Source organism: Halichoerus grypus, chromosome 5, assembly GCF_964656455.1.
Source record: "Halichoerus grypus chromosome 5, mHalGry1.hap1.1, whole genome shotgun sequence".
NCBI lineage: Eukaryota > Metazoa > Chordata > Mammalia > Carnivora > Phocidae > Halichoerus > Halichoerus grypus.
In genome coordinates this window covers 41,581,288-41,869,645 of record NC_135716.1, presented here as the reverse complement: position 1 = coordinate 41,869,645, position 288,358 = coordinate 41,581,288, and the positions used below count along the sequence as shown (strand labels likewise).

Here is a 288,358-nt window from a genome sequence, read left to right as displayed (position 1 = left end):
ATGATTTAGCATAATATTGATACTTGTTTATATTTGCCACCTACCTATTTCACAGTGATGTTATAAGGATTAGTGATATAATATTTCTTAAGCCTTTTTGGCTCTTAAAAGAAAATATGCACTATAAAATCAAGGTAATAGTAATAATAGTCATCATCATAATAGCAATAACTGCTCATGCATTTTCAAATGTGGGCTCTGTGTTGATGGAAAGGGAAATTAGGCTGTAAGCTAAAAATGCATGCATATCAGCTGGTTGGAACACAAAGACTTAGGATGCGATAATAGTGATGCTAACTACAATTTATCAAGGTCTGGAGTAGGGTGTGAGATTCCACATTTTAGCCACCCTGCGTTGCTGATGCTGCTGGTCTGAGGCCACACTGAGTAGTAAGGCCTTAAACCACACCACTCTTTCAGGGTCAGATCTGAAATCTATGCCACTGACTGTCAGCGGATTTAAGGAAGCACGTCTAAACACATCTTAGCAAATCTGTCACCCATGCTGAGGTGGGCCCCATGTTTGACCCATTTTGTGCCTGGTAGTCTATCTCCATTGTCCAGTTCACCACCTACATGAAAACTCTGTCTCTCATTGTCTTCCTCTCATTCCCAAGTCAGACATGAACTCTTTAAGAGCAGAAAAATGATTACAAGGTTTGAACAAAGACTTATGTTCAAAAATGTTGATTTCAGAACTCTTTGGAACATCAGAAAGTAGGAAAATCCTGTTTTATATTATATATTTGATAATGTGGGAGATGTTCATGATATGGCATCAAGTTAAAAAGCAGGATACAAAACTACGTGCAGTATCATTTAAATTTAAATATAGGTAGAGAGAAATATAGAAAGTAGCATGTGTAATTAATAAATTATCATCTTGTCTTTTTTTTCTGTTGAGTAATCATTAGCAAGAGGATAGAAATGTGATCTCCCCCTCTCCTCTCACAGAAGAATAGCAAGGTCTGTGAGGTTGGACACTCGTTTGCTCCAAAAAGGAGTTAACATCCATGGTATTCCAGTCGCATAGCAAGAGTGAGCAAGGTGGACCTTTGTGGAAGGGGATGACTAAAGGATGTTAGAGACTGAGGGGGAGAGAGATTTTTTAAGACTGGGATGGGAGGAGTCAAGCCCTGGGTTTCTGCTCCCTGGCTTTCTTCAATGTGCCCTACAGGAGGGCATGGGTCCTGGAGAGCTAGGGTCTCAACAGTCCCTTGTGAGCCCTGACACTCAGGAGCCTCCACCACTGAATGGTCTATGAGGGCTGAGACCACAACGGACTGAAGACCAGAAGCCCTCCCAAATTTCCCAGACTGTACAAGCCCTTGGGGTCTGTTACAACCTCAAGGGAGTCGTTAACTAGCCCAAGACCAGGTAAATTAGGGACTAAGTCTTTTTTTAATGGGATGAGAAAAAATAAATTTTAATGTGATTTTTTTCTTGCGTTAAAATATAGGAAAGTACATATTGACATATACATGTACATGTACCTATGCATATAAGTGAAACACTGGAAGGAAATACTCCAAACGTTAATGGTAGTTAACATTTGGTTGGTTTATGGGAGATTTTTTTTTTCTTCTTTACACATTTCCATATTTTTCAAAAATTCTGAAAAACACCTAAGTTGTTTTTAGAATTAGGAAAATAAAATACAAAAAAAAAAGGTCATTTTTTAAAATCATGGCACATATTTTATTCACCTTTTTTATATGCAGCACGTAACACAGTGCTGGTATACACAGCAGACACTCAAATAAATGATAACTAAATTAAATAAAATAAGCAAAGCCCATGCCATAATGGTAAGTTAATACAATCACCCTGGTGTACAAGAAACAGTCCATGCACTTATGAAAGAAAGTTATTCTGAGATAGCTATTCTGAAAATATCATTTTATATAAGACTATCAAAAAATTATCATGAGAGAAGTATCATATAAGCATTAAACAAAGGCAATCTGGGCTCAGGGACAGTGTCCTTGATTTGGAGACAGAGACTTTTTTTAGGTCCCCATGTTACCCACAAAGTATATCCCTTTGGTAAATCTCTGACCTTTCCAAGTTCCAATACCTCATCTGTAAATACAAGTTCTACCAACTTGAACATGGCATTAAGATCAAATGAAAGGTAGAATGTGAAAGCAATTTTGAAACTATGATGTACTATACCAGACATAATTTTTATTATTAGAACATGTATTTGACAGAATGAAAAAGAAAGACTAAGAATATAGCTAATTCTTTTAAACCATTTATCAAGTAAAAAAACAAAAATAAAACTAGACATCTGTATCATGCTCCTGCCTCTGTCCAGTCAGTGATCTACGTCATTCTTAACAGAATCACAAACTAATGTGACAAAAACAAAGTTAGACAGAGGAAATGAATGCTGGTTAGTGACTTCCTGTACTTTACCATGGGGTTCACTCACATATTCATTCTTTCAACAATATTTATTGTATCAAACACTTTCCTAGGGGCTGGAAATTCAAAAGTGAGCCGGGTAAGTGTCTCTGCCTTAGTGCAACTTTCATGCTAGTGGGCAAGAGATCACCAATCAACAAGTAAACAGATAAAGAATCCAAGATTGGGACAAGTGCTATGAAGTAAATAAGCAGGATTGTGGTCACCAGCTTCCAAGATGGCCCCCACTGATCCCTCCTCTTGATATTGACACCTTGTGTAGTCCCCTCTCGCATTTGACAGAGTTGGTCTGACTGACCAATGGAACACAAAAGAAGTAATCATATGTCACTTTCAAGACTGGGGTATAATAGACAGTGTGGCTTCTGTTTGCTCACCTTCTCATGCTCTCACCGGGGGGAGAAGCCAACTGCCATATATTGAGGACACTCAGAAAGCCTACAGCAAGTCCCATGTAGCAAAGAGCCAGCAAGGAACTGAAGGCTGACAAAAATAGTGTGAATAGTCTTAGAAGTGGATCTTCCAGCCCTTCATATGACTGCAGCCCCAGTCAACAAGTTGACTGCAACTTCATGAAAGATCCTGAGCCAGACTGTTACAGAACCTGACTGGATCGCCCAACAGAGGAACCAAGGGGCACCCGAAGATCTTGGAGGATAGGAGGTTTATTCAACGCCAGCGGGCTCAGAAGAGAGTGGTCTCCAAAGGTCTGAGCCCCGAGCACAAACAAAGGGGACAATTCATACACTTCTACTTCTGCATACTTGGCACTTTTGGTGTGCGCGCGAAGCAGGGCAGGGAAAAGAACCCGGATTGGTGCGCATGGGAAGCAGACCAGGGAGAAGAACCTGGAAGAGCCCCAGGGCAAGGACTGGGACTCTCTCGCTGGCTCGGTCAGCCATCTTAGGACACAGATTTTCCCCATTATTCCCCCACTTTGATGCCCCTTTAAACACCTAGTTTAGAGGGCATCATTTTCATCTTCTATGGGGCCATAGTGAGTAAGGAGTAACTGGAGTCTGATTTTAGCAATTTGAGTAGTGATAAACCTAGTAAGGGCATTAAGAATACAAGGACCCAATGCCACTATGAGGAGAAGCAATAGGAGGGGGCCAATGAGGGGGGCGAACCAAGGGAACCACTGTGAGAGGGCATCCCACCAAGTTGTCCGCTGGAGTGTTTTCCACCAACGATGCACTCGTTCCTGTAATTGGGTCAGAGTTTCTTGGACCACCCCCAACTCATTAGCATAGAAACAACATTCCTCCTGTAAGAAGAGGCAGAGCCCCCCTGCGCAGTCGTAAGTCAAGCCCGCGCCTGTTTTGGAGGACCACTGAGGCCAGTGAATCGAGTTGGCGCTGCAGGGCCAGGGCCAACTGAGTGAGGGCAGAAAAGTCCATCATGAGTTGCTGAGTTAGCCCCTGGTACTGAACCTGAGACATCTTGACGCCAGTGGCACCGAGGGCAACACCTGATGCAGCCAGCAGGCTCACAATAAGAGGGATGGCCATGGGGGAGCGTCAAGGGCGGATAGGAGGTCTCCATATGAGTGGGGCATTGCTCCCGGGGAGGACTGAAAGATCGGGTAAGAAACTGAAAAGCGTGCATGATTGATTGTGTGGGGTGATGCAGATGTATACACCTTGATCACAAGCCAGAAAAGTGTTGTTAGGCGCACAGACCCAACTGTGGCCCATGATGGGAGAGGAAGAGTTGCCATACAGCAGTACTGGAGCCAGAAAGGGATAATCTGAGGTCCCTGGTGTCGAGATGGGAGGTGACACAGTAGATTGGTTGAGGATGACACCTAGGTATAGGACGGGACCGGGCTTTATACAGATCCAGCAGTCAGACGCTAGGGGTGGATTTGAGTGGTTAAGCGCTTGGTGGGAGGCGTTAATCATACCTAACAATTGTGCTATAGATGCTTGCAGTGTGTGGATGGGGGACCCAGGGATGCGCCAGGGTGAGTTATTTTCTGTCTGACTCTGGGGGTTGACTGTAAGGCTTGGAGTGAACAGGGACTTAATAATAAATTTGGCCATGGGGTCAGTTCCCATAGGGTGATATTGGCCCAACAGGAGAATGATTCCTGTAGCCCATGATGTGGCATTGGGTTCTAAGACTGAGAGGGTGAGCAGTATACAGTGATTGTTAGAGCAAGAGGATGGGGTGGTGTTGCGTGACAGGGAAATCCGATGTCACTGCGCTGTTTGAGGTGCCACCCCCTGGTGGACCATCGCTCCATTCCCCGCCAAGTCGCCACCCATGACTCACATCCCCAGGCTTGCGAGCAGAACTGAGGGCAGGTGTTTGGCTGTTGAGGCGTAGGGCCCCCACAGATGTAGATATCTACCAGCCAGTAACCTGAGTAAGGGCCATGGCAGGAACACCGTCTATGAGGTTCCCAGGAGATATCAAGAAGCTGGCATCCATCAGAATGGAGGTTAACCTTTGGTGTGTGCCCATCCCAGGTGGAAGAAGTCAGTGGCGGCACTGGTGCGGGATTGAGGGGGATAAGCTGGAAAGTCCATTTGCCAGTAATGGTGATATGACAGTTTGCCCCCCTTGCCGGGCCGGGCAAGCTAGAGGCAGTGTGGAGGAACAGCATACCAGGCAGCAGAAGACCAGGACTGACCAGGGCCAGGAAAACCATGGTGAAATGCGCTTAGGAGTAGACAGCAAAGGGCCAGTAAAAGTGGGGCCTACATTAGTTAGAGGGAGCCATCATGGCTAACCTGACAGCAAATGAAACCTGTGGACAAGTAAGTGCAGTAATACACCCTAGGGACACCCAATAAGCAATGACAATAGTAAGCCTCTGGGGGAAAGTCCAGTCAGGAGGGGTAACAGTGTAGAGTCCGACTCCCAAGATGAGGGAAACCACGCCGATGAGAGCCAGGGACCAAGGTGAGCAGGTGTCCATCGGTCGGTGGGGTCTCGTCGAAGGTGAAGCTGGAGCGGGTTCGTGAAGTCTAGCTGGACTCTCCACTGGCACGGCTCCTCGTCCCAATGATGAGCTTTCTTCACTCTGGAGTGGTGGACCCACGGGGTCCTTGACACCTTGAGGGCAGTAGGGGGGTTAGAACAACAGTGTGGGGCCCTGTTACTGCGGTTTGAGGGGGTCTTTCTTCCAATCTTTGACCCAAACTGAGTCCCCTGTCTGGAAGGAGTGAGTGTACCTGAGGCCCTAAGGAGATTGGGGCCCTCTCGATGGTGTACTTTTGTAATTTGTTTAGGGTGGCCCCCAGGGCCTGAAGCTGCTCCTTTATCCCTTTATCTCCAACCTGATACAAGTTTCCTGGAAGAATTCCCAAGCGCAGGGGAAGCCGTCCATATATTAATTGTAATGGGGAGAAACTTGATGTCCCGGGCATGCACCGAGCACGCAGGAGAGCTAGGGGTAGCAGATCTGGCCATGGCAGGTTAGTCTCCTGACAAAACTTTGCTAAGGTTCCCTTGAGGGTGCAATTCATTCACTCTACTTTCCCTGAACTTTGGGGCTGGTAAGCAGTGTGGAGTCTCCAAGTGATGATAAGAAGTTTGGTCAAGACCTGTACAATGTCTGCCACAAATGCGGGTCCATTGTCACTATGGATTGTTAATGGCAGGCCGAACCGGGGCATGATCTCCAGCAAGAGGACTTTAGCTACTTCCCAGCTTTGCTCCGTCCTGGTCGGGAAGGCTTCGACCCACCCAGAGTATGTGCATACTATCACTAGGAGATATCTGAACCCCCTGCTCGGCTGCACATCTGTGAAGTCTACCTCTAGATCTTCGAAGGGGGTTGCTCCCATCCTCGGGACACCTGGCGGGGATCCTGGTGCAGACCGAGCATTATTTTTAGCACGTTATGCATCGTTCACTCGTTGCTCGGTACAGTGCTGGCAGCTGACTGATGTCGTAGTGCTTCTTGAGAAGGGCTTCTAATGCAGTTTTTCCCAGATGAGTGAGTCGGTGGTGTTCCTTGACTAGATGCCCTCCGGTTGCTGTTGGAATAAAGATGTGCCCGTCGGCATCATCCACCATCCCTCTTCAGTCAGGGTGGCCCCCTCAGCCATGGCCCATTCCTTTTCCTTTTCAATGTAACTAGGTGGAGAGAGTTCTTCTGGGGGTGTTAGGGCCATGGTAAGGGAAGGGGCTCTGTCCATGTCCTCACTGGCTGCGGTCTTCACTGCCTCAATTGCCAACGATTTCCCCACACTATGGGGTCATCTCCTTTCTGGTGTCCCTTACAGTGCAGGATTGCTACTTCCTTTGGAAGCCACACGGCTTCAAGGAGTGTCGGTATCTCCTCCTTGTTCTTGATAGCCTTTCCTGCGGCGGTTAGGAGGCCCCTTTCCTTGTAGATGGCTCCGTGTATATGTACAGTAGCGAAGGCATACCAAGAGTCAGTATAGATGTTGACTCGCTTGCCTTCCCCGAGGGTGAGGACTCAGACTAAAGCATATAACTCAGCCCATTGTGCTAACCATCCAGCTGGTAATGCCTTAGCTTCTAGGACTTCAGTGGTTGCGGTTACTGCATAACCCGCTCTTCAGGCACCCTCTTGTAGGTAACTGCTGCCATCACTGAACAGCGTGAGCTCTGGATTCTTTAGGGCTTGATCCCGCAGATCTGGACGGCTCACGTAGACTTCATCAGTCACCTTGGAGCAGTCATGGTCTGGTTCCCCCTCTTCCGTGGGGAGAAAGGTTACTGGATTTAATGTCCTTACTGTTTTGAGGGTGACCCGTGGGTTTTTGCAGAGGAGCCCTTGGTATTGTGCTCGCCGAGAGTTGGGAAGGAAGTGGTGTCCCTGTGCGTTCATGAGGGACACAACTGCATGAGGAACCCTGATGTTAAGTCCTTGCCCCAGGGTAAGTTTGTCCGCCTCCTCGATGAGTAAGACCGTGGCTGCCAGTGCCCTGAGGCACGGTGGCCATCCCGCTGCCACAGGGTCCAGCTTCTTTGACAGGTAAGCAACTGGATGTTGCCAGGGTCCAACAGTCTGGGTGAGTACCCTGAGCACTATTTTTTCCTTTTCATGCACAAAGAGATTGAAGGGTTTCTCTACAACTGGTAGGCCCAGGGCTGAAGCCTGCCCCAGGGCGGTCTTTATCTCTGTGAAAGCAGCTTCTGCTTCCTCAGTCCAGGCAGAGGGTTCTCAATCTGGTCCCCCTAAGAGATCATAAAGGGGTCTTGCTATTGCCGAGAACCCAGGGATCCAGATGCGGCAGAATCCTGCAGCCTCCAGGAATTCTCATAGGCCCCTTTTTGTCTGGGGCTGTGGCAGGGAGATGATGACCCTTTTCCTCTCCAGCCCTAGTTCTCTTTTCCCTTGGGTGAGGAGGAAACCAAGGTATGGGGCAAAGGCATCCATCTTCTGCTTTCGCTGGACAATGGAACAGTACCCCTTGGAGACAAGTCTGAATGTTATTTGTGTACCCACTAGTATTAAAACATGTTTCTAGACATTGTGTCCTTGGATTTAAAAATTATTACTCAAGAAAGTCTTTTCCTCTGAAATTCTCAGCGTTGTGACTTACGATCGGAAACTATTCCGATGCCACCATAGACTGTATGCCGTTCACCATGAAACCGCAGACGGGCCCACTGAGACTCTGTAGGCTTCTGGGGACCTTAAGGGTGCCCGCCCATGGAGTCACAGAATCAGTCCGCTTGAGCAAGCCAGGTCGGACTGCACATTCACTCGCACATTCACACTCCAGAAGTTATTACATTACCTCCCTGGGAATCCCTACCTGTGAGACCTCTAAGAGGTCTCTGAGAGGTGATCAGACTCCCCTTCTACCCCAATGGGGGTGGGCCTGTTTGGGTCCTGGAGCCCCAGGACTTACTGGAATCTGATGTCGGGATCAGGTCCTCACCTGCCAAGTCTCCTCAAGTTCAGCGGGAACAGCGGAGCAGGGCCAGGCAAGGCGACCGGGACGGGAGACTGCCGAAAATTAGGCAGGGAGCGCCTTCTCCATTAGGATCCCTTGTTCCGTCACCACCCCACCATTGCCCCCAGACTGGTGGCAACAATGGGCCAGTGAGGTTGGGTTTCCCGGTGAGGGAACCAAATGTTACGGAACCTGGACTGGATCACCTGACGGAAGAACCAAGCGGCACCCAGAGATCTTGGAGGCTAGGAGGTTTATTTAACGCCGGTGGGCTCAGAGGAGAGTGGTCTCCAAAGGTCTGAACCCCGAGCACAAACAAAGGGGGCAATTTATACACTTACACTTCCACATACTTGGCACTTTTGGCGCATGTGTGAGGCGAGACAGAGAAAAGAACCTGGATTGGTGCTTGAGGGAAGCAGAGCAGGGAGAAGAACACGGAAGAGTCCCAGGTCAAGGACTGGGACTCTCTCGCTGGCTTGGTCGGCCATCTTAGGACACGGATTTTTTCCATCAAGACCACCAGCTCCCAGATTCTTGACACACAGACAATGTAAGACAAATAGGCTTATTGTTTTAAGCTGTTGAATATGGGGGAAATTTGTTACACAGCAATAAATGACAATACAAGGATGCTGAAATAAACTGAGCAGCGGTTTGCAAAGACCAACTTGAAAAGATTATATTTGCTCTGAGACCTAAAGAACAAGAACGAGCTCTGCAAAAACAAACAAACAAGCAAAACCCAGCTAAGTTAAAGGACCAGCCAGCAGAAATGGGAAGGGGCTTGGAACATTTCAGAAGCAAACAAACTTTTCTCCCGGGTTTGAGTCTGTACACGGATTAGACAAGTCTCCATTCAGCCCCTCTATGTCCCCTATTGCTGGCAATTCCCATTTCCCATTGCCTTACCTACTGCATTTATGCTTTTTAGCGTTTCTTAGTAGAACTATCAGCATTTGGGGCAATTCTCCACAGTGTAGGACTACTCACATATTGCAAAATGTTTTGCAGCGCAGGCCCTTCCACTAAATTCTCACAGAATCTCCATTGATAATCTCATGTGACAACCCTAAATTTCCCCCTTCCTCACTTTTCAAAATAGCCTCCAGAAGGGGGGTGTTGTCCCCAGTTTAAAACTATACAGTCTCACCTGAAGAAATACAGAACGTAGTGACTAAGAACATTCCTGGGCACTAAAGGTTCTTAGATATGACACTTAGCTCCATCACTTACCAGAAAACATCTCTCTCCACCTCATTTGTTCATGTGTTAAATAAGCTGTCCCGCCGGCGGCGGCGGCACCAGGTTGTGGGGACACGGCCAAGATTAAGGCTTGAGACCTTGGCGGTAAGAAGGACGAGCTGCTTAAACAGCTGGAGGACCTGAAGGAGGACCTGTCCCAGCCGCACGGCTTCCAAGCTCTCCGAGATCCCAGCTGTTCGCAAACCCGTGGCCCCTGGTCTCACCGTCATCAACCAGACACGAGAAACTCTACAAGGGTTAAGAGGCACAAGCCCCTGGATCCGCGGCCCCAGAAGCCCCGTGCCAGGCGCCGCCGGCTGAACAAGCACGCAGAGCACCTGCGGACCAAGCAGCGGGCGGAGCGGTCCGAGCCCGAGCACTGGCGTCAATAAAACACAAACAAGCTGGCCAAAAAGAAAAAAAAGAAAAAAGAAAACTGTCCAAAGATTAAATGAAGTGACGTATGTAAAACAGCACGGGCCTGACACATGGACGCTAGTATTAAATTATTTCTCGTCTTTGTCCAGCCAAAGCCCTCTCACTCTTTCCAATCAAACTGAAGCCTGATCTCTTCCAAGAAGCTCTGGGGGCTCCACTCACCCTCTTCTTTGAATTTATAACGATGTGTTACCCTTCTTTGGGAGTAGATGGCACACGACGGTGATTGCTCTCTGTGGAAACTGCACAGGTAGCCAGGACAATTTCTTAAGCTGCATGGCAGTCTGCCTTTTCCTCTCCACCGCAGACCATGGTGATGGGAGGTCGGCTTACCTTTCTGCCCTTCTATACCATCCTTTTGAGGTTTTTTCCCCAAAAACGTTTGTTGTAGATTTGGACAGTCTCTACAGTACCCACCCCTTCCTTGTTGCCACAAAATAAAACACGGGGGCCTTTACAAGCCAAATGCCAGCTACCTAGATATCCCCATAAAACCTTCTGGCACTGAGAAGGCAAAGATGGTGGGACAGGCTTAGCATCAATTTAAAAACCATGAGAGACGATGGACTCTGAAAAACAAACTGAGGGTTCTAGAGGGGAGGGGGGTGGGAGGATGGGTTAGCCTGGTGATGGGTATTGAGGAGGGCACGTTCTGCATGGAGCACTGGGTGTTATGCACAAGCAATGAATCATGGAACACTATATCTAAAACTAATGATGTAATGTATGGGGATTAACATAACAATAAAAAAAATTTTTTAATTAAAAAAAATTAAAAAAATGCTCAAGCATGAATTAACATCACCGCAGGATCTCAGGCCTCTCAAAAGAACTCTATTTCCTGAGTCTCCCTTTGCTTGGACTGCCTGCTTTCAGTGAGGTCTCTCGACCTCTATTGTCTGGCCTCTTTCACTCACACTCTGCTCTCCAGCCCATATCCATACCCATGTGAGATGCAGCTCTCTCATCCTCTTCCCTCGCCCCCAAGTGAGGGGTAAGGCAGAGTTCTGAGGGTGACAGGGAAATTCCGGTACAAGCAGCACAGCAAACAGCTGAATGCTTACTCTTACAGTTCCTGTTATTAACAGGCCACCAGCCCCAATCTCCTGAAATTTGTTTTCCTCACCCAAACATACTCATAATCACCATGGAGGGGGAAAAAATTAAAAAAAAAAAAAAACAGAAAGTTTATAGGGTAAGAAATGTTCTAAATTTCTTAGCACAACTACTGGGTATTACCCCAAAGATACAAATGTAGGGATCCGAAGAGGTACGTGCACCCCGATGTTTATAGCAGCAATGTCCACAATAGCCAAACTGTGGAAAGAGCCAAGATGTCCATCGACAGATGAATGGATAAAGAAGATGTGGTATATATATACAATGGAATATTATGCAGCCATCAAAAGGAATGAGATCTTGCCATTTGCAACGATGTGGATGGAACTGGAGGGTGTTATGCTGAGCAAAATAAGTCAATCAGAGAAAGACATGTATCACATGACCTCACTGATATGAGGAATTCTTAATCTCAGGAAACAAACTGAGGGTTGCTGGAGTGGTGGGGGGTAGGAGGGATGGGGCGGCTGGGTGACAGACATTGGGGAGGGTATGTGCTATGGTGAGCGCTGTGAATTGTGTGAGATGGATGAATCACAGATCTGTACCTCTGAAACAAATAATACATTATATGTTAAAAAAAAAAAAAGATAGCAGGAGGGGAAAAATGAAGGGCGGAAATCGGAGGGGGTGATGAACCATGAGAGATGATGGACTCTGAAAAGCAAACTGAGGGTTCTAGAGGAGAGGGGGGTGGGAGGATGGGTTAGCCTGGTGATGGGTATTAAAGAGGGCATGTTCTGCATGGAACACTGGGTGTTATACGCAAATAATGAATCATGGAACACTACATCAAAAACTAATGATGTAATGTATGGTGATTAACATAACATAATAATAAAAAAAAAAGTAAAAAAAAAATTTCTTAGCACCGACCTTAGTCCTATCATTCAGACTCTCTCAAAAAGCATCAAAGCTGTGAATCAAAGATTTGCCTTCTTTTTCTTGCTGCTGTTGTTTCTCTACAGGATTGCCTCTTTCCACAACCACCTTCCTTACATTGGAGTGAACCCTTAATTTTTTTAAAGAGCCCTCCCCACCTTAAAGAGAAGATACAAATCAGAGATGTGAACTATTGTCTTTGTGCATGCCTACCTTCCTCCAGCATGTGGCTGACATTCCCAAGCACCTCCAAGGGTTCCCAAATTCTCACCCACCCTGACTCCTACAGCATAGCCTTCCTTTCCCTGCCAGTTTAGAAATCCTTTGGGGGATACGCTCAGAGATTTTACTTCTTTGTCCCTAGGCCCCCAATACCTAGTTCCAATCATACAAGAAGGCCTTAATGTCTTTATTGACGGATTGATTCTTGAAACCACACCCACTTATCAATCAGTTTTTGCTTTCTTCATAATTGACCTCATCCACATGTACTCATGGCAAAGGCACCATATGTTAGTTCTTGTGTTGGACTAAATAAAGAAAAGAAATTTGGAAAGAGCTTCACACATCATCTGGGTAATTATCCTGTATTTATAATAGAGCAGCTTAATGTCCCTGCATTAATAAATGACTCAAATGCTGCTACAAGGGCTGAGCGTGATTATCTGAGCTTATTACTTAACCCACTCAGTTAAAAAGAAAAAAATCTTGTGATCTGATGTGGCAGAATAGAACCTAAGTGTTCTTGAGCTCCAGCAAAGAACAAAGCTATTTACTGATATGGGGGCGGGACGTGGTCAGCTGGTGGATTCCAGACTCCACAGCCGCAAGAGCCCTACAGAGAGGGTGGTTTTGTGGTCTGCTTGGCTCCCTGCCTGGCTTCCTTGCTAACATTCAAACCTAAATCCACTTAAGCCTTTACTTTAAAACCTGGCGCTACTCCAGCCTTGGGCACCAAACTTGTCCACTTGCCCTAAATTGAGGATGGACAAGGAGCCTTGAGCTACTAGTCTGGGCAGCTGATAGGACTTTATTCTGGTTTCCAGGTTCACTCTGGCATTGGCACCCTAGTTCCCAGGTAAGGAGGTTTCTGCTTTGTAAGTGGCAGTATCTTGCCCTACAAATAAGTCCCAGGCCCCAAGCCCACTGGCAGAAGTAGAATTTCCACTTCCAAACTCCAAGGTTCTTGGGACCTGACAGCTGGCTCCTCCTATAGGATCCAGGGCATTACACAACCCTCCTGCACTGGCAACTCCACATGAGCGACTCCATGGCAAATCACTGGCCTTCGTGGACTCCTGGGATTCACTTATCCTCTCCCTGCTTGGGTTTGATAAATCTTAAATTCAGTTTTAGCTTTTTAAGGATACTTTCCCCATCACCTTCTACCTCTGCAATCTTCCCCAACATGGACCCGAAGTTCTCAATCCTTAAATCAGTGCTTCCCAACCATTTACACATCATGGCACACATAAAACATAAGATTTGCTCCCTTTTTTTGAGATGCAATTGACAGAAAACATTAAATTAGTTTCAGGTGTACAACATAATGATTCAATATTTATATATATTGTGAAATGATCACCACAATAAGTCTAATTACCATCCATCACTACATAGAGTTACAATTTTTTTCTCGTGATGAGAAATTTTAAGATCTACTCTCTTAGCAACATTCAAATATACAATACAGTATTATTAGCTATAGTCACCATGCTATACATACAAGATTTGTTCTTGTATTGTACAGATGTTCCCAGTCAAAGACGACTGGACCAGAGAAGGGCCTCCGGTCACCTCAGACCTTCTTTAGCTACCTTCTAGCTGAGGGCACCACTGTTTAGTCACACTGGTGGTAACCCATTCATGGCCTGCTTGCATGGCCTCTAGCCTGGGTTCACTGTTTTAAGAGTTTGTTTTGGGGTCAGCCTGGATTTTTCAGGTCTTCCTGTCGTTAGCCCTGATTTTCTCTGCAAAGCAATAATGTTTCCATATTTTACACCAACTCAAAGATGTGAGGGACGCAAGTACAGGAAACTCGAATCTTCTTCAAAGGCAAGTGCCCAGTCAAAAGGCCTTCCAATTCAAAAGAATGAGAACCTCAGAACTAAGACAAAAGACTTGAAAAACAGTCCTTCTCTCTTTTCCGACCTTCGACTACCCCATTTGCCACACACATTTAGTGTTATGCATTATATGCCTTAAATCATAGCTCCCAAACATTTGGCATTTATTTTATGCCAGGCGATGTGTTAAGCTCTTTCCAGGCATCATTGCATCGATTTCTCACACCACCTTCAAGGCAGAAATTGTTATTCCTGGTTCAAAGGTGAGCAAACTGAGGCTGAGGGTTAAGTGACCTCCTCAGGAGGGGATGACCAGAGGTTGAACTCAGATCTGTCTGACTCCAAAAGCCATGCTCATGAGATAAATCACATAATGCCCTGGCACTGTGGTTGGTAGGTAATAGCACAGTAGGTATAAAATGTATTCCGTGGACTATTTTTAAGAAATGTCATGTTCTTTATTTTCTTTTAACCAAATTAAATCTGGCTTCAAGTCCCTATTACAAAGCAGAAATTTAATCTCAGTCATTACGGAATGTCCTCTTTGTTGGGAGACAATTCTCCGTGTGTCTTTGATGTTTCTGCACATCTGGTGAGCAGTGGTACTGACTGCCCTTTGTTCCAGATCATCTTCTCAAAGACATTTTCTGTAGCAAACAACGTTGGAATATAGAGATACCGTCTGCAGAGCAAAGGGCACACATGCTTCCTGCCCATTACGAAGATTAGCATTCCTAAGCTCAAGGTTCCTCTTCCCATAATGCAAGCAAGTGCACGGGCAGATATCATCTGGCTCCTGTCCCAGCACCCTCCGAGCACCGCGGCTCAGAGAGGCAATACGAAAATAATGGGGCTCTGGCTGCTATGACTTCCGTGAATGTTGCTGCTTCGTCTCTGACCCAGAAGTATATTTCTGCCAGCATCCATGAAACAGTAATAAGTTATCACCTTGCAAGTGGGTTACGCTCTCTGACCTTTCACCATTCTGGACATCCTCCCCTCTCTAGGATCTCATGGAAACCTGAGAGGCACCCATGTGCCCAGAACACAAAGTCAGACCTCCAATCTCCCATCCATATGGGCACAGCTGCTGCTTTATGGCCCAGGCTCACTTTGTCAGATGGGGTCAGTGACTCCAAGAGTCCTGGGTGGAAACATACATGGGATCCTTGGCTTGACTAGCAAACCCTGCGCCTAGGGTCCAGTCTTCCATGCTGCCATTCCCTTCGAGGCCCACTGTGAGAGAACGTATCCACTACGCCAAGATCCTGCCCAGTTCTAGAGGATCTCTCCTCTCTCCTGCTCTTCCCTCTCTTACCTCTCTACTCTCTCTCTCTCTTGATCTCCAGGACACTTTAGTATAATCAGCTTAACAAGTTTAGGCTTTCACCAAAGACAGGAAGTGAAGCTCCCTCCCAGCCCAAACATCCCCTGAGTAAGTGACCCAAGGAGTGGTCACCTCCTCTTCAGGCACAGGAAAGCAAGACACGGGCCATATCTCAATAAACGATCCTGCCACAATAGCACCCGCTCAACATGGTAAAATTTGGCTCTGTTATCTTTTTCTACCAGTGGCATCTCTCTACTCCGTTTTTGTATCTTTGGCTTTAGGCACAGGTAGGAAATCTCTCTCTTGGTCTCCCTCCGTCAATTACATCAAACTAGTGAAAAGGAAACTATCTTAGCTTTCTTTCTTCTGGTCCATCTAATTAAGAAGAACATTATCTGAAGTATCACCACACTCACACACACACACAAAAAAAACATAAAAGTAATCATGATGACAACAATGATGACAACAAGAGCACCCTCTTTCTATCCTACCTATATTTCTTCTTCCTGTTTGGCTGGCCCCAACAAAGAGGTTTAGGGAAAATGAGCTGAAACAAAAAGTATATCCAATTCAGCTTTAAAAGGATTCTTGGCAGTCTCTGGGTTTTGCCTCATTTACAACCAATTAGGTCAATGTTGATATCCTTTTAACCACTGATTTTACTGAAATATTTATGACATTAACATAACTGCACTGGCAAGACTTCCTACAGGTGCCAACTCTTCTGTTCTCCCAGTTTTAAATAAATCCTCAATTCTCTTAGTCCCCAGACAGCCCTGGGTATGTGGTAGCAATTGGTTTTAATGACACAGTCTACATCTACCTCTCTTGCAAGGCACGGACAATGCATACACCCTTGGGGTTATAAGCTTGTCTAGTTATGAAGAAATGTGGCCCTACTTATATTATCAGAGATCCCACATAAATAATTCTTGTTGCAAAAGAAGCAGTTGAATCCTCCCTCTCATGTTTTATCCCCCCTTGCAATTTTAAGGTTGTAAACTCCCTCTTGCATGAGGACAGGGTCTTTGCCTGTCTTGTTCATGCTGTATCTCCTAAGCCTAGAATAGTGCTTTGCCTATAAAAAGTGTTTAATAAATATTTGTTGAAAAAAAAAAAAGACCTAGAAGATTAAAATATCCTGAGATTCATATCCGAAAGTTAAAATGATGCTGTTTATAGGCTTCTGTGGAATCAGCCCTTAAATAAAATTGTTCCCCGTAAGTCTGGCACTTCAAGAGCGTCAAGAGAAGGGCGCCTGGGTGGCTCAGTTGGTTAAGCGACTGCCTTCGGCTCAGGTCATGATCCTGGAGTCCCGGGATCGAGTCCCGCATCGGGCTCCCTGCTCAGCAGGGAGTCTGCTTCTCCCTCTGACCCTCCCCCCTCTCATGTGCTCTCTCTCCTCTCATCCTCTCTCTCAAATAAATAAATAAAATCTTTAAAAAAAAAAAAAAGAGCGTCAAGAGAAAATATCTCCTCTCCTTACCAATAAAATAAAATTATTCACCACCTGAAACCCTGTAAATATTGGGGCCAGGGGCTTCCTTTCGAGCTTTTAGTTAGTGTTACTATGCAGTGTTTCTTAACCGGCGTGCTACTGGCATTCTGTATGGGATTGTTCCATGTATTGCAGGAAACTTCCATCATTTCTGTCTCCCACTAAGCGTCAGAGGAAAGGATGGTGCAGGATGAGTAGGTACCAGCTGGGCAAGGAAAGATGGGAAGAGTGCCCCAGGTAGAGGCAGTATGCGGAGGGGTCAAGAGTGACCGACTCTATTCATTCTCTTTTACAGCTTTGTTAAAGTCAAGTTTCAGATTCAGAGTCGAGTTCAAAGTCCAACTGCCTAGGTCAGAACGCAGGGGCCACCATTTCCAATCTGCATGACTTTGGGCAAGTCACAAATCTGCCTCAGTCCTCACTTCTGTAAAATGGGGATAAGGATTTTATTCTGTGATAGATGTGCTATTAGGATGAACTAGGATAATCTATTTAAAGTGCCCAGCACAAAGTCTGGCACATAGGAAGTGCCCCATAAATATTATTTCTTATCAGTTGTTATTATTATCATCATTATTATTGTTCAACAAACATTTGCGGGCCTGCCCACCATGTGCTAGGCACCACACCAATCACAGGATACCAGGAGAAGCAAGAAGCAGTGCTGGCATTGGGAAGGCAGGAGACAGATGAGAGCAAGTGAGGGCAATGCACACAAAGGAAACACTCAATAAAAGATGGTCTGGGTTGCTGTTGTCGTCGTTAGAAGTAAAACAGTAGTCATAAACAAGTGCAATCGAGTGTCCCTGGTGCTATGATGGAATCACTCACTGTGTGCCTTCCCTCTTGCTTCCAGCCTCCACCCATGATACCTTCCTTCTCCTCTAAGCCACTCCCAGTGCTGTCAGCATCAGAGGGCCTAACTGCAGCCCTACTTCCTCCATAAAACTCTCTCCTGTGCCAGACCTCATTTTCCTCCCTCTCTCTGCTCTGATCTAGTACTTAATGAGAGTGTCTTGTCTTATTCACTGCTTTTCCACAATTGGGACTAGAAAAATAGATAGGCATTTAAGTGGTGTGTTCTACAGTCTTGAAATAAGGAAAATAACGGGCCCGTGAGCCCATTCCAAGTAATCAAAGAAATATGTTTGTCATGAAAAATTCATATGTCAAAATTGACCAACAAATCATACGGCATCTTGGAGTCATTTTATCATAGTTCACTGTCCATGCTCCTTGTTAAAAACAGATTTCTCCACCCCTACGCCCAGCCAGACCTAGTGAGTCAGAATGCCCATGAGTGAAACATGGGAATCTGTTTTTAACTTGCTCCCCAAGTGGCCGTTCTTAAAGGTCAGTTTGGGAAATACTGGCTAGCCCCAGTGACTGCTGTTGTGAACCAAACATCCCCCAAACTAAGTCGTGTACGATAACTTGACCCTTCCCATGGATTCCCTGGATCAGAGGCTGGGAGAAGGAAAAGGGAGCATGGCTTGTCTCTGCTCCTCCGTGCTTGCGAAGACCTCAAGGTGCAGCCACCTGCAGTCGCACCTGCCTGTCGCCCCGGGCACCTGGAAGTGGCCTCTCCAGCCTGGAAGTCTCAGGGTGGTGGAATTTCTTTACAGTGGGGCCGGCTTCTCCCCGCGTGAGCATTCCAAAGGGGACTGGGTGGACACCACATGGCCTCTCCTGACCAAGCTTCAGAATCACGCCGCATTACTTCTGCTGCATTCCGTGGGTCCAAGCCATCAGAGACCCACCTAAATTCAGAGGGGACCGACAGAACCCTGCCTCTCAGTGGGAGGACTATCAAAGAATTTTAAACTGCCCCATGTCTTGTGTCAGTCTTTAATGTGCACCCACAAACTTTCCTTTTCTCTAGACATTCTTCACATTGGTAAGGTTTTGACCAATACTAGGCTATGGGTTACTGGTTCCTTGGAACTCATCAATAGTCCCAGATGATGCTCAAATCTGCTTATGAGAATATTCTGCTTTGTAAAGTTGGTCCTTAATACCTTCGATTTGGAAGCAACCCTTGTTAATCCTGTCTTTAAATTCATTGCCACTAATCCATACTCTCTTTGGACCTCTTCAGAGAGGTTTAGAAACATTAACAATGTTTTAACTCATCCTTTTGGTTCATATAAAACTAAGGATTAAAATCCTTGTAGTACACAGGTTATAAATTATGCCCTCCCCCCCCGATATTTCCTATATTCAGTCTTATATAAAATATTATGATCCAAAGTCTAGAAGAGATTAAAGGATGAATTTTCATCCTAATTTATCATGCACACAGACAATTCTTTTGGCTGCTGTCTGTGTTGTTTATACATTTGACCATGTTTTATTCAGTATGTAACTGTCCACGCTTATGTCACACAATCCATTCAAAAGCCTAAACATTACAAATACACATATAATTTTACACTACTTGGGATTCCATAGAAATTAGATGTGTCGGGTTTTTGTGTATTTTAATATGACACTAAAATAGTTGAGTCCATAAGTTCAAAATTTAAAGCATATTAATCACTTTGTTACAGTAAAATGCACAGATGCGGAAGAATAGCAGCCTGTGTATTGCTCTCGCAAGTTCTATGAGAAACGTGTGTATTTTTCCCCCAAAGCCATCTTCAATTTCTTCCTTCCGTGTAAAACTGGTTTTGAGGGAAAAAAAAATAAAAGACTCAAATCCACATTGGCATTTTTAAGGACTCACACTATCTAATGTATGATATTTTATCACATAAGTAATCATATTCAGAGACAAAGATTTTTTGGACATGTGAAATTTTCAATTCATCTCAACGGCTGTGGAACTACACCAGCGCAGTGTGGCTAATATAACCACACAGGCCCAATCACACAGTAATAAGCCTTCCCTATAACTCCTATAATTTGATATTGCTGCCTGTTCTAAATTACCATGGAGTTTTAAAGAATACTGTCTATTTGTTTTTGAATACGCAGTGTATTTTCTTCTAATTACATTCTGATCACATTTCACAGAGCAAAATACATCTGGCCTATCAATGGCATAAAATGGGTATTTCCTCAGGGGTGTGTAAAGTCTATATAAATCTCAGCTCCTGCCTGAGATTTGCAGAGATGCTAATACACAGGTCACTTGTGCGCTGATTTTTCTTTGTGATTGGGGAGCAATGCTTGCAAGCTCTCTGTGGTGTAATGAGATCATGGGCAGTTTGGCTTACATGCATAAAGATTTAACTCTTTTGCAAGTAGTCCCTCTGCCCCAGTACATTAGGTTCCTACATTGCTTTAATGTACCAGCCTCCCATCTACATTTATTTGGGAAAAAAATAAAAGCAGTATTTCCTTTAGTTTACTCAGCCTAAGAAAAAATTCATATATATGCATACAGTTGTGTGCTGCATAGATGGTATTAAATAAATACCTTATAGTGGCTTTCATTTTTAATGGCTCGATTTTTTTCCTTTGATCGCCTCCACCAATAAAAGCGTAGTCTGTAGAAAAGCACCCTTCTGGACAATCCATTGTCTCATTTTAACTCATTTTTATCAAGGAATTCCCCCTGCAGCAATCTCCACTGCCAGCTATTAGCTGTGCACATCTGCCCACAGTAATGACCACTCCTGTGTACATACACACCTGACTGCCGTCTGATTTAGACCTCACCCACAGGACCCTAATGCCACGTCTCCAGGGCCAGCAAAATTCTAGACTATTGATGCGTTATAGTTATCACATCATTTGGTCTTTGGTAGTGAATTAAGAGGGCCTGAAGTTGAAAATAGGTCAAATGCTTATGCTAGGGGCCCTCATCTTACCTGTGTCCAGTCTCATGTATGCTCCGACAGAATGCGTGTCACATCACAACCCTCCGAACTTTATCGGAGTTGTGGCCAAAATAAAAGATGTTTCAATCCAGTCCCTTCTCTTTGATCTCTGATCGTTGTGAACATGTCCCACTTTAAAGGGATCATAAAATGCATCCACATTCTTGTCTCCAAACCCTGAACATTTGGTCTTTTCTACTAATGTTGTAAGGGACTAGAGGGCAGTGGCTGTAGAGGACACCGTATCCTATACTAAGGTGGATGGGCCGTTCGAAGACGTTAGTAAGGACAGTCCTAAGATGAGACTTCAAGGATCTACTAAATGCATGCATTCTGGCGATACAGAGAATCGTCAGGAGACTACTGCAATGATCCAGATAAGAAATCATGATGTCTTGACTAAAGCTGAGACTATTTCAAAAGGTATTTTGGAAATAGAAGTAACAGGACTATGATGTAAACAATGAGACTTGCAGTGAGGCACTTCGATCTCAGCTCTGATATGTGAAGGTCATTGTTCCCATCCTTACAAGGAAAAAAAAATGGACAAACTGAAAATCAATTAGTGGGGCAAATTGCCTCCCTGAAATCTGGAGAGATAGGTACATACCAGGAAATATAACAACCGAGATCTGTTTACCTGGAACAGAAGTTGCAGGAGCCATAAACTGGTAGGAACTGGTAATTTTGACAAATTGCTGGAGGCTCAGTGTAGACTAGGGTAAGAGTGAGAAATTCCTGGGGTCCACAGTCTTGAGACAAGGGGACTTTCCTGAGCTTTCCCTCCAGGAACACCACCAGGTTGACAATAAGGATCTGAGAAAGATCCCCTCCTGGCCAAGTGATCATTGTGAAACCCATCCAGAGCCATCACCATAACACAGTCCTATTCTCTAGGGAAAATGACTTTACCTGTGCACAATTTTGAAACCTTATCTTACCTGGGGGAAAGGAATTCCTCCCCACTCCAGCACTTTATAGCCTTCTTGTAGGGAAGTTGGGGTGGGGGGGCGGGGGCATGGGTAGGAATCCCATAGTCATCAAGGAGCTGGACTTCAAGGAAATAAATTGGGAAAACTGTAGCTCCAGTATGAAGTAAAAGGCAAGGAAGAAAGAGCTATACCACTGGAAGAGGGACAGAATCCCTTGTGAAGGCTACAGTTCAACACACAGGCTCTCTGTGAGCCTAGGACTGAGACTTAATCAGAAGATCACAGAACATTTACACACACACACACACACACACACACCATCACCCCACCAACAGACTCCAGTGTAATAACAGTGAATTATGGCTAAAGAAAGTGTAAGATGCAGACTCTCTCCAAGAAGTAGTACACAGGGAAGCCTCAAAGCCAAGAGAGAGAACAAAAACAAAGGAAAAGCTAAAGCCTCTGGCACCTATAGCTAAAATAAACATTCAACACAGCCCAACTCCTAGTCAGATTAACATAAACCCTCCCACTAAAGACCTAGTTCCTTTAGTTCTTATTATGCAATACAACATGCCCAGCTTTCAACAAAAAACTGCAAGGTCTGACAAAAGGCAAGAAAAAACACAGTATGAGGAGAAAAAAAACCATCATCAGAACCAGACTCAGATATGACACAGAAGTTGGAATTATCATACAGGGAGTTGAAAATAACTATGATTAATATATAAAGGACTCTAATGGGGAAAGTAGGTGGATAGGCAAAATCAGTTCAAGGCCAGAACACGTGGGTAATATAAGAAAAGAGATAGAAACTCTAAGAAAGAGTTGAAAGGAAATGCTAGAAATCATAAATGCAATAATAAAAATGAAGAGTGCCTCCTTCCAATGTCTCCTTCCTGGGTGTCATGCCTGAAGGCAATCCCCACTGTGTCTGTCTTGGACTTGCAGACAAACCCAACAATTTCAGGCTAGTCTACAGCAGTCCTGCATTGCTGGTTAAGTTTTGCTGTCACCTCCCCTGCTGTCAGCTGTCATTTCTCTCTTCCATTAGGATGACTTTAACTTGAAACCTCCTCTGCCCTCGTCCAGTTTGCTGCTTCCCAACTGGGCTGGGGGAGAAAGACAACTGAAAATATTGAGACTAGAGTACTAAATAGACATCAAGAATAGAAAGTGCTCAGGGGCCTGGCTTTCATGCAGGGACATGAGTCTTCTGCTTCACATCTTCATAGTCCTTTTCCATTTATTTTTTCAGATCAAAGTTGTATTCCAGATTGACCTCTACATACAAGTGATATGCCACCATATATATCTTTAGTTTTCTTTTTTTTAAGATTTTATTTATTTATTTGAGAGAGAGAGCGTGCACGCACATGAGCAGGGGAAGGGGCAGAGGGAAAGGGAGAAGCAGACTCCCCGAGGAACAGGGAGCCTGACCCCAGGACCCCAGGATCATGACCCGAGCCGAAGGCAGACGCCTGAGCCACCCAAGCACCCCATCTTTAGTTTCTTAAAGCAAAATAAATATCAGCCTTCCATAAGGCACTAGCATCATAAGCAATCTACAGAAAAATAAAGATCCCATTGTCCCCCAAGAATAGCATAGAGGGAAATTGACCAAATATAATGTATTTTTCATCCTGTCTAAGCAAAGTGTATTCCTAAAATTAGTATAAATTGTCACAACTTATATACTTATGTTCTCCTTTAAGCTTTTATGTTGGGGGCTGCTCCTAATTCTTTCATCTCTTTTCACACTGTACAATATGAACCATCTACAGAATTGATGACCACCTTCCAGGCAACCCTGACTTGGTGAAACCCAGAGAAGAGTTAAGGAAGCAAATGCCCATTCAGCTGATTCCCCAGGAGTGCCCCAGCTACAAGACAGAGAGAAGCGTCTGGTAACTGTTCCATCCGTACCGGCTATCCTCATTTCCATTATAAGCTGCAAATGACAAAATCAATGGGTAGAGATGAAACTGGAATATAAAGAGGCCTAATACTGCTACAAATCGCAGCTCTATCTGGGAGGCCTGTGCAGAAACTCCTTGGAGAGCTTCCCTGAGAACAGCTCTGCTGTTCAGCCAAAGTAGTGAGCTTCTCCTTAAGGACCCTGACTCCCAAGTGGACAAACAGGCTCTTGGTACCTGCCGAACTATCCGGGGAGGGAATAACAGGCCCACAGGCTTCTGCAGGCCCACTCCCAGAGAGACCCCAAACACAGAAGAGAGGAAAGCACAGCTGCTCTGTTTGGTAATGGCCAAGCAGGTGCTCTTCCCTAAGCCTCCAACCAGCAGGCTGGGGGGCCCCACAGAGAGGCAACAGGTGTATAAAACACAGTGGTGGGGAGGACTGCCTCAGCCCTGGCTCACTTTATTCCCTGAGTACTTAAATTCTCTTTTGCCGTCAAGGGGAGGGAATCACCCCTAGGTAGATTGCCTTCTACCTCCCTTGCTGCTCTCAGAAGAAATCCTTTTGAAATATCCAATTTCTTCTTCTACTATATTCATTTTTAATTCTTCAATAATTCACTCATCCACTTATTCCAAATATTTAATAAACTCATGATATATGCCAATTATTATTCCAGGTGTTGAGTCCCTATACATCCTAGACAGAGAACAGGAAAGCAAATAAATATGTAGTTTAAAAAAAAAAAAAGTAGGGACGCCTGGGTGGCTCAGTCGGTTAAGCGTCTGCCTTCGGCTCAGGTCATGATCCCAGGGTCCTGGGATCGAGTCCCACATCGGGCTCCCTGCTCCGCGGGGAGCCTGCTTCTCCCTCTGCCTCTGTCTCTCTCTCTCTCTGTCTCTCATGAATAAATAAATAAAATCTTTAAAAAAAAAAAAAAGTATATGAAGGAAAATAAACGGGGTTAGGGGAGAGCGAGCAATGAACACTGAAATGGCCTCTCTGAGGAGATAAAGTTTGAGCAGAGATGTGAAGACTAAGAAGCAGAAGCCAAGGGAATTCTGGGGAAAGAGTCTTCCAGAAGGGAACAGCGAGTGAACAGGGAGTGCCCAAGGTGGGAGGCCACTTGCAGTGCTCCGGGAGCAGAAGGAAGGAGGCCAGTGGCCAGAGAGCCGCAAGCAGGGGAAAGAGATGATGGAAATGAAGACAAAGCGACAGTTGGGGCAGGACCATGAGGGACCTCACAGGCCACGGTCAGACACTGGGTTGTGTTCTCAACGTGACAGAAGGTCACTGGAGGTGAGCACAGAGGAGTGACGTGATCACTCTGGCTGCCTATGGAGAGTATACTGGAAGGGCAAGAAAGAAAGCAAGACCAAAGGAGATTCGTGCAGTGATCCAGGCAAGAGGTGATAGAGGCCAGGATTCATCTGGTAGAGAAGAGAAGTGGTTAGATTGAGGACAGGTTGTGAAGGTAATACTAACAGGATCCATGGAGGGCTGGGATGTGGGATATGGGAATAAGAGAGAAGTCAAGGAAAATCCACGGTGATAAGCCTGAACACATGGATATATGGAGGTCCTCCCAACAGAAACGGGGGAGACAGAATGCATGGATGAACAGTGATCCTCCCAAAACAAGTGAGGAAAAGAGAATGCAAGGGTGAACAGTGGTCCCCCCAACAGAGGTGGGGAAGATTCAAGGAAGCACAGATGTGACGGAAGTGAATAAAAATCACGCAGGCCTTTTGATTAAGCTTCATCAATCCCCAAGGGCATTGTGGCTATTAGAATTCTGAAGGAATACTTTCAAGTACATCCATAATATAATGCATTCCCAATATACTATTACTACCACTGGGAACTAACAACTGAGTGAAGAACAGAGAAGCATGTGTTCTAGCCTCGGTGTACTTATACAAAGACACAACGAAGACCACAAAGATGCTGTGTAGGAAGAGCCATGCTGCATATCCGCTCTCCTGTGTTTTAACATCACTGGGCTCCCGAGCCACTCAGAATGGGGACGCAGTGCAGTTCAACAAAGATTTATTAAGCACCTGTTACATTCTGTGCCTGAAACATTACACTTTATCCCCGTTATTTCACTTAATCCTAGCAACAGCCTTATCCAGGAGGTACTGTCAGTTCCATGTTGATAATATGAGAAAACCAGGACTCAGAAAGTTCAATATTCCCAAGGCCAGAAGGCTCCTTGTGCCAAGATCCCCCCTCTAGTCCTCTCTGTGGCAACACTGAACACCCCACTGTGGGCTTTCCTATTCTGGTCCCATACTCAGAGTCCTTGAGGAGGGAAGGTGGTCCTGATTATTCCTGGTGAGTCAGAGATTTGAGAAATGCTTATGCTCGAAGGAATCAGAAGAGTCCTCCTAAGCCTGCTTCCCCACCTCTTATCGTGGAGAAACAACAGAGCATAGTGCTGAGAGGCAAAGACCTTGAAGCCAGCCTGCTGGGTTTGGATCCCTGCCCAGATAATTATTAGCTATGCGACCTGGGGGAGGTTATTTAACCTCTCTGTGCTTTGCTTTACCTACTTGTAATAAGGGAGTAATATTAGTACCAAACCAATATGGTTATTGTGAGCATTAAATGAGTTAATATACACAAAGTACTTAGAACGACATCTGGAGCATAAAAGGTACAGTATACATGTAGCTAGATTAATCTGAGAGTTCTTTTGAATACCCCTAGAAACAATCAATTGTACTGCCAGTCCCCTTGAGATCCTGTGGTCTAATGAAAGTAGTCACTTATCCGGAAGAGTTATTTATCTCTTAAATAAGAGATATCACTGTAATTTATGTTGTTAATGCTTCTTTTTAACCTTAACACTTCTTTTTAACCTTAATGCTTTCATTTTACCATTTTAAGTCTACCCATTCATTCCACAAGATCTTATTATTAATCTGGTGCAAAGTACCAGATTAGAGGTTTGGAAGACTTTTAAAAATGAATCAGAAAAATACCTGCTCAGAAGTAGCTCACTATATTAAATCAATTCAGTCAAACATCATGATCCATTAGTCCAAACAACCAGCCATCTCTGTAAAACCTGGTTTTTTGTTTGTTTGTTTTTTGGAGGTCTGGGTTTTTTTTTGTTTGTTTTGGGTTTTTTTGGGGGGGTAGTCTGTTTCTCTCTTCTTCTCTCAATCAGAACAAAGACATGGTTCAAGAGATGAGAGTTCAGAGATGATTTGGGTGTCAATGCAGCATCTCCATATTCTCAAAGAAAGCTCAAGGAGCATCCAGGATGCCTAACTCAGATTCCATGAGGAAATGTAAGCCAGAGGTTAAGTGGTTTAGCCAAAGTCACTGGGCTAATTACCTTCATAGATGAAAATAAAATTGATGGTTCCAACTCCAAACACACTAGTGAGCTTTCCACTAGAGCGGACGGACTCTACCTTCTGCTGTCCACTAGGTCACTGTTCCACATGACAGGCAACCTATCATGCAATCTTTTTGATCATGCAACCCCGTCAGTAAAAAATAACTGGGCAGGCAACACACTATATGCGAACGATAACTATTCTGCCATACTAATACACTAATTATACTATAAAACCTTTGCAAAACTAGAAGATTAAAAGCTGAGTTTTCTTTCTTCACTTGAATGGATCCTCTTGTGCACGCCTGGGGCTGACGGACCTCCCACCCCTAGAGACCACAGTGCTGAGTGCTGTCCTGGGCAACCAGTGGGGACAGTATGGAACTGGGAATCACCTGAGTCACCGCTAAACAACTTTTGTGACTGAATTTGTATTCTATTGCCACTGCCACAGATTACCCCAAATTCAGCAGCTGAAAACAACCAATGTATTACCTCATGATTTCCATGAGCCAGGAGTCCAGGCACAGCAGGGCTCAGCAGGTTCTTTGCGAAGTGTTGCACGTGGCAGGATGAAGGTGTTGGCAGGGCTGCATTCCTTTCTGGAGGCGCAAGGGGAGAACACATTTCCAGGCTCATTCCAGTTGTTGGCAGAGTTCAGGTCCCTGTTTCCTTGCCTCAGCGTCTCAAGGCTGCCCATATTCCCCGGCCGTGACCTCCCTCGTCTCCAAAGCCAGCGATGCTGGATCGAGTCTTGCCCACACTTCGAATCTCTCCGACTTCCCTTCTCCTCATCTCCAGTCAAATCACTTGTCTCGTGCTCAACTTCTTCAACAGCAAAATGGGAAGAATAACATCTACCTCAGATGACTGGCTTGAAGGGTAAGTGGAGTAATAGATACGAAATTGCTTTGACTATTGTAAAGCAATAGAGGTGGGGAGAGGTGAGGGATGGGGGAAGTTAAGAGGGGACAGGAAGTACACGGAAGATTTTCTTCACATTTAAAATGATCCATGTGTCTCTGACACTAGGAAAATAGGGGGAGTGTCCACAGAGCACTAAAATTAAGGGAGAAATTATTTGTAAAAGCATTTTGTAAATGCTACAATGCTATATAAATGTTGGGAATTTTCATAAAATATCATATACCAAATGAAACACAAATTAACCTTAAAGCTTATTGAGATATAGTCTATATTCTCCAAATGATCATAATTTAAAATATTTATAAGGAAAAAATGAACATAAGCCAGTACAATATCACAGAGCCTGTAGATATGCAAATACCATTTGTGATAACAAGTACGGCCCGGGCTCTACAGATACTGTCATGGGGCCAGTTACTTAACTTCATTCCTCATCTGTAAAATGGGAGTAATAAGAATAATAATAGCATCTACCTCAGATGTATGGTGCTAGGTTGCTATAGGAATTAAAGAATGCATGTAGAATACTCAGCATGACGCCAGGCTATAAATTTTAGCTACCATTTTATCATTGTTTTCAAAAGAATGAGACTATAAACAATGGGTCATAAAACCAAAAATATGGAACCAATAATCTATTGCTTATTCACAGTCCTTATTGAGACAACAAAAAGAAGACTCACATATCCCTCAAAAAAATACACAAAAGAATTAAAATATCTTTCAGGTTCCAGTATTTAATAGATATTTTACCCATTATATACACTCACCTGATTTTTTTTTTCTTTTCCTTGTTTATATCTTGCAGGACTTGGAGCAATAATTTGGTTAAAAGCAAAGGGTTATGTGAATTTGCAATTTCAGCAACTAACAGTTCTGGAAGATGCTTCCAGCAGATGCACCTACAGCCGCAGAAGATTTAGTCAGGGCATGGTTGCCGACATTGTTGACACCTGGTGTTTTTTATAGCACATGCTTGACTAAGAATAATGACAGAAGAGAGGACCGAGTTGAGGCAGATGCATTACACTCTGGGCATGGGGAATCCCTGCATTATCCAGCTGCACTTCACGCATTCAAGTATTATACACACCGCTACAACTGTACCACATTACTGGCAGGATTTCAAGACACTCTGAACTTGTATGCCCCCCGAGAGACCTGTTGAGGAACCAAAGAAAGTAAAAACAGAGATTTAAAATATCAAATGCCTTACTACCTGATGTGTTACTGTTTAACGGATGTAATTTAAAATGAAAATCAAAGGACTTTTCCCTTCAAAGTGACAAGCTCTAGGGAAACTCTTAAAATAGAAAACATAAAGCAAATCCAAATAGAGGTTCTATAAGGAAAAAAATAAAGAAACCACATAAGAGAAAGTCAATGAAAGAAAAAAAACTATAAAACAACAAGATTTTAGAATGGCTGTAAATTAGGAGAAGACCATTTGAAAAATGTTTTATCTTCATACAGCATTAATAAAGCACCTCCTATGTGTGAAACACTATGCTAGGAACCCTCAAAGAGCCAAGTAGAGACAGACAGTAAGCAGGCCATTAGAAAACAGAGAGAAAAGTCTCATGGCGGGGTAGGTAAAAACAGGATACATCACAAAGAGTAGAGGGGCACCTAGCTCTATGGTCAGGGAAGCAGGAAGATTAACCCAAGAAGATAAATGATGGAGAACAGAAAAGAGGGATAGAGCTGTGTCCCACAGATGGAGGGCCACCACTTGCGTGTTGCTGGGACCTGGACAAGTCACTCCTCTTTGTACCTCAGTTCTCTCATCTACAAAAGAAAGTTCTTGCGCTGTGTGATTGGCCCGGGAATCCTATAAATACTATAAGGGGGGGGTCGTCCCTAACTCCTCTCATTCTTCACAGGCCACCTTCAATCTATCACAAATGCCTATTGATGCTACCTTCAAAATATGTATTCAGGATCTGACCTCCTCTCACTTCCTCAATCCATCACTATTACTGTGGCCTGAGTCAACATCACCTCTTGTCTGGATCAAGGCAACGGCCTCTGCTTCTATCTCCCCTCCCCAAGAGCCGATGGGAGCGAGCCTGTTCTTTTGGAGCAATGCATGCCTCTGTTCAGAATGCTGCATGGCTGTCCATCGCACACAAGCACCCCCAGCCATCCCCACCTTGTCTCCTGTTACCCGCCCCCCATACACTCCTCTCCAGCCACAGTGGCCGACTTGCCATCCTTTCAACACCTTTGACATGGCCCCCGTCTCTGCTCCAGCAGTTCCCTCTGCCCAAAGGCTACTGCTCTGGTTTCCCTGGGCCAACGTTCTCGTCCCCTTCAAGGCTTTGCTCAGATTTGCCCTTCTTGGTGAGGCCTGCTCTGACCACCCTATGGAACCCCCGCGACCTGTTCCTATACCTTCAATCCTCCTGATCATCTGATAATTCATTTATTTTGTGTGTTGTTTCCTCTCTCCTCCCCTCTAGAAGGTAAGCTCCAAGAGAGCAGGGATCTTCATCTGCTTTGCTAACCAGCAGCCACTGTGTCTTACAACAGTGCCTAGTACGTAGTAGGCACCTGATAAATATTTGTTGAATGAGCAAATATACCATTCTGAAGACAGATACAAAAGCAAACAAATCACGGGATCTACTGGTGAGACTCTCAGTCACCCCACTGTTACCCAACTCACTGTGCAGTTTGATAAAAGACAGGAAGGGAAAAGAATGGGTCCTCACAAAGCCAGTATGCCAGAGAGCACGGTGAAAAGGAAAATGTATTGCATAGGATGTCTGAAACAATGTTCTGGTTTTGATTTTGCCACTATTATGTGACCTGGCCCTCAACTGTCTAGTTTATAAAAGGAGAGATTAGGTTAGAACAGGGGGAAGCAAACCTCTGCCCTCACGCCAAATACAGCCCACTTCCTGTTTTTGTAAATAAAGTTTTATTAGAACACAACCATGCCCATTCATTTACGTATTATCTATATCTGTATCTTTTTTTTTTTTTAAGATTTTATTTATTTGTGAGAGAGACAGAGAGAGAGACAGAGAGCACAAGCAGGGAGAGCGGCAGGCAGAGGGAGAAGCAGGCTCTCCGCTGAGCAAGGAGCCCAATGTGGGACTTGATCCCAGAACCCTGGGATCATGACCTGAGCTGAAGGCAGATGCTTAACCGACTGAGCCACCCAGGAACCCCTATCTATATCTATATCTATTTGGTGCTACAATGGCAAGGTTAAGCAGTGATGACAGAGACAGGATGGGCTGCAGAGCCCAAAACACTGACTGTCTGGCCTCTTACAGAAAACATTTGCCAACCCATGGGCTAGAACAACAGAATCTAAGAGCCAGAAAAGCAGACTTTGTTTTTTTCACCACCATCTCCCCAGCTCTTAGACCTGTGCCTGGCACATGGTAGGTATATAGCAAATATCTGAATAACTCAGAGGCGTTCAAGCTGCTTCACTGAGCTGTTGGGTAGGTTCAATAATACGAGCAGCAGCTGATAGGAGATATCACATGCAAGTACAGTAGTGAGCACTTAACTCATAGCAACTCCCTTCTTTAATCCTCACAGCAACTCCATGAGACAGCTTTTATTCGTATCATCCCCATTTTATAGGTGGAGAAACTGAGGTACAAGGAGGCTAGTAGGTAACTTGCCCATCTCAGTTAGTGGGAAAACTTAGGACCTGAGCCCAAGCAGTCTATCACCACAGTTCATACTTTAACCACTGGGCCACACCACTTCTCAACTACCCAGAGGGACTAGGGCACCTACTCTTATACCTGTTTCATCTGTCAGATTCTACACAGCTCCTTCTTTAAAAAAGAGATCTATGGATTTTTAAAAGTTTGAAAACCGCTGATGATGTCAATCTAATTAAGTCACTTTAACACTCTAAAATCTAGTTTTAGCAAGAGCTACTCTAAAGAAAAAAGTTAATAAAATTGCAACCTGCATTCCTGACTTTCCCTCTGCTCTTCACATGTGGAACCCCCAAAGACATGCTTGCACGGGTCCACTGCAGGACTCCCTCCCAACTCCAGCAAATGGAGAAGACTCACTGCTTCTCAAAGAAAGAATAACCCCAAAATATCAATTGTAACTTTTATGTCCTTCGCACTCTCCAAAACATATAGGAAAGAAATTGATTCAGAGGGACTCAGAATCTAATTTAACTTTTAATTGCTTCACTTACTGCAAAAGCTTAGAGGATGAGCTGGAAAGGTGCACAATACATGCAGAATTCCAACGACTGAATCTGCAAGCGGCATGAAATTTCACTCCAAACTCCAAGGCTACTGTTCTTGGCCCTGAACCGCTCTTATTTTTCAGCGTGGAAGCACACATTTTCCAACACACAGACATCAATAAGTCAGGCCAAGGATAATCTCTAGGTCATTAATTAAATCCTATGTACAGGCATGCACACGATATCATCATACATAGCATACGGAGCCATAAACACTATGTGGAACCAGCAACTATAAATTACGAGCATATAATTCCCTTGAGCTTCATAAACCATAAAAATGAAGCTCAAGTGGTTTGTGTAGTCATTTGAATCCCAGAAGGAAATACAGCATCGCGATTCTAAAGTTGCTTATTGTTTATTTTTATATAATGGATGGATCCTACTTCTCAACTCACGCGTGCCCTCCTCCCACCGGGGCCATCCATCCTCACACTGACTCTCCCTGTCAGCCAGCACCCCCCCCAGCCTGGCTCCCCCCAAGCTCTCCCCTCTTCCAGAAAAGGCCCCTCTATGGCAGGAGCAGAAAGAGCAGTCTGATGGGAGTTTGGGGCTGCTTCTCATCTCATTAGCAAATTTTAATAATTCACGAGAGTAGTGTAACTCTTGTGAATAATCAATGGGGTTTTTTTTTTCCCCATGGGATGCAGCATATGTAACAGTGCATTCCATGTATTATGACATACTTCTAGATTACAGAAATACAGAAGAAAAACAATGGTTATTGAGCACTAATTTCTTTGTGAAAGTATCATTTTAAATGATTTCTTCCCATTCCCTTGTCCTCAAATTCCTCAAGTCTCTACGCAAAACTACTGTGTCCTTTCCTTGAATCCTATACATTTATCTGCTTATTAACCTAACAATGAGAAATCAACTATGTAGTGATCACTGACTATGTACTGGGAAAAGAATCAGAAGGATGTTTTTGCATCTCAAGAATGTGCAATCTGATTAAAAATAAAATGATAGGATAGGATATTATAGGATAGAATAGAAAAGAAAAATAAAATAACACTGCAGTGGAAAGAACCTGGGAATTGGAGTCAAGTAAACAACGCATTTGAACTCTTTTGCTTCGTAACTGTATGCAATTAAGAATGCCAATTAATTGCTCAGAACAATACCTTTCTCTTCTGAATAAATGAAGATGAGACAATCTGCTGGTCTGAGTTGCTGTGAGAGTTCATAATATATACCTCAAATCTGCTATCTACCTTTCTATATACATAGATGCTCAGTGCCTCCATTTCCTCACCTGCAAAACTGGGATAGTAAGTGTTCTTCTCATGAGGTTATTCTGAGAACGAAATGTGTGACTGCATGTAAAGCAGGCAGAGGGTTGCTTAGTACAAGGTAAGCACCCAGGAAATGTCAGGGGCCAAGGATGCTGCTACACATGAAGCACCTACTCCATACCCTTAGGAGGTGTTCCAAAGTATGATAAAACAGTATCGCCGATCAAGGAGACAATAAATGATTTCATACCAAATTGTGTAACACAGACTAAAATAACCTTTTAAAAGTAGAGGAACACTGGGGCGCCTGGGTGGCTCAGTCGGTTAGGCGTCCAACTTTTGATTTCAGCACAGGTCATGATCTCAGGGTTGGGAGACTGAGCCCCACGTCGGCCTCCGCACTGGGCATGGAGCCTGCTTGAGATTCTCTCTCTCCCTCTGCCCCTCCCTCCTCCCTCTCTAAAACAAACAAACAAATAAATAAATAAATAAATAAATAATCAAAGTAAAGGAACACCCCCAAAGAAGTGAACTCAGGGACTCAAGCTGATATTGGTACACCCATGTTCACAGCAGTCTTATTCACAACAGCCAAGAGGCAGAAACAACCCAAGTGTCCATCTAGGAATGAATGGATAAATGAAGGGTGGTTTATACATACAATAGGATATTATTTAGCCTTAGAAAGGAAGGAAATTCTGATACATGTTACATCATGAATGAAACTTGAAGGTATTATGCTAAGTGAAAGATTCCAGTTCCTAAAGTAATCAGTCACAGACAGAAGACAGAATAGAATGGTGGTTGTCAGGGCTGGAGGAAATGGGAAAGGGGGGGCGGGGCTGGTATTTAAGGGCACGGAGTTTCAGTTTGGGAAGATGAAAACGTTTTGGAGATGGGTGGTGGTGACGGTGCCCAATAACGTGAAGGTACTTAATGCCACAGAACTGTACACTTAGAAATGGTTAAAATGGTCAATTTCATATTATGTAAATTCTACCACTAAAAAGAAGTTTAGAAACAGAAGGCATTGCACAGAAGGCCCAAGAAGTCAAGAAGTCTCTTTAGAGCACGTGGCATGAGAAATGTGCCTTAAGAGACAGGAAGATCTGGGGAAATGGCACACTCCGAGTGAGGGGAAAATGTGAGTTAGGGCTCCCCCCAGCTGGGAAAAGGAACAAGAGGGCACAAGGCAGGTGTGCTCAGTGCTGAGGCTCTCTGCTGGGGAGGGTGAGATCCACAGTGAGGGGGCCTGGCTCCAGCCACTGCCTCTTCCCCACCTGTCAAGCCTCCCTGCAGCCACTCTTACCGACACCCATCCTCAAGTCACCCTGAGCTAACTTCTGAATTGATGCCACCTCTCAAGTTGGTGCCCCTTCATCCCTCTTCACACAGTTCCTTCTCCTTGGAAATCCCTTTTGTCTGATGAAGTCCACTCCCTCAAGATGGGCTTCACCTCCTTTGCAAAGCCTTCCCGGACTCCAGAACTTCCTCCTACACCATCCATCCCTCTCCTGCACAAGAATCCATGCTCATCAAAGATGGGGTTTATATCTTTTTCTTATATCCAGGCCCTATCACCATGCTTGATGCATTGTTGGTGCTCAGTAAATACATGTGAAGAGGAATCATGGAGAAGCTCAAATAGCAGAGTTGAGATTTGCACCAATACTGGTTAAGATGGGGAAGATGGCGATATGAATGGGGTTGAGGAAAGATAAGTCCAAAAACAAGAACTCAGAACAGAGTGGCGGGCTAAGAAACTGAGTTCAGGAAGCAAGCTGAACAAACTCACTCATATCATTTTTCCTAGGCTGCTACCTTTTCAGGGTATCACGCGCCCCTTTCCTTTGCTTCCCCATCTTTAAGGAGCCCTCTCTTCACCAAAAGAAAAAAATATAGACAGTAAATTCAATTACATACAACATTCAGTTGGAGTTGAGTACAACAAAATTTCCACTTAATGAACTTAACATCCCTCATAGAGGGAAAGAGTAACCTGGTATAGACATCAGAGAGATGTCTTTTAAGGTCCTTGTGTGACTTTAAACAAGGGAAGACACATCCCTCCCTCACCCTCTTCCCACTGTGGTGTGCCTTTGGGCCAAGACTAACTTTGGCCCCTTGCCTGCCAAAAGGACTGAGCAGAAAAAGGCCAAAGCTTAGAGGACATGCATGTACTAACAAAAATAATCCAAGGTGCTTTCTAGTTTCTTCTCAAGGGATGTTGATTATTAGGCCACTATACATACTACAACTTTACAACAAGAAATCATGGCTTCTGGTAGTAGGAAGTTCACATTCTAGATAGACATTGGTCGTTCACGATTAGAGAATCATGACAGGGCAGAAAGAAGGATGTGCTTATTTCTGCCTCCAGGAGATGACTCTCTGGTTGTGATCATCCCCCAAACACAAAGGGGAGACTGAGTCCCCTGAAAGCAGGCTCTCCCACTCAAGTGTAGACTGATTCACACAGACAATACTACTACAATGCTAGGGATCGCCCTCAGAACACCGGAAGGCTACAATGTGGCCAAAAGCCTATGGAAAAATAAGCAGAATTGTTTAACAATTAAATCAGTGCTATGTCAATGCTGGACTTCCTTGGGGAAAAATTATTTCTCAGACACTCCACAAATAATCTTAGATGGGTGGGCTACCCGCCGACTGATAATGAAGATTTTCACAAAACTCAAGTCATAAAACTCCAGGAAATGAAATAAAAAAAGCAAGGTAAATCACCATCAGTTTATTTATGATATTCATACCCTTTTAATTGTAAAACTGGATCTAAAGATGATAATCCCAGCAGGGTTGCAAAGGTTCCATCTCAGTGCTCCCCACTGTTTGCAAAGGCACATGCGCTCATGCACGCATTCCCTCCATACACACAGAGCAGCTCGGCTGGTGTCCCAAGAAGGCAACAAGCAAGGAGCTCTTCCTCCCCTCCAGTCCCTGCATTACTAGCACCACTACACATTAGACTCTCGGGATTTTAAATCAGCCTAGGAGAGCACTCACATGATAGTTCTCTCTCAGAAACTACGCTCACTGGTTTCTAAATGCCAGCCATGGGGCCTGTGACCATGCAAGATACCTTTTTTACCAAGCCAAGAAAAAATCGGAAAAATAAGGACAATGGGATGAGTCTCCCAAAAGATGTATTTGTTGAATTTAAGGAACTGTCTCCTTTTTGGGTAATATATGCTCCCTGTATTTTATATATTTGAATGTCATTTGTTTATAAAAAGAAGGTAATGCATCACGCTAAATTTTTAACATCCTTACTAAATATGATTTATCAATTCCCAAACATTGTTTTTTCAATATTGCTAGCTGATGTGAGTACACAGATTAGGAACTGCTCACTTGGTCCAAATCTCTCTTCTTTTGCTTTAATTTTTTGGACCACGAGTGCAGAGAGTTGTGCTAGTAACATCCTCGGCTCCCGGCACACCACGTCTGCATCCACACCACGCTCCCTCTCCTGCCCTACCTGTCCCCTCACCCCCCTCCACGTTCCTATCCCACTCCTCCACGTAAGTATCCCCTTCATGACGGTGAGTGGAAAGGATAAGCAATGGTCTAGACACATTAACAGCATATTCACATACAAGCAGCATCACTTATTTCATAAATATCCATACAAATCCAAGAACCTGTATCAGTTCTCTCATTTTATGATTGAAGTAACTGAGGACGGGAGAAGTGAAGTGACTTTCGCACGGTCACGAGATCTGAGTCAGAGCTGAACTAAAACCCAAGCCATCCGTACTCTCTGTTTTTCAGTAAGTTCTTTGGCCATTTCCATAAATGAAAACACACACACACACACACTGTAAAAAAAAGAAAAACAAACAAACAAAAAACTGTGAAAGGTGTGCCTGGGTGGCTTAGTCCGGTAAACGTCTGACTCTTGATCTCGGCTGGGGTCTTGATCTCGGGGTCATGAGTTCAAGCTCTGCATTGGGCTCCACGCGAGCATGGAACCTACTTTAAAAAAAAACTGTGAAAGAAATGAAATTAATCACACACATTCATAAAAATATTAATTAAATCTCAAAACAAAAATTCTCTATGAATCCAACTATTTCTATAAGGCTATACTGATCACTTAAAAGGTTTTGTGGACTTGATCCACCTATGATATTATGAGTTGGAAGATAATTTATTAGGCATATTTTCTGAGACATAACTGACATTAACACTGTCTTAATTTTAGGTGTACAACATAATGATTTCATATATGTATACACAGCACAAAATCATTACCATAATAAATTTAATTATCCATCACTACACAGTTACATTTTTTTTCTTATGATGAGAACTTTTAAGATCTACCCTTTAGCAACTTTCAAATATTCAATAGAGTATTGCTAACTATAGTCACCATGATGTATATTAGGCATATTTTTTAAAAACCCCATGTGATCCATATAAATTCCCTTAGGGATCTTCAGAAATGTTTTTGTAAAGGAGTTGGGAAGCATATTAATCACAACAATCTAGACACTTGTCTAGGATGCCTCTGAGCTCACCCCATTCCTTCCAAGCCTCAGGTCCTATCCTTCCTGGCATCTCCTTTCCAAATCCCAAAGAGAAAGCGATTTCCTCAAGTCCTGCCACCACCTGCAGCCTACTGCTGCCTTCGAGGGTGCCATTAGACAACGTCTCCTTCAGACATAGCAGTGTCTGTCAGACTTCCCACATGGACGTGTCCTGGGGAAGCCACAGGCTGCGACATGCCACAAAGCTTTTTTTTTTTTCACACTCATATTAAAATTCATGAAGTGACTAATTCTAATATATGCCGCCAAAATACTGTGTTACTTCTGAGTATAAACCATAGGCAAATCTCCTCTAACTGTTTAAGAAAATACTGTAATGTAGCATCCTATGGCCACATGCCCTTCACCCACAAGAAACAATGCCTTCAATGAGGGGCTCCCTGCCCCATAGGTTCTGACTAGAAGATGGCTTCCCTGAGGACCTGTTTATTTATAAGGAACAGCCAAATAAAGGACCCACAAGAAACAATGCCTTCAATGAGGGGCTCCCTGCCCCATAGGTTCTGACTAGAAGATGGCTTCCCTGAGGACCTGTTTATTTATAAGGAACAGCCAAATAAAGGACTCCTGGCTTGGAGAGTCCAAATTTAAACTGAAGTCCCTCCAAAAACCAATTAAATCTATTCTCTAACAAAACCCACCAATGTATCACTGTAAGTCTATAAAGCCAAGGGTTTTAACCTTGCCGTTCACACTCTCTCAAGAGCTTTAGTACTCCTTGGTTCAGAAGTGTCCCAAGAATGAGGTTCTCTGATCACCAAGCTGAGACTGACACTGTACAGTTTATTCCAACAGAAGCGATGATATTTACACAGCAAGAATGGCTTTCCCTGCTCCATGAAATAAGACCTCCTTGCTTTAAGCATCCAACACTAATTACAGCCAGCCTACTTCTCTCTACTAACCACTCTCTGATCTCAGTGGAACAGTGCATCCATTAAAATGCTTACTCGTTAGGATTCCTTCTTCTCTGGCTTTTCTTAGACCTCACTCTATATTAGAGTCTGTGTTAGTCTCTCACATAATGCTTCCACTGTATTTGTAGAAGATAAATTTTCAGGTACACTACTCTGTTTTAAAAGACAAAAGAACGGGGAGAAGAACCATGAGAGACGATGGACTCTGAAAAACAAACTGAGGGTTCTAGAGGGGAGGGGGTTGGGAGGATGGGTTAGCCTGGTGATGGGTATTGAGGAGGGCACGTTCTGCATGGAGCACTGGGTGTTATGCACAAACAATGAATCATGGAACACTAAATCTAAAACTAATGATGTAATGTATGGGGATTAACATAACAATAAAAAAATTTTAAAAAAATAAAATAAAATAAAAGACAAAAGAACGTTAAAGTGAACGTTTTTCACAAATTTATCATAGAATTTGATTAGTTTACTATAGTCACATAATCACTAATCTGGTCTTTAGACTAATTAGAAAAGACTTTGTGTCTGCCTACCTTGACTAATGTATTGGAAGGAAAGAGGGAAAGAAGGAAGGAACGAGGGTGCCTGGTGGCTCAGTCAGTTAAGCATCTGCCTTTGGCTCAGGTTATGATCTAGGAGTCCCAGGATCCAGTCCCGCTTCGCATTGGGCTCCCTGCTCAGCGGGGAGTCTGCCTCTCCCTCTGCCCCTCACCCTGCTCATGCTCTCTCACTCTCTCTGTCTCTCTCAAATAAATAAATAAATAAAATCTTAAAAAAAAAAACAGACCTATCTGGATTTTGGGGAAAAAAAAGAAGGAGGGAAGGTAGGATGGAAGGAGGGAGGGAGGGAGAAACTTGCTTGAATAAAGCTATTTCCCAAGATGAAAATGCATCACAAAAGAAAGAAATTATACTTAAATAACAGAAAAAAATTAACTCTATTCCTTGACAGAACCAAGGTTAACTTTGAAGGAGGCAGGAAAAGGTGCTGGCAGGAGCTTCACAATTATCATCTCATTTAATCCTCACAGCAACACTGAGAGGATGATATGATTATCCACATTTTACACATGAAGACACCGAAGAGCAGAGATGTAAAGGAACCTGCCTACAGAGACACTGGTGCTGTGATTCAGGGCTAGGGTTTCCACCCCAGCCTACAACCAGGTAGTCCACGCCTCTAGCAAATTACACTAGTGCTTAATTATGAAAATTACAGTTTCTACAAGAGCTCTATTTCCTTCCTCAAACTTGTTTTTGTCTTTTGAAAAGTTAAACGAGCACTGACAGTAGTGACTAAAAGTTTCAAAAGAATAAATAAACTAAATGCTATAAAAGACCATAGAGAAAGATTGATTTCCTTATCCAGAAAATAGCAGACAATTAGGAAACGGTGAGTTATGAATGATGCCCCCCGAGGTACTCTCCCTAGAGAGTAGAGGAGAGGTGCCTCTACCTGTGGGGGCACCTGCGGTGACTGGAATCTACCATTTGGGCAGCCTGCCACCCTTTCCAATCTTTTTGTCCTCCCCCCACACTCAATTTAACATCAGTAAACTTGCCAGTGAAGGAAACCAGAGGTCCAATGACCACCTGGCCTTGAAGGCTGGATGTGTGTCCCCGACCTGTGCGCCTTGTCTTACATTTCCCCTCTGGGGAGGAGCCCAGCGTTGTGCACACAAATGGCTCATCTTTCTTCCAATCCGATTTCCCACCATTCCGAACAACCTTAAACTAGGATGCTCATGGAACAACAAGCAGAGGCACCTGGCAGTCCCGAGAAGTCCACAGGGTCATGACTCTGACTTGACCTCCCCATCCACAGTTTTTCCAATATTCACTAACCATGTGGGTCAAAAGCGACATTACCAACCACCAGCAAAGCTGCAATGGTCACAGCAGCTGTCTCCCTCTTCCAGGCTGTTGGCAAGCTTAAGAATCCGTGAGTGGAAGGAAGAAATGGAATAAAAGGGAATGGAATGGAATGGAATGGAATGGAATAGAATAGAATAGAATAGAATAGAATAGAATAGAATAGAATAGAATAGATGGAATAGAAGAGAAACTCTTCATACTTCCATGGGATATAAGCTTCTTTCACTAAGTAGGAATAAAATCTATTAAAACAGTGCCTCATAATCTTACCACATAGTCTCATTCTTTTTCCTGTCATCATATGAAAAACAGCATATGGATACACCTTTAGCCTAAAATGACAGGTGACTTGAGAGTAGGTAAACTGCCTCACAATTCTAAGAAAAGATAAATGATTGGGCGCCTGGGTGGCTCAGTTGGTTGAGCGACTGCCTTCGGCTCAGGTCATGATCCCAGGGTCCCGGGATCGAGTCCCACATCAGGCTCCCTGCTCAGCGGGGAGTCTGCTTCTCCCTCTGACCCTACCCCCTCTTGCACTCTCTCTCTCACCTCTCTCTCTAATAAATAAATAAAATCTTAAAAAAAAAAGAAAAAAGAAAAGATAAATGATTGTGAAAATAGATAGGCTTGGATATGGAGGAAATGCAATTTTCATCCTTTTTAAAAAGAGAGAGAAAGAGAGACAGAGAGAAACAAAGAAACATCGCCAGAGTCCTCAGTGACCCACACATACCAAATTATACAGGATGGGGTAATCTGATTGCCCATTCTCCAATCAGCCAGCAGATGTGCTGCTGCATTCTGCATGAGCAGCAAGTGACAGAAAAGCCCTGCTGGAAGTCCTACTAAAAGAGAATTACAATAATCAAGCCTGCGCTCCATCAGGACATGTGTTACTGCAGCAAAAATACAGAAGCACAACCTGCCTAAAGCCTGAAAAGCAAAACACCATTGTCTTCCTCTCCCAAATGCCGCTCATTGAGAGAGGGGTCGATAGTTTTTCAAAATTGAGATCAAGCCCGGCATCATGACTTAGTTTGATTGATTGTGTGTGTGTGTATGTGTGTGTGTGTGCATGCCATTCAATCACTGATTCAATTTCTCTTTGCTCTTTCTCCTGATGGACTTTTCCTTTGCTCAGGTCGTCCCCTTGATCTTGACTTCCAATCATGAGATTTCAATCAAAAGACTGAAAGTCAAGGATTTGGAAAGTATTTCCTCCGAAGAATACTTTAAATAAAATATGTGTGGTCTAGTTTTTGTGTACCTCAATAAATATACTCCCACCATCGAAAAGTGTCTTGTCACCTTTGAATATGACAAACTAGGATCTTGGCTTCAGAAGAACCCTAGACCCCACCACTAGGTCATCAGATCAGTCGAGTCAAATGATGGTTACGTCTCTGAAAACGTCAGTCAACCTCGTTTTTACATGTATGATACACGGATTTGTGATTTTCAAACTGTGCTCCCCACGCTGCAGGGCTCCAGAGCTGGGCATCATGGGAAGCAGAAAACAGCCCCAGAATCGGGCATGCAGGCGCTCGCTGCAGTCTGCCCCAGCCTGGCGTGTTCACCTCCGCCTCCGCCGCCGCCGCCACCGCCACCGCCACCGGACACTGGTGGGTGTCCGGCACAGCCCTTTCACCCAGCCCGGTTCAGGAGCCTCCTGATGGCTCTCCTCCTTCTTCTGCCCACCTCCATCTGTTCTTCACACAGCAGGCCTGGCATTCTTTTTAAAACCTAAATTAGTTCAAATTTCACCCCTAAGTAAGCCCTTTTAAATGACTTCGCATTTCATTTCAAAGAAAATCCAAGCTCCTTACCTGTCCTTAAAAGACCCTGCATAAGCTGGCTGGCGTGCATCTCCCCATCCTCCTGGTTCATGCCATTCTCTCCCTTACTCACGCCTCCAGCTGTGGAAGAAAAAAGTCATCTCTCTGTGCCTTGAAAATACCACACTCCTTCACACCTCAAGGAGGGCAAACATCCAGGCCTTTGCACAGGCTATTATTCCCTCTGCTTGGAATGTTCTCTCCCCTTCTTTGCAAAGCTGACTCCTCTTTACTCTCAGTGTGAGCCTCTATGTCCCCTCCTCAAAAAGGCTGTCAAGCATTGTTTTCTATCATTATGGTCCTGTTCGTTTCTTTCACGGCAGCCATCCCGATGAGCGACAATTTATTTGTTCAATTTACGACTTTACTGAGTATATCCCCAACTAGACCGAATGCCAAGAGCAGTGCCCCCCAAGGCAGGGACCCATTCAGAGGTTCCTTGCAGGCTGGGTCCCTGCCTTGTCTCACCATCAGCTCCTCGCAAAATGATAATGCAATTAATGTTTAATACCTAAACGAAGGAAGGAAGGAAGAAATGAAGAAATAAATGAAAAAATTGGCCCATATATAACAGGAGAATATAATAAGTGGTAGGCCTAACCATTGTAGTCATATCATTATGGCCTGAAATTTAAATTGAAGTGAATGCTGTACATGCCGTTTCGTCCCACATCCAAGGGGAAGAGGAGAAGGAAAGAGATTAGGAGTATGTTTGGGATCTGGTTCTCCTCACTCCACCTGGCCTTGCCTCCTATTTGATGGGGGTAAACTAAGGCAAGCACTGGACACTCCTAAGCCTCCTCTTAGAGCATCTTGATTTATGCAGCAATCTTTTCTTATTGGTCCACGGTCCGCCTTGTGTGTGGCTCAGGCAGCATTTTCCACACTTTCTCCCCAATTCTGTGAGGTCTCCTGGAGCCCATATAACATCTGGCAGCATCCTGAAATCACACGTCTGGATGCTGCAAAGGTATCTCCATATATTACCTTCCTGCTCTATAGGGAGAAACGTTATTTTTGGTTGAAATCACTTTTTCATTTACCCCAGGTCAAAGGAAGTTCATTCTCCCCATTGTTCAATTTTGCTCTAAGTCAAATTTTTAAATTTTGTCTCATTTTAAAATAAACTACTTCCAAATGTACTATTTTACACAGATATGTAGCTAAAAGCAAAGGCATGTGATTGAGTCTAATTTACAAGAATGAATATATATATATGAAAATTAAGCCTTATTTTAAATTGTAACTCACCATGCAATGTCTGTCAATGGTTTCTATACAACCATTTATCACACAATTTATCAATACACTTACCCTTTCTTTAATGTCAAAAAGATTGTGAATTCAAATCTGCCTTTATACTGGGAAAAAGCTCACCTACAAGAAAGTTTTAACTCCGTACCAAAAAGATAGAAGAAATTGATTTATTGTAAAAATTCTAGAAGCAAGTGATATAACAACTTTCACAAATGATGTTCATTTTAAAACTGAACATCCACACCCAGTTTATAAACAAAATGAAATAACACTCTATCACCTCTACATGCTAACCAAATTATAAAGCAATGCTCACACCATCTGGGAGAAATCCATGTGTTTCCATTTGTTTTAATAATATGGTCAAATCTTGAGAAAATAAAACCTCAAAAAATCATAAAGTGTAAATAAGAAAAATGATTGCCAGTCTTTAAATACTAAGGTTAAATCCAGCCAAATGGATTTTCTTGAAAAATAATTTGTGGCATATATAATTTTGGCTTCCAAAATATTTTGGAAAGGAATAATTTCTCCAAAGATCTGATGTTTGCATATAAAACTGCCTGGTGACCCATCCCAGCTCTGTTATAATTATTTCTCAACCTTTTCTCTGTATTTCTTTACCAATCTATATATACTCTTTTTTTTTCCTTTTACTTTAATTTCTCCCTTTGTTGTCTTTCTCATTACTTTCTAAGGAAAAAAAAAAAAAACTGAGGGGCAGAGGAAGGATTCCTCCATTCGTAGTTTTTCCTCATTCATGTGATGAGCAACAAGCACCAAAATGTATCCCATCAGAGCCAGTCACTTGAAAAATTGGGGTTTGGGTACACTGTGTCTTTGGCAGGCCAGTGTCTTTTTTTACACATGTAAGAGGCCTGCCTTTCTCCCACCAGGGACGCCCACTCTGCCACCCTAATCTCAGTCATGACCTATTCCACGCTTACCCCTCCAAGTAGTCTGACTGTTGCCTGCTCTCTACCTCATTATCACAGCGTACCTACTTTGTGGGGCTCATTCTTACAGAAATATCCTTTCGTGGAGGCACTGAGACTAAGTGGAAAGAACATGGGCTTTGGAGCTCAACACCTCAGAGTTTAAATCCTAGCTATGCAATCCATAGCTGTGTGACTTTTGGCAAGTTACTTAACCTCTCTGAGATGCAGTCTCCCTGGATTAAATAGGAACAATAATTTCTTCCGCCTTTGTTGATAGGAGGTTTAAATATAATAAATGCAAAGGGGTTTTTACAGAGGCTGGTATATAGTAAGTACTTAATAAATGAAGAAATGGTAGCTATAATAATTAATATGTTAATCTAACTTTCAGTCTGGAAAATGTCTGATCGACAAATAAATGTAAACATATAAAGAGTTGATATAAGCTTGACACTAAAGCTATCAAAGAGCATTTTTGGCCTAGGGTTATTATAGTTCAAGAAATACCACACAGACCTTTACCTCTCTTTTTGCATCCTAAGATCAGGCTTGATCTTAGGTTCCAAGTTCTAAAAACACTGGTTATAAATTAGAATGAGATGAACACGCATTCAGAAAGAAGGCACGAAAAAGGCAAAAGCAATCCATGAATCAAGAAATTTAGTTACTTTTTCAACAAAATTGCCTTCAGGTCGGCAAACTTTTATAAGGTACTTCCTGCCAGACCCCGGGAACATGGAGATGACTAAACCATGCTCCCTGATAGCAAGGAGTTGGCACACCAGTGAAGGACCGTTCGCCTAAGCTGCAGTCCAGGAAAGGTTTTCCAATAAAGATGACACCTGAACTGTCTTGAAAAATGAATCCAAATTATCCATGTGAAGAAAGATGGGAGGGCAACCACTGCAGGCACAATGAACTGCTTGAGGAGAAGCATGAAATACTAGGGTGTGTGCAGAGAAGCATCCAGCAATAAAGTGTTATGAGAACATCAAATGTGCAGCGGAATGGCAGCAAAGGAGGTCTGAGCAGGGCACAGGACACAGAGGGCCTTATCAACTGTGCTAAGAAGCCTGCCCTTCGTTCTCTCTGTGGTGGAAGTACATGGAAGGGAGCTGCCCTGAATGGATTTGGTCTTAAGGGTCAGGATCACTCTGGCTGCCGTGTAGAGGTCAGCTTGGGGACGGGGTTAGAGGCAAGGGGTGTGAGAGTAGAAGCAGGAACATGAGTTAGGCTTGAGCTGCAGAAACCCAAGAGCGAGCACAAGCACAAGAGCTTCTGCTGGGAGATGCTATAAGAGGACAGATCCAAGAAATGCTTAGAAGGTAAAATCAACAGGTTACACATAAAACCGTGAAGAAGTAAATGAGTATCAAAATGTCAGCCTTTGACTAATGGTTTCCAAATACTCGCCGTAGTCACAAGTACTAAGTTCCCTCCAGTAACAGCAGGTCCTGATTTGCCATCTATGAATCCATGTCTTTACTCACTAAACCAAGCCCATTTGTTTAATGAGATATTTTAAATTACTATTGTCAATTTTCAAGAAGTACATGGAGCTTTGGAGCTGGACACACAGCTAGACTCCAAAAAGATGTTTCCTTTTTTGTGTGTGTGTTAGGTCCTATTTCTCCAAGTTTTAAATTAATTAATGCAGATAATAAGACTATGTCCACACACTCAAATTATTTGACAATCTTAAATAAGATGACAAATGTTCTTGATCAAATAATCATTTTTAACAGTGTTGTAAACACCAAATTGACTCATCAATTCAATCAAGATGGCTGAATTAGCTGTCCTGTTGACACAGTTTCTTGTTAAAAAACAAAAATGATCTGCCATTGCACAACAGCCAAATGTTCTTATGCATTGGGGTGTGATGCATCAAAAAACAAACAGAATTTTACAACTAGAGTGCCTAACCAAGTAGCTTTAAGCATTGGTGAGTGATGGGAAAACTTGTAATAGATTTAAAAATCCATTAAAAATTGGTTAATAGCTTTCCCTCAACAATAGCCACACTATTGAATGGAGATGTTCTAATGCATTCATTATTTTTTTTTTTTGCATTCAGTATTTTAAAATATTGGTGTGTTAAATGCCAACCAACAGAGGAATGACTGAAAATGGGTACGAGGTTTCTTTTGGAGGTGATGAAAATATTCTAAAATTAGATTGTAGTGGAGGTTACACAACTCTGTGGATACACTAAAATTCATCGATTTGTACACTTAAAATGGGTGCTTTTTAGAGTATGTAAATTATATCTCAATAAAGCTGTTTTAAAAAGCCAAAAGAAGAAGCGTTTGTAATCACACACCAATCCTCTCTCTCTGAAAAAGAGAGGGATTTCCAAATGAACAACAACCATGGTCTCCTATGTAAAGATTACTTGGAGGAGTAGACATCAGGATCCTGAAGGAGACTATAAATGTCATCACTACCACCACCAACAAAACATGGTGGGTAATTTGAAAAAGATCATCAATATTCTCAGCCCCAAAAGTTTGAAATATTCTTGGAGACATAGCCATGATCACACAAGGCCACAGAAAGAACACAAGGAAAGTCACAGGATGTACATTAGAGGTACCAGCTAAGAACTTCCAGTGGTAAAAGGCCATGTGGGTGCTCTTTGGGGAAACAATGCAGCATCTTGGACTTGCTCTGGGACTTCAATGATGAATATGATGAATTTGAGTAGGCAAAACAAAGCTGGGGCAGAGATGGCATGGAACAAAGGCCAAGAAGTAGAATGATCATGAAAAGGGATAGAGAGGCAGTGAAGAGGTATCTGAGAAAAGGTGCTATCAACTTGGGAAGGGTAGTAAGAATTACACCAGTTGGGTCAAGTTTTTGAAAAATCTACCAGCAACAGAGTCTCTACTTAAATTGTGGGGAAGATGAGGGGAAACACATAAAAAACAAGGTTGACCTAAAACTAATTTGAATTTTGACCTGTCAAACCAGATGGGAATGGAAGAGTAAAAACATTTATTTTAATGCTCAAAAAGAGGAGGCATTGCAGAGGAGGAACTTAGTGACCACAAGGGTTTAGAGGAGGGACAAAAGAGAAGATTCCAAATGGCCACAGGTTTTTAAATCCGAAAGAAGAGCTAAGAGTTTAATACTATAGTTTGGAAGAAAGGTTGGTTTATGTCTGAGATACTGAACTTGAAGACAGATCACCTAAGTGAAATTGTTTTATCAAATCATGACTGGTTATGAGAAACATGAAGGAGAGAAAGAAAGAGCAAACAGTCCCTGCATCCTTTCCTTTCCTTGTCTAATTCTTAGATATAAAGCAGTGGGCTATGTCCCAGAAAATATTCTGAGTCCTCAGAACTTCAGCTTTTAAAGATAATTATTTGGTTTCCTCAAGTACATTTAGTTACGAAACAAAGTATGAATTAACAAGAACTCCAATGTCTTGAGCATATAATTCAACAATTATACATTATTGCTAGTTAAAGCCATTTTCAAGGCATATATGTATTAGTCCCTCAAGAACATTTGCTTTATGTGTTTTTCTTCTAGAAAATTAATAATTTTGGCAATGTGTTTGTGATGTTCTTCCTAACATGTGCTGTAGAAGGATATTGTTGCAATTGCTGCTTTGTGTATTCTGGCTCTCAAAGATGATTTCTCACTTACTAAGTTTAAAATTTAAATCATAGGTTTGGCTATAGCTGTTGCCAGACAGCAATATCACAGAGTTAGGATCAAGTTAAGAAATTTTTGTTGTCATTTTGGATTTCTAATCTAACTTTATTCAGGGAAAAATAACTATATAATCTCAGAATTACAAGCATATGAAGTATAGACTAATATTTTGCTTCCAATGAAGGGTTTTTGCTAGTTCTGAGAGATCTGCAGGGCACGTGCTATTGAAACAGCGCATTCCCAAGCTAAGCAATAAATCTAGAATTGACAGCTACATAAATCCATCATCAAGTCAGGGAGGCACCATGTTCAGCATGTAGACATTTGGGTAATTTGAGAACAGGAGGGCAACAGTGAAATGACAGGACCTCACATCACCAGATTTGAGAGTATATGGGAGATCTTTAAGTGTTCTATTTTTTTTTTTTTAAGATTTTATTTATTTATCCGACAGAGAGAGCAAGAGAGTACAAGCAGGGGGAACAGTAGAGGGAGAGGGAGAAGCAGGCTTCCCGCTGAGCAGGGAGCAACTTGGGGCTCAATCCCAGGACCCTGAGATCATGACCTGAGCCAAAGGCAGACACTTAACGACTGAGCCACACAGGCGCCCCTAAGTGTTTGAAATTCTAATCACAGAGCTCATCAAAAGTGTAACTTATCTCTTAAAATATATTTAGATTACTGGCTTAAATTGCAGCACCAAGAATTGATTAATTTCTTAAAATCAAATAGACATTTTCCAAAAATGCCAATATGACTCGGGTTTTTGTGAAAAACTGTGAGTTTTAAAGACCTTTTTAAGGAAAGTTAAAACCCTCTTTGGGGCGCCTGGGTGGCTCAGTTGGTTGGGCGACTGCCTTCGGCTCAGGTCATGATCCCAGGGTCCTGGGATCGAGCCCCACATCGGGCTCCCTGCTCGGCGGGAAGCCTGCTTCTCCCTCTCCCACTTCGCTTGCTTGTGTTCCCTCTCACGCTGTCTCTCTCTCTCTCTCTCTCTCTGTGTCAATTAAATAAATAAATAAAATCTTTAAAAAAAAAAACCCTCTTTAATTTATACATTCAGCTTTTTGGTTTTAAGTAGCATTTTGTTACATGGCAAGGGGAAAAACGGAAGAAAGAATTTCCATTTTAAAAACTACATTCAGAATAGAGCTACCATACGATCCAGCAATTGCACTACTGGGTGTTTACCCCAAAGAAACAAATGTAGGGATCCAAAGGGGTACGTGCACCCCAATGTTTATAGCAGCAAAGTCCACAATAGCCAAACTGTGGAAAGAGCCAAGATGTCCATCGACAGATGAATGGATAAAGAAGATGTGGTATATATATACAATGGAATATTATGCAGCCATCAAAAGGAATGAGATCTTGCCATTTGCAACGACGTGGATGGAACTGGAGGGTGTTATGCTGAGTGAAATAAGTCAATCAGAGAAAGACATGTATCATATGACCTCACTGATATGAGGAATTCTTAATCTCAGGAAACAAACTGAGGGTTGCTGGAGTGGTGGAGGGTGGGAGGGATGGGGTGGCTGGGTGATAGACATTGGGGAGGGTGTGTGCTATGGTGAGCACTGTGAATTGTGTAAGACTGTTGAATCACAGACCTGTACCTCTGAAACAAATAACACAATATATGTTTAAAAAAAAAAAGAAGAAGAAGAAGAAGATAGCAGGAGGGTAAGAATGAAGGGGGGGAAATCGGAGGAGGAGATGAACCATGAGAGATGATGGACTCTGAGAAACAAACTGAGGGTTCTAGAGGGGAGGGGGGTGGGAGGATGGGTTAGCCTGGTGATGGGTATTAAAGAGGGCACATACTGAATGGAGCACTGGGTGTTATACACAAACAATGAATCATGGAACATTACATCAAAAACTAATAATGTAATGTATGGTGATTAACATAACAATAAAAAAATTTTTTAAAAGTACATTCAGTGAAATAAACAAAATTGCACACTGGGAAAACCTGCCCCTAGAGTTACAAAAATTATACATTTATTAATGATAGGATACATTTTCCTCAGAATCTCTGTAATTTTGTTTTCCATGAAAACTCTTCAGATACCTCCCATGAAGGCACCTTTGAGACATTTACAAAAGTAGGCAGACCCTTCTGGTGGCAGTATATTTTATTTTTCTATCATGGAGATGTCTATGTCTGCTCTGTAATGTTCCCTTTGGCTTATTGGCACAGCATTAGGGAGAAAATGGCAAACTGTTTCCAGAAAACGGATTCTCATTGCATCCTTTAAGACTGAAGAATGTCTTACAGCTTAAAGAGGAAGGGAAATACACAAAGGAATAAAAATCAAATGCGTTATACAATTTAAAAAGTTTCTTTAAAATATTAGAACTAGAACTTCAAAGGTTTAGCTGGAAGATATTGTCAATTATACAAGTTTTTTTTTTTAAATCCCTTTTCCAAAAGGCAGCGTCTCAACACCTCATGGAGGATGGCATGATTTAATGAAGATCTGTATGGCAGGGAGCTAGTTTTCCCCACACACTGGCATCACAATCAGAAAATAACTCTTCTACAGAGATTTCTAAAATGGGGAAGCACTGTTTGAGTAGTTTACATAAACTTGTGAAACTACTGCCTAGAAGATATGATTATAAACAAGTAAAAATCAAACATTTCTAACTCTAAGGTGGTTCAACGCAGAACTTGATTTAGGGTACCTGGGAACAGGGATGACAACCAGGAAGACCTTTTTAACAGTAAGCCAGCGACATCTACAGTCTGAAAATGGAAATAGTCGTGGAAGCCTTGTCCTACCCAGCATGGGGAGGGTGCTGGGAAAAAGTGGAGAGGCCGTCACAGGTGTAGCTCACTCCGGAAACCTGCATGAGCCTTGGCTGGTGAGAGGTACTGAGTATGGAGTATTCTAAGGAGACCGAGGAGGAGGAAGAGAAGAAAAACAGAAAGAAGAGAGTTACTTTGGCATAAATGATGACCATGTAAAGATACTGGGCCAGGATGAGCCTCTGTAAGAGGTAAGGAAGAATGCAGGATCCTGAGGAAAGTGTAGCCAGCAGGAATTACATTTTCCCTGAGCACTTAGCTCTTTTCAGAGAAAATCTCTCTCCTGTGTTGTTTACTTTATATACACTTCTTTTTTCTCCTTTTTTCCCACCCCTCACCCTAACAGCACCTTCTACAAATCTAGAGCTGGAAATGATCCAAGGTTTTAAAAATTGCTTCATAAATTAAGGAACTTCTGGCTTTAAGACAATACATAAACTTCTACAAATAAACTGATCCTTACAGACCATCTTAGTCTGCATGTAACAGTCAAGGAACTGAAACTAGGACAATGTAGGTGACCTTGGGGTCACCCAGCTGGTGAGTGACAGAACACAAACTGGATAGGAGCTTTCCTCCTGGATTGGGCCCTGTAAGAATCAATTTTCCAGCAAGGAAGCCACACCTACAAAATGTTCCTCAGAAGTTTCCCCACCTCCAGCCCTTTTTTATTTGTTTTGCATATGTTTGGAATTTCAGAGGCTTAATAAAATTATATATTTTCCTCATACATATTTTCCTCACTTTCTCTGAGCTATTTTGAGGAAAATTAGAATTCAATATAAATACATAGCTACAAGAGAAAATAAAATGGGCATATATCTCTAAGTTGATTTATCCAATACAATATGTTTCTGAAAAGAATAAACTGATTTAAATCTAAATTTTGTGGTTTTATGGTCCTTTTTAACACAATGCAACAAAATAAAACACCTAGCTTTTTATCTTTAATTCCCTCTATCTTTATGCAACTTTCTGCCATAACATAGTCATTCACTATAGAATGAAACTTCCTAGGGGGTCAGGAAATAGTCTAATTTTTTTCATAAAGCAAGTACTTTATAGAGTGACCTGGGTGTTTGCCTTTTTGGTAAAGTTCTAAATATTGATTTTGATTAATCCATGTTTTAAAGGAGATTTATTTTCCCTTACCATTCTCTTTTGTAACGATTAAATATGCAATGCCTCTGTAAGTCTGCTACTACATAAGCCAGAAAATCACATCCTTTCATATGTACTTTACCTGCAAGAATAAAGCTCCAAACACACCTTTTTCTTTTAATGAGATATTTAATATATTCACCTTTTCTTTTTCTAGGAGAAAAAATTTCAAATTTCAAAAATTAGCAACCATCAGATTGTTTTCATTGTAATCCTTTTATAAAGCAGACAGAACAAGGCCAGAGTATTTTTCCAAATTCATTCTAGGTAGAGAAGCTGACAAAGTTGAATTTTACCTGAGCCCTATGCGCCTGGAAAACAGCACAGGTTAAAGGAATTTTCCCCTCGCTTTTGTGTTCTGGAAAATGGCTTCCTGCAAAGAACCACCCTTCCCATATGACTCAGATAAAATTCACAGGTGCCCCACTTGTTCACCCTATGACAAGGGCAGCTTTGGCCTCATAAATGATTAGCTGAGACCCTTGTCCCCACTGATTAACTGAAATAAAACACTTGTTAACCAAACTTTGGTTAAGCTTCTCTCCTTTGCTTTGGGGCCCTGAACTTGAGCCCGCTCTCAGCCCAAAACAGCATACAACACCTATTTATGGGTCCCTCCTGGAAAACAGGCTAGTGTCTGGGTAAGGCATTCTCTGACCTTCTGTCCTATATGCCATGCTCTCACCCCACTTCTCTATATCTAGCTCTTGTTAGCCCTGTTCACTCCTCTTATAAAAGAAGCCCTTTGGGCCTAATTCTTGAGACACCTGCAGATCACATGGTCACAGTGTTCTCCCTATTGAAAGAGCCCCCTCACAAAATGCAATAGCCCCATCCCCCCTTGCAATAATCCTTTCAAACAAAGTCTCTCCTTACTAAGTCCGGATTTGCTTTTTATTTGACAAAACCAAGAACTCTAAAGCTGAGGGAAGTTGACTAAATAAAACAGATCGGGATTATAAGATAAAGTCTTCCTACTCTAGAAGCAAAATCATATAATGTAACATAAGGATATTCCTATTTCTCCTATCTTTTCTTTACCCCAAGATAAAATTCCAAAACTTTACAAGGGCATTGCTTCCTGGAAAATATTTGCATTCAACTGAATAGTGAAATTAGTTTTGTTTTTGTTTGGTTGTTTTTTTACAAATTCTACTAAAAGTCCCAGGATTTTCCAAGTTTCATCCTGATATATCAAGTTCCCCAAATGTGCCCAGCCCCAAGCTTACCTTTCAATGAATGAAAGAACTACTTAATTTAGTATTAGCTCACAAAATCTTGCAACTCACTATTTTGCAGTGAGGTGAGAAATCTAAATATCTTTATTCAAAATTCCTGTTAATATACTCAGTACTCAATTGTGTACCAGAACAGAAATCTAATTTTTCCATGACAAAACCACACATTGTAAGACCCAGCGCTACCACAAATCTTCAGGACATTTCTATGGTCAGAACTGACCGATACCATATGCCATATTATATAAACAAATATGTACCAATGGGCTCAACTGTATAAACCACAGGAGGAAATGAAAATGATGAGCTGAACAGATGTCTTAGAAGCATAATCATTTCTCTGACAATCCAGGAAACAAAGACCTATGTATCCCTTTGGTCTGTGAAGATAAGTTGGAAATACTCATATGCCCACTCTTTATTTTTAAAGTATATATTTTGAAACATTAATGAAACAATCAGTTGGCTTCTCATAAACTTAACAGACCCAGGTAAATGTGAATTAATTTAGCTAGTGCCCTTCTACACATGTTGGAAAGAATCATTCATTTCCCTTGACATCAGTTCTAGGCTCAGATCCAATGCCCATATACTCTGATTCATTTCTACTGTATTTATTTAATGCTTCTATTTATTTATTCCTTTATTTGTTAAATATTTATTGGACACCTACTGTGTGGTAAGCACTAGGGATACCGTTCTGAACAAAATACATTAAAATTCTGTCCTCATGGAATTGTAATTTAGATAGAAAATGAATCAGATAAATGAGTAAAATACAGAAAATGCTAGATGTTAAAGGTACTAAGGAGAAAAAAATAAAGCAAGAAAGGGAGCTACAAAATACTGAGGGGCAGAAGGATTTTAGGCAGTGACAAAGTGATTCTGGAGTCAAGATCTCAAGGAGGTGAAGGACCTAGCCATGCAGGTATCTGGAGGAAGGGAATAGCAGGTGCAAAGGCCTAGAGGTAGGAACACTGTTACATACAGAGCTAAGCACTGCAGAGGATATAAAGACGAGTAAGTTCAAAGAGCTAAGACTCTAGTAAGGAAGCTTAGAATACAAATGTACTAAAACTAGTATCAAGTAGACTGTTTTAAGAGTTGGAAGAGAGAGGGGCGCCTGGGTGGCTCAGTTGGTTAAGCGACTGCCTTCGGCTCAGGTCATGATTCTGGAGTCCCGGGATCGAGTCCCGCATCGGGCTCCCTGCTCAGCGGGGAGTCTGCTTCTCCCTCTGACCCTCCCCCTCTCATGCTCTCTGTCTCCCATTCTCTCTCTCAGATAAATAAATAAAACCTTTAAAAAAAAATTAAAAAAAAAAAAAAAAAGAGTTGGAAGAGAGATACAAACGCGATTCCATAGTAATTCAGATTCCATGGCAATAACATAGTTGGGAAAGTTCAGCAGGCAGGGTGAGGTGGGGTTACAGTGGGGTCCACGGAGGAGTCCCAATCTGTGAGGAGTTTGTGCAAAGCCATGTCGGCCACTGAAGCGGCATGCATGGGGCCAACTTAACATAGGACCAAAATAGGGGGAAAATAGAAATGTTAAATACCATGTTGACTCATAAATATTGTGTATGTATGTTACCTAAGTCTATACATAAAAGTATTATTCAGTCTGTTATACATAAAATGTTTGGACATAGACTAAATAGATCGTATTTCCCTATGCATAAAACTTGCCTTGGCCCCTCAAATGTATCTATGAAATGGGCGTCTTCTTACATTTATCTGAGAAAAAGAAGTGAAAAAATTCTTTGTCAAATATAAAGCCTTATAAATGGAGGCAGCAGGAGGGGTAGGAAATGGCATCCGGCTGTTGATTCAGAACCCAGAAGAGTCCAGGTAACTATTTTCTCTCGCCTTGGCAGGAGACACCCAGTTAGCGATACCCTGAAGCCTGCTTTCCTGCCCCGCTCCCTCCCCTCCCGCTGTCGGCCTCGGACGGACCGCGGCCGCCCTTCCCACGTGCCGAGCCCCCGCGGGGCCCCGGGCGCCAGCCTGTCCTCCTCCCCCTCCCAGCCCCCTCCCAGCCCCCTCCTCCTCCCCCTCCCAGCCCCCCCCTCCCTCCTCCTCCTCCCCCCTCCCTCCTCCCCCTCCTCCGCGCAGCCCCCGCGGGCGCCCGCTCCTTCCGTCGCCGTTCCGGCCGGGCCGTGGGCCCCCCAGGGACTGAAACCCGCTCACCCCGCGGCGGGGAAGACAAGTCATCCAAGGTTAGGAAACGGTGGGACCAGAGCTACCGGGGCGGCCCCCGCGGCTGTGGCGTCGGCCGAGAGGAGGCAGGGAGGCCCCGGGAGGCGGCGGGGACCCCCAGGACCCGCAGCGTGAGCGCGGACGGCGGCCCCAACCCCCGCCCTACTCTGCAGAAAATGGGCCAAGGACGTCATCCCCGGGACGTTACCCCGAAGTGTTCCTACGGACTGGCGGTTACACACGTTGTCCTTGGAGCGCACGGGCTGTCTGTAAAGAGCTAACTGTGCGAAACCCACCTTGGGTGGCGGCCCGGGAGCAGGCGCTTGGGACATCAGGCGTCGGAGCCCGGCCGCTGCGGGAGGAGGCCGGCAGTGTGAGAGGGAGCTGCCCTCCCACCCCATCCCCGCCCCGGGCGGCGGCCCGGTCCCCCTCCCCCCACCCCTTCCTCCCCGCCCCGCCGCCGGCCTGGGGGGCAAAGTTCACCTGACCGTGCTGCCCCCGACTTTCCACCCCGCAGGCAGCCTTGCCCTTCTCCCAGGGCAGTGCTTGTATTCCTCACTTGGACTGGTGTCTCTGCCTGCCGCCGAATGAACAATTATGAATTCCCTGTGCTTCAAAACGTCCATCAGAATGTTAGGGATCCTGTGCCCCCCACGCCGATGGTTTCCATCTGATTTGGGGAAATAAGCTCTAAGTCTCCGTTTTACCATTAGACCATCTAAAAATTGAGTTGCTCTTTATTAACATTCCCTAAGGACCAAATGCCCCATTCTGCTATTCTGTGTGTGATCCCTTAAAAAAGCTCTAAAAGTACCCCCCAAATCTTCACCTACAGTTCTAGCGAATTACAGTTGACCCTTGAACAAGGTGGGAACAAGACCTTTGAACTGTGCTGGTCCACTTATACCTGGATTTTTTTTTTTTAATAAACACAGTACAATACTGTAAACTTTCTCTTCCTTATGATTTTCTTAATAACATTTTCTTTTCTCTAGCCTACTTTATTATAAAAATACAGTATATAATACATATACAAAATATCTGTTAATTCACTTTATGTTACTGATCAACAGTAGGCTATTAGTAGTTAAGTTTGGGGAGATTTTTTTTTTTAAAGATTTTATTTATTAGAGAGAGAGAGAGACTCTGCATGAGCAGGGGGTAGGGGCAGAGGGAGAGGGAGAAGCAGACTTGCCGCTGAGCAGGGAGCCCAACCTAATGGGTGCTGAAGGCAGTCGCTTAGCTGACTGAGCCACACAGGCACCCCAAGTTTGGGGGGATTCAAAAGTGTGGGATTTTGACTGCACAGAGTCAGTGCTTAACACCTGCGCTGTTCAAGGGTCAACAGTATACCTCTTACAACTCAGGAAACCTAAATTATTATTTAAGTTAGTCATCTTTCCACACCACTGTCTTCCTTTTTGAATCTTTAAAAAATATTTTATATACATGAATTTTAAATTCCATTTCTAATGAACAAAAAAGAAATTCCATTTCTAAGCGACTCAGTTTATTTGTAAAGAATATACATATTCTGGCAACTTAAAATATTATAAAGCCAAAGTGGAAATATATTAGGGATACTGATATTTAGATCAAGATTCAGATCAAGATGGTGTTCTTTCTGTAAATTTATCATTTTAAAGAAATATTTTTAAATGTTACTTTTAACAAAGTAATTTTATTCTAAAAGATTAAAGAAATGTGCAAGGAAGACTTCCATTTACTTATCTTGAAGCTTATTAACTACAATTAAACAGTTCAAAAAGATCTCTGGATTTTTTTCATCTGCCCTACACATAGTTCAAAAGCAATCATTTGCTGCCCCCTGGCTGTAAAGAAATTCCTTATCTTTCCATAAAACTACTATCATTAAAAGAAAAAAATTACTGTAAATTGAAAAAGTGTAGTGGAGAATTTAGGAAATGTATCACCTCCTATAGATACGAGGGTACTAATTAATACTGATTAGTAATCTGAACTTTTAGATCAGACCAACTGGATTCAAACCGCATTCTGCCCTATATGAGCTGTGTGACCTTAGTATTTGAACTTCCCTCTTCATTTCCTAATCAGTATTGAAGTGGGAAGGTGAGGGGTTCTTGTCTCACGGAGTCGAAGAATAAATCTCTCAGACATAGGACAGTGAGTAAAGCGATAAAGTTTTATTAAGCAAGGATATAGAAAAAGCTGTCAGGACTGAGAGTGGTACGGACTTGGTTGCCAGTGGGGGTTGTTAGGGTTGGTCTTTTATTGAAGGCTGACCGGGGAACTGAAATCCTTTTAACATCTCCACCGATAGCACCATTGAGTAAGGGCTAGTGATAACACTTTTAATGGCTTACTTCCTTTTTAGGGTCTGGTAATTCTTTGTTGGTCCCAAGTGACTGTTTTAACAAGACCCCACCTCTGACACCTAGGGCATGGTGGTCTGGTGTGTTTTCTTTTTTTTTTTTTTTTTTAAGATTTTATTTATTTATTTGACAGAGAGAGAGATAGCGAGAGCAGGAACACAAGCAGGGGGAGTGGGAGAGGGAGAAGCAGGCTTCCTGCCAAGCAGGAAGCCCGATGTGGGACTCGATCCCAGGACCCTGGGATCATGACCTGAGCCGAAGGCAGACGCTTAACGACTGAGCCACCCAGGCGCCCTCTGGTGTGTTTTCTTATCTCTGGTTTCCTTACACCTCCCGGGAGTTTGGGATTTCTCTGAGCCTGATCCCATAGCGCCCTACCTATCTCTCCCTACCTAGCCTGCCTGTCCCTTGCTCATGAAGATAATAAGAAAAATAATACCTACCTCATACAGCTAGTGTGAGAATTCAACGGGCTCATATAGTGCCCCAAGTGTTTGGCTCAACTGTTAGGTTGGACGCCATGCCTGAAAGCAGCCATGAGGAACTGGAAAACCGTCCTCCACTGCGACACCAACACTGTTAATCTTGGACCCTGCTCTGTTTTTCCCTTTTGTCGTAGCACTTAACACCTTCTAACATACTACAGAATTGGATAACTTACAACGTCTATTCTTGGCCTACACCTCATCACCGTGTAAACTCCAAGGGAATCTGTTCTCTGACCCCTGCCTAGCACCGTGTCATAGTCCAGCACATATTGGGTACTTCATGCATATTTGCTATTGAATAAATTCGCTGCTGTCATTTTGTCAATAGTTGCAGAACCCGAGGCTCTTAGGGTTGCAAGCAGTTTTCAAGAACAGCACCTTCACGCATCAGCCTTTTGTGACAGACGTACTCTGTGCCCGACATTGTTAAAGGGACATGGTATACAAAATGTCTGCGGCACAATTTGCCATCCAGGAGCAAACAAGCACAAAAAACAATTTCGGTACAATCTCAACACTGTAATAAAGAATAAAATGTGGAGGACTGAAAACAAGAGTGTAAATCTCTCCAGGGGAGTCAAGAGACAACTGAGCGAGGATGAGAGATGCTCTCTGGCCAGAGAGCCCGGGGTATGTCCCAGCATAGGAGCAGCTTGAAACAGACCCCTGGCAGAGCACTGTGTGTCTGGGGGACACAGAGGAACATAGCTTGGGATGGGGTAAGGTGATTTAGTACGTAATTATCGGCCGACATGCCCTCAGGTGCACAAGGGCGGTGTTGCGATTATGGGTGTTGACAGTTTTAGGTTTGGTTTGGCCTGGTTTGAACCAGGCAAAGCAGCAAACTGAGAGGAAGGGTCCCAGTGAGGGGTGGTGACCAGGCTAACTGAGGACAAATTGCCATTGGCAGATAATCCAGGTTGTTACAGGTAGATAACCCAGGATCAGAGCAAGCAAGGAACCAGGAACTACAAAGAAATGAGAGTCAGAGGAAGTCTGAGGGATGTCAAGGAGACAACCATGGCTCTATTCTGTGTATGCATCCGTGTGTCAGAACAACCAGCAGCCGCTATGGAGGGGAGCTGGCCAGAACTGGGACGGCAAAAGGGAAGTACTTATCCTTGGGCCACAGAACCGTTGATGTTAGTCATCCAGAGAGCCGGCAACTCACACTATTCTGCCAACTTGTCTCCAGGCAAGGCAGTTGTTAGAGTGAGTTCAGGAAGGAAAGAAAAAGCTTTCAAACCAGTTACTCTGTACACAAAATGATGAAGTGATTGAATTTTTCCACTTTTTAATGGCTCTTCTTGGCACAGTATAGATCCCATCATAAAGAAATGGAATTTCTGGGGCACCTGGGTGGCTTGGTCAGTTAAGTGTCTGCCTTCAGCTCAGGTCATGATCCCAGGGTCCTGAGATCAAGTCCTGTGTCGGGCTCCCTGCTCAGGGGGGAGTCTGCTTCTGCCTCTACCCTTCCTCCCTGCATGTGATCTCTCTCTCTCTCAAATAAATAAATAAAATCTTTAAAAAAAAAAAATGGAATTTCTTTCTATGGATTGATCATACTAAAAATCACTTAAAAACGTATCCTTGATTATTTTTATTGCAACCTCCTTAAAAACAGGGAATTTCAACAAACATGACACTGAGAATATCTTCAGGTTTACAACTGTAAAATGTTGGAGGTGGGAATATTTCCCATTATTTTATATAGTAGAATTCCCTTATTTCCAGGGGATATGTTCCAAGACCCCCAGTGGGGGCCTGAAACCACACTTAGTACTAAACCCTATACATACTGTTTTTTTCTTAAGTATATGTATACCTACGATAAAGCTTAATTTGTAAATTGGGCACAGTAAGAGATTAACAACAATAATAATAAAACAGATAAATAGAACAATTATAATCTTACTGTACTATATTCAGCCTTCTTGTAATGATATGAGATGATAAAATGCCTAGGTGATGAGATGAAGTGAGGGGAATGATGTAAATATTATGACGTAGCATTAGCCTTCTCTTGGCCTTCGCACAACTGATCAGGAAGAGGATCATCTGCTTCCAAAACTGGGCTGAGCACAGTTGACCATGGGTAACTGAAATAGTGAAAAGTGAAACCGCAGATAAGGAGATTACTGTATTCTTTTTTATTTAGTAAAGTTGTATAACACAGATAGTAATACACAGGGCTCAGCAAGATTTTTTCTAAAGGGCGGATAGTAAATATTTTCTGCGTTTCAGCCCATATGGTCTCTGTAGCAATGACTCAACTCTACTATTGTAGCACAAAAGCAGCCCTAGACAATATGTGAATAAATGGGAAAAGCTGTGTTTCAGTAAAACTTTATTTACCAAACAGGCAGCAAGTTGGATTGTTTGCTGACCCCAGATCTAAATGCAGTTCCGTACCTTGTTTTTCTCTCTTTACAGTATATCTTAGAGTGAATTCTGTATCAGGACATTAAAGAGATCTCATTTTTAAAAGAATATATTATAAGCTACTCTATGGATGTATCATAATTTATTTAGCCAATCCTTTATTGGTAGACATTTTGGTTGCTTTTGCTGTTATAAATAATTGCTTTAGTGAATTATATATTACATACTTCTTTGTACACATGTGAATACATATGTTGGATAAATTCCTAGAGGTGGAAGCAAACAATTTAAATTGAGATTGCCAAGTTGCCCTCCAATTTTGCACTCCACCAACAGTATGTGAGACAAAATGTCCTAGTTTCACGTGGCATTATACTGATATATAAGTAAATTGGGATCCAACTTTATTATTTTCCAATTCTACAGATTGTGCCTAGTTGTCCTGAGATGATTTATGAACTACATTATCTTTACCCACTAATTTGAAACGTTATCTTATTAAAGGCTTCTGCCATTAATAGCAACCAAGAAAAATGTTTCCTATCAATATATGAAATAAAGATTTTAAAATCTGAATGTCATTTTTATGAAAGCTTCCTTCTATTTCTCCCCATAAATCTAAAAGTAAGCAATTTTATCTTGATGCTGTGATATATCAATCTATAAAAGGAACATGGAGATCAATTTTGATAATCACATTATCCATGATCAAATTCTGAAAACAGCACAACTAGCTGTTAATACCAGAGGCATGAGAAGTAAGTGGTTGTGTGTATGTTTTTATTGAAGTACTACTATATTGTCTTGTCCCTCTCCAAAACTCTGCAATTCTTTGAAAGAATTACATAAGAATCTGCCCTCACAACCCTGAGATTATGTCAAAGTCCAGTCTGGTGGGAGAAGAAACCCTTTTTTGGGACATTTGCCCTTTGGCAGGTGGAATTAAGTAATGCAAAACATAAAGATAGATTACCAAGGGTCATTCTAGATCTGTACTGTCCGACACACACGCCGTGAGTATTGGACCATGTGGTAAACACTAGCTACATGTGGCTATTGAGCACTTTTCTGCATCAAGATCTATGATTCTGTACATATTTCAATTTTGTAATCCAGGTCTCTAACTGGATATAAGAAAAGCTTATCTCATAAATTTATAAACCACATTTTTGCACATAATTTACGATGAGCATTTTCTCTCCACAAGTAAATATATTTCCTTAGTGTCTAAAACATTCAATTCTGTAATCAATGGTGAACTAAAAGAAGAGATAAAATCATGTATTTATGTACTCTGTTTTGACAGTTTTATTTTGAGGTACATAGATTTTTTTTCATTTATTTAATACTTATTTAATGAGAATAGGGCAAGATGCTATAAAGGAAACAAACACCCATAAGCATAGTCCCTGTTCCCAAGTAACTTATCTCTGTGAAGCTCTCCCGACTTCCCTGGCCAGAGTTACTCCTGAAGTAATTACTCCACTATTACAGCACACTGTCCTTTTTCTGTTTCCATTTCTGTTTCCTTTCTAGACTGTAATCTCCTTGACAGAGGAATTATCTTATTCATCTTTGAACCCAATACTTAACTCATAAGAGATGCACATTGAAGACTTGGCAGATGACTGTTACCATAACCAATAAGGAAGAGATGAACATGGGCCCCAGATGTGATCCTCTGAGAACACACCATCTATAATGCACAGTGCAGTATTTTTGTCAAGAATGCATAACCTCAGTCTTTTATGAGGAAACATCAGACAAGCACAAAATAACATTCTACTAAGAATGTGGGACATGGGAGGATTACATTCTCGCAAAATGTCAATGTCATAAAAGACAAAGAAAGGCTGTGGAAATGTTCCATATTAAAGAAGGCTAAAGAGACATAGCAATTAAATGCAATACCTTACCCTAGACTGGATCTTTTATTGGAGTGGGGAAAAAATGCTATCAAGGACATTATTAGGTCAATGAACAAAATTGGAATATAAATGATAAAGTATTCTATCAATATTAATTTATGAATTTGATAACTTCATGGGTTCCATAAAAAAAAGTATCCTTATTCTTAGGAAATATATGTGGAAATATTTAAGAATAAAGGACTATCATATATGTAACTTCAAACAGTTTGGTAAAAAAATTATACACACACACGCGCGCGCACGCAAAAATACACAAAGAGAGCAAATGACAAAGCAAATGGAATCAAATGTTAGCAATAGATGAACCTGGATAAAGACTATCCATGTGTTACTTGTACTGTTTCTGTATTTCCAGCCTTGAAATTATTTCCAAATGAAACATTTTTTAAAAGATAAAAAAAAATATGTATTTAAAAAGATGCTCAACTTCACTACTATTCAAAGGAACACAAATGAAAACAATGAGAAAGTACTATTCACTACTGGCAAGAATTTTAAGGCAAGGGTGTAAAAAAACTAATACTGTCTCTCACATTTTTAATTAAAAAATTAATTTATTTCATTGTATGTTTTTCTACTAATAGAAAATCTATGTGTATTTCTTTTCTATTGGCTAGAGTTTTAGATGGGATAATTACTACAGTTGCATATATATATATATGTGTGTATATATATATATGCACGTACATACACACACGGATATGTGGGACTTTTAAAAAGCTCCTTAAAAGGGGAACAAACCTGTAGGGAAAGGCTTTTTGCCCTCAGCCTTTCCAAAAGTTGTTGGCAGCCAAAAATCTGTATATAATGACTTATTGCAAAGAAAGAAAGAAATCTACATTCCAGATAACTTAATTTATCCTCCAGACAAGCCCTGGACTGGACTACCTACCTTGGTACTTCTCTTATGTGAGAGAAAAATTAATTTCTTTTTTTTTTTTAATATTTTATTTATTTATTTGACAGAGAGAGAGACAGCGAGAGAGAACACAAGCAGGGGGAGTGGGAGAGGGAGAAGCAGGCTTCCCGCTGAGCAGAGAGCCCAATGTGGGGCTCGATCCCAGGACCCTGGGATCATGACCTGAGCCAAAGGCAGACACTTAACGACTGAGCCACCCAGGCGCCCGAGAAAAATTAATTTCTATCTTGTATAAGTCCCCCTCACCCTTGTGGCCTGCTGCTTAATGCAATTCCTAAAGCAAATTGCCAGAACATATGTATATATACATATATATATTTTTTAATCGAAACTGTTTTCATAGGGCAGACTTGGCGACACAGAGCTAGCTGGGAGTTCAAATGTGGCCCAGAGCTCAATGAGTATTCCCACTGTTCTGGGCAAATTCAACATTTCTGGAGCAAAATGTGCAAAAGTGAAGAGCAGGGATAGGGTCAAGAACACTTTTGTGGTTTAGAATTCTGGTTCCATTCCTAGGCACATATTTTAGAGAAGCTTCCTTGAGACCAATAAGAGGAAAAGAAATACCTGGAGCCCCAAATTATCAGAGAAGGCATGTATTATTAAATCAATGGTACTGGGGAAAATGGCTAATTAGACATACTGGCCATACTGGCCATTTAACACTGTTTCCTCACAACTTAGAATTAAATAAATTTTCAAAGGATTCAAAAGTTATTACATAAGATGAAACCTTATAAAAGCTATGAGGAAGAAAAGGTAAATATTTAATGGATCTCAAATTGGGAAAGGGCTTTCAAAATATAAAAGCAAATACAAGGATAAATACTGCTAAAATGGACCACATAAATGTAATTATCTGTTTGTTTTAAAGCACAAACTTAAGAGACAAGTTACAAATTAGAGAAAAAATATTTTTAGCAAATATAATTTGTTCAACAAAAATTTACTGACCGTCTATTACATGTAAGACACTATTCTAGCTCCTGGGCATGCAGTGGTGAATGAATACAGGTGTCTGCACACATGCAGTCTACATGCTAGCGGGACAGACAGACACAAATAGAACTCATTACCCAATCAAGTATGTACTTATAATTGTGACCAGTGCTACAGAGAAGAAGTATGAGATATCAAATAGAGAAGTAATTAACAGTGGTTCTGCATCTTGCAGGCTATCTAAAAAGGAAAAAAAAATTATTGTAACTTTTATAATAATAACAAAGCAATAAATATGTGAGAATTTTTAAATAAAATAAAAGTTTGAGGTACCCTCTTTTTTAATAATAAAATATACACTTTTCTATAATATTATCTAGATAAAAAAAGGAAATGTTTCTGAAAATTATTTCAATGCTTCAGTTACTTTTGGAATATAGATCTGGACATATTCTAATAAATGACTGAATTTTCACTCCATGGTATTTGTCATAGAAACACTGTATTCATTAGATCTTACTCACTATTAGAATGAGAAGTATTTCCAAAAACTGATGATCTGAAGAAACATTACGCTTTCTTCCCATTTGGCTAAGCCTACGAGTATGTTAAACTGCACAAAATTGTCTCTGATACAAATACAGTCTCAAACAGACTATTTTAAAATTTTGCTTCTATAGGTTGAAAGTAGAAGAACACAATGAGCTATGATTTAACCTAGATTTTGACTGTGATATTCTTTGTTAAAAAGATAAACCTATTATTTCAGTGACCATTACAGCTAACAGTCAAAATAGATGCTCTCAACTCTTGCTCAGCAGGCTAGCTATTCCCAAAACAATCTCAAGAAAATGCTTCAATAAGAAATCTGGAGTTTTCAGTTTAAAGTGATTTCTAGCTGTTCCTTGGAGAACTCGCTGATTCCAAGTCATGTCTGGGACATCTTATGCCAGAACCCAGGACACATTTAAGAAGAGAAGGAACATGTCAAACACAAACTACATACTCATAGGCTTAGCCAAATGGGAAGAAAGCGTAATGTTTCTTCAGATCATCAGTTTTTGGAAATACTTCTCATTCTAATAGTGAGTAAGATCTAATGAATACAGTGTTTCTATGACAAATACCATGGAGTGAAAATTCAGTCATTTATTAGAATATGTCCAGATCTATATTCCAAAAGTAACAGGAGCCAGCTGGAAGGGCTCCCACTGGCCAACTCTTGGGTAATTGGAACATCAAAAAGAATAATGGCTGCAATCACTTGTAATACCTTGACTAAGTAATATCCAACTGCTCACTAAAAATATCTGTGAAGACCCAGAAAAGCCGTTATCAACACCGAAAACCAATAAAGAAAAAAATTCATATGGACAGAACTATGAAGCTAATATGTGAAATACAACTGGTTGCTAACACATGCTTTTATAGTTGAGAAAGATAATCTTCCAGTCTAAAGGACAAAAAAAAAGTTATAAAGTATGCCCAAAATATAGTAGTTTGAAAATTTTTAAATTTCTGTCAGAAAAAAAAAAAAAAGGTCATTTATATTTAGTTTTATCCTTTTAAAAAGTTACCAGGACCAAGACATGAAATTAATGGGCCATGAGTAGAATATAACTATTGTCTTCATATTCATGGGTGATATTTAATATAGAGCAATTATTATTAGTTAACAGTCATTGAACACTTGCCGTTTTCCAGGTATTGTGCAAATGTCTTATATTCTTTCATTTAATCGCCACAGCAACATATGGGGTGGACATCATTATTGTCACCTTTGTGCAGATGAAGAAGCCTAAGAATCTGTAAAATGAGGACATCTATAACTATAGTAGTAATAGTAGTAGTTGTTGTTGCAACAACTACTTCACAAGGTCATTGTGAAGACTGGAGAAAATAGTATAATACAATAAAAAATGTAAGGACATCCAGGTAAAGATAAAAGAATAAAGCTGGATCACAGAATCCTTTCTCTCCAATATCTGACAAAATAAGCAAATAAATAAAAATCGCAACAACCAGCCAAAAAGTTACAAGCAAAAGTAAAACACAGTAAAGGATACTAAATCATGTCATAAACCTTGAAAAGTTTCAGCCATGACTGGATCACAATCCCATATCTTCTTCCAAGGAATAGTTATAAGGGAAAATATTGACTTCATCTAAATCCTGGGAATTCTCCCTTTCACCCCCAAATTTTTAGAGAAGTGAGAAAAGAGAGTAAGTAGGCAGCTCAGAGAAGCATCAAGGAAAATCAATGACAGTAGAATTTGCTACTTTTCATTCAAGATCTTCCCAGGGCCTGCAACCTAAGTCACATTAGAATCACCTGGGAAGCTTTTTACGATTATCAATTCTAGGCTGCATTCCAGATAAATTATGATTTTTATTGGTAGGACACAGGCATTGGTGTATTTCTAACATGCATCCAAAGTTGAGCACCATTACACTAGAGGAATCTCTTGAAGTAACTGCGTCCCATGGCCACATGCTGAATTGGAGCTAGCAGATAACCCCCACCATAGGCATAGGATCTACTGCAATTACATGGAGAAGGCCCTGACACAGGATATTAACAAAGACATCAAAATATAATAGGACCTAGGTCTTCCAACAGAGGAAATATAGAATATATAAAAAACAACTAGCAAATGGTAGATTTTAATATTACTACATCAATTATTACATTAAATGTAAATGGTCTAAACAAATCAATTAAAGACAGAGACCATCAGGTGGATAAATCATAAACCTAACTATATAAGAAACCCATTTTATCTTTTTATTTTTTTAAAAGATTTTATTTATTTATTTGACAGAGAGAGAGACAGCAAGAGAGGGAACACAAGCAGGGGGAGTGGGAGAGGGAGAAGCAGGATCCCTGCTGAGCAGGGAGCCCGATGCGGGGCTCGATCCCAGGACCCTGGGACCATGACCTGAGCCAAAGGCAGACGCTTAACGACTGAGTCACCCAGGTGCCCCAAGAAACCCATTTTAAATATAAAGACATAGATAAGTTAAAAGTAAAAGGAAGGGAAAGGTTATACCTATGCTAACGCTAATGAAAAGTATAGTAATATCAGACAAAATAGTCTTCAGATTAAGGAATAGTACCAGAGATAAAGAACAATATTACACAATCATTAAAGGATCATTTTATCAAGAAGATATATCAATATGTTACATAACCTAAATATATATGAAACTAACAACACAGATTCAAAATGAACAAAACCTGATGGAACTGAAAGGAGAAAAAGACAAATCTATAATTACAGTTGGAGACTTCAACATTCTTATTTCAATAAAGGGCAGAGCAAGTAGAAATGAATTCAGTAAGGTTATAGAAAATCTATACCAATCACTTGACCTAATTAACATTTATATAACATTCAACTCAACAGCAGAGTACAAATTCTTTTCAAAAGCATATGAAACAGGGATTCCTGGGTGGCTCAGTCATCAAGCAGCTGCCTTCGGCTCAGGTCATGATCCCAGGGTCCTGGGATCAAGTCCCACATCAGGCTCCTTGCTCAGCGGGGAAACTGCTTCTCCCTCTGCCACTCCCTGTGTTGTTCTCTCTCTCCTTTCTCTCTCTGACAAATAAATAAAATCTTTAAAAAAAAAAAAAAAAAGCAGATGAAACATTCACCAAAATAGATAATATTCTTTTTTTAATTTTTTTTAATTTAAATTCAATTAATTAACATATAATGTATTATTTGTTTCAGGGGTACAGGTCTGTGATTCATCAGTCTTATATTTTTTTTTTTTAATTTTATTTATATATTTGACAGAGAGAGACACAGCGAGAGAGGGAACACAAGCACGGGGAGTGGGAGAGGGAGAAGCAGGCCTCCCGCGGAGCAGGGAGCCCGATGCGGGGCTCGATCCCAGGACCCTGGGATCATGACCCGAGCCGAAGGCAGACGCTTAACGACTGAGCCACCCAGGCGCCCCGATTCATCAGTCTTATATAATACCCAGTGCTCATTACAACACGTACTCTCCCCAATGTCTGTCACCCAGTAACCCCATCCCCCTACCCCCCCTCCCCTCCAGCAATCCTCAGTTTGTTTCCTAAGATTAAGAGTCTCTTATGGTTTGTCTCCCTCTCTGGTTTCATCTTGTTTCATTTTCTTCTCTCTTCCCCTACGATCCTATGCCTTGCTTCTTAAATTCCACATATCAGTGAGATCATATGATAATTGTCTTTCTCTGACTGACTTATTTCCTTAGCATAATACCCTCTAGTTCCATCCATGTTGTTGCAAATGGCAAGATTTCATTTTTTGATGGCTGTGTAATATTCCAGTGTGTGTGTGTGTGTGTGTGTGTGTGTGTGTGTGTGTGTGTGTGTCACATCTTCTTTATCCATTCATCTGTCGATGGACAACTGGGCTTTTTCCATAGTTTGGCTATTGTGGACATTTCTGCTATAAACACTGGGGTGCAGGTGCCCCTCCGGATCACTACATTCGTATCTTTGGGGTAAATACCCAGTAGTGCAATTGCTGGGTCATAGTGTAGCTCTATTTTCAACTTTTCGAGGAACCTACATACTATTTTCCAGAGTGGCTGCACCAGCTTGCATTCCCACCAACAGTGTAGGAGGGTTTCCCTTTCCCCGCATCCTCACCAACATCTGTTGTTTCCTGACTTGTTAATTTTAGCCATCCTGACTGGTGTGAGGTGGTAAAATAGATAATATTCTGAGCCATTAAAAAATCCTTCAAGTGGGTGCCTGGGTGGCTCAGTCGGTTAAGTGACTGCCTTCGGCTCAGGTCATGATCCTGGAGTCCTGGGATCGAGTCCCACATCGGGCTCCCTGCTCAGCAGGGAGTCTGCTTCTCCCTCTGACCCTCTTCTCTCTCGTACTATCTCTCATTCTCTCTCACTCAAATAAATAAATAAAATCTTAAAAAAAAAAAAATCCTTCAAGTGTGCTTGGCTGGCTCAGTCAGTAAAGCATGTGATTCTTAATCTCAGGGTCATGAGTTCAAACCCCACATTGGGCACAGAGATAGAGATTACTTAAAAAAAAAAATCCTGGGCGCCTGGGTGGCTCAGTTGGTTAAGCGACTGCCTCCGGCTCAGGTCATGATCCTTGAGTCCTGGGATCGAGTCCCGCATCGGGCTCCCTGCTCAGCAGGGAGTCTGCTTCTCCCTCTGACCCTCCCCCCTCTCATGCTCTCTGTCTCTCATTCTCTCTCTCTCGAATAAATAAATAAAATCTTTAAAAAAAAAAAAATCCTTCCACAAATATGAAAGAACCAAAATCATAAGATGTATATTGTCTGATCATAACAGAATTAAACTAAAAATCAATAACATAGATCTGTAAAATTTGAAAATTAAGCAACATAACTCTAAATAACTCAGGAGTCAAAGACGGATCCACAAGGGAAATTAGCAAATATTTTTTAATTGAATGAAAAGAAAAACACAACATATTCAAATTTGTGGATGCAGCACAAGCAGTGCTTGAGAAAAGTGCATAGCATTTATATATCATTAAATTCATATATTAGGAAAGAACAAAGGTCTAAATACCATGATCTAAGCTTCTGTCTTAAGAAACTAGGAAAAAAAAAGAGCAAATTAACCCTATAACAAGCAGGAGGTAGAAAATTAAAAAAGAAATGGAGAGGGAAAGGTAGAGAGAGAAAAGAAACCAGATGGGACCAAAAGCTAGTTCTTTGAAAAGATCATTAGAATTGATAAACCTCTAGCCAGACTAATCAAGAAAAAAGAAGAGAAGACATAAATTACAAATCTCATAAATGAAAGAAGGACCATCGTTACTGGTCCCACAGATATTAAAATACTGATAATGGAATATGACATACAACTTTGAGCTTATAAAGTCAATAACTTAGATGAAATGGTTGGATAGGGAGCATTGAGTCAATGTAAATGTACAACCAAGACTAAACCACCGTATGGGTTATAGTTTCAAACATATTTTTAGTAACATTGATAATATAAAAAAATAGTACTATTAATAAAAACAAAATGTGAGGAAAGGGAAGTGATAGAAAGCATAAAGATGCTAATTTATTTTTCTTTATTTTTTAAGATTTTATTATTATTTATTTATTTGACAGAGACACAGTGAGAGAGGGAACACAAGCAGGGGGAGTGGGAGAGGGAGAAGCAGGCTTCCCGCGAAGCAAGGAGCCCGATGCGGGGCTCGATCCCAGGGTCCTGGGATCATGACCTGAGCCAAAGGCAGACGCTTAACGACTGAGCCACCCAGGCACCCCTAATTTCTTTATTTTTCATAGCAGAGTTAATCATAGAATCTGAAATTGAACTACATGCTTACAAAATATAAAAACTTCAATTCTTAATGACTTCTGTAATATTCCCTTTTTTAAATCTTAGATCTTTTAACAGTTCTTTTTTTTTTTTTAAAGATTTTATTTATTTATTTGAGAGAGTGAGAATGAGAGAGAGAGAGAGCATATGAGAGGGAGGAGGGTCAGAGGGAGAAGCAGACTCCCTGCTGAGCAGGAAGCCCCATGCGGGACTCGATCCCGGGACTCCAGGATCATGACCTGAGCTGAAGGCAGTCGCTTAACCAACTGAGCCACCCAGGCGCCCCTAAATCTTAGGTCTTTTAAAAGCTAACATCTTGTGGGATGGGAAACTTATTTCCTAAATTTCAAGACATCCTTTTCTCTATTTTTTTCCTCTCTCATTAGATTCAATAAAATTAAAGTTATTTTAATTAAAAACCATGTCTTAAAAATATCTTATTTTCCCCCAATTTCTAAACCTACCACCACAAAACTTACTACAAAATTATAGTAATCAAGACAGCCTAGTACTGGCATAGGGATCAAGGTATAAATCATATAAATCAACATAAAAATATATAGAAAAGAGCTAAGATCCAGAAATAAACCCTTATACTAATGGCCAGTTGATTTTCAACAGGGTGCCAAAATAGTTCAGTGGGAGAAAAAATAGTCTCTTCAATGATGTTCTCAGACAACTGGATTTTCACATGCAAAAGAATAAAATTCAACCCCTTCCCTACACCATACATAAAAAATAACTCAAAACTGACCATAGAAAGAAATGTGGTACCAAAACTATAAAATTCTTTTTTTTTTTTTAAACTATAAAATTCTTACAAGAAAACATAGGAGTGATTCTTTATGACCTTAGGTTAAACAAAGCCATCTATGTCTAAAAAACACAGGCAACAAAAGAAAAATTAGATAAAGTGGATTTCATCAAAATTAAGGACTTTTGTACTTCAAAAGACACCATCAAGAAAGTGAAAACACAATCCATATAATGGGAGAAAATATTTGCAAATCATATATCTGATAAGGGACTTGTATCTAGAATATATAAAGAACTTTCATAACCCAGTAATAAAAAGACTAATAACCAATTTAAAAATAGGCAAAGGATCTACATAGATATTTCTTCAAAGAAGATTTACAAATGGCCAATAAGATATCCAATAAGGGGTTAATATCCAAAATATATGAAGAACTTATACAACTCAATGCCAAAAAGCAAAACAAAACAACAAAAAACCCCACAAATAATCCAATTAAAAATGGGCAGAGGACCTGAATAGACATTTTTCCAAAGAAGACATACAAATGACCAACAGACACATGTAAAATGCTCAACAGCACTAATCATCAGGGATATGCAAATCAAAACCACAATGAGATATCACCTTACACCTGTCAGAATGGCTAGTATCAAAAAGAAAGAAATAACAAGTGTTGGTGAGGATGTAGAGAAAAAGGCACCCTTGTGCACTATTGGTGGGAATGCAAATTGGTGCAACCACTGTGGAAAACAGTATGGAGAGTCTCCCAAATATTAAAAATAGAATTACCATATGATCCAGTAATTCCACTACTAGGTATCTATCCCCCCAAAAATGAAAAGACTAATTCAAAAAGATATACACACCCTTATGTTTATTGCAGCCAAGATATGGAAGCAACCCAAGTGTCCATCCATAAATAAATGGATAAAGATGTGATATATATATATATATATATGTATATATATATATATATATATCATGTAATATTATTCAGCCATAAAAAAGAATTGGGATCTTGCCATTTCTAACAACATGGATGGACCTAGAGGGTATAATGCTAAGTGAATAAGTCAGACAGACAAAGACAAATACCATATGATTTCACTCATATGTGGAATTTAAGAGACAAACCAAATGAACAAAGGAAAAAAGAGACAAGCAAACAAACAAACAATAGATAGATAGATAGATAAAGGGGATTAAGAGTACAGTTCTTGTGATGAGCACTGAGTAATGTATAGAATTGTTGAATCATTGTACTGTACACCTGAAACTAATATAACACTACATGTTAATTATACTTCAATTTAAGAAAAAAAAAGACAAATGGCCAATAAGAACATGAAAAGATGCTTATTATTAGCCATCAAAACCACTATGGAAATCAAAACCACTATGAGCTATCGTTTCTTCCTACTAGGATGGCTAAAATCAATAAACTCAGAAAATAACAAATGTTGTGGGGCGCCTGGGTGGCTCAGCCGGTTAAGCATCTGCCTTTGGCTCAGGTCATGATCCCAGCGTCCTGGGATCAATTGGAGCCTGCTTCTCCCCCTGCCCCGCCCCTCACCTCTCTCAAATAAATAAATAAAATCTTAAAAAGAAAATAACAAATGTTTCAAAGGATGTGGAGATATTGGAGCCCTAATACACTGTTAGTGGGAATGTAAAATAGCTCTGCCACTTTGCAAAATAGTCTGGAAGTTCATCAAAAGGTTAAACGTACTGTTACCATATGATCCAGCAATTCAACTCCTAGGTATATACTCAAGAGAAATACAAACATATGTCTACACAAAAACTTGTACAGAAATGTTTACAGCAGCATTATTCATAATAGCCAAAAAGTGGAAATAACCCAAATGTCTATCAATTGATGAATGGGTAAATCAAATTGGTAGATCCATACAATGGACTATTACTCAGCAATAAAAAGAATAAAATAGGGCGCCTGGGTGGCTCAGTCGGTTAAGCAACTGCCTTCAGCTCAGGTCATGATCCCAGGGTCCTGGGATCAAGTCCCACATCGGGCTCCCTGCTCTGCGGGGAGCCCGCTTCTCCCTCTCCCCCTCCCCCTACTTGTGTTCCCTCTCTCGCTGTGTCTCTCTCTGTCAAATAAATAAATAAAATCTTAAAAAAAAAAAAAAAAAGAATAAAATACTAATACAGGTTAAAACATGAATGAAACTTGAAAACATTATGCTAAGTGAAAGGTCAATCACAAAAGACCACACACTGTGTGATTCCATTTATATGACATGTCAAGAAGAGGCAAGTCTATAGAGACAGAAAGTAGATTACTGATTGCCTAGGGCTGGGGGGATTGAGAAGAAATGGAGAGTGACTGCTAATGTGTATGGAGTTTCTTTTTGTGGTTATAAAAACGCTCTAGAATTGATTGTGGTAATGATTGCACAAATCTGTGCATATACTAAAAATGATTGAATTGCACACTTTAAATAGGTGAATTATGTGGTATGTAGATTATATCTCAATAAAGCTATCTTAAAAAGGAGGATTAGGAAAATAAATTGTAGTCCTATCCATTAAATTTTTTTTCATGGGTGTGTGGGTGGCTCAGTTGGTTAAGCGACTGCCTTTGGCTCAGGTCATGATCCTGGAGTCCTGGGATGGAGTCCCGCGTCGGGCTCCCGGCTCAGCGGGGGAGTCTGCTTCTCCTTCTGACCCTCCCCCCCTCATGCTCTCTCTCTCCCTCTCTCATTCTCTCTCTCAAATAAGTAAATAAAATCTTTAACAAAAAAATTTTTTTTTCACATTAAGGCCAACTTGATTTGTCTTACAGATCTATAGGCAAGTTTCTCTTGGTTTCAAGTAATTTGATCCATTCAAAATATCCCTAATTAAAATGGTTTAGAATTGGCCCAGCTATAACCAAATAGGCCAATGAACAGAATGCCTATTAAAGGCCAAACTACGTATGGGAACTTGACATGTGACACAAGTAGTGATAAAAATCAGTTGGGATGGGGGGAGGGGATGAATAATTCAATAAATTAATCTGGTACAAGTAGTTATCCATATGGAAGAAAATAAAATTAGATCCTTCCCTTCTAGTACATACAAAAATAGATTCCAACTAGATTAAAGGTCTAATATTAAAAACTTTTGTTCTGCAAAAGTTATTACAAACAACATGAAAAGATAAGCCATCTCTATATCGATACTCTAGAGAAAATAAAGTACATATATATTGCAGCATTTTTTATAATATGAAAAATTGGAAACAACCAATATTCATCAGAAGAATACAAACACTAGTTTATTCACACAATAGAAATCTACACAGCACTAAATGTAGCAATACGGATAAACCTCTAAAACATAATGTTGTGTTAAAAAGTAAATTTTGAAAAGGTATGTAAATATTATACCAATTATAAAAAGTTTAAAAACATAAAAAATACCATATCATTAATGAATACATACATACAAAGTAGAAGTATATAAACAGACATGGAAAGAATATGTACCACTTTGAAGATAGTGATTATCATAAGAAAAAGGGAAAGAAGGAACAAGATGAAGGGGTGGGGTTTTAACCTACCTGGAACTTTTGTTTATTAAAAAAAAAATCTGAAGCAAATATGGTAAAATCTGCCCAATGAATATCTAGGGCTCAGTTAATTATTTCTGTGTGTTTGATATATTTCCTAATGTAAAAAAAAAAATTAAATAATACCTAAAGTAAAAATTTAAGACACACACAAAAATTCTATTTTTATAAGATTATTTGCCTTCATGTCTACTATATATATGTAAATGTATATATGTATATATGTGCTCTACCTCTACCTATCAGATAGCTAGATAGATAAATCAATCTAGAAAAATAGATAGATAGATCTAGAAAAATGTTCACCTAATATTAACATAACATTATATCATATAACACTGGCATTTTTTTCTTTATTATACTTCTCAAGTTTTGATTGAACTTCTAATAATGAATATGTATTCTTTTTTTTCTAAAAGTGAAAGAACTTTGCTTTATTTTTTTCCATATTTTATTCAGATTTCCTTAGTTTTTACTTTTTACCTAATGTCCATTTCCTCTTCCAGGATCCCATCTGAGATACCACATTACATTTAGTTGTCATGTCTCCTTAAGCTCCTTTTGACTGTGACAGTTTCTCAGACTTTCCTATTTTTGATGATCTTGACAGTTTTGAGGAGTACTGGTCAGATATTTTGTAAAATGTCCCTGTACCTGGATTCATCTGATGTGTTTCTCACGATCACCCTGAAGTTATGGATTTTGAGGAGGAAGACCAACAGTGTAAGTTACCATTATCATTACATCCCATAAAAGGTACATACTTGTAACATAACTCTCACTGTTGATACTGACCTTAATCACCTGGTTGAGGTGGTGTTTGTCATGTTTCTCCACTGTAAAGATACTCTATTTTCCCTTTCTTTAGAAAGAAGTCACTATGTGCTGCCTACATTTAAGGAGTGGGTAGTTATGCTTCACCTCTTTGAGGGCAGAGAACCTGCATAAATTATTTGGTATTCTCTGCATGGGAGATCTGTCTCTTCTTTCCCATGTACTTATTTATTCAGTCCTTTATTCATTCAATCGTTGATCTCAGCATGGACTCAGGGCCATTTGTTTTTCACCTCAGGTTATAATCCATTACTGCTGTATTTTATTGCTCAAATTTTTCCAGCTTTGGCCATTGGAAGTTTTTTCAGTTGGTCCCTGTGTTCATCTGACATACCTCCCTTCAGTGTGTGGTTTTTGTTTTGTTTTGTTATCAATTTTTCAAAGCAATATGCAAAAGATTAATATATTAATAATGAGAGAGATGTTGATAGATCTATTAATAGTGCTTAGTACTGGGGTGCCTGAGTGGCTCAGTCGGCATCTGCCTTCAGCTCAGGTCATGATCTCAGGGTCCTGGGATCAAGCCCCTCATTGGGCTCCCTGCTCTGCGGGGAACCTGGTTCTCCCTCTCCCTCTGCCTGCCACTCCCCCTGCTTGTGCACTTGCTCTCTTACTATCTCAGATAAATAAATAAAATCTTAAAAAAAAAAGTAGTGCTTAGTACAGTTTTGAACACAAAGACCTTAATAATAAGCAAAATTACTGATATAACAGTGAGAATATTAGCTCAACAATACTATTAAAATATTATTTTGCTGGGGCGCCTGGGTGGCTCAGTCGTTAAGCATCTGCCTTCGGCTCAGGTCATGATCCCAGGGTCCTGGGATCGAGCCCCACATCGGGCTCCCTGCTCGGCGGGAAGCCTGCTTCTCTCTCTCCCACTTACCCTGCTTGTGTTCTCTCTCTGGCTGTCTCTCCCTGTCAAATAAATAAATAAAATCTTAAAAAATAAATAAAAATAAAAAAAAAAATAAAATATTATTTTTTGAATTTTCCAAATTAGAAATCATTGACTGATCTATGATATTAATTGGAGCTAAGCTTTGGAACACTCACTACGCCAGGTATCCTGCTAAGCACTTAACATCTACTGCTCCATTAATCCTCACAACAACCCTGTAGCTAACCCTTGAGGAACATAAGGCTTAGTTTCATCACTCTAGGAGTCAAGGATCGTGCCTCTCAAAGTATGGTTTTGCCGACTTTTAACTCAGGCAAGATACCCAGCGGCAAAACATCCCTTGATGGGAATCGAAATTTCCCCCCTCAAGCAATAAGGACTGCCCAGATACCAGCAAGACCCACCCATGATCAACTCCAAGACAATGATTGACCTGACCTCTATTGCCCACCTGTATGTACCCACCAACCTTTGTCCCACATTTTCCTTACATAAACCTAGCAGTATTTTCAGCACTTGCAGACAGTCTTTGGGATATTAGTCTGCTGTCTTCTGGTGTCCGCCTCAGTGATAAATCCCTTTCTTGTTTCACCACCTCGTCTCTCTGCCTCTGGATTTTGATAGTGCTGAGTGGCTGAACCCAGTCTGCTTGGGACCCCTGGAGCTGGCTGTTCCTGCATCCTTGGGCCGGGGCTACAGTCCCTGGATCAGCAGCATCAGTAGTTCCTGAGAATTTGTTATAAACGTATATTCTTGGCTCTCACTCCAGACTTCCTGAATCAGAAACTCAGGCTGGGGCCCAGAAAGCTATGTCTTCACAAGCCCTCTAGCTGACTCGGATGCACACCAACCCTCAAAAGAGTGATTAAGCTGGGCTTTAAATTTAGGTGTAGACCTCAGAGCCCACTAAAGCCCATCTGCTTCATCACTTAATGATACTCCCTCCTTAATATACCAAGAAAGCCAGTTATAGGTGAGTTCTCAAAAACTGATCATAAAAGAGATAGGAGTCTGGGGCAGTTTTCATCCTATCCCCTTGGCTTGTAGCGCTTGACCAAATAATTTTAAGTACTAAATTTACCACTAGAGGGAGTCCTTATATCCCCTCACATATTGAATCTTCAGAGTAAAAAATCAAATCAAATAAACAAAACCATTTGCTAGAGAGAGGTTTTTTGTTTTTTTTTTAATCCGTTTATCAGCATTAAAACAATTTGCTAAAACTAACATGGAACAGCTACATCTGAAGTTACATTGTTTAGGCATAAACAATGGCAAATAAATACACTATATCATGGTTGTTCACTTAACATCTTTCTTCATTTCTAAAATGGGACAAGGCGGGAGGGGAGGAGAAAGCTAAGATTAAGAAAAGGATAACATGGGATGCCTGGGTAGCTCAGTTGGTTAAGCATCTGCCTTCGGCTCAGGTCATGATCCCAGGGTCCTGGGATGGAGTCCCCCATCGCATCAGGCTCCCTGCTCAGCAGGAAGCCTGCTTCTCCTTCTACCTCCCGCTCCCCCTGCTTGTGCTCTCTCTCTCTCTGACAAATAAATAAATTAATTAAATATTATAAAAAAAAACACATGGATGCTCGTATTTTAAAAAATAACATAACTTAAATAAAATAATCTAATTTGAACTATATCATCACCTCAGTAACTGATCCAGTTATGTATATAGCTGTCTCCTTCCACCTTATGAAGGTCTCTTGGGTTAAAGAATGGTAAATCCAGCACCTGCTACATAACAAGTTCTCAGGAAACAGTGCTGAATAAATGAGTGAATGAAGTTAATGTAACTCTTTGCAACGACTGGACCTTTCTTAAACCAACCTAAATAACTGGAATTTATTCAATGTTATGCAAACTAAGATTGTGCCATTATCACTATAAAGATAAAATATGTAGTAGTTTAAGAAAAGTCCATGAAAAGTCAGGTTATACTGCTTGTAGCCTGGAACAATAATTCCTAGAGATTTTGGAAGGTTACACCTATAATTGATCACTGACACACACTCTCCTTAGTCCATATATGGAATGTCATTCACTGACTACTTAATTTATTTAATGTTTCCATTTGTTTAAGAACTTTGCAAAAAATCATGTGTGTGGTGTGTATGTGAGAGAGAGATCTATCTCTAGAGAGATAGATCCTGGCACAGTGGAAAGAACGCTGTTAAGAGAAAATAAAGGACTGAATTCCAGCTCTTCTATTTCATCATGTGACCATGGCCAAAGCACTTGGCCTTCTCGGGCCCCCAGCTCCTCTCCTATGGAATGACGTATACTAGGAGAAAGTACAGCCTATATAAAAGTGCCTCCGAGTAGTGAAAAGATTTAAGAACAATTATGTTGATACATGTTTTGAAATGTCTGTTAACAAGAAAAGTAAGACCAAAGAAGGACCCAGCACTCAGGAGAAGAGTTCCTAAAACATATTCATTCCATATGTTAGGTGGAGGCTGAAACAGTACAATTCAATATATATTTCTTCAAAAATTTTACATGAGGCATTTGCTAAAAGATTTAAAAGTTACATGATAAATAAATAGCTGTTGCTCTAACATATAAATACCTTCACATCAATACTAAGATACGGACTGTGATCCTTAATTTGCGTCAACTTGACTGGGCCACAGGATGTCCAGACTTTTGGCCAAACATTATGCTGGGTGTGTCTGTGAGGATGTTTCAGAATGAGATTAACATTTGAATTGATAGACTGAGTAAAACAGATTGTCCTGCCTAATGTAGATAAGCCTTATCCAATCAATTTAAGACCTGACTAGAACAAAAAATTCTGAGGGAGAAGGAATGCTCCCGCCTGACTGCTTACACAGGTATATTGCTTTTTTTCCAGCCTTTAGACTCAGCCAGAAATATCAGTTCTTCTTGCGTCTTGTGTCTGCCAGCTTTTGGACTGGAATTCATACCATCAGCTCTCCTGGGACTCCAGCTTGCTGACTGCTTATCTTGGGACTTAGCCTCCATTATCACATGAGCCAATTCTTTTATAATAAACCGTATGGATGGATAGATAAATAATAAAAACATATATATACACACACACTATATTTAGTATATATACATATATACTATTAGTTCTGTTTCTCTGAAGAACTCTAATGCAAGGACCAAATCCTTAGCATGGCTAAAATGCCTTACATGAACTGACCTCTCCCTACCACTTCAACTACATCACATATCATGATGCCCACCACCCCCACTCCAGCTTCATTGATTTTCTTCCATTTCCTCAAACACACCATGCTCTCACTGTTATGGGGTTTTCACTCACTCATTTTTTCATTGATGAATTCAACTAATAACTAAGTTCCTACAATGAATCAAGGACTTTGGTGCTGCAGAGAATATGAACAAGATAGCAAAGTGCCTAGTTTCATGCAGAATATATTCTAGTCATGGGAGACAGAAATAGCCTATAAACAAATAGGTTAACTTCAGGGAGTGACATGTGCTTCAAAGGAAACAAAACAGTGATATGGTAATAATGAGGTGATCAGAGAAAACCTCATTCTGTGCCTACAGAATTCTGTGATAAGAAGGGGCCAGTCATGTGAAGATCTGAGAGAAGAGTGTTCTAGGCAGAGAAAATAACAAACACAAAACCGATTCTAAAATGAGCTGGAGAGATGCCTGGGTGGCTGAGTCAGTCAAGCGTCTGCCTTGGGCTCAGGTCGTGATCCCGGGGTCCTGGGATCAAGTCCCACATCGGGCTCCCTGCTCAGCAGGGAGTCTGCCTCTCCCTCTGACCTGCCACTCCCCCTGCTTGTGCTCTCTCTCTCTCTGGCAAATAAATAAATACAATCTTTAAAAAAATAAAAAAATTTTTAAAATGAATAAAATGAGCTTGATACATGCTAGGACCAGAAAGATACTGTAGCTATAACATAGTGGGGCAGTGAAAGTAGCTGGATAGGCAAGACTGAGACACAGCCTTCATAGCCAGGGTAAAGATTTACAATTTGATTTTAAGCATAGTGGGAGTCTGTTCTAATCCATTTAAGCTGCTATAGCAAAAAACAAAAACAAAAACAAAAAAAACCCCAAAACCCCCCACAAGAACAAAAACAAAACAAAACTACCATAAACTGGGTGCTTATAAAAAACAGAAATTTACTTCTCACAGTTCTGAAGGCTGTGTCCAGTGAGAGCCTTCAGAATTTGTGAGCTGAGAATTTGTTATAAATATATATTCTTGGCTCTCACTCCAGACTTCCTGAATCAGAAACTCAGGCTGGTCCGGTGTCCAGTGAGAGCCTCTTCCTGGTTGACAGCCTTTTTCTACATGTTTTATTTTGCACTGCAGTGTGTAACTGTGGGTGTGGAGAGACCAGCAAGGAGGATTTGCAGTAAAGGTGAATGATGATAGTAGCTTGCATTATGGTAATGCAGAAGAAATGAAAAAGGAATGATTCAGGATATGTTTTGGAGGTGGGACAGATGGAAATTGTCAGTGTGCCTGGGGAAAAGAAAGGATGATTCCAAGGTTTTTGGCTTGAATAATGAGTTGGGGGGTAGTTCCATTTTCTGAGACATGGAAGTTAGGGTAGATGAGAATGGGGTTGGGGGTGGGAGGAAGGAAGTCTGCCTATGCTGTCCCTCTCTCTGGACTGGTTTTCCCTCCTTCTTTACCCAGGAACCCTCCCCAATCTTTGGATCTCAGTTCAAATGTCACTTTCTCAATGAAGTACTTTCCCCAACTAGTTCAAACCAAACTTCTATATTAAGTATATGCTATCTTGGCACCATGTACTTTTCCTTAGTAGCTACATTATACTGCAAAAGCGGTCACTAACAGGTTGCCCTTGCTGACAGACTTCCCACCCCTAGATTTGTGCGCGAGGCCGTCCTAGCTCATCCAGCCACCAGCTGACCCACAGATGACCAAAAAGATATAAAAGAGCCCATTTGAGCAGACCAAAATACAAGAACCACCCAGCCCACTCACAGAACGCTGAGTTAGCCAAAGGGCTGTCATAAGCCACTAGGTTTTGCCATGGTTTGTTACAGAGCAAAAGTAGATACGGTAGCACATACCTCTGTAATTTTACATGTATTTATTTGATTAGTGTCTATCCCTCTGAGGAGACTATGAGCTCTGCAGGAGCAAAGACTGTTCTGATTTTAGTTTACCACTCCATGCTCAGAGCCCAGCATGGTATCTGGAATACAACAGGCATTCAATAGGTAACTTGCTGAATGAATGCAAGGGGGCGAAGAGGAATACATTGTAACATAAGAGAATAAGGGCAGTTTCCTAAGAGAGGTAACAAAGGATTGGGGACATCCATTTGTCCAAAACATACTTTTATCAGCATAAGGCACTGGGGAATATAAGACCAAAATTACATTTCCTCTACCTCCAAGAGCCCAGTCTAGACTAAGTGAAGACAGTACAAAATCAAGAAAGTACACTAGCAAGGAAGAGGCCCCTAACGCTGTCAGGAAGACAGAAATGTGAGAGTTGTCAAGAGAGAGTTCTTGAGAGACAGAAAGCTTGGATTTAGTACTAACAGTGTTTACTTGGAAGAGCAGCACAAGGGAAGGCCAAAAGAGCCCAAAGAACATGGGTGCTCAAAGGCAAAAGAAAAGTCTCCTGCTTGTTTTTTTGTCTCCGGGCGTACTGTTCAACAGTTTAAGTGGTCGTCACCGCATCGAACTCTAAGGTCCTTCAAGATGAGGGTCCTTTCTTCTCATCTTTGTATTAGTCCAGTGTCTAACACGATCTTTTCCAGAAAATAGGAACTCAACAAATATTTGCTGAAAAAATGAAAAGTTCAAGAGGAGACGGTAAGCATCGCTCTTACCAAAGGCAGCTTTCCGAAGAGCCCACAGTTTCAGATTCACCCCAGGCAAGCGGACACGCTGAGCAGATGTCCCAAGGCTAAGTGGCGCAGAAGCAGTAACTGGACCCCACCGGCCTTTAGTTGTACGTTTCCCTCCTAGTTACTGGTTGATTGGCTTTTTCCCTCCTTGGCTCGCAGTCCAGGCTGGAAGGACTGACTGGAGGCGGTGTTTGGTAAGCGCGGCTCTCCACGCGGACGAAAGGCCCGCCAGCGAGCGCCGGCCACACTCGGCGGGAAGGAAAGCGCCAGGCGAACGCGCCGGAGGGGCTCGGGCTGGGCGCCGCGGCACGCCCCCCCCCCCCCCCCCCCCCCGGCTTCCCCTCGCCGCGCTCCCGCCGACTCGGGCCCTGAGCCCGGGGACGCGCCGCGTTGCCGTAGAAACGCCGGAGCCGGCGCGGCGGCGCGCGGGGCGGGCTCTCAGGCTCCAGGAGGCGGCGGCTCGCGCCCCGGCGCACGCTCGGACGCCTCCGAGCCCAGGTCGTTGGGCCCCGGTCAGGGTCCCCGGCCGTGCGCAAGGCAACATGTTGAGGCGCAGCATGGAAAACCGGTAACAGCCCCGGGGCCTCCGCTGGCCAGGGCCACCCCCACCCCCCGTGCGAGGGCTCGGGTAGGGGAAGTGGAGCCTCTCTCCGTGGGGCCTCCGTGCCGAATTGCGAGCCTGGGCCGGGGTCTGGGCCGAGCCCGCTGCGCTCTGGGGCCTACCTCCCCCTGGTTGCAGCAAGCCCCGGAGGCCAGGGGTGGGATGGGCGATCTCGGGGATCACGCTCCCCGGGCGCCGGGCCCCGCATTGCCGCGGGCTGTGCAGACGGCTGGGAGGCAGTGGGGCGCCCAGGCCTCGCCGAGCAGCCCTAGCATCCGCCGCCCCGCAGCGGCGCGGCTGGCCAGAGCCCGGCCTCTTCGTGCGCCTACACTGTCGGGGGTATTGAGGCCAGGCCCCAAAAGGGGACCTAGAGAACTAGAATCCGCCCCTCGGAGATGGTGGGATCGTTGATGGTTTGTGCCTTCGAAGCTGCAAAATGCCCCGGGAATGTTTGCATATCAAATTAACGTGGAGATGAAGCCATCTCATCTCTAATGAGAATGATTTGCGTTTTGTGTCATCTTTTTCTCTAGGGACGCTCAAACCAGACAACTGCAAGATGCTGTCACAAATGTGGAGAAGCATTTCGGAGAGCTGTGCCAAATCTTTGCTGCTTATGTGCGGAAAACTGCCAGACTGCGAGACAAAGCAGATCTACTGGTGAATGAAATCAACGTGTATGCCTCTACAGAGACCCCAAATTTAAAGCAGGGCCTGAAAAACTTTGCTGATGAGTTTGCCAAACTTCAGGATTATCGACAAGCAGAGGTATGGAGGTCACAGCGTCATTGTTATGAGTGAGCCCTGAAGTAGTGGATGAAGGACCCGTGAAGACTTTCACTTGTAATCCACCTAACTGCAGTGGCGAACGCACACTTGATGATAAACGTACATTTTCATGTAACATTGTGTGAGTCTATTAAAGGGAAGCTTCCTGTGATTTGTGATTTTACCGTTTTCAAACTAAACTTTAGGGTGTCCTGAAGTCCTGAATTTCCCCATTTCATTTGCCAGCTTTTGGCCAAGGGGTGGCTATTTACAGGGGTAGTAAACAGTACCCATGGGGAAGAAAAGGAGCATGACTTGTGTCTGGTGTGCACGTAAGTATATTTTAAAGTATGTCTGGAGATGGAAGATGTTGAGAGTCGTAATGTGAGTGAATAAGTAATGAACGGACAAGAGATCTTTGTTGCTTCAATGCTCTGGAAAGTTGACCAATATTTCATTGACAAAAAGAAAAAAAAGCAGCATTGATTTACTGATTGATATCATAGGTACTAGTGAGACTGTGGGGTCGTTTTGTTTTTGTTTTGTTTTGGTTTTTTTGCTTTGGAAGGGAGGGAAGAAGGTGGTGTTGTAATTGTTTTCTTTCTAAAAGCTCATTTTTACTTTTAATACCTCATAAGCACCTTTACTTATATTAGTTTTCAAGATACAGGTTAAATGTTAGAAGTTGCCCAGTTAGAAGCTGTATTGCTTCTCTTGTACTCCTCTCATCAGTGCTTTTGGTACTTTTTAAAAGCCTAATACAGAAATTTCCATCATCAAAAAAAATGACAAAAACAAAGTGAAGGTAATGATCTTTGAACCTATACTTGCTATTCGTACCAAAATTTGAGTAGTAATTACATTTGGGGGTACTTTTTGGGAAAAGTTGAGTTCTTGTCATATGATATTCTATAATAAACAAGCAACTCTCAGTTACACATTAACTGGGGACTTCAAAAATAATATATACTCACTGATAACCCTAAAATCCTATGTTAAGACAATAATTTCAGTGCCCCTTTCTAGAAAAACTTTATGCTATTTATCAAATAGCAAAGTGAATTGATTTACATTTGTTCTCCTTTTTATTTCCCTTGCTTACCAAATGGTGGAGGTGCTAATGAACAATGAACAAAAAAGGTAGGCGACAAAAAGGAGAACAGAAAAAAAAGACTTGAATAATCCTTGCACTGAATAATCAGCGTATGGATTATTCGAAATGGTAGATAGACGAAACTATCCTGAGTATTCATGGTTTTGATTTTAGGATTCCTAATACTTAAATGCTCAATGAGAACTTGATTTTTTTCATTTTCCTAAAATCTTTTAAAGTGAAACATTCATATACATTTTGTTTATAGAAAAATCAATATGAAATGAAATGTACTATATAAACATGTATCATCAAAAAAAGCCTTCTTCCTGCTGCACAAATAATACATGTTCATTTTAAACAATTAATGTCATCTTGTGTTACCTGTCCTGATAAAGAAAATTTTAATGTCCAGGAGTTATTTTTCTTATGCTATATTTGCCTTTAAAAAGCCCATTTCTTCAGTGCCTTCCACTAGTGCTATTAAAGGAAGTAATTACTCAAAATGTGATAAAAATCGTAATGTTTAAGAAAAACAGTTTAATTCTAAATAAAAGATCAACCATGCAGTTTGACAGCTCAGCAACACTGAGACCATTTATCTTTTTCTCCAAGCTTTGGTAATTTACAAATGGCTTCCCAGAAAAGGATTGCAGCTAATACAGTTCTTTTTGCTTTTGAGGATTGTGTCGCTTTAAATTTTTTCAATATGCTGTATCTTTCAGCTTCAGTTTTCTTACCTGGAAAGTTGGACTATTACATTTCGGAGATAATATATGTAAAATATCCAATACTATGCTAAACACACTGAAATTGGTAGCTGTACTAATATGTGAGAGGTCTTGAAACTTACCCAAAAGCTACTATAATGAAGAAAAATAATACAGAGATGATCGTATGACAGAGATAAATTTCTTAGAAACCTGAAATGTTTTCTTGCCATATTGCATACTAGGTGCTTTTCTGCTTTCAGTGTTACTCTACATCTTAACAGCTTTTATTGTGTTTGAGTTTAGATTCTGAATTTTATCAATTGCTCGTGATTATTCTTTTACTTATAAACTGTGACATTTTAAACATTTTAAAACATTACTCTGTGTAATAATTATGTTCAGGTTAAATAGCCCAGGTTTTATTTCAGAATTTAAATTTTGATATGTCTATGTTTCTTTTCAGTTATATTTTATAATAATTTTCAATAGGTTGAAAGACTTGAAGCCAAAGTAGTTGAACCTTTGAAAGCTTATGGAACCATTGTAAAAATGAAACGAGTAAGTAAATTCATTTTCCTACTATTATTAACTATTATGGCAAAGAGTATGAGGTTTCCAATAACTGTCCTCTTAATAAAAACTACAACGTAGTTTATACAGTTTTTTACACACTCTGTGAAGCTTCATTTCTTAGAACTTTGTGAATAATGAAATATTTTTAATGAGCTTACTAAGTAAACCATAGCAACATGAAGCAATACTTTATTACAGAAACTTTAAAATATTAATATTTATAGTCATGAACTTATTTTACTAAATGAACATAAGATTATATTTTTCATTTTAAAGCAGGCAATAACATGTAGACTAAAAGTGAGTATGACAAAGTTGTATTTTTTTATTGAGGTATAACTGACATACTAGTTTCAAGTGTACAACGTAATGATTCAGTAGCTGGATATATTGCGAAATACCCACCACAAGTCTAGTTAACATACATCACCATACATAGTTAGAAATTTTTTTTCGTTTGATGAGGACTTTTAAGATGTACTCTTAACAACTTTCAAATATGCAATACAGTGTTAGTAACTATAGTCACCATACTGTATGTTACAACCCCAAGTTCTGTTTTTTCAACCAACTTTGAGGTATAATTTACAGACAATAAAATTCTCCTGTTTTAAGTGTTCATTGAGTTTTGACAAATGTATATACACATATAACTACCACCACAATCAAAATTTTGTGTGTATGTATATAAAATTATATATGTGGTCAAAGGTTTGCATTGAAATTATCTTGTCTGTGTCATTATTTGAGAGGGTGTTAAAGAAACACACATGTGCACACTCTCACACAAAGACACACACTAATTTTGCAGTAATAATTCCTGTGCTGGTAATGCCTGGACCAAACAAGGAGTGTTTTCCCATTCTTAAAACAGAGTGTGTGTATTTTATTTCTTAAATCAGAGATTTTCATTAATCAAAAATGCTTATTTTCAGGATGACCTCAAAGCAACATTAACAGCAAGGAATCGAGAAGCTAAACAGTTAACTCAGTTAGAAAGAACACGTCAGCGAAATCCATCGGATCGACATGTTATTGTATCCTTTGACTTTTGATCTTTAAAAAAATGTTTTGTAAGGTATGCTGTACAAAAGTAAATATATATGGAAATTACGCATTTCTGCTTTTAAATGTGCAGAAAATTTGAATATAAAGGTTGAAAAGAAACACATGCATTTACAAATTCTCCTTATAGAAATCAACTAATTATAAAGAGAATACACCACCTAATTCAATCCCCTCATTGTTTTCCAGAATAGATACTAAAAACGCTTAAAAAGTTGATGTTTTTATAAAAAGTAAGTTCAGAATTCTGAGGTTTTTTTTCACATGATGACTGAATATTAATTTTAAAATTAACTTAAAGATCTATCATGAATCCAATATATCAATGCCCTGTCTGCCCCACTTTTGAGAAAAGGAAGGAAGAGTCATTTTTCCCCAGTATAATTCCCTTCACCTTTAAAAACAACAACAATGTGAAACCACAATTCGGACTACCAGCCAAAGGCCTTCAGGAGATTCTAGAGTAAAATTGAGGTTCATAGCTGGACACAAAAGGATCTAGATAGGGCTGTCTACTGTAACAAGGCTCTTCTGTTAAGAATGATATGCCTTGTTCATGACTAAACAAAAGAATAGAAAATAGTGCCTGGCTAATTGCCAGCAATTGGGATAAGTGCAATTGTATAGAAAGTACTAATTTATCCCACTGCCTCTTTTTCCCATTCCTTCTTATGTCTCCTTCCTACTTCCTAAAGGTTTTTACTGCCCAGCTCAGCCAGAAACCACAGGAGGAGTGGCTCTATGGGGGCATTTGAAGTTGCAGAGCACCTCCATTCCTGAGGGGAATCCCTTGAGCAGTGATTTGGGGCTGTACCAATTGCCTGGTCCTCCTTCCTTTGGACCAAAGGTACATATGCCCAACCTTGAAATAAACAAAAGTGGGCAGCCATAGGGCTTGGAAGTGCCCATTGGAGGCTGGGACAGGAACATCTCATTGAGGCTTAAGATCTACAACTAGATTATGGAGTCTGGGTTTTAAGCAAGTCAGGCAAACCAGAGAATGATGAAAAATTTATGACTGACAACTAGGGACTAAGGGAGAGACCAGGTTGTCACCAGTTTTTAAGAAAGAGGTCAAAATTTTATTGTTTTGTTTGGAGGAAAATACATAAAGGCAGGAAAAATGTCACATCTGGAATCCTGAGTAGTTGGTAGGATTGAATCGGGTATTGGTATGGAGACTCAACACAGAAATGAATATTCCTAAGACAAAGATGTTTCTGACTTAGATGGTCTGTTGTGAACACTGCCGTGGAGGAGGTAGTCTTACACTGTAGATGAAAGTAGAATTGGGTTCCCATGGGGGGAAATAAATACAACAAAGGAATAGATTATTGCTGTAGGTGAACTGCTGTGCTCACTGGGAAAGTGAGTGGATTTTGACAACCTAAGACTATTATAGAAAATAAAGGACAATCTAAATATAAACATATTCAATATAAATATAAAAATATCCACTCATAGCATTACAGAATATTTACCAGGATGGACCCTTAAAATTCATCTGACAATTCAAAAGAGGCATGTTAAAGTTCAGTATGTAAAATAACATGGAGTAGCACTGATAGAAGAGGATGGGGTAAAGAAGAATCTCAGGGCTCTGGCTCACCATTTCAGAAGCCATTTTTTCATTAAATATACTGATATCTCTACTCAGAGAGTTATATCATAGTATCTTAATCAAAAGCATTTCCTACTCAACTTGACCCATTATAGGATTTTGAAGAATATTCAGAAAAGAAGAAGAAATAGAAACCCGTATCCTCTTTGCTAAAAATAGCTGTATAATTTTGGGTGAGTTGCTATGCCTAAGTAAAAGGATTTGAGACTTTCAGAAACAAATAGTAGTTGCTGGAGGGTGGTGGAAGAGTAAGATGTACCAGCTGTAGTTTCTGCTTCCCCACTCTCCCTTGGTTTAGCCAATTCTGCCTACCCATCTAAATTTTAAAACTGTTTCTTTTATCAGTAAAATGGGGAGGGCAAAGACATAAGTCAAAAGGAAGTAGTCACAAGTGAAGAACTATATGAGTCACATGTAATAGTATTAAGAAGTTAGTCTGCTTGCGTATTCTCATTAGTAGGTTAACGTGCATCAAATAACTGTTAGAAATTTTTCATATGAATCTATAAAGGAGCTCTATTTTACTTTTGAATTTCCTGTGATGAAGGTATATTTTTAAAAATCTCAAGCCCAGCAATATAGAAAATTATTTTTGATTACTGGGTATGATTAAAAGTTAAAAGTTTAGGGGCGCCTGGGTGGCTCAGTCGTTAGGCGGCTGCCTTCGGCTCGGGTCAAGTCCCACATGGGGCTCCCTGCTCAGAGGGGAGCCTGCTTCTCCCTCTCCCACTCCCCCTGCTTGTGTTCCTGCTCTCGCTGTCTCTCTCTCTCTGTCAAATAAATAAATAAAATCTTTAAAAAAAAAAAAAAAAGTTAAAAGTTTATATGGTTTTAAAAAACTTTACACCCTATATGGCAAATGTACACACACACATACGTATAAAAATATTCTTTTACACTTAGTATCTTAAAATCGTTCATTTGAGTTAATCTAAATGTAAGAGTACATAATCACTATGAAGTTATAATTAATGTATAATTGCTAGATTATATAATTCTGTGAGCATATGATTTTAATTTACTTTAAAAAATTGTTCTCTTTGAAATGTATTTTTTCCTTTATGAAAAATTTCAGTCACAGGTGGGTAATAAAGTGGTGTGTCAAGAAATGGATCCTTATAGTAAACTCTTTTACTTATTTCAATTTATATCTTTTCTTGAAAGCAAGGGCTAAATGTCAGAATAATATGTGTCACTAAACTTTGATGACAAATGCACATTTTTCCCATGGATTAATTATTAAATGATGATATTTGATACTTTTGAGTAAATATACTACATTAGTATAGGAAACAAAACTATTAGAAAGAATTTAATCAGAAAATTAGGCTATGTTTTTTAAAACCTCTGCTGTTTAACAAAATATTTTAAATATTTTTGGGTGACAACTGTTCTAAAGTAAGAGATGCTTTTTTAAGAGAAATACATGAGTAGATTGGAAATGTTCTGCCCTTTACGGTAGCCACTAGCAATATATGGCTATTGAGCTCTTGAAATGCAATTAGAGTAAATGAGGACATAGTTTTTAAATTTTCATTTAATCTTAATGTAAATAGCCACATGTGGCTGCTGGCTACCATATTGTTTATACAATAGTATGAGTGTTGTCATTACAATATATGAAGCAAAGCATTAGACTTGTCATCTAATTTGTTACTGGTATATGTATCTTTTGTACTAAGCACTAACTAAATAGTAACAGTGTAATATTGTTAGCTTCTAAGAATATACAAATATACCCCATGCTGAAATAAATATTTATAGTATATATTCTGCCATATCTGATTAGGATATTATAAGATTAGAAACATTTAATGCATTTGGAGAACTAGAAAATTACTTAAGTCATGGGTCCTTTTTTGGAGAGAAAGCATTAAAGGCGAAAGAATGAGAAGAAAAAGAATAGAATGATAAATGACATAGACAGTGAAATAGGTGAAAGCAGTAGAAAATATAGAAAATTGTTTTACAGTAAATAATCCAAGGGTAATACAGGGAAAAAAAATGGTTTTGTAGGAAGAAAGGGAAGGAGTTTTGTTTTCTTTCGTGTGAGGTCAGGAATCATGTCACTTAATAGATTTAAAGTTCTTTATTCTGCACGTGCTTATTATATAAATCATCTTATTTTATATGGTAAAATATATTATTGAACAATTTACAGTTGTTATGCCAAAAAGCCAGTAGTGCAATGGTAACATTTACAAATAGACTCAGTTGAATGGGTTCTAATTTGAATTTTTTTATATCTTTGGTTGGGGAATTCTTTTGCAGGCAGAAACTGAATTGCAGAGAGCTACAATGGATGCTACCCGAACAACTCGTCATCTGGAGGAAACTATTGACAATTTTGAAAAGCAGAAAATAAAGGATATAAAGGTAATAAAGTAACTTAAAGTTCAAAACATGTTTTCTCATGTTATTGTTTCATTTAAATGTATAAAAAATTTAAATTACTAATTTTTTTAGCCCATAGTCTATATGAAAAAGATACTATAAATAAGAAATATCAAATGTTATTTTCCCATTTCCTCAGATACTCAACTTGTTATCACAAGTACTGTTCAATCAAAGGAAACTAACATTTATTATGTTCTTGTGCATCCAGTGCTATTGCAGGCACCAAATATGTATTATCTTTTAATCTTATAGCAACCTCGTAAGAATGAGGTGGTGTTAACCCATATCTTATGAAATTTAAGCAGAGATATAAAGTAATTTACCCAAAGTATCATAGCCAAAAATCTGAACTATAAACAATTATGTATTTTAAAAATCTGTGCTTTCCATTATAATACACTCTCATTTAGTACTCTCTAGTAACTACATCTTATCAAATAAATGAATAGGTGAGAGTAGCCAACCACATAAAGTTACATCCACCATGATATGGTATCACAAGAATTGCCTTATTTTATTGTAAAAAGCCAGTAGATTTGACACCTTTGGGATCATGGACTTCAGAAGGTCTTCAGTGACTTTTTCATAGGCACCTGGACAGATTTGGAGGATTGCTTGTGACCATAGTAAGTCCTTTAAAACAAGTCATCTAGGATGTGTTTTGGCTCACTGCAAATTTCCCGGGATCAAGCTTTAAAGAAAAATATTTTTGTCATTTTATAACTATTAACAAAGAAAACATCCTGCTTTCAAAAGTTATGTTCTTATCAATAAAATAAGCACCATATGCCACTTAATAATCATCATTCCTTTTTAAAGTCCATGAATTAACATTCATTTGCACCTTCCCCGCCCCCCCATCATAGTTTCAAACAATTTCAGAACTTTGATTTTTCTGATAGCCATGCTCAAAGGTCTCTAGTTTGGTCCTGAAGACCAAAAACCTTTTTTTAAAGCCTCTCAATTCACTTTGCACTCTGCTGTGTAATGCATGAAGAGCATCTCAGAAAGCTGCCCTGAGACAAACTCCATTTACTGAGGTGGGAGAGTGTGGGTGGGATATAATGTTTTACACTTGCTGACATCATCTCTTAAATTGAGGGGGAAAGGAAGGTTATTAAAATAATTAGCTTTAACCTGAACGATGAGAATGGAGACTTGTGAGGTATGCTTGATTCCATTGCCACCTAAGGGCTTCGTTAGTGGTGGCAGTCTGATTCCTCACGTGGATCCACCACTGCTCCTCATGCCCGCAAAATTTTCTTTTACACGTGGCAGTGTCTCTGATCTTTGGGCTCACTTCAGGTTCAGACTACCTCTACAGATGTTTTTAATTCCCTGAGCAACCACCAGTTACAAAATGGGCAGAGAGTGAGTGAGTGCAGAATTCCCAACTGCAATTCCTACAATTCCTGAAGCATTAGGACATAGAGGGACTGCAGAGTGGAGGGTGCACAAAGAAGAAAGGGGCTTTCAAGCTTTTCTCTTTGCCTACAGTATTATGCCCCTGGAAGGAAGTCTCTTGGTGGTCACCAAAAATGTAAGACAAGAAGAAACCTACTTTTTAATAAATTGAGATAGAATTCATACACCATACAATTCACCCATTTAAAATGTACAACTCAGTGGTTTTTAGTGTGTTCCAATATGTGCAGCCATTACCACTCAATTTTAGAACAGTTATCACCTCAAAGTAAGACCTAGTACTTTACTGCTTCCCACACCCCAACCCTCCCATCCCCACCCCAGCCCTATGTAACCACCACTAATCTGAAGTCTCTATGGATTTGGCTATTCTGGCCATTTCATGTGAATGGAATCATAACATGGTTTTTATAACTGGCTTCTTTCACTTAGCATGCTTTCATTATTAGCTATATATATATATATATATATATATATATATATGTTATATGTATATTAGCTATATACATGCTTTCGTATCATAGCATGTATCCTATCAGTGTAATTCATTCCTTTTTATGGCCAAATATTCCATTATATGGATATAACCACATTTTGTTTATCCATTCATCAGTTGATGGACATTTGGGTTGTTTCTGCCTTTGGGCTATTTTGATTAATGATACATTCATGTACAAGTTTTTGTATGGACATATATTTTAATTTTTCTTACATATATATCTAATTAAATTGCTGGATCATATGGTAACCCTATCTTTAATCATTTGAGAAACTTCCTGCACCATTGTACATTCCCACCAGTAATATGAGGGTTCAGATTTTTCTGCATCCTCACCAGTACTTGCTGTTCATCAGACTTTTTCAGTACAGCCATCCTAGTGGGTGTGAAATGGTATCTCATTGTGGTTTTCAGTTGCATTTCCCTACTAATGCTTATTGGCCATTTGTATATCTTCCTTGAAGACATGTCTATTCAGATCCTTTGCCCATATTTTAATTGGGTTGTCTTTATTATTGAGTGGTAAAAGTTCTTTATCTATTCTGGATACAAGTCCCTTTTCAGATCTATGATTTGAAATTATTTTCTCCCATTCTTAGGGTTCTTTTCAATATCTTGATGGTGTTCCTTGAAGCAGAAAATTTGTAATTTTGATGAAGTCCAATGTATTTTTTGTTGTTGCTTATGTTTTGTCATGTTTATCAATCCATTGCCAAATCTGAGATCTTGAAGATTTATCTGCTTTCTTCTAATAGTTGTATAGTTTTCATGGTTCAATTAAGCCTTTGATCCATTTGAGTTAAGTTTTATGTATGGTGTGAACTGAAGTTTAAACTTCATCTTTTTGCATGTGACTGTCCAGTTGCCCAAGCACGATTTTTGAAAAAGCTATTCTTTCCCATTGAATAGTCTTGGAACTCTTGTTGAAATGGTTTTATTTCTAGACTTTGTCTTTCATTGATCTATAGGTCTCTCCTTATGCCAGTACCACACTATCTTCATTAGCATTGCTTTATATGAATTTTAAAATCAGGATGTATGAGGTGTCCTTTGTTCTTTTTTAAGATTGTTTTGCTATTCTGGATCTGTTATAATTCTGTATGAATTTTAGAATCAGCTTGTCAGTTTGTATAAAGAAGTCAGGTGGGATTCTGGTAGGGATTGCATCAAATCTGTAAATCAGTTTGGGGAGTACTGCCGTTTTAAAATTAATTTTTCCAATCCATGAACATGGGATATTTTTCCATTTATTTAAATATTCCTTAATGTATTTTTAACTGTGTTTGTAGTTTTCAAAGTATAAGTTTTGTGCTTCTTTTCTTAAACTTTTTCCTAAGTATTTTGTAATTCTTGATGCTATTGTAAATGGATCTGTTTATTTAGTTTCATTTTTGGATTGTTCATTGCAAATGCACACAGAAATTATTTTTGCACACTGATCTTATATTCTGCAACCTTGCAGAACTCATTTATTAGCACCGATAGTTTTTTAGTAGATCGCTTAGGATTTTCTACTTACAAGATTATGTCATCTGTGACGACCTACACTTTAAATGCAGACCCCCACGATCTAGCAAACTTCCAGAAATGGTTTCCAGAGGTTGATATTGAACTCTGTTACGGTTCTGAATTCCCCTTTTATACATCTTTCCTCCTCAGTATCAGATTGTTTCTTTTCCAAGTCAGGCCTCATTTGAGATCTTTTATGATGAAGAGGGATGCACAAATCCCATACCAGAAGCCTCAAAGACAAGTCAAAAAGAGTTACGTTATTGCCCCCCTTTGTTGATGTTAAGCATGTCTCACATTTCTGTTTATGAGAAAAATTCTTAAAAAAGTAAAAATCGTTGATGCCACTCATAATTTTGAGAGAAACATCAGAACATTCTTATTCTTACCTGTTATCAGGCTACTGCTTCAGATGGGGACAGAGCTTCTGGCTCCTTCCTTAACCTCCCAGGGGGCAGAATGAGTGAGCACTGCTGGTAACTGTACTACTGTGTTCGAGGTGGGTTTAATTTACAAGTCCATCTGAATTTTGGTAGCAGCATTAATCTGCAAGGTAGCACAATTTTTAGATACTTTTCATAGGAACCTTGCAAAAAATTTGTCTTTCTGAGAAAAGTTGTTATGGAACTTATTGTACACAATGTGAATGAAAAATCACAGTCCCTGGGGTGCCTGAGTGGCTTAGTCCATTAAGCAGTTAAAAATCCCGACTCTTGATTTTGGCTTACGTCATGATCCCAGGGTCAGGAGATGGAGCCCCACACTGGGCTCCATGCTGGGCATAGAGCCTGCTAAAAATTCTCTCTCTCCCTCTCTGCCCCTCCCCCTGCTCATTCCTCCTCCTCTCTCTCTTAAAAAAAATCACAGTCCCATTTGTTTCCCATGTAATCGGAAAAGTCATCAGTTATAGGGTGAATGTCAAGGGAATTTCAGATCTATAGAAAAGATCTTGACCAGGGTCACTCCTGGAACAGAGAGGGACAGGAATGCAGTATGTGGCAAAGTAGCTAACGTGAGCAAGAAACATCTTCTAAATTTAATTTTTAAATGCTTTATTTTTCTTACAACTAAATATAAAATCACCATAAATTTTTTTCACAAAATTATTGAGAAAAATGTAATAATCCTACTACTCAGAAATAATCAGTTAGCATTCTGGTTTATATCATTCCAGTTTTTTTTCTATGCACATATACACAATAGATATGATAACAAATTTTCTTAGGTATTGACTGTCACATATTATATGCATTTTATGTGGATAAACTCATTTACTCCTCACAACATCCTTATGAGGAGCATGATAGCATTTCCCCTATACATAGAGCTGTATTTAAGTGGACCACACTATATGTAGCATCACTTTTTAAAATTTAATATATATCATGGGCATATTTGCTAAGAAACAGATGCATATCATCCTTTTTGGTATCCTCATAGTATTTTCCTATGGATATATTACTTTATCTAACCAGTCCTTATTGGTGGATATCTAGGTTACTTTTGCAATTATAAATCTCATTGCATCATTAAACATTGGCCTTTTTGTTGATCCAGTTATTCTTTTCAGATAAGTTACCAGAGTGGCATTTCTGATTCAAAGAACATGCACCCTTTAAATTTTGATACCGTCTGTCCACAAAGCTTTAAACTTATGTCCACAAAATTTTAACTAGCATTTCTACAAAACCTTGCATGAGTAACCCAGTGTACTAATGAAGAGTAGCAGTATTTTTAATAATAACTAATCTGAGAGGTGAAGGAATCAGTGTCATCTTAATTTGCAGTTACTACTAAGACGGAATATTTTCATATATTTAATGACACATTTCTTCTTTAGTAAATTACCCACATTTTTCCTTAGCCTATATTTTTATTGAATATTGGTAGTTTTCATATGAATTTGTAAAGTCTTTATATTGAGAAAATTAACCCCTTATATTAAAGAGAAGATATGTTGCAAATGTATTTTCCCATTTTGTTTATGGTGTGTTTTTGCCTTAAAGTTTTATTTTTGTTGCCACATCTGTTGGGTCTTCTCCTTTTTGGTTTCTGACTTGGTGTCATGCTTACAAAGGTTGTTTTCATCCTTAAGTTTGTATAAATACTTGCTTACATTTTCTTCTAGTATTTGTGATATCTAAAAAAGTTTTAAATATTTAAGCATTTTATCTGGTAGTTGTGTTTTGCATATGGTATGAGGTAGATATCTAATTTCATTCTTTTCAAGTAGATAAAATTTCTCTTGACATCATTTATTGAATAGCCTCTATTCTGGAGAACCATTATTTCCCCTTTACTTGCCAAAATGTTAGACCTTTTATGACTTTTTGGTTAAAAGTCTTACTTGCTAATTAAATCCAATGGAGGCTTTAATATTAGGAAAAGGAACATTTTCTAACTTAGCAAGTGTACTTCTTGAGTAATAAAAATAGCTAACTTGTTTTGAGCACTTATTCTAAACCAGTTACCATACTGTACTTTTTCTTGGATTATCTCATTTAGTCCTTAACCCCAAAACCTCTGAGGTTGGTACTGTTGTTATCCTCATTGTAAGGATGAGAAAAACTAGGGAAAAGAACATACTATATAAACTGCTTAATATTATATAGCTCTTATATTTGTCATGATTGGAACCCAGATTTATCTTAATCCAGAGCCTATATTCTTAACTACTATACTCTCCTGCTTTACAGAATACTTCCAACAGGTAAGAATTTCAGATTAGCTCCCCCATCCCCCACCAATAAAAATCAGTATGTGCCCAAATTGCCTTCTGGTCACACAAAATAAAATTGAAAAGGGGAAAAAAAAGAAATCATTAATGCTTCTGTCCCTGATCATACTGACCCATTCCAGATAAGATTATATGAGATCACTGAAAGTTAGCTGTATTTATTTGAGGAAAATTATTTCTAATTATGATTGGTTCCTAGAAAGTTCTACCACCCTTCTGGTCATTCACGGAAAATATTTTATTTCAAAAACATGCTTTTTATATTCTTTCTTATATTAGTTGTCATCTAACTTTTAATGTTCCTTGCTATTATTCTCCTGCCTATTTTCGGATATTTTATGAAATTCTAACTAGAAAGAGTATGATTGGCAGTATTCTTTTCTGACTATACTCAGAGATATAACTCTCCTCTGTGATAATCTTTAGGCTTCATCGACTCTTGGGTCAAAAATTCCAAGCCTGGGATACTAGATTACCAGTACTACTGATTTCCCACTACTGTTTCTGACAGAAAAATAAACAGTATAAAAAATCAGTAGAGCCATTCTCCTCTTATTTAGGTGTTATAATACAGGTTTTGTCAAGAAATAAAAGTTCAAACCATAGAAGATTAAACCAAAGTATCACAAAACTTGAGAGTGATTTCCCCCCACCTTCCAAGTAGTAAATAATAGCCATTTATAAAGATAATTTGTAAAGTACTTATCACTAATTAAAGCTAAATTTTGAAATTGGAAAATGGTAACAGACTAAAAGTTGATCAGTGTCTTAAAATGAGAATGCAGTAGTTTCTCTAATTAGAGGATATGAATAAAGAAAAATAATGTATTGACAGACATATCTACGTATTTTTCAGGGCTTATGTGCTAAGGGGAATATAAATCCTATAACATGCTAGTATTAAATAACTGTTAGTTCAGAGATGACACAGATTTTGACCATCAGAAATTTAATAACTATATTCACATATTTGAAAAATATTTTAAAATATTCACATATTCCACAAAATTACCACAGTGGAATAGAACTGAATTAAGCCTAAATCTACAGATTTAGGTGTAATAAGGTTGTAAATGTTTGGATTTCACTAGTTACTAAATAGTGTATCTATTAAAGATTTAGAATGTCATTTGTGGAAATATTTAAAAATAGGAGTAACACCTAACTCCCTTGAGTGATTAAGCTTAATCCCTTATTTGAGGCTATTTTATTTCTCAGGTACTTTCATAGCATAAGGTAAACACCTTCTCTTCTCTATCCACGTAAGTAAACAGATGGTCTGTAAATATCCAAGAAAAACTAAAACATAGTTGACTATGTAACACTGTAAAATGTGCTTCTCCAACCTCCCTCTGTACTTACCTGAAACAAGTTTAAGAGTTTATTGTATAATTCTAAGCCTAAGTAAATGAAAAAATTTTGTTCGAGCCTTGAATAAAAATAAAGTCAAACTATGTCTATAGTTTTTTATATAGTTCTTTATTTACTAAATGTAGAAAATCTCTCAATTTAAGATTCAGGAGGAAAGATGTAAGCCTGTGCTTGATTGTTCCCATTACCTAAAATGAGCTGCAGACCAAGAACCAAGTAGGAGTTTTCAGTATTTTGGCTTATCATTGACTCCTAGTTCTGCTGTTTTCCCTCTAGGAGTTTCCACACTCCTAATTGGCACTTGACTCCTTTCTAGCTAGGCAGCTACCTTAGGAAGACTGACAACTAAGTGAGTCTCTATGTCCCAGTCCTAATCACAAGCCAATTCACCTCGAAGGTATTTCCTGGATATCTGGAGATTCTTGGGCATAATGCTGCTTATTAGTTGCCACTGCAGTATGCCAGAATCCTCTGTCACCTACAGGAATTGACAGTAAGGGTCACTGTTGAGTCATAGTTGTGTCTTATCCCAGAGCCCAAACTTTGCAGACCAGAAGGGATACTTTTCTACTACAGATCTGTTTTTACACTGAGTAGTGATCAGAAACCTATTAGTACTCCCTTAAATATTCTTCTAATCCTTAAGAAAGAATGGAGATGGGGGTGGGGGGAATTAAAGGACACTAAGGGATAACTGTAACACTGTCTTCCAAAGTACAGGACCATTCCTAACTGGGTAGTAAACACAGGAGAGCAGGAATGAAGAGAAATGGATATTTGACTCTTGTCTTCTATAACCCATCTCTTCTCTCTTGCCCCTTTAAGGACAATGCTTGAGTATTTTCTACCTTATTCTTATTCTGCCCACTTCTTTCTACTTTAATGCTCTGATTTTTTATTTTGATAAGGGACAAGATAACAAAAGGATAAGGTCCTATTTTATTGAAAACTTGTCTGGTTTGTATCCTTTCCTTACCTACCGACTATCTCACCCCTGCTTAGATCAACATGTACATCTTCATTCATTCTCTTAGTGCATCATCTTCCTTGTCATAAGTTATCAAGTTCATAGGGTTTACGTGCAGTTTATTTGTGAAAGAAATGATTGATTCCAGCAAGAATAGCACAGTACAGTAAGCAAGAACTGTAACCTTTGAAGAATCAGACCCAAATTTCAACATTCTAGCTGTGAGCAACACTAGGCAAGTTATATATTTGTAAACTGGAAGGCTCTATGCAAATCCATGATGCTATTATCAGTGGTAACAATATAATTACCAAGTAATTCTTTTGTGGTTAGAGAATACAAGAACACATAGAAATATGATGGGCTATAATTCCTGTCTAAAAAACATTCTATTGTTTAAACATCAGTTGGAATTACAAAATACCAGGTTTAGAACTGACCTGCTTTATCTAATACTTCTAGACATATGGTGACAGAGTAGTACATAATGGTATATACATTTTAGTCAGATCTTTTTTTATCACAAATGTCAATTACAAGGTATACAAAAACTAACTTAAAAAATAAGAGGGAAGTAAATGGTCAGATAGGAAATATTTTGTATAATTTCCAAGGTTGTGCTGTAAAAGGTCTTTCCAACTATTTTTATTCCCGTTATCTTTTGTACTTCATTTGCCCTGTGGAAAAAGAGATACCTTTGTATTTCATAAAATGCCAAAACTATAGTAAGGAATAAATATACTAAATTCACAAATTCATACGATTGTTTAAATTCAAATCTTTGGTTTTTTTTTTTTTTTTTTAGACTGTATTTTCAGAATTTATCACTATTGAAATGTTATTTCATGGCAAAGCTTTAGAGGTCTACACTGCTGCCTACCAAAACATACAAAAGATTGATGAAGAAGAAGATTTGGAGGTAGGACTATGTCTATCCAAGTTCAGTTCTTCTATTAAGATGGACATATTTAAAAGAAAGCATTAGGTTGTGTGGGTAAAAATAACTTAAAGTAAATAACTTAAAGTAAAATAACTTTGAGCACTACAGTGGTTTATCTTACTGTGTGAAGTCCCAAATAGCTGAACTTTTATGATTTTCTAAGTATGTGTTTTTAACTTTTCAAATTAACCATGGTAAAGTTCCAAGAGTTAATTTATTAATAGCTAGTTAATAAGGCCATTATGTGAAACAATGTATCATTTTGACTGGCGATGTAAGTCACTTAAGTATACTAACCGTAACAATGATTTGTGCTAACATTTGAGTGCTTTATGCTATGCAGAATACCCAAAGCTTCACATGAATTTTCTCATTCACTCCTCACACAATCCTATAATAAGGTAGGTGCTGTTGTTATTCTCATTTTACAGCTACAAAAACAGGCTTAGAGGCTTTAAGTAACTTAACTTGACCATAGACACTTAGCTACAAATAGCAGAATCAGGATTCTTAATCAGTATGCTATGAAATAAATGTAGATTTATAATAAGGCTTGCTTTGTACTGAGAGTTCAGTGCAAATCCAATTGGCCAACTAATGTTAGAGCATTTAAATATCTAAGCCTGGCTTCAGCAAGCACATCTGAAGAGTAAATATCCTACCCTCCTATCTTCTAAAAGGGAAGAAAAAAGGCAGAAAAGTATTTTTGCTAAAACAGGTAAAATATTGGAGACATACTTTGTCCACATTTTATCTCTGTAGTAGAAGTGAAAAAGGCCAGGTAGTTTCAAGATATAGCCAGAATTCTGTATTACTAAGTGATAGAATTTGGGAGTGTCTGCCCTTTGACAATTGTGAAGATTCCCCAAGTTGTTTATTTATTAACTGTCCATCATAAAGCACACCTGGGCCTTCTCTTCTCACTACTCCATTGGTTCCAGGAAACTTAAGTCAGTAAAATCAGATTACAGCTTGACTAAAATGAAGAAAGGCACATGTTTTAATATGTGTGTATAGGTTTTCCAATGCCAAAATCTCATCTCCCAGTTTTATGTCAGTTATGCATATATGATATTTGTTTATTGTTTATCAATAGATGGCTTCCTAAGGGTCCAGTCCTTCCAAATACTAAAGCTAAGATCTCTTAATTTTCACTCCTTTCATGTCCTATTTTTTTAAAAAATAGATCAAGCTTATATGTGTCATTTGTAAAATAATAAAATAGCAAATGTTTATAAAGTGATTACTTTGGACAGCTACTGATCTATGCATTTTAATTATATTTTAATTCTCCCATCAACTTTGATAGAAGTACTTATTGTCCTCATTTCTATGGAAGAGAAAACTGAGGCAGAATGAGGTTAAGAAACTTCCCAGAGAGTCCCCTAACTAATAAGTAATATAGCTGGGAGCCAAACCCAGAAGTCTGACTACTGACACTGTGTTTGCATCCTCTCTATCCTGCGAAGAAAAGTGTGCTTCTTGATGAGTAATGTGCACCATTCCCTACAAGAAACAACACGGCATTGAGTGGCAGGTTCAGAATTGATCCCCCACTTTTCCTACAAGACTGGAATCCTCTTTACAAGTATTTTCATTCTCCTTTTTTCTAAAATGCCCTTGAGATGCCATTTGTTAATGGTCACTAAAGTTCCTTCAATTCTTTTGGACCCTAAGATTTTCCTTCTCATTCCAGAGGTCCTAGTTAGGTTTTTTGTCACACCACTTCTCTTACTACTATTCTTAATCAGCTAGCTAGGTAGCTCGTGAGAGGAGAGATTCATAAAAACTGAAGATCTCAGAGCTGTGTGGCAGATAAGTTTTTGACAAAGTATCAACTTCCCCACTTTTCTAGTGTGGCAGTATTGAGCAAGTTCTTCATACTTCAGCTTCCTTATCCCTAAAATGGAGATACAGTATTTACCTCATTAAATGTTCCTTCAACAACTGTTTGTTGAGCACCTGTTATATGCCAGGCAGCATTCGAAGTTCTGAGGATTTAGCATTATAAGTTAGAAATGGTCTGAGTTGTCAAAGCAAAAACTTAAAAATCTACCATGGAGTTCAGACACTAACAGGCATACCTCAGATTGCAGCAGTCCAGAACTCTGCAAAAGGAATATCACAACAAAGCAAGTCAAATGAATTTTTTAGTTTCCCAGTGCATATACAAGTTATGTTTACACTATACTATAGTCTGTTTAAGTTTTTAATTTTAATTCCTGTATAGTTAATATACAATGTTGTAGGGCGCCTGGGTGGCTCAGTTGGTTAAGCGACTGCCTTCGGCTCAGGTCATGATCCTGGAGTCCCTGGATCGAGTCCCGCATCGGGCTCCCTGCTCGGCAGGGAGCCTGCTTCTCCCTCTGACCCTACCCCCTCTCATGTGCTCTCTCATTCTCTCTGTCTCAAATAAATAAATAAAATCTTTAAAAAAAAAAAAAAAAATATATACAATGTTGTATACTATAGTCTCTTAAGTATGCAATAGCATAAGATCTTTAAAAAAGTGTACATACCTGAATTAAATATTTTATTGCTAAAAAATGCTAACCATCATCTGAGCTTTCAGTGAGTCATAATCACTGATCACAGGTCACCATAACATACATAGTAATAATAATAATGAAAAAGTTTAAACTATTGCAATAATTACCAAAATGTGATACAGAGACACGAAGTGAGCAAATGCTGTTGGGAAAATGGCACCGATAGACTTGCTTGAAGCAGGGTTGCCACAAACCTTCAGTTTGTAAAAAACAGAGTATCTGTGAAGCACAAACTATTTAAGTTTTATAATATGACCAGTCTCATAAAAAATATAGTGTGCTGTAAGTATATGTGATGGAGGATTCTAAATAGTCTGGAGAAATCAAAGAATGATTTCTCAATGAGAAGTTTGAGGAATGTGTAGGAGAACCCCTGGCAACCCTTTCAGGCAAAGGATACAGATAGATACACAAAGATCCTGAAGCATAACAAACTATAGGCATAAACTGTTACTATTATGCCTATAGAGATTGGCATGGAGAGGAGAGGAGTCTAGGGACAGCTGTGAGACCAGGGGAAGTAAAATGATACCAAACAGGTACCAAGAAGAAAAAGGATCCTTTAAATACAGGGTTTCTTGGAAATAAGTAGAGAAAATATGTAGAGAGAAACAGAGAAAGAACTTGCTATTTTTCTTACGTGGTCCATGCTTTACAAGAACTGCTGAGACTTAATCTGGCAGCAGCAAATTTTTTTGCAGTTAGGCATCTAGTTATATTACAGACCATCTTACCTTATTTGTTCTTCACATAAAAAAGCATTGTCAGGCTCATTTCCCCTTCAAAAGATCATCTCTGTGCAATCACGTCAGAACATCTTGAGACTCACTCCTAGAAGAGATCTTGGACCATATTGGGAAAAGCATTATTGCCAATAAATATTCCTGTAAATCTGTTGTTTTGCATTGAGATTAATTTTAGTATTTAACTGGTTTAGACTTTTATCTCATGGGTGTATACTGTCTTCCATTTCCCACTTTTAACTTCATCTTTGCTAGGACAGTTAAAAAAGGAATGTTGTTCTAACAAAAATATATCCTTTCCAAGTAACAGTTGATTAATGAGTCATCTAGTTTTTATATAATACCGGGGTGCCAGTGTTCCATATCTGGCACCAAAACATAATATTGAGTCCTCAGTAACATGTTAAATAATCTAATTAGCATGCCTGAAGTGCCCTAAAACACAAGTCTCACCTGTGGGTCTAAGTCTCATCTATTTCTTTGGTGTCTTGCACCTCTCTAAAGTTTAAAGAAATGTGTAGAGACATCCCTTAGGTTTTTTTTTCCCCAAAAGACATGGGGATTAAGGTCATGTTAACATCATTCATTTATCATGTTACTGTCTTAAGCTGGGAGGAGTTGAAAAGATAAAACAGGGCTCCTTGCTCTAGAGGAACTTAAAGCTAGTAGGAGAGATATGTAATTACAGAACAATGAAATGAAAGCTGTATTGAGGGTATGAACAATAGGAGCTAGAGAATACACTAGGAGAAACTGACTAGAGAATAGGAGAAAGCGGAAGATGGTATTTGACTTGGCTCTTGAGTGATGAGTTTGCTGGAATTCTGGGGAATTCTGAGGAATCAGTATTGCAAAGGCAGAATAGAGTATGTTCTACATATAGGTACATAGGCTAGAAGTGAAGAATGATAGGTAGGTTTGAGTCATCTTAAGCCTTGCATGTCACCTAAGGAATTTGGATCCTGGGTAGTCAGGAGCCAGAAAGTTTTTTAATAATATATTTTGGTCTTCAGTAAGCTAATTCTAAGTAAACTATAAAGAAAAATGTGTAGAGTCAATAAATTAAAATAGAAGTACCTCAGATGAGAAATTGAGGGGCAATCGCCAGGGTTTTAGTTTGGTCTACTAAATGTATGGTAACATCGTTCATTGTAAAGATGAAATGTAGGGCTACAATGTCCAACACAGTAGCCACTAGGCATATGTGGCTAAAGTTAAAAATTCAGTTCCTCATTCATATGAACCACATTTCAAGGGCTTGGTAACCACACGTAGCCCTTTTGGACAGCACAAAATAGCAAGGATTTCTATCATCTCAGAAAGTTCTACTAGACGGTGTTGGTCTAAGAGAACAGAAGGTAGTTGGGCCTGTAAGTATGGCTATCAGGAGAAAGCCCATAGAGAATTCCTTGAAAGGTAGGCATTAAACGCTGTATAGATAAGATCTTTCAGAGAAAGGTGTAAAAAAAAAAAAAAAAACATGGCCTAAGGGAAACCCTTTAAAAATATTTAAGGTATAAGCAGTAGAAAAGGAGATGTGAAGAAGTAGGGCAGCTAGCACATGAAGAGTTTAGAGACGGCATGCATGGAAAAGAAGTTTCATAACAAGGTCAGTAAAGATCAAGACAGAAAGATGACCTTGGTGGTTTCTGGCAGGAGCAATCTCAGTGGAAGGTGAAAGCCTACTTGTATGTTTTTGACAAATAGAGATGAAGTAGAATATAAAAAAAGATTGATCTTGAACTTGTTTGCTGGGGGAAGGAACCTGTGGAGAAAGCAAGCTTTTGTTTTATGGTTTCAAGTTTTGTATATAGGAAATATGCGCCTTGGAAAGAATCAGAATGACATTTGCTTAAAAAGGGGGTTAGGGGAGAGGGTGAAGAGTTGAGGAAAAAGGGAGTGAAGCTGAAGAAATTCACATCTGATAACCTTACCTATTTGTATGTTAAAGAAATGGGAGAAGACAAAGATATAGACAGGCTTAAGAGAGTGGTATTTGGAACTGTTGCTTTAGGGAAAAAAAACCAACAAAGGTATTCCAGATTCTAGTGAAGTTGGAATGCATAAATTATACTGGCTTCAACTTACTCTTATGTGAATACTAGCAGAATACTGCAATCAAGTTAAATTGGTAAAAGTTGAGATAAGCAGAAGACAAAGAATCAAAGGTATGACTGACTTGCAGCCTCCCTACTGGCAAACATCCTCTTTGAGGGTAGCAACTTACACATTTCCTCAGCAAAAGCTCTCACGTGATGGTTTCAGGACCCATAGTCACCTTACCTGGCTCAAATAAACTTTTTAGCTTTCATTTTTACAACTTAAAATACTGTTTGTATTGGGGCATCTGGGTGCCTCAGTTAAGTGTCTGACTCCTGATTTCAGCTCAGGTCATGATCTCAGGGTCATGAGATCGGGCCCAAGTAGGCTCCTCACTGGGCATGAAGCCTGCTTGGGATTCTCGCTCTCCCTCTGCCTCTCCCTTTTATGTGTGCTCTCTCAAATAAATGTTTAAAAATATGTATTTTGTATTTAATTTTTTTAAATTAAGAGTAATAGAAATTTTGTCCTGGGAGGTGGAGGTGGGTGGGTGGATGAGCTTTTGCTGAGGAAATGTGTTAAGTTGCTAAAAAAAAATCTTAACTAAGAGGAACTTAATATGGCTTTCTGCATTTCCAGGGTTTGATATCTACTTTATAATGTTGCTTTATCATTCCAACAGGTTTTCCGAAATTCTCTGTATCCACCAGATTATGCATCCCGTTTAGATATCGTAAGAGCAAATTCAAAGTCACCTCTTCAAAGATCACTCTCAGCTAAGTGTGTATCTGGAACGGGACAGGTAAGCTAGAAACCATACATAATTTAAAGGAATTTGAGCAGCTGCCTTTGGTGGTGTTCAGTACTAAAAATGTTTAAGTCCTGACTTAATATAACTTACCCTCCTACCTTCTTACATAAAGTAATGGAAGATTACACTAGGCGCAGCTCTCTTATCTCTTTATCTTGTATACTATAGCACATAATACTCTCTAAAGCAGAACATGTGAGAGCAGAAGTGGAAAGGACAAGAGAATGCGAATCTAGATTTGTTCTGCAGTATAATATGAAGAGCACAGATTCTGAAGTCAAACTGCTTAGGGTTTAAAAATTCCACTATCATGACTTACTGAAAATTATACCTAAAAAAGATCTTTTGCTGAACATTATCTTAGATACAGAAGCACATATCTTTAGGTAAGAGTCAATTTTCTCATTTCTTCCACACCCAGAAAACCTGAGTTACCTGGTGGCTAAAACTGGGAGGAGTGAACAACCTTGTTCTCTAAGAGGCCATAGAAAAAAATGGCCATATGGTCTATGTCCCAAGTAAGGGCAGCCATAAACAGTATATTAACAAGTCAATTTGGCTGTTACAGTAAAACTTTATTTACATAAACAGGAGGCAAAATGGGGTATAGCTTGCCAACTTCTGATCTAGAGATCTATACCCTTTTTCATACCCAGCATTCAGAATTCAAAATTGAGCAAAATATTTTCAAAATTTAAATTTTAGGTAAATGTGACCCAATACCTTCTATTTTCATTTGGTTCTCCTCTAAGCATTTATTTACTCATTTATTTACTGCTTTCTATGTATGCCTCTCTCCCCCAACCAATTTACATTTTTATCATTCCAGCATAAGGTGCCTTACACATTAAGTTCCATATATCTAGTATCATAGTACATACAAAATTTGTTTCTATTTCGAGCTAATGTTACCAAAATTAGCTAACATCTGTGTAGTACTTTAAAAGTACATCATTCCAGGGTTTCTTGACCTCCACACTATTGACTTTGAGCCAGATAAATTTGGCAAGGGAATGGGGAGTAGTATCCTGTGTATTCTAAACATGTTCAGCAGCCTCACTAGCCTCTATGCACAAGATGCCAGTAACACACACAAACACACCCCCCCAGATGTGACAACAGTGTCTCCAGACATTACCAGATGGCCCTCAAGAAAGGTTTGAAGCAAGACGACCCAAGTGGCAATGGTAAGGACTTAAAGCCAAGTAGTGAATTCAGATTCTCAACTCATTCCATTTAAATCATAGTATTAAATGGGAGTTTGTTATCCCTTGGGAGTTTTTGTTATCCCTTTGAGGATTCTCATTGAAATGCCTATTTTTGTGACCCAAGAACTATTTAACCTAAAATATATTTGCCATAATATCCTGAATCTGTACCTTTTCTTTGAAGTATTTTATGTTATTAAAGTGCTGGTATCCAACTGGAATCTAATGGTTAATTTCATATTTTTGCTCAAAAATAACATGATAAATGAATAAAAAACTGTGACTGTTTTCAGCCTTAGAGTACAATAATTCGTAGGGAAGTTTCATTACTAGAAATTATCTTCCTGAAATACATGTTCTATGTGCCCTTCTCTGTAAGAGCATATTAAAAAGATACCAAGCATGTAAAAATATTTTAAGTTAATATATTTTTTAATGTGTTAACTTTTAACAGGTATCTACCTGTCGACTAAGAAAGGATCAACAGGCAGAAGATGATGATGAAGAGGATGAAGACTTAGATGTTACAGAAGAAGAAAATTAATTTTCTTAAGTAAACTTCACCTTTCAGGTTTCATCTTAAATGACTTGGAATCCAGAATTACTACACTGTAAAACTTTATACTGGCTTCATACACGTTAAACCTCAAAATGAAATCCTACTGGAAATGAAAATTAAAGGAAATTTGTGCTGACCAAAAATGAAGGTTTTAAAAAATATTACACACCAGTCATTTCAACATCCTATCCAACAGTATGTGATTTTTGTATAGGTTCCATTTAAAAAAAAATTATGTACTTCAAAAGTATTTCATATTAATGCACTATACATAGTTGTGGTTGCAGTATAAGTAGATGACAAAAAAAACAAGAGATCTAACAATTTGACTTGCTTCTTTTGCTTTCATTGCCAAAAAAGGGTCTTTAGTCATTCTGATTAAATACAAATTCTATTCCATAAAGCCTTAAAAAAAAGACAAGGTTTTTTTTTTCCTTTCCTTTTTTTCACTCTTACTACAACCTTAAGTTTCATTGCTTGATAATTTACTTTTCAACAAGACTGTTATTTCTTCTGATTAAAGGTAATGGGACACTAAGGTATCAGTGTCTTGAATTTTAGATTAAAATTTAGCATAAATTTTAGATTCAAAAAAAAAGCTACATTCAGCCTGATTCTGGTTTTAAAATGAAAATGATTATCATACTAAGGAATTATCCACGAAACTACAACTTTTGGAAAGCTGTAATTTGGTGGAATGTTGCCTAAGAAAACATCATGGAAAACCAAAAACCATTAAAAGTATAAAAATTTTACCAAACCACCATCTAATTAATGAAAGAGGATAAAGTTACTTTTATTCCTGAAAATAATCAATTTAATCAGAGCCTTTCAGTACATCCATTTGTTTCTTTGGATGGGGATTGTACTTTTGATATTTCATGGATACCAGTCAGGCATATAAAAATTATGAAATTTATAAAATCATTTGGGATAACCACAAAAAAACAATTATTCATAACAGACAAATAAAGACTTTCTAGAAAGCTTTTTGACTTTGTTATTCATGGTTCTGTTAACAAAACATTGCTTCCTGAGAATAGTCCTAAGTGATAAAATTACTTCAGTACTTTATAAATAAAATATTCAAAATGTTTTAGAACTCTAAATGAATTAAGACACTGAAAGTATTGCATTTTTATTTTTCGGTACTTAACTGTGGTGTTGTAGCTGGGAGGAAAAAAAACCATAGTATTTCTCCTGTTTATAATAGCAACTCACTTCTCTTGTGCATTAGTTGCCCTATCTATAAAGTTAAAACAGTGCCTGATATAAAGCAGTCGGCAAATAGTTCTGATATAAAATGAATGTTCTTCCTACTTAAAAGAAATATTCTAGGGCGCCTGGGTGCCTCAGTCGGTTAAGCGTCTGCCTTAGGCTCAGGTCATGATCCCCGGGTGCTGGGATCGAGTCCCACATCGGGCTCCTTGCACGGCAGGGAGTCTGCTCCCTCTCTCTCTGCCCTTCCTCCCTGCTGGTGCTGTCTCTCAAATAAAATCTTAAAAAAAAAAAAAGACAAAAGGATTACTATACATAATACTTTAAGCAATGTAAAATTAAGTTTCTTTTAAACCAGACTTAGGTTGGCAAACTTAAAGGGCTAGAGTAAATATTTTTATAATTTGTGGGCTGAGAAACGAAATCAAGGCTAGTAAAGTAGGTACTTATGCCCTAGGCGGGTGGGGTAGGGTGGGGTGGAGTGGAGGACCACCCTGCCCTAGGTGGGTGGGGTGGGTCATGTGGGGTGGGTGTCTTTATGATAATCACCTGTGACCAACAAAGAATAACCCAGACCTAAAAAGGAAGTAAGCCATTGAAGGTGTTATCAATAGAGATGTGAAAAGGATTTAAGTTCCCTGGTTAGCTTTCTATAAAAGACCAACCCTAAAGACCCTCATCGGCAACCCTGTTGGGACCCCTCTCACTTGAGAGCTTTTTCTGTATCTTCACTTAACAAACTTCTATCGCTTTACTCACGCACATACACATAAAAATGTAACCATCTTTAAAAATGTAAAAACCTCTTTCAGCTTCCTTGTAAAAAAAAAAAAAACAAAACAAAAAAACAGGTAACCTGACCAGTTACTTAGCCTATAGGCCTCCGTTTCTTATCTCCAAAATAGGTTTAAGTTTATTAGGGTTATTGAGAATAAATGATATAGTTAATTCATAATTATAGATCATAAATATATAGTATCTAATGCAGCTCAGTAATAACTAACATTTAATACAAAGATGGAGGTAATGGGGTCACTGCTTAATAGGTGATAGGTGAACCAAGAGCCACTGCTCTAGCCACTGCTTATTCTAAGTGATAAAGTGTACTCCCAATATAATGATTAACTACCTCTTGGTTTATGGGATTATTTTTATTTTCTAGACATGAACTATATTTTTCAGATACCTCTGACAAAAATGTTTGGTTTTAAGATAATTAAAATGCCACTGGGTATTAAACTAGAGAACCAGTATGCTCCTAGTGTACCTGATATATCTGGGAGTAGGAGAGAGGAGGCAAAACTGGCTGATATAGCTGACCCTTGAACAATGCCAGGGTCAGGGATGCTGACCTCTGTGCAGTTGAAATCCACATAAATTTTGATCAAAAGCCTTGCCAATAACAATTAATCAACATGTATTTTGTATATGCATTATATATTGTATTCCTACAATAAAGTCAGCTAGAGAAAACAAAATATTGTTAAAATCAAAGAGAAAATAGTGTTGTACTGTATTTATGGAAAAAATTCTACATGTAAGTGGACACTGGTAGTTCAAACCCAGGTCGTTCAAGATCAACTATATTGATGGGTGTTTAAGAACTTACGTGTTTGAAATTGGTGTTGTGCTTGGTTAACTGGCTCTCCAACATGGAAAATGCCCTGTTATGTTGCATTTGTCAACTTCCATGGCATAAGAACTCCTACCATGGCCAATTTATCAACATACCACTGAAAGCAGAGTTGGGAAAAATGTGCAAAAATGGTTGTATTCAGTAGAAGCCAGTTTTCTATAATTAACTTTTTATTTTTAAAATTTTAAAAATAAACTAAATGATTATGGAGTAAAGTCATCTATTCCTATCAATTCATTAATTTTACAATCAAAATACAAAGCTTGTGTTTACTATTGTTGACCTCTTATTTACTACCACCATCATACCCCAGCCCATTCTGAGAAAAAGTTCCACATTATGTGGTATTTCACTTTTAGGCTTCATCTTAGCTCTTACCGCTACCCATCTGAGAAGTGTTTTAAAGTCTTCCATACATTCCTCAAGACGACTGATTGAATGAACCATCTAAATAGTCTTTGAGCATTCAAATATCATTTCTTCCTATTTTGCTCATCTTGTTTAGTTTGGTTATTAATTTATCATTCTCCTGGCTATTTATAAGCTTACTAGTTTAAAGAGCATACTGATGTGCTTTTTCAAACCAAATTACCAGTTTACTCATTCTACTAGCAATTATATTCACTATAATTAAACACACAGAAACTTGAGTTGGTTTCTCTTAAGACTTCTTAAATCACTGAAGATTCATCCAAAATGGTAGTAAATGGCTAAGTACTGACAAAGTATTCTACTTCTGCAATATCCTATTATTAAATGACTGAACGACCATATATAAATTCAAATTTTATTCTTATTTGCTCAATATAGGAAACCTGGATCACAGAATTGAGAAAATTAACCTGGTTTTATGTAAACTTAAAGGCCAACCAAAGTCAAATCATATTTGATAAACAACTTTTAATTAGAAGTCAATTTATAATATTATCCAAGAGAAGCCCTGGATATATAAAAACTTTTAAAGTTAATTTGTCTTTTATGAACAATGAGCATACTAATTTTGTTTTTAATGCTATTTTTAAAGCAGCAATGTGTAAAGAAAATATTTCAAAGTATTTTTAGCATGATCTTACTAAAATGAGAAGTACCACTTAACAAAGTTAGTAGGCAAAAGTGTTAAGAGCATCAACTGGAGTCAGTGGTCGGTCTGGGTTGAAACTGTCTCCATGATTTACAAGCTATGACTTTAGGCAAGTTATTGAACCTCTAAACTTCATTATCTCACTTGTTGAAAGAGACGTAAGTAATATTCCATACTTCTTAAGGAATATTTAAATTGAGATTATGCAGGTAAATCACTTTTACTGCCTAGCACACAGTAAGTGCCCAATAAATGTTAGCCATTAATATTATGGGTATTAAAAAAATCAAATCCAGTGTTTACAAAATGCCCACACTAAATACATCAAAGAAGTCAAAATTCAATCTCATAGAAGTCTGATTATATTTAGTTATTGAGTCTTTGGATACAAAGTCTTGAAATTTAAAAATGAGAACCTAATAAAAAGTTAAATGAATCATCACTAAATTCTTCCTAAAAAGAAACTATATCCATATATCACATTCTTCCCAGCAGAAGTCTGAATGTCCTTTGTAGCTATAGTTACTTTTTAGTAACTTTTAAGTATTTTGAGTTAATTTTATCAGTTTGGTGGATGAAATGTGGAGGAAACCATAGAACTAAACATAGCTCTCTATGCTACTAATATAGATGTTTGGTCCGTCCTATCATAAATACTAAGGTAGCTGTTGAAAACTTCACAGAAGAAGCTGTAATTCTTTTTTCTTTTTATACAAATACAAGTAAAGTTAATTAGTTGGTCTATTCAGTTGCAATTTTTTTATTTTTATAAAACTTTGCAGTTACGAACATGGAAACTTCAAGAATCTCCTAAGCTTTTTTACATAAGTAAACTTCAAATTCACAGTCTGTCTATTTTGAACTATTTATAATTAACGGGAGGCTTAACACAGTAATATCTCAGACAAAGAAGAGGGCATTAATTCTGCAGGCAGTTAGCAATAAAAATGCTAAACCTGAACAATAAATCACTGACCATTTCCTTATACAGTATAAGATGTAGACTACAGACTGGAAACAAAAGTGAATATAAAATTTATCTTCCCCAAATACAGCTCTACTATACAAGTCTTGAGGTTTACCCAAGATATCAACAAAAATTAATGCACTCGGAATTTTCTCCCCCACTGTCCAAAAAAAAAAACGGGGGGGGGGCATATATAATTTTAAATTAGAAAAACTGAATGGCAATTTGCAAGCAAAAGAAAACCAGATTCACATTCTAATATTTACATTTGTTCTATTCACAAATCAAATTAAAATGTTTTTCATTAGATCATTAAAAATAAACACTTAAAAACAAATGCATTTTACTGCATCAATACTGTGGGGACGTTACTGAATTTAGAAATGCTCTCTAGAGCAACAGTAACTTAACTTTGCGAGGGCCAACTGGCCTATCATTTAGATCTTTAATAGCAGCCATAGCTTCATTATAGTTTATCATAGCAACAATGGCTTCCCCTGTAGGTAATCCTTGTTCATTATACTGTATTGAAACTGAATCAGGTATGATTCTATAGCCATGGAAAAAGTCTAGAATTTCATTAACATTAGCTTTAAATGGAAGATTCATTATCTTAATAGGTGTTACTCTACCTGAACTACAATTTAATTTTGGGTCAGGCATAAATCTCCCCTCAGGTAAACTTCCCATACTGCGCTTTCCAAAATCAAACTTGCCACCTTCTGGGCGACCAAAATTCACAAAAGGGCGATGACTTCTAAAGTCATCAGGTGGGTTCCTAAACTCCTCAGCAGGAGGTCTGAAACTGTCAGGAAGTCTAGGGTCCTCCTCTGGAGGTTCCCTGAGGTCTTCCTCCGGGAGCCGCCTGAAGTCCTCATCAGAAGGGCATCTAAAATCTTCCTCCTGGGGGCTCCTGAAGTCCTCGTCAGGAGGATGCCTAAAGTCTTCATCAGGAGGGCCCCTGAAATCTTCATCCGGTGGGTGCCTGAAATCTTCCTCTCGGGGGCGCCTGAAATGTTCCTGGGGTGGCCGCCGGAAATGCTCCTGAGGCGGCCGGCGAAAGTGCTCCTGGGGTGGCCGGCGGAAGTGCTCCTGGGGCGGCCGCCTGAAGTGCTCCTGGGGCGGCCGCCTGAAGTGCTCCGGGGGCGGCCGCCTAAGGTGTTCCGGGGGCGGCCGCCTGAAGTGTTCCGGGGGCGGTCGCCTGAAATCCTCCTCAGGAGAACGCCTGAAATCCTCCTCAGGAGAACGCCTGAAATCCTCCTCGGGAGGTCGCCTGAAGTCTTCCTCCGGAAGTCGCCTGAAATCCTCCTCAGGGGGCCGCCTGAAGTCCTCCTCGGGAGGTCGCCTGAAGTCCTCCTCGGGTGGTCGCCTGAAGTCCTCCTCGGGTGGTCGTCTCCATTCCCCTTGGGGAAGCCGCCTGAAGTCGTCCTCAGGAGGCCGCCTCCAATCCTCCTCAGGTGGCCGCCTAAAGTCTCCCTCCAGGGGCCTCCTCCAGTCCTCCTCGGGGGGTCGCCTCCAGTCCTCCTCAGGGGGTCGCCTGAAGTCCTCCTTGGGAGGCCGTCTGAAATCCTCCTCGGGTGGCCGCCTCCAGTCCTCCTCCCGAGGGTACCTGAAGTCCTCCCGAGGGTACCTGAAATCCTCCTCCCAAGGGCGCCTGAAATCCTCAAGAGGCCGCCTGAAGTGTTCCTCCCGAGGGCGCCTGAAGTCTTCTGGGGAGCGCCTGAAGTCCTCTGGGGAATGCCTAAAGTCTTCTGGAAGGCTCCTGTCAAGCTGTCGGAAATCCGCCTGGGTTTGCTTGAAATTGTCCAGTTGCCTCAAGTCCTCTTGCTGATGCCTAAAGTTTTCAGATGGGCCAACTGAGTATATTGGTGGATCACTTGAGTCAAATGAATGGGAATGGTCATCTCTATCACATGACTGTGAATGGTCTTGCATTCTTTCAGTGGGCATCAAGGAAAAATTTACACCAAACTCCTGCATTTGTGCCCCAGATATAAGTCTTAACAATACCTCTGTCCCCAAGAATCTCCGTCGGTTTAAACGTTCAGCTTTCATGGCCTGTTCTTCTGTTTTGAATTTCACCAATGCTTCTCCCAGACCAACTCCTTTGTCATCATAAAGTAAGTAAATGTCATCCTCTGCAAGAGAGAAGTCCGCAAAGAACTTTTGCACTTCAACTTTTGTAACATCAAAAGGAAAATTTCTTATATATATACACAGTTTCTGGCCAGGGTAGCCTTCTTGAGAGTATTTTTGTGAAATATGTCCAAGCCTCTCTTTCTCTATTGACACTGGTCTTTTCTTTTCATAACATTCAATGAACTTCAGCATCTGTTTTCTAGAAACAGGATCAATATGAACTGGACGATATTGTAAAACTGTCTTATGTAAACCCAGAGCGGTGTTATAGTCTTTCAGAGTTTTGAACATCACAAATGCGTATCTTGTTCTTCTTTCATCTTTATATAAAAATCTAATCTGTTCATTAGTCAGATCAGTATCTCTAAAGAAATTTCTTAAATCTCTCTTATTAATACTTAGGGACAGATTTTTTAAGTGAACATAAAATCCAAGAGGAGAACGAGAACGTGTTCTTCTGGGAGATTTTGAATGAGATCGTTTTCGAAAATGTCGATCATTAATTCCTCTTGGTGGAGAATGTTCTTCAGTTCTCATAGGAATGTCAACCTCCTTAATTGCATTACCACCAAACTCAATCCACTGCTGTTCTGAGCCTTGCATTACTTCTATGAATCTTGAACCCATAAAACTTCTATGACATTTAAGACCTCCTGAAGCATCAATACATGAAGCAAATTTTACTATGGCATCACCATTATTTCGGCCATCATGATGTTTCAAGAAAATTACGCCATCCACACACAAACCAGAGAAAAAGACACGTACATCATCTTCATTTACTAAGTAAGGCAAACCTCGCAGAAACAAGTAAGGATTCTCTGCCTTCAATGGCCGTGTCTTTCTTGGCCTTAAATCACCATGTCCTGTACCATTAGTATGAAACCCAGCATCTTGATTAATTGGAGAGCCATATCCAGAATTACTTGCTTCTTCTTTAATAGCCTCAACAAAGTTAGACAAGCTGCCAGCCCCTGACGCCCCAGATCCTGGTCGCTCTCTTCCTATGCGATCAGTTCTTCTCATTTCTATAGTCTTCTGCATTTCTGCCTTACTACTAAGAAAGAGCTCTACAGATGAATCCTTGATAAACCCTCCTGAACGACTTATGGCACGTCTTGCATCTTCATCTGTTGCAAATATAATAAAAGCCTCCCCAATTTCCCCTCCAATTATATGCACTCCTCCATCAGGAATAGTCAATCCCGTGAAGAAGTGACGAATATCCACAGGCCCCGCAATAAAAGGAAGCCCCAGTAAACGGATGACTACAGCCATGCTGAGCTCAAACCACAGCAATAATGACCTGCAGACAGAAAGGTACACATAATAGCAAGTCTTATTTTTGAAGTACCTTATCCCAAACTAAACTTAATAATTACTTGGTTCCTACCTTCTTCAGCATTTATAAATGAAAACAAGTTTGAGTTCACAAAAAATATTGACTGTATCTAATTTCTTAAAGAATAAACCTTCTCCCATCTAAACATACAAATAAACCAACTATTTCGAAGAAATATTTCATATCACCTATCCTATACAATATGAGCATCAAAAATATCAAATCTTCTTTGTAAGTCTGCCAAGCACTGCTTCACAACAAGACCAAACTATTTTCAGACTCACTTAGAAACATATCTTCTACTGAAACATGAGAGAGAGCTTTGTGGGTTAAAGAATTTTACCAACCACAATGAGTTTTACATATTTGAAAAGCCATCTATGGTCAGTATATAATTTTTGCTTATGATAATAAACTGTCTACCACTAGTGCATCACTGGCCAGAGGTAAAGTACAGAAACCATGTGTACCTACATGTCCTATTCTATTTTACATTTTTTTTTGTCAAGCCTTAAGCTCTGGATATCTTACCTTTTTAAAATTTCTTGGAGACCTGTTAATTCTGTAAAAGCAACTTAACTGTGGAAAGAAAATGAAATATAATTAATCCTCGGACCCTGTAATTGATCTTAAACAACGCCAGATAAGGATATTCACTTCAGAATTACCTATTAAAAGTGAAGCAATATAGGAACCACAACTATGGGCATTACAAAATGGTCTTCTTTGTTCCAAGGGGAAATTAAACATCCTTCAGCAAAAACGAAGTACAAATTCCAAGTAGACATCTGCAAATTATTTTAAAACAAAAAACTTCTGGAAATTAAACAGCTCCTTGATTGGAAGTGGCACGAGGAAAAGGGTGATAGAAATGTTACACATTTTGATTAGTGTTGGTTATATGGGTGTATAAACTTACTGATTAAATGAATACTATCCTTAAGGTCTCTGCATTTCACTGTATATAAATTTTACATCCACTTAGAAAAAGACAGCTGTTCTACAAGTAAAATGACAATTTAAAAACACCAAAAATTCCCCAAAAGCCTATCACTTCCACTCATGAAAAGACCAAACACCTAGCTCAGTAAGTCCAACTCTCTTGCAATTTTCCTCCCTTTTAAAACATAAGACCAAAATCAAATTAATAAGGCAATGATTCAAAATGATACAATAAATGAACAAGACACTAATGTTTTGATCCAAACCAATGGCTACCCTTTGGATACAATTTTAAGTTCTACACATACAGCTCACACTTCCAAACATGGAACCAAGTTTCCTGATTCTAATATAATTAAGGCAAATACTAAAATACCCCTAAAACTGGGGAGCCTGGGTGGTTTAGTCGGTTAAGCATCTGACTCTTGGTTTCGGCTCAGGTCATGATCTCAGGGTCATGAGATCAAGCCCCTCGTTGGGCTCTATGCTCAGCACATAGTCTGCTTGGATTCTCTCTCCCTCTGCCTCTCCCCACTGCTCTCTCTCTCAAATAAATAAAAATCTTTAAAAAAAAAAAAAATACCTCTAAAATAAAAAAAATCTCAACTACTACTCCTTATCTTAAACTCCTAAAACAATTACTATTAAAATTCATCTTAAGCCAAATAGAAAATCTTATTATGCTAACAAGTTTATTCCATTTCAAACTGTGCTGCATTGAGAAAACCCAAATGACATGTAGAAAATAGAATAAAAGCACATTTATTTAGAATGTTTAGGGATTATCAGTATTAACTGCTGAAAAATCTTAACTTAGTATTTCCTTAAGGAAATTTATATCTAATACTTTCAGATACCCAAAGTAACAGTATTTAATGTACTCTTACTGAATAAGTTTTTAAGAGTTGTTAAATTAATAGTTACAAATTTGTTTTTAATGTGCCAATAAATGTTGCTTTAATTCAGTATTTACACTTAAGTACCACTCTTCCACAAAGTGTTGTCTAAAGACATATTCTTTGGGGCGCCTGGGTGGCTCAGTCCTTAAGCATCTGCCTTAGGCTCAGGTCATGATCCCAGGGTCCTGGGATCGAGCCCCACATCAGGCTCCCTGCTTGCCAGGAAGCCTGCTTCTCCCTCCCCCACTCCCCCTGCTTGTGTTCCTGCTCTATCTCTCTCTGTCAAATAAATAAAATCTTAAAAAAAAAAAAAAAAAAGACATATTGAGGTCTGCAAGGTTTATTTTCCTTTGAAAATGGTCCACTGATTAAACTTTTTAAACTACAAGCTAAACTAACAAAGATATCAAGAAATTACTTGGCATATTCTACATCTGAATTATAAATGCCAAATTAATACTGAAAATATTAATGACATTTATTATTAAAATATTTACATGGTACATGTGTGGGGGCAGGGGTATATGGGAAATCTCTGTATCTTCTGCTCCTTACTGCTGTAAACCTAAAAAACTGCTCTAAAAAAATGGTCTATTAAAATCCGCACAGTACCAAAAATAAAAAATAAGTACAAGCCTGGTTCCTTCAACAAACCAATATCCACACCAACATTTAAAAAACTATAAATGGCTTCTGGAATAGTCCCCACTGAAGTTTCAAGATTCCTTCTTATGCAAACTGACTTAGCTCCTTTACTTTTAAAATATTTTAGACAGATACATGCCATTTTGTCTCTTCTAAACTTTTTCAAAAATTTAAAAGGGATTTACCCTGAGAACATAAATATATCTACAAGATACTTAGGGATGTTTCAAGAATATGTCAAATTTAAAAATTTTCTTATTCTCCCTTGCTTACAAACAGCATTTTAAATAGTTCCATGAGTACAAATCTCATGAATTCCAATTCAAACAGACAATATATGGTATTTTTTTCTAATTTGCCACATACAACTAACACTTAACTTTTCTGCCCTTTAGATGGTAGGGAAATGTACCATTTTATCTCTCAACAATGACATACCTGGGAAGCCACCTATAAGAGACCAGTTCTCAAAATGAGCACTTTTTCTGTGGTTCCCATGTTATTTCCTTAAGCAAACTCCCCAGAAATTCTACTCTTAGAACATTACACAAAAATCAAGATACACAAAATACCCTAAAGTACACTGCACTTAAAATTTTTTCTACTTATGAATGCAACACAAGTATTTTTGTGACTGTGTTGATTTAAAGACCCTGATCTGTTAGAACTTCTAACCTATGAAAAGATGGAAATGAGTCCTTAAAAGCTCCTTTAAGGGCAAGTCACTGAAATTAATTAAGTTCATTTTAAATAATTTTGATTTTATCCAGGATTCATCCCACTTGATCACCATTATCACTAAACAATACGAAATGTGCATCTTCTAATCAAGCCTTATAGGGAAACCAGAAACTAAAATTTAAATAGGTATTATCTCAGATCTGATTTTAACTAGCGAATAACAAGTCATTTTCCAGATACGGTGGGGGAAAGAAAATGACTATTCCTTAAAATCCAAAGTTATGACGAAATTCTAAATGCAGGAGTTTCCCCTGCAGAAAATAATCTAGCCCAGTCCACAATTATTCTTTATGAAGATCTGCCTTTTATCCTTTTATAATGTAGATGGTTAAAATAAAAACCAAAGGCATGACGACACAGAGCCATAGTCCTTAAGGAACTGTAAATGAAGACGAATCCACTCGGCACAGGATTTCCCATAACATCCATCATCCTCAAATGGGGATCATCCGAAGGCATTGCTTCTATAGCCCAAAGCCTTTGTCCATACTCCCAGGGGTCAGAGCTTCCTTCTTTCGCGCCAGGCCAAAGTTGCTACGTGGGATCCGATGCTGTCGCCAGACCTTCAGCCAAAATCAGCCTTCAAATTAACCTGGACCGCCCAACCTCCATGCCTTTCCGTCACGCCGTCCCAAGGGCAAACATTCCACCCTAACTCGCCACAGGGTGAACTGCCCCATACCTAATTCAAACACTTTGGCCACTCTCATGCCTAACGAGCCGGGCCTTCAACGCTTTTCTGCCAACACTGACTACGATGACATAGCAAAGAAAAAAAATACCTATGAAATCCTTCGAGATCTTCACTCTTAAGAAAACTGGGCAGCGCACACACCACACCACATGGAGGCTGACGGGAAAGTCGGTGTTTAGCAAGGAATGAGGGTGCCCTAACGGCAGAAGCTACGCTAGCTCCTGGCGCGGCTGCCGGCCCCGCCTTTCCCTCTTCTTCCGTCCCCATCGCCAACCCCTCCCCACCCCGACGCCCCAAGGGTAACTGCTTCGCACTTGGCAATAAACACACACCACTGCTGCCGAGTCGGACACACAAGGCCGGGGGCGGGGGGCACTCCTCGTCGCAGCAGCCTGCCCAGTACAGGTGGAGCCCTCAGTGAGCCTAGAAGAAGATGGCGCCCACTCTCCCCTCCGCTCCGGACAAACGGACGTACAGTTTGTCTGCCCATGCGCTCTCCAGGCGTAACCCACCACCCCGGCGCCCCGGCCACGTTTGCGCAGGCGTCTTGACGCTCACCCGCTTCCCGTTGTCAGGGGTAGGGAGGCGGTGCCCGCGAGCGCACCGTCCCGCCCTGGGTTCGCTGAGCTTCTGCGCATGTTCAGATTCCAGCCAATCCGGGAGCCTCCACCAGAGAGAGGAGAGATTCCTAGACAAAGTTCGGGGCCAACTCATTGTGGTAATGAGAAGCTTCGATAAATAACTGCTGAGGTACGCTGGACAAACGTTCGTGATTTCCAGGAGTTAAGGAAGGAGATGCAAAAGCAGAGAAAAGTTGACGATTTCTTTCTCTCTTCACCTCTGCAGTTATTGTGTGATGTGAGCATCTTCTGAAAGGCTCTTTATAAAATCTAAAAGGGCACAAAAATGTTAGTTTTACTACCTTAAGATGTTCGGCAGGTACGATGCCAACACCCAGGGGGCTTAATAAATGCATGCCTATTCAAATTTATAGACACTAATAACTTTATGAAGCAAGTTTGTTGTTCCTACTTTCTAGTTTTTTGAAACATGAGAGCAGATAGACCAATCTTGAAAAAATGGTAAGTGAAAAGCACAATTACAGGGATGTTCTGTGATGCCAGCTACGTAATAGGTGGTGAATAACCTTATGTTTGATTTGATTTGATTTTTTTCAAATAAAGCAGACCACCAGTTTTATAACTACATGATATATTTATGGGTGGAGTCAAAGCTCATAAGAAAGCAGAAACTGTATCTTTAAAACACTGTTGGAGATGAAAAAAATGAGTTTTCAATCTCTCTGATATGATTGTGAGAAAGAAGATAGTCTAGCAAGTGAATAAAAGGTGGTTCCTGGAATGAAAGCCACCATTTACTCACTCGGGCAAAAAAAATTTAGCCTCTCCGTGCCTCAGTTTCCTCATCTGTAAAATGGGGGATAATAGTAGCATCTACCCCATGGGGTTGCCATCAGTATTAAATGAGTTAATATATGTAAAACCCCCAAGACTCGGTAAGTACTAGTGGCTTGTTTTAAATGTCAAGGTGATCCATATACAAGCAAAGGATAGCACTTTGGGAAGCTAGGCCCATTGAGTAGATAGCATTTGCCTTATTATCCCCACAGTCCAGGGTTTGGTCCTAGGGGAACCTGACCTCAAAAACTAAAATTTATGGAGGGCTTACTATGTGGCAAGCCCTGTGCATTATCTCATTGTATTCTTACAACTACTTTCAGAAGTAGGTACTATTATTTTTCCTATTTTACAGATAAGGGAAACTGGGGCATAAAGGATTGCATAGCTTGCACAAAGCTACAGAGATAGTGCAAGGTAAAGCCAGGAATTGAACCCTGGTCATTTGCCCCCAGAGGCCACAGGGGGAGGATTCTGTCCTTTGAGGCAGACTCCCTTTAAACCACACAGAACCAACACTCCAGAATGTCAATATTAATTCACAAGAAGAAACACTGGTAAAGTGGACCTGAGACCAACTCTGGCTGACCAGCACTTTTCCTGGCCTCTATATACTCTCTGTATGAAGTCAAATGCTCAGAGAGTTGTTTGCTAAACATGGAAATGGAATATGGAGGTACCTAATATCAAAAAGTGGTTCTCAGTTAAAGGGTACCTGGAAGCATTCTCACCTATGTTAACAAAAATAATAGCTATCATTTATTGAGCACTTACTATAAGGCTAGTCTGAACAAGTGTGCTTAGATCAGACTCCCTCTTTTGGACAAGCTTAGACAGGTATTCCCAGTCTCTTTTACTGTTTTGGGATGACTATCCCCTTCTACTCACACAGATTTTTCTCCACAAACAAGACACTATAGTGAATGCCTGTCTTTTCTAGTCTGCTTTCTGCGTTTCTTAGATAGCAATACCATTACAATCAAAACCAGAAAATTCCAGTTGAGGCAATTAATTGGGTTTAATTACATGGTATTTGGTTATTGAATAGTTTCTTGAACCTTTAGTATGTCAACATGGAAACCTAATCATTTTAGAGAACAGAAAGAAAAGTAAGTTTCTGGAACAACAAAACAGAAGACTGTATCCTAAAATATTTTAACCACACTGAGCCATGAACATTCCATGGCTCTGCCTGGGCATTTAGCCTCAAGCTTTTTACCACATCTACATCACTCCCCACTGAATGATTTTGGTATCACAGTTTTTAGCTGCCCTTCCAAGCTCTTCAACAACCACAAGAAGAGCCTTCTGTCACTTGGTCTTAAGAGTTCCTTGATTTTCTCAACTCCAAGGACCTTTATTCCTCTTGCACACTTTGACTTCCATTCAATTCAGCTGGCATTTATTGAGCCCAGACTGTGTGTCAAGCATCTTGCCAAGGCTCCTAAAAGACTGGGGTGAAGAACTCACAGTCCCCTTTCCTCAAGAAGCTTATACTCTAGCAGGAGAGACAGGGCACATGCCATCACACACAGGAGGACATGTAGAGCATGGAGATTAAGACTGGGCTCTTGAATCAGGCCAGATCCAAGTTTAAATCCCAGCTCTACCACTTCATGACTGAACGAGTTCCTTATCCTTAAACTTTTCCATTTGTAGGGTGAAGATAACAGTACCCACCATTCAGAGCAATACTGAGGACTAAATGATACAGTGCTTATAATTCCAAAGACAGAATGTAAGGAGAAAGCCAAAAAGTAAAATAAAATAAAATAATCTAGAAGACTTTGTGTTGGAAGTCTCCTGCGTGTAATCTTTCAGCCCCCACTCAGCTGCATAAGAATGAGCCTTGAGTCTGGAACACTTCTTACCAAGAGTTAAAGAGCTCACACAGATTGTACCTGGCCTATCACCTTATGTGGGAATATCTTTCCTTGTTTTGGGCTCACTAACTACTCTTGTCTGTGCTTCAAGTATGTACATTATATGTCACTTGGTCAACCCACTGTTATATTTGTCCCCTGAGGAGAGGGGCCAGGTTGCTTCCACTGCAGCATGAGAGGGATGTGGCACATAGGCCAGTTGCCTTGTGTCAGTGGCCAGGAGAGACCCACTGGCCATCGGGGACTGACACCACTACTGAAACTGATCCTGCTCTTTCTCTTCTCTATGTAAGTAAAGTGTTGTCCGTCCAGTGTTTGACAGCATTGTATTTCCCTTAGTGACTCCAAAACCAAGATGCAATGGGTAGAAATGTTTGGAGTCCTCCCCTGAGACTGGTTACTGGTGCATGTAACACAAAAATTTTGTGGACACAAAAAAATTCTGTCTCTTATGACTGGCTAGAGCCTACTCCAGGCTTAACCCACATTGGTCCTCTGCCCCCTTCCCAGGGATCAAATGAGAGGAGACAGCATTGAGATCCCCTTAGAGTTTAGATGATAATAAACTAGAGAATGAAGGAATGAAGCAAGTTTTGATTTAATCTTTTCCATTGCAACAAATGTGTATTAAATGACAATGTGCTCAACACAAAAGAAGACAATGAAATACCCCTGGGGCGCCTGGGTGGCTCAGTTGTGTCTGACTCTTGGTTTTGGCTCAGGTCATGATCTCAGGGTTGTGAAATGGAGCCCCACACCAGTCTGCTTGAGATCCTCCCTCTCTGCCCCCTGCCCCCTCCCAGTCATGTACGTGCTTTCTCTCTTGCTGTCTCTCAAATAAATAAATAAAATCTTAAAAAAAAAAAAAAGACAATGAAATACCTCAAGACACATCACTGTAAAATTAAGAAAAATGAGGACAGAGGAACATCCTCAAGACTTCCAAAAGGTAAAAAACAAACTTAAACACAAAAGAATCAAAATGGTGGATTTTTCAACAGCAATGTTAGAAACCAAAAGAAAAAGAAGCAGTGCCTCCAAAATTCTGAGGGGATATTTCCAAACTAGAACTTCATACCCAAGTAAACTATTAAGTAACTGTGAAGGAAGAATAAAGATATTTGCAGATATGCAGGTCTCAAAAATTTACATCTTATGCATCTTCTTTCAGGAAGCTGATGAAGTATTTACTCTATCCAAAGAAGGAAGTAAACCAAGAAAGAAGAGAATATGCAATACACTTGACTTGAGATCTCTCTTGAACATCACTCCACTTTCCCCTTCCAGTTTAATAGACTGCATAGTCTTTTCATTTTTAGTTTATGTCCTTTAGAGGCCACATAACATAGTGCTTAAGAACATAGATGCCTGAGGGGCACCTGGGTGGCTCCTCAGTCAGTTAAGCATCTGCCTTCGGTTCAGGTCATGATTTCAGGGTCCTAGGATTGAGACCGTGTCGGGCTCCCTGCTCAGCGGGGAGTTATTAGCTTTTCCTTCTCCCTCTGCCCCAATCTTCCGCCATCCGTACATGTGTGCATGAAAGCACATGCTCTCTCTCAAGTAAATGAATAAAACCTTAAAAAAAACATAGATGCCTGAGGCAACTGAAGCAAAAATAAGTTGGGCTACATCAAACTAAAAAGCTTCTGCACAGTAAAGGAAACCATCAACAAAATGAAAAGGCAAACTACTGAAAAAGGAGAAAATACATACAAATCAAGTATCTGTTAAAGGGTTAATATCCAAAATATATAAACTATTACAACTCAATAGCAAAGCAACAATCTGATTAAAAAATGGGCAGAATGTCTGGATAGACATTTTTCCAAAGAAAACATACAAATGGTCAACAGGTACATGAAAAGGTACTCAACATCACTCATCATCAGGGAAATGCAAATCAAAAACCACAGTGAAGGGGCACCTGGGTGGCTCAGTTGGTTAAGCATCTGCCTTCGGCTGGGGTCATGATCTCAGGGTCCCTGGATCGAGCCCCGCATCAGGCTCCCTGCTCAGTGGGGAGTCTGCTTCTCCCTCTCCCTCTGCCTGCCGCTCCCCCTGCTTGTGCTCTCTCTCTCTCTGTCAAATAAATGGATAAAATCTTAAAAAAAAAAAAAAACACAGTGAAATATTACCTCACACCTATTAGACTGGTTATTATCAAAAAGAAAACAAGTTTTGGTGAGGATGTGGAAAAAAAGAAACCTCTGTGTGCTGTTGGTGAGAATTTAAGTTGGTACAGCCATCATGGAACCCTCTATGGAGGTTCCTCTAAAAATTAAAAAGAGAACTATTATATGATCCAGCAATTCTACTTCTGGGTATTCATCTGAAGAAGATGAAAACACTAGCTCAAAAAGATATATGCACCCTCACACTTATTGTAACATTAATTTTAGTAACCAAGATATGGAAACATTGGAAACAACTTAAGTGTCCATTGATAGATGAATAAAGAAAATGTGATTATACACACACATATACATAGGAATATTATTCAGTCATAAAAAAGAATACAATTTTGCCATTTGCAACAACATGGATGGACCTTGAGGCATTATGCTAAGTGAAATAAGTCTGACGGAGAAACAAATACCATATGATCTCACTCGTGTGGAATCTATTTTTAAAAAATGACAAAAAAGCCCCAAACATAGATACAGAGAACAGATTGGTGGTTTTCAGAGGTGGAGGGTAGAGAGTGGGTGAAATGGGTGAAGAGAGTCAAGAAGTATAAACTTCCAGCTATAGAATAAAGTCACAGGGAGGTAATATACAGCATGGTGACTATAGTTAATAATACTGTATCGCGTATTTGAAAGTTGCTAAGAGTAGATCTTAAAAGTTCTCATTACAAGAAAAAAATTTTGTAACTATATGGTGATGGATGTTAACTAGACTTACTGTTATGATCATTTCTCAATATATACAAATACTGAATAATGTTGTACACCTGAAACTAATATGTTATATGTCAATTATACCTAAACAAAAAAATAAAATAATTGATAATGCCTAACACTGAAAAATTAAGGTGTAAAAGGGTCATTGCAGTAATTCATATGGGAAAAGGTAGCATTTTAGGGTGATAGTGATGTAGAGGTTAAGAAAAGTAAAAGAATTCAAGGGATATTTGGGCAATTAATTCAAGAGATATTTAGAAGATAAAAAAATCAAGAAGTCTAGATTGAAATGGGAAGATGAAGGAAAGCATCAAAAGTGACTCTGAGATTTTTGGTCTGTATTACAGGTGGGATGATGTTGTCATTAACTGAGATATAAAACACTGGAAGAAGACAAGGTTGGAGGTGGGGGGGTGATGGAGTTCATGGGTTGTTTTTGGACACCTTGAATTAAAGATGCTTAATTCCACCCAAATGGAGTTTTCAAGCAAGCAGTGGAAATTCTGTTCAGAGCTCAGAAAAGATACTTGGCTTGGATATATATATATATAAATATTTGAGTCATCTGCAAACAGTGGTCAATGATGTCAAGAACATGGTTGACATCATCCACAGGGAAACCAAAGTATGAGAAGAGAAAAAGTCTAGGACTGAGCCCTCAAGGATTCTCCATATAATAGTTAGATAAAGGAAGCTGAGTCAACAAAGGGCAAAGAGCAGGAATAACGAGAAAGTTTATTCTAGGAATAACCTGGAGAAAAACTGGGAGAGTGTTCCATCATGGAAGCCAAGTTCAGTGTAGAACATATTGAATGTGATGCAGCAGTTCTAGTAGGAACTAGACTAACACCAAGAGTCTGAAAATTGGGAAAGAGAGCAGGGCTTATGACACTAAGTGCCCTGACTGTAAGATCTTGACTTCACTAATTCCCCTTTCTAACCACAACTTCCATTTCCGCATTTTGCATTTTTTTCATCACATTCTTTGTAATATTTTAATTCATTAATCCCCCTCATGGGCTTATTTGCTTTTCCCTTTTCTTTATTCATGCCCAGGAAAGCACAGCCAGGGATTCAAAAGCAGCAGTAGAGAATCAGGGTCAAAGGTGTGGGCTCTGGTATCAAATTACCAGTTAGAACCCTGATCTGAGCATGACCTTAGGAAGTCATATATTGCTTTCTAAGTCTTGGTTTTCTCATCTGTAAAGTAGAAGTGATTATAATGGTCCCAATTTTGTTAAATGAGATATTGCAGTGCCTGACACACGAAAACAAGCAATAATATCAATTATTTAAATTATTATATGGTCCCAACTCCAACAAACAGATAATTCCTATAACTTTATTTTTTTGAAGATTTTATTCATTTATTTGAGAGAGAGAGAGAACGAGCAGGGGGCCGGGGGAAGGGCAGAGGGAAAGGGAGAAGCGACTCCCCGCTGTGCAGGGAGCCCGCCGTGGGACTTGATCCCAGAACCGTGGGACTTGATCCCAGAACCCTGGGATCATGACCCAAGCCAAAGACAGACACTCAACTAACTGAGCTACTCAGGCACCCCAATTCCTATAACTTTAATTTCTACCTTTAAATTTTTTCTGTATTCAGTGAGCAGCTTTTATCCTTCCCCAGACATTTCCTATCTTCCTATAATGTCACAATCCACCTAGCCACCCAAGTCAGAAACTGAGTGATCCTTATTTTTGTTTCTTCTCTTTTGTTTCTTTGTCCAAGTCATAACATTCTCATGATTCTTCCTCCTAAACAGCTCTTCCATTCATCCTCTCCTGTCTCTCCCTTCTTCTCTTGCCCAAGTTTTGTTAATGTAGGTAAGGCAGGATGTAGTACCTATTTCATTCTAGGTGTTCAATAAGCATTTGCTATCCTCTTTGGACACATCCTCTCATGGTTTTTGGTACGCTTCTTCATAAGCGGACAGTAAACCATGTTCTCTTAGTCTCATCCAATTCTATGGATAATTTTCTCACATTTTAGCTGGGTGATACTGGGTATGTCTTTAAGCCTGATAAGTGTACTGTCTATTCATAAGGTTGTTAAAAAGATTGAAATAATTAATGTAAGAAGTTTAGCATAATACATGACACACAGAAATCATTTGCTTCCATTTTTTTAAAGAAACAGTGGAAATATCTCTGGTTCAGCTCATTTTGTTCTTCCTGTATTAAATCTGAATGTTGATATCTGGTGTAAGGGATGCACACTGCAAATAAGAGGGGAAAGGCAAGAAAACTGCAACAATGACTATCTGACATCATTGAATGAAGACCAGTGACCACCTATCTCCATACTTCTCATGTTTGTTTTTAACCATTGTGAACTGGCTTAAACTACCTGATCTATTTACTTGCAGCAAAAATATCCCTAATGATACAGTCCCAATTTATGCTTAACAGTTTCAGCTAACATTCTTTCTGCTATCCGTGTAAGCAGTTTATACAGATGAACCCACAGTATCTCCAGTTATGGCAAACCTAACTGTATTTTGAATCTTTCACTACAACTAAGCTCTTTATTTAGCTCTTTGGATCAGTTTTGCCAGGTGTAGTGCCCAAAGGTCTTAGACAACCATAGTTCCACTGTCTGTGGTATACAATGGCAGTATCATCTTGTTAACTAAAGGCAATAGGTTTGTCCTCCATGTAGAATGCCAAAATTTTTCTCTATTCCACAAAGAAGCCACTTAATAAACTGAAAAGATAACAGGTTGTGGAGTTGGCCAGATGGAGATAAATTCTAGTTCCACTACTTCCTAAAATGTAACTTTCTTGATCCTCAATTTCTTCTTCTTTTTTGTTAAAGGATACAAAAAGGGATAATATTCCCTCAAAGGGTTATTATGAAGAATTAAGATTAATGCTGCCAAGAACTTAGTATAGCACACAGTGTGGGACACAAGGAAAACCATCATGAATGGGAGCTCTTTTATTGCTTTAATTACACAGTAGGCAATGAGTAAATATTATTGCCCCAATCCCTTCCACAGAGCATGTAACAGTATGCACTTAATTAAAGAAGACTAGAATTAAAAATCACCCATACGAAGGTTTTGCAGTTAATCTCAACTATTCTGACCATACCCTTTCTGAGTCCCCATTAACATTTGTAGAGTCACATGTGTTTTGTGTTTTTTTTTAAATCTTATTCGGTTAAGTCATTTTCACTACCAACCAGACACTCTAACAATGCATAATTACTCAAAAACACTTTTTAGAATTCATCTTTAAGGAAGAGTTTTCAGAACATATTTCTCCTGTGTCCTGTATCATAGATACTAGTGACTGAGTGAATGCTGATCTCTTGGGGAAAGGCCACATGAGAAATACTAGGCCTGATGGTGGTTAATGGTTAAAGTAATCTAACTTAACTTAGATGCATTTTCCACATGCATTAAGAATTGTGGGTGTGTGTATTTTCCTTAATAGTGCCAAATCATTTTTATTACAAAAATTTTTTTCTGAGAAAGCCAAAAGTTGTTTCAAGCTACTACTGATGAATAAGGTGGCTAAAAATTATGCTGGGTGATTGTACTGGGAGAGTGGTATTCTATTTACCGACCTCCTAAACTGATATCATATCCCGGTTAATGGGTCGCTGTCTCAGCGTTTGAAACACATTTTAAATAGCCAGTTGCGCCCGCCAGCCTACAGGGTTAGCTTGCCGCTCTGATCCATCCTTTCCCAGACCAGCCAGCTTCCCGCGACTTTGCTCACCTAGCAACCAGGCAGCCACTGCAGACACTTCCGGAACCCCAGGCGGAGTTGTCCAATCGGCTCTGCAGATTCGCCGCAGCGGCTGATGGGGCGCCGGAGACTGCGCGGCCGCCGGCGTCTGCACCATGGTGACGGGCGGCGGTGGGGCCAGGCTGGCCATGGCGCCTTGGTCTGTCTTATCCTCGGCGGCCGTGAATGTATTCCTCCTGTTAGTCCTCCCTCGAGTCTCACACGCCCAGACCTTCTTTCCATTCCTGCAGCCAGAGTCGTGCGGCCAAAACCAGTACTTCGATATCTCCGCGCTGTCCTGTGTCCCGTGCGGAGCCAACCAGAGGCGGGATGCCCGAGGTGAGACCGTTCAGGGTGGGCCCTAGCCACAGTTCTAACACTCCAGCCTTGTTGCTGCTCAGTCCCCGGCGTCTCTGAAACACCTTTTCGTCTGCGGGAAGAAATGCTTCAGGAACGTTAACCGCCAACGCCTGAGAGATGGGTTCCCTTGGAGGATTGCAGCTTGCACACAAATGAGGTTGGGGAACCCAGAGTAAGCTACCCCGTGAGCCAGCGCCAATAATGAATTTCGCCGCGCCAGTCCCCCCCCCCGCCCGCCCTTCTCATCAGAGGGGTCTTTCGGGAGGCACCTGGAAGGTCGCCTACCAAAGACAGAAAAGAAATAGAGAAGTAACGAAGTATAGAGGAATAGGTCACAGGACGGGTTGGGGAGGGAATGCAAATGAACGCTTATAAACTTTGTTAGCTCTTTATCTTGCTTTTCAAATCCCAGAAACCTAGAGCTAGAAGGGACCTTAACCAGGATCAGGTCCAGTCTTCTCATTTCACAGATAAGGAAATGGAAGGCTAGTTGATTTGTAATATCTTCTTTGTCACCTAAGTTGTGGATTGGAAGAACTGGTGTCTCTTTGCTCTCAGTTTCTACCTGTGTATTTCCACTGTATGGTGTGTCCTTAATATAGATTTCCTTAGGACTTATCCCTTTTATTATTGACTATTACTAATTGCCCTTGAAGTCTCTTTAGATTAAGCTTATTTCTTCTTTCTTGAAACTTCCATCATTTGGCCCTAGTTCTCCTCACTGAAACTGCTCAGAACAAGACTTTTTCCATATTCTAAAATGTAGGATGTTTTCAATCTTGATTTGGTCACCCATGGTGTTAATTTTCTGCCATCTTCAAATTTGATATATCCTCATTTAAGTCATCACATAAGACTGGTCAGTCTCCCCAGGTGAGGAAATATGAATGAGAAAACATTTAGTGTAGACTCTAAAAGTGTACATGAGAAAGACTCTTAAAGTGTAAGGTGTTAGCTTCATACTTATGAACCCAAATGTCATATGCATTCCACCACGTAGATTCCTATGGGATCTGTTTCCACTTGATGTCTCCTTAGAGAATGTTGTCCTTACCTATCCAACAAGTTGAATAATGGTTATCTTATAAACTCTACTGTCTGTCCAGAGGAAAACAGTGATTTATTTGAATCAAGGTAACTTTGCTAATAAGGTTTTGTTTTGGCAAAGTAAATTTGAAATCATTGAATATATGTGTTTGGATGAAATAGAACTGTAAAATTTCTCGTAGCAGTTAATAAATAGTTTGATTATTAAAATTAAAGTTCAGTACTTTAATAGTTCAGTTATGCTTGCAGTTAAAGTGGTAGCAAACACAATACCTACTGTGTACCATACATATTCTAAGACCTTTCCATATAATAACTAATACTCATACCAGCCCTATGAGGTAAGTACTGTTATTGTCCCCATTTTGCCGAAGTTGAACCCTAGGCACAGAGTTCAGTAACTTGCTCAAGGTCACACAGCTAAATAGCAGAATTAAGATTAGAACCCACATAGTATGTTTCTGGATTTGCTTTTAACAGCTATACTGCTTTTCAAGACCTTAAGAATATTGAAAGTTTCCCTATCTTGGAATTTTATTTTTATTTACCAAGGTCAAAATTGGCTCTTTTCTTTTTAGGAACTTCATGTATGTGTCTACCAGGATTTCAGATGATCTCTAATAATGGAGGACCTGATTTGATTTGTAAAAAGTGCCCAGAAAACATGGTATCAAGTATTTACTTTAAAATAATTTTACTGTAAAAGGTAGTAAATTGAATGTCTTTTATTTTAAATATTTTATTTATTCATTTTAGAGAGAGTGTGAGTCGGGGGATGGGCAGAGGAAGAGGGAGAGAGAATCCTTGAGCAGACTCCCTGCTAAGTGTGGGGCCCCATGCAGGGCTCAATCCCAGGACCCTGAGATCATGACCTGCGCTGAAATCAAGAGCCAGCCGCTTAACCAACTGAGCCACCCAGGCGCCCCTTAAATGTCTTTATTTTTTAAACTATGTTTTAATGCTGTACTCGAATATGTTCCCAAACTTTAAAATTATTAAATTAATTTTGTTTTTACTAGAGTAAATTTTGGGCGATCAGTGAAATTTTATGCAAACTTGGAAAAAACAAATGTATTGCTTTAGTTTTTAAACTGAAATTTAAAAGAACCTGTGAAATTTGTGTCTTTATATTTTCTCATAGAATAACTCAGTGTTTTTTTAAAAAAAATAGATGAATGATACATATAAAGAGCAAGTTGGGATGTGTGTATATTTTGACTGGTACAGATTGAGTTCTGTGTCTTGGACCTGTTGTGTCAACGGTCTTATAACAATTCACGTTCATAATGATACCCAAGGTGTGATTAGTTCATGAAATGCCAGTTGCATCATTAAATAGGTTAAATAATATCTGCTGCTGTTTTGTTAGTCATTATATCATAGTTTTTGGAAAATTAGTAAATTAGTTACTATATATAATGATTCCTAATTAATAGAAATACATTTTCCAATCATTTTCAACAATTAGGAGTCTTTGGGGCACCTGGGTGGCTCAGTCGGTTAAGGTCTGTCTTCGGCTCAGGTCATGATACCGGGGTCCTGGAGTCTGCGGGAAGCCTGCTTCTTCCTCTGTCTGCCTCTCCCCCTGCTTGTGCTTGCTCCCTCGCTCTGTGTCAAATAAATACAATCTTTAAAAAAAAATAATTAGGAGTCTTTGTGAGGCAGTTCTTTTATAGTAATGTTTCTTCTCATTATCTGGATAAAAAAATTGAATCTGGCAATTTAATAGTTTAAATTACTATTAATTAATTACTATTAAGTTAATAGTTTAATTTACCAGTTGTCCTAATTTATGGCTAATTTGATTTAACTTATAAGTTTGATTATCACTTTAATACTTATTTTATATTTTTGGAAATAGTGGCCATTGCTGAATTAGCAATGATAAAAAGCTGCTAATATGAAATGGCTGTAAAGCAAATTTATTTTTCAGTGAAATTACAAAATAATCATAATTTTTAAATAGTCCTCTATAATGTACTGCCAAACATAGGAGCATTTCTTGGTATATCCAGTCTTTTCAACCAAAATTAACAATGATTTCTTATTGTTTTGTTATTACTATTTGTTCTCTGTTCATTTTGGTTGCATCCATATTTGTTTTTGCCCCAGGTTTAGGAAAAACCGTATAATAAAATAAGCCCAATTTTGAATGATGTCATATTTTATCAAAACCTTTATTAATACAAACAATGGATAGAAAGAAATATCTTTATAATTTAACTTTAATAACTTTATTTACATATTATTCATATACCATGAAATTCACCCATTTGAATCATAGCTTGATTTTTAAAAGCTAATGTATTTGGATTATAAAAATTAGAATATGTTAGAACAGGTAAAACCAAACTATTAATTGGCTATCTGTTGATTAAATACTGTTGAATTTTGTTGTGTTTTATCTTTGTAAATGGAAAAACTGAATGTCAGTATTACTTTGAGAGTAAGGACTCATTTGAACTGAAAATCATGAAGAACTGTTGCCCAGAGTTAACAGTTAACAGTAGTCAGTACATAGTGATAATGTGTAACTTAATTTTGGAATGTAAGCACTGTTTGGCTACCCAGGAAATTTTCATGTGTCGCATATGTGCATGATTTATTTGAATATTGACTACAAATTATATACTAGTGTGGCTTTTTGGATTTACATCACCAATTAAGAAGGAGAAATTTTATTTTGTTTTGTTTTATTTTAATTTAGAAAGGTGTTACTGAAGATGGCTGGAATTGCATTTCTTGCCCTGGTGGTTTAACTGCAGAAGGAAAATGCCACTGTCCCACTGGCCATATTTTAGGTAAGAAGTAAATTCTTTATGAAAAAGTAGTAATGAATCTTCACTTATGCTGTTTTTGATAAGGACATTAATTGAAATAGCTAGGTGAACAGTATTATTTTTTTGTCCAAAATTTAATGATGTTTAAGACAATAGCAGGCAATGGGAAGAGAATAAAAAGCCCTACCTAATAAAAAAAAAAAAATTTCTCGGGACGCCTGTGTGGCTCAGTCAGTTAAGTGTCTGCTTTTGGCTCAGGTCATGTTCCCTGGGGTCCAGGGATCAAGTCCCACATCGGGCTCCTTGCTCAGTGGGGACCTGCTTCTCCCTCTGCCTACCGCTCCCCTGCTTGTGCTCTCTCTGACAAATAAATAAAATCGTTAAAAAAATTTAAAAAATTAAAAAAATTCTTTATAATGTATGATTAGATTGATACTTCCATAAAATAACATGGAACATAAAGTATATATGTTTCAACTCCAAAAGCCAAAATGATGCTTAATAGGGAGAAGTGATAAGCATTTCTATTAATGTCAGGACCCAGATAAAGATGTAAATTGTGCACTTTAGGTAAGTGAAAGAAATAGGTGGTAGAGTAATTAAAAAGGAGGTAAAAATCATTAAAAATTAATTTTTAATGATTTGATTATATGTTTAGAAAACCCAGGGGAATTACTAAAAATTATAAACAATAAAGATTTTGGATATAAAATTATTTTCCAAAAATTAGTAGCCTTCTATCTAAACAACAGTTCTTTAGAATGAATGAAGAAAAGATCTCATCTACAGTAGCAACAAAAAGAAAAAAACGCCGAGGCATAAACTTGAGAAGAAATGTATAAGATAAATCAATTGAAGAAACCTTAGATGCTCCTGCAGGATACAAAAGTAGGCTTTAATAAGTGAAATACATACCATGTTCTTGGAGGGGAAAAATTAAATATTATAAAGATGTCAGCTCTCCCAATACCAGTCTATACATTTAATGGAACCCTAATAAATTCTACTAGGATACTGTTTGTCTATTTTAGAGACTACACAACTAATTCTAAAGTTTATCTGGAAAAAATGTGAAAAACCAAGAAAATTATGAAAAAGGAGAGAGGAAACAACCCTATCAGGTATTATGCACATTTTATAGCCTCTGTAATAACATGTATGGCTGGCATATAGATTACACATACTGATGGATGGAACTTAAAGTAGAGAATCAAAATAGATCCAATCAATTGGAATGTGATATGTGATAAAAGTGGCATTTCATGTCAGTGGAGAAAAGACTGATTAGTAGATGGTGTTGGGGAAATTTGGAAATACTAAGTTGGGTTTCTAACGTATTTCTTAAAGAAAAATAAATTTCAGGTCAATCAAATAAATACTAAATATGATTCTATAAAAGATCATTAAAAAAATAGGAAAAAATTTTTTAGTCTTGGGATGGAATAGGCCTAAGTGTGAGGAGAAACCCAGAACCTACAGAAGGAAACATTGGTAAAATTGATTAAATACAAATTCTAAAATATAACGTAAAAAAATCATAAACAATACTAGGAAAAAAACCTACAAGCTAGAGAAAAATTTATAATACATATAATCAACAGAGGTCAAAGTTCTGCAATATATATAAAACTTATATAAATAAATAAGAGCAAGAGGAAAAGCTGAATTTAAAAAATGGCCAAAAATCATGAATAAACTTCACAAAGAAAAGAATGTTAAACATGAGAAACAAGTTCAACCTTACTCAGTGTAAGAATAATATTAATTAAAATTTAATTTTAATTTTTTTATTTTTATTTTTTAAAGATTTTATTTACTTGACAGAGAGAGAGACAGCGAGAGCAGGAACACAAGCAGGGGGAGTGGGAGAGGGAGAAGCAGGCTTCCTGGCAAGCAGGGAGCCTGATGCGGGGCTCGATCCCAGGACCCTGGGATCATGACCTGGCCGAAGGCAGACGGCTTAATGACTGAGCCACCCAGGCGCCCCTAAAATTTTATTTTTAAAATAAATTTTATTATTATTATTATTTTTTTTTTAATTTTTTTTTAAGATTTTATTTATTTGAGAGAAAGAGTGAGTGAGTGAGAGAGAGCTCATGAGCAGGGGGAGAGGGAGAAGCAGGCTCCCCACTGAGCAGGGAGCCTGATATGGGACTCGATCCCAGGACCCTGAGATCATAACCTGAGCCGAAGGCAGCCGCTTAACCGACTGAGCCACCCAGGTGCCCCGAAATAAATTTTATTTTTAAACCTACCAGATTTTATTATCAACCTTTTTTTTTTTTTTTAAGATTTTACTTATTTATTTGACACAGAGAGAAAGTATGAGAGAGCACATGTAGGGGAAGCGGCAGAGGGAGAGGGAGAAGCAGCTTCCCTGCTGATCAGGGAGCCTGACTCAGGGCTCGATCCCAGGACGCTGGGATCATGACCTGAGCTGAAGGCAGAAGCTTAACCGACTGAGCCACCCAGGCGCCCCTATTATCAACCTTTTGAACTTTGATAATGTGTTTGCAAGGATACAGGAAAGTAGTTATTCATATATTACTGGGGAATTATAAATTGGTGCAGTCTCTATGGAGAGCAACTTGACAATATTTATCAAATGCAGATCGTCACCCAGGTAGCCCTTGTCTAGGAATTTCCTGTTCTAGTGCAGGGAAATATATGTCTCAAGAAGTATATGCATGGCTTCTTATTGCAACATTAGTCGTAAGACAAAATATCGTACACAATGTCAAAGTCTGTTAAGAGGTATTAGTCAAACAAACTGTTGTACATTCATGCAAGGGTGTAGGATGCAGAAAAATACCGATTATTATATAGAAAAATAATGTAGTTCTCTAAGTATTGCTATAGAAACAAATCCAAGATACATTAAATTAAAAAACTAGCTATAGAAAAGTTTATATTTATTCACCCACAAATATTTATTTGAGTACTTGCTGTTTATTGGTACTATTTTCTGTATTTGGTGAACTACCATTTATGCTTTCTAAAAACTATAAATTCATATGTGCTTATGCACAGCCTATTTCTGGAAGAATTTACAAGGAACTAACAGTGTCACCTCCAGGGTGGAGAACTGGGTATCTGGGGTAAAATGGTGGGAAAGAGACTTCATTTTCACTTTAAATTCTTCTGTGCCTTTTATTTTTATATTCTATTTATATATTATTTATTCAAAAATTAATTTTTAAAAGAAATAAAAATCCCTGCCATCAATTTATTTAAAATCTAGTTAGAAGGCAGGATATGCATATGGAAGAGTGATTTGCAGAGCAAGGTAGCAAAAATATTTTCATAGGGGCACATATATTAAATCATGAAATGAGCATTCTAGACAATAAATGTAAGGAAGAACTCACTTCAGCCAGGGTTGTTTGGGAAAGTTGGCATGAAGAGGCAGTGTAATAGTGGGACCTTGAAGGATTAATGGGATTTCAAAAGGTAACAAGAAAGAGAACATTCCAGGCAGAAGGAAGAGTGTGAGCAAGAGTATTGTTATAAACATATTGTTATAAATATAAACATATTGTTACAAATATAAACATCTAGATTGAATATAAAGGGATTATGGGAGTAACAGTTTGCTGAGGTTTTTTTTTTTTTAAGATTTTATTTATTTACTTGACAGACAGAGAGACAGTGAGAGAGGAAACACAAGCAGGGCGAGTGGGAGAGGGAGAAGCAGGCTCTCCGCCGAGTAGGGAGCTTGATGCGGGGCTCGATCCCAGGACCCTGGGACCATGACCTGAGCTGAAGGCAGACGCTTAACGACTGAGCCACCCAGGTGCCCCCAGTTTGCTGAGTTTAAAGGTGCATTGGTCAGATTGTGAAAGGCCTTGAATGATAGAGTGTTCCGAGGCATAGGGGTTTTGTTGAGCTCCTGCTGTGTGCTGGCCATTGTCCAGGGGCATGAAGGGTAAAGGAGTGAAAAGAAGACAGTGAACAGGAATGCAGCCCCTGCCCTCATGAAGTTGACATTTAGAGTGGGGACCAGAAACAGAGCTGTGAGGAGGCTGTGCTGGTGCTGTGGACAGGCAGCGACAAGGACCTAAACCAGAGTTAGAGCACGGTATACTCAAAGGAGTGCATGCCAGAGTGTTAAAAGGATGGTAATAAACTTAGGTGAATGAAGGAATATGGGGATGAGGGAAAAGGAAGTCAAAATGCCTTTGGGATTTCTAAGTGGGGATGAAGGCGATGATGTTCATAGATTCAAATGCTGTGGGAAAGTCAGTATGGACTGAGTTCTGAAATGACTTTTGACAGTCAGAGGTCACTGGTGCAGAAGTTGCAGTTTTAATGAGTTGCTGAGAATGGAGGCTAGATGCCAGGGGGGCCAGACAGTGGCTCTGACACCTAGTGACCCCTTAGAGTTGGGTGACCGCTGTGAAAACAGTATTTCACTATTTTAGAGGCTATATTACATACTTAAAATTTTCCATGGTGTGAGCTCCTCAGAGCCATCTTGAACTTTGCTGTCCATTTGTTCTGTGGATTGCAAGAGGGGCTGAGGGGAGTGGAAGAATAGACAGAAAGAGGGTACTTCTTACTTCTTATACTTCTTTCGACTCTTCCCATTTCTGACATAAGAAGAAAATGCTCAGATATTCAGGTAAATAATTTTTTAAAAATAATTAATGCTGTAAGTACATATCATTAAAAATATCAAATCATGAGGCTATAAAATGAGAAATGAAAGTCCACACTTCCCACCTTTTCCATTTCCCAGAAGTTACCCTAAGGTAATTAATTATTTTTTCTCTATCCTTTCCAAGGTTTTTAATGTATTACAGATATTTTGGAGTGTTTATTTGCAGTGTATTTTGGAGAGAGTACCATAAGAACACATGTAGATTTACTGCTTAAAAAGGCGTAGATTTTTCAACTTCAAAATTTTACTTTTTAAAAAGAAAGTAATGTGTGTATATGGCTAGAAATTTAGATAGTATAGAAAAATATAAAAACTAAGTGCTTTCCCTTCTGTGTTCACTCTCATTCCTAGTCCTCTAATGTAGTCATTATTAAGTTTCTTTTGTGTTTTTCCAAGAATACTTTTAGAACTTATATGTCTCTATACATTCTTGAAAATATTTGTATGTTGTCATATTTATTTATTCATAAATATTTGTTGACAAAATTAAAATAAATGTTAAAATAAAATTTTAAAACTTCACTTAACAGATGGGCAGTTAAGCTAAAAGGCAGTAGCTAGCCCCAATTCAGTACCAGCAGATTGTCGTCATTATGTAAGAACATGGGTTCCCTGAAATCAGACTTTCCTATTTTTTAAAAGATGCTAAAAATACACAATTTTTATGTGAAACCTTCCAATTTTAAGTTTTTCAAATAAAAAAAATGTTTATTTAGAGCACTACCTGCCAGGTGCTGGGATACAGCAGTGAATCAAACTTAGGTTCTAGTGGCAAGAGGAAGACAATAAGCAAATGAATAGTATATGCCAGGTGGTGGTAAGTGCTATGAAGACAAAAAAGGCAGGGCAAGGAAGAGAGAGCAAGTGTTATTTTACATGGATGATCATGGAAGACCTCTTTGGAAAGGTGACATCTGAGCAAAGATTTGAAGGAAGTGAGGGACAAAGCCATGTAGATGACTAGGGGATTCATGCTAGGCAGAGGGAATAGCAAGTAAGAAGATCCTGAGATGGGAAAGAATTGGGCATGTTCAAGGAGCAGCAAATACACTAATGTGGCTGAAGCAAGCAAGGGTCTGGAAAGAAGCAGATGGGTCTGGAAAGTTGGGGAGATTGTGTGCAGATCATGTAAGGCCTTTTAGGCTGTAATAGTGACCTTAGAAATGACCCCAAATGAAATGGAAGGCCATTGGAAGGTTTTCAGGGGATTGAAATGATCACACTTGGTTTTGAAAAGTCTCACTCTAGCTTCTGCCTGGAGAATAGAACCAGGGCTCCAATTAGGAAGCTGTCGTTAAAAGTCCAGGTGATAGATGATGGCCGTTGGCCTGGGGTAGAGTTGTGAAGGTAGAGAGAATAATTCAGTTTCTGGATATATTTTGAAAAAAGAGCTAACAAGGTTTGCAGATTTATTTTTTAATTTTAATTTTGTTGTTTTTAATGTGCAGTGTGAAAAGAAATGAGGAGGCTCTAAGGACTGGGGCCTTAGTAAATGGTCCAATGGAGTTTCCATTTACTGAGATGGGGATGACTGTAGGAGAAACAAGTCATTCACCCTTACTTTGGTTAAAATCCTTTTTACCACCTTGTAAAAACTTAAAACGTTATAGGTAAAACATTATTGATAACATTATGATTGGGACTAATGGTCCTTTACCCATTTTCCCAATGCTGGTTCTCTGTTAATTCTCTTAGCCCCAAAGTAATTGTTATCATTTTGATGTGTGTGCACATACATGTTTGCATGTCAGTTTCCTTCTAGAACCTTTTTTTTCCTGTTTTTTAAAATATACATTATAGCCACAGGAAATATAACTGGTATTTTTATATAAATATATATATATATAAATATTTCATACCAAAAATATTGTTCTACAGCATACTTTTTTCAGTTACCAGTATGATCTATTAGATTACCTCATTTTTTTTAATCTACTCCATAGTATTTCATGGGTTGAATATACCATCATTTTGCTATTATAAATATTTAGATTTTCTAACAAGTAATGCTTCAGTAAATATCCTTATACACATGTACAAGTGTTTCTGTAGGTTAGGTATCTAAAAATGAAATTGTAGTGTTGAAGGGTATGTGAATTTAAAATTTTAGTAGGTGCTACCAAAAACCCTGTAAGTTGTAGAAACATGTCAGCTGTCTATGAAATTGTTTCTGCATACCCACTGTAACAGGAACATACAGGTAAGAAGTAAAAAAACAAAAACAACAACTTGAAAAAATACTAATTTATTATTATGATTTGGAAAATTAGTTTTGTATTTTTTTATGTGGGAGTGAGGAAGTCTTCACTTTTCTATACTTTGTTTTGGTGGTGTTTGACATGCCTCTTCTGCAAATCAGGTATTTTGAGAATTATTAGAATAATAACTATGAGTGGGCTTTACAAAATATATAGAAGCTTATACGCTGACTTTGAGTTACAATTTTGTTTCTAAATCGTTTAGTGGAAAGAGCTGTTAATGGAACATTGTTGTCTCAAGCAACTTGTAAGCTCTGTGATGAAAATGAAAACTCTTTTACGGTAGCAAATGCTTTAGGAAACAGGTAAGCCATGTGCTGGATGGTGACTTTTTAAATATCATCTTACATTTATATGGAATCTGTACCTTTTTAAAACACTTGCTATGGTATCACTTTTCGTCACAGTAACCCAAAGGATAGAAGTAGACATTAACATAAAGAAGCTGAAGCCCAGAGAATGAGACTGATTAGAGGTCAAAGTTTGTCTCAGTCTCTTATCAGTTGTTTGACCTTGGCAAGCTTAGTAAGTCAGTCTTCTTGTCTTTAGAATGGAGATATACCACCCACTTCATAGGCTTTTTTCACAGCTCAGAAATGGATATGCGAATTCTTAGCATAGTGCTTTAGAGTAAATGCTCAGTAAAAGGTAGCTGTTCTGTTTGTTATTATGTAATTTGTACATAATCTATAATATATATAGCATATAAATATTAACTTCTATTCACAGCATACTTACTATGTGCCAGGAACTCTGCTTTATAATAAAGTTATATAAAAAACATATTAATAAGTAAATGATAATTATAGTAACCCAAGAACCCTGATGTATAGCCCTATTCTCTGTCACTTCCTGTTTCCCCTTCATGTGTGCATATGCACACCACATATGCGCACGTGCACACACACACACACACACACACACACCCCTGCCTTTCTCTAATTCAAACAAAGTATCCCTATTTCAACTTCTTCAAATTTTTTTTTTGAGGGCTACATGATGACTTCCCTCTAAGCACAGTTGTCTCTTCAGTTCCCAAGTTTAAAATAGAAAATACTTGAGTAGCTTCTCCTGGCGATACTTAGTATTGGATCACTACTTCTCTTAGGCTGATGTGGGTTGTAGTGTCCAAATATTGACTACTGGGCTGATCCCCAAGCCTTCCCTTCCAGTACTGCCTCAAGCCTAGTTCTGTGCCATGCCCCATCCCCTCCTACCTGCTCTATCTTACAAGTAATGAATACAACAAACCCTTCAGTGTTCCCACTACTCTGGTGGATGCTCTTCCTCTCTGTATATCATACATTAATGAAAAATGTATTTTCTTAAAATAAATAAGGATAATGAATAGACTTTAAAAGTGTTTGTTGTAGGTTTGATGAAGGGATAGATACACATATCTTTTTCAGCATATGTTTCCTTTTTGCTTTGTGACAGACAAAATAAGGAAAGTAGATTTAATATAACTACATATGAAAACAGATTGGGTTTCATTTATATGAGTTTTTTGGGCTCTTAATTGAGTGACTTAACAATCTCTGCTATTCAGTATTATTTATGCTACACCCTCCATGTAGTTTCAAAAGAATGCTCTCCTATTATTGGTTAATTTTATTTATTTATTTATATCTTGCTTTGTAATAGAAGGAGTGGTATAAAACTAATCAAATCAGTGTTAATATTTTTAATTTGTTTACTTTACTACAAGTAATTACTTAGCTGAATGCATCTATTCTAATTCAGCATTTAGGAAGAGAAATGTTTGATGAAATTAGGTCTAGCATAATTCATTGACATTTAAAAATTTTTTTGTTATGTTGACAGATGTAACCGATGTGAACCAACATTCATCAATACCAGCAGGTCCTGTACATGTTCAGCACCAAACATTTTAGTAAGGCTAATCGAATTAATAAAGTATATATTTTAAAATTAAGTTGCTTATACCTTTCCATAAACTGTTTATTTTTTATTTTTTTTATTTATGAAGACAGGGGGATTATGTTTCAGCAGCACAGGGAATTTTCCTTCACGTGTAATTTCATCTGCCCGTTATGGAGATCTTGTGAGTATGTTTCAGTTTTTTTGTTCCATTCTTGTTGCATTACTTCCTTTACTCATTAGTCTGGGACTAAAATGAGAAACAGTTCTGTGTAAGTCATTTTAAAACAGAAATTATCAATCTGAGAAACCTTAACAACTCAGCATTATTATTTATAAGTAGAATTACTCTCTTCTCTACCTTGGCTCATCCTTTTTCAGTGATCTCCGAATGTTTAAGCTGAAAAGTTCTTTTATAGATCCTATAAAGAAGCAGCATTATGTGTTAAGAGTCCCAGAGACTCTTGACTTGAACCCTGGATTTGCCCGTCATTAATTATATATCCTTGGACTTATTTACTATTTCTAAACTTCAGTTTTATTGTCTGTACATTGGGCATAGTAATAATACTTACCTCATAGTGCCTGTACATGGTAATCACTGGAGAAACAAGGGTTATTCGTATCTGGCCACGTTCCTTATTTTGTAGTTGAGAGCATGGAGGCCTAGGGTTAGAGCCTTTGTAACAGATGTTGGTCTGACAATGTCTGCTATGTAAAATGGGAAGAAAGTGGATGAATTGGAACTGAAGAGATCATGAGTCCAAGGGAATAGGAGTTAGATGACTAACTAGAAGTTGGTTAATGAGCATTGAAAATACCCAGTATGCCAGCAGAGCTTGGGGTGGACAGGCTAGGATCTGGTTGCTCATTATCATCCTTAGATCAGTGGGAGTGATTAGGAGGAATTGGAGGACAACCATTATTCTTGACGAATAAAGCAAAAATTCCTCTTCTCCAGTATTGTCTTATTGGTGTGATAGGCAAGTACCAAATATTTGCAAAACAACAAAATAAATACTAAGATAGGGGTATAGATACGGAGCTCTGAGATCACCCCAAAATTAGCTCCTTAGCAATAAGATGGATGTCTTCTGGAGTGTTCTTCCCCAGTCTCAGGTTATAATGACCTCCTGTATATCATTGTCAAACTTGCAGGCCTTTATTTTTATTTTTTCTTCCTTTTTCCTTTTTAAAATAATTCTGCCAAAAGTACCAATAAATTTTTTTTTTTTCCTCTTTGGTGTCAGATCAGTCATATAGAGCTCCCGTCTCTTTCAATCTCTGGTCTGGAACAGGTCCTTAGTCTTTTCCTGCCTTTCATGAACTCAACAGCTTTGAAGGTTATAGGCCGTATAGTCTATAGGATGACCCTTGACTGGGTCCATCCAGTTTTTCCTCATAATCAGGACATGCTTGGCAGGAAACCACAAAAAAGATGTCTTGCTTTTCTCAGTGAGTTGTACCATAACAGAAAGCATGCAACATTCATATGTCCTATCACTGGTGATGTTAACTTTGATCACCTGCTATGAAGTCACCATGTATGCTATAAGGGTGCCATTTTTCCCTTTGTAATTGATTAGTATTTTGTGAGGAGAATTTTAAAGATTATGCTTCATCTTCACCAAACATTAACAATAAGTAACAATAAGCTTTAGTCTCCATTGGTGATGCTTGCCTTTATCAACCACTATTATGAGGTTGCCAAATGTTTACATTGTTCTTTCTACATTTATTAATTAACCTTCTACTGTAAGGAAGAATTTCCCCATCTTCTCATTTATGTATTTATTTGTTTATTAATGTCAGTATAGATTAGTAGGTTCCTATTTTATTCAGTTGGTTATAATCCAATACATGCATTATTTGTTTTGATTTTCAGATTGTCCTAGATTTAGCCATTGAAGCCCCTTCAAGTTGGCTCCTATACCTTTTTGATATGTCTCCATCATTTGTTGAGGATTTCTTTCCTTTCTGGCACAAGGAGATTTCCAGGTTCATCTTGTACTTTTCCTACCTCATTCCTGGAATCAGCCATTTCTCTAAGAATTTGTGGAGGATAATATTTAGAAACCAAGATTACCACACTTAGTATACCCTTTTAGGAGACATAGCTAAAATATATATACACACACACACTTACATACATATACATATCTATAACTATTTCCTTATTTTGTATATATATATATATTGAAGTAAATGAGTTCATACTGATGCTTTCAATTCTAAAGCAGTTCCTCAGTGTTCCTTCTAACCTTTCCTTTTGACAGATTTTCAGTACCTTCTCCTGTAGTGAGATATCTGGGTCTCATCCTCACTTAACTCGTTTGCTCTGTGTAACAGTCTTTGAACCATGCTGCTCTCTTCCATACCACCTCCACATCCTCCCTTCTTCACACCACTGTGCAGTAGATCCGAATGTTTGCAGACTTCTCTGCAGACTTCTGTTAAGAAAAGGTGGGCAGAGAAAGGCAATTCCGTTCTTAATCTGATTCAATTAATGCATTTCATTTAAACACATCAGTCTTGGACACTGATGCTTTCCTAAGGGCAAGTTTAGAAACCTTGATTTTAAGTCATTTTATAACGAGTGTTGAGACAGGTTCTGTGTAGTCGTTTGAGACATGAAAACAAATGTAGTTAAGATTGTGTGACTATCTTGGCCCAGTCCTCTGTCTGGCAGGTATAAGAACTCAGTTTTAGCAATGTACCTGGAGGTCAGTCAGGGCCTAAGGGACCAGTTCAAAATAATTAAACCCGCAAGAGACTAGATGGATTAATAAACCAGAATGCATGTTTATTAGTTTATGTTTATACTGTAATTGGCAGCTAAACTAAACTACTTGTATTAACTTGAAAATTTACACTTTTCCTAATTGGAAAACATGACATATCAAATGTTTTCTTGAACAATACAGAATTGGGACATAATTAGTTTTGTATAATTTTATGAGAGGCGTTTATACTTGCCAATCAGTAAAGAATTTCTGTATACATGAGTCAGTGTCTTCCAATTAACTTTCCCCAAAGATAGTAATAGTGATCTAGCATCTTGGTTTTATGTTTTTCTCAACTTTTATTTTGAAAATTTCAAAATTAGGGGCACCTGGGTGGCTCAGTCAGTTAAGCATCTGCCTTCAGCTCAGGTCATGATCCCAGAGTCCTGGGATCGAGCCCCACATCAGGCTCCCTGCTCAGCGGGGAGCCTGCTTCTCCTTTCCCTCTGCCTGCCGCTCCCCCTGCTTGTGCTCTCTGTCTCTGTGTCAAATAAATAAAATCTTAAAAAAAAAAAAGAAAATTTCAAAATTATAGAAAAGTTAAAAATAGAGACCATGACTGTATATATATCTTTCACCTAGGTTAACCAATCATTAATGTTTTGCTGCAGTTGCTTTATCTTTCCATGTGCATGTAAAATGCATACACACACACGCGTGCACACACACAGGCGCTTTTTTTTTCTGAGCCACTTGAAAATAAGTTGTAGTTGTATGACACTTCACTCCTAAATATTTTATTATGTGGCTCCTAAGAACAAGGGGGTTTTTCCTGGTATCACACCAAAGAAATTTAAAATTAATGTAATAGAATTACCTGATAGACTGTTCATTTCCAAATTTCCCCTCTTGTTCCAGTAATGACCTTTATGCTCCCTCCTCTTTTTGCAGGGGCAGGAAGATGGGGAGGCGAGAGTCCAAGGATCCATTTAAGGATCCCACACTGCAATTAGTCTTTTAGTTTTCTTTAATCTAGACCCTACTATGTTTTGCTTTTGTGGTTTTTGTTGGTGTTTTTGCTGTTTTTGCTTTTATGCCATTGACATGCAGAGTCAAGGTCAGCTCTCTTGTGGAGTGTCCCACAATGTGGACTTTTCTGATTGTTTTCTCATGATTAAACTCAGAGAAACATCTTTTTTGCAAGAATATGATACAGTGTTGTGTGCAGCCATTGCATCATAACAAAGAGCGCATGTTAGGTGGTCCAGTTCCTGATGATGCTAAATTTGATTGCCTGGTCACCATGATATCTGCCATTTCTCTTCATTGTAAAGGTATTGTGATTAATAAGTTAGTCTGAGATTTTACTTTGAGACTACTTACCCATGTGGTGGCCATTGATGAACCAACCTTTCCTGAATCAAGTTTTCAGTTGGTCATTTCAAAATAATTTCACAGTTCTCTTACTCCCTCTACATTTATTAGCTAGCAATCTTCTGTAAAAATTTCCTTTCTCTCTGTGCTTTTTTTTAGTTTTTTGCGAACTCATGAAATTTGTTTATTCAGTGTGTTATAATTGTTTACTATTATTTTTCTTTTCAAAGTTCAAATTGTTTCAAATTTTGAAATAAGCTCCTGTGTTATTTTGACATGTCTCCATCAATCCTTTTGCACTTACTTGGTTTCTCTATACCATGTTACAGGCTCAACCAGTATAATTTTTAATAGCTACCTAACACTCTCATTAATGCACTGAAATTTATGTAATTGTAGTGCCTTTGAATATTTAGGTGTTCTGTTAATAATATTGCTGTCAACCATTTTATGCAAATAGATATGTTTTTCCTTTTGGAGAGATTATTTCCCTAAGATAAATTTCCTAAGTGTTTCTAAATTCCTGGTTTAAAATGTGTAGATATTATTTTATGAAAGGATCATGCAGCTTTAACACTGCCATTAGAATTGTCTGTGGGTTTATTTTACATGAATTTCCAAGCACTGTTGTCATTGCTTTCCATTTTTTTACTTAAAAAACTTTAGTTTTTTTTTTAATGTGATCTTCAATCTTATACACAGATGTGGGTTTTTTTCTTAAAAAGTGAGAATTCTTCCTTCTTAAAAAGATGAAAATAGTAACTTACAATTTTATTTTAGATTTTTTTTTTTGATAGCTCTGGTGCCATGTTCCCTATAATTGGTTTTATCTCCTCTGTACATGTCCAGTAAATTACCCTGAAAGGTGTTTCTCAGTGTGTCATTTTTTAGCAACATGTGCAGGTAAGCTCTAAAGCAGTGGTTCTTAGCAGAGATTTGTATCTGCAACTTTCAGAGCACATGCATGTCTTGGTTCCTCCTGGAGATTGATTTGGAATGCAGCCAGGCATTTTCTGTTCTTAGGAAATCTCACAGGTGATTCTGATGTTCATCATTGTTTGAGAATCACCACTTTGGAGATTTTAAATGTTAGTTACTCTCTATATCCCCAATTTCCTGTTGCTTAGAAAGCATTCATAAATATTTCTCTTTTTTTTTTTTTAAGATTTTATTTATTTATTTATTTGAGAGAGAGAGTGAGAGAGAGAAAGAGCACAAGAGGGGGGAGCGGGAGAGGGAGAAGCAGACTCCCTGCTGAGCAGGAAGCCCGATGCGGGACTCGATCCCGGGACTCCAGGATCATGACCTGAGCCGAAGGCAGTCGCTTAACCAACTGAGCCACCCAGGCGCCCCATAAATATTTCTCTTTTATGACTTGCCAATTTAATACAGTATAATAATCCTAAATCAGCAAATATTAACAATGAAATACTAAATCAGTATCCAGGTTTTCTTTTATTTTTTGCCATTTTGTTCTTTGTTTTTTGTATTACTAAAATGGGCATAATAGTTTTTTTGGATTATAGACACACTTTGTTTCCTTATATCTTTTGCCTAAGTGACATGATTTTGCAGTGCAGTCCTGATTTGTAATAACTGAGTTTGGTTAGAATTAATTCTTATATTCCCATTTAAACTATTTTCTGATAACATTGAGAAAGTAATAGTAGCCATTTCCCATTGGAAAATATGCATATTAATGTTTTCCTAGCAATGTAGGTAAGGAATCTTCATTTGAATTTGAAACTAAAACTTATCTTTTTTGTGAATAGGGCATGTCTTTCACTTCAGAATGGTTTGTAAAGTATTTGCAGTCATCAGCAGCTGCTTGTGGGGTAAGTTTGAATTTTTTAAAAGTAAATTTATTTCATTTTGAAGAATTGTGCCACCATTTTTTCCCCAGATAATAAAAGTCTTCTAAGTAGATATGTCTCCTTGGTCATATTCTATAAGAAGAATAAGCCATTTCTCGTGGAAAGAAAATACACAAAATTGAATGTCTTCAAGCTTGTTCGGCTGGAATTGAGTGTTAAGGGAAAGTGATCCATACTGTCATTTAGTAAATTTTATTAATGACCTACTGTGTGCCAGGCCCTGTGTGCCAGGCCCTGTTCTCAAATCAGGTTATATATTTCAGAAAAACACAGGAAAAAAATCCTTCATGGAATTATATTCTAAGTAAATGCAGGTGGTTCTAAGTGCTATGAAGACAAATAAACCAGGATAAAGAGCACAGAGAGTGGAAGGGGTACTATTTCATATAGGGTGGTCAGGATAGGTATCTCTGTTGGTGATATTTGAACAAAGCCCTGAAGGAGGTGAGAGTGAACCATGTAAATATCCAGGGAAAGAGTGTTCTAAGCAGAGACCACAGGAAGTGCAGAGGTTCCAAAACAGGAGTTCTCTGGTATGTTCATGCTTAAGAAACAGGAAAGAGGCTAGAGCAGCCAGAGCAGAGTAAGTAAGGGAAAGTGGAGAGAGAGATTTGGGGATGAAGGGGTGGCTATGGCGAGGACCTGGAGTTTACTGCAAGGGGGATAGAAGGATTTTGTGCAAAGGAAAATATGACTGAACTTCAGGTTTTGAAAGGATCACTTGCATGGAGAGGAGATTTGGCAGAAGCAGGGAGACCAGTCAGCAGAGTATTACAGCAATCCGAGTGAGAGATGGTGGACCCATAGCCGAGTGTAGCATGGAAATGAGAGAGGTTCAGTGTCTGAATATACAGTGAAGATTGAGCCAACAGGATTTACTGAGGAGTTGGGTATGGGAAGGGAAAGAAAGAAGATCACTGCAATGTTTGATTTGAGTAACTATAAAAATGGAGTTGCCTCTTCCTGATTGGGAAAACTGAGAAGTTTGAGAGGCAAACTCAACAAATTAGTTTTCTTTCAAATATAGTTATTAAAGTTATTAAAGTCCATGTTACATTTCTTTGCCATGGTTCTCTCGTAGGTTTATGCCAATTTAACATCTTGCCAAGCTCTTGGAAATATGTGTGTGATGAACATGAATTCTTATGACTCTACCACTTTTGATGCATGCCAACTGTTTCAGTTTATCTTTGAAAATACTGCTGGACTGCGCACTGTTCATTCTGTTTCATTTTGGTAAAGATATCCTGATTGATGAACTGTCATTTTAACCAAATTCAGTGCAGTTACTTTCACAAATATTAATATTGGTACCCCATTCCTAAAACAACTGTAATTGTTTACAGGAGACAGAATCTTCCATGGCTGTTCTATGGAGACCAGCTAGGATTAGCACCTCAAGTACTCAGTACCACGCCTCTTCCTACAAATTTCAGTTTTAAAGGGGAAAACCAGGTATAAATCACTAGATTATTAAAAAACAACTGTATTTCAATTTATAATTTTAAAAGTTAATAAGAATGTTATTAGTCATAATTCTTGATTCTTTAGGTTGTTTCTAAAAATTTGATTACTAAACTAAACTTAAATATCAGCTGCTTATAGGAATCAAACAATAAAGCATTTAGCAGTCTCACCTGAGTCCACGGATACCTCTGGATTATGTGGTTATGGTGGCAAGTAGCACTTGTGGAACTGGGAAGGTAGTTTATGTCACCAAATGCCAGTCCTTCTGTATCTCTGCATTTTTAAGAAGTGCTTCCAAAGACTGTTTGGGACCCTATGCCATTTCCTTAGCACTTCACAGATCCAAATTTTTACCTTCAGCTTTTTGACCTTCTGGAATGATGAAATAGATTATTCTCCCCCCTACTAACTCCCCAACTCCCCAACTCTTCTACACATCACATAGACACACACACACACACACGCACACACATGCACACACTCTTAACATGTTTGAAAGGAGGTTATCTGTCACTAGCATTGCCTCTCAATTCTGGAATAATAGTTTTAATGCAAAAAAACAGTTTATTTATTTTAGGTGTGTTTAATCATAAAGATACTTAGATTAATTTTGCTTCAAAGTAAAGATAGTTGGATATTTGATCTTTGGGAAAAGAATGGATCAGTCAACAATGAATGTTTCTTTATAGAATACTACATTGCTTCTAAAGTATGTGACATTATTTTATTCTTTTTTTTATTTAATCAGAATAGAAAACTGAAGTTTGTTGCTGCTTCCTATGATGTAAGAGGAAATTTTCTCAAGTGGCAAACTTTAGAAGGAGGTATTTTACAGGTGAGCATACTTCTAGCTAAAGAATTACAAATGTGCCTTGTTTTTGCCTCAGGCAAAAATGAGGAAAAGACTAGATATTTACTGGATTAGAGCATCACTTGCATGCTACAGTTGATTTTTTTCTTGTGCTTTAAATGGAAATTTCTTAAAACTACTTTAAGTAGTATTATATAAAGCAACATTATTCTGAAATATTTATCAGTTGTATTCTTTTGCTATAGCTTTGTCCAGACACAGAGACAAGACTGAATGCTGCTTATTCTTTTGGAACAACCTATCAACAAAATGTAAGTTTCAACTATACTAGTCTATATTTTTTAGCTTCATTTTTCACATCAACAATAATTGGAATGATCTTTGAATTTTCAAAACTTTTTTTTTTTTTTTAAAGATTTTATTTAGTTATTTGACAGAGAGAGAGAGATAGTGAGAGCAGGAACACAAGAAGGGGAGTGGGAGAGGGAGAAGCAGGCTTCCCACCAAGCAGGGAGCCCGATGCGGGGCTCGATCCCAGGACTCTGGGATCATGACCTGAGCTGAGGGCAGACGCTTAATGACTAAGCCACCTAGGCGCCCCAAAACGTTTTAATAGTAATGAATAATTTCACTGGTATAATTTTTTATTATTGGGGTGCAGAAAATCTTACCTTGTTATCTATAGAGTTTAAACATAATGTAAGATTTTCATAATTCTTATTTATTTACTTCTAGCATATAGGTTTTAAAAATAATATTTATTTCTGAGCATTTTATTTTTTAAGATTTTATTTATTTATCTGAGAGAGAGCATGTGAGAGAGAGAGCGATCACAAGCAGGGGGGAGGGGTAGAGGGTGAAACAGACTCTCTGCTGAGCAAGGAGCCCGACTTGGGACTTGATCCCAGGACCCTGGGATCATGACCTGAGCTGAAGGCAGACGCTTAACTGACTGAGCCACCCAGGCACCCTATTCCTGAGTATTTTAGAATAAAGTGAAAATATTATATTTAGTGACTAATAAAAATGTTACTCCCTCTTCCCTCTATCCCCCCCAGTTAACAAGTAAAAATGCTTCTTTTTCTCTCCTTCCATACTTTTTCTCCCTTCTTCCCTCCCTGACCTTCCTTCCTTTGGAAACCCATTTTTGAATTACAGAATGTACAAAGTAATATTATGAGCCATTAAACTTTTGAAAGACATTCACTTGTCTACAAAAATACTTCTTGATAAAATGCATATACATACATCATAGAATAAAACTGTGATTTCAGTTTTGTTAGAACTACAATGAAAAATGTCATCATGGAAACCAGATTGGAAGACAATAAACATTTTTAACAGTGGTTATCTCTGGATAATGGGATTACAAGTGATTTATTTATTTATTTTTTATATTTTCCAAATCTTCTATCGTGAATATGAATTTACTTTTATTATCATAAATGACTTATATGTTATTTAAAAAAGAAAAAAGAAATGTTATGTGTTTACCATGAGCCAGGAGAACCAACCCTGGTTAAATGCCTGCTGCTGGATGCTCAGCATTTTATCCTTTTTACCTCATTTGATCTGCGAAATAACCGTTAGGTACATATCATTATCTGTGCTTCATAGATGAGGAAATGGTGCTTAGTGAGATTAGGTAATGGACTTAAGGTCTTGCATCAGGTAAATTGTGGAACCAGTGTTCTATTAGGCTTAAAATTCCTGGTTTTTCCATTGAACCTGGCTGCCTCTGAAGTAGTTCACAGCCTAATAGAGAAAACAGCTATATAGACAAAGAATTGCAAAGAATGTGGAATGTGGTGTGTACAAGGTGCCATACTGATACAAAGGAGGAGTCATCAGCGATTCCTGGAGAAGTACTAAAAGGCTTCTCGGAATGAGTGACATTTGGGCTTATAGAACGAATATGAGTTTACCAGGGAAACACAGTGGGGAAGAGAATTTCAGGCAGGAACGTTTGCAATGTCAGAGAGACAGAATAGCATAGTGTATTTAGGAACTGCAAGTATGAATGGACCATAGACTGGTAGAGAGCAGTGGGAGATAAGCCTAACTCTGTTAAGGGAAGCCGAATCATAGACATTGTTGTACATCAGAAGAATTAAGACCTCATCCCATAGGACAGTAGTTTTTAAACTTTTTCACTGATGTACACTCAATGTTAAGAATGAAGGCATACCCTCTCCAGCTGTGTTGTAGGACAAAAACCAGGCAGTTCTTTACTCTCAGTTTTTTTCGGCCCTTAAAAAGAATCATGTTTATAGTATTCATGTTTTAGAAGGTACATGGAAATGCATATAAACAAGATAGTTTAAAGATATTTTATTTTACAAAACTAAAAAACACTTTAAAAGATACTAAATATGCTTTCTAATTTTCAGTGCTTTTATTTTTTATTTTATTTTCCAGTGTGAGATTCCTCTCTCTAAGATCTTAGCTGACTTTCCCTCTCCTATATTTTATGATGTGTACCTTGAACACACTGATGAAAATCAACACCAATATATTTGGGCCGTGCCTGTGTTAAACCTAAATCTTCAATACAATAAAATATTTGTGAACCAAGGTAAGACATCTGTACGCTCTTTCTCTGAGCTAAAAGCCAATGAATAAGTCAACCAACATGATAATTTAGTAAGCCATGGGTTATAAAAAGGCATGGATCTTCTCTTATGATACGGTTTTATGTAGTCTGCCAAAAAGTAAAACAATAAGATTGCTGGTATATTTAGACATTTTTGCCAAACGTGTCAGGCTTATTGTTAAGAAATTAATATTATCACTTAAGTGTAAGCTGAGAAAAATTAGTAGAACTGTAAATTGGGGCTGTGCTTCTTCAAGCTTTCTCAAGCTGCTTTTCGAATAAATTCATTTATTTTGTTCTTGTATCATAAAATCTTTCTTATTAGGTAATTTGCAGGGAAAATACCTTCCAAACAATCAAAGACATTCAAGTGAGGTAGGGAAAGCTATTACCAGGAATTTCTAACAGCGATAGCTGTGCAGCCATCTTATCTGAAACAGAATGTACTAATTTTGTGTTTTAAACTTATTCAGTAAAATTCTCGAGAGCCATCTTGAACAATTTGAAAGTATTTTTTTAATGCCATCTTTTTTTCTTCCTTTTTACGATAAAAGACAGTAGCTCAAGCAAGTGGCTTCTGACTCGGCGCATTTTCTTAGTGGATGCACTAAGTGGACGAGAAAATGACTTAGGAAGTCAGCCAAGATTGATTCGAATTGCTACCCAGATAACACTGAGGTAAACAAATATCTGTTGTACTAAATTAAGCTTGGAGTGTACGGGAAAATGTTATAATGAAAGTGTTTTCTAGTAATTATCTGAGGAAAACAATAAGGACAGCTGAATTGGAACAGTACATAAGGTTTTTTAGATATCTGTGTAGATTGGTATACACCAGTAGAAGTGAGGAGCTGCAAGGGAAGAATTATATCAGAAGGACCTGAGGAGTTTTGTCAGAATTCACACTCTGGCCCTGCTGAATTAGAATGGGCTGAGAGGTGGAGGGAAATTGAATAGCAGTAGGCTGAAATGGGAATGTTAGAAAGAGCCCGCCCAGTGTTTGCAGTGGGTAGGCGTCCTGTGTGTTTTCACCTCCTTACTGGTCTAAGTTGGCCCAGATTAAGTACCAACACCTCCGTCTTCTTAGGAAATCTTAAGGATGACCCTACCTTAGGGTAGTGCCATGCAGCTCTTATTTCTGTTTTCAGTGTGGAATTGTTCCCTCTAGATCATCACCGACTTTCCCACTCCAATATTTTTTGATGTGTACCTTGAACACTGGCGAAAATCAACACCATCATCTTACATGAGTCTGGCACTTTGAAGCACTTCAATATACCTTTTTTTCATTGTTATTTCATTCTGATTTTCATATTAGTCTTATGAAGTATAAGCAGTACAGAAGCTTTATTATATATCTTGCTGAAGTCCAGATGTACTGTTTTTAGCATTCCCTCAATTTACTAATGTATCACTAGTAAAAATGAAATTGGACCTAGTCAGGTCTGACTCGATCGTGGTGAAACCATGCTAGCCACTAGTGTTTGGCACTTTCCTTTTTGATTTACAAATTATACCCATGCCTTGAATTCAGCAAAAGACACTCTACTATGTGCCATAAACAGTACTAGATATGACACACATTATTTTGTTAAGAATTCATCTTTCTCTTTTGAAAATCAGGATGCTATCTGCCTTTTTCTAGGCTTTGTTTAACACTTCACCCTTGACTATTCCTCAGAAATGGTTCACAGTACTTCAGTGATTTCATTTGTAAACTTCATAAGACCTAGATCAGGAAGAGTTTCTAATTTGTCTCAGATGGTATATTTTAATATTAAAGTTTTGACTACTTAAGATAGCTTGTGTTGGTACCATTAGTTTATGTTTGACCTTCCCAAGTCCTTATTCACTGGTTGGTTTTGAGATCACCAAGACTATCCATATTAAAAAAAGAAAAACAAAGCAGTAAGTTAACTGTATGCTTAAGGACTTAGATATATTTATAACTATAAATGTATTTTCTCATAAACAGCATCCACCTTGTACCCAACACAAAAAATGGAAACATTTACCCTCCTTTAATTACCATTGCGTACAGTGACATTGATATCACAGATCCCAGCAGCCAGTCTGTGAAGGTGGGTCCCATGCTGGTCAGTACCTCTGTATGTGTTAATGTGATACTGATGCAGTTTACATATGGTCAAAGGCTATTTGTCCTTTTTCAAGTTTTAAATAAACACTGCACTTAATATAGTCAAGTCTTAATTACTTTTTACTAATAATGATAAAGGTGAGTTCCTGTGGATCCTTCAGGTAAAAAAACAAGAATTAAGTTTTTTTCTAGACACCATCAGCAGCAGTCAGGCATCCCTGTTCGGGATCCTGGGGTATGCTGAGGTATGTAGTGTCTGCTCCTGTCCTCTTTGGCCAACTTGCTTACACTAAGATTTTGTTTTCTTGGCTAATTAAACCAGAAACTCAAACTTTCAGCAGGCACGAGTGGTCTCTTCTCACCAGGCTTGCTCACTTGATGGAAATACACTTCAACAAGTAGAAAGAGATTCCAATTATCAGTAGTTTATAACTAGTAATGCTAAAGTGAAGTAGAGAATACAGTTTGGACCTATAGCCACGTAGGCATCCTACTACTTCTCCAACTCAAAGTTAAGTGCAGAACTAAAGACCTCCTTGCCTGGGAGGTCCTGTATGGAGGAGAGACCTCGTACACCCTGAAGATGGACTACACCAAAGGGAATGAGCCTGGAAAAGGCTGAGTTCCTTCTCCCAACCTCACTAGTCAGATAAAGCCTCTCTGCTTTGAGGAGGGGTTCATGACAGAGGGATAGAGATCAAAACCAGAGGTAATCCTTCTGTACTTTTTCCTCAGAGAGATTAAATGGGATATTCCCTTCCCTCTCTGGAAACGTGAGAGATGTTTAAGCATTCCCTACCTCCAAACCTCACTAACAGCTTTTAATTTCACTATTTTACTTTTCTAAATTTTAATGTTCTAGTTCCTATAGCCAGTACTTTTGGCTTCTCTATTGTGCTTGTACTTGTACTCAGCTGCTACTGGATTCAGGCTTCCATGAAGCAAAAGGTAGGCACATAGGATATCTTTTCTCTAAAAGATTTTACATCCTCATTTGTATGACATAATTGGATGTTAAAATTAGTTTCCATTGCCTGAGCTTTTATGCACCGTAATAGGAGGAGAGGAAAATCCGGAAACAGGCTTAGTAAGAACAAAAGACTGGCTGGTTTAAAATTTCCTGGGTAACCAAGAGTATATTTATTTTAAGATAAAACACTTCTGGGTCTTTTCTTTAACTATTTTTGTTGTTGTTTAAAATATTCCAAGGGTGGTCTTGATAAATTAGAAAATAATAGAAAAGGAATTGAGAGAATCATGAAACTATACTGGTGAAGTCCACCTCAGATTCATTCTAAGTGTAGAATGTACAGTTCTTTCATCATTTCTTAATTTTTTATGACAGTTGTAACAATTCTACATCAGTTAAGCATTCACCTACATCTCTGCTCTCTCACCAACAGCGAATAACTTTCCCTCATATTTTCTGAGCAGATCAAGACCATCCCTCAGATTTCCCCTCAGATGAATTCCCTCAGATTTCCTCTTTAATACTTCAGAATCTCTGTTTCATTATCCTTCCTGTCTCTTGTTCTGATTTTTAAGAACAAAGGGCCCTTCCTCTTTTCTTAAATTAATCTTCTACCTGTGCTTGTTTGCAGTACTTTCTCCAGTATCCTGTTTCATCCCTAATCCCTTTTTCAACCAGCTCCTCTGCTGGTCCCTTTCCTTTGCTTAAAACAGCCATCAAGTTGTCCTGTCTTAAAAACAAAGTAAAACAACCAACCAATAACATCTTTCCTCAATTCTGCCAGCTTTTTAACTTGCTATTGTGTATCTTTCCTTGATTTCCCAACCGTTTACTCTTTCATCATTTGCAGTCTGGCTCTAGTCATTTTTCTTCTTTGAAAACCTTTTTCTTGAAGGTCAGCAATGAATTCCATATACATTAGCTTTATTTCTTTATAACTTGACAGTCATACAACATTTGACATCATATTTCAAGACTTCTTGAACTTCTGTTCTATGAGCTTGGTAAGACTTTGGTATCTAGCCTCTCCTACCTCTTACAGTCCTGTTTCTCTATCCTTTACTGGTTCTTCTTTCTCTTCTTGTCTCCTAATATAGTGGTATCCCTAAGATTCTTGTTCAGCCCTTTGAATAATCTGCCTTCTTAAGGTGTGATTGTTGAGCCAGTTGCTAAATTCTTGATACGCAAGATTAGTCACATTCCTCAGTTATAAAAACCTATCAGAAAATGAAATAGCATTAGCTTGACTGCTGTTAATGAACCTAAACGAGTTCCTAATGAACCCCTCTTTCTTCTATGTATGTTCAAAAGGGATATTCAAAGCATCATGAGTAATTCCTCAAAGTATTTCCATTTATGTATAACTAAGGGTCAACTCTAGTAATATTAATATTAATAATTTAGTAATTATTATAGTAATATTAATAAATTAATATTATTAATTTATTATGTAATATTAATAAATTAAAAATATGGCATTTATATACAAATACATCTTTATAGTAAAGGTAGCTTTGTGTTATATAATTTTAGTATGGCTAATTTACTTTCTTTTAAATACCAGGTTTCTTTCTCAGTCAAATATGAAATGGATCAAGGAGAAGCACAAGTCCAGACAGATGTAAGTTTATTTAACTTGTTAAAATATTTACAGTATGTTTCTTAATTAAAAAATGTTTAGATATACAAGGGAATCGTCAAAATAGTTCTGCCATGTATCCTTCACCCAGCCTCCCCTTATGTTAACATCTTACATAACCATAGTGCAATGTTCACAATAAGGAAAATAATACTGATGTAATCCTGTTAACTGATCTACATACTCTGAATTTCCCAAGTTTTTTCACTATCCTTTTTCTGTTTTAGGACCCAGCCCAGGGTCGCATATTGCTTTTAATGGTCACGTCTCCTTAGCCTCCTTTAATCTGTGATGGTTCCTCAGTCTTTCTCTTTCTTTCAGAACCCCATCCTACACTTTTGAAGAGTACTGGTCAATTATTTTGGCCTTCGATTGGGTTTATCTGATGTTTTCCCATAATTAAATCCAGTTCATGTAGTTTTGACACAGATACCAGCGATATGATGTTGTGCCCTTTTCTGTGCATCATATCAGAAGGTACATGGTGTCAGGATGTCTTAATACTAATGATACTAACTTGGATCATGTGTCTAAGGTGGTGTCTGTGGAGTTTTCCACTGTATTTTTCCATTTGTAATTAAGTATCTTGTGGGGAGATACTTTGAGAGGATGCAAATATCCTGCTTCTCATTATCCTTTTGGTCTCTAATTTTAGCATCCAGTGATGATTCTTATCTATAAAAAGTATTATTGTAACATCTGCCTCATAATGATTTTTCTATTTCCATCATTTCTTTTATATGTTAAATGGAATTTTATAAGGAGTTGTCCCTTTGACCACATAGATTTATTTATTCAGTTATTTCTTTAAATCAGTATGGACTCCTGGATATATTTATTTTATTCTCGTGATTATAATTCATTACTATCTGTCTTCTTGCTCAAGTTGTCCTAGATTTAGCCATTGGGAGTTCCTTCAACTTGGTCCCTATGTCCTCACAACACACCCTCCACCATTTTTTGAGCACATCTTTATACTCTATTGGCATTCCCCCATTGATGGGGGAAATTACATATATTCCAAAATGTTCTTTTTTTTAGATTGCTTTGGGTGTTTTGGGTGGGCTGGCTGTTTTATCATCTCTTCTGAAGACAGCAAGTTGGAAGAGGCGCATTGGAAGTCCCATGATTGATTTACAGGTATGATCTCAGGAGTTTTTAAAGTACATTTTCATCTTTTCACTACTTTGTATCCTTTTAAGATATAGCTGGAGAACAAGTAAAAAATTGCCGTAAGTTTCTCTGGGGTATATAACTAGGAGAGGTATATGCACACCTCATTCCCCTCCCACGTTGCTATATGCCAGTCTGCACTCCCACCAGCAGCGCTGTTCTGGTTTCCACACATCCTCACCAACGCCTGATGTTTTTCCAGCCTTCCCATTTTTTTCCAGTCTGGCAGTATAAGTAGTACATCACTGTTGGTTTCATTTTCATTGCTCTGCTTTTCATATACTTTATTAATCATTTGGGTTTCCCCTTCTGTTAACTGCCTGTTTATATCCCTTGCAAATTTTTCTATTAGGTTTCCAGTTTCTCTGGTTTATTTAAAGGAGTTTTTTTGTGTTTTCTAAATATGAATCCCTTTTTGGTTTTTGATGCTAAAATATCTCCTCCAAATATGACCCATCTGTTATTTTTATCTATGTGTTACTTTGTTTAACAGAAACTCTAAATTTTGATATTGTCACATCTGATTAGTTTTTCATATGCTTCTAGAATATTTTTTAGGAAAACGTTCCCAATCTCAAGATCACAAAGATATCCTCCCAGATTTTATTCTATTAACTATAGTTTTACTTCTCATATAATCTTTTGTAAATTTATCTTTGTTTTTATTTTTATCTAACATTTATTGAATATATGCTAGACATTTTTTTAAGTTTTATTTATATAATTTATTTAATCCTCACAATAGCTCTGTGAAATCAGATACAATTATTATCATTCCCATTTTTTGCAGAATGAAATTGTGGCAGAAGTAAAATAAACTTCCTACTCATTTAATTTTTTAAATATATTTTTTAAAAGATGTATTTATTTATTTGAGAGAGCATGCAGTGGGAGGGGCAGAGGCAGAGAATCTCCAAGCAGACTCCCTCTGAGCGTGGAGTCTAATGTGGGGCTCAATCTCACGACACATGAGATCATGACTTGAGCCAAAACCAAGAGTTGGACGCTTAACTGACTGAGCCACCTAGGTGCCCCTCTACTCATTTAATTTTTACAATTCAGTAATAGGTGGTATTTATTTCCATTTTGCTGATGAAGAATATGAGAAAGGCAACATAGTAGTTTGTACTGGAATATCTTCCTGACACCAAAGCCAGTGTGCCAAGGAATCAGAGGAGTGGGGCTTGGTTTACTGTTCGAAATAGAAAGAAAGGCTTTCCAGAGAAGGGAACTTTAGGCTGGGTTGGGTTATCTGTGCATTCCACAAAATAGTCACTGAGGACCTACTTTCTGATTGCCAAGAATACTACCAGATGCTGGCAGATGTGATAGTGAGCAAAGACAGATCTGGTCTCTATTCTCAGAGCTCATGAGATTTTGCCATAGAGAAGAAGAAAAGAATATTTGATGAAACAATAAACAATGCCCATTTCATTCCACAAAATAATTGAAATGCAAGTTAATCAGAGAGTAAGTGGTTGGAACTGGCAGGTGAGGCTAAAAAGGCCATTTTGGTCTAGGTTGTGAAGGACCTTGTGGGTCTGGAATTTATACTCTAGTGAAGAGTCACTGTACATTTTTAGGAAAGGGAGTGACACAATCCAATTTACATTTTAGAAAACTAACTCTGGTGGTAGTATGAAGGACTGATTGGGGTGGAGGGCTCCAAACTAGGAAAGAATTAGGAAGCAATATAACTTTCTTAGATGGTGAAAGGTGAGAAGTGTTGGGTAAGACAGGTGCTTTTGGGAATAGACAGGTACAGATCCAAAGGAATCCAGGAGATGGCCACAGTTAGACTTTATAACTGAGTGATCCATGGATACATGAAACAAGGCTTCAAGCTTGAGAAACTGGGAGAATATGTTACTGAAAGTGATAGTATAAATAGATTGAGTCTATAACAACTATAATTCTCTTTTTAAATTGCAGACAGTTATGAAATTCTTGGTGTACTACGCTGGTGATCTGGCCAATGTTTTCTTTATCATCACTGTGGGAACAGGTCTTTATTGGCTTATTTTCTTCAAAGTAAGTGAGTTCCCGAATTTAACCTAAATGTTAATACCTGAATAACTGGTAAGCTGTCTTTATAAAGGAACTGTTTTTATTTGGGGGTATTTCTGATCAAGAGTATTGAGGCAAGTGCTAAACCACCATTTCTTGAATGTGCTGTTTATTGAGTATCACCACTTTCCTTTTCTATGCATCTTTGGTTTATAAATTGTGCTTATTAAAAACCTTGTGTGTTCATATTTAACAGTGTAATTTTTATCATAGGCACAGAAATCTATCTCTGTTTTGCTACCAGTGCCAGCTCAGGAAGAACGTCTTGTTACTTATGTGGGATGTGCTTTTGCTCTGAAGGTAAGTTTCAAAGGACAGATTCCTGAACTTAAAAGACCTGCTATTAAACTCGTAAGTCGTTAAAATTAAAATGCTTTCAAAATCTTTGGTGTAAAATTTAGTTTTATTTTATTTTTATTTTTTAAAGACTTTATTTATTGATTTGTCAAAGAGAGAGAAAGAGAGCGGCACAAGCAGGGGGAGTGACAGGCAGAGGGAGAAGCAGCTCCCTGGTGAGCAAGGAGCCTGATGTGGGACTTGATCCCAGGACCCTAGATCATGACCTGAGCTGAAGGCAGACACTTAACCTACTGAGCCACCCAGATGTCCCAAATTTAGTTTGATTTTAAAAGGAAGCTTGAATTATTTTATTTTACCAAGGAAATATAATAGGTAGTTCATTCTGAAAATCTAGCTTAAATAATTTTCCTAAGAAGCCATAATAAGTATTTTTGGATTAATACAAGTTACAGCTAATTTGATAAAGTGATAATTCATCATATGACTTTCTTTTTTAAAGTCTGAAGATGCATTCACAATGGGATAAAATGTCTTTAGGCATGAATTTTATCTCTTTAATGGGCAATAAAGGGTACCACCCTGGATAACATGCTGAATTTGTCTTAGAATTTGTTTTCTCTGTCTCCATATTCCTTTCCTCCTCTTCTCATGGCATCCCCTTTCCCTATTTCATTTTTCTGTCAATGTATGTGAAGCTCCTTAACATGCCCCTGGTAGATCTCATCCCATGGTCCTGTGATTATTCAGTGTCTGCTTTTCCCACTGATCTGTGAGCTCCTTAAAGAGAGGAATTATCCTATCCTTACACTTTTATCCTTTGATGAATAATGCATCTACTAGGAAGAACACCCTAGATTAAACATACTACTTTTGTTAAATGAAAAAGATGTGTTTCAACAACACATTTTTTTTTTTTTTTTTTTTAAAGATTTTATTTATTTATTCATGAGAGACACAGAGAGAGAGAGGCAGAGGGAGAAGCAGGCTCCCAAGGAGCAGGGAGCCCGATGTGGGACTCGATCCCAGGACCCTGAGATCATGACCTGAGCCGAAGGCCTCAACAACACATTTTAAACATTAAGTATCTCAATACCAGGAATAGAAAAAAAAGATAGTGAAGGCTTCTTAAAGCTTTAATTAAGACAACCAGTTATAGTTGAAAAATACCTTTACTTATAAAGAAATCAGATGGTCTTTTAGAAACCTTGGGAAAGAGAGTCAATTAGGCATGGCCCCTGTACGAGGAAGAGGTAGGGTGTTTACTTTTTTCATATCCCTATTTTAAAGAAAGACAGAGAAGGGAAGGCAAATTAATGTGTATGAAAATTTTGTGAATTTGGTGATTCCGTGTTATTTGATGAGCTTCTAGTGATCCCCTAATGATATTATAACTTTGTCATTTGTGAAAATTGTATATTCTTGTGATTACAGTATATTTGTTTCTTAAAAAAAATCATTATTGTATTCATAATCAGGCTTAATGTGGATACTTTTCAAGTGTTCTGTCATTTTCAGGCTCTGCAATTTTTGCATAAGCTTATATCCCAGATTACCATAGATATATTCTTTATTGATTGGGAGCGACCTAAAGGAAAGGTTCTTAAAGCTGTTGAAGGTAACTGAAATAACCATTGTACCAAAATTCTTTTGCTGCTTTTTCCAGAACAATGATGAAACCCTTTTACTTACTTTATCTCTCTGACCAGGTGAGGGTGGTGTTCGGAGTGCCACAGTTCCTGTGAGCATATGGAGAACATATTTTGTAGCAAATGAATGGAATGAAATTCAGACTGTGAGAAAAATTAATCCACTCTTTCAAATACTTACTGTCCTCTTTTTTTTGGAGGTAAAAACTTTTTTAATTGTGTGCAACTTCTGTGTACCTCATAAATATTAATTTTGTATAATTCCAGCTACATTTTCATGGAAGAATTTTCTAAAGTTTTCTGAAGAGTTTTCTGAAGTTAGCAAGCCATTACAAAGAGTTGCTTTTAAAAATTGTGTTAAGGGACGCCTGGGTGGCTCAGTCGTTAAGCGTCTGCCTTCGGCTCAGGTCATGATCCCAGAGTCCTGGGATCGAGCCCCGCATTGGGCTCCCTGCTCCGCGGGAAGCCTGCTTCTCCCTCTCCCACTCCCCCTGCTTGTGTTCCCTCTCTCGCTGTGTCTCTCTCTGTCAAATAAATAAATAAAGTCTTAAAAAAAAAAAAAATTGTGTTAAAATACACCTAATATGAAATTTACCATCTTAATCATTTTTAAGTATGCAGTTCAATCTTGTTGGGTACATTCACATTGTCGTCCACCAACCCCTAGAATTCTTTTCATTTTGCACAACTGAAACAACAACTTCCCATCCCCACTCTCAGCCCCTGGCAATTACCGTTCTACTCTATCTCTTTCAGTTTGACTACTCTAGCTAAGGAATGGCTTTTAAACTACTGGTTTGTATCAAAATCCCCTGAGAAACTTTTGTAAACTACTATGCCTGGCCTCACCACTAGAGATTATGTTTGATTCAGTAGCTCTGAGGTGAGCCTAGTTATCTATATTTTGAAAAAACTTCCTCCCTCTCTAATTTACATTCTTATTAGAATTAGAATTCTGCATTAGAACCACTGTTATATGTGAAATTTTTCAACAAATTATCACTGAGTGCTTACCATGGACTATATTCAGTGCTAAGAGCTGGAGCTATAGCTGAACTATGCACAGAGCATGGGTACATGCTTTTATGATCCCTTTACAGTTAGCTCACAGATCTGGCTGGTATTATTAAAGGAAGTGTTCTGTACTGAATATGAGACTGAACTATGAAAACCGTTTATGTGGGTAATAACTTTTCTTAGGAATTAGCTGCTTATATAAAATTAGATGTGAATTATTAACTCTTATGTTTGTCTGCCTTCCATTTTCCTTTTTTTCTTCCTTTCTCCCTCCTTTCCCTTTCTTTCCTTTTTTAAAGCCAAAAGAAGAATATGTGTATATCCAAGGCATATGAATGATTTTTAAAAAATTCACTTACAGTATTGTTTGTTAAGAATGTTTTATAGAGCTTTAAAAGGCGTTATGTGAAAAAGGATTTTTTTAGTTAAGCACATTTGGGAAACATTGGATTCAATAAAGTCACGTCAATTTCTTCACTGTAAAAATTCCCAGAGCCTTTATTCTAAGAGAGTGGAAGGCATGACCACACTTATTTAACCATGGCTTCCTTTTATCAAAGAAGGTATCTTCCTTAAAAGACATTTTGAAAGATACTGTTTAAGAGTATAAAAAAGTATTTTGCATAGTGCCTGGCATATGTTAAAAGTACATGAAATGCTGGTTGTTCATTGGTAGTTTACTGAAGAAAGTTTTATTCTTTTGACAAATTTTTGACTTTTGTCAGTATATATAATAATAAGGTTATATTTGGCCTTTAGTCATATTGAAGAGAATTCCAAATGAACTATTTTGTTTTGTAATTAAAAATACTGGATAATTATTTACCTAGATTTTCTACTGTTTGTATAAACTTTTAATAAATATTTTAGTTTTTAAGGTAAGAAATAGGGAGGAGTGTCTCATTTTCAGAGTAGAACTGTTTTCTTTATGTATGTCTGTTTAAATTTGCCTTTTTACTCCAGGTTGTGGGATTCAAGAACTTAGCATTAATGGACTCATCCTCTAGTCTTTCCAGAAGCCCAGCTAGCTACATAGCTCCTTATAGCCGCATTTTAAGATATGCGGTGTCTACTGCTCTTTGGCTGGTCATTGGAATTATACAGGTAACAACAGATTATACTTTTCAGCAACATTGCCTTTCTCTATTTATAACTCTGTTTACATACTAATTATCTTCAAATATTGACCACATCCTGGTTTCTACAGCGGAAAGAAGGTAATGGCAAGAACAACAATAATAGCTAATTCTTACCTAGTGTTATAACCCAGGCACTGTGTTAATTAATTGCATTGCACATATTAATTTAATCTTTATAGTAGCCCTTGGAGATAGGTTCAGTTAGGATCCTCATTTTATAGATGAGGACACTAGGGCACAGAAATGCTAAATAGTTTGCTAAAGTCATGCAATTAGAGATTGGCAGAACTGGAATTTGAGCCCAGGCAATCTGATGTCAGATTCTTTTTTTTTTTTTTTTAAGATTTTATTTATTTATTTGACACAGAGAGAGAGCACAAGCAGGGGGAGCGGCAGGTAGAGGGAGAAGCAGACTCCCCACTGAGCAGGGAGCCTGATGCGGGACTCGATCCCAGGACCCTGGGATCATGACCTGAGCCGAATGCAGACACTTAACCGACTGAGCCACCCAGGCGCCCTGATGTCAGATTCTTATCAATGTGAGAATGTTCACATTCTTATCAATAGTGGGCTCAGGGGCGCCTGGGTGGCTCAGTTGGTTAAGCGACTGCCTTCGGCTCAGGTCATGATCCTGGAGTCCCGGGATCGAGTCCCGCATCGGGCTACCTGCTCAGCAGGGAGTCTGCTTCTCCCTCTCCCGCTCCCCCCTCTTGTGCTCTTTCTCTCTCTCACTCTCTCTCTCAAATAAATAAATAAAATCTTAAAAAAAAAAAAAAAAAAATAGTGGGCTCAGAAGGGTCTTTCAGAGCCTGCAGCTTTCTAGTCAGAGGATGGACTCCATGGCTTAGTTTATATAAACTATAGGGATGGCTAAGCTACCCTTAATATTTTCTTTCTTTTTTTTTTTTTGAAATACAACTTATTGTCTACATTTATTTATATATCATTAAATCTCACTCAGATTGCAGGTACTCCTTGTGAAACTTTTGTTGAAATATTTTATGAGAAAACTGAAACTAAAATCTTCTTAGCTTCAGGTCCTGTGACTCTAGCAGAGGATCATATCCTTTTTTTTTAAGATTTATTTATTTATTTATTTTAGAGAGAGAGAGTGTGTGTGTTTGCATGCATAGGGCAAGCAGGGGGAGGGGCAGAGGGAGAGGGAGAGAGAGAATCCCAAGCAGGCTCCACACCCAGCATGGAGCCTGACACAGGGCTCTACATGGGGCTCGATCTCACAACCCTGAGATCATGACCTGAGCCAAAAATCAAAGTCAAGAGTAAGACCCTTAACTGACCGAGCCACTCAGACACCCCACAGAGGATCTTTTCTATGCTCATTTCCCTTATTTTCTTAGATGTTAAAAAAAAAAAAAGAAAAGAAAAAGAAAGAAAAGAAAGAATGAAAGGAAGAAAAGAAGCATCACCTAAAGCACTTAACTCTAATATTTGTACTTCTTTCTCTTGCTTCCAGACACTCCCATGAATGGAAAAAGCCTTTCTGTTTGATTAAAAATTCCTTTAAGTCAACAAATGAACATGGGATCTCTAGAAAGATCGGGTTAAACTACCTCTACCCTGGCAAACAAATATCTGCCGAATTAAACATGGCCTATTTTTAAACATGGTTTGGGATTTAAATCCAAAAATTCCTACAGAATTGGTTCCAGGTGGCATTCTGTAACCTGAGAATAGACTTTTAAAATTTACGTTTATTTTAAATTGGTGAGACTTGTTTAAACTTGAAACTACAGGGATAGATCCAGTGAGGGATAGCTTAATAATCAGAAAAGAAAGCCAAACAAATTAGAATTTGAAGTGAGATAGGATCAAAAGAGTATGGGGTTTGATGTTTATCATCAATATAATAGTGAGAAAATAATTCATTTTAAAGGTAGACCAGTATACATTTTTCTGAGTATATTGGATTCATCTGGATGTAGAGAATTTAAAGGAATGCATCTGAAGTTTTTCATATTTGGTTGAGTACAACAAAAAAACCCAAAATAGCAGTGGCTGAAGTTAAAATGACCATTACCGCCCATGAGAAAGGGGAGTGGAGATGTGCAGTGCAGGGGGCTGCATGTTGCCGCCAGGACTCAGAAGCTCTGCCACTCAGGACGCCCATCTCTCAGGTCACCTTGTGGTCCAATGGCTGGTGGAGTTGAAGGAGGGAGTCGGGGAGAACAGTTCACCCTCTCTTATCTTTAAGAGCCTTTTCAGAAGTGCTGTTCAGCATTTCCTTGGCCAGAACTCAGGCACGTGGCCACACCTCGCTGCACTGGTGTCTTTCAGCCGGGCAGCAGTGTGCCCACTCCAAGGAGGGGTCTGTCACTAAGGAGAAAGGGGAAAGGATCGTTGGGGCAGAAACTAGTCATCTCGGGCACCACCATCTTACCTCATTCTTTGTTTCTCACCCTGCTGTCATTCTGGTCGTTACGTTGTGCGTGCATGCGTGCGCGCTCTCTCTCTCACATAACTACCTACCTACCTACCTAACTAAACTCTTAAAAGAAGTCATCTTGATTCTCATAATGTTAGTCTTTATTGTTTACTCCTTTTATTTCCCTAAACCCAGCTTCTTCAACTTTTAAGTGGTATCCTTTAGTTTTTAAACTTTGTAAGTTGTTGTTTTTCAGGCCCTTTAAAGGGATTTAAAACAAGACGTATACAGAATGTTAGGGAAGTGTGTTCAGTAATCAGTTGCTGTAGATTCATTTATTTATTCATTCACATATCTGAGTCCATTTTGTGTTCTAGGCACTGTGCTGGGCTCAAGGATATGCTTAACAAGAACAAGCTACAGATTGTGGCAAGTGCTGTGAAGGGCATCAATAGGGAGATGAGACAGGGAGTAAATGGAGGAGAGGTGGGAGGGAGTTATGAATGGGGGACACCTTTCAACTGGTTGGTTAGGAAATGTTATCTTTCTTTGAAATATATCTAAGTAGGTCTAAGATGTACACTTTCCTCTTTTGATTTATAAAATAATTTCCTTTTCCAGTATTATAAAAGCTAAGAAAGCACTTAAAACCATTCCATTTGAATATTTAATGTATTACCTGCAGTTGAAATACAATATTTGATATATGCTTTTTATGTGCTACTCTTGTCAGGAAAGATTAATTTGAAAAGCAGCAAGTTTTCTAATGGCTTTGGAATTTAGGAGATGGGCAGGATTACAGAACCAGACGTATGTCTGGACATCAATACATTGGTTTATGCTAAATTTTTTAAAGCCCCTCTCTTTCTTCCCCCACGTTTGTCCTATTGTGTTTTAATTATACAGAAAAGTTTTTTAAAATTCAAAATAGGCTCCTTCAGTAAATCTTAACACAATTCCAAAACCTTATTTTTTTGACAGAGGAATCAGAAGTGATAAGTAGGATTTTATCCCACAGGAATCATTTAGAGGGCACTGTGTTCTTGGGTGGACTTTCTTTTTTCTTAAGATACTACATTGTGGCTATAAAAGAAAATTAAAATTTAAAAGCTAATAAGCATGAACTTGGCTTAATGTTTCAGATCATGTTCTTTGCTGTCTTTTATGAGAGATTTATAGAAGATAAAATTCGACAGTTTGTGGATTTATGCTGTATGAGCAATGTAAGTACTTTCTGACTTTATCTTGTAACTGTTATTTTTCCCTTTTTAAAGGTCATGAGTACATTAAGAGAGGCTTTAAAAGTGATTTGGCATGATTGAATTTTTTAGTCCAATTTTCCACTGATTGTTAACTCCAGAGATAGTTATAATGAGCTACAAGTTAATGTTTACTGCCTTAGTTTCTTCTTCTCCATTTGCAATTTCTAAATTATGAATTCCTTATCCACCAAATAATTCACTCAGCAGAGTCCCTGAAAAATTTTCATATATCAATCCTATTTCTTCCTTTCTTAGAAAATATCTTCAATCTCTTTTCTGTCTTTTTAAAAATAACACTATCCTTTTGTCCTATTTATATATTTTCCAAGAATTCAACCCTCTTTATGTTGAGAGAAAGGAAGCAATTTTAAGAAAAACTTAATTTTCATTGTTTTCTATATGAGTTGCTAATTGCTTCTTTTTTCTCTTTTTATAGATATCAGTGTTTCTCTTATCCCACAAATGCTTTGGATATTACATTCATGGTAGATCAGTGCATGGGCATGCAGATACAAATATGGAAGAAATGAATATGAACCTTAAAAGAGAAGCGGTATGAATGTATTTAACATCTTTTAGTTCTTAATTGAGAGATGGGTTCTCTTTTCTTAATTTAAGATTTGTAAGAATATTTTTAAAAATTCCTCATTGATTACTTTTGAAAGTTGCTAGAGTACCAACTTATTACCCTGAACGTTGACAAAGGGAAAGAATCAAATTTCATCCTACAGTTCCTATATGAACTGTATTTCAGAGTAACCAAATAATTCATGAGGGGAAGTTCTTCCTTACAAAAGAAAATAAAAGGAATTCTAACTTAGTAAATCACCATTTTGTAGTGACTAATGGATTAGTGCATATAGGTACAATCATCAGTGGATGCTAAAACAATTAAGTGAAGGTTGACAGGGAGCTTTATAATGAGTTATCAGGTTGACATAATCTGAACACACTGGCTCAGTCTTACTACAAGTAAAAATTAGGAAAACCAACATTAATCACTTCCAGTTATGATGCAGTAGGAAGTACATAACATCACTTGTGAAATAGTCTTGCCTGAGAAAATGGAACCTAAATATAATCAAACCTCTAGATCTAACCACCAATTTATAGGAAGTAGAGGAGATAGAGGGATCAATGACATACTGCCATAGGAAGCAGTTAGCCATATCCAGAATGCAGGATGTCTCACAGGACAGATGACCCAGTGTCTCCAGCCAATCAAAGGCATGTAAAGAAGAGGAGGGGTGGGTGGTGGTGGTGGTGGTGTAGGAAGAACTGTTAGATAGTAAGAGAGATTTAGAAACAAAACAATCAAGTACAATGTGTAGACTTTGGATCCTGATTCAAGCCAAAAATTTAAAAACAAAAATCCTTGGGAATAATCTGGGAGATTTAATTTAAGAACTAAATATTAAATTATATTAAGGAATGATTAATTTTGTTAGGTGTGAAAATGGCATGGTGGGCTTTTCTGTTTTTTAAGACCTTATTAGTTAGAGATACATACAGAAGTATTTACAGATTTGGGATTGGGTGATGGATGGTTTACTGTTCTCTGTACTATGTACATTAGAAAACTTCCATAATAAAATTTAAAAAGAAAAATAAATACTTGAGAGGAAAAATCAAGAGGATTTATTGACTTAAAGGACTACACCTGTGACTTGTAAGAATTTAATATATGATAATGGCATCTCAGAGAAAAACGATTTATTTAATACATGAACTGGTTGGTTAACTATTAGAAATTATACCCAGTTTGAAAAGTTAAATGGGAATATTTGAGACTGGGAGATGACTTTTTAAGCATAAAGAATAGAAAGCATCATAAAGGGAATATTAATTGATTTTACTTTATTAATGGAGAACATTTACGTAGCCAACAATCATATAAATAAAAGACCACGAATTTGACTAAAATTCCCATAACAAATATGACAAAGATACTGATATAACAGTATTGAAAGCCATACAAATCATTAAGCAGACACCTAAAACCTCAATGGAAAAAAGATAAAGTAATTATTAAGTACATAAATAAGAAACAGAGGAGACTAATGAAGCTCTAAAAAATGTATAGCTCATAATAAATAACATGTAAAAAATAATATTTTTGCACTCTTCAAATTAGCCAAGTTTTTTTTAAAAAAGCTAATACTTAATAGTACCAAGGACATGGTGAAATGGGCACCCATAAAACTACTGGTCTCAGGATAAATTTTTACAAATCTTCTGGAAAGCATTTGGAAATATATATACCAAGAGCTTTTTAAGAGTTCACTAATTCTGTGAATTGAACTCAAGGAAATAATTAGCAATGTGAATAGCTAATTAGATTCGGGATCTTCATAACAGGGGTTATTTATAAGGGCAAAAAGAATATTAAAGCAGTTGGTTTTCATACACAGTGAAATTCTTAGGTAGACATAAAAATCATGTTTTATAGAATAGTTAATGACATAGAGAATTGCTAGGATATAATGTTGGGGAAAAAGAAATCAGTGTGATCCCAGTTTTATGCCGTCTGTATCTATATGCCTGGACAAAGGATTGGAAAGAAAATACCTTAAAATCATAGGTGATTTTTTTTTTCTTTTCTTTCTTTTTTGTACCTCTCCATATTTTATAAATTCTCTGCAATAGCATGTGCTTTTTTAATCAGGAAAAAAGAAAGCTTTTATTATTTTTTTAATAGAGAAATTCACTACATGTAGACTTCCTTTCAGTCTGTAGAAAACCAAGTGTTATATTATGTTTGCAGGTTAAATTTAGACAAAGAGATTATTAAGCTCTGGAGTAGGCAAATAAAGCAAGAGAAGGGAGGCGGGAGGACTTGAGCTGACCTTGAAGCATGGATGGGAAGTAGCTAGGGGGTGGGGTAAGGCAAAATTTTACGTGTTTATGGTTGTCAGGATTCAGGTTGTATCAGGGAGACCTGAAATGGAGATCTGGTCCATGACATTAACTGTTTGGTCATGTATCACATTACCTTTTTTATATTTAACTAAGGAAATGTTCTAAAAGTTTTTAGAAAACAAAAAAGACTATAATTATAAAAGTAGTTAATCTAAGACTAGACTTTCTGGCATGCATTAAAGAGTAATAAAATTAATCATAAAGAAAGCTACGAATATCAATATACAATGAGTTTAGTATGGATTTTTTTAAAGTCGGGTAAAGGAGATAACATAGAGACCTGAACAGCATATGAGTACGTAGAAATTAGTAAAACCCAGAGGGGAGTGGGAACCTTGGATAATGTCAAAATCTCTGTCTCAAATATAGTTTCACTAAAATTTCAGTTGGCTTCCGAATCTTGTGATACCAACTAAAAGAAAAATGTTATATTTTCTTTTTGAAATAGGCAAAATTTCCATGATGTTTATTTAAATTTTCTTAACTTTTCAGGAAAATTTGTGTAGCCAGAGAGGTTTGGTACCCAACACAGATGGTCAGACTTTTCAGATTGCAATTTCTAGCCAGATGAGACAACACTATGACAGAATTCATGACACACTAACAAGGGTTTGTATAAAGTACAATGCAGGTATATTTTGCCAATATTTCATGTTATTTAAAAACCAAGAACGTAAGACATGTTGCATTTATTGTTATCTCTTTTTTACATTAGAAAAATGGCCCTGCCAGACTATTGAGTTCATCAGCAAGTACTTTTGAGCAGAGTATAAAAGCATATCATACTATGAATAAATTTCTTGGCTCTTTCATCGATCATGTATGTATGTCGGCATTTATGTTTCAACTAGAAGCAAAATACAATTTTTAAAAAGTTAACCAGTAATGTCAATTATTTCTTTAGTTAACTAAGTAGTGGACTTAGAGCCCTTCTTTTTTTTGCCTATCAAAATTAATACTGTGGCTTAAGGATAGAGTCAATTTATATAAAAATAAAGTGACATTTTATGTATCTATTAGCATATACATTTTATGTATCTATTAGCATAATGATAATTCCCCTAAAGTATGTGTACTGGAATTTTGTTAGCTAATTACTAAAATATTACTATATTTATTATAGAAATATGCTGTGCTATGGTTGTATTCCTGAAAAGCTTGTTATAAATTAATTTTAAGTATATCTAGCCCTAGACATTTAAAACTTAAAACATTTCTTGGGACGCCTGGGTGGCTCAGTCGGCTCAGTTCATGGTACCGGGTTCCTGGGATCGAGTTCTGCATTGGGCTCCTTGCCAGAGAGTCTACTTCTCCCTCTGCCTGCCAGTCCCCCTGCTTGTGCGTGCTTTCTCTCTCTCGCTCTCTCTCATAAAAAAAAATTTTAACAATTCTAAAGAAAATTTTGTTATAAAGCCCCTTGCAAGTAAAATCAGTCTTTTTTAAAGAACAGATTTTCTTCATGTGTTATTCATTTTTCATTTTCTCTCTTTCTGATTTTACATTAATTGGGAAACATTTATTTTACTGCTATTTTTGAAATGACTCTTATCTTTTTATATTAGGTTCATAAGGAAATGGACTACTTTATAAAAGATAAATTGCTTCTTGAAAGAATTCTTGGAATGGAATTCATGGAACCAATGGAAAAAAGCATCTTTTACAATGGTATCCTTCAAATGCCTTTGCTGCACTTGATTACTGTTTTCAAAGTTTGAAAAAAAAGTACTTATGGTTATTTTCTTTTAATTACATAATTTTATGTAAAAACAAAGGAAACATAATGAACTTAGTTAACTTCATGATATTATAGTTTTCTGTGTTTCATTTTATTATGTCATATAGCAGGAAACAAAAATATAAAAGGTAATTATTCTGCAAGAAAGTAAAAAAACTGAATTTCAAAATCAGTGGTAGACATGGAAAAGATAGTAAAACACATAAAATTCAGATATTTTTAATTTGAATGTAATTGACAGATGATGTTACATTAGTTTCAGGTATACAACATAGTGATTCAATAACTCTATTTGTTATGCTCTGCTCACCCCAAGTATAGCTACCATCTGATCATCAAATGCTTTTACAATACCACTGACTACATTCCCTATGCTGTACCTTTTATTCCCATGACTTACTCATTCCATAACTGGAAGCCTGTATCTCACACTCCCCTTTACCCATTTGTCCTCCCCCGCCACCCCTCCCCTCTGCCAACCATCAGTTTTCTGTATTTATAGGTTTGATTCTGCTTTTTGTTTGTCTATTTATTCATTTGTTTTTTTATTACACATGTAAGTGAAATCATACGGTATTTGTCTTTTTCTGTCTGACTTATTTCACTTAGCATAATGCCCTCAAGATCCATCCATGTTATTGCAGATGGCAAGATCTCACCCTTTTTATGGCTGAGTAATATTCCATCGTGTGTGTGTGTGTGTGTGTGTGTGTGTGTGTGTGTGTGTGTGTGAGAGAGAGAGAGAGAGAGAGAGAGAGAGAGAGAGAATATATATATACTGCTCTTCTTTATCCATTCATTTATGAATGGATACTTGGGCTGCTTTGATATCTTGGCTACTGTAAATAATGCTGCAATAAATGCAGGGGAGCATGTATCTTTTTGAATTAGTGTTTCTGTTTTCTTTGGGTAAATGCCCAATGGTGGAATTATTGCATCATATGGTATTTCTATTTTTAATTTTTTGAGGAACCTCCATACTATTTTCCACAGTGGCTGTACCAATTTATATTCCCACCAACAATGCACAAGGGTTCCCTTTTCTCCACATCCTCATAAACACTTGTTATTTCTTGTCTTTTTTATTTTAGGCATTCAGACAGGTGTAAGGTTTTCGTTGTGGTTTTGATTTGCAGTTCCCTGATGATTAGTGATGTTGAGCATCTTTTCATGTGTCTGTTGGCCATCATTATATGTCTTTTTGTGGAAAATGTCTCTCAGGTTCTCTGCCCATTTTTAAATGGGATTGTTTGTTTTTTGGTGTTGAGTTGTGTAAGTTCTTTATGCATTTTGGATATTAACCCCTTTTCAGGTATGTCATTTGCAAATTTCTTCTCCCACTCAGTAGGTTGCCTTTTTGTTTTGTTGATGGTTTCCTTTACTGTGTAAAGCTTTTTATTTTGATATAGTCCCAGTAGTTTATTTTTGTTTATTTATTTTTGTTTTTGTTTCCCTTAAGAGACATATCTAGAAAAAATGTTGCTATGGCCGATGTCAAAGAAATTACTGTGTTTGTCTAGGAGTTTTGTGATTTCAGGTCTCACATTTAGGTCTTTGATACATTTTGAGTTTATTTTTGTGTTTGGTGTAAGAAAGTGGTCCAGTTCCATTCTTTGCATGTAGCTGTCCAGTTTTCCCAGCACCATTTATTGAAGAGATTGTCTTTTCCTCATTGTATATTTTTGCCTTCTTTGTCATAGATTCATTGACCATGTAAGTGTACGTTTATTTCTAGATTCTCTATTCTGTTCTGTTGATCTATGTGTCTGTTTTTGTGCCAGTACCATACTGTTTTGGTTATAGCAGTTTTGTAGTATATCTTAAAATCTGGAACTGTGATCCCTCCAGCTTTGTTTTTTCTTTCTCAAGATTGCTTTGGCTATTTGTGGTGCCATACAAATTTTAGTATTATTTGTTCCAGTTCTGTGAAAAATGCTGTTAGTGTTTTGATAGGGATTACATCAAATCTGTAGATTACTTTGGGTAGTATGAACATTTTAATAATATTAATTCTTCCAATCCATGAGCATGAAATATCTTGCCATTTGTGTATGGCATCTTCACTTTCTTTCGTCAGTGTTTTATAGTTTTCAGAGTACAGGTCTTTCACTTCCTTGGTTATTTATTCCTAGGTATTTTATTATTTGGGGTATAATTGTAAATGGAATTGTTTTCTTAATTTCTCTTTCTGCTACTTCGTTATTAGTGTATAGAAATGCTACTAATATCTGGGTATTAAGTTTGTATCCTACAACTTTACTGGATGTGTTTATTACGTCTGGTAGTTTTTTGGTGGCATCTTTAGGGTTTTCTACGTATGGTATCATGTCATCTGCAAATAGTGGCCATTTAACTTCTTTCTTATCAATTTAGATGCCTTTTATTTCTTTCTCTTGTCTGATTGCTGTGGCTAGGACGTCCAGTACTATGTTAAATAAAAGGGGCGAGAGTGAACATAAAATTCAGATTTTATGCGAATGTGCAGTCATGTGCACTAATAAAACACTTAAGGAAGAATAACATTTGTGATTAATCTTTAACATTTAATTTTTCATTTTATCCAAATTCTTAAAAATCGCAGATATCTATGACAGGAATAGTGCCTAAACCTGGTTTCTTATCATTAAAAAGGTAGTATATATGTTACTTTTAATGTGGCTGATAATCTCTTATATGGATCGGTAAGAATGGAAGTGGTGTAACCTATGTCCTGGCCTACATATCACCTATTCTTGCGTTATTGGGTGTCATGTGTTGTGCCAGTCCTGGGATACACAGCACAGACCAGTGGGCATCTTGAATACATGAGTGGGGTGATGCTGGGGTGGAAGTCTGTGTAGGCACAGGTTAGGTACAGAATAGTGAGTGAAAAATTTAACCATAGAGTCAAGCGAGAAGAGGCAACATGGCGAATTTTGAACTGCATCTTTAAAAAAAGTTGCTATTGACACCAAAAACCGTAAGATACCTCGGAATAAACCTAACCAAAGAGGTAAAGGATCTATATATACTCTAGGAACTACAAAACACTCATGAAAGAAATTGAAGAAGACACAAAAAGATGGAAAAATATTCCGTGCTCATGGATCGGAAGAATAAACATTGTTAAAATGTCTATGCTACCCAGAGCAATCTACACCTTCAGTGCCATCCCAATCAAAATTCCAATGACATTTTTCAAAGTGCTGGAACAAACAATCCTAAAATTTGTATGGAATCAGAAAAGACCCTGAATCGCCAAGGAGATGTTGAAAAAGAAAAACAAAGCTGGGGGCATCACGTTGCCCGATTTCAAGCTATATTACAAAGCTGTGATCACCAAGACAGCATGGTACTGGCACAAAAACAGACATACAGACCAATGGAACAGAATAGAGAACCCAGATATGGACCCTCAACGCTATGGTCAAATAATCTTTGACAAAGCAGGAAAAAACATGCAATGGAAAAAAGATAGTCTCTTCAATAAATGGTGCTGGGAAAATTGGACAGCCACATGCAGAAGAACGAAACTCGACCATTCTCTAACACCATTCACAAAGATAAACTCAAAGTGGATGAAAGACCTCAATGTGAGACAGGAATCCATCAAAATCCTAGAGGAGAACATAGGCAGGAACCTCTTTGACATCGGCCACAGCAACTTCTTTCAAGATACATCTCCAAAAGCTAGTGAAACAAAAGCAAAAATGAACTTTTGGGACTTCATCAAGATAAAAAGCTTCTGCACAGCAAAGGAAACAGTCAACAAAACAAAGAGGCAACCCACAGAATGGGAGAAGATATTTGCAAATGACACTACAGATAAAGGGCTGGTATCCAAAATCTATAAAGAACTTCTCAAACTCAACACCCAAAAAACAAATAAGTCAAAAAGTGGGCAGAAGAGATGAAAAGACACTTCTCTGAAGAAGACATACAAATAGCTAACAGACACATGAAAAAATGTTCATCGTCATTAGCCATCAGGGAAATCCAAATCAAAACCACACTGAGATACCACCTTACACCAGTTAGAATGGCAAAAATGGACAGGGAAAGAAACACAGATGTTGGAGAGGTTGTGGAGAAAGGGGAACCCTCTTACACTGTTGGTGGGAATGCAGGTTGGTACAGCCACTTTGGAAAACAGTGTGGAGGTTCCTCAAAAATTTAAAAATAGAGCTACCCTATGACCCAGCAATTGCACTACTGGGTATTTACCCCAAAGACACAGATGTAGTGAAAAGAAGGGCCATATGCACCCCAATGTTCATAGCAGCAATGTCTGCAATAGCCAAACTGGGGAAAGAGCCAAGATGCCCTTCAACAGATGAATGGATAAAGAAGATGTGGTCCATATATACAATGGAATATTACTCAGCCATCAGAAAAGATGAATACCCAACTTTTACATCAACATGAATGGGACTGGAGGAGATTATGCTAAGTGAAATAAGTCAAGCAGAGAAAGTCAATTATCATATGGTTTCACTTATTTGTGGAACATAAGGAATAACATGGAGGACATTAGGAGAAGGAAGGGAAAAATGGGCAGGGGGAATTGGAGGGAGAGATGAACCATGAGAGACTATGGACCTGAGAAACAAACAGGGTTTTAGAGGGGAGGGGGGAGGGGGGATTGGTTAGCCCGGTGATGCGTATTAAGGAGGGCACGTACTGCATGGAGCACTGGGTGTTATATGAAAACAATGGATCGTGGATCACTACATCAAAAACTAATGATGTATTTTATGGTGACTAACATAACATAATAAAATTAAAAAAAAAAAGTTGCTATTGTCAAGCAGGAGGGTCAAGAGAAGAGAGGCAAAGACATTTGTACAGAACAATATTTTTTCTAGATATGTCTCTTAAGGCAAGGGAAACAAAAACAAAATATGAAACTAAACCTTAGAGGACTATTTAAGAAACAAATTACAGCTCACTATGCACTATTCAGTCCTTGCTGGCTTTGTGTTTCGTTTTGTTTTTTTTAACTTAGAGAATCTAAGATTCTTTGGCCTTTAGTTATATAAACAAATAAGGGATATTCATTACCTTGTCTTTGAAAGGTGTTGACTTTATACTTATACTACTAGCAATTACCAACCCTTGGTACAAATGTTAAAATTACTTTTTATGAGCAGAGTTCCTTGACTAACTTTTGAGATTAGCAAATTTTAATCCCCTTTATTTTTTTGAAAGCCATGAAGTATTATAAGTAGTAGTTTCTGTTATGCTATTTTTAAATATCCAAATTTTATCACTGAAATTTATCAGAAGTTCTATTTTAAAGTTTCTAATAAATATCTTATAAATTGCTTTTTTTTAAAAAAAAAACAGACGAAGGGTATTCTTTCAGCAGTGTTCTATATTATGGAAATGAAGCCACTCTTCTTATTTTTGATCTGCTGTTCTTCTGTGTTGTGGATTTGGCTTGCCAAAATTTTGTTCTAGCAGCCTTCCTTACATACCTACAACAGGAGGTAAGTTTAAAATTTTTTACTGGATTTCTTATAAAACAAATACTTTGGAAGTAGATATTTTATAGCAGAGAATAACAATGTCTGCTTTCACTAGGAATTTGTTAAGATTTAGAATATGATTATCCCCACAAAAAAAGAAGAAACATTTCAACCAGTTACACTCTCCTTCGGGTCAGTGATATACTGGGGTATTGTGGAGGGCATAAGTTGCTTGAGCAAACGTGAAAGGAATCCAGTAGGAAGATATTTAAATTGCTGATCTCCTAGGTGCCAGAAGTAGCAGTCATTAGAACCTGAAACCAATTTTACCATATATGTTAACTAACTAAAACTTAAATAAAAAGTTGAAATTTAAAAAAAGTAGCTGTAATTAGAGTTCCCTTCACCCTCTGCACCAGATGTTAATATAACAGAAAGATCTAGCTCAGGACTCAGCCACAGAGAAGCCCCTTTATTAGAACTGTCACACATTTTCTACCTGTGTGGATAAAAAAACAACTGCTGATGGGTATGGAGCCTGAAGTGGAGATTTTAAAAAATGACAAATTTGGGATGCCTGGGTGGCTCAGTTGGTTAAGCAGCTGCCTTCGGCTCAGGTCATGATCCCAGGGTCCTGGGATCGAGTCCCGCATTGGGCTCCCCGCTCAGCAGGGAGCATACTGCTCCCTCTCCCACTCCCCCTGCTTGTGCGCTCTCTCTCTCTCTCTGACAATAAATAAATAAAATCTTTTTTAAAAAATGACAAATTTGTTCTGGAAATGTTGTGATTAATATCACTCAAATATTCCCCCATTATGTCAAGGAAGTATATGAGTTAGTAGTATATAATTTATCAGTCTTTGACAGAGATCTAAAATTACAAACAAATTCTATCCCTAACAGTTCTTTTGATGTTTCCATAGCTTTTAGAGCCAGAAGTAAGTTGCCTTGCAAAATATTTGATAGTGTATTCCTATGTACATGAGAGGATTTATATTGTTAATTCATCAAAATATAGTCTAAATAGGAATATGCACTTCTTTGATATTATGAAAGATGATAAATACTCTTGAAATAATTTTGTGTATCACCGTGGAATACAGATGCCTGACAAATGAAAGCAAATAGTTGAGAGAATTAGCTAGTTTAATTAAGATCTTTTAATTGATGTGCATATTGAATTTTCTTTCTACATTTTTCATTCTGAATTGTTTTAATTTTTTCCAGATTTTTAGATTTATACGTAATACAGTAGGACAGAAGAATTTGGCATCCAAAACATTGGTGGATCAAAGATTTTTGATTTAATTTTTTGAATAGATAACCTAAAGACAATATAGTTATGGCAAAAACAGTCATAATTATCGGGTTAGTTTGCCGTAGTTTTTAAAACTTTTAATACAAATTTTTCTATTTTTATTTGTTTTCTAATCTAAAGAAAGATTTATTTTTATAACTTGTGGATACATAACTTCTTTGTGAATATATAATGTGATATAATGAAAAATGTTGTTTTCCCATTTGTGGTGGTATTTAATTCACCAACTCATAAATTAGATACACTGACAATGGGGCAAAAGAAATCTAAGTGTTGCTGTCAGCAGAACTTTTTAATGAAAAAACAGTCCCCATCATTGGTCTCTGTAGATAATTTATTTTATAAACTGGGATTTGCCTACATTTTCTCACATTGACAAAATTATTTAATTCCAAGTTCAAGCCTAGTTTTCAGTTTAGTATTTTCTAGTTTTTACATATGTTATGGTAAATAAATGTTGGAAAATGTTTTCAAGTACTTAGAAATTTGAAATTGTATACTGCTGACTTGACTTGCCTCATTTTAATTGCTCACCCTGGTTGGCAATGGACTAATTTACTATTAGATTAATAGGCATTTCATGAAATGGTCTATATTCATTCCTTTGTATACCTGTATTGTTAGGTCAGTATGTCCTTCCCATCAAGCTTGTATATATCTTAAATATCACTTATATTAAAAAAAAAAAAGCCATAATGTATGACATTTTCCCCAATACAGTTTTTCATACATTTTAAGTTACTTAACATTTTAAGAGCACTCCCAAAGTTCTGCTCTTTAGTTATGTTTAAAGATCATAAATAATGAACTGTAAATTTATCATGTTATATTGACAAGGTGACTTACTGAAAACAAACTTAGGCCTCGTAAGTAAGTAGGCTTGTATTTTTTTTTAAATAAGGAGAAAAATATTAAGATCCAAAATGTAAATTCTGAGCCGTGTAGTTAATAATTTTCCATGATATGATTTTCATTATATACCATGTACTTGAAAGGCATCTTAAAATATTTTGAGTATAATGATCATTAACCCCAAACCATCATTTCTTACTGCCTTTTCTGTTAACGCTGTGTACATACTTAAAGGTAATGCTATGTAAATATTGTTTATATTTCTGAATTGAAAATATGGAATAAAACATTTGATATCTATCTCTGTTTCCTGTTTGGTTAAGTGTATTTCATGAAATAACATTTAGGAATGAACAACACCATTGCGGCAGGGGTCCTCAGCCTTTGCCAAAGTTGAATCTTTTACATTTCTTTGAATCTTAAGGATGACTGAGGAGAAAGAAGTAGGGCTAAGAAGTCAAGTATTTGAAACTACAGTTTCTGAAGGGTCAAACTACAGGAATGCCTTTATAAAAGCTGCAAAGAGAAAAAATGTAATAGTATGGATTTTTAAAACCACTTGCTCAGAAGCATATGAAAAAAATTCAATTCTCATTCCACACATGAGAAGTTAATATTAGTGTGAATGTTTGAAAATGGCAATTTCAAAAAATAGGATCAGTTGGCTCACCTAATAAATTCACACAGAGAAAAGGCATTTAAAAAAATCATTCTACACTAGTTTTATACAATATTACTTTTTATTTTGGTTAGATACATAAAAATGTGTTCAGGTTTTCATACACTGTTGATTCCTTTGTTCACATTGCTACAACTGTGATCAGGTGCCTAATTTTCTGTTAGATCCATAATATTTCGTCTGTTTCTGTAGCACCAATTTACTGTACTTTGCATCTTATACCCCCAATTTTACTGATTACCTAGAATATGTGATACGTCTCCTCATCATTTCATAATGAAGCAAATTCTAGGTTCACCTACAGGTTCTTTATAAGCTGCTGTGTGTTTAGTGTCCCCCATAGAAATGCACAGGCAACCCCCTCCCAAAAAAAGAAAGAAAGAAACGCATAGACCCCTAACGTAATTCTGCAGATCAGTCTCTGTTATAAGATGTTTATATTTGCTTATTTCTCTGGCACTGCTGTCCTAACACCCCCTTTGGAGAAGGCTGTGCTGGTTATCCAGATTGAGAAGCATTCAGAATGACCACTAACTCAGTGCTTGCTGGCATGAAATATGAAATATGTATCCTTTTCGTTGTCTGCAAATATTGACAAAAGCTGAGGGGAAATAAATGTAAGTCAAGGAGCTGTGTGGCTTAATGGAAAATGCTCCAGATTTAATAACAGGAGCCCTGGATTCAAATTAGAATTTTGCCCCTGTCACTTACTAGCTTTGGGACCTTAAAACAAGTCATTTGACATCTTTGAGCTTTAGTCTGATTCTCTACAATGGAAATAACACCCTTTGTTTACTGCTTGTTGTAAGGGTTAATTCATGAAGATAAACTTACAGCAGTGAGTAAACTATGGACACTAGAATTTTTATAATTTTTAGTTTAAAACACCTGCCTCCAAATATATTTTTTATCTTGATAATAAATTAATTCCATACTATTAAAATCCAGATTACTGATCTCAGTAACTGACCAAAAAAAATTCTGAGCCTTACTTCTACTTCAGCCACCCAGCCTCACCAGGAAGAGGCCCTCCCTGGTAGATGTCACAGCCGTCAGTGAAAGGAGGCAAGGGGCTGTCATCACACCATGTTGTAGACACGGTTCGTGGGACAGATTAGAAAAAAGGGAGAGAGTGGAACACTGTCTTTGGAAGGGAGGGTTTCATTTACTCATGCATGTAGTCATTCAAGCAATATTTCTACCTCTTCCCACTCCACAGCCTCTCAGAAGGGTCTTAGAATTGGTAGAGGAAGCAGACGTATTAACCAATAATTCCAGCGATCTGAAAGTGCTACAGCCACCAAGGTGTGATGGGAAAGCTCTTAACTGTGCATCTGTGGTCATTAGGACTTCCACCTGAGAAAAGTGGTATTTGATCTAAACATGACAAGGCCAGGGTGCCTGGGTGGCTCAGTCGTTAAGCATCTGCCTTCAGCTCAGGTCATGATCCCAGGGTCCTGGGATCGAGCCCCGCATCGGGCTCCTTGCTCCGTGGGAAGCCTGCTTCTCCCTCTCCCACTCCCCCTGCTTGTGTTCCATCTCTTGCTGTCTCTCTGTCAAATAAATAAAATCTTAAAAAAAATAAACAAGACGAGGGCAATCAAAGCAAGAAACGGTCTGTACTCTGAGACGAAGCACAACAGTTGGGCACTACAGGTAGTTTGAATATGGAATACATGTATTCTTTATATTTTTAAAATTTCTGTAATACTTTAACATCTTAAAATTATTTTTTTTTCTGGCTAGAGAGACAAACATTTTTGCTGGGATTGGAATTTTAGCAAAAGGTGTAGCCAGGAGCATGCTTCTGACATGCAGACTAACCCATCCAGATCCATACCTCTGTCTGGCCAGTACACCCCAGGAAGCAATGTCCCTCTGCCTTAATCATCCCAGCACCAGGTACCAGGCAACTAAGGACCACCGCTTAGAGCCCATTGTAGTTAGAGGCCCCTGTAATTATTCAAGCTAGCCAATCCTGTTTACCCTGGCCTGTCTTGCCTTTCCTGCAGAATGCAGAAACTGGTAAAGGCTGTGACCTAAGCTCTCCCCTTGCTCCTGTTCTGCCTCCTGACCAACACCAGTGCTTCCCCGTGCGGCTCCATGTGATGTGGGGATGCGCAGCTGCGGCATGCCTCTTGTTTCTAGGGCCTGTGAGTATAATAAACTTCGTTTTCCTGCGCCTCTCCTGTGTCTCTTTGGGTGGCCCCACCTGACTGCATCACATAAAAGAACACAGAACAGTACATTTGGGGGTTTTGGTGGGAGAGGAGGTTGGAAAGGAAAATAAGAGCTGCATCATTAAAGATTTTTACATCAAGCCACAGTGTATAAAGAGTTTAACCAAGTGAAGTCTACCAGCTGACTAGCACCCCAAAGAGGGAGTGAATGGACAGAGGGGGCAAGAAGGGATCTTCCACAGTCAGACCACCCTGGAATAATTGGTGGTTCATGGGCTAGGAGACTGGTGCTTCAGCTCTCTGTTGCCTGGCTGCATATCATGGTTCATTAAAAAAAAAAATGCATTGCCTGTAAGACAGGCAGCAAAGGGTAGTGGTTGACAATACAGAATCTAGAGCCAGACTCACCATATTCAACTCCTGGCTCTTGCTAGTTGAGTGATACGGAGCAAGTTACCTCTGTGACGAAACTGCCCCCTCTGTAACCTGCCGCTTAGAGGTCTGGGGAAGACTGACTGAGTTAATGAGCATACAGCGCTTTGAGGAATGCCTGGCACATAACTAGTACTAAGCAAGTGTTACTGTAGCAGAAGTAGCAGTAGTAAGTCTTATTAATATTTAATTCTGATAGAAAGACCCAGATTAGTCTCTCTGGGGCTGGCCGTAAGACAATGTCACATTGCTGGGAGTGCTAGAAGTAACAGTGGACAAACTGCCCAACACAAAGCAGTCTGTGGGCTTAAAAAAATAACGTTGCATCTATTATTATTATTATTACAGAAAAGGCCGTGGCTGTGGATCTGCCCAGGATAAACAAATGACCGCTGGAATGAAGTCTAGAAACAGATCCACAGATCTGCAGTCACTTGATCTGTGGTACGTAGCACAGTGAGGATAGTGTGGTTTTTCAATGGTCAACTGAATATCACAACAGAAAAAAATAGAATCCTTATCCCTATGTCGCACACACCCAAAAATAAATTTCAGGTCGATGGTAGATATAAAGATGAAAGGTAAAACGCTAAAGCCTCTAGAAGATAACACAGGAAAATATGTTTATGACTTTGGTGTAGGCCAAGATTTCTTAAGACCCAAAAAAACACTAACCTTAAAGGAAAACATCGGTAAGTTGCACTTTACAATCTACATTAATTTTACACTTATGTCTATTTCCATTAAATGGAAATGTAAACTTGAGATTTACATGAACTCCGTTCATCAAAAGATACCGTTGTAGGAATGAAAAGGCAAACCTCAGTAGGAAAAAAAAAATTTAGAAACGTGTTATCTAACAAAGCCCTTCCATCCAGAATAAAGAACTCATCAAATCAATAATAAAAAGTCAGACAAACCCAATAGTAAAATGGGCAAAAGACTGCAGTATGCATCTCTCAAGAGAGGATTTCCAAAGGATCATTAAGCACATATAGCAAGTGTTCAGCTGGGTGTCTGGTTATCCCAGTTGGATAGACTTACCACTAACAGCACCAACGTTGCAGATTTGATCCCAGAACAGGCCAAAAGGGGCATGCGTTCTTGTATTTAATAAAAATTAATATTTTTAAAAAGTGCTCCACCTTAGTCATCATGAGAATGCAAAATAAAATCAGTGAGATACCCCTCACCATGGAACCACCAAAATGGCTAACATTAAAAAACCTAAAATACCAATTGCTGCTAAGGATATGGAGCAAATGAACTTTCAGAGCTATGTTTATTATATAAAGTGGAGGCGATCAGTCTTAATCTGTAACTTTCCACTGGATTTCTTTGTATCTTAAACCGTGAAAACATCTCTGTGCGTGAAGCCAGAGCGACAGCAGATGGCAGTGGAGCGCACCCTAAACCTTCCCGGGTTTTCTTCCCGGAGCGCGGACCCACAGCACTGCAGAGCCCAGAGACTACCAGGCTTCCTCTCCCCTCACTGCTCTCCCCACTTCTATTGTCCCAGCTCATATAATATCCTGTGCTATTCTAAATGTAGTTCTCAGGTTTTCAGCTCAGGTTTAGGAACTGAATGCTAAAAATGGAAATACACTTTCATCTGTCTCCTAGAGAGAGGGTCACAAAACAGGTCATGCCTAAGGGAAAAAAAAAAAAAAAAAAAGCTAATTACTGAATGATTATGGGATCCTCCACTCCTCATTTTAATGAAATACACATATTAAAATCCTTTAAAAAAATCAAACCATTATCCAGAGTATGTAATGCCCCCTTTGTAAATCTCCCCAAATGGGGATTCTATGGGATATTTTCTTTACATACCTGCCTTTCTCTTTCATTTATAAGGATTCCTGTAACTACACTGGGCCCACCAGATAATCCCCATCTCAAAATCCTTAATCATATCTTCCAAATTCCCTTTACCATGTAAGGTAATGTATTTATAAGTTCTGGGAATTAGGATGTGGACATCTTTAGGGCGTCATTATCCTGTCACAAGCACTAAAAAGAAAATCTACAGGGTACAGGAACATAAAACCTAAAATACCTAAGATAGTTTGAGTAGTCTGGAAAGGCCTGTGGAAAGGACATTTCAGCCAAGACATAAAAGATGAGCAGAAGTCAGCCAGGATGATGGGGTGGGAATGAGGGTGAAGATTTCCACAGAGAAGGGACAACACGTGCAAAGGTCCTGTGGTGGGGCACAACCTCATTTACAGAGGTATTGGGACAGCCATTTCACAGAACTGACCGACAGCAAAGAAAGGATTTCTGAGAGTAAAAAGTACAATTTCAAAACAAGAAAAAAACTAAGTGCTTGCTTGTATCTAATTCCTGTTTTTCGCCTTCCCCTTGGCAGAAACCAGAGCAAGATTTTGTTTTTAGTTTTAGCCAGCTAAATTTGGGTCCACGCAATGAACGTTTCTCATTTTCTGGAGTCTCTCTCAAAGTCATCGTTACATACAGTTTCAAAGGATTGTTCCCTAGAAGGTGGAGGAGACACCAAGCTCAGAAGACAAAGACAAAGCCAATGCCCTCATCCTATTTGGGCAGGGTCTTCTTGCTGGGGGCTGGCCATTATTCTGATCATGTTTTCACATTGCTAGTTTTCTTTTGCAGCCACTCTTGTTCTGAGTTGCTGCAGGGCAGGACTGACGCAGCAGGAAAAAACAGCTGTTAGCCGACCAGGGCATTAAAAAAATTAGTTTACGAACCAATCATAGAGCTCTTTTCCCCCTTATGTCAGTCACTATTGAACTATTTTCCTCAAGCCTGCTCTGACCAGAAATATTTGTAGCCTAATGTTTGCATGGGACTTTGATCCCCAATATTTTACTAAATATTTGGGTGTCATTCCATAGTATTCTTTTTAGCTGCCTCTATCATAAGCCCAGCAATGCCGGCTGCCAGAGAGACTCATTAAATGGACATTTTCAGTGATACCTTTGTAAGTTACTAGACCACTTTCTCTCTACCCCTCAGAAGGTAAAGGATTATGAGATTTTATGCTCCAGAATATTTATCTTAGACATTAACCAAACCAGAACCCCAAACCCATTTCTCCAAGTCTGTCTGCTCTCAATTATTATAAATGCGGGAAGAGCCCTCATTTAATGGCTTGTTTGGTGTTTTGCCTAATTAGATAAAGAGGCAGAGTGGAATTGTAGCTCAGAGCAAAAGCTTTGAATTCTGAGGGATCTGGATCTGAATTCTCCATTTCTTTTGTGTGTTGATTGTAAGCAGATGCTTCAATCTCTATGAGCCTGTTCTTCATCTCTAAAACTGGGTAATATCCGTCTTAAGAGGGTCACTGTAAGGCTTGAAGGAGATAATCCTGGTCAGTTACCTTGGTTAGGTAAGTGCACAATGAGTGTAGTACATCATTGTGATTGAATTATTACTTTGACAACCACAAAACAAATTAACGTGACATGTTTACTTATTTGATTGCTTTTGTAGTATACCCAAGGCACGTGTAGACAGGAGAATCCAGAGGAGGAGAACTGACCCAACATGATGTTCCAGGAAAAGAGTAATAGTTTCAACCGGCCAACAGGCTCAATGTGGAACAACAACAGTATGAGGTTGTTAATGCAATTTATGGCCCCGTTAGTTGAGTATCCAAAATAAAGGAGGAAATGGCCCTATTATGTGCTGCTCACATCTTATCCATGGTATTGTGTCTAGTTCTCAATGTACCTTGTTTTAAGAAGCCTAATAAATTGGATTTTTTTGGAAGGTGGTGATCAGGATGGTAAAGGATCTAGAGATGCCCCAGGAAGAATAATAGAAGGAACTGAGGAAAAGATAAACCAGGACCATGATGGCTTCCTACAAATATTTGTCCCATGGAGGATGGAGTTAACATCCATATAGCTCTGATGTACAAACTAGGATCAATAAATGGAAGCTAAGAAACAGTGCATTTCAGCTTAAGAGAGGGAAGAATTTTATGGTATTTTAGAGCTACCTACGTAATAGTGGTTCCTTATTCAGGTCTTCCTACAGATGCCTTATGGCAATAAGTCTGGGGCACAGGGGTTTGGTACCTGCCTTGGGGGAAAGGACGGACCATGTGGATTCCATGGTCCTTTCACTGTCTGCCACTTGGGTGTGCACACCAAACCTTCCCAGACAAAATCACGCCATCAAAGAAGGGTGTCTTTCTGGCCTCCAGATGGTGAGCCTCAAGAACTGAAATACTGAGACTACTTAAAGCAAATTGCCTTGCACACAGCATCAACTCAAGTGTCAGAGACAAACTGGATCATACCAGGCTCCCGGTTATACAGTCCTACCATTTTGGCAAATATAATTTATTCCATGATGTATGTGTCTAAGTCCATAAAGTGACAAACCTTGTCATCAGGTTTGACCTGAGGGGTCCTGTAAAGAAAAAGTAGTTTAGGAAAGAATCTGAAACAGTGGCAGAACAAGTGAAACCTCTGTGACTCTTCTTCCCCACCAAAGAAACAAGTTCCAAGTTTAGATACATATTTATTAGGCAGATTTCAGAAAGGACTGGAAAGGATACTGGACTGGAAGCCAAAAGGGCTGGGCTTTAGTCCTTTCTCTGTTGGTAATGAGACCTTGGTTAAACTAGGTATGGTTCCTGGGCTTCTGCCCCATTATTTGCTGTCCCAGTGATCTCTTGGGCCTCTTCTATCTCAGATTCCAAGATCCACAGTTGATAACTTTCTACATGTGAAATGCTGGATGAAGACAATTCATGTTCACATTGAGTCTACTTGTCCTTGGACAAATCATTTCATCTAAAGTTGAGATTTATGTGTTTTAAAATGATAAATAATAACCTTGAGAGGACAGGTGGGCAGGATTTATAAGAAGTAGGCAGTTTAAACTCAAACAATCTAAGTGAAAAAAATGTTAATGACCCTGACATTTGAACACGACCTGTAATATAGAGTATGCCACCACAAAGCTCTGAATTACTACCCTAAAATAAGTCAACTTGCAGAAGAACATTGCTAGCTGCTTATAGACTATCCATTCTCCCCTTCTTTTCTACAGGACACTGGTTTCATTTGGGATGGATGGAATGTGTTCAACTTCTATTGTATAGGTGGCCATGTTTCATGGTGGTCAGTGAGAGACAAGCAGAAGTCCACTAGATGGGGCTTCTGAAAAGACTACTGATTTCCTTATAAAAGCTTAGGTGGTACATGCTTTTGGTCCTTCCCCTCCTCCTGCCTGAAATGTGGTCATGACACCTGGAGGTGCAAAGCCATCTTGAGTTCGGGTATGAGGATGCAGAGCAGGACAGTATGGAAGACTCGATCCTTCCTTCCTTCCTTCCTTCTTTCCTTCCTCCCTTCCTTCCTTCCTTCCTTCCTCCCTCCCTCCCTCCTCCCTCCCTCCCTCCCATTTTTTTTTTTAAGATTTTTAAGTAATCTTTACACCCACTGTGGGGCTCAAACTTACAACCCCACCAAGATCACGAGTCTCAGGCTCTCCTGACTGAGCTAGCCAGGTGCTCCAAAAGACTGGGTCCTTGATGACTATCTTGAGCAGCTATATCAGCCCAGGCTGCTTCTACTTCTTATTACTGGAAACTATAAACCCCTACTTGTAGACAGGTATCTATTACATGCAGCCTAATGCAATTCTGATGAATAAAATACTCCTAAACAACTACTTCCCAGTAAGCCCACATTATTTACACCAGAGTATGAATTTTGCTTGATAACCTTCCAGAATGTTCTACCTCCTAAGAGGTAGTACCTATGTAACCATCTACAAATCAATCACACAGTAGAGGATCCTTCTCTTGTATCTTCCTCTCTGCTTCTTTCTTGTAAATATGCTATTCAGTATCAGAATTATCAACACCCTCAACAACAGCAAGAATAACAGGTGGTGAGCATCAGCCATGTTCCTTAAGCAACTTCTGATTAATTGACTGACTTCCAGCAGCATTGCTTAATTCAGACACATTTTACAAGAGTAAAGAAAGCATTCACTCAAAGTTTCTTGGATAACCCTTAAGAGTTATACTTCTCCCATGAAACTACATTTAAGTGCTAAGAAGGCAAAGAAAATATTACTAATTGTCTAATTGTTATAACTAACATATTTCATGTTAAATTTATTACTCTAGGGGTGCCTGGGTGGCTCAGTCGTTAAGCGTCTGCCTTCTGCCTTCGGCTCAGGTCATGATCCCAGGGTCCTGGGATCGAGTCCCACATCGGGCTCCCTGCTCCGCGGGAAGCCTGCTTCTCCCTCTCCCACTCCCCCTGCTTGTGCTCCCTCTCTCACTGTCTCTCTCTCTGTCAAATAAATAAAGAAAATATTTTTTAAAAATTATTACTCTAGCTTTTACAACTACTTACTTTATAGCATATAGGATAGAGTCTCTTGTAAAATTATGAGTATATTACATTTATGCCTGTCTTATGGAACTCAAGAATAATTTTACAGTTTTAAGTGATCATATGAGTGCATACCTATTTTGCTTTGATAACATGTGGTCGGTTGTATTTATGGTTTATGCAATGCGGAGTCCTTGGTCCGGACTATTCTGTTATAATAATTTTCCTAGGGGGCAAACCGGTTTTATTTTGTGGCAGTCCCCTTAATGATGCAGTTTCCAGGAATGCCTGCGCTCCATTTAAGAACAGACGATCGGCATATTTTTCTTTTTCCTGCAAGGATTTGGCTCCTATGTCCCTCCTGGAGAAAACAGGCTGCCTTCTTGGAACCCTCTTCCTCAAGCCCGCCCTCCAAATCGTGAGATCCCCTATATCTGTTCCCTCGGTCTGTACCCTTGTTCCCTTGCGAGCACTCAGGCTTGCTGCACTGCTGCAGCTTCTGCTCCCTGGGCTATTCGTCAGTGTCCCTCCGAGCGTGCGTGCTGGCCGCGTCCCTCCAGGGCAGCCCCGGGCTGCTTCTCTCCAGGACTACACAGGTGCTCGCTCGCCTCAGGTTTCCACAAGAAAGGCAATCACACCAAACGTTTTGTGATTTTTTTTTTTTTTTAACTTTCTGGAGATTCAGGGGGCCCCCGTCGTGGTACAGCTCCCAACATATCCTCTCTCACTTTGTCTCTTTCTCCCTTTCTTCTCCTCCCTCCCCCCTCCAGATTCACCCAGGAGCTCCCTGTGGGGTGACAAGCCAAACTCCAGCCTCTGCACAGCCAGCTTCTACCCCAGGCAGGAGGGGTGTCTCCCACTGAAGGCAAGCTCCCCCTGGGAGGAGTGCTTGTGCAAGCTGCTAATCGAATGTGTTTCCGCCATCTTGTTACGCTTAACAATCATCACACCCCAAAAGCATTTGCTTGCATATTTTCATGAATAACTAGAACACGTTCTGGCTCGCAGAATCATTTCATGACCTCGTACTTTAAACTTTGTTTTTACAAGTGATACAGCAGTAGGAGTACAAACAGAGGGTTTGGACCTTTCTTCAACTTGTGGTGGTCACGGCAGCTAACAGTAAATCAGGATAAAAACAGATCCGCGAAACCAAAGCCCCATCTGGTATATTTACTTCTGTTACGGTCACATGTTAAGTGTTCCTAGTTTTACATACTCCAAATGAGGGAGCATCACATCAGATACACAGCATCTGCTACGGAAACTCAATCATTTAAATGAAAAAACCCCAATGACAAGAGAAGACGGCCTGAGTGGGTGGATCAGGCACTTCTTTGGTCCCTTAAGGGCAAGGATCTCAGGAAGGACCCAGGAGAGACGGAGGCCCTGAGGCTGAAGGAACGGCCAGGTTAAGGAACCTTTGTGAGTACAAGATGTGAATGGAGCTCAGCTGACTGAGCAAGAGGTTATAGAAACCAAACACTGAAAATGTTGCCAACAATTGGAGAAGTGATTTCTACTACAATGGAGGTTGCTACTCTCTTTTAAAGAAAAAAAACTGAGCCACCTGAGGCTAAATTTTACTAATATTACAAAAATGTGTTCTCTGTTAAGAATTACACATTCTGGGGGCACCTGGGTGGCTCAGTTGGTTAAGGGACTGCCTTTGGCTCAGGTCAAGATCTCAGGGTCCTGGGATCGAGTCCCGCATCGGGCTCCCTGCTCCGCGGGAAGCCTGCTTCTCCCTCTCCCACTCCCCCTGCTTGTGTTCCCTCTCTCGCTGTCTCTCTCTCTCTCTCTGTCAAAAAAAAAAAAAAAAAAAAAGAATTACACATTCTGGGACGCCTGGGTGGCTCAGTCGGTTAAGCATCTGCCTTAGGCTCAGGTCATGATCCCAGGGTGCTGGGATCCAGCCCCGCTCAGCGGAGAGCCTGCTTCTCCCTCTCCCACTCCCTCTGCTTGTGCTCTTTCTCTCTGTCAAATAAATAAAAATAAAATCTTAAAAAAAAAAAAAAGAATTACACATTCAAGGGGCTCCTGGATGGCTCAGTTGGCTAAGTGTCTGACTCGTGATTTCAGCTCTGGTCATAATCTCGGGGTCCTGGGATGGAGCCCCTCGTGGGGATTTGCTCTCAGCGGGGAGTCTGCTTGGGATTCTCTCCCTTTCCCTCTCCCTCCCTCTCTGCTCCTTCCCGCTGCATGCCTGTGAGTGCTCTCGCTCCTGCGGGCGCTGAAATAAATAAATAAAATCTTGAAAAAAAAAAGAATCCCACATTCAAATGAAAGCCATTCACCAATGTTCCAACCTTCTGAGAATACCCTGTCCTATAATATTCAGATGAAATGATTAGCTCCCAGCCCCCAACCCATGTATTATGAGAAGTCCTGTCTCCTTCCAGTATTTCTGAAGATTACTGGTAGGGGGTATATGAGTGTGTGGGTGTATGTGTGTGTGCACGCGTGTGCACGAGCATGCATGTGCATGTGCTCACGTGTCACAGCAGAGGACAAGGGTGTGTGGGAGGTCGGGTGGCTTATGTTCTTTAAGTCACCTCTCACTCTGATTCCGCCGAATTCCATTTCTCACCTCCTGCAGCTACAGTTCTTGCTCTTACCTTTTCGGCCCTATAAGGACCCCTTCAATCCCCCAAAGAACTAGTAGCGCTAGACAATTATATGCTGTAAGCTTCCGCTGAAGGTCTGGAATAACAGAGGACGGGCTACAGCGTGGCACAGAGAGAAAACCACTTCAAGTTGAACAGCAGGACTTGTTGTCATGGGAGCTCTTCGGCCGACTGTCCCCTGCGAGGAATTTCCGTCGTTGTCTTTCCTGTCAGTCCTGGCTCCTGTACCCTTCTGGGACCTGCCTTCCCCTCTGCTCTGACCCTTCTCTCCTCTATCCTCCTCTTGAGAAGTCCTCAGTATTTCCAAATAGTTCTCCTGCCAGGCGTGATTCTCAAACCTTTTACACAGATGAAGAGTCTTGCGGAGAACAATTTGACTGGAAGTCAGGACTAAAGGCATTATTTCAAAGTCTCCTTTGTTTAGAAGCACGCTGCTTGGCCTTAGCTTGTATGTTACCTGGAGTGGGTTGGGGGTCTGATGGAGGGTAGAGGAAAGGGCTAAAGCCACTCCTACTGATACAACTACCCCTCATTTTATCACAGCAAACCCACAATCTCTCTTTTTTACCTACAGAGCAATTCAGTTCTCTGTCAAAGTAGCTCTTTCTGCAATATGCCTTGCAGAAATCACCTTTTAAAACCAAAAGCCCCATGCAGGTATTTCTCATACAAAAGACCAGCCTTATCTCTTCCACCTTCCAGAATGCATAAGCAGCCTCAGACATTTCTTTTTTAAAATAGCAATTGTTCCTTTTCAGTAAAGCATGTAGAATAAAGATTATTAGTATTCAGAGTGTTCAGTCTTCATTATGTTTTTAGGATGTTGTCAAGTTTTACCATGGGGAAAAGGAAATCCTCAAATCCTAGACTTTACTGGGCCTGAGCAATAGTAGCTTACCTCCCTCGTTTGTGAATCACAAAACTGAGGCCCTAAGAAGTTCTGTGGTAGGCCCAAGGTCACTGGTAAGCCCCTCAATAGAGAGCTGGGATTAGAGCCTCCTCCACTGCTTCTATGATCATAGTTTAATAGCGACAGGATGTAATTTGTTCACCCTGCTTGCTGAATGCAATGAGTGTGGCTCAGAATTCTTATAAACATGACTTATGGGTTTAAAGTATATGCAAATGACATGATTAGCCATGCAAAATATGCACATATCTATTAGCTATACAGGGGAAACTTATCTGCCAATAGGGAAATTTATGTTTGTATTATCAAAAGATAAAAAGAGCTTTCTTTACTGTGCTGCAAATTACAATTTAAATTGCAATAGAAAAATAACAGTAAAATCTCAAGGGCCCTTGAGTCCCATCCAGGCCTCAGAGTTGAATCTGCGTTTTTCCCACCGAATAGCTGCTTATATCTCTTTCACATTATTAGGATGCTTGGTGACCTCTGACCCTTAGGACACTGTTCTCTGTCTCTAACGCACACTTCTTACATATTTAAACCTTTTTGTGGATCATAAAAATAAAATATATTCGTTGTAGAAATTTTGGACGATACAGAATAGTATGAAGAAAATAAAATAAATGCTACCTGTAATTCCATTGCTGGAAATAACCACAGAATCTATCTTGGCATTTGCTTGTTAGCCCAGACACTTTCCTTTGCACCTTAGATAATATATACCATACTTACACTTTTTTTTCCCATATTGGGATGTGCATTGCATAGCTCGCTTTTAAAAAACCTACACAAAATAAGCATATTCCCATGTGATTAAATATTTTTCAGAAATGGATTTTAAGCCTGAATTCTAAGCCATCTTGGGAAGTTACTCATTTTTTCCTGAGTATCTACCATGTGTACATGAGGTATAATGTTAATAAAATTGTTTTTCTCTTGTTAATCTGGCTTTTACCATGGGGGTCTCAGCTAAGAACTTAGGGGAGAGGGAACATTATTTTCCCTCCCCTACAATAATCTTCTATAAACATTTTTTCAATCCATCTCCTATTGTTAGACCTTTTGGTTATTATCTATCGTAAACCCTCAACTATGTCCTAACCATTTAGAAGAGCAAACAAGCAGTTTAGGAGCAGAGGGAAAGGTCTATCTGGTGCACATACACGTGGATACCAGAAGGTGACGCAAGAGAGCGCTTTCCGCTTTCATTCTACGTAGTCAACTTGTGGTTCGGACCCCACGCCGCCCCCACCCCTAGAGCTTCCTACGGCCTCCTTTCTTCTCCCTTCTAGTTTTTACCTTTCATCCGCTCCACTGCTCCGTCCAGGTACTTGTTCCTCGTACCTCTGGCTCGGATTCTGAGATGCTCAATCCCCTCTGGTTTGTCTTGTAATGAAGCTGGTCAGGGGATAAAGGAAGATCGCCCTGCCTGGTTTGATCCCGGAATGATTCAGCTGCAAGACTTGAGCCCCAGAAGGAAGTGATTAGACGTTTCTTCCCTGTTGTGTGCCCAGTCCACAATTTTTACAGAGTAGTAGCCTTAAAGCACTGTGCGACTTGTTTGGGAAATGACACTTCCTAAAATCCACGAACATTTAATGAGTTTCTTTTCCAATCTAAATGCTGAGAACCACCATTTAGCTAAAGCTTTGCATCTATCCTTGATTATTTCTTTAGGAGAACTTTGCAGAAGAATAATTTCTGGTTCAAATGAATTTTTTAAATATGCGTTTTTAAGTCTGGTGATAAATATTGCCAAATTGCCCTTTTGGTATAAAGGTTATACAAAATTACATTTCCACCAGTGCTGTCCAGTTATGCCCCCAGCATTGGGATAATCAATTCTCTTTGGTAGGCAATTTGTGGTTTCTCATTGTTGCATTAATATGCATTTCCCTGAGGTATATGTTCCAAAATTTTAATAATTTCAAAGTGTATTTTTCTTTTTAGTAAATCAATAGATTTTTTTAGTTTTTTTGTCTATTAAAGGTTTTATTTATTTATTTCACACACACAGAGAGAAAGAGAGAGGCAGGCAGAGGGAGAGGGACAAGCAGACTCCCTGCTGAGCAGAGAGCCCGATGCAGGGCTCGATCCCAGGGTCCTGAGATCATGACCTGAGCCAAAGGCAGACGCTTAACCGGCTGAGCCACCCAGGTGCCCCTGGAGACACCAGGGTTTTTAATTGTATTTCAGAACTCTACACTACGTATGGCTGGAAGTGAAAAGAAACAGTGATCATCTAGGCAATCTTGTTGTTTTACAGACAAAAACAAAATTAGGGCTCTGTGGTTAAAGAAAAATGTATCCAGTGAAAGCCATGATAGTTGAGTCAAACACAAAATGAGCTTATTTTTCAGCAGCGGAACTTGAAAAACAGCGGTATATTTCAATGTAAGCAATATTTTGTGGTATGCACTTTGTATAAGGTTGTTCAACAAGGTACCACCAAAAAAAAAAAAACCAAACAAACAAACTACACAAAGACTTCTTTTAAGAAATTTACGAACAATCGTAAGGGTATGCAGCAAAAAGCAAACAGTTAACCTTGAAAATGCATAGAATGAAGCTAAATAAATAGATTGTTGATGACATAGTCACATTTGTAGAATGCTGTCAAAAAGTAATGGCAAAAAATAAGAAAAAACATTTTATAGGTGAAATACTTTTATATTTTGGTAGGAAAAAACACTACAGATGATGTAGTTATGTGTACTTTTCATTGATTTGAAATTGGTTGTATAAGAGGAGTTTCAGAAGATTGAGTGCACTATCAGATGGCTCTGTGTGGTCTTAAGAACTTATATAGCAGGAGCTCCCAAGACTCACAGCCATTTGTTTGGGGAACAATAGTCTATTCAATCAACAAGCAATTATAAAGAGTTTATTCTGAACCAGATGCTACAGAGGATCTACTGAGATCAAAGACAAGACGTCTCTGTCTTGGAAGAGTTCAGTCTGATGGATGAGAGAGACAACACAAAACAGTGTGGTAAGATCTGTGATCATCCTATCTGAACTGTGTTTGGTCAGTCCCTGGGAGTTGTCAGCTTCAGAAAATCTAGAAACAGGAGACAGACTGAGGTCGGATGCCAGAGAGAGACAGACGAGTTGCCAAAGCCTTGCCCTTAATTGGCACACAGCACCGGCATGGAGCTCAGGTCAGATGCCTTCAGCAGGGCTGTCAAATTAGGGCAAGGGCAAGCCTGGAGGACAAATGACATCAGAAGTGGCAGGGGTTAAGGGAGAGGTAGAGCAAGGGAGCGAGAGATCTAGGGCAGGAGACCTGGGAGAGCTTGGGGAAGAGCATTCTGTAGTGGGGACTTTCTCCAAGATCTACTAACCCCTCCCAGGAGACATTCCACTGCTGGTCTTAAGGGCTGTACAACCCAACCGAGTATCTAACTATAGAGGTGTGTACGAAGTGGTGGGGAAATCGCCAACTGGGATCTTCAAGATTTCATAGAGGAGGTAACAGAAAGTGTAGGTGGGCTGCTTGAAGGGTGGAAGATGGGAAAACAAATGCTGCAGGATGAGGCTGGTAAATCCGTGCCCATAGCCCACATTCACCAGGCACTTTCTATTAGACAAGCAGTGTGTGAAGTACATCACATGCACCATCTTGTTTAAGCCCCACAACAACCTTGTGGGGTAAACTCTATAATTAGCCTCAGTGTGCACATTAGGAAACTGAGGTTTAGAGAGATTATATAACTTATCCACGAGGTTAGACTAGAATGTGGGTTCTAACTCCAGAGCTGGACTGTTAACTACTACTATTAACCACTAAAGCTCCCTGGGGCATAATTATAGTGAGCCTTCTCAATGTGCTAAAAGGTCTGATCTTTCTCTTGTAGCCAGTGGTGAGAAATTGAAGGTGTTAAAACCAAGGACTGACATGTGTTTGGTAGTGTGGTTTAATGTCATCAGCATAAACTTTAGAGTCCTCAGGTTTGAACAACAGCTTTTTGACTTTTTGAGGATCCTTGATCAAGATAATTTCTCAGGCTTCAAATTCTTGTTCTAAGTTAAGAATAACAATGTCTTCTTGCTGGAATGCTAGGATACTTAAATATGAAAATGTACATGAAAGCAACTTGTTAACTGCCAAGCTAAAAATAAATATTAACGTTTATGATTTCCACTGTATTTCAGAAAAAGCAAGGCAGCCAGGGATAGAGTGGTAGGAGAGCCACTGGGGGTGATTGTAATGGTCCAGATTGAAGGAGGGTGACAAGGGTATAGGCTAAAGCAGTGGCAATGAGGATGGAGAGGAAGGACATATTTAATGGATAATTAGGACAGCTTACAAACTGGACTAAATGACTGATTGGATTTGGGGATGGAAGGGAAAGGGGGTCAGGATGATTCAGAGTTTTCTCTGAATCACCAGGTGGATGGTGATGTCATCAGTGCAGGAAGAAGGGTAGGCAGGATAATGCATTCTATTCCAGGAATGTTGTGAAGAGGTGGCTATGAGGCATTCACCGAGTGGAGGTGGTGAAATACGAGTGGGACTATGAGTGGGGGGGGCCCAGAAAAGACGTGTGCTGTAGACTCAGATTTGGACCTCACTGGGTATTTGTGTTACTAAAACTATTAGAGTAGGTGTGATGTCCAGGCAGAACATATAAAGCTATGGCTTGTAACCCTATAAAGCAAGGGAAACTTCCCAACTCACACCCCAAAATAAATGCTTCTGCAGAAGTCCCCTTTGCAAAAACGGATCAAAAGAAAGCTTTTCTTGTCAAATCTGGAGCGAGTTGCCTGGAGCCCACTTCTTGAGACAGCCTCTGAATGGGCTTCACCGAGCCCAGCTTGAGAACCACCAACTTGGAGCAGGAAGAGGAGGAAGAGGATAAATCGCCATATTGAATCTGAAAGAAAGCAGCTGACACAAAATCAGACTGGAATTTTCATTTTGGATATTTTAAAAAGCCGTTTTGAAACTCTAATTCTTTTGGAAGCCTCACCCAGTCGTATGCAGGGCTAATATTTTTTCCTGGCCTGCTCTTACAGATGCCTGACACTGTACAATGTCCATGTTTGCCTACTGGAAGCCATGGTGACATGCGAGTCAAGCCTGAGGGCTTAGGCTAATGTCTGTTTTCAAGTCCAAGCACCTTGGTTTTCCTCCTCAGAAGGTGGTGGTTGTGTACACATCTGCTGGGTCTCCAGCACTGAGATTATCACACTTGTCACAGTTACCATGAGACTCTTATGTGATCTCTAAACTCGGTAAGTGTGACCCTTTACTCAAATAGTTGTTGAATAAGGGCGCCTGGGTGGCTCAGTTGTTAAGCGACTGCCTTCGGCTCAGGTCATGATCCCAGGGTCCTGGGATCGAGTCCCGCATCGGGCTCCCTCCTCGGCGGGAAGCCTGCTCTCCCTCTCCCACTCCTGCTGCTTGTGTTCCTGCTCTCGCTGTCTCTGTCTCTGTCAAATAAATAAATAAAATCTTTAAAAAAAAAAAAAAAAAAGTTGTTGAATAAAAATTATCCTAGCATGTAAGCTTTTTAAAAAGTTGAATTGATTGAACGTTTCCTGCTAATTAAATGAATTGGGTCTGCTTATTATTTTAACACTGTGAAGGCCTTTGCCCCAAATCCAATAAAAGCAGTTTGGTTTGGTGGTTAAATCAGAAAGACCTAATCACACGATACCCAAAGACAATAAGAGGAAGGAAATGAGGCAAGCAGAAGGAGACCAAGAAAGAAAGAAGAAAGGACAATGAGTGATGTGTTAGTGGCTACTAAACAACAACAACACAAAATGAAAACACTCTAAAGTCTCAGTGATTTACTACGATGGAAGTTTATTTCTTACTTATTCAAAGTTCACTGTTGTGGGTGTTTATGACTGGTGAGTGGCCTCAGCATCCTCGCCCGGATCCTTTGCCATTCAGGGTTAGGAGTGGATTGGAAAGTTTGGGCCAGGCCTGAAGGTGAGGGCATCGTTGTTGTACCCATTCCGTTGGCCAGAGCTGGTCTGGAGGCCGCGCTCAGCCGCGTGAGGGGCTGAGAAATATGGCGGAGTTGTGTGCTCGGGAGAAGGCAGAAGCGACCAGCCAGTCTCTGCCGCAGGTGAAATGGGAAGTGCCTATGCTTCCTATCAAAGGAAATTTTCCTATGAAAATTAGGAAAAATTAATCCCTTGCATACAAAATTCCAGTCTGTTTCTTCTTCTTTTATGAAAGTCTTACTCCAGAAGACGAACAGAAGTGAATATTGAATCCCCTCAACCCTGCCAGAAATATAAGTTAATTCCTAAGCCGAAGTTAATTACCACATTTTCAAAGGCATCAGAGAAAATGTTTATCACTTTTACAGGTAAGGCTCAATTCTGAAAATACTATTTTCAAAACACTATTTCAAATAATGAAATAAATTGTATTTGTATTTGATGCAGCTCAGCATTATTATATAAACCCTTCCTTTACAAACTTCTCATAAAAACTTCTTCACATTCTTACCCGAAAAAAGAATTTTAAAAAAGCTAGACATATACCCACTGAGTCATAGAATAATTGGAATTCTGACAGGAAGATAACTGTAAAGCAGTTCTTTAAAAAGGAACACCATTCTGCTTTATTTAAACTCCAAAGTAGGTAAGCGTTTTATGGGCCGAGATTTTCTCATACAGGGTGTTATGCAATATACAGCTCAGCTTTGAATACTTTTCTCCTTTGTTCTTCTTGCACACCACGCACATGCCATTTGGTGACATCCTGAGGTCTGGGAGGCTATTGGATTAGACTTTCTGAAAAGAAAAGGTTATTCTACATCATGTATAGAAAAAAACCTTTGATGATTCATAAAATTAAAGCCTTTTAGTTCCTGGCAGGGGAGATCTCCTAGTCAATGTGTTGAAAGGAAAGTGGATGTATTATAACTTGCCCCCTGACAGAACCAAAGATCCCAGCTGGCTTTTTTGCAGGAAGGACGCGAGCATTAGGCCAACATTGATGAGGCGACTTTTAAACAGCACAAAGTAGACAAAGACACTGTCAGCCTCCACGAAAGAAACAGAGGGAGTGCCAGTGAGTTCGCATGGTACGGGAAGTATAAGGATTGTTCCAGTAAAATGTTTTCTCGTTACGGAATAGCGCTTGAGTAAACACACATGAGGCTCGTGTGCCCCCTAATTTGCCCTATACCGCTGGTCCATGCCATGGAGGAATGTCTGAGAACTTCTGCCTCAGAAAATACAAATTTGTATTAGGAAAGGTGGTCTAATCAAATCTGACTTGGCTGAGAGTCCCAGCAGGGTCTTTTCCTATCTTCTGTCTTCATTCCACCCAGTGTTTGAGCTTTTTCTGCCTGGAGAAAGCACTTAGTAAATATGGACTTGTTTATCATCAGCAGCAGAACTTGATAACTTAATCATTTGTAAAGAGCTTTGAACTCAATAAAGGAAGCTCTTGGTGAGCTTTTCCTTTAGGTATACCAGAAGAAAGTTCTGTGTTTTTCTTTGCTTCCCCATGATACACAGTTTCCTTTTCTGCCAGGATTCTACCCTTAAAGTATTTCGACCTTGAGCCATGCTGATTAGCTACGCCGTCGCAAACAAAGCAGTGAGTCCAGTGGTGCACGCAGCGTGGCATGTTCAAGCTTGTGGCACGGACCGCTGTGACATCCGAGGCAGTCAGAGATGCTGTATAAACACAGAGTTTATGAATCGATAAAATAATTAATTAATTTCTCCAGAATGTGTTATTTGACTCAGATGGTGAAACAGTCCCTCCACTTCAATTCTTTCAATCCTCTTGCGAAGGAGAAAGTCTCAGCTTAATGATAGTTACATGTTTATTCCTCTTTATTACTTTCTGTTCTTTTTAAGGAGAGAACAAATTTCAGGCTGAGAATCTTCAGTGGGCGATTTTTTTTTAAAAAAGATTTAATTTATTTATTTGACACACACACAGAGAGATACAAGCAGGGGGAGCAGCAGAGGGAGAGGGAGAAGCAGACTCTCTGCTGAGCAGGAAGCCTGATGCAGGACTCGATCCCAGGACCCTGGGATCATGACCTGAGCCAAAGGCAGACACTTAACTGACTGAGCCACCTGGACACCCCTACAGTGGGCAATTTTACCTAGCTAAAACTTAGTCATGTTTTAATATCATTATTTTTAGTTTTAGTTCTTGTCTATGGATAGCAAGTGAACTATTTTCCAGTTATCAACTAATAAAAATTTTCTTTTATAATCAATAATTAAAATGCTAAAAAGGGGTCACTTTAAAGGAAAATATTGAATGACAGGGTAAATGGTTTGTGAATGAGTCAAGACTGAAAAACACAGGTAGGATGGGAAGAACACTGGTCTGAGAGCCAGAACACCCGAGTTTCTATCCTTTGCCACTAACTAGCTGCATGACATGCGGCGAGTCAGTGAACCTCTCTAGGTCTCAACTTTCTCATCTGTAAAAGGTTGCAATGTATCAGTGCTTCTCAGTTTGGCTACACAATAGAACCACCTGAGGAGATTGTAGGACTCCCTGTGCTTGGGCCACACCCCAGACCAGTTGTGTTAGAACCTCTGGGAGTGGGACCCAAACCTCAGTATTATGCAAAGCTCCCAGATGTTTCCAGTGTGCTTCTAAATGACTTATAAGGTCTTTGTCATGCTAAGTTTCTGATTCTAAGATAAAATGGTGGGTTATGTAAAAGATCGTATTAATATAGTCTAGAAATATATCAATATTTCATATAATCAGCTGAATGAACCAGCTTATCACCATCATTCATGGATTGAGATATTCAAATAAACACTGCATGCATCTTCCAGTTTGACACGGGAACTACACTGGGGATATACTGGTGAACAAGGCAGATGTGGTCTCTTCCTCATAGAACTGACAATTTAGTGGAGGAGAAGCTAAATAAACACACTGCAGTATTTCTATGTTAAAGAATGTTGGAGAAAAATGGGAGCACACAGGAGGGACATCATCAGGGAATCTTAATTATTTAAATTCTATAAATAAAAATCAAAACATTCCTCTGTATGGTTGGTGTTCTATGTTACCTGGGCTGCCAGCTCACGGTAATGTGACATGTGCCGAATAGAAAAGCCAGGGGTGTGAGAATTTCCGGTTTGAGGTTTACTGCCCGTTCCACACATTGAAACTCTCTAGTTGGCATGGGGCATCTGAATAGTCCAGCAACAAAAGCAAGAATAAAATCTCTTTCCACTCTTGTTCCTCCCCAGAAGGCACTTTGTATTGTTTGTGTAAAATTTAAAGACTTTCTTCTATAATCCGCTTGAACTCAAAAGAGCAATAAGGTGGAACCCATGTCAAGGATTCAACTAATGATGCATGCTGTTTCATTCAAACAGTAAATGTGCCTACATTCTGATGCTCTTGTCCCTTGGATAAATGATCAACACTGGTTTACACAGAAAAAAATCAGACATAATTTGAAATAAAAAGAAACCCTCCACCCCAAGAATAACTCTTTGCATTAAGTAATTTTTGCCAAAATAAGATTAAAAAAAAAAAAGCTAAGAAGGATAAAACCTTGTGACCATTGCTAAATCACATTAATTCCATTTTAGTTTCTAAAAATAATGGGCCACAGTGAAAGTATTGGGGGACCCACATTAATACTTTTAAGAAACATATGCCAGAGGTTCTAAATAATAACCTAGCAACTTAGAGGTGTAAAGGGACTTTCCAATAGACTATGTGTTGACTGGCAGGATGCTATCCGAAGGGTCAGTGCTGTTGCATTACCTTTCATGTTGCATTAAGTGACACGAGGTACATGTGGACCATTGATCAGAGTTCTGCTGTGGTGGACATGCCCAACTTTCCATGACACCATCTTCCTTCTTTCCGCCATAAGTGTTGATCACTTGGCACTTGCCCAGAGCTGTGGGATCCATAAGCTCGGAAAGCAAAGGACTGCCACACAGGGTCTCGTGGTTCCAGGGTGTTTGTGGCGGCCTCCACAGGCAAACAAGTACAGTTTTTCTGTTACTAGCTCCAGGCAACAAGAGTTCTCTGTATGAAGTGTACTGTTGCCAATTCATTCAACCCAAATCTACTCTTGCTTTGCTCTTCCTCTCAGGCACTCTGGGTTTTTCCCATTTTCTCTGGTGTCAGTTCCCACTCAGTCCATGTAAGGAAACCCAGTAGTTCTGTCTTACTTTAGTGTCTATCATCACCTCAAACCCAACATACCCAGCATTGACGTAAGCAGCTTCCCTCTGGCATTTCCACTCCCAACCTGCTCCCCTTTCTTATTTTTAGTCCATGACACCAGTGTTCCCTTCCTCCTCCTCCTCACTCTAACTAGACAGCTTGGTGTTGGTACTTCACCCCCGAGCTGCTGCAAGCTCTGCCATCTCTTCCTTCAAAGGGCCTCTTGGTGACTCTTCCCTCTTCCTTCCAGTTCCTCCCACCCTGCTCTACCCCCGGTGTCACATGCCAGGAACCAGAGGGACCTCTTAGAGTCCCTTGGCCTCCAGCATGCCTTCCTCAATCCAGACTGCATGCTGTTGCAGCACAAGTCTTCCTAGACTAGCACCTAAAATAGCACCACAGCCACAGCTGTGTCTGGGGACTCCCAGTCCTTGCCTGCTGTCTAACGCACTGATAAGGAGAGCTGTGCTGATGGGGGCAGCAAGGACCGCTACGTGTACTGAGCGTTTACTGTGTGCCGGGACTGGGACAAACACTGTGCATATAGGATCACTAATTCTTAACGACGGCTGAACCGAGGACCATTATCATCCCCATTGTACAAGAATGGAAACTGAGGATCAGTGTGTTTAAATGACTTAAATGGCCCAAGATTTTACACGTGAGGACAAGGCAGAGATTCAAGTCCCAGTTTAACTCCATGCTGTATGTGTTATGCCATGCTGCTTTTGAAAAGCTCGCTTGGATTTCCAGTTCTGTTCTAATGTGCACGGACCCTTCGGATCTAACCTTACCTCCTTCTGCTCTGCAACAGACCCCCTCTACTCAATTAGGAAAGTCTCATCTCTGTCCTTCACATATTCCACACCGACTCCCTCCTCCCCACCTTTGCCTAATACAGTCCTCACCCCGGGAATGCCCTCCCTTCTAACTTCTGTCTGTCTACACGTTACTCATTCTTCAAGGTCCTGGTCATGTTCAATCTTCAACATAGACTACTCTGAAGTCACTATAGCCCAAACTGTCATTTCCCTTTCCTGAGATTTAACATAGGATCAGCGCTCTATAATTTACTCATTCACAGTTTTGTCTCTCCAGTTATATGTGAAACTAGAGGATACAAAGGTCATGGAAGTGCCTAACAGACCAACAGACCGGTGTTTCCATTTTTTGGCTGTGGGACTTCAGATACGCTGTCTTCCCTGAAGCGGGCTTCCTCATCTGAAAAGAAGATAAGAACCCTCATTTGGCAGGGTTGTTACACAGATTAAACAACACCAAAAAACGTAAAGCCCTATCTGAGGCCCAGCACTCTGTGGTCTCTAAATGCTTGTGAGTTTTCTCTTCTCTTTGAGGGCTGGGCTATGACTCATGTTGAAAGAACTCTTGCAAGAGATTAGCCACAGCTCATGTGTCTTCAGTTGTGTAACGGAAGGTTGAGTTGTACATTTTAAATGAGACTTTGAGATACAAGAGAAAACATTCCAAATATCCAAAACCAATTCCAGGACACTAAAATCCCCTCATTCCAAAGGGACAGAGTAAAGAGTAAGAGAGGATGTGTGAAATGGATTTATGATAAGAATTTCTCTGAAGTGAAAGCAGAGATTCCAACAGATATTTGTACCCCCATGTTCATAGCAGCATTATTCACAATAGTCAAAAGTGGAAGCAACCCAAGTGTCTATTGACCAATGAACAGACAAATAAAATGTGACTTATACATACAATGGAATATCATTCAACTTTATAAAAGAAGTTAAAATTCTAACACATGCTACCACGTGGGTGAAACTTTAAGACATTTTGCTAAGGGAAATAAGCTAGTCATAAAAGGGCAAATGTTGTATGATTCCATTTATATGAGGTTCCTAGAGTAGTCAAAATCACAGAGACCGAAAGTAAAACGGTGGTTGCCAGGGGCAGAGGGGTAGAAAGAATGGGCAGTTAGTGTTTAGTGAGTATGTGGTTTCAGTATGGGAAAATTGAAAGGTTCTGAAGGTATATGGTGGTGATGGTTGCATAACCATGTGAATGTACTTAATTCCACAGAGCTGTACATTTAAAATGGCATATTTTATGTTATGCCTATTTTACCACAATATACAAAATACAGGGGAAAAAAAGAAGGGATGGAAAAGTTATGGAACCGGTCCAAATTTTCCCCAGCTGGCAAAAGGATTGCCCAGAACTGAGCAGGTTTCCAAGGCAGTGAGGACCACAGATGAAGTCACATTTGCCTTTACACCACCAGAGTCCTACTGGTTCAAAGTGCAGGTGACACAAGTAACAGAAAAATCCCACTCAAACTGACTTAAACTAGGGAGTGGATTTATCGCATAAGTAACTTCTCTAGGTAATTAGTTCTCAAACTTTAATAAACATCAGAATCACTTGCAGGGCTTGTTAAAACACGGACTGCTGGACCCCACCCCAGAGTTTCTGATTCAGCAGGTCTAGGGTGATAACTGAGACATTGCATTTCTAACCCATTCCTGGGCGGTGTTTCAAGAATGTGGGTGAGACCGCTTCACCAATGTATGTCGGCTCGTGTGTCATCTCTGTCATCGGGGATGTGGCTCTGGATCTGTGCCAGTCTCTCTCTCTAACCCGAATCATCCTCCAACTTCTCTTCAGGCTGATTTTCCCCACAAGAGCTAAAATGCCTACCCCACTTCTAGGTCTTGCATCTGTGTACCACGTGGTCCAGAGCAGGAGAAATGCCTTGTGTCCCAGCGCTCCGGACAAAAAAGCCAAATCGGATCAATTAGCACTTGTTAAAATGAAAAATCGAAAACCCAAACACAAATGTCTCTGATAGGTGGTTTCCTACATAGAGAGATCCTCATCCTTGATAATGACAAATAGAAAAATGACCCTCACCTGAGTGTCTACTTGCCCTATGTCTCTTGTGCTCACAGTCATTTGCTCCCTTGACCATTAATGACAAAGCCTCCCTCCCGAAGCTGTCATGGGAGCATCTCTGCCGTAAGTGCTGAGCTCTTGTGTTTAGCAGCTGAGATGGATTTGACCAAAGTATGAAACCAAATCAGTTCTCTGTGGCCACAGCTATTGCAGAGAGCCAGACTGAGTTAACAAGGACAAGCTGATAAGCAGCCCCAGCACAGTTGCCCATGCTGGACATGCCCAAGGCACCACTAGGCCTACAGGGCCTCTCGGGCCACTCGGCAGCTCAGGTGGCCACAGCTCAGAAGGTGAGGGTAGATCTTTAGTTTCCGCCCTCTTTGTTCTCTTCTACAAGCTTTGTCTCTTCAGGCTCTACATAGACAGACCATCTGGAAAGACCAAGTTCCTTGGATCTTTCTTCCAGCTAATTTTCTTTTCTCATTAAATTACAGATGTTTTTAATACCTGGAAGAAATGTTTGACATCAGGCTAACCACAATTCACCACATTTATATGTAAAAACACCAAGTTGGGGGCTTTATTGTGGCGGAAGACAAAGGCTGTCATTAATGACTCTGATGACAAAGAAGTTCTCTGATTCATGGCCCTGGTCTGACCCAGAATCCTAGTAGCAAATGTCAGATGGATCCCAAAGAGAGGGCTGGGCAATGGGGAATGTTTATCACCAGATACCAAAGCACTTGACACCTTCAAAGTCCTGCTCAAGACATTCTCCCCCAAGAAGCCTTGGCCAGTCACTTCAGCCTAAGGGAACTTCTTGTCTCTGGAGCCCTAGAGCATTCGGTTGAAACCAGCTGATAATGTTATAATATCTAGTATTTCAGCATTCTCTGCTTCATGACTGTGCTTTCTCTTTTGTCTCCCGAATTGAATTCTGGGCTCTTTGACAACACAAACCGTATTAATATTTATTTATGATCTTCATAGTGTACAACAGCACTCTTGACACAGGATACCTGCTCAATAACTACATGTGGACTGGTGATCATTGGGACAGAAAAGCCCCAGGCGGTGCCATGTCCTGTTTGTGATGAACCAGCTCTATCTTCTTTACACAAGGACAGCATTTTACTAAGACATGATGCATCCAGTACTGAAAATCATCGGCATTCAGTGATAAGGAAAATCTGTGTCCTGAGATGGCCCACCGAGCCAGTGAGAGAGTCCCAGTCCTTGCCCTGGGGCTCTTCCAGGTTCTTCTCCCTGCTCTGCTTCCTGAGCGCACCAATCTGGGTTCTTTTCCTTGCACCGCTTTGCGCACGCGCCAAAAGTGCCAAGTACGTGGAAGTAGAAGTGTATAAATTGCCGCCTTGTGCTCGGGGCTCAGACCTTTGGAGACCACTCTCCTCTGAGCCCGCTGGTGTTAAATAAACCTTCTATCCTCCAAGATCTCCAGGAGCCGCTTGGTTCTTCCCTCGAGTGACCCAGTCCAGGTTCCATAACATTCGGTTCTCTGACCGGGAAATCCAACTGCACTGGCCCATTGTTGCCACCGGTTTGGGGCAATGGCGGGGCGGAGATGGAACGAGGGATCGTAATGGAGAAGGCACGCCCTGACTAATTTTTGGCAGTCTCCCGCCCCGGTCACCTCGGACTGGCCCTGCTCTGCTGTTCCCGCCGAACTCGAGGAGACTTGGCAGGTGAGGACCTGGTCCCCACGTCAGATTTCGGTAAGGCCTGGGGCTCCAGGACCCAGATAGGCCCACCCTCATTGGGGTGGAAGGGGAGTCTGATCACCTCTCAGAGACCTCTTAGAGGTCTCACAGGTAGGGATTCCAAGGGAGGGAATGTAATAACTTCTGGAGTGTGAATGTGTGAGTGAATGTGCAGTCCGACCTGGCTTGCTCAGGTGGACTGATGCTGTGACTCCATGGGCGGGCACCCTTAAGGTCCCCAGAAGCCTACGGAGTCTCAGTGGGCCCGTCTGCGGTTTCATGGTGAACGGCATACAGTCTATGGTGGCATCGGAATAGTTTCCGATCGTAAGTCACAACGCTGAGACCGCTACAGCCTCACCTAAGCTCTTTCGGGACATGGGACAGGCATCTGATTGGTCTCCTCATCTCAGGAGGCACCCCCCCGCTTTGTCTGTCTCTGTGCCACCACACACAGGGACATCACCATGGGGTCAGGGCAGAGTAAACCTACCGTTCTAGAGACCGTGATCAAAAAATTCAAGAAGGTCTGGCCAAATTGCCTAAGCCCAGTCGTGTGTGAAATGCTTCAGAACGCTTGATGGAAACAAAGCGGAGCAACCAAAATTGAGATCGTGAGACAGGCCTAGGGGTCTGGAATTTGCGGAGGTTGGAGGACCTGGGAGTCAAGTCGGCCTTCTCTAACAAGGCAAGATCTCCAGCTGTTTAGGTTCTTTAGCTTCACAGAGCACCTTTCCCTGTCATCTCTGGATGGTGCGAGGTTAGGGCAAGCATCCCCCAGGGATGGGACAGGTCTCAGGTAGGGAGAGGCAGGGGACACTGGTTCTTCTGGAGAGGACTGGGGCAAGGAAGTCGGGAGAGGAACCCTACTAAAATGAAAACAGGGAAGAGGTCAGATCAAAAGCCAAGCTACTACAGTGTTCAAAGGCAGATTCCGGTTGTCTGTCTGGGGTAGGGCTGACATTGGCAAGTTAAACAAGATACCCCAGGCCATACAGATCCTGCTGGTCCACTGGCCGCACCCTGAACAGCAAGGCTTGGACATTGTTTCCAAACCACCTTTATAAGAATCACCTGGGAGGACCTTGTTAAAAAGGCAGCTATTTGGGGGATGGGGTAGCCAGGTGATGGGTATTATGGAGGGAACATGTTGTGACGAGCACTGGGTGTAATACTACCCGGCCTATGCAAACCCACTGAATCAAAATGGGTGGGATGGGGGGAATATCCTAGAACCTGTGTGTTTAAAAAGCAACCCTGGGATGGGGGGAATATCCCAGAAGCTGTGTGTTTAAAAAGCAACCCCTGGGGGCACCTAAGTGGCTCAGAAAAAAACTGTCAGACTCGGGATACCAAGCCTCATGGAAGAAGGCACCCCTGCCACAGCCCCAGACAAAAAGGGGCCTACAAGAATTCCTGGGGGCTGCAGGGTTCTGCCGCATCTGGATCCCTGGGTTCCCGGCAATAGCAAGACCCCTTTATGATCTCTTAGGGGGACCAGATCGAGAACCCCCTGCCTGGACGGAAAAGGAAAAAATAGCGCTCGGGGTACTCACCCAGACTGTTGGACCCTGGCAACAGCCAGTTGCTTACCTGTCAAAGAAACTGGACGCTGTGGCAGCGGGATGGCCACCGTGCCTCAGGGCGCTGGCAGCCACAGTCCTACTCATCAAGGAGGCGGACAAACTTACCCTGGGGCAAGAACTTAGTGTCAAGGTCCCTCATGCAGTTGTGTCCCCCATGAACGCAGAGGGACACCCACTTCCTTCCCAACTCTTGGCGAGCACAATACCAAGGGCTCCTCTGCGAAAACCCATAGGTCACCCTTGAAACAGTAAGGACATTAAATCCACAACATTTCTCCCCACGGAAGAGGGGGAACCAGACCATGACTGCTCCGAGGTGACTGATGAAGTCTACTCGAGCCATCCAGATCTGCAGGATCAAGCCATAAAGAATCCAGAGCTCACGCTGTTCGCGATGGCAGCAGTTACCTACAAGAGGGTGCCCGGAAAGCGGGTTATGCAGTAACCACAACCACTGAAGTCCTAGAAGCTAAGTCATTACCAGCTGGATGGTCAGCTCAATGGGCTGAGTTATATGCCTTAGTCCGAGCCCTCACCCTTGGTGAAGGCAAGTGAGTCAACGCCTTTGCTACTGTACATATACATGGAGCCATCTACAAGGAAAGGGGCCTCCTAACCACAGCAGGAAAAGCTATCAAGAACAAGGAGGAGATACTGAGACTCCTTGAAGCCATCTGGCTTCCAAAGGAAGTAGCGATCCTGCACTGTAAGGGACACCAGAAAGGAGATGATCCCATAGCACGGGGAAATCTTCTGGCAGATGAGGCAGACAAGACCGCAGCCAGTGAGGACATGGACAGAGCCCCTTCCCTCACCATGGCCCTAACACCCCCAGAAGAAGTACCTCCACCCAGTTACACTAAAAAGGAAAAGGAATGGGACATGGCTGAGGGGGCCACCCTGACTGAAAAGGGATGGTGGATGATGCCAGACAGGTGCATCTTTATTCCAACAGCAACTGGAGGGCATCTAGTCAAGGAACACCACCAACTCACTCATCTGGGAAAAACTGCATTAGAGGCCCTTCTTAAGAAGCACTACAACATCAGTCAGCTGCCGGCACTATGCCGAGCAACGAGTGAACGATGCATAACATGTGCTAAAAATAATGCTCGGTCTGCACCAGGGTCCCCGCCAGATGTCCTGAGGATGGGAGCAACCCCCTTCAAAGATCTAGAGGTAGACTTCACAGATGTGCAGCCGAGCAGGGGGTTCAGATATCTCCTAGTAATAGTATGCACATACTCTGGGTGGGTCGAAGCCTTCCTGACCAGGACGGAGCAAAGCCGGGAAGTAGCTAAAGGCCTCTTGCGGAAGATTGTGCCCCAGTTTGGCCTGCCATTAACAATCCATAGTGACAATGGACCCGCATTTGTGGCGGACATTGTACAGGCCTTGACCAAATCTCTCAACATCACCTGGAGACTCCACACCACTTACCGGCCCCAAAGTTCAGGGAAAGGGGTTTTCGGGAGACTGTGGAGTCAGGATGAACCCTGGCAAGTTGAGAACCCTACGTGAATTGGAATGGCCCACCTTTGATGTCGGGTGGTCTTCAGAAGGGACATTGGATGTCCCAAGGATTCATTGAGTATGGCGAGTCATAACAGGAGAACCAGGACACCCTGACCAGTTTACATACAATTGCTCAGACCCTTCCCCTCTGGGTGTGATTTGCTTGCAATAGGCAGGGACAGGCCAGGGTCTTAATCGCCTCATCCAAGCAACCTAAAGAAAATCAGCAAAAGCCCCAGTCTCCACATATCCTAGCTGGAGATCCCAAGGACGAACAGAACCTACCCCCCACCGTACATACCCCCAAGACCGTCTACACCTGGCCCTTCAGCTCCAGACACTCCGCCGCCATAGGTCTCACCAGTGCCCCCAGGCCCAAAGTATCCACTTTCTCCAGGACCAGCAGCCAGGGCTGTGCCCCAGGCCGGGCGCAAGTGCCCTCCAAATGACGGTATGAGAGACGTGGGAACCCGAGAGGCACGATGAAGTCGGGACAGTCCAACCTGGCCATTCCATGATGTATTATCAGCCCTTCTTCACCACCGACCTCCTCAACTGGAAACATAACACCCCATCCTACTCTGAGAAACCACAGGCCATGGTAGACCTCATAGAATCCCTCTTCCAGGCTCATCGGCCAACCTGGGAAGACTGCCAACAATTACTTCACACCCTGTTTAACACAGAGGAAAGGAAGAGAATAATGAAAGGTGCATGGCAGTACCTGGAAGGGCATGCACCAGCAGGAGTCATCAACCTTGCTGTCTGGGCTAATACAGCCGCACCCGAAGAACGCCCAGCATGGGACTTCACCACAACCGGACAGGCCCACATCCACCGGTACCAGGAGGCCCTCCTCTGGGGAATCCGGGCAGGAGCTAAGAAACCCATGAACATGACTAAGGTATCTTCGGTCACTCAACAACCAGGGGAGTCCCCCGGGGACTACTACGAAAAACTATGTGAAGCCTACAGGATATACACTCCATTTGACCCTGAGGTACAGGAAAGCCAACAGATAGTAAACACCCCCTTCATGGCTCAGGCCGCCCCAGACATCAGAAAAAAACTTCAGAAATTAGAGGGTTTTGCCGGGATGAACATCACCCAACTAATAGAGATTGCCAATAAGGTCTACATGAACAGGGAGGTCGCAGCCGAATGGAAAGCCAACAAAAAGATGAAAAAGAAAGTCAGTCTCCTCACCGCCACCCTGAAAGAAAAGGACAACACAAAGATGGGGAGACCCCAACCACCGAAAGGGGGGAAGCCCAGAACCCCCTTGGCAAGGAATCAATGTGCCTACTGTAAAGAGAAAGGGCATTGGAAAAACGAATGGCCAGCCGCTACAAGGAAGAACCCCAAGAGGAGGACCTCATAGGCCTTGAGGGAATGGACTCAGACTGAGGGGGATGGGGCTCTTTCCTCCTTGGCCCCCATGAGCCCACAGAATGAAGGTGGGGCCAACCAGTGACTTTTATGGTTGATACTGGGGCCGAGCACTCTGTTGTCACCTCCCCAGTGGCTCCTTTCAGCAAAAGGACTGCGACCATCCTTGGGGCCACCAGGATACAACAGCCCTCATGCCAGCCTTGCCAGTGTGAAATCGGGCGCCACAAGGTCTGACATGAATTCCTTTATCTGCCTGATTGTTCCATCCCTCTCCTGGGCTGAGACATACTCTCCAAGCTTAGGGCTCAGATAATCTTTGAGCCCACTGGACACACTAGCCTCCGATTGAACCCAAGGCAAGAGGAGACGGGGTCTCTGAACAGTAGAGCGAATGAATTGCTCCCTCAAGGGAACCTTAGCAAAGTTTTGTCAGGAGACTAACTTCCATGGCCGGATCCGCTATCCCTAGCTCTCCTGCATGCTCGCTGCACGCCCAGGACATCAGGTTTCTCCCCATTCGAATTAATATATGGACAGCCTCCCCCGTGCTTGGGAAGCCTTGCAGGAAACTTGCATCAGGTTGGAGATAAAGGGATAAAGGAGCAGCTTCAGGCCCTGGGGGCCACCCTAAATAAATTACAAAAGTACACCTTTGAGAGGGCCCCAATCTCCTTAAGATCTCAGGTACACTCCTTCCAGACAGGGGACTCAGTTTGGGTCAAAGATTAGAAGAAAGAAGAAAGTTCATCATTCGGACGAGGAGCTGCGCCAGTGGAGAGTCCAGCCAGACTTCACGAACCCACTCCGACTTCACCTTTGACAAGACCCCACCAACTAATGGACACCTGCTCACCATGATCCCTGGCTCTCATTGCCGCAATTTCCCTCATCTTGGGAGTTGGACTCTACACTGTTGCGCCTCCTGACTGAACTTTCCCCCAGAGGCTTCTACCTAAGGTCATAGATCCCACTTTTACTGGCCCTCGGCTGTCTACTCCTGAGCACATTTCACCATGGTTTTCCTGGCCCCAGTCAGTCCTGGTCTTCTGCTACCTGGTGTGCTGTTAAGTTTATGAATAAGTCCATGTTCACCCCAAGCCTTGCAGTCAACCCTCAGAGTCAAACAGAATGATGCCCTCCAAACTAGGTGTTTAAAGGGGCATCAAAGGGGGGAATGATAAGGAAAATCTGTGTCCTAAGATGGCCAACCAAGCCAGCTAGAGAGTCCCAGTCCTTGCCCCGGGGCTCTTCCGGGTTCTTCTCCCTGTTCCGTTTCCTGTGCACACCAATCTGGGTTCTTTTCCCTGCCCCGCTTCGCGCACGCACCAAAAGTGCCAGGTATGGGGAAGGAGATGTGTATAAATTGCCCCCTTTGTTTGTGCTGGGGGCTCAGACCTTTGGAGACCACTCTCCTCTGAGCCCACTGGCATTAAATAAACCTCCGATCCTCCAAGATCTCTGGGTGCCGCTTGGTTCTTCCGTCGGGCAATCCAGTCCAGGTTCCGTAACATCAGTATCAGAAAAGATCTGAGGCCTCTGAATAGCTTCCACTGCTTTCTTTGCTATTTGATTTATTTTATTCCCCAAATAGACAATACTTTTTCCTTTATTAAAATAATAACATTTTACCATTTAAACTAACAAGCATTTATTGAATGCATCAGAGAATGTACAAAACATGGTTTCAGGTAATTTGGGGATCAAAGAGAAATACAAAATAGCCTCTGCCCTCGGAGAATTTAATCCACTGGAAGAGATAAAACATACATAAATCAACATAATAAAAAGCAGAATGAGATAAAATCTGTGGAAGTAGTTGAACCAAAGTACACTGAAAACAGAAGAATCGTAGGAATATAGAATCCAGGGTTGAAAGGTCTTTTAAAACCGTCCAGTCTAATTCTGCAAAGGCTCCTTGAATCCCCTCTACAGTGTAATCAAATAACCGTCCATCTAGCCTATGTTTGAAGCGCTCCGGTGATAGGAACTCATTATCTCCCAGACTCCTAGTGTTAAGCCTAGTTAACTGGACTTTTTTTCTCTCCTATCATAGATACATGTGAGCTCCCATGTCTGATCCCTGGGGTGATTCCTGGTGTGCAGTCCTGTTTAGCACTGGGCACACCTACCAGTAATGTTGTATTTTTCCATTCAGGTGTATTTCCAAACATGTGTACACTTCTAGCTATGTACTATTAAAACAGGCATAAAACCAGAAATAAAAATGATGAGATAAAGATGAAATATGGGATACTTCTGAAGTGATCTCACATTTTATCTTATTACTGCTATCTACCCTCATTATAATTATAATTATACTAGTATTGATAATCTTCCGAGCCTTAGTTTTTAAATGCCCTGACAACCATGTGGCTTCCTACTATCACAGGCTAATATCACAAGGCAAAATATTCCCTACTGCTTGATCTATGATGTATAATGGTGTAAATTCATATTTCATATCTTTTTTTTTTTTACGATTTCACCTGTGTTTGACCAACTTCTGGTCAGATTTGTTTATATTTTTACCTTATAATGTGGCTGACAAAAATCTTGTTCTCAGTGTTGGAGAAGTGCCTGCTCTGTGAGTTCTTTGAAGTTCTCTCATTCTTATAGCTCTTGGTTACAGGAATCATTTTAAGCCACTTACCTATTTTGTTGGGATTCCTTTTATTTTTTTATTTAAATTCAGTTAATTAACAGATAATGTATTATTAGTTTCAGAGGTAGAGGTCAATGATTCATCAGTCTTATGTAATACCCAGTGCTCATGACATCACGTGCCTTCCTTACTGCCCATCACCCAGTTACCCCATCCCCTCACCCCCCTCCCCTCCAGCAACCGTCAGTTTGTTTCCTATGATTAAGAGTCTCTTACAGTTTGTCTCCCTCTCTGATTTGGTCTGTCGTTTCCTGACTTGTTAACTTTAACCATTCTGATTGGTGTGAGGTGGTATCTTATTTGTATTTCCCTAATGCCGACTGATGCAGAGCACTTTTTCATGTGTCTGTCAGCCATTTGTATGTCTTCTTTGGAGAAATGTCCGTTCACATCTTCTGCCCATTTCTTGATTGGATTATTTGTTCTTTGGGTGTTGAGTTTGATAAGTTCTTTATAGATTTTGGATACAAGCCCTTTATCTGATAAGACATTTGCAAATATCTTCTCCCATTCTGTCAGTTGTCTTTTGATTTTGTCGACTGATTCCTTTGCCATGCAAAAGCTTTTTATCTTGATGAAGTCCTAATAGTTCATTTTTGCCCTTGTTTCCCTTGCCTTTGGCGATGTGTCTAGGAAGAAGTTGCTGCGGCCGAGGTCGAAGAGGTTGCTGCCTGTGTTCTCCTCTAGGATGTTGATGGATTCCTGTCTCACATTTAGGTCTTTCATCCATTTTGAGTTTATTTTTGTGTGTGGTGTAAGGAAATGGTCCAGTTTCCATTTTTCCAAAGAAGACATCCAAACGGCCAACAGACACATGAAAAAGTGTTCAATATCGCTCGGCATCAGGGAAATCCAAATCAAAACCTCAATGAGATACCACCTCACACCAGTCAGAATGGCTAAAATTAACAAGTCAGGAAATGACAGATGTTGGCGGGGATGCAGAGAAAGGGGAACCCTCCTACACTGTTGGTGGGAATGCAAGCTGGTGCAGCCACTCTGGAAAACAGTATGGAGGTTCCTCAAAAAGTTGAAAATAGAGCTACCATATGATCCAGCAATTGCACTCCTGGGTATTTACCCCAAAGATACAAAAGTAGGGACCCGAAAGGGTACGTGCACCCCGATGTTTATAGCAGCAATGTCCACAATAGCCAAACTGTGGAAAGAGCCAAGATGTCCATCAACAGATGAATGGATAAAGAAGCTTTGGTATATATATACAATGGAATATTATGCAGCCATCAAAAGGAATGAGATCTTGCCATTTGCAACGACGTGGATGGAACTGGAGGATATTATGCTGAGCGAAATAAGTCAAACAGAGAAAGACATGTATCATATGACCTCACTGATATGAGGAATTCTTAATCTCAGGAAACAAACTGAGGGTTGCTGGAGTGGGGGGTGGGGTGGGAGGGATGGGGTGACTGGGTGATGGACACTGGGGAGGGTATGTGTTCTGGTAAGCGCTGTGAATTGTGCAAGACTGTTGAATCTCAGATCTGTACCTCTGAAACAAATAGTGCAATATATGTTAAGAAAGAAAAAAAGAAGAAGAAGAATGTAGCAGGAGGGGAAGAATGAAGGGGGGGAAATCAGAGGGGGAGAAGAACCATGAGAGACGATGGACTCTGAAAAACAAACTGAGGGTTCTAGAGGGGAGGGGGGTAGGAGGATGGGTTAGCCTGGTGATGGGTATTGAGGAGGGCACGTTCTGCATGGAGCACTGGGTGTTATGCATAAACAATGAATCATGGAACACTATATCTAAAACTAATGATGTAATGTATGGGGATTAACATAACAATAAAAAAATTTTTTTTTTAAATTAATAAATGAAAGAATAAAAAAAAAAAAAAAAAGGAAATGGTCCAGTTTCATTCTTCTGCATGTGGCTGTCCAATTTTCCCAACACCATTTGTTGAAGAGACTATCTTTTTTCCATTGGACATTCTTTCCTACTTTGTCGAAGATTAGTTGACCATAGAGTTGAGGGTCCATTTCTGGGCTCTCTATTCTGTTCCATTGATCTATGTGTCTGTTTTGTGCCAGTACCATACTGTCTTGATGATTACAGCTTTGTAATAGACCTTAAGTCTGGAATTGTGATGCTACCAGCTTTGATTCTCTTTTTCAACATTCCTTTGGCTATTCAGGGTCTTTTCTGATTCCATAAAAATTTTAGGATTATTTGTTCCAACTCTGAAAAAAGTTGGTGGCATTTTCATAGGGATTGCATTGAATGTGTAGATTGCTCTAGGTAGCATAGACATTTTAACAATATTTGTTCTTCCAATCCATGAGCATGGAACGTTTTTCCATTTCTTTGTGTCTTCCTCAATTTCTTTCATGAGTGTTCTATAGTTTTCTGAGTACAGATCCTTTGCCTCCTTGGTTAGGTTTATTCCTAGGTATCTTATGGTTTTGGGTGCAATTGTAAATGGGATCAAATTCTTAATTTCTCTTTCTTCTGTCTCGTTGTTAGTGTATAGAAATGCAACTGATTTCTATGCATTGATTTTATACCCTGCCACTTTGCTGAATTCCTGTATGAGTTCTAACAATTTTGGGGTAGAGTCTTTTGGGTTTTCCACATAGAGTATCATGTCATCTGCAAAGAGTGAGAGTTTGACTTCTTTGCCAATTTGGATGTCTTTTATTTCTTTTTGTTGTCTGATTGCTGAGGCTAGGACTTGTAGTACTATGTTGAATAGCAGTGGTGATAGTGGACATCCCTGCCGTGTTCCTGACCTTAGGGGAAAAGCTCTCAGTTTTTCCCATTGAGAATGATATTTGCTGTGGGCTTTTCTTAATGGCTTTTATGATATTGAGGTATGTTCCCTCCATCCCTACACTGTGAAGAGTTTTAATCAAGAAAAGATGCTGCTGTATTTTGTCGAATGCTTTTTCTGCATCTATTGAGAGGATCATATGGTTCTTGTCCTTTCCTTTTATTAATGTAGTATATCACATTGATTAATTTGCAGATGTTGAACCAACCTTACAGCCCAGGAATAAAGCCCACTTGGTCATGGTGGTGAATAATCCTTTTAATGTACTCTTGGATCCTATTGGCTAGTATCTTGGTGAGAATTTTTGCATCCATGTTCATCAGGTATATTGGTCTGTAATTCTCCATTTTGGTGGGGTCTTTGTCTGGTTTTGGGATCAAAGTAATGCTGGCCTCATAAAGAGTTTGGAAGTTTTCCTTCCATTTCTATTTTTTTAAAAGATTTTTATTTATTTATTTGACAGAGAGAGACACAGCAAGAGAGGGAACACAAGCAGGGGGAGTGGGAGAGGGAGAAGCAGACTTCCCACTGAGCAGGGAGCCCGATGCAGGGGGCTCGATCCCAGGACCCTGGAATCATGACCTGAGCTGGAGGCAGACCCTTAACGACTGAGCCACCCAGGTGCCCCCCATTTCTATTTTTTGTAACAGCTTCAGAAGAATGGGTATTAATTCTTTAAATGTTTGGTAGAATTCCCCTGGGAAGCCATCAGGCCCTGGGCTCTTGTTTGTTGAGAGATTTATGATTACTGCTTTATTTTCCTTGCTGGTGATGTGTCTGTTCAGGTTTTCTATTTCTTCCTGGTTCACGTGCTCGCTTCGGCAGCACATATACTAAAATTGGAACATTATTTCCTCCTGGTTCAGTTTTGGTAGTTTATACATCTCTAGGAATGCATCCATTTCTTCCAGATTGCCTAATTTGTTGGCATATAGTTGCTCATAACATGTTCTTATAATTGTTTGTGTTTCTTCGGTGTTGGTTGTGATCTCTCCTCTTTCATTCATGATTTTTATTTGGATACTTTCTCTTTTCTTTTTGATAAATCTGGCCAGGGGTTTATCAATCTTATTAATTCTCTCAAAGGACCAGCTTCTAGCTTCGTTGATTTGTTCTACTGTTCTTTTGGTTTCTATTTCATTGATTTATGCTCTAATCTTTATTAATTCTCTTCTGCTGGGTTTAGGCTTTATTTGCTGTTCTTTCCCCAGCTCCTTTAGGTGTAGAGTTAGGTTGTGTATTTGAGACCATTCTTGTTTCTTGAGAAAGGCTTGTATTGCTATATACTTCCCTCTTAAGATCACCTTTGCTACATCCCAAAGGCTTTGAACAGTTGTGTTTTCATTTTCATTTGTTTCCATGAATTTTTTTAATTCTTCTTTAATTTCCTGGTTTACCCATTCATTCTTTTAGGATGCTCTTTAGCCTCCATGTATTTGAGTTCTTTCCAATTTTCCTCTTGTGATTGAGTTCCAGTTTCAAAACATTGTGGTCTGAAAATATGCAGGGAATGATCCCAATCTTTTGCTACTGGTTGAGATCTGATTTGTGACCCAGTATGTGATCTATTCTGGAGAATGTTCCATGTGCACTCTAGAAAAATGTGTATTCTGTTGCCTTAGGATGGAATGTTCTGAATATATCTGTGAAGTCCACCTGGTCCAGTGTGTCATTCAAAGACTTGTTTCCTTGTTGATCTTCTGCTTAGTTGATCTGTCCATTGCAGTGAGTGGGGTGTTAAAGTCCCCTACTACTATTGTATTATTATCGATGTGTTTCTTTGATTTTGTTATTAATTGGTCTATATAATTGGCTGCTTCCATGTTAGGGGCATAAATATTTATAATTGTTAGATCTTCTTGTTGGATAGACCCTTTAATTATGATATAGTGTCCTTCCTTATCTCTTATTACAGTCTTTGGTTTAAAGTCTAATTTTTCTGATATAAGGATTGCCACCAAAGCTTTCTATTGATGTCCGTTAGCATAATAAATAGTTTTCCACCTTCTCACTTTCAATCTGAGGGTGTCTTTGGGTCTAAAATGAGCCTCTTGCAGATAGCATATTGATGGGTCTTGCTTTTTTATCCAATCTGATACCCTGTGTCCTTTGATTGGGGCATTTAGCCCATTTACATTCAGAGTAAATATTGAAAGATATGAATTTAGTGCCATTGTATTATCTGTAAAGTCACTGTTTCTGTATATTGTCTCTTCCTTTCTGGTCTATTTACTTTTTGGCTCTCTTTTCGCTTAAAGGATCCCTTTTAATCTTTCTTGCAGGGCTGGTTTAGTGATCACAAATTCTTCTAGTTTCTGCTTGTCCTGGGATATTTTCATCTCTCCTTCTATTTTGAATGACATCCTAGCTGGATAAAATATTCTTGGCTGCATATTTTTCTCATTTAGCACCCTGAATATAACATGCCAGTCCTTTCTGGCCTACCAGGTCTCAGTGGATAGGTCTGCTGCTAATCTAATGTTGTAGGTTATGGACCTCTTGTTCTGAGCTGCTTTCAGGATTTTCTCTGTCTCTGAGATTTGCAAGTTTCACTATTATGTGTCAAGGTGTTGACCTATTTTTATTAATTTTGAGGGGGGTTCTCTGTGCCTCCTGGACCTGAATGCCTGTTTCCTTCCCCAGATTAAGGAAGTTCTCCACTATAATTTGCTCCAATATACCTTCTACCCCACCCACCCACCCCTTTCCTCTTCTTCTAGTATTCCAATTATTCTAATATTGTTTTACTCTATGGTATCACATATCTCTCAAATTCTCCCCTCGTGATCTAGTAGTTGTTCATCTCTGTTTTTCTCAGCTTCTTTATTCTCCATCATTTGGTCTTCTATATCACTAATTTTCTCTTCTGCCTTATTTATTCTAGCAGTCAGAGCCTCCATTTTGTTTGCAGCTCATTAATAGCCTTTTTGATTTTGACTTGATTAGATTTTAGTTCTTTTATTTCTCCAGAAAGGGATTCTGTAGTTTCTTCTATGCTTTTTTCAAGCCCAACTAGTACCTTTATAATCATTCTGAACTCTAGTTCCAACATCTTACTTACATCCATATTGATTAGGTACCTGGCAGTCAGTACTGCCTCTTGTTCTCCTTTTTGAGGTGAGTTTTTCCATCTTATCATTCCTGCAGAAAGTGGTCACTTTTCTATTTGTAGAGTTGCAGCTATTCTTTTCTTAGATCTCTGGTTGAGTTCGCAGGTGTTCGGAATGGTTTAATAGCGATCTAGCTGAATTCCTGGGACCAGATAAAACTAAGTTCTCCTGGTCCTCCACCATCTTTGGGATTACTTTAGTTACATCAAGATTGTAGCCTCACTGGGTACACCTAACATGCTACACATCATAATAACTAAAAGAAAGCCAAGGAGTGAGGCTGCCTTTGTCAACATCCCATATCATGGAACCCCTTTTCTTTCCTCAGGACACTTCAAGGGCAGAAGACACACATGATCTATTTGCATTCTGTACCCCAATGGATCATCACCAAAAAAATTCATGGACATTACTGTTCACAGTGATCTCTATTTGGTTTTTGGCAAGATTTGAGGGTGAGAAAGTTCTTCCTTCTATTGAGTTAAAACCAACCTGTATGCTAGAGAGCCAGTCTGCTCACTCTCTCACATTAAGTCCAGGGCCATGGATTCTTGCTGCCTTAACTGATTTCCCCAGACAGCTCCTATGGGTCTGGCCCTGCGTGTCAGCCTACTGCTTGTAGCCCTCTTATCTTCAGCATCTCTTTCTGCTAGATATGTATTGCTTCTCTGGATCCCTAGCCCTACCTCCTACCAATCACTCCTGATTCCACTCATATTCAGTCTGTGAAGGGAAAGAAACCTATACAGATAGAAAAACAGACAGACGTTTGATTGTAAATGTAAAACTTGTTTCCTTATTAAAAAAATCTGAAACATGGAGAACAACAAAATTAAACACTGAAATCGTAATTTCACATCTCAGCAACAAGCGCTGTAATGTTTTAATGTTTGCCCTTCCAGATTTTTCTATGCATATAAACTCACATCTATGTATATTTCATTCCATTCCCTCTTTTTTTTTCTTCATTAATCATTAGGCTCTTCAAATGTATCAAACACATCTATCTGACTGGATAAAACTAGAAATTAAAAGTGGCCTGGTCAATGAGGCGCCTGGGGGGCTCAGTCAGTTAAGTGTCCAACTCTTGATTGCAGCTCAGGTCTTTTTTTTTTTTTTTTTTTTAAGATTTTATTTATTTATTTGACAGAGAGAGACACAGCGAGAGAGGGAACACAAGCGGAGGGAGTGGGAGAGGGAGAAGCAGGCTTCCCGCCGAACAGGGAGCCCAATGTGGGACTCGATCCCAGGACTCTGGGACCATGACCTGAGCTGAAGGCAGACGCTTAACGACTGAGCCACCCAGGTGCCTGCAGCTCAGGTCTTGATCTCAGGGTTGTGAGTTTGAGCCCTGCGTTGGGCTCCATGCTGGGCTTGGAGGCTACTTAAAAACAAAAACAAACATGGCCTGGTCAACACCAACAAGCTGAAGTTATAAGGTCCTATGATACAGAGTTTTCCTAACCTAGACACTCCTCTCTTCTGCAGAATAGTTTTGGAGTCTTGGAGTCCTTGTGCATTAAGGCCTAAGGGAAACAATATCTTTGTTTTGAAAAGAATATTGCAAGTCATATAATCCAAACTCCACTCATGATTAGAATTCCTGCCCCACTCTCTCCCAACAGGTGTTCAGCTTCTGGAATATTTTCTACCTGGGAAGCTCAAAACTTCCCAAGGTAGCCCATTCCATCCTTCCCTCACCCCTAACGTTCTCACTGTTGGGAAATTTGGATTAAAAATAAAAGGCAGTGGTGTCGTGGAAGCCCAGTAAATACATCAGTCTATGGAGGCATCTTTGAGAGGGTGACATTTGAGCCAAGTCCCATGAACAAAGTCAGTTTTTGGATTGGTTTTGGATTTTCTATGTGAAAAAAAATTAATATCTAAAGTGTCTAACAGTTATTGGGATCAGAGAGCTGTTGGACGGAGGGTCATCTAGGAAAGCCAACTGGCCTCTCAGGCAGGCTTTCACAGATGAAATCATCACTGTTCAGTGTGTTCCCCTCAGGTTTTTATGTCCAGACACTCAGTTTGTCCTGTGCTGTCATGGTGGCCTGGGCTTGGGTATTCTGATTGGCATTAACAAAACTCAGACAGGATTAGTATATAAATCTGAATGCCAAGGTTAAGGGTAAACACAAATTAAAACAAAACAAAACAAAACACTTCCCTGGTGCAAAAAGGGAGACCCACACCCCTTCCCCCTTTCCTTCCAGCATTTACTTTAGAAAACTTGTAAATTCTTTCTCTGCCCCTCTGAGATGTATGTGAACCATTTAAAAAGCTAAACCAGCCTCTTGCCAGCTTTAAAACCCAAGAATACTTTTTTCAAGGATGTGGGAATCATCTTTGAAATGTAATCCTCAAGGAGGATAAAACAGCCCCTGTCTCCTGGTTTCTGTGGGAGGGCAGGAGTCTAACTCGGTGAGCCAGCTGGCTTCAGCTTGCAAACCTACCTCCTGTCATAAGGAAATTCTATTTTTCCTTTGGATAAAGCCAATTAGCTAACACAGATGATCACCCCAATTACCAGGTGAATTTATGATGAACTCTGTGTGACAAACGGTACTGCCTAGTTTTCTTACTTGGGGACTATTGTTTATCTTGAAAACATGTATGTAATGAGCTGTATCTGCTCGCCTACATAAAAGGGCAAGATTTCTTTCTGTTTTGCAATCTTAGCAGATTGCCTGTGATATGCATCACATTCTAGTTTAATTCCTATCCAATAATAAAAATGTTCCCTTTCTCCTCTCTACTTTTGTGGAGGGGTTTTATGGGTTGGGAAAGATTTTGTTTTTATGTCCTCAACACAAGTCATTTACTGACACTGAGAAGTGCTCCAACTGCCCACTCTCCCTATTCTCTCTATAGACTAGAATCTTCAGGGACCAAATGATCTCTAGAAGACTCCTTGGAGAGTATTATGGTTTGAATTGTATTTGCCCAAAAAGATACGTTAAAGGCTAAATAACCCCCAGTACGTGAGAATGTGAACTTATTTGAAGATAGGGTCTTCCCAGAAGTGATCAGGCTAAAAGGAGGCCATTAGCACAGGCCCTGATCCAATGTAACTGGTGTCCTTGTAAAAAAGGGGACATTTGTTACAATTTAAGTTTATTATAACTCCAGTGCAGTGACATCACTGTCAAAGTGACATCTTGACAAAGAGTTCAGATACGTGCAAGAAGCTTTAAGATTTCTATCCCCAAACAAGATAACCTGGTTTGATGGTCTTCGAGTAAGTTAAAAATTCATAAAAATAATATATAACACACTTGAGTGCATTTGGAGAATTTCAGCGTTTTATAAATGAAACGGAATCATAAGTTTTTGGAACCTGCAGCATCCGAAGGCAGGGCCAGGACCGCCACCAGGGCATAGTGTGGCCCTGTGATGGAAGCAGCCCCGCAGGTGCCCGGCTCACTCAGCTCACCTGCCATAATAAGACACCACAGCCTGGGGGCCTAAACGGAAATGGATTTCTCACCGTTCTGGAGGCCGGAAGTCCCGAGATCAGGGTGCTGTCAGGATCAGGATTGGTGCCTGGCAAGAGCTGCCTCCTTGAGTTGCAGATGCTGCCTTCTCATTGTGTCCTCACCTGAACTTTCCCGGGACGGTTTGGGTAGAGGGAGGGGGTGGGGAAGCAAGCTCTGTGGTGTCTCTTCTTAATATGAGCGCCCACCTTCATGACCTCATCTAAGCCTAATTACCTCCCATAGGCCCCATTCTATATACCATCACAGTGAGGATTAGGGCTTTAACATATGACTTTGGGGGGGTCAGGGGCACAATTCAGTCCATAGAATTGCCTTTGAGCAGAGAATGGGCCTCCTCTTTCCTCGGGGCAGATGCGGCGCCACACCTAGGCATGGCCTGGTGAACCAGGTGTGGGCTGGATGCATCCACCTCGGGGATGCATTTGTGCAGTACGTAAATCATACAACCTGTGTCCGGGCACACACACTGCAACATCCTGGGATCTGGAGAAAGAGGTTGCTCCGCATAACAGCAAGTCCTGCTTTCAGTAATAGAATTATGGGAAAGGGAGGGCTGCCAAGGTAGGTCAGCTTTTACTATGAGGTTTTCTTGCACTGGCCAGTCTCAGCTTCCACAATCCAAACCCAGCTCCAGGCCACTCAGGCAGAGGCCAGCCAGCCCACCCCCTAAAGACGCTCCCTTCTCTTCTCTTCCCTCCAGGGTGGGAGATGCATGCAGATCACCACTCCAGCTCCCGTGAGAGATTTAGAACTCCTAGAATCCCTGCCTTGTGGCCCGGCATACGGGAAATGCGCCCGCTCTGTGCAGGTTGCCCAACCCTGAGATTCAAGCAATATGTGTGAGAGGCCCTTCTATTTTTAAGGCTCTCTTTCTGTTAGCTCTAGCACGACTGCTATTGTGTTTAATTTTATCTTTGACATCAAATGGTTTGATATCTGCTCACTGCCTAAAAGTCTTATAACAGGGATGTTCTTTGAAAAGTGAAAGCCCTTTCACATTTTTTTTCCCCATTTAGTCCTCATAAAATCTTTGGAAGAAAGGTATTATTCTTCCACTTTATAGGGGAGAAACAGATGTTGGGGGAGGGGATTTAGAACTCCTACCCAACCCGAGGTCACTGGCTTTTGAATCAATTCTACGCTGCCCTGCTGTCTTGACCCAAAATGCTGGGCTCGGGCCAGCTGGCCTAACAACAACAAGAAAATCACTAGCAATGTAGCTCCAGGCATTTCATTTTAGTGGAAGATATGTTTCACATTTTACCTCCTGAATAACAAAACTGATGTTTATGGAGGACATATTTCAGCTTAGAAAAATGCAGTGCCCAAAGCAATTTCAGGTGTTCCTTCTTTTTTTTTTTTTAATTTTTCTAATTTTTGAGGTATAATTGACTTAACATTATACCTCTTAGTTTCAGGTGTGCAATGTAATGATTCAGTATTTGTATAAATTGCAAAATGATCACCACCATAAGTCCAGTTAACATCCCTCACCATACACTGACACAGTGTTTTTCTCCTAATGAGGCTTTCGAGACCCACTCTCCTGGCTGCTTTAAAGCAGCGGCAAATGTGAAACAGGTTAATTAGATTAAGATGATTTTATTTCATTCACTTATGCAATCATAACAAATACATTTTTAAAAAAAGTTTTATTCTAGAGAGAGCGAGCAGTGGGGAGGGGCAGAGGGAGAGTCCCAAGCAGACTCAGCACTAAGCGAGGAGCCTGACACAGGGCTCAATCTCATGACCCTGAGATCATGACCTGAGCCAAAACCAAGAGTCAGTCACTTAACCGACTGAGCCACCCAGGCGCCCCCAATTATAACAAGTTCTTTTAAAGCATTTTCTAACTAGAAGGCTCAAGGAGATACATCCTTCGAGACATATTATAAGGTAAAAATTGGAACGGAGAACGTGCATGCGTTCCTCAGGAGCTGACTCACATTATTCAAGCTCTTGCTTGATTTTATCTCCTCAAGTGAGCTCTGGGAACATGCTCTTTCTCTTCTATGTCTTCAGTCTTTCCATTTTCACTGGCTCCTTTTCTTTGGCCTAGAAGTAATTAAGTCCCTTCCATCTAGACAAACACACTTCTCTCAATTTTATGTGTCCCCATAGCTATCACTCTACTGGTTCTTTTTCTCTCTTTCCTCCAGATTAGCCATAATTCGCGAAGGAGTACTCTGCAATCACTGCCCAATTTCTCACCTCCTTGCTCCTTGTCGCCACCATGCATTCATTCATTTGCATTCATTCAACAAACTTTTTTTCCCCTAAGATGCCAGGCATTGTGCTAGGTGCTATGGAAACAAAGATAAGGAGTGTTTCTACCCTTAAAATGCATGTGGTTTAGGGCAAAGAAACTCAAGTTGTAAAGCATAGTGGTTAAGAGCACAGATTTAGGAGTTCAACTACCTGGCTTTGAATTGTCTCCCCTACTTACTAGCTGTGGCCTTGGGCAAGTGACCCTACTTCTCCAAGCTTTAGTTTTCTTAGCATAATGGGGTTCATCATAGCACCAACTGCCCAAGGTTGGTACAAGGATTATACAAGGTAAAGCATATGAAGCATTTAGCCCAGAGCCTGGCAAATGGTGACTCTTCAGTAATAGTGAGCAGTTTCTGTTCCTACCACATTACAGTGGGACAAGAGACAAATAGGGGCATGCAAAAGGATGCTTTGGAACATATGAGTGCTTTTCTGAACCGAGAACCAGGGAGGAAGGTGAAGTCAGGGGAGGCTTTCTAGAACAAAAGAATGGCTCAAAATGATCCTTGAAGATTAAGAGTTAGCCGGGGGAGGGGGAAGGAAGAGGAAAGCAAGCCTAACCGTGTTGCAGGTAGAGGGCCCTGTCAGTGGAGAGACAGAGCATACAGGCCCTTCTGGAGAAATCGAGGTAGTGTGCCTGGGATATAGGGTGAGGGGGAAATGGGCCTGTATCTTCTCCAGCAAGGAAAAGGGCTTACCTTATACCCTGAAGGCAGCGAGGTGGAGCACTTCACACAGGGCAGTGGCAGACTCAGATTGGCTCTAGGGGAAGATCACTCTGGAAGCTGACAAAGTTCAAGGTTGTGGAGAGGCCATGAAACCAAACTGGGAGTATTGGTGGCTGAATGAAATGGTTAATTTTGTGTGTCAACTTATCTGGGCCATGGGGTACCCAGATTCTGATTAAATATTATTTCTGAGTGTGTCTGTGGGGATGTTTCTGGATGTGATTAGCATTTGAACTGGTAGATTGAGTAAAGCAGATTGGCCTCCCTAATGTGAGTGGGCCTCTCAACCAATCTGTTGAAGGCCTGAATAGAATAAAAAGCTTGAGTAAGAAAAAATTCTCTCTGAGTGTCTTTTGAGCTGGGACATTGGTCTTCTCCTGCCTTTGGACTGGGACTTGGACAAGACCTTACACCATTGGCTCTATCAGTCCTCAAGCCTTGAGACTCAGAATGGAACTATACCATTGATTCTTCTGAGTCTAGATTTTCAGTCTCCATAACACGTGAGCCAATTCCTTATAATGTCTCTTTACACACACACACACACACACACACACACACGCACACACGCACACACACACACGCACCCTATTGGTTCTGTTTCTCTGGAGAACTGTGACTATGCTGGGGTAGCCCTATAACCCTTAAATCTTTATCGGTCTCTGCTTTCAAGCTTCCCTCCTTTCCACTGACCCTTGATATTTCTAGCCAAGTTATCTTTCTAATATATATGTAATCAGGCCAGCCCTCCCTTGATATTCTAATTCCCAGTTATCTACAATTCCCAGTTCCTAACCTGGAGTAAAAGGTCCTTCAAAATCCAGCCCTAGTGTACTGGTTCAGCCTTCCTCTGTTTCCTCATACCAGTATCACCATCCTAAACTCATAGTAGTCTTTCATGCATTTGTGCCTCTTGCACCCACTCTTCCCATTTTCTGGAGCACCCTTTTTCTTTTCTCTCCCTGGCTGACTAACCACTAGTTAGCATTTGAGGTTCAAGTGTCACCTCCTTGACAAATCCAACCCTGGCTCCTCACAGGTACACAGCCTGGACTCCCGTCCATTCTGTACATTTCTCCATTGTGGCAGGTATTACATCTTATCATAGGAATTCATGTTTTGTCTATTTCTACCAATTGACAGAGGGCTTCTCAAGGGCATAGACCATGACAGTTTAAGTGTTGGATTCTAAGGTCCTAGCAGGTAGTAAGGACTCAGGTCCCTAAGTGCTGAAATGTTGGGCCTGGACAGATCTATGAATACATGCATAAATGGATGACAGAGACAAAAAAGTAAGAGTGATGGTGTAGAGCCCAGTAATCACAGCTCATTCTGCTCTTTAAACGTCCTATTAAATGAGCATCACGATCCTCTTTCCCATCAATGTTACACACCACATTCCACTACCAGTCAATAATCAAATACAGGATTGTTTTCATAAGATTTTTTTTTTCTTTTATTCTTGTCAAGTTTCATCCTGTTTCTATTTGGGCTTAAAGAGCCTGGGCTGATTTCAGAGATTGCTGTTCTCCCTCTCTTATGATGCTTTTATTTTATAATGGAGAAATATCAGGAACTTATTTTGGTGCTTTTAGGACATTTGTTCATAGCATTGTTTAATGTAAAGTTAACTTTTTAGGGAAGATAGAATTTCTAAAAAATATTTTTTGATCTTTTGAGTTATAATTAAATACATGTTCAGAGTTTTAAAAGTCAAACTCTGTAAGTTGTGCCAGAGTGTAGAAAGACTTTATAGAGGAGTTACGCTTTTTAACAAATGTTGGAAGCATATAATGCCGACACTAAGGGGCAGGCAAACTTGTTGTGACAAGTGACGACTGTGGGCCTGGAGAGTTTCTCATCATAATTCCTACAAAGCAAGAGGAGAAGAAGCTGGCGTGTAGGATCTTTAGAATGAAAATACAGCAGGGGCAACAGAAATTGGTTCAGTTATTTTAAAAGCAACACTAAGACTAAAAGATGTTTTAAACATTCCTAGCACATAAAAATAGTTGGTCTTGATGTTTTGATGTGCTGAACAACTGGGGAAATGAGTATTTCCACTGTGGCCAAAAGCCTGCACATTTTTCTTATGACTCATCTTGTATCTGAATTCTAAACGCTTGGTTTGCGGAAGATGTGGAGGTTCCACACTCTCATTTCCAGTTAATCCCTGTCAATATAAAGTTGGGCTGTGCTTCAGGGTAAGTTTTGTGTGACAGTTCCATTCAGAGTATATTTTCTAGGGTCCTTGATATTTGGGGTAAGAAGTGGCTTTTCATCCCTAACTTTTTTAAGAATGTAGACACAATGTTGTCTGTAAAAAATAGCAACAACCACAATGCTATACCCCTTCTTGTTCTCTATACTGTGAACTGGTATAAACATCAGTACTCTGATCTTGGGCAAGTAATTAATACTTCTGAGTTTCATTTTCTTCATCTGTAAAATGGGAGAAATACCACCTCACTGGTTTGTTGCAGAAGTTAAATGAGTGAATATATGTAAATAGCTTATCACAATATCTAACACATACTCATTGTTCAATAAACAGTAGCTGTTATTGTGGTTGTTGATATTGTTCATATTATTAATGATTTAATATAAAGAACATTGGCCTGGAAATCAGAAAAATTAAGTTTTCAAAAAATAACTACTTAACCTATCACTAAGCCTATTTTGCTTACTTAACCAAATTTGAGCCATAATTTTCTCATCTTAAAATGAGGAGTTTGGCCCAGATAACTTTCCCACTTTATTACTTATGACTCTACGTGTAAATTGGTCAGTATAGGTATAGGGAAGTCCTTCCTCTCCATCCCCTGGAGTCCCTGAGTCTTTGCTGACATAGTTTCAACCACAAGCAAGTCTTCTGTCCAGCGTTACATGGCGCTCTTGGGTCTGACCCCACACTGGCTGACTCCGTATAGGTGCAGGACGGCTCTGAAGAATTTCAGAGGAAAAGACTTTCTTGAGTAATAATTTTTAAATCCAAGGACACAATGTCTAGAAACATGTTTTAATACTAGTGGGCACACAAATAACATTCAGACTTGTCTCCAAGGGATACTGTTCCATTGTCCAGCGAAAGCAGAAGATTGATGCCTTTGCCCCATAGTCCTTGATGGAATTTAACCATTTTTACTTGGAAACAAAGAAGTTATCCCCTGGGGAAATAAAATCCTGCAGACTGACTCTAGTTAAGGACTGGCTGCCATAACAGTACAATAATTACCCCTCAAATCTGTATGGCTTGTTGCCTCTACAAAGCCTTTTGTCATATATTATGCCATTTCACTCCCCACAACAACCATGTAAGGCAGGTAGGGCAGCTGTGGATATTCCCATTGCCGAAATAAGGAAGCCGATATCCAGAAAGGTTGTGTGACCTGCCTGAGATTACGCAGCTGATAAGGGCATGTGTTATGCCAGAGAGAGCCATGGTGTGCTGGATCTGCGGGCACCTGGACACCGCCTTACAATGCATCTGAGCAGCAGTAACTCTCTTCCCCACTAGTTTCCTTGGAAACTGGCAAAACATTCAGCATCTCTGTCAGACCAAACTAAGCAAAGAAAAGTTTTCCAAGAAGGATCTACCAGATCAGCTTCCCAAGAAGGCCTGCCAGATACATGTATGGGGTAAAGGAAGGGGAGACTCTATCCTCATTCTCTACTGAGAGATATACCCTTATCATCCTTCTTAATAAACATTTTTCAAAGAGCGGTTGAACTATCCACATTCCAATATGCACAAAAATCACCCACAGAGGGTCATACTGAGTTCAAAAGCACGGTCATTTAGGACATTTTATGGAGAAATTTTTCTGCTTATGATAGAGGAAAAATAGAGCATGTAAGCACTTTATTAATTGAATCAGTCAAATACAAAAACAAATTCAGGTTCATGAATCAGGAGATAAATCAGTCTTGGCCTGTTCATAATTTTCCTTAGTCAGTTCTGCAGGTAGAAGACAGACAATTTGCCTCTCTCTGATTTTCCTTGCTTTTCTTTGAAGAAGAAAGGATCCTCTTATGGCTTCTCTTTGGATGCACCCTGCTCACCCAGAACTTTGTAGAGAGGAGCCCTGGTTGAGAGGACTGCAGGGTGTAGGGTGAGTTTGCCCATCACTTACTCTGACGGGATTACAGACAAGCATTGTTGGCTCTTGAGCCTTTGAGAGTCTGGACTGAGTGGGCCCCAGAGGGCCCTTGCAGCTGGAAGGCCAGAGATGTCCCTTTCCCCTCTCCTGGGAATCAGCCAGCTGAGAGTGCCCAGAACTGTCCTGTTGCTTCTGGCAGGCACTGAGTAAGTCCCCCACATAAAGGGGGAGAAAAATGAAGCTCTCAGAGGGCCTCACTCCATCTCGTCCTCACCTTGTCGTGGGCAGGCCCACAGCCCCGATACATATACTACGTTGTATTTGAAGAGTGCTCTCAAGCCTTAGAAGGCACGGCCAGCGGTGAGGTTTGGGAATGGCAGAATCACTACAGAACTTTGGCTCTCAAGGTACCTACATGTGAGGACCCTCTTAATAGTCCCAGGCTAAGAAGTACCCCAGAGGTACATAAAGATATGGCTCCAAAGCCTAGTGTATCCCCGAACCCATTTAACCAACTTTCCAAAGATTGGGATCCTTTATTCCAGCTTTAGAAGAAAGTCCTCAAACTGGCTTTTTTGTTTTTGTTGTTGTTTTTCACTATGGGTTCAATCTGTTAATCTTTGCAAAGCCTGGCATATCAAAATCCAAAGTCATCTGAATAAGAAGACTATAGGCAAATTGTGAAGACACTACACTGTTAACCTCCAGGGAGATTTCGAGAGAATATTGGTGTCCACTTACCAAGGGCCACCAACACAGGTCCTGTTGCATTTAACCTTCTCTGCAACCCCATGAGGTAGGTGTTATTACTATTCCCACTTCACAGATGAGGAAATAGACTCTTCGGTGGTGGAATAATTAAGTTTATGTAGGTAGTAAAAGGTGGAGCCATATGTAAACCCAGGGTCCCACCTTTAACACTAAGCAACGTTGCCTCTAGATGGGCTAGAAAGATCAGAGCTTCCAACTAAAAACAGAGCTTCCAGAACTTGGGACTAGCTCATCAGTGTGGCTGAGTGCTATTTTATTCAGCTACTTACTTGCTGCCTCCCCATCCACTCTGAACCATACCCCATATCCTATAAATGCAATAGCCCCACAACTTCTCTTAGAAGCATTAGGAAATATACAGGCAAAACCTGGAAAAGAAGAAAGTTAAAAAGATTCACAGGGTGTGATGGGGCTCAGTATCGGTGTGTGTATGGGTAAGAGAGAGCTAAGGCTCCGCGTGTGAGCACACGCACGCATACATGCACACAAAGTCTGTGACAGACTCACCTCTGCAAACGTGAAGATGAGAGCAGGCCTCTCTGTACTTAACACCTCCACTGAGTGCTGCCCAGAATAGCCCTGGCCTTGCTGTTGCCTCATCCCATGACAGAGCAGCCCCACCCCCACCGTGACTGTCCATCAGCCCTCCTAGAGCTTTCCACCTTCCTAGCTCCCCTTTCCCTCCTGACCTCCCTGCCCTCGTGGTGGATTGGCTCTCTGTTGCTGGTTTGATGCGTACTTTCCCCGGACCGAATCCCAGGTCCTCTCTCCTACTCTGCACCAGCTCCTTTGGACATCTGCTTTGGTTTCCTCCTCTGGTCTGTGCAGCTCCCACTGTGCCGGCTCTCTTCCAAATTATTAAGAGTAGGAGTTAAATGAGGGCAGCCTAGACCAGGTCTTCTGCTTGATGCCTCCCTGGAGCCAGCTACCAGCTTGCCTCTGAAATGGGCACCAAAATGCCAAAGCTGAGCCTCCGCCACCTGCTCTGAATCCCAGCCCCACCACCTGGCTACTACTTTTACTGCCTGAGTCTCGGTTTTGTTATCTGTATGACGAGGACCGTAATCCCCTTCCTCAAAGAGTTGGACATAGTTTATGAGATAATGCTATAAAGCATTCAGTATGTGACAGCTGTTGAGAAAGTTCTAGCTATTATTAATATTGTCCTAATTCCTTGGCATGTTCCTCACCCAGGGGGCAGGGCTCCAGAGCCCCTGGTTTTCCCATCATCACAAAGCTAAACGTAGCCTGAGCCAGACTGTGTCCGCATGTCCTGCACTGTGGGACACCCTGGGGGAGAGAAAGAGAATTCTGACACAGAAGACAGGGAGCAATCAGGGAGACCCTACACAAGTAGGTAGTTTTGTTAGAGACCGGTTTCAGAGGAAGGAGCTACCATGAGCAAAGACGGGGGCCCGAGGGACAGAGGAGTCAGTGGGGAGGAACACTGATGATAAGGGTGGAGCTCGATCATGGGGAGCCTAAAGCACCAAGCTAAGGAGCTTATTTTGAAATCAAAAGGGAGCTACCTAAGGTGTAGGTCAACCCTGGAGCTATTTTGGGTGGCAGCCTGTGTGTGGAGGCTGGACAGGAGAGAGGAAAGGCTCTAGGTAGGAAGATCCAGAAGGTCTATCCTTTTAAACCAGGTTTGTGTCGGTTACTATGAGAGCGATGGTAGTAGTGGCATAGAAATGTCAGGACTTCGATTGGAACTGAGAAGGGAAGGGAAGGTGGAGCGTGGCTGGTTAGAGCTCCGTCGCTTTGACTCAGCAAGCCAACATCCAGTGAAGGAATGCAGTCAATCCGTCACCTTAAACACAAAATATTTCCTAGACTCAAAACAGGAAGAGCAAGAACATAACTGCAGGTATTATGCTGTCAAAAGTAGGACTGAATTAATGAAAGGGAAACTGCTGCTCTGGAAACAATTAAAAAGAAAATAAACGCAAGCACAGGGAGGCAGGAGTTGGCAGTATCCAGAGGAAGGGATTCCATGACTCCCCAAATTCAGTTCCCCAGCACTGCACTGGGTATATTCTGACTCTACTGTGGGTCTTAATGCCATTAGCCTTTCCATTTGTCACCAACTCTCCTTGCTCTGACTTGATACTCACGGGGACATTTCCTGAGTGTAATGCTGCTTTGCATATAAATCCTCCTACAGAGGAACAAACCGCTGAGCAGCCAACATGAATGTCTAGTACATTTGGCAAGAGACAACAGAGTGTAGTGATTAAAGAGCACGGTTCCCGACCTTAAAACTTTCCAGCTGGGCGTCTGGGTGGCTCAGTTGGTTAAGCGACTGCCTTCGGCTCAGGTCATGATCCTGGAGTCCCGAGATCGAGTCCCTCATCGGGCTCCCTGCTCGGCAGGGAGTCTGCTTCTCCCTCTGACCCTAACCCCTCTCATGTGCTCTCTCTCATTCTCTCTCAAATAAATAATCTTTAAAAAAAAAAAAAACCCGGGTGCCTGGGTGGCTCAGTTGGTTGAGCAACTGCCTTCAGCTCAGGTCATGATCCTGGAGTCCCAGGATCGAGTCCCGCATCAGGCTCCCTGCTCAGCAGGGAGTCTGCTTCTCCCTCTGACCCTCCCCCCTCTCATGTGCTCTCTCTCTCCTCTCATCCTCTCTCTCAAATAAATAAATAAAATCTTTAAAAACAAACAAACAAACAAACAAAACTTTCCAGCTGTGTGACTTTGGGCAAATTAGTTCAAGGCTCTACAACTCAATTTCCTTATCTGTAAAATGGAGATGATCAATAGTACTATCTCAGAGGATTGTCCTAAGGACTAAATGACATAATGCACGGAGATATCTCGAGCAGTGTCTGTATATAGTAGGTGCTTAATACATCGTAACTGTTATTATTACAGATCTCCTTGAAAACTGATAAATGATGGTACTGTGATTTATGCATCAGTGGCATATGCATCATGAGCATGGTAACTGTGAGCCAGTGTTCCAGGATGCCTTTTTCTATGGAACGGATAAGATTGTTTCTAGATATATGAAGCTGAGAACCAAATCCTCCACCATGGTGGATTTGTTTGCTTGTCTGTTTCCCACAAAATCTTTGTAACTCTTTCAGAAAAGAGTTTGTGCCTCATTGTCTCGGTATCCCTAGTGCCTAGAATGGTACCTGGCACATTGTATGTGTCCAATATTACCCCTGGTCCACTTTAGTGTTGTCCAATAGAAAAGTAATTGGTAGCCACATTTTATTTATTTTTTAAAAAAATTTTAATGATTTTATTTATTTCAGAGAGTGAGAGAGAGAGAGCACGAGAGTGGGGAGGGTCAGAGGGAGAAGCAGACTCCCTGATGAGCGGGGAGCCTGATGCAGGATTTGATCCTGGGACTCTGGGATCATGACCTGAGCCGAAGGCAGACGCTTAACCAGCTGAGCCACCCAGGTGCCCTGGTAGCCACATTTTAAACAGCACCACACTTAAACCTTAAAAATGTTAAGTAAAATTATGAGGATATCTTTTTTTTTTTAGATTATTTATTTATTTTAGAGAGAGAAAAAGAGAGAGTTGGAGGAGAGGCAGAGGGAGAGGAGAAAATCTCAAGCAGACTCCCTGCTGAGTGCAGAGCCGGATGCAGAGCTTGATCCCACAACCATGAGATCATGACCTGAGCCAAAATCAAAAGTCAGATACTTAACCGACTGAGACACCCAGGCGCCCCGAGGTACCCCGAGGATCTCTTTTATATCGAACTTCTACCTCACACCATGTACAAAAATTAACTCAAAATAGATTGTAGACCTAAACATACGAGCTGAAAGTATGAAATGCTTAGGCAGAAATGTGAGCGTAAATTTTCATGACTTTAAATTAGGTGACAGTTTCTTAGATACGTCAATGAAAGCACAAGCAACAGAAGAAAAAATAGAGGATAAAAATCAACATAAAAAATCAGTTGGGTTTCTACACACTAATAATGAACTATCTGAAAAAGAAATTAGGACAACAATCCCATTTACAATAGCATCCCATGGGGCTTCAATGGCGATACGACCGGTCCATCCAGCTTTTGAGTGGGTGCCAACATCATGTGCCTAGGCACCACCTCCTCGTTCCAAACCCAGGTCCCTTTGGCCCACTCAGTCTTCCGTCTTCCCCTAGTGGGATGTATGGGATTTTGGATCACCTGCACGCCACGTGCAGGCCCTCTCACTGCCTGGTCACCATTTCTGCTCTTCTGTAGCCTCCCCTGGTGAGGCGGGCTCCTCTCAGAATTCCAAACTGGAAGTGAGGCAGAAGCCCCCTCTGTCTTTTGGCTTTCTTTTTACTCTAACTGGGGACTCCATTGTTTGCACTTTCCCCTTTTCCAAGATTTCCAACTGCGTCAAACGCCCCAGCTCTTGCTGTTGCTTTTAAACTTTTTTTTCCCAGTTTTATTGAGAAATAATTGACATATATCACTGTATGAGTTTAAGGCATTCAGCACGATAGTTTGATTTACACTTTTTTTTTTAAGGATTTTATTTATTTATTTGAGACAGAGAGGGAGAGAGAGAGAGAGCACGAGTGGTGGGGAGGGGCCGAGGGAGAGGGAGAAGCAGGCTTCCCGCTGAGCAGGGAGCCTGATGCGGGGCTTGATCCCAGGACCCTGGGACCATGACCTGAGCCAAAGGCAGACGCTTAATGACTGAGCCACCCAGGTGCCCCTGATTGACACATATTCTGAAGTGATTACCACAGTAGGTTTAGTTAATATCCATCTTCTCATATAAATACAATAAAAAGGAAAGAAAAAATTTCTCCTTGTGGTGAGAACTCTTAGGATTTGCTCTCTTAACAACTTTCCTGTATCCCATACAGCAGCGTTAGCTCTAGTCACCATGCTATACATTACATCCCTGGTACTTATCTTTAACTGAAAGTTTGTACCTTTTGACCACCTCCTTCCACTTCCCCTCATTTTAGTTGTTTGGCTACTGGTCACTCTCATTTGATTCCCTAACAACTTACTGAGCAGGGTAAGTACCAGTTAGGGTCAGAGAGGTGGAGGGGCTTTTGCAAGGCCACCATTGCAAGTTTTCGGCTTCCTGGCTGCAGACCTCTCAGTAAGTATAGTGTGATGAGCAACCCAGTCTGAGAATGACCCCGGGAACTCACTCTGGTGACCCGGACAGTGAGCTAGCGATGAGACTCCTTGTTATAGCAGAAGAGCTGCATCTAAGCTCAGCTTGCCATGGGACTGCTAGTGTCCTCCCTCTTGTGGGAGGACTGCAACATCTTATGGATCCCAAGTTCCTCAGGTGCGAGGCAGCTGGCTTTCCCAGCAACTTCTGTAAACACCTGGGCCGCCAAATCCAGACTGCCTGGACAGGCTGCCTGAGGGTTCCCCCAGGGGCAAGGCAACACTCTTATACTTGCTTTCTAGAAAAAGTGGAATCAGGGTTGCGGGGGAGGGGGATTGTTCCTTACTGGAATATGAACCCTGACTACAAGTCTTGCAGGGCACCCTCGCCTGTCTCTCTGAGGGCCCATGGGAGGCGGCGCATCCATGTCTTCTCGTTCTACGTGATCTGCCGTATAGGTTTCCCCTTTCCTCAATAAAGAGTATTCCTTAACCTAAACTGAGCTTGTGGAATTCATTCCAAACCTGACTCACAACAGGCGGTGACCCAGAAAGGATCCAGCTTGCACGACAGTCAGACCACCTGCTTTGTAAATGTAGGTCGAAGGCTATAAGTGCCATTCGATTGTCTGCACAAGTGCAAAGCTATGAGTACAGTGATGCGGGAGGAAACTCATGCAAAAATGATCTCATCCTTATTTTAACTTTATGCCTTCAAGTCATATGTATCCATTCAAGTTATCCTACTTTCTTCTGCAACAAAATAGCGTATGAATAAATACCTATCAATAAATGTGTTATAGACCATTGTTTTATCCAAGACTTCTATATTTTTTCTGCTTCCTCTTGCCTTCACTTGAAATGCGTGCACAAACACACACACACACACACACACACACACACTCATTTACTCTTTGGCAGTAGTTCACCCATGCCATTGCCAAAGAAACTTGATTTCTGTGGTGATTCTGAATATTGAGATTGTAGGGGCATCTGGGGACATTCTTCCTAATTCTTCTGACCCTACAATTTCTCTCATGTCTCTACCACAGTGATCAAAGAGAAAGTATCTTTTGATAAAGAAGCCGGTTTCTCAGTAAAGTGTTAACCTACCCTCACGAGGATTCCTTTGATTACTCTTTGGAATATTCTCCATCTTAACCCTTCTCTGATCCTCCCGTATTTGCAGGTTCATGTTCAGTTTTATCCCTTTCCTGAAGTCTCTTTCTAGCCGAGGGCTCCCAAGTCCCCTTCCCCAGCACTTGCTGATTATACATCAGTTTTTGCTTATATACATCATGGAATAATACATACAGACTTACATGCTAGCTAGAGAACAGGAACCGTGACTGATACTTCAGTATATTCTGCTGCCCAGAACAATAATTGATTGGCTTTGACGTCAAATAATAGTTAATGAAAGAAGAAAAAAGAAATTTCTAGAAACAATAATTTGGTTTGTCTTTTTATGCCTTAGAGCCCAATGGCTTATATTTCTGGGAATATAAATTTCTAATTAATTACTCTAAATTCATTCCTGGTTTGTCTTTTAGAAAAAATAGCCACCAATAATTACATTTCTTCTCTTGTCCTCATGACAATGTTATATGTAGAAAAGAAAACCTTTACATACTTTCTCATTAGCTAGAAGTTTCAATTAGCTACTCGACCTCCAATATGGTTAACTTTTACAATATCCAGAACATACCCTGAGATTAAAAAGAAAACTATAAAAATAAAAACTACAAAAATCATAATGATTTATTTCATTGCCCTATCAGGTTTTTTAGCCTCACTTTACGTGTTCATTAATTTCTCTCATTACTCCCTGACCAGAATGGCTAAAATTAAGCAAGACTGACAATGTAAAATGTTGATAAGGATATAGAACAACCGACTGTTGGTGGGGTTGTAAAATCATACAGCACTTCAGAAAAAAGCCACCGTTTTAAACATATGCCTACCTTATGGTCCAGGACTTCAACTCCTAGGTATTTATCCAAGAAAAATGAAAACATACATCCACAAAAAGCCATACGAGAATGTTCATGGCAGCTTTATTCCAGGTATTGATCTTGGGGAATGGATACACAGACTGTGGTACACTTAACAAATGGAGTGTTGCTCGACAACAAAAAGGAACAAATTCGTGACACAAGCAACACCATGGGTGAATCTCTAAAACATGCTGCGTGAGAGAAGCCTTGCATAATGCAGTATGCACCGTATGGTTCCAACTCTATGAAGTTCTAGAACAGACAAAACTAATCCATGGTGGAAAAAATCAGAGTAGTAGTTGTCTCTGTGGTTGGGTAAGAGGGCAGATTGACTGAGAAGGAGCATGAGACATTTTGGGATAATAGTAATGTCATTTTGATCGGAGTCTCCATTAAACGATTGTGCATGTTTGTCAAAACTTAGAATGTTTGCCTAAAATGTGCATATATCATTGTGCATACCTAAAAAAACAGCTGTAAATAAAATGAAACTCTAGTTAATGAAATGCATGTTGAAGTATTTAGGGGGAAGTGATGCTTGCAACTTACTTTAAAATGGATCAAAAAAATTGATGGATTCATGGATAGGGATGGACAGGGTAGAGATGTGATAAAGCAAGTATATTAACATTATGATAGAATCTGGGTGGTGAGTACATGGATGTTGAGTACAAATTCCTCCCAATTTTCTCATGTTTGAAAATTCGCATAGTAAAATATTGACTGAAAGCTTGTGAGCTTCTCTCAGCTTCCAAAATCAGCACATTGTCCTCTTCATGTTTCCTTTGGTCGTCACAGCTCCTGGAGGCACAGACAGGGCCTTGAGCCTGGAGCTACCCATGTGATGTGATCTGAGAGACTCCAGGAAGCCTTCTCTGCCCAGCATCTCCCCTGCCACAATGGAATTTTCTATTAAAGACTTTTTTCCTTTAGATCTTGATAAATTTACTTATTAGAGCAAATGTCTTTTTGTAGATACCTTTGGAATATGTGAAAATCTCTGAAACTAAAGCCAGTTTTTCTTCTTAAAGAAAAAAAAAAAAAAGATTTATTCCTTTAGCTCCAGAGGGAGTTTGGGTCATCAGAAATCTCCTATGAAAATGCAAAGATCTCTAGGTCAGGGAGTAATTTAAGCCTGGGGGGAATTACTTGTCAACAGAAAGCAGAGCCTTTTTGTTACGGTAAATAAAATACAGAGGAGATAAGGACAAGAAAGGAGAAAGAGACTCTGTGTGGGAGGTTAAGACATGTCGAGAACAGACGACAATCTACAGTTTTGCCTGGGCCACGCCAGGCTCATCGGTAGGGGACAGCTCTCATTCCTGCTCCTCAGGCCACAACAGCCAGAAGCCAGAAATAGGGTTAAGATAAGGGTCACCAAAAAAACTTTCTCTGACTCTGACTTTGCTTGCTCTATAGGAAACTCTGTTCCCTCACTGTCTTCCAGCTTGTCTGGGAGTCCTGAGAGGTGAATCGTGTGTGCTTGAGAACCATCAAAGCCTGTGTCAGAGGCCTGGAGGCCTGAGCCAAGTGATTTCCTCTCCCATATCAATTCTGGTCCAGAAGCAGCCTGGGTTCAGCAACCCCCTCCCTCCCACTCCCCGCCCCAGACTCCCTTCACCCTCTAAACCTGCATGTCATCCCTAGAAGCTTCACTGAAACTCTGTTTTATTCTTTTTATTGCAGCCTCTTCTCAGGCCTTGGGTACCGATCATGGGCGCAGGGCTGGGGCCATCTGAGGGATAGATAGGCCCTGTGCTGAGGTGTCCCCACCTCGATCACTGACTCAGTGTCCTTGGACAATCGTGTCACTCTCCTCTCTCTCCTATGATGAATTCTCACTTCCCTTAGGAGGCTTTTTGGTTTTGGCACACAGGCCCATAACTATCTCTCCTTTTGTTTCTTTTCAGGCAAAACAGAATACTAGGGAGATCCCAGCTGAATCTGACAGATGGGACGTTAGCTTCCAAAGAAAAACCAATGGATGCATACTTCCATTTATATTGCTGTTCCTTCCACCAAAAGATAGAGTCTTAGCTTTTTACCTCCTTGCATGTGAGTTTGGCCATGTGATTTGCTTCGGCCAATGACACATTAGCAAATGTAACACAAACAGAGGCTTGAAAGGAGTTTGTGTAGCCACGTGGGTGAGCCCAGGTGGGACCAGCAGTAGAACCACCTACCTGAGCTCAGTTCAAACTGCCAACATCCAGAATTGTGAGTTACTCAGTGATTGTTTTTTAAGTCACTAAGTTTTGTAGTTGTTTGTTACACAGCAATAGATGACTGATACGTTGTTGGAAAAGAGGAAGAAGGAGTGTGGAGTTGATGGAATAAGTATCCATAATTGATGGATAAGATAAAATCTAAGCTCTTCTTCAGATACTAAAATTCTATGATTTGATAAGAAATCCCCAATGTCTGTAGCAAGTATAACACCTGTAATTTAAATTTATAATCCAAGACCACATCTTCCTTTCTCCTCTGTTTGATATTGGAAATCCCAGAGATACACAGTGTGTGACCAGAAAGAACCATGACTGACGACCACCACGTCGATCTCATTACTTCTTGAGCATACCTCGTTCCATCGCTGCCACGGGGCAGGACCTTTCTTGAATCGTGCCCTGTTTGTAAATGTTTACTCCACATGATTCACACCCCAATCTTGAATAAGAGCTATATGCAAAAAGAAAGAGTTGAGATCTATGTATGAATTAATTTTTTAATAAAAAGAAATTGGAATCACTTGCAAAGTCACACACAACCATAAAAGAATGTAGCTGCTATCACACTGAAGGAAATTATCTCCCGGCTTCCATCCAATACCATGCAATTTTCAGCAACTGAGACAGAAGCCTTGAAAATAAGAGGTACTAATGGAAATGCTGACAAACCCATAACTCCCACTGCTGAAGGAATGGCAGAGAAAGACCAGAATTATAACAACACAGTGTGAATCCCCAGTGTTTTTACCTAGCATTGGCCGCCGGTGACATAACAGGCTTGCATAACGACAACATCATAATTAAATCGCCAGTTGTTTACCTAAATAATTTCTGAAAGTCAGGAAAAAGAAACGCTATTTAATTTTGGCTCAGATCTCATTTTCCTGAGGTTTTTGCTTCCTGCCACAAGTTGGAGATTTGTCAGATGGGACATCACCCTGTCCTGGTTTACAGACACCTGGTGCGTCCACCTTAGGTCACTTGGAGGGAGATGGGGGGGCTGGAGCGGGGGTACAGATGCATCTTTGTATACAACGTGTCACACTGAGAACTGTGGGCCTAGAGTTCTGGGAACATGTCCTCTTTCAGCTTGGTATTCAGTGCTTTCCCCTCCCCGGCTGTGACACAGTTTTCTCTTTGAAGCACAGAGACATCAGGAAGGAGCATGGACAGTTCTCATCTCCATTTATGCTGCTCCCTGCCTCCTCTGCTTGCAAAGGGAAGGCCAAGGGCCTCAAAGGGTCTCCTCCTCCAGACTCCCAGAGCGGGCCCAGCAGGAGGGGCTGAGCCGGTTTGAAGGTGCAGCAGCCCTTACTCATTACAGAACGTCCTCTCTTCTTATCTTGCCTTTTTTTAGCCTGAAGGACAAAGATAGAGAGAGGAGTCTTGATTTTCCTCATTAATCTGCTCCAGCTGGGGGCCTGTCCAACATCTGAAATCACTTGCAACGTGACAGTTATTTATTTTTTTTTAACACTAGCATCTCATTTTATGTAATTTTATGGGTAACAGGATGAGAGTTCAACTTAGAAAACTTTGGGCCAACAACCACTGAGACAAAGAAAACTGAAGACGAAGAGGATGACTGTGAGGGCGAGCTAAAGCGGCCTGCTATGCCAAGAACGCGCAAGGATCGTATTTTCCGAAGGCTGCGTTTCTTCTCTGTTCAGTAATGACCTGGAACCGCCTCCTCATCAAGTCTCCCTTGGGCTTCCTAGTTACCCAAGGCTGACCAATGTCACAGCTTGGAACAGTGGACCCACAGAGTCTCGCGCTCTGGGCGCGGAAGGGACCCTGGACTTCATTTTGGTTCATGGGGCCCTCCCACATCGCCCAGGCCTGTTTGGGGGTTGGAGAAACAAGAATGGAGAGTCTTGTAGGTTGAACTGTGCCCCCCTCCCCAAAGATATGTCAAAGCCCTAATCCCCGGCACCTGTGAATGCGACCTTATTTGGAAATAGAGTTTTTGCAGATGTAATCAAGCTTAGGATGAGGTCATTAGGGTCATTAGAGCCCAATTCAATGTATGCGCCGTCCTTAGGAGACGAGGTACTGGGACAGACACATGAGGGGAGAATACCATGTACCACGGAGGAAGAGATGAATGTGCTGTGACTGCAAAGTGGGGGCGCCAAGGATGGCTGGCGAGCCCCCAGCAGCGAGGAAGAGGCAAGGGAAGATTCTCCCCTCCAGGTTGCAGAGGCTGCCTGGCCCTGCCGACACCTCGAGACCCGATTTCTGGCCTCCGGAACCGTGAGAAAATACATTTCTGTTGTTTGAAGCCACAGAGTCGGTGGTATTTTGTGACGGCAGCCCTAGGAAACGAATACAGAGAGTTTAGGCAAACTGCCCACAGTCACATGGCTGGTGGCGACACAGGACACAGAGGACATAATCCCTGTGATTCCCACCGTAGAGATCTGCCCATTGTCCTGGGCTTCATGCCTAAGTTGTAGGCATGTGTGCTTCCTTACGTCTTTTGGTTTTGTTCCAGATTTCTGTAATCATTTCTCTCAGATAGACTTTCCTTGTCTCCTCACTCTCCCTGTTGTTTAAAAAATGCAAAACCTACAGGTCATATTCCCTTCACCTAAATTCACCGATTACCATTTTGCCACATTTGTTTCTCTTATTTTTGTCTTAAACCATTTGAAAGTTGCAGACTTTATGACATTTCCCACCTGAAGCTTTCAGCATGTATTTCCAAAGAACAGACAGTCTCCTTGCTAACGATATGTTCCAAAGAACTTAACACCAAGACAAAAGCATTACATAATCAAAAGGCGATATTCAACTTTCTCCAGCTTTGTCCCAAATAACCTTTACAGATATTTTCCTCCTTCCCCCCTCCCTTGCCCTCTCCTCTTCTCTCCTCCATTTTTGGATCCAGCACTCCATCACTCAGCCCTCTTGTCTCTTTCGTGTCTTTTAATTTGGAGCCTTCCTTCCCTTTTTTGTTGTTGTCCCATCAGGGCATTGATGTTTTCGAAGAGTCCAAGCCAGTTGCCTTGCAGAAGGTCCCACAGTCTAGATTTGTCTGTTTGTTTCCTCATGGTCAAGTTACACATTCTTTGGTGAGCATACTTATTTCTGAGGTGATGCCGTGTACTTCCCACTACCTCTCATCAGGGAGAACATGTCAGTCAGTAATCACAATCGTTGATGATGTTAGATTCATGGATGCTGGTGGTATCTGCCAGATCTCCCCATTATAAAGGTACCATTCTCCCCATTGTAATTAACGAATAATCTGTGGGGGATATTTGAGAGAAGACTCGTTCTTAACTACCTAATACAGTACATCCGGAGTTAAAAACAAATGCAGAGTGGTATTAGATAATCACTCCGTAGCTGAAATATAACACCTAACGTGTCCGGCTTGATTTACCACAGGTTTTTCCTCGGGTTGTAGGGGGGTTAAGATTAGAACAAACTCTCCTTCTTTACAAACCACCAGCCTACAGAAATCTGAAGGTCATTCTTGTGGCTTTACCAGCACACATAATACGATCCAGGCTTTGGCCTCGGCCGAAATTTCTTATTACTACATTGAAACTTAAGAAAGCATACCCAAAAAAGTTAAATATATCAAAGAGTAAAACACTAGGTAGGTAACCCCAGTGCTTCAAGTACAAAACTGCATTTGATAAAATCAAAGGTTTGCTTCTCAGCATGTCCGTTATCATGGGTAACATAGAGCGTATTCTCTTACACCTGGGGCTGGGTGGCATTTTCCTGGTTGGCTACCACAAAGAGTGTAAACTTGAGAAAGCCGAACAAAAATAGATCTATCTGCAAAGCCATGTCAATCATGTTTGAGAGGTCAAAAATACTCACTGCTTTAGGTGGAAGTCAGCGTTTTGGTAATTAGTCCAACAACATGAAAGCACACACCTAAGTTTCTGAGTGAATATTAAGCATGGTGATTATGGTACTTAAGCCACCAGGCCCACCCTCAGGGTGTTCCTACCCCACAGGAGGGTCCTTTCTGTGGAATTCCTGAGTTCTTTCTGTATTGTTTTCCCCACTAGACTGCAAATTCCATGAGAACAGGGACTTGGTCCTGTTAGATTGCCAGTGTCCAGAACAGTGTCTGGTACACATTGGGTGACCATTAACTATTGGTTGAGTGAATTAAGGACTCAAAATCATGCTCTTTAAGTTTAGGTCAATTCAACATTTATTTTTATTTTATTTTTTTAAAGATTTCGTTTATTTATTTGACAGAGAGAGACCAGCGAGAGAGGGAACACAAGCAGGGGGAGTGGGAGAGGGAGAAGCAGGCTTCCCGCGGAGCAGGGAGCCCGATGCGGGGCTCGATCCCGGGACCCTGGGATCATGACCTGAGCCGAAGGCAGACGCTTAACCACTGAGCCACCCAGGCGCCCCTCAACATTTTTTAAAAAGATTTATTTATTTATTTGAGGGAGGGAGGGGCAGAGGAAGAGAGAGTCCTAAGCAGACCCCGTGCTGAGCCCGGAGCCTGATGTGGGGCTCGATCCCACGACCCTGAGATCTCAACCTGAGCCGGAACCAAGAGTCAGGTGCCTAACTGACTGTGCTATCTGGGTGCCCCTATTCAACATTTCTAACCAAGAGATATGACCTCATGACTCCTCCGCCCCCTTTTAATGTATTACATTTGTTTCTTGGGAGTATGTGAGTAAAGACAGGCTTCTCAGATTCTCTATCTCAACCTCCAACAGCTTAGCTAGTCATTTCAGGGCAGACAGGCTTCCAGACACTCCTCTGTGAGTCAGATCAGGTCATGATTCCACCCCCTTGGGACCACGTATCTCTATCTTTGTCTCTCTCCCTCCCTCTCTCTCTGTCTCTCTCTCTCGCTCTCTCTCTCTCAAAGCAGGAACCAGGAAGGACATGTAATATTCTATTATTCCATCATTACCGATATGTTTACCTCCTTCCAATATTTCCATTGCTGAGTTGCTAAAGGTCATGGAGAGAGACAAGTCTGAGGATTGTTAATAGAAAATATAATTTGCTTAAATATTTAACATTTTTTCCTCTACATGATTCTGTCTAGAAATACTGTGATATAAATTTTTTATTAATTTGCTTAAATATATGACAGCCAAAATAAATGACCTGTCCTATAAACATTATTTTTTTTTGTTCATATGAAGATGCTCTAGACTGAAGGAAGCCAAAAGAATCAATTAGTATGCATGTTCACTCGAATCAGGACCCTCCAGATTCAAAGATGGAAGACAGTGCACAGGAGAGAAGGAGAGAGGGCAGGAGAGAGGGTCTCCTCTCAGAAGGAGATAGCAATAATAAAAATAGGAAGAGTGGTAGTTTATGCTTATTGCATGCTATCACTTCTGTTTACAACAACCCTATGGAGTAAAATAGATGATTCCCATTGTAGAGAGGAGGAAACTGAGGTTTAGCAATATTAGGACCTGACAGTCAGAGGGGGATGGAGCAAGGAGCTTGTCTGACCTCAGAGCGCTCTTGCTTTCCACGGGGATTGCTTCCAAGTGCGTAGTACAATGAAAGCCTGGTATGTACAAGTGTTGTCTGGCAAGTTCTCAAGGAAATCTTTCATCATTTCTTAAAGTGCTTTTGCTGGGAGGCACTCGGGGCAGGTAAGCTCTTGTAAGATCTGCCCCAGAGTTCAGATGGGGGGGAATCCCTATACTTTTCTTAAACATCGTTTGATATTATTCAGTCCTTTTATCATTTTTGTCATTTTCCTTGACTCTCTCTTCAAAGAGGACACATTCCTTAAAATTATGGCTACAGCTCAATACTTCAGAGGCATCAATTTGCAAAGAGATGAAAAGCTTCACTACCAAAGGTGAGCTGAACGAGAGGCAGTGGGCACAGCCGGCCTTCAGCGGGGCGGCAGTAAAGGTCCTGTTACTGCTGACCTGCTCAGACCCAGCCAATCGCTCGCTCTTGCTCGCATCTGCTTGCAAACAGCTAGGGGGAGAAAAGGCCCACATATACAAAAGTTCTGATTTTTTTAACCGAACACCCAGAAAGAAGTAGAAGGTTTATAATCCTCAAGACTAATCTTATCTAAACTTCAGAAGACTTTACGGGGGGAAAAATCCTTCTAACACAGTGTATATGTTGGTGACGGCAGCTTTCCAAAACTATAGTTCAAATTCTGTACCACTATGGACACAGGTTTTCTACCTTCCTCCCACACGCCTGCAGACACAGATAAGACAAACATTCAAAATCAGTCTTAAAAAAGCAAGCATGCATGTTTTTTTCTTTCTCATAGATTAATTGACCCCTAATGCAGATGTGGTTAAACCACTTATAGGCAAATAGCAGGAACTGCTTTACACAGGAATGTATCTCTCTTCCAACTCGAGCTCAAGTATAACCAACCATCCATACTAAGGGTTCCTAACCTTTTGGATATCCAGGACCAATAAATGAATGAATGAGTGAAAATGCAGATTGATGTGAGCTTGCCAGGTTTCATTTTGCAATTAAAGAAAACATAATAATACATACTATCATCATGCCTTCATAAAGGACAATATAACAGAAAATAAACATGTAAATCCGAATTTTAGGCTGAAGAATTTATAAAAATCATAAAGTTATCTTATGTAATTTCGTTTATTTCACTAAAATAACATGGCTTCATTTTTTTTTTCTCACTCTGCCACAAATCGTAAAAACTCTATTAGAGACTAGCACTGGTCCTGGGACCAGCACCTGGGGACCACTGATCTAGGAAGAAGAGTGTTTCCTGATTCCTCCTTCCTCCACCAGGCAGAACTAAACTCCTTATCCCCTTTCTTCAAGCATTTTGTGAATACTTCTGCTATATCACATGGTTTCATAATTATTCCTGTTAATGTTTATCTAGCAGCTAGACCACAAGTTCTTAAAGGCACAAAGATTGTGTCTTACCCTTTTATCCATTTACAGAACGTAGCACAAAGCTTAGAACACTGTCAGCACTCTAATTTATCAGAATAACTTGTACATAAGTCAAATGTAAAGAGAAAGTTCTCTCCCTAGGCGGAAGTAATTATCTTATTTGTAAACTAGCATACCACACCAGGCCTTGAAGGTAGATCCCAGAGGTAAAGAAAGTTTTAAGAACACTCAAATGCCACTAGCACATAGTAATGGCTTACAAATTTAAATTGCAGTTGAAATAATTAGTCAACACCATTCTTCTGAAACATAATCTTGGCTAAGAAATTTGGGGTTGTGCTTAAACATTCATAGTGACATCACTTTATGCATACTTCAAATGAAAATGGAATTTCCAGATGCAGAATAGAGTTAGAATCATCAAAAGGCAGGATAATAGCCAGCAGCAAATGAAATCCTTTGTGTTCATTTATCCAGGTGGTTTACTGGTAAGTCATGGATCTGTGGTCTGAATACTGAACACTGAGCCAGCAGTTCCCTGAATCCAGGAAAACAACATGTCCTAATGTCTTTCCCTGACAAAAATTTGGCTACAGTTCAACAGTGCAGTAAAAATATGTTCTATAAAAATATCTTTATGGATTTTCTCATTACATTGACAAGAGGGGTGGACTCATCTTATGAGGGGTGGAATAACCAGAAACTTGCATCCTCTACACACATATACCTCCCATGAAGCAAAGAATATAGAAAAGTGAAAGGAATTAAAGTTATAATCAATTGTGTCTTGCATAACCAAATTCAGAGAAGGTAAGCATATATAGTGTTATGTTAGCTATTATTTTTAACTTCTTAGTGGTATCCAAAAGTTGTCATTTAGTGTTATCTTAAGAATCAGATTTGGATTTACCTTTAGCAAAGATTAAATAGAGTTACGAGGCTACACAAAGCTTTATGGATGAAATGGTGGCAGCATTGGCAATGGGAAACAGGCTCAGAGGAAGAAAACTGGAAACCCAGAATAGAATCTAGTGTTTCAGATGCAAGGAATGGAAACAGCTCTGGGGGCCACGCTTGTGCATGAATCCAGTACTTTTGTGAAAGCGGCATCATGTGGACTCTGCTACATTATTTACTCAGTGTGACTGGCAGCCTCCAAGACAGCCCCAGGGATCCCCACCCCTGGAATTCATACCCTCGTGGCATTCCCCCCAAATGTTACCAGGGTTTGCTTGTGTGACCAACAGAATGTAAGGAAGTGACTGTATATCACTTCTGACCATGTATCATTGCAGGGTCATCTCAGTGTCTCCCTCAGATCACTGGCTTTCAGGAAAGCCAGTCCCTCTGTTGTGAACAGCCCTATAGAGAGGCTCATGAAGCAAGAAATGGAAAAGTTCTGCCAACAGCCATGGGCATGAGCTGCAAGCACATCCTCCAGCCCCAGTCAAGCCTTCAGATGACTGCAACATGCCCAACAGCCTGGCTGCACCCTCTTCAGACTCTGAGCTAGAACCACTCAGCTACACTGCTCCCGGATTCCTGCCTCTCAGAAACCAAGTAAGAAAATAAATGTTCATGTGTTCAGTTGCTCATTTCGAGGGTGATTTGTTACCTAGCAATAGATAACTAATATACCCACTGTAATCTTGAGTGAGTTAGGTAAATTAATTGAGCCTCTGCTTCCTCATGTATAAAATGGGGACTAATATACATAAAAATATATTTGTATTTATTCTCCTTTGTTCCAGAATGAATTTAGGACTACTTTCAGGGATGCATAAAATACAAGACAGCATAAATTAAAAAGAGGAGGGAGGATAGAAAAACAAGGGTGGGGATATAAAAAGAAATGGAAAAGAGGCTAAAAAAGTATTATAGAACACATATGCTGTAACTGGACCACCATCGTGGCTCCAAAACGTTGGGTACCTCCTCTAACCTCCTCCCTCACTCTGTCACGTACACACAGACACAGTCAGGTGTTTATTTAATTCAGAGTCCCAAAATGTCAAAATAAAATCCAATTACCTAAGAAACATATAATTATCCTTAGTACTAATAGGGATGAGAGTTTTCGTTGGGTGCTGCCCTAAAACAGACACTGTGTGGAGGACCAGCTGAGAGGCCTTCATCTTCACAGGTCATTTAATGACACGGGGAGCTCCAGCTCGAGTGTCTGCTCCCGTGCAGGCCAGGGCTGGGCTCCCCCACAGCGGTGCCTGCTATCCCTACCGCCATTCGGGGCAAAGTCTTACCCGTACCGCAGCTCGCCTCTGAAACTTTTGCCCCTCACAGACTAATACTCTTGACTTTCCATCCTCACAAATATCAGAAACAGCCCACTTTCAGCCATGAACTTAACAGAAACAGTTTGGGGAAATTTGAATCTTCTGAATATTTCCCCAAATTCCTTCCATCTGAATAAGAAAGAAACAGTGAGCATAAATGTCCATCCTCATGGCCACCCATGCACAAAGCTTTGGGCCTCTTAGATACCCTTCCTTTCCTCCCTCTCTCCTTTACCTTACCACCAAGTCCTGGTGTTTTCAGTAATGTCTCTTCCCACCTGTGCCCTCCTTCATATTCTTCCTCCAGTGTCTAGCTCGGAGTTTTAACTTTTCACTCCCATATTGAGGCAATAGCCTGTCTTAGGCTGATTCTTTTCCCTGGTGAGGGTGCTCTTCCTGGTTGGCACATGGCACTGTTTTCTTTGTGTCCTTGCATGGGAGGGTGGGTGGGGAAGCAAGCTTCCTGGTGTCTCTCCTTATAAGAGTACTAATCCCATCATGAGGGCCCCATCCTCATCCAACATATGAATTGGGAAGGGACATAATTCAGTCCACACTAAGCCCCTAGCCATCCCCCATCCAGCCGTGACACATATGAATGTCAGAGTACTTTTCTTTCAGAACAGTTTAGTCAAGTGTCGACCTGGGTCCAGACTGCAGAGAATCATGACCCAGCTTTCTGCCTCAACTCTAACTCCTGTTCTTCACCCAGTAGAGCACCCCCACTCTGATTTGCTCCGTCCCCTCTCTAGGCCTTTCCATACTGTGACGCCTAGAATACACCACCAGCAGCTCCTTTCTGGATTCCAATTCTACTCTTTAAACCTAGTTCAAATCCTAGCTCAGAAAACTGAGAGTCTCAGAGTTGGAGAGATCACGCTGTCCAACCTCAACCTCATCCATGCAGCATTCATTCGCCTATCCAACATTCAATGGGTACCTTCTAAACCAAGTAAAAATGAATAGGATAGGCTTGGCCTAGAAAGAGGTAACAAGTCATACAGGAAGACTGGCATGTAAATGATAACAATGTTTGAGACCTGAACAAAGTGCTTTGGAAGCTCATTCTTTCATACTGTTGTCTGGATTTTATTCAGATACCTTTAGTAACAGGAAACTCATTACCTCAAGAGGCAAGTCATTCCATTTTCAGAAAACTATAACCACATAAAGTTGTAAGACTGAGTTTAAATCTAACTGATACACATGTATTCTAGCATTTTCAAACTCTGGAATTTTCAAAGATAAATCTAGCTTTTTTTCATGTGACTGTCATTTAAGTACTTGAAGATCATACCATGCATATTCCTAAACTTCTCATATGTTCCGACTCTAGGCTCTTCACCCTATTAGCTGCCTTCCTCTGGCTCCACTGAAGATTTCTTACACCCTTCAAAGTTTGGTGGGGAGTCAGCAAGGCAGAATGGAAGGAGGTTATCACCTCCATTGTTCTTATCTTAAAGCGAACTAAGGCCACATGTGTCTTTTGGGGAAGGAATATTAATTCTTATAGACAATCAAAATTTCCAGTGATTCTTTTTTGCCTCTCATATACCTAAGTGATCATTCCTCCAAAAGTCTGTAGCACAAACTTGAATGGCTCACATTAGGGCCTGCTGCAAACTGTCAGTTAATTTTCTGATGAGATTTTTTTTTTTTTAAGATTTTATTTATTTATTTCACAGACAGAGAGACAGCAAGAGAGGGAACACAAGCAGGGGGAGGGGAAGAGGGAGAGGGAGAAGCAGGCTCCCCGTTGAGCAGGGAGCCCGATGTGGGGCTCGATCCCAGGACCCTGGGATCATGACCTGAGCCGAAGACAGACACTTAACCACTGAGCCACCCAGCACCCCTGATGAGATTTTTAATAAAATTGTCAGTTATATATAATTATCTGTGCATTTTTAATTAATTTATTTTTTTAAAAAAAGATTTTATTTGGGAGAGAGAGAATGAGTGGGGGGAGGGGCAGGAGAGGGACAAGAAGACTCCCCACTGAGCTCAAAGCCTCACACGGGGCTCGACCCCAGGACCCTGAGATTATGACCTGAGCCTGAGCCGAAGGCAGACATTTAACCGACTGAGCCACCCAGGCACCCCATTTTTAATTTTTTAACATCTAAGCTCTCTACCTAAACAGATTTCTGGAGGGTAAAAGATACTTTGACCAATCATAGTTTCCTTTCATAAGTGTATGAATGAACGAACAAATGTTAAGGGAGAAAAGTGCTGTGGCAAGCAAAACAATGCCCCTCCCTAAAAGATGTCCGTATCATAATCCCCAGAACCTGTGAATATGCTGTTGTTACATTGCAAGGGGAAGCTCAGGTTACAGATGGAATTATGGTTGCTCATCAGCTGATTTTAAAATCAAGAAATCATCCTGGATTATCACGTGGCCCCATGGAATCTCAAGGGTCCTTTAGAAAGGAAAACAGTGGAGGAGATCAGAGTTAGTGATCTGGAGATGCCACTCCACTCGCCTCGAAGATGGAGAAATGAGCCATCAGCCTGGGAAGGCAGGCAAGTTCTTCATGCTGGGTCTGGCGGGAAAACAGCTTCTTCCCTAAAGACTCCAGGAGGGAATGCAGCTCTGCTGACGCTTTGATATTAGCCCACTGAAACCCATTTCAGACATGTGACCTCCACAACTGTAATATATGTGTATTGCTAACCACGACATCTGTGGTCATTTCTTACAGCAGCGATAGAGAACTCATTTAAGTGCTGCGACTCGGTACCATTTGCCAGCCATCATTTGGTATTTTCATTGACATTATCATTAATCTTTATAACATGCCTTAGACTTTTTAAAACTTGAAGCTACTGGGTAAATTTTGAAAAATTACCCAGCTAGTAAGAAGCAGAGCTAGGATTTGAACTCAGGTCTCTCTGGCTCCAACCTACACCCATTTGACAAAACCATGATGCCTTAAGGGATAGAATCTCAACCCAGATATTGTACCTGAGTAATTATCAAAATATTCTGATTAGCGTTCCAGAGCCCATTGTTCCTGGCAGAAACTGAATACATAATTCAATAGCTATTACTAACATTCCACTTTGTCTGTCTTCTTTCTCTCCTTGAACTTTTCTCCCTCCAGTTGATACTGCTTAAAAATAAAAGTAACGCTTTAAACTGAACATAATTTATAGCTTTTGACAGATTAAACTGTTCGCTTTGTATCATATAATTACCTATAGTTTTATTACTAGGATATGAATCGAATACATTAGGTATTCATCTACAAATATTAATATCTGGCTTCCAAGGAAAATATACTTTGATAGCCACAGTTGGTTCTCCTGAAAAACCATGACCAAACCCTGCAGCACTCTGACAACAGGGGTCACTCACAGGCGATACACAGAGCCGTACAGAATGTATTGCTGGTCACAGATGCCATAGCATGGGTGAAAGTTCTGCAAATACATAGTTTGACCTCAAATCCATAATGAAGATGTGAAACTTTCTTCAGTTCTTTATCACAATGTATTCATCTGTTGCAACATGCCACCTTTTCCTTCATTTGAAATGAGTTCATTCATTCATTATTGGGCACCTATTATGGGTGGTGGTCCTTATAACGCAGTGCCTTAGACAGCAAGCTCTGGGATAGATGGTTCTACTACTTCCTACTTCTGTAACCCTGGGCAAATTGCCCTCGTTGAGATCATTTTCTTCTCTTGCGAAATGGAATGAATGATAACACCTATCTCATATGAGTGTTATAAGGATATAATGAGACAGTGCAGTTAGAACGGGGTAAAACAAAACACTCACGACCTGTTAGTTCTCACTATATGCCAAGCCGTGGGTTTATATTGGTGCTTAAAAGAGACATGGTCCCTGCCCTTGAGAGGCTTACATTCTAGTAGTTAAGGTGTACACATAAGCAAAAAATTATAGCTTGTAAGAAGTGTGCAAATCAGCAGCTACTATTTTTGAGTGTAGAGAGTGGGGGCTTCTCCCGAAGTCTGCAGACTGGCCTGACCTGCTTCAGAGGCACCAAGAATCAGCACCTGTTGTATAAAGTGCTCTACACCCACCCCCATGTCTCAGTTCCCCTGAAGCCCTTCCTTCACCTTTTATCCTCTGTATTCTGGGGAATCCATCTGTAGTCTCACACTGAATGAAAAATCAATTTGGCAGATTGTCTGATGGCTAGACAACACCAATCGCCCACACCCATGTCATCCTTAGTATTCTAGGACACCCTCACCACTAACAGGGGTTGCTGAAAGATGTGGCACTCAGGTCCCCAGACCTGCAGCCTTCTTGCTAAAGCACCTGAACCTCTAATTAAGCAACCCCAGATACAAACTTTTCATATTCTTCGTCATGTTAAATCAATGCACAGAAACTTCCTGCCTACTGTTCAGGAGACTTTTGTCCCTAGTTTTGCAAGAGAATGAAGCTTTATTTTTTTTTTCCCCTCAAACATACTATTGCCTCATGAATTCTGATGACAACAGATTACTTTTAAAATATTAAATGAGATAAATGTGAAAGCACCTTTAACAGCCCCTAGTCCACATGACATGAGCTACAATACATCTTCTGTGTCTTTCTTATAGGTGATTTGTTGATCTCACTACATAACTCCAAATAATTTCAAAGAAGCAACCCTGGGATGTTAACAAAAGAGATACCTATTGCTTAAGTACTCAGTCAATACTTGCTGATTTCCTATTCAAGATCTGGAGGGGGGAAAAAAAATATCTGGAGGGAAGTAGGACTTAAAGAGGAGTGTGGTAGACCCCGCCTCTCTTCCCTCTGATTGTTGATTTTGGCAAAGACAAAGGTAAATCACTAGCCAGGGGGCTGACAGTATCTCAGACCTACATGCAGGTCTATTTTAAGCTCCCTGGCTGGTACCACCGAGACTCTGCTGGACCATCTCCATGTTGTCACAGCTAACCTCCATTAGCCCCAAGGGTTTGATCATCCAACCACAAGAATAACAGGTCAATCTGGTGCAGCACACGCTCATTTCCAAGGTTATTTTAGGGCAACAAAATGACTGGCAAGGGTCCCATTCAAGAACTGTCTTTACATTACTGGTGTCACAGAAAGCATGTGTATTGACAAAATACGTCTTTTTGCACAGCCCTTTTTTTTGGTACCAGACTGTTTTTGAAACCCCTTCCTCTCCCTTTGCCAACCCTTCTTTACAACAGTCCTGGGTTGTCACAGAGCTTCGTTTCTATGCCTTCCAATGTCCAAGTGTCAACAGGTGTTCTGGTGGCTAAAACAGTCTGGGGTCAGAGCAGCACAAGACTTGCCCCTGCCTGGCCAGATGACCGTGTGATAACAAATAGCACTTGTGAAGCAAGTCTACTGAGTGGCTAAACGGAGATCTAGAGACAGGAAGAAAGCCAAGGCAGAGAGGAGACAAGGTTGAGATACTAAAGAATCTCCCTCAGTGGTACAGGTAGTTGGTTCCTCTGCAAGACTATGACTTTATTTATAATATACATGTCACCGAGTCCTACAACTTTGCAATGAGAAAACAAAACTTGCACCTCTAAATGAATTTCATGGCCATTACTCTGGGGAGCCTTTATTCTGATTCCAGAAATACCCTGACATTGCCTTCAAGACTCATGACAAATTCTTTTGACTATACTTAGTGATGGCAAATACTAGTTTTTTGAGAATGCGTGTTATTTTCAGATATAGCCAGGTCATTTAGAACTAAGAATAGTAAGATGGGGGAAATCAATGCTATTTTGGTATAAAAACCAAGGTGCTGGTTATAGTAAAACAAGTTGGAATTTCCTGTGCAGACAAAAACAATTTGAAAAGGTAATTTTAAAAGTGCTCTGAATAATGGCAATGTTGGTATGGAATAAAAGTGTATGTACCCAAGGTAACAACTTGAAGAGGTCATTGATATGGATGTATACATTCTGGAGAATCATTACTCTACTTTTGCAGTCACTGGGAAAAAGTTTATAGACAACAGACAAGCCTAGTATAAACTTCACTTCTGAGACCTCAGGCAGAAACTTGTAAAGATCTACTCTTACCTTCAGTTAAATGGTCACCATGTCTGCAAAGTAGGCTAAGAGGTAGTGACGCTCCTCACGGATATTAAACTGATATCCTAAGGTTCTAAGACTTTCCAGTCTATTAGTAACTTCTTAGTATCTAACTAAGAACTAAGAACATAATTGCACTTAAAAATCTAGATCTCCTACTCTTTAGGAGTCCTAGATCTAAAAGAGGCACACTTATCTGGGCACATGTCAATAATATTAATAGCTAATACTTTCTAAGATTTTATTTTTAAGTAATCTCTACACTCAACTTGGGGCTCGAACTCACAACCCCAAGATCAAGAGTCACATGCTCTACTGACTGAGCCAGCCACTTGCCCCAATAATAGCTAATACTTATATAGCCCTTACTACCTGCTATGTACTTTCTTTAGCACAATATATATTTATATTGACCTACGTAATACAACCCTGTGTTACTACTATTTTTATTCCTATCTTACACATTGAGAGAGCTGAGCCAGAACGAGGTTGCCCAAGACCACATAGTAAGCGGCAGAGCTGAGACTGAACCCCAGGCAGCCTGCCTCCAGATCTGCTCTTACTCACTATGCTAAACCACATTCTACTGTTTCTGTGAACCAAGAAAAAACCAAGTAAATCATATACTAATAGGGAAAAGGACGATGAAGAATACTTACAAAATTATGGGAATCTCATTTGAGAAGTAAAAAGAATGGGGGAAGATAAGGCAGATGGACCATCTAAATGGGGATGAAGGCCACTCAGAGCAGCTACAAGAATTTTGTGGGCAGCTTGCAGCTGAACAAAAAAAGCTCTCCTCTAATTTATTTAGAGAATACAGAAGGCAGCTGAAAACACCCAGGAATTATGAAGAACTTGTTCGTGGCACTGTTTTGTGTATATAAAGTTTTTTCTTTATTACATACAAATCAAATAATGCAAGACTAATAAAAATAAAACTCCACAATGCTATTAACATGACAGTTCTTTATATCCAGCCCACATCACTTTATGAACTTTGTTGCCTAGTAAGCAGATATGCTTAATAAATCAAAGTAAACTTTAACACTAGGCAGGGTAAGTGCAATGATCAACTTGCTGTCATCTCCAAGGAAGCTTCTAGAAGCCACTATCAATGACTCAGTTCCCATAAAGAGCGAATATGTGGGGATGGAGACAAATGAAGAAGCCCTCAGGATGTCTTCTGCTTAATCACAGAACTCCAATGCCACCCAAAGCCTAAACTTACTTCACAGAAACAGAGTCCTATGGAGCAGAAATAACTTGGATGATGGTCCTCTGACTTCAAGTCCAGTGCTCTTCCCACTTCTATAGGCTGCATTCTCTTTTCCTTGAAATCAGGGAAAACGAACAATAGTGATTTCAAAGCCCTTTAGAGCACACACCCACTCTACAGGGAAAAGAATTCCCTTCTCACAACTTCCTCTTGCTGTTTAGACCGGCTTTCTCTCCCTAGGACCCGAGAGGTGTCCAGAAAATGATAGAAAACATTATCGGAGTTAATGTTTCTAAAATCTGCAAATGAATGGGGCAACAGATACTTTGGGACTGTCGTGCCTTATATTCTAGGATGGGGCGAAACGCTGGGAATTCCTTTCCCTGCTGGGCTGAGAGCCGTCCCCGCAGCCTATCCTATGAAGCCTGGGCCCACTAGGAAGGCGCAGGGAGGCGCAGCCGCCTGGCCACCTGGCACATGGCCGGTCCCCCCGCCGAAGTGCCAAGGATTCGCGGAAGCCCGTCCGGCTGGGAGCAGCCGGTCCACGGGGACCCCAGCTTTTGGATGCTGGGGCGGGCCCAAAAGCTTCTTCCCTGCCCCGCCCGTCGCCAGCCTATTCAACGCCGCCCCGCCTAGCCGGTCGCAGGTCCCTAGCGCCACGCAGCCCCACCTTCCACCCTGCTACCAGGCGCGGTCACGTGAGGCGGGCCCGTGGAGCCAATGAGCGGCTCGCTCGGAATGGAAGGGATTGTCTGACCCCCGTGACGACACAAAGCTGGCTCGGAGCGCGCTGCTCTTCCGCCCCGCCCTCCCCGCCTCGGGCCGGGCCAGCTCGCCTCCTCTCCGCCCACTCGCCCTTGCGCAGCCAATCCGGAGGCGGGAAGTGCTCGGGCCCGGACGTTCGGGCGGGGCAGTGTGGCGGCCCGGCGGGGCAGGGAGTGGGCCAGCTGGGGGCCTGGGGCCGCACTCCGGGGAGTTAAGCCGGGCGGTCTGGAAGGAGTGCTGGGTGGTGCCGCCGCCACTGCAGCGGCCGCCTCCTCGTCGGGAAGAAGCGGCTCCTCCCCTGCGTGCCCGGTTCGTATTCCCTGCTCCCGGCCCCCAGCCGCCAGGTCCGGAATCCTCCGCTACCCGCCCAAAGTTGTGAGGGGGTTGCCCGGTGCGCGTGGGGAGAGGCGGCCGCGGGCGTGCGAAGGGCGGGCCGGCGGCGGCCGGGGCGGGGGAGGGACGAGCCCCGGAGCGCTAGGTGCGCGCGGGGGCGTCGGGGCTGCGGGCGGGCGTGGCGGCGCCGAGGGGCAGCCGCGGGCTCGGGGTGGGGGGCGGGCCGGCCGCGGCCGCTGTCAACGCCGGGGCGCCGTGGGGACCTGCGGGAGGGTTAGCTCTGGGGAGGTGCGGCGCCGACGGCGTGGCGTCTCTGCCTGAGGGTCCCCCGTACGCACCGCGGGGTCCGGGGTGACCCTACGGCAGCCTGCCGCGCGGCCGACCCCTGCCTTAGGCTTCTGGACCGAAGCCGGCGCAGCGTGGGCCGGGCGGGGTGCGCAGCGGGTGGAGGATGCCGCGGGCCAGTGGGCTCCGCGCCCGGGCTGGATGGAAGGGCCGGTCCCGGGGCGCACCTCTACTCGCTGCTGGGTCCCCGCCGCCTCGGGCGGCGTCCCTGACTCTCCTGCGGGGTGGGTTTGTTTGGTTGGTTTCCTTCTTCTCCCCACCCCTTTCTCCCTGCTCCATCCTTCCCCCCCCCCTCCCAGCCCCATTCCCGGGGCAGGAGCGAGAGCTCGCCCCTCCTCCGTGCCCGCCTCCCCCGCCTCCTCTAATGAGCATCTCTGCCTTGCTTTCAATGGGCCGGTGCTGCTGTCGCTGCTGCTGTCCGCGCGGGTTGTGGATGTTGTCGGCTCCGTGTTGTGATGACAGGAGAATGTGTGTGTGTCCCGGGCCCAGACGAATTGGTAGGTATTCACTTAACTACCTGCGTTGGGTACCCAGGAAGGATGGTGACTGCTCTTGTGTGTGGATGGTTTTAGGTGGGTCGCCGTGGAATTAAGGGGTGAGGTAGGTAGAAAAAGGGGACAAAGGGGTCCTGGACCCGGATAGCTTTGATACCTTAGTGAGTGCAATTTTCAGGTAGGGACAAAGGAAACGAATCAAACAAGTGCTGGCTTGGGGCTTCGGGTCTTCTGAGGGAAATCGCTTTCTTCATTCTTGTAGAGATGACGGGAGCTGTGAAATGGCTAGGCATTTCCAGAAAACAATGAGAAACTGAAAAGTCTTTACACAGGATGTTTAATGCAATTGGATTACATAAACTGAGGTTCTGACACATTTAATGACTAGTATAGCTTTTTTTTTTTCTCCCTGTTTACACCAAAAGCTTTGAAAGCTGAAGAGCTCCGGAGTCGGTGCAGTATTAACAGCGTTTTCTAATTAATCTGGTCCGTGAGTTTATTGAATGAAGTGGAACCCTTTCTTGGCACAGGCTGTGCCCAGCACATCAGTAAGAATGGATGGGTCTCTCTCCTGTTTCGATTGCAGTGCATCTTTTCTTATTAGTCATGGGTAAAAGGGGCCAAATTGGCCCAGGACTAAGATGCTGCATATAAGGTGACTGAGTCTGGATCATGGGATGGGAACTTCTCAGTGAAATTGTGGTCAGAAATCACTTGAAAATATGACACTGCTCCAGTTTACCAGCACTGTACCTTGTTGCTGTTCTTACTTGTCTAATCAAGAGCTTTCTACTTCATTAATTTAGCGAGTTTGTCGGCAAAAGTTTTGATTTCGTGGGGTTTTGTTGTTGAATCACAGGATATTCAGAAAGATACCCTGAGTTTTTGAATCCTCACTTATGGTTTAAAAAAGCATTTGGAAGTACTCTGACTTCTAAGGCTATCTGATCTGATGGAGAGAATATATCCTGTACTGGTGGTGATAGAACACTTATTAATCACAGAGCAGGGTTTTCATTTCTCTTAGAGAATTCCATATTCTCTAAGAATTTGTCTTTTGAAGGCATGTTGGGAGTTGGGGAATTGGGATGCAGTCTCAGTCCATATGCTAAGCTCTTGAATAACTGAAAGATACAGTTGATAAATTCCACTCTGCTTTTTTTTTTTTTAATCTTAAGAACTTTTGCCTTGCAGGAAAAATGTATTACCTGAGTATTTGAGTGCTTGCTGTTTGAATTTATGTATTATTCAGAGCATCTGCTGCATGAATCAGTACTTTTGCCACAATATTTCATTCATTTTGCAATCAACTACAAAAGCAGAAAAATTGTCAAAACAAAGTATTTAAGGAAAGTGCAGGTTTCTTGGACTTGTTATTCCTTGATTAGACATCACATAACCAAATGCTATTACGCCATCTACCAAACCCCCCTGGCAAACACATACACACATACGCACACACACAAAGTAGTAGTTTGATTCAGTCTACATTCCATGCAGAAACATTTCTTCTTCCTGTAAAAGTCTTAAACTTTAAAATAGCACGAATGCAAACTTATCTAAAGTATAGAGAAAATTTTTCTTAAGATGGGCATCTGTTTATATTTTTAATAATAGAAAATCTTTATACAAAGCATGAAATGAATTAATGTGCTTTCTGCATGCAAATCTGACGAGACATGGTTTATGTTTGGAAGCCAGTGTCATGTGGCCCAACATTTGAGCACATCTCCTGGCTCAATCATGTACCCTTAACCTTTGGATGACTTTCAGGTATATAGTTTGAAGTGCAGTTATTTAAGTGGTTAGTCTTGATAGATTCCTTTTCTTCTGGAATTTCTATTTTTCATTATTGCATTTCAGAATGCTTATTTAGTTATTGATCTTATTTCCAAAATTCTAATCATTACCTTCTGTTGCCTATGCTTATCTTCAGTTTCTTAAATCCCTCCTTAAATAGCACATTTAAAATAATGGTACTTTCTATCACTTGCAAAAGGGGTTCTGTATGCCTGGCTTATGCAGTCCTTATTACTGAAGCAAACAAGAATCAGTTATTATTCAGTGTTATTTTCTCTGCTCTCCCACATCCCACTTTCACTTCTCCAATTTCTTGTCGAAGGAGGGTACCTGAAAGTAGTGTAACTTATAGCTAACAATCTCTGTGGTATTTGTACATTTTTTTTTTACCTGTAATGGGTTCAAACTTAAGAAGGAAATGTTGATATTAAGACTCAGATGGTTTTCGGCATTATTTTTTGTTTACTGCATGTGTTTCCTTATTTAAAGCGTTTCTGGGTTGCCTGGGTGGCTCGTTCGGTTAGGTGTCCGACTCTTGATCTCAGCTCAGGTCTTGGTCTCAGGGTTCTGAGTTCAAGCCCCATGTTGGATTCCATGGTGGGCATGGAGCCAACTTAAAAAAGAAATAATAAAAGTATTTCTAAAGTCTGTTTCAAGTTATAGGGGAAATGAATTTTTTGAAGCAATGCTTCAAGAATTCAGGGGAAATATATGTTAGAAGGAAGAGAGGTTTTTTTTCTTGCATGAATTATTTGGATTAATGATACACATTCATAAAATTTTCTAGATAAATGTTTGGTAAAATATTTTCAGTGTCATATAGTATTACAGTTTTTATTCTTGATTTATATGTGTACTTTTTTTATACAAACCTTAGACTATTATTTCACTATTCGTTAATTGCTTTCTGAAGGCAAATGGGTACTTTTTTTTTTTAATGTAAGAGGAAATATTTTTCTAGGGATTGAATTTTACTTGGGATTCAGAATGGATGAAAATAGTATTTCTATAGCTTTCCCTTATGGTTGATTAGCAGGAGAAAATGCTAGCAAGTAAATTAAATTCCAGAACCGAGAGCATTTACATTACTAACAAAGTCTTAGAGCTATTAGTATACTTAAACCTTTTTTTTAATCACAAAAGATACAGTAAATTAAACAATGAAAAACTGAAACCAGCATTTGATTTCAAAGCCTCACTTCAGCTAACACTTATAAAAGCATAGAATCCCAGAAGAGGCCTTCAATAGCATCTGCTTCTGTGTGTTCACTTACAACCTAGGGAAGTGAGGCCCAAAGAGTTAAGCTGACATTTCTAGGGTTATTAGGCAGGTTGGCGGCAGACCTATGTTCCTAAGCTCACCAAATTGGCGCAGTGGTCTAGAGAAACGTAGTTTGCAAGACCGTCCACTGGGGTGCAGGAAGGGAATACTGGAATTCCTATTTTTATTCATTATGTAAAATTTTTTCTATATGTTACAATGAACATTATATTAACACAGTGGTGTATGTATATAACTTACAAAATAATTCATGAATATATATATATACACACACACACACGTATATATATCTGTAAGGGATGCATTCTAACACCTTTTTGGTGATAGCCATGTGTAATCAAATGTTAACAATTGACTGCAAGTCTAGAAATGGGATTTTCATTACTGGGAGGAGTCCCTGTGCAGTATGGGAGATCCAGGGCCTTCTTGAGGCTAGAGAGGGAGGAGGGTGATTGGCCAGGTAGGCTGCCACTGCATATGTTATATAACCTTCATGTCCTCGGCTTTTCCCAGCCACATCTATTGTACGTTCTGTACGGTCTATGCGGCACAAAGAAATGTGAGGAAAAGAGAAGAGGGAGAGCTAGGCTACAGTCCTGGCTCCACGAGTGACGGAGAACTGTGCTTAGCAGAATACACCCTGTAGAAGTAGTACATGGTAGGCGTGTAAAATACAGCGCTTCCGAGCACAGGGCTTAGCATGTAGATTCACCTGCTGAATATTTGTTACAAAAGCGAGGCTAGATGAAGTGATGTGAAATGTAACTGCTCCCTTTGTGTGTGTCTGTGTAATTGCTGTCTAGGAATCCCCGTCAGGAGCTCCAGCCTGCCGCTGTTCTCTGATGCCATGCCAGCCCCGACTCAACTGTTTTTCCCTCTGATCCGGAACTGTGAGCTGAGCAGAATCTATGGCACTGCGTGCTCCTGCCACCACAGACATCTGTGCTGCTCGTCCCCGTACCTGGCGCAGAGCCGCCTGAGATACGCGCCGCACCCGGCGTACGCTACCTTCTGCCGGCCCAAGGAGAGCTGGTGGCAGTACACGCAAGGAAGGAGATACGCTTCCACGCCGCAGAAGTTTTACCTCACCCCTCCACAGGTCAACAGCATCCTGAAAGCTAACGAATACAGTTTCAAAGTGCCAGAATTCGATGGCAAGAACGTCAGCTCTGTCCTTGGGTTTGACAGCAATCAGCTGCCTGCAAATGCCCCCATCGAGGACCGGAGAAGTGCAGCCACCTGCTTGCAGACCAGAGGGATGCTTTTGGGGGTTTTCGACGGCCATGCAGGCTGCGCTTGTTCCCAGGCGGTCAGTGAGAGACTCTTTTATTATATTGCCGTCTCTCTGTTACCCCATGAGACTTTGCTAGAGATTGAAAATGCAGTAGAGAGCGGTCGGGCGCTGCTGCCCATTCTCCAGTGGCACAAGCACCCCAATGATTACTTCAGCAAGGAGGCCTCCAAATTGTATTTCAACAGCTTGAGGACTTACTGGCAAGAACTTATAGACCTCAACACCGGGGAGTCTACTGATATCGATGTCAAGGAGGCTTTAATTAACGCTTTTAAGAGGCTTGACAATGACATCTCTTTGGAGGCTCAAGTTGGTGATCCCAATTCTTTCCTCAACTACCTGGTGCTTCGAGTGGCATTTTCTGGGGCCACCGCTTGTGTGGCCCACGTAGATGGTGTTGACCTTCATGTGGCCAATACCGGCGATAGCAGAGCCATGCTGGGTGTGCAGGAAGAGGATGGCTCTTGGTCAGCAGTCACTCTCTCTAATGACCACAACGCTCAGAATGAGAGAGAACTGGAACGGCTGAAATTGGAACACCCAAAGAATGAGGCCAAGAGTGTGGTGAAACAGGATCGGCTGCTTGGCTTGCTGATGCCTTTTAGGGCTTTTGGAGACGTAAAGTTCAAATGGAGCATTGACCTTCAAAAGAGGGTGATAGAATCAGGCCCAGACCAGTTGAATGACAATGAATATACCAAGTTTATCCCTCCTAATTATTACACGCCTCCTTATCTCACTGCTGAGCCAGAGGTAACTTACCACCGATTAAGGCCACAGGATAAGTTTCTGGTGTTGGCTACTGATGGGCTGTGGGAGACGATGCATAGGCAGGATGTGGTTAGGATTGTGGGTGAGTACCTGACGGGCATGCATCACCAACAGCCAATAGCTGTTGGCGGCTACAAGGTGACTCTAGGACAGATGCATGGCCTTTTAACAGAAAGGAGAGCCAAGATGTCGTCGGTATTCGAGGACCAGAACGCAGCAACCCATCTCATTCGTCACGCAGTGGGCAACAACGAGTTTGGGACTGTTGATCACGAGCGCCTCTCCAAAATGCTTAGTCTCCCTGAGGAGCTTGCTCGGATGTACAGAGACGACATTACAATCATTGTGGTTCAGTTCAATTCTCATGTTGTAGGGGCATATCAAAACCAAGAATAGTGAGTGGATCTTACCCTGGCCGTTCCCAAATGAAATAGATTTCAAGAGCAGATAGATTTGTAAAAGATACTAAGATAATAAACATTTCCAGTGGGTCATTCTAAGCATTTACCCATTTGATAACTCTAGCTGGTCAAGTACTCCAAATTGACTTTGCAGCAGGGTTGAAGGATCATGGGAGTCTCCTTCTGCCTAGCTCGGACCTCACGGCACCTGCACTCGCGGCAAGTCAGTTCCTCGTTGCAAATGTCTTGTGACATTGGCTTCTTTTATCAATCTGAGAAAATCAAGATGACCTGGCAAGTAGGATCTTGAATAGGCCCAATGCCAGGATCTTGCTGGGCGTATTCTCTTGGTAAAAGGGAAGAAACATTACTGTTCAACCTGCAGACCCTTTTTGTCACTAAAATTACAATGTACATGAGAATGTTTATTTACTGCATGATTTCCTAGATATACAATCTGTGCATTATTCATAAAAATTTATTTTAGCCTGAAGTGGTTTTCAAACCCAGTACTTTAAGCCATAAATGACTGAGAACCAAGCAATCTGAATTTGTGTTTGTGATTATTTGACTGGAATGCTTCTTAAATGGAAAAACAAACTCTGCTCCCTTCCCCACCCCTGGTTACCTAACGTAATCGAGATATTTTCTGCTTTGCCACACACTTGAAGACGACAGGGTTTTTGGTTTCGTCCACTCTTATACTGATGTTAAAAAAAGATTTTTTTTAGTTTGTAGTAATGAAATGATTTCATTTCATTTAGTGTGAAATAAAAAGATCCAGAATAAAAAGAAGAGACTGTTCAGTTCTTGTCATTTGTAGCCACCAACACAGTCAGGCTTATCTTGTAATCCCCAAAGGCTTGGCATGCTGTGTGTGGTGGGTAGACTGCTGCCAGGAAATCATACTCCCCATTCAGTAGTGATAAGAATGTTCCCCACTTTTGGAATATCAAGGCTGACATATATAAAATAAGTTTAAATATCAAATTGGGGAGTAAGGTTTAATATTACTTTTGGGTGTTGAGGCTGGGGAGGGAGTTTTTGTTTTTCCCCATGTAGACATAGGTCTACCTTTAAGTAGTTAAAATATTTGGTTTAAAAATGACTAAATGCTTTAAACATATTGTAGCTTATAAATAGAAATCTTAAGATACATACACAAGAAGTTTTAAAAGGTAACTGTTGTGCATGCCTGATGCTTAATAGATCCCTTAGTAGCATCAAGTGTTGTTTGCAGCAGTCTCTGTAATTATATGCAGTCCCTTCTAAAGCTGTATCAAAGTAAATGAAAATAAATATATTCAAATTGGCTTTTTGGGAGCTTATTTGATATGCATCAAATGGCATTTGTCCTGTGTTTAATGGTGATCTGTGTACAGCTGTGCATATATTTTCATCACTTACTCTAGCATCACTGTTAAAAGAATGGCTATGACTATGTTTGATATTCACATAGATTTTAAGACAACACGTGATCAGCTTTCCCTTGTACAATTAGTTGAGGGGTTTTAGGAGTCTTTCCAATTTCTGTAGAATATGAACTAGCTGTTCAAGGACTTCTTCTGGACTGTGGACACTAAAGCAATGTAGAACTGACAGTAAAACTTGTTCCAGCTGAAAAACAGACTCAGGCAGATTGTCACTCAGAGCAGCATATAATGTTTGTTTTCTGAGTTGTTCCCCACCCCCCACCCCCCACTTTTCCCCTTAATTCAGCTTGGAACTTTTCTTCCAGGCAGCATTTTGGAAGGGGGAAGGCTGTACTATATATTTATTTCTAAATGTTTTGACAGACGTCATCTTTTAATTGAAGTATATGTAGACTGCTGTAGCAATTAAAACCCATTTTCAGGCTACTGTTTTAATTTCTCTTGAACACCGCCACTGAAGAGTTCCATGTTATTATATACTTAATAGTCTCATCTCTTTTTAGTACAGTATATATAAATTCAGTTTCCAGTGGTCACAATCAAAATAGTAATTATTATTGCACAAGAAACTTGGTCTGCAGTCCAAAAGCTGGTCTACTCTCTAGAAATGAAAACGCAGTGTGGAGTTGACATTGTGGAAATAAAAATAATTGGATGTTAGAAATTTGTACTATCATCTAAAAGCAGTTGTGATTTTATTGTAATTGGTTGTCACTGTGATGTGATACTTAGAATTAAAGTGGAGAACACATGTAAACTTTCATAGTATTTAGCCTTAAACTTTTTTTTATTATGGAACCTCTCTAACGTGCATCAACCTCTGTATTTATATTTAATCAGTGGCTCATGATATTTATAATACGCCCTTAACTAAGTGGAATGGTGGTATGTTTCACAGTACTTGGTGAAAAACCTGTGTCTTATAAAAGATGTATCTGTACGAAGACATGTGAAAAGTTTATATTATTGGTCACAGAAATGCCCACAGTGAATTAAAGCTTCATATCTGCTTTCTGAATGGCCTGTGTTGGTTTTTAATAATAGTAAGATTTATTAGATGTTTTACGACAGTAGTTATACTTAACTTTAGAATCCAGTAGATAATTAGTACTTAAAAAAAAAAACACATATAATTTACATTCAATAAAATGCACAGATTTTAAATATATTGTTTGGGATTTGGTGACCACAACCCCAAAAAGATACACAACTTTTCCGTAACGGAAAATTCCCTCTGCCCCTTTCCAGTTCATCCTTCAACAGGTAACTATTGTTCTGACTTCTACCACCGTAGGTTAGTAGTGTTGCTTATTCTAGAAATTCACATAAATAAAATCATATAATATGTACTCTTTTGTTCAGTTTTTTGAGATTCATTTATGTTGTTGAGCGTATTCATAGTCTATTACCAAGGAACATTCTATCATAAGAATATATCACAATTTATCCATTGTTGATGGACATTATCAGCTCCTCCCTGTCCTCTTCTAAAGCCAACTTTTAGATAAGCAATTGTCAGGAGTACCCTTGTTGAAGCGTGGCTTTAACTTTGCAAATACAATTACAGGTGAGTTTTATGTTCTATACCTCAAAGCCAGGACTTTTTAAAGAAATGCCCTTTAAAAAAGTGATGACAATCTTTCATGGTGAAACTTTGAAGGGATTGAGGAGCGGTCATTTGCTGTTGACTTCTCTGTACCTCTCCCACTGAGAATTTTGTTGAGTTAATTAAGTTCGTTAAGTGAGCTAATGACTATAAGAAAAAGGCAAATTATGCGTTGGGTTTTTGATGGTTTTGGTTTATCAGTCAAAACACATGCCAGACTATGAGTTGTTGTTAGCTTTGTCCTTGGGTATAGCAAGAGTGTGGAGGTAACTTTATTATGCTTGGTCAATAGTTCACGTACCTTTTTCATAAATAGTAACTTCAGAAGCTGAGTCCACAAGCCGGGTAAATGAAGACATCTTAATGGCATCTGAATTGACTTTTTACAGTAGGAAGATCTTTTCCTTTGTTCTTTTCAGACTTGACTTTGAAAGCCAAGCTTAATCCTACTAAATCCTCTCTGCCCAGTTCTTATGACAAAATGTATACCTTAGATTGAATCCTAACAGTGTACAGCATTGTTTTCTAAAGAGCTCTTAAGTTACAAGTCTTCTAAGCAAATATATTAAGAACGATAAAATTCACGTATTTCATGTGCCATTAATAGTGATTATCCAATGTACATATTTTAAGGACCCACACAATTTAGGCTTTATTATTTAGCAATATTTAGGTTCATAAAATGTGCACATACCCAGTTTTAAATTGTTCTAGTAATTTTTGAACTTTATCTTCTTCGTCCATCAGGATTTTCAGTTTTTTAAGGGGAGGGCCCATGGGTTTTGTTTCTCTTTTTAAGCCAACACAATATAAAGTGGATGTTCAGCATTCACTTTATTTTACATTAGTAATAATCAAAACAACAGCAACCTGAGTGAACTTTTAAGTTGAAGTTCTGTCCCTCATTCATCAGAAGTTAAGTTCTTAGTCCAGATGCAGAGAAATAATTTATTCCTGTAGCTACAGTTTCATTTGATAGTTAAGATTCAATGATTTCTACAACTTGATCTAGTTTCCTGTTGCAAAGAATTCATATTTAAAAGAATTAAAGTGCCAAATTGTAAATTAGCACCTGCACAAGTTTAGCCCCCCAGGGGAGATGGCTTCCTGTATGGAAGGGGAGAGATATCAAAGACTCAATTGTCAAATGAGTCATTTGGACCCAAAAAGCTAATTTAGATCCCCCAGTAAAACTTGGTTAAATTCTCCCCATCCAACCCTTGATCCCTGATGCTCCATATGCCATATGCACAGAACGGGAGAAGTGTTCCTCTGAGGGCCCACCTAGAACTGTAGCTGCTGTTTGAAAGTATTGGGCCCCTAGCCCCAGAAGGACTATTTCCTTTTGGTTCACCTTACCACCCCATGGGGTGGAGGGGAGAGAGAGTTTCCCATCTAAGACCTTGCCCTAAGGCTCACACTTTTGTGCTTTTCTAAGCCATGCCTAATTCACTGACTGGTGGGCTGCGCACACTCAACCAAACTGTACAGCCGAATTTTACTGCAGTGCAAGGAGTTGAGTGATCACATTCAGCCTTTCAGAAACCTCAAGCCTTGGGCACTGAGCAAAAACAAGCAGCCAGGAAGAATCAACCAAAGATTTTATCTCTCCTGTGATGATTACTGAGTTTGTCTCCTTGAAGGACAGGAACTGTGATTGGCTGGCAATGTTGTCTAGGAGGCCAGCCTTCTGGCAGGAATGCTCTAGAAGAGTGGGAAATCTGACAAGAGACCTGAGAGGATGGGGGGAAAAAAAGCAAGAGAAGGAAGAGCATGGTGTCAGCAATCTCAGTAGTGATTAGAGGCCGTAATGGGGGCAGGGAGCATCAGATCCTCTGACACCTTGGACCAGTGACAGGGACGAAAGCAAAGCTGAGGAAAGGCAGCAGCGACCTGAATAGTAGTGAGCTCAAGATTTTAAACATTTTTGAGCCTTTATGAAATCGTGTATTTTATGCTAGGACAGCAGCAGTTGGAATGCAAAACAGTTTCCATTAGCGTGGCCATTTTGTCTCGGCTCATTAGATAAGATGGAAAAAGAAAAGTCTTTGAAACTGACCCTATGCGAAGGGATCTGTGGTGCCTAGATGGACAGTTTTCTCAAAAGGACTTTGCTTAGAGATATTTTTTCTTGTTCCAGTTCTGGGCATAGGTTAAACAGCCTAATTTAGCCTGATGAAAACAGACTGGATCATTGAGTCCTGGTGTCAGGAGAAATGGAGCTGTGAGACTGAGCAGACCAGAGAGTGCACATTACTAGAGCACACTGGTGAGCCTGTCAGATCCCTGTGGCTCTTGCTCAGAGAGGCTAAGATGGCATCAGGTATGACCAGAAAGCTCACTGACCTTGCAGCAAGAGTAGCACGAACAGTAACCACAAGTAGTTTCTTGAGCACTTACTATGTGCCAGGTCCTGTGGAAAGTACACTACGTACATTTTCTCATTTAATTCTTGTGTTGGCTAGTCTGTCTGGCCCCTTACCCTCTTCTTTGAGCCATCACGCTGCCAGGCCTCTCCATAGAACCAGAATGATCTCTTCAGGATTGAGAAGACCTGAGGACTAGTGAGTGACCATAAGCAAGTGACCCTTGGAGAAGCAGAGGCAAAGATCCTCAGAAAAAGCAAAGATTGATGTAGCCCAGCAGTTAGTCTAGCGCATAAAGGATGGAGCCACCCGTAGATGAATGGAGTATGCCAAGTGAGGGCATAAACAAGACTGTAGTTTTACAGGTTAGAACCAGAGGTGTCTCTCACTTAGCAGGGCATTGCAGTATCCAGGCATGAGGTTTCTCAGTTCCTCAGTTTATTTGTTGAAATATTTATTAAAATCTATTACAGTCTAGGTGCTAAGGATAGGTGTTGAGGGTAAAAAGTAGAGTCTGCCTTCAAGGAGCTCACCTTTTGCTTGGAAAGATGCATGCATAAAAAAATAATTACCCTTAAGTAAGAATGGTTCAGAAATGGAAACAAGTAAAAGTTCCAACAATAATCCAGAAAAGAGAGTAATTAACTCTGTCTTGGTGTGCCAGAGGTATAAGGTAGGCCCTGGGGAGTCAAGGAAATTTCATTAGAAGGGACAATGCTTGAGCAGAGATTTGAAAGGTGAAAAGAAGTTTCCTAGGCAGAGAAGGACCTGGAATGACATTCCTGGAAGAAGGAGAGCATGTGTCAAGGCACAGAAACATGAAACCATACTGTGTGTTTGAAGATCTCTGAGGACCTTTAGTGTGACTAGAACATTCATTGTGACAGAGGACCATGGTCAGAGATGAGATAGCAAGATAGGAACTGCAGAAAAAAGCTGTAAGTAAATACACAGTGACTGCAAGGGTATATGTTTAAAGACAGAACTACTTGACAAGGTAAATACTGGCGGAGATAATCATGGGGTGCAAGAGTTGCTGGGAGCAGGAGTAAGAGAGAGAAGTACAAAACAAGGTCAGCCAGAGCCATGCCAGGCTGAAATCTGGCTTCTGGTCACTTGTAGGTGGGAGACTTGACTAATTCTAAATCAGGTGAGATCAGTGGTTAAGCAAGGGAACATCTGCATAATTTACGTATTGCCATTAGTCATTCAGTGTCTACAGTGATATTTAGTAACCTGGTCTGTAAACTTAGTATGTTTAGTTCAAACAATCATATTTTCATTCCTTTCAAGCCCTTGGGTAACATAACGCAGGATCACTGAACTCTACTCAGGTTTGGGGCAACTTGACAACTGAGCTTGGGTGACCTAAATAGCCACTCTTCGAAGTCTTGGACCATTATATGTGGATGACATTGCCAGCCACCAGTTTGTTCAGTCCAATCTAGCAAGTGTTTCTTGGCCATCTTCATTGTTTAGAATACTTGGGATATTTGGTAACCAGCCTCTAAGATGGCTCCCAATGATCTCTGCCTCCTTGTATTTACACCCTGTGTAATCTGCTCCCAGGTTTGGTTGGTGTGACCAATGGAACACAGCAGATGTGATGGGATATCCCTCCTGAAATTGGCTTATAAAAGACACCACAGCTTCTGTCTTGGTCATTCTCACTCTCTTTCTTTTGGATTACTCACTCTGTGAGGAGCCATGATAAGTGCAGCCTCATAGAGAGGCCCATGTGGAAAGGTACTGAAGCCTCTTGCCAACAGTCATATGCATGAACTTGGGAGCAGATCTTTTTTTCTTTTTTTAAAAAATTTATTTATTTTTATTTAAATTCAATTAACATATAATGTATTATTGGTTTCAGAGGTAGAGGTCAGTGATTCATCAGTCTTATATAATACCCAGTACTCATTACATCACGTGCTCTCCTTCATGTCCTCACCCAGGTACCCCATCCCCCACTCCCCTCTACTCCAGCAGCCCTCAGTTTGTTTCCTTTGATTAAGAGTCTCTTATGGTTTGTCTCCCTCTGATTTTGTCTTATTTTATTTTTTCCTTCCCTTCCCCTATGATCCTCTGTTTTGTTTCTTAAATTCCACATATCAGTGAGATCATATGATAATTGTCTTTCTCTGATTGACTTATTCACTTAGCATAACACCCTCTAGCTCCATCCATGTCATTGCAAATGGCAAGATGTCACCTTTTTGATTGCTGAGTAATATTCCATTGTGTGTGTGTGTGTGTGTGTGTGTGTGTGTGTATACATGTATGTATGTATGTATGTATGTATGTATACACAACTTCTTTATCCATTCATCTGTCGGTGGACACCTGGGCTCTTTCCATGGTTTGGCTACTGTGGACATTGCTGCTATAAACATTGGCAGTTCTTGCAGCCTCAGTCAAGTTTCCAAAGGCTTCAACCCTGGCCAACAGCATGACTACAAGCTCATGAGAGACCCTGGGCTAGTAGAATGGCTGTTCTCAAACTCTTAAACCTTAGAAACTGTGAGAAATAACTGTTCATTGTTTTAGACACTAAGATTTGAAGTAATCTGTTATACTCTTTAGAATCGTACATTTGGTCACACAGACAATGCTCATTCAACTGTTCCCTGAAAAGGTGATGTCTCCAACTCGAATATTACCTGGTAAACAAGGTGTGCAATGACCAAAGAAGTCATATGTTTAAAAGTCAGTTGGGCTAAAAAAAAAAAAAAAACCCAAAAATGAAAAAAAGAGATATATCTATATGCAGTCTCGTGAAAAGATTTCTGAGACATAATGAGTGAAAAAATTGAGTCGTACGATATTCATTTAAGTTTGCTTATTCTAAGCCTAATTTAAAAATACATTTAAGGCTTTATTTCTATCATATAGACAATAAGAAGTGCTCATTGTGGAAAATTAGAAAATGCACATGAGCAGACGTAAGTAATAGATAATCAAGTTCAACCATTATATTGCTAATCAGTGATAACAATTATTAACTCTGTATATCAAGAAACAATGTAATATAGTGGAACTAACACTTAGAAACAGGTTTCCCTAGTTATGCGTCTCCAATTGACAACTTCCTAGAAATTATTTGACCTCTTGGTGCCTCAGATTCCTCATCTATATAATGGAGATAACAATGATATACTTTTTCATAGGCTTTTTATAAGAATTATGTAGAATAATGTATATAAGTGCTCTGGGAGCTGTTTCTGCTATTATCCTTCCAGATCTTTTGATACACATATATACATTTAAAATAAAATCAGATTGTACACATTGATTTGTAGTCTGTCCACTTAATAATATATGATGTATCTTTTTAGATATCCCATGTTCATGAATTAGAAGGATTGATATCATAAAATGTCTATACTACCCAAAGCAATCTACAGATTAATGTAACCCCTGTCAAAATTCCGTTGACATTTTCTCTAGAAATAGAAAAAAAAATCCTAAAATTCATATGGAACCACAAAAGACCCCCAAAGCCAAAACAATCTTGAGCAAGAAGAACAAAGCTGGCATCACACTTCCTGATTTCAATATATATTACAAAGCTAGTAATCAGAACAATACCGTACTGGCATAAAAACATACATATAAACTAATGAAACAGAATAGAGAGGTCAGAAATAAATCCATGCATAGATAGTCAATTGATCTTCAACAACGGTGCCAGGAACACACAATATAGAAAGGAGAGTCTCTTCAATAAATGGTGATGGGAAAATTGGATATCTACATATGGAAAATGAAATTGGACCTTTGCCTCACAACATATACAAAACCCAACTAAAAATGGATTAAAAACTTAAGCAGAAGACCTGGAACTATGAAACTGCTAGAAGAAAACAAGAGGAAAAGCTTTTCTTGATGTTGGTCTGAGCAATGATTTTTTGCATATATGTTCCCCAAAGTACAAGCAACAAAAGCAAAAACAGGCAAATGGGATTGCATCAAACTGAAATGCTTCTGCACAGCAAAAGAAACAATCATCCGAGTGAAGAGACAGTCTACCAAATTGCAGACAATATTTGCAAACCATGTATCTGGTAGGGGTTAATATCCAAAATATATAAGGAACTCAAAAGCAAAAAACAAATAACTTGATTTAAAAATGGGCAAAGGAGGGGTGCCTGGATATCTCAGTTGGCTAAGCTCTTGGTTTTGGCTCAGGTCATGACCTCCAGGTCAGGAGATGAAGCCCTGCGTTGGGCTCCCTGCCCAGTGGGGAGTCTGTTTCCCCTCTCCCACTCCCTCTGCCCCTCCCCCCACTCACATACACTCTCTCTCTCTCAAAATAAATAAATCATAAAAAAATAAAGTACATACTATTTTAAAAAAATGGGCAAAGGACCCAAATAGACATTTCTCAAAAGAAAACATACAAAAGGCCAACAGTATATGAAAAAGTGCTCAACATTACTAATCATCAGAGAAATGCAAATCAAAACTGCAACGAGATATCACACACGTGTTAGAATGGCTATTATCAAAAAGACAGAAGTTTACAACTGTTGGCAAGGATGCAGAGAAAGTGGAACTCTATACACTCTTGGTGGGAATGTAAATTGGTGCAGCCATCACGAAAAACAGTATGGAGGCTCCTCAAAGAATTAAAAGTGGAGGGGTGCCTGGGTGGCTCAGGCATTAAGTGTCTGTCTTCGGCTCAGGTCATGATCTCAGGGTCCTGGGATCGAGCCCCACATCGGGCTCCCCTCTCCGCAGGAAGCCTGCTTCTCCCTCTCCCACTCCCCCTGCTTGTGTTCCCTCTCTAGCTGTGTCTCTCTCTGTCAAATAAATAAATAAAATCTTAAAAAAAAAAAAAAAAAGAATTAAAAGTGGAACTGCCAGGCGCCTGGGTGGCTCAGTCAGTTAAGCGTCTGCCTTCAGCTCAGGTCATGATCCCAGGGTCCTGGGATCGAGTCCTGCATTGGGCTCCCTGCTCAGCAGGGAGCCTGCTTCTCCCTCTACCCATCCTCCCACTCATTCTCTCAATCTTTCTCTCTCTGTCTCTCAAATAAATAAATAAAATCTTAAAAAAATAATGAAAGTGGAACTACCATATGATCCAGCAATCCCACTTGTAGGTATATATCTAAAGGAAATAAAATCAGTATCCCAAAGAGATATCTCCACTCCCATATCTGTCATACCATTATTCACAATAGCCAAGATATGGAAACCTAAGTATCCACTTACAGATGAATGGATAAAGAAAATGTCACACACACACACACACACACACACACACACACACACACACACACAGAGGAATATTACTCAGCCTGGAAAAAGAAAGGAAACTCTTCCATTTGCAACAACACAGAAGAACCTGGAGGACATTATGCTAAGTGAAATAAGCCAGACACAGAAAGACAAATATTGCATCATTTCATATGTGGAATCTAAAAAATTCAAACTCGTAAGAGCAAAGAATTGAAATGGTGGTTGCCAAAGGCTAAGGGGTGGAGAAAATAGGGAGATGTTGGTCAAAGGGTACAAAGTTTCAGCTATGCTGAATAAATAAATTCTGAGAATCTAATATACAGCATGGTGACTATAGTTAATAATACTGTATTGTATACTTGAAATGCGCTGGGGTGAGGGATGTGTTAATTAGCTAATTTTGATCATTTTACAATGTATGCATATACCAAATCATCACTTTGTATACCTTAAATATATAAGTAAAATAAAATTAACCTATGACAAATATCTTTTATTTTTTTTAATTTTTTTTGAAGGTTTTCTATTTCATCTAACTTAATTCTCTTTTTTAATTTTTCTTAGTGAACATACAGTGCAATATTGGTTTCTGGAGTAGAATTCAGTGATTCATCACTTACATACAACACCCAGTGCTCATCACAACAAGTGCCCTCCTTAAAACCCATCACCCATCTAGCCCATTCCCCACCCACCTCCCTCCATCAACCCTCAGCTTGTTCTCTATCATTAAGAGTCTCTTATGGTTTATTTCCCTCTCTCCTTCTCCCCCCACCACCTTCCCATATGTTCATCTGTTTTGTTTCTTAAATTCTACCTCTGAGTGAGATCATATGGTATTTGTCTTTCTCTGAATGACTTATGTCACTTAGCGTAATACCCTCTAGTTCCATCCATGTCATTGCAAATGGCAAGATTTCGTTCTTTTTGATGTCTGAGTGATATTCCATTGTGTATATATCCCACATCTTCTTTATCCATTCATCAGTTGGTGGACATTTGGGCTCTCTCCATAGTTTGGCTATTGTTGATAATGCTGCTATAAACATTGGGGTGCATGTACCCCTTCTAATCTGTATTTTTGTTTCCTCTGGGTAAATACCTAGTAGTGCAATTGCTGGATCATAGGGTAGTTCTATTTTTAACTTTTTGAGGAACCTCCACACTATTCTCCAGAGAGGCTGCACCAGTTTGCACTCCCACCAACAGTGTAAGAGGTTCCCCTTTTTCTGCATCCTCGCAAACACCTGTTGTTTCTTCTGTTAATTTTAGTCATTCTGACAGTTGTGAGGTGGTATCTCATGGTGGTTTTGATTTGTATTTACCTGATGATGAGTGACGTTGAGCCTCTTTTCATGTATCTGTTAGCCATCCGGATGTCTTCTTCGAAAAAGTGTCTATCCATGTCTCCTGCCCATTTCTTAACTGGATTATTTGTTTTTTAGGTGTTGAATTTGATAAGTTCTTTATAGATTTTGGATACTCACCCTTTATCTGATATGTTGTTTACAAATATCTTCTCCCATTCTGTAGACTGCCTTTTAATTTTGTTGATTGTTCCCTTTGCTGTGCAGAAGCTTTTTATCTTGATGAGGTCCCAATAAGTCATTTTTGCTTTTTTGCCTTTGGAGATGTGCCTAGCAAGAAGTTGCTATGGCTGAGATCAAAGAGGTTTCTGCCTGAGTTCTCCTCTAGGATTTTGATGGTTTCCTGTCTCACATTTAGGTCTTCCACGCATTTTGAATTTGTTTTTGTGTATGGTGTAAGAAAGTGGTCCAGTTTCATTCTTTTGCATGTTGCTGTCCAATTTTCCCAAATAATTTGTTGAAGAGACTGTCTTTTTTCCATTGGATGTTTTATCCTATTTTGTCGAAGATCTGTTGACCATACAGTTGTGGGTCCATATCTGAGTTCTCTATTCTGTTCCATTGATTTATGTGTCTATTTTTGTGCCAGTACCATACTGTCTTGATGACTACAGCTTTGTAATATAGCTTGAAATACGGAATTATGATGCCTCCAGTTTTGTTTTTCTTTTTCAGGATTGCTTTGGCTATTTGGGGGTCTTTTCTGGTTCCATACGAATTTTAGGATTGTTTATTTCAGCTCTGTGCAAAATGCTGGTGTTATTTTGATAGGGATCGCATTAAATGTGTAGATTGCTTTGGGTAGAATAGATATTTTAATGATGTTTATTCTTCCAGTTCATGAACATGGAATGCTTTTTCATTTCTTTGTGTCTTCTTCAATTTCTTATCATAAGTGTTCTATAGCTTTCAGAGTACAGATCTTTTATGTCTTTAGTTGGGTTTATTCCTAGGTATCTTACTGTTTTTGGTTCAATTGTAAATGGAATCGATTCCTTGATTTCTTTTTCTGCTGCTTCATTGTTGGTATTTAGAAATGCAACAGATTTCTGCACATTGATTTTATATCCTACAACTTTGCTGAATTCGTGTATTAGTTTTAGCAATTTTTTGGTGGAGTCTTGGCTTTTCTACATAGAGTATCAAGTCATCTGCAAATGGTGGAAGTTTGACTTCTTCCCTGACGATTTAGATGCCTTTTATTTCTTTTTGTTCTCTGATTGCTGAGACTAAGACTTCCAGGACTATGTTAAATAGTAATGGTGAGAGTGGACATCCCTATCTTGTTCCTGACTGTAGTGTAAAGGTTCTCAGTTTTTCCCCATTGAGGATAATATTAGCTGTGGGTCTTTTGTATATGGCCTTTATCATGTTGAGTTATGTTCCATCTATTCCTACTTTGTTGAGGGTTTTTATCCAGAAAGGATGCTATATTTTGTCAAATGCTTTTTCTGCATCTATTGACAGGATCATATGGTTCTTATCCTTTCTTTTATTAATGTGGTGTATCATGTTGATTAATTTGTGAATATTGAGCCACCCCTACAGCCCAGGAATCAATCCCACTTGATCATGGTGAATAATTCATTTAATAATGTACTGTTGAATTTGATTTGCTAGTATTTTATTGAGAATTTTTGCATCCATGTTCATCAGGGATATTGGCCTGTTATTCTCCTTGTTAGTGGGATCTTTGTCTGGTTTTGGAATCAAGGTAATACTAGCTTCGTAGAATGAGTTTGGAAGTTTTCCTTCAATTTCTATTTTTTGGAACAGGTTGAGAAGAATAGGTATTAAGTCTTCTTTAAATGACAAATATCTTTTAAAACATAATCACATAGTAATCTATTTTTTGGACATGCCAAAATATACATAACCAATATCTTAATTTTTTTTCTATTACAAAGAACCTGAGCTAATATTTAGTTGTCTGATTTCTTTTTTACTGGACTAATTTCCATCTTAAAAAAAAAATAATTTAAGTGGTTAGATTTGGACTGTTTTTCATTCTCTTTACTCCACCTTTGACTTAGTAGCAGAGAGAATTTCCATTCTTTAGTGGAAGTTTGCAGAATATGACTGTGATACTGCTTTACAGAATCTTTAAATATGTGAATATTTTTCAAACAAACACTACCAGCTTGAGACTGTCCCTAATCTTGCCTAGTTCACTTCCTACTTCTCTGCTTCCTGGCCTGCTGAGGCTCTAGCCCCACCCCACTTTTGCCTTATCTCTCTCTCCCACATCCTTTCTGGTCTCTGGTCAGAAGAGCAAGCTGGCTGTAACGTCACGTGCCTCATAATGGTGCTAGGCTATCATACATCACTGCCCACAGCTCTGCCAATGTTGGTTCAGCCAAGAAGAGGTCTAACTCTGGAGTGAGCTGCGCCACAAAATCCCCAGGAGTTAAGTAACCATGACCAACTGATTCTTTCTGGCTTCCAAGTTCCTGTTTCTTTTCTCTGGCTCACAACCTAACTTGAGCTATATTCTCCCTCTGTGCTAAAATATCAAATGCAGGGCACCTGGGTGGCTCTGTCATTAAGCGTCTGCCTTCGGCTCAGGTCATGATCCCAGGGTCCTGGGATCGAGCCCCGCACTGGGCTCCCTGCTCTGCGGGAAGCCTGCTTCTCCCTCTCCCACTCCCCCTGCTTGTGTTCCTGCTCTTGCTGTCTCTCTTTCTGTCAAATAAATAAATAAAAATCTTTAAAAATAAAATAAAATATCAAATGCAAGGGCCAGAGGTGCAATTCCTGAATTGTGGCAGGAGGAGCTTCTCAGACCTGCTGCCGAGTAAAACAACCACAACTGGTAAAAATTATTTTTTTTTAACTCTCTGGAGATTGTCTTGATGTCAAATGAAGAAGCACTTATCATTTATTTAAGAAAATCTAATAAATCTCAGGAAGAACAGGGAGAGTCTATAGCACTTGAGCTATGACCTGCTCCCTGCCTCTCCCTACCCCCAGCTCAGTGTGACGGGAGCTCCAATCCAGTTTGGAGTGACCAGGAATATGGGGTTCCTTCCTATTACCCTAGCTATCAGCCAAGAGCTGTGTGGTATCTTTCCTGGAGTGCAGGCTGCCAGCATTTCCCATCCCCATCAGCTCTATGTTGCAGGGGCTAAATCCCAGGTGAGTGCAGCCAAGAGATTGAGGGCTCCCTTCCTTCACTTAGTCCCCACTCCTAAGACATAGACCCTAAGCTAGATGTGGCAGGTCAAGAATATTGGGCCCCAATTACCCTTGCTCCAGCTTCCTTATACTGCAGTCTCCAGGAGACCAGAGTCTACTGCTCTTGCCCATCGCTGATTTTCAGCAAGGGTGCCAAGACAATTCAATGTCTTTTCAACAAATAGTGCTGGTACAACCATAGGGCCACATGTAATACAATGCAATTGGACACCTTCCTTACACTATACACCAAAATAGATCTAAATGTAAGAAATATTTGTAAATCATACATCTGATAAGGGACTTGTATCCAGAACATATAAAGAACTCCTACAACTCAATAAGAAAAGACGACTAACCCAACTTAAAAATGGGCAGAGGATTTGAATAGATATTTCTCCAAGGCAGTTCCTCAAAAGATTACAGCATACAGTTGCCAAATTACCCAGCAATTCCACACCTAAGTATATACCCAAGATAAATGAAAATATATGTCATGCAAAAACTTGTACATAAATGTTCACAGCAGCGTTATTTATAATAAACAAAAAGTGGAAATGACACAAATGTCTATCAACTGATGAATGGATAAAGCAAATGTGGTATATCTGTGTAAAAGAACATCATTTGACAATAAAAAAGAATGAAGTGTTGATATATGTATTTATATATAATGTGGATGAAACATGAAAATATTATGCTAAGTGAAAGAAGCCAGTTACAAAAGGCCATGTATTGTATAGTTCTATTTCTGTGAAGTGTCCAGAAGAGGGAAATCTCTAGAGATAGTAGATTAATGATTGTCTTGGTTTGGGGAGAGGGTTAGGGGAACTGAGGTGTGACTGCTAATGGGTATGGGTATTTTAGGGGGTAGTGTGGGTGAAGAAAATGTTCTAAGACTGATGGTTGCACAACTCTGAATATACAAAAAACACTGAATTGTACACGTTAAGTGGGTGAATTTTAGGGTATATGAATCATATCTTAATAAATCTGTTATATTAAAAAAAAGTACCAGTCTTCTAGAAAGAGGATATCTAATAGGCTCTCTGGAATTGAAAAAGCACAGAGCTGAAAAAGCACAGAACTGAAAATGCATCCCTCTCCCCCATCTCTGCCTTCAAAACACCTGCTTCTGTTTCCTTTGAGTCTAAAGCACACACTGAAATACTCAGAAAATGGAATTTCCATTTCTCTTACATGGCAGATTTCTTTCCTCTGGGGGTTACCTACCCTGGGAATGATATCTTTCCCTCACTGCTGCTGATATGACAGGATCAACAGGTCGATTCGTTTCTTTGTTTTCCCTCTGTGAACACTTGAAAACTCATCTATTCCATGAAGCATTTCAGCAAACTCAGGCTACATTAGAACAGCTTCGGGCAGCTAGGTGACATGATCCTGTTTTGTTGTGGGAACTTTTTACATATTGAATTTGAGGCTCTTTATGTCTGCATATCAACAGCAACGTGTTTAAGAGATGGGTGCCTATGCACATCTGGTTTATTTGCTATGCAGTTTCTATCTCTTTTGACTGTTCACTTCTTAAACTCTGGGAATTCAGCTCTTACAAGTAGAGCTTTATACTCACTATTATATTCTTGGAAAACTGCCTCATACAAAAATTCTTAATTTCAATTGAATTCTTTGGTCATAATTTGTAGACTTGTATGAAGAAGTTGGCGCATGATTGGTCTGGAGTACTTGAAACAGTCAAAGAGAATGACTCCATTTTCCTCAATTTAACCTGCTCACAAAAGGACAATAAGACAGCCTCATTATCTTGCTTGGAGGATACTTGGAGTCACAACCCACTCTGTACAGAAATGGATTCATATTTGAAGAAGCACTGCTCACACAGACATTTCCATTTTAGTCACATCTCTAAATCTAAGTCATAATTCGTGGTTAGTCTTTAGACCCTCAGCCCTCAACTCTTCTCTAACATCCAGGAAATCCTAGGAACCTCCATCTCTCCTCCCCAGCCCACCCACGGTCCCTCCCTTTTGCCTCTCCTTTAGCCAGCACCCCCAGCCCTCTGTCCCCTCCCTTGCCCGGGCCATGCAGCTGTCAGGGGACACAAAGGAAGAGGCCAACAGCATGTCACCCAAAGGATTTTGTCCAGTTGCCTTTCAGTCACATCGAGCTTCTGAGGTTTTGGATTGATCTTACTTGTGTGTGTGTGTGTGTGTGTGTGTGTATTTTAATTAGGGCTTGTAAAAGAAGTCTTTAAAAAGTGTGTTGTTGTCTGTTAGCAAATCATCTTCTTTCTCTGGATGGTGGCTATGTTTTCCTCCCCAGTGCCCCCGCTTCCCCTGCTCCTCACCCGCATGTGGCTTTGAGTGTCACGCCTGACCCTTTCCTCACATTCATCTGTATGTATCAGGGCCCTGTCGGAAGAAGAGGCCTGCCCCCCACCTCCCGCTTCTGACCCCCCCACCCGGGGCCACAGGCTGAGCGGACAGACTGGCGGCAACGCCCACGTGGGGGGCGAGGGGGCAGCTGCTTCCGGACTTGGTCCCAGCTGCTCCAGGGTTTGAGCCCGTTTGGGGGTTATGAACCCACAGGTGGAGCTTCCCTTTGGGTGCTGGCCTCTAGGTCCGGGCCCAGCACATAGTAGGAGCTCTGTGGAGGAGATCTGGCTCTACACCCGCAGCTCTGAGGCCCCCCCGCCGGTCTCTGCTGCCAGCCCCTCCTACAGCAGCTGGGAGGGTGGCACAGGGAAAGCTGGCTGCCATCACAAAAGTTGAGTACGAAGTTCCTATTTGGTCACTTTATCAGACAGTTCATACTAAGTTCGCTGGGTCTGACATCCCTGTCCTAAATGCAGCCTGCTCTCCACTTAGGGTCACCTTTGCCCATGTCCTGAGGAGGAAGTCTTCCCTGTGTTGGCTCACTTAAATTCCTTTAGTTGCTAGAGAAGCTTACTTGCTGCAGAAAGAAAGGATTCCCCTCCTCCCCTGGCAAACTTAGCCTACCCTCCCTTAGCGACCGAGAAATTGAGCTAGCTCCCTGTTCCTGAGAGGAGGCGGCCAAGGCTGGGAGGCTGCAGGCCCCAATCTGCCTCCTGCCTTCTTTTTCATTTGATCACTGTCTAAAATCCAGAGGGAGACAAAGGGTGCTTCCCACTGTCTCTCCACAAAAGATGCCGCATTGCCTCATTAGCATTTGTGAACTCCAAACACAGGACTGCGGCCAACCACTCGGATGCGATCAGAAAGTCCCAGGGCAGCCTAGACAGTGAAGAGCAACGCAGCACAGCGTGCACGTTGGAAATGTGGTGCTCTCAAAAATAAATATAGACGCTGAAGGAAAATGGTATTAGGTTTCAAATGTGGTATAAAAATATATGTTATGTAAGATGCTAACGTTCGTGCTCAATCCTCTTCTGTCAGGACACCATTCCCTGGTTCTTTTTGACTTAAAAGGAGGTATTGTTAAAGAAAGAGGAAGGTATGCCCTCCGAGGAACCAAAACAGTAGCCAGGGACCTGCAGGTGTGGGGGGCTCCCACAGGTGCCCTACACGTGAATTTTTTTGCCATTCAAGGGACTCTCTTCTTGACGGGTTTGTCTTCTAAACAATGGCTTCCTCAGAATTCAGAAAGTTACAAAACAAGTCCTTGTATTTGGCCAATCATTCAATACATATTAAGTGTATACGATGCCGCAGGAGCAGAAGTGAATCTAAAATAAGTTAAAAATGAGTGACTAAAACTTCAGATCTTAGCCAAATGTAATCAGATTTCACAACTTGCTAAATGTTATCTTACTTATGGATTGGACTGTATTTATTCTGAGTAGAGGCTTAATACATAACTGCTTGATCTTTCTCCTCCCTATCCCCCAGGGCCCCTGGCTGGGACTGGAAACAGAGGGAGAGGAAGAGGATGCCCCCCCCCAAAGAAGTCCAGAAGCAGGTGGTGCGGGGCTGTGTGGGTGACTCCACAGTCATCAGGCGTCCAGGCTCCTTTTCCCTTTCTGCCCTGCCATCGTAGTTCATGGCTTCCTCCGCATGGCTGCTGCAGCTCCAGCCACTGCACCCACATTCCAGACAACAGGCAGAAGGAAGGTGGTGTTCAGGAAAATTGTCCAAAACTAGGAAATAAAGCAAAAGGATGACTGTGTGTCCCGTCATACTAGAGCATCATCACATCCCTCCCAGAGTCATCTCACTTGGAGAATGACTTACTCTTTCATTACTGTTGATTAGGGTTCAGACTCTAAAATTAGATGTTAATTTGTTAAAAATGGGGAAGATGCAAACGGGTTTTTCTCAGGAGAGATGGTTTATTTGGTTTTATTCCCTTGAAGAACATTTGCCTCTTTC

At 40.2% G+C, this 288,358-nt stretch overlaps 5 protein-coding genes and 2 long non-coding RNA genes across 27 annotated transcripts in view; 3 read left to right on the top strand and 4 right to left on the bottom strand.

Annotated features, from left to right (window-relative positions):
- The window catches only part of LOC118518598 (uncharacterized), a 284,505-nt gene extending 227,667 nt beyond the window's left edge, over positions 1–56,838 (bottom strand). For 3 of the 9 annotated variants that reach the window (XM_078072234.1, XM_078072235.1, XM_078072233.1), the window contains exons 1-2: positions 56,010–56,838; positions 42,519–42,608 (exon numbers count right to left, since the gene is read on the bottom strand). In XM_078072234.1, the coding sequence (XP_077928360.1) occupies positions 42,519–42,608; positions 56,010–56,202 (283 nt within the window). In that variant the 5' untranslated portion in view covers positions 56,203–56,838. Of the gene's footprint in view, positions 1–27,413; positions 27,747–36,057; positions 37,330–42,518; positions 42,609–56,009 lie in introns of those variants that run through there. The other 6 variants (XM_078072231.1, XM_078072232.1, XR_013447795.1 and 3 more) reach the window with 5 other exon arrangements.
- A 26,585-nt stretch (positions 56,839–83,423) lies between these two features.
- Positions 83,424–110,241, top strand: CIBAR1 (CBY1 interacting BAR domain containing 1). The gene is made up of 9 exons (XM_078072229.1): positions 83,424–83,630; positions 84,197–84,431; positions 86,727–86,795; positions 87,746–87,847; positions 89,882–89,887; positions 91,768–91,872; positions 101,207–101,320; positions 107,356–107,475; positions 109,147–110,241. The coding sequence occupies exons 1-9, from the start codon at positions 83,605–83,607 to the stop codon at positions 109,234–109,236; spliced, it is 867 nt and encodes a 288-aa protein (XP_077928355.1). The 5' UTR covers positions 83,424–83,604; the 3' UTR covers positions 109,237–110,241.
- Positions 92,384–122,109, bottom strand: RBM12B (RNA binding motif protein 12B). Of its 3 annotated transcripts, none has more exons than XM_078072226.1 (7): positions 121,888–122,109; positions 112,079–117,598; positions 104,625–104,732; positions 103,426–103,449; positions 95,716–95,872; positions 95,337–95,559; positions 92,384–92,584 (listed from the first exon to the last, which is right to left on the bottom strand). In XM_078072226.1, the coding sequence occupies exons 1-2, from the start codon at positions 122,043–122,045 to the stop codon at positions 114,544–114,546; spliced, it is 3,213 nt and encodes a 1,070-aa protein (XP_077928352.1). In that variant the 5' UTR covers positions 122,046–122,109; the 3' UTR covers positions 92,384–92,584; positions 95,337–95,559; positions 95,716–95,872; positions 103,426–103,449; positions 104,625–104,732; positions 112,079–114,543. The 3 variants fall into 3 exon arrangements, with proteins under 3 accessions (XP_077928352.1, XP_077928353.1, XP_077928354.1); XM_078072227.1 differs by lacking the exon at positions 103,426–103,449 and adding an exon at positions 118,166–118,213 and having other exon boundaries at positions 121,888–122,012; XM_078072228.1 differs by lacking the exons at positions 103,426–103,449; positions 121,888–122,109 and adding exons at positions 118,166–118,213; positions 121,644–121,850.
- A 9,483-nt stretch (positions 122,110–131,592) lies between these two features.
- TMEM67 (transmembrane protein 67) lies at positions 131,593–194,720 on the top strand. Of its 6 annotated transcripts, XM_078072221.1 has the most exons (29): positions 131,855–132,014; positions 133,483–133,571; positions 135,612–135,705; positions 142,808–142,907; positions 144,427–144,496; positions 144,593–144,667; positions 150,353–150,415; positions 151,536–151,690; positions 151,801–151,909; positions 152,670–152,756; positions 152,978–153,043; positions 155,151–155,307; positions 155,880–156,003; positions 157,301–157,406; positions 159,958–160,014; positions 161,074–161,172; positions 163,138–163,236; positions 163,486–163,572; positions 165,088–165,187; positions 165,279–165,418; positions 167,199–167,339; positions 170,900–170,980; positions 171,456–171,572; positions 174,431–174,547; positions 174,654–174,758; positions 175,501–175,603; positions 180,999–181,141; positions 185,982–186,122; positions 193,693–194,720. In XM_078072221.1, exons 2-29 carry the CDS (start codon positions 133,494–133,496, stop codon positions 193,783–193,785), a joined length of 2,907 nt encoding a protein of 968 aa, XP_077928347.1. In that variant the 5' UTR covers positions 131,855–132,014; positions 133,483–133,493; the 3' UTR covers positions 193,786–194,720. The 6 variants fall into 6 exon arrangements, with proteins under 6 accessions (XP_035921396.2, XP_077928348.1, XP_077928350.1 ...); XM_036065503.2 differs by lacking the exons at positions 131,855–132,014; positions 185,982–186,122; positions 193,693–194,720 and adding exons at positions 131,593–131,836; positions 182,348–183,590; XM_078072222.1 differs by lacking the exons at positions 131,855–132,014; positions 133,483–133,571 and adding an exon at positions 131,694–131,836.
- LOC144381841 (uncharacterized) lies at positions 144,579–197,922 on the bottom strand. The gene is made up of 3 exons (XR_013447790.1): positions 197,759–197,922; positions 146,771–146,933; positions 144,579–144,733 (listed from the first exon to the last, which is right to left on the bottom strand). It is a non-coding gene; the product is annotated as an uncharacterized LOC144381841 (long non-coding RNA).
- Positions 197,923–201,063: 3,141 nt separating this feature from the next.
- Positions 201,064–242,885, bottom strand: LOC144381842 (uncharacterized). Its single transcript, XR_013447791.1, has 3 exons — positions 242,676–242,885; positions 207,762–207,827; positions 201,064–201,336 (listed from the first exon to the last, which is right to left on the bottom strand). It is a non-coding gene; the product is annotated as an uncharacterized LOC144381842 (long non-coding RNA).
- A 19,378-nt stretch (positions 242,886–262,263) lies between these two features.
- On the top strand, positions 262,264–271,297 carry PDP1 (pyruvate dehydrogenase phosphatase catalytic subunit 1). 6 transcript variants are annotated; one of them, XM_036065508.2, is made up of 3 exons: positions 262,264–262,435; positions 263,267–263,301; positions 267,184–271,297. In XM_036065508.2, the coding sequence occupies exons 2-3, from the start codon at positions 263,271–263,273 to the stop codon at positions 268,839–268,841; spliced, it is 1,689 nt and encodes a 562-aa protein (XP_035921401.1). In that variant the 5' UTR covers positions 262,264–262,435; positions 263,267–263,270; the 3' UTR covers positions 268,842–271,297. The 6 variants fall into 6 exon arrangements, with proteins under 6 accessions (XP_035921401.1, XP_035921404.1, XP_035921402.1 ...); XM_036065509.2 differs by lacking the exon at positions 262,264–262,435 and adding an exon at positions 262,500–262,517; XM_036065510.2 differs by lacking the exon at positions 262,264–262,435 and adding an exon at positions 262,589–262,604.
- Positions 271,298–288,358: the final 17,061 nt, after the last annotated feature.

What these genes read in the sequence shown, in the direction of transcription:
- CIBAR1 (XM_078072229.1), top strand. Translation starts at nt 83,605, where the DNA reads ATGTTGAGGCGCAGCATGGAAAACCG. An exon ending in AGGCGCAGCATGGAAAACCG is followed by an intron (nt 83,631 to 84,196) that starts GTAACAGCCCCG and finishes CTTTTTCTCTAG; the next exon opens with GGACGCTCAAACCAGACAAC. An exon ending in GTGTATCTGGAACGGGACAG is followed by an intron (nt 107,476 to 109,146) that starts GTAAGCTAGAAA and finishes AACTTTTAACAG; the next exon opens with GTATCTACCTGTCGACTAAG.
- PDP1 (XM_036065504.2), top strand. Translation starts at nt 263,169, where the DNA reads ATGAGCATCTCTGCCTTGCTTTCAATGGGCCGGTGCTGCTGTCGCTGC. An exon ending in TCCCGGGCCCAGACGAATTG is followed by an intron (nt 263,302 to 267,183) that starts GTAGGTATTCAC and finishes ATTGCTGTCTAG; the next exon opens with GAATCCCCGTCAGGAGCTCC.
- TMEM67 (XM_036065503.2), top strand. Translation starts at nt 131,614, where the DNA reads ATGGTGACGGGCGGCGGTGGGGCCAGGCTGGCCATGGCGCCTTGGTCT. An exon ending in CTGCCCGTTATGGAGATCTT is followed by an intron (nt 144,668 to 150,352) that starts GTGAGTATGTTT and finishes TTTTGTGAATAG; the next exon opens with GGCATGTCTTTCACTTCAGA. An exon ending in GCTACCCAGATAACACTGAG is followed by an intron (nt 156,004 to 157,300) that starts GTAAACAAATAT and finishes TCTCATAAACAG; the next exon opens with CATCCACCTTGTACCCAACA.
- RBM12B (XM_078072226.1), bottom strand. Translation starts at nt 122,045, where the DNA reads ATGGGCAGACAAACTGTACGTCCGTTTGTCCGGAGCGGAGGGGAGAGT. An exon ending in TGTCCGACTCGGCAGCAGTG is followed by an intron (nt 117,599 to 121,887) that starts GTGTGTGTTTAT and finishes TTCTGTCTGCAG; the next exon opens with GTCATTATTGCTGTGGTTTG.